Genomic DNA, 288,358 nt, shown 5'->3' on the forward strand with positions numbered 1-288,358 from the left:
AGTTCAAGATTAGTCTGGGCTGTAGAATGAGACTGTCTAAAAACAAAAGGCTTAGAAACAAGTTCTCTCTCTCCAGACATACCCACTACTACCTTCCACTTAGTCTTTTTAATATATGTCATTTATTCTTAATGCCAAGGGCAATACTTGTTCTGAGACAAGCATCAAGTATTTGTGGGATGTGATAATATACTAGGAAAGACACTGTGGGGCCTAATACATTCAGGAAAAGTAGCAGTCCTCTCTAGAACGATTTTGATAGGAAACTGAATAGGAAGGTCAGGGTAAAGCCCTCTTATAAATCCCATGCTAAAAAACTTAACTTAAAGGACATCAACAATTTTGAACAAACGTATAACATATTCGAAAATATTTTATAACTTCTGAAATATGTAAAGGGGCAGGTGGGCTGGGGGTAAGGAATGGAACTGAAAGGCTAGCACAGTGACCTCGGAGAGGAAACTCAAAGCAATTAGGAGAGCAGAGTACAAGAGCCTGGTAGACGTTGATAAGCCTAAAGTTCTGCCTGAAGGCGGGCAACAGTACACAGAGAGGAGTCCTAGGCTTCAGTTTTGAGCCAATCAAATAAAAGTTTAAAACCATTAATAAAGAAATTAAAAACGGGTGGTGGGGGTCAGTTTTATTTTGAGTGTCCCCTTACACACTTGGCAACATTTCCAAATAACTTTAACCACTGGCAAACTAAAAGTAACATACAAAGTCTAAAAATTCAAAATGCCAAACCAAAAGAAGGAGGGAGATTTGAAGACTTGCTAAGTTACAATGTTGCTTTAGAAGCTTTAGAAAATGTAACGACATTTCTAAATTATTTACGTTAACCTCTGGCAAACTCAAAGACACAAAGACACTTGTTCAAAATGAGTCCTAACAGGTGTCAGGCACAGAACCTGTGTAGGAGTCCAATAGAGAGAATAGCTAAAGTGAATATGGACAAGTAAATTAGGGCTTAAAATTCACTGCTGAGTTAGGATGGGACACTAGGAAGAAACAATGGGGCACTATCCAGCTCAGCCCTGAGGGTTTGAGAAAATCTCTGATGTTGAGTAGTATTAGACCAGATAAAATGAGCAGACTATCCAAAAAGCCTCAGGTAAGAAAACGCACAGTTGGGCATTATACAAGTAGTTTCAAGTCTGAAGAAAGAGTTCAAGATAAGGACACACCCACACAAAATGTCCAAAGACACATCTACATGAAAGGCCCAACACAAAAGATATTTCAAGTTTTAAGCTACAAGAGCATAGAGAATATGTGAAACATATCCAACCTTGTCTTGGGGTCTTAAGAGCATTGCAGGTGGGAATTTAAATGAGGGGAAGAACCTCACACATTAGGGAGACTCTGTAAACTCCCTCTTCAGATCACTTCTGCAGGGAGGTCTCTGCTTCAAAAAAACCAACCAACAAAGCTATAGAACACAAGCAACGCTGTGGTAAACTGGAGAGAAAATCCTTTCCAAAGAAGGCAGTTACTCACAACTGTAGCAGTTTACTGATGGTTAAAATGTATAGCCAGTCCACCTATAACTCAAGACAGAAGAACTCAGATGGTATGTGATATTTCTCATTTTAAGATACTGGTGACTAATTACATAAATTGAACAACAAAACAAACAAACAAACAAAAATCCACAATGCCAGCCACACAAAGATTTCAACAAGGACCATCCATGTGGCAGGTTAGAGTAGTCTGCCAACTTCTACAATGCTCTTTCTACCATTCTAAAGGATCCTCAAGTGTTATTTTGGAAGTTTCCTTAGAATAGGAGCTACTTGCTTTTAAGCCATATACCTCAAACTGGTAATGTTCTATGGGAGCTTTTGTACATATAAATCAATTTTTCTGTCTCATCTTGTCCTGTCAAGATACCAAACTTCTAGCGTCATGAGGCATTCTTCTCCAATTCTACAAACTATGCAGCCAAGTGTGCAGGTAAAGCCAATGTAAAAGTGGACTGAAGCCTCATGGGACCATTAATGATGCACAACAAGGTCGTCTCTTTGACGTCCTTAGAAGACATACAGAGGTTTGTAAGTTTCGAGACACTTGAAGATAAAAACCAGTAACCTAAGTCTGAAAAACAAAGCAAACAGTCCCCACCGTAAGATACCAACAGGGGAAAGGGAGAGCAGGGCAAAGGAGAAACTTAAAAGGTGCTGGCCTCTGAGGAGTATGAAACACCTTTCGAAACTTCCTGGTAAAATAGAAAAGCTCTGCATAATGGTACAGCAAACACTTGGTACTCAGTAGTAACAAAACTGTATCTTGGCAAAGATAGCATGAAAATCATGAGCAAGAAATCGAGTTTAAAACTATTGGAAGGGTAAAACAATTTCTACAGGTAAGGCAAATGAAAACAAAAAACAATCTGGTTGTTTTAAAATCGATTCAAACACGCCCGTTTCAGATGTTTTAATGCAGTATTCTCTAAGTCCCTACGTGCAGCTTTAGAAGCTGAAGCTTTTAAAATGTAGCAACATTTCCAAATAATTTAACCTCTGGCAAACTCAAAGACACAAAGACTAAAGATGCAAACCACCAAACCAAAAGACGTTCGAAGATTCTCAGACACTTCAAAGAACCAATCTGAATACAGTGGCATGTGCATCACCGCTGTAATGGGGGTGGGGGTGTCAAAAGAGCGGGGAGTTATGACTGAGGACGAGCAAAGCCAAGCAGGCCATGTTCTTGCTGGCAGGCAACCTCGCAATTACTTAGGCAAGCACTGTGGCCAGGGCACTTTCGAGCCAGTGAGAGCACTGGACTCCTAAAACGAGAGGTTGACCGCAGCTCGGTAAGATCCAGAAGGTAGGTAATGGCCTTCTTTGACCTCCACGGAAAACCGAGGCTCCTCCAACCCTCGCCTCCGCGCTTGGATGATCCAGACCAACCCTTCCCGACTGTGTGCGGCCTTCCCACGCATCCCGGGCTAGTGACAACAGCTGGAGCAGCGGACGCGGGGAACCTCGCAGCCTGAGCAGACCTCCCCGAGACCGGAGACCTGGAAGAAAGACTGCGGTGGCGCCCCGCCTCCCCGCCCTCGCCCGGCCCTGCGCGGACTGCGGCCGGGAAGCGGGTTCCGCGCCCCTACCTTTTTCAGCGCAGGCACCAGCAGCCCCCTCCACTTGGGCGCGTTCTCCTCGCTGAAAAACTCGTAGGGCAGCTGCTGCGCCTGCATGGTGCCCGCGGGGCGCCTCGGGGCGGGCGGAGGGGCGGCGGCTCGCTGCGCGGAGAAGGGCTGCAGCCCGCGCACAGCCCGGCCCCCTCGGGGCGCCGCGCGGCCCGGCTAGCGCTGGCGAGAAGTCTGGGGGGCGAGGCCCGCGGCCGGACACCCACCCGACACGCGCGCCGCTCGCCGAGAGCCAACGCAGCCCGGCGGTGGCGGCGGCGGCATCCCGCACCACCGCCCCGGGGCAGGCCCCCCGCTCCGCCCCGGGCCGCCCTCCGCCGGGACTGCGCTCCCCGGCACGGCCTGGCCCACCGAGAGACGGCGCGTGGAGGGACGCTCGGGCCGGTGGCGCTCGCTCGCCGGCGGGGAACTCAAGCGAGAGGCCCAGAGCGGAACGGAGCGGGGGCCGGGGTCGCGTGGGGAAGGGGAAGGGCCCGAGGTCGCTGCCGGGGAATCCGGCCGCTCGGCCGTCGCCGCTGCTGCTGCTGCCGCCGCCGCCGCCGCCGCCGCCACCGCCGCTGCCGCCGCCGCCGGTGTAGCGCTGGAGCTTCCTACTAACCAACTGAACCTGCTCGCAACTGAGCATGCGCCGCCGGCCCCGGGTAGTTCGCTCCGGGTTTTCCGGCTGCCCGCGCATGAGGAGGGGTGCGCGCCAGAGACTGGGGAGGGCGCTCGCAGAGGCGGGGCTGAGGGACCCTGAAGGCGAACCCGCGACCCGAAAGCCTGGGTGTGGGGGCCTGCGAGCAGGCAAAGCGCCCCCTTTGTGTGGTCCGACAGGCGGGGAGCCCATCCAGCTCTAGGAGATTCTAGGCCCTGTGTTTCAGAAAAGGGTTGTGTGTACTTTGTTCCCAACACGAAGATAAGGAGTGCCCTGAACATGCACTGTATACTAAACAGATTGCACAAAAGATAGATTCCTCTCACCAAAAAAAAAAAAAAAAAAAAACGACTGCTCAGTGTTTGTCTGGTGGGAGGAGAGAGATTGCCTTGTTTCCATCTGCCTTTCCTTGTCACGAGCACGCAACGTTTACGTTACGTATAGTGTAGTATTTATTGATCGTGTGTCTATTCAAACCCACAAGCTTTTATTTATAGATTTAGTCCATCCGTCCTGCTTGGGATCTTTCAATAGCTTCTGGAAGACAGGGATTTCCCCCCAACCCCCTCCCCGACCCCGCACCTCGCCTTGGTACACGACCCAGAATAGAGACGTGAAAATCGCGGAATGCTATAAAGGCAGTTCCTTCCATCCTAAGGATGGAGGTGCTTATTATAGTGGCACTGTGCGACGCTATGGCACGTTGTGCTGTACCATCGAACGCTTTCTGAGTAAAGTGCTGTTTTAGTTCTCAGTTTTCATTTCATAGAGGAGAAGACAGTTTGAAGAATTAGCCTGGGCTCAAATTGACATTATGTCTTGCTGTTTTAGAGTGCAATAAATAAGATCTCGAAGATGAAAAATGTTTATCTTTTAGACAACCTCGTAGGATCTGAATGAAATCTTCAAGTCTTTCCTTTTGTAATATATACACGGATTTACATCTTTTTTTAAAAAATCCCCCTTTTGAACGTGCTCAATAACAGTTTGAAGTCCATCCATTAACCATCAGAGTTATTACAGCAGAATTATTACAGCAGAGCAGGCCTGCTGGTGAAATGGCTCCGCCAGTAAAGGGCACTGCAGCCAAGTCTGAGAACCCAAGTTCTGTCTCAGAGACCCACATGGTGGAAACAGAAAACCAGAATAAACGTGCGCAGTGCCAGGTGCACCACACACCAGATAAATGTAATTTTTTAAGAGAAAGGCAGAGAAATTATAGCTTAGGAAGGAGTTAGAAAAGGAGTTTCAGGGAACAACTGATACATCAGTTATTTTCAACAAACCAGTTTGTGTGGTCTTAAGTGACTGAACCAGATCAACTATTATAAAAACTATTCCTTGGCTTCTTGTTATTAAAACACATTTCAACCTGCAAGCAGTGGTGCAGCCGCTGATCCCAACTGTCGGGAGAGAGGTAGAGGCAGAGGAGCAAGACCAAGCTCAGCTGCGTGGTGCGTTCCAGACCAGCCAGGGCTGTTACCATTCTGTCTAAGCTCCACCCCATAGTTACCTGGCAGCTGTCAGGTATGCTCCTCCCCACAGTTACCAGGTAGGCCTGACCCACCATAAAAGGGGCTGCTTGCCCCCTCTCCCCACCCCACCCCACCCCAGCCTTCTTGTTCCTCTCTTGCTCTCTTGGTCTCTTGCCTCCTCACTTCCATTCTCTTCCCCCCCTCCCCCCATGTGCTCATGGTCTCTATCTATCTATCTATCTATCTATCTATCTATCTATCTATCTATCTCCCTGCCTCTACTACCCTCTTAACTCCCCTCTATACTATACCGTCCTGTGGCTGGTCCCTTGGGGAAGGAATGCCACAGCATGGGCCCGTTGAGCCAACCTCTTCCCCCATACCCCACTACACCCCCACAGAACATAACCCCCTTTCTCTCTTTATTAACACATTAAGGGCTACATGAAATGCTATCTCAAAATCTAAAGAACACACACTTCAAAGTTCTGCACAAAGCTATGAATCTGGCACCTACTTAAAACAGTCTTAAGGTTTTCTCTCAACTGTCAATCATGGTTCATCACACTCTAGTCACTCTAACCTTGTCTAGTCCCAGAAAGCACCACTTCTGCTTCCATGGCTCCTCCCAGTCTGGAGTGCCTAGGTGTTCACATGGCTGGTTCTAAACATCCAAACCTCCCAGAAGCCTATTCTGATCAGTCTAATTAACTACCATCCTTTATAACTCTTTCCAAGTACTCAGTCATCAATTTGTGATCTCCCCTCACTAGAATGTAAATGCCCCCCAAAATCAACATTTTATGTATATAGTTCATTATCATAGCCCAGATTTTATTATGTATGCACAGCAGGAGACATTGCTTTTAATTGTATCAAAGTTGCATAGAGGAAACTTGCAGTAAGAATACATAGAGTTGCCAAGTAGTGGTGCAAGTCTTTAATCCCAACACTTGGGAGGCAGAGGCAGGAGAATCACTTTGAGTTCGAGGCCAGCCTGGTCTACATAGTGAGTTCCAGAACAGTTCGAGCTACATAGAGAAGCCCTTTCTCAAATAAAATAAATAAATATTCTATAAAGTTATCGCAGGAAAATAGGTGATCTTTGAGATTATGTGAGCAAAATCTAAATGTACTCCAAGATATCAGAGAGCATTAAGTTATTGGTAACTGAACTCCAAGATTCCCTTGCACTAGGAATCTGACTTAAATACAAAGGAAGCAAGCCCTAGGAACATAGATTGTCAGCGGCCAGGTCAGTTTTTTCAGCAGTGTGAAATTCTGGCTGCAACCTGAAAGCAAGTGGCTCAAGGGAAATTGCTTCCTAGCAAGAGGGGATGCCAGGGCAACTAAAGTCGCGGGGCTCTGGAGCCTCTGCCAACTGTCTGTCTACATCTTTTAGGACAAAAGCAAACACCTAGAACAGCAAGCAGATAGTAATGCCACGCACAAACGCCTCGTTTTCACGCAGAAGGCCGCCGAGTGGCGGCGCAAGCGCAGACGCTCCCCTTGGCGCCACTCCACGGTACTAGGCAGCCTCACCGCCAGAACGGAGGTGACGCACGGGGGCGCGTCTGTACTCACTAGCCGCATCCTAAAGCAGGAGCGTCCAGGCATTGTAGCCGAGTTCCGAGCTCATCAGACCTGGAGCGTCAAGGGAAGGGGCGGGGAGGACGCTAGGCCCCGACCGCGCTCCCTGCAGGTGAACTGGTGGCCCTGCTGACTGGGAGAGGACCACCTGCTTTCCTCCATCGCAACCACAGTAATCCTAAAGCCGGTATGGGAAATAGCCGCTTTTCTGTTCCAGAGTATCCATGGCGTCGCAGGACAAACTCCAAGGTCCTTAACCTGGTACTCGTGGTTTTGCACAATCGCACCTGTACTTCAAACACATCTCTCCCTCTGGCCTCCCTCACACCCATCACTGACCCATGCACGTGCTGTTTGTTCCAAGTGTTTGGAATACCTGTAATTTCTTCTCCAGTCCGTGCAGCACTGTCCCACCTCAGACCCTAGAACTCTAGGACTCTCACCTAGTTCCCCCCACACACCCCCACCCCACCCCAAAGCTTAAAGAATCACGTCTCTACAGTCCTCAGTCCCCATCCGTGGTTCCTGTTTGTCAGGGTCAAACAGGCATTAGAAACACCTACTTCAACCATTAACATTTATAGCCGCCTTCTGAAGCATATTCAACTGTATATTCTTTGATTCATTTTTTTTTTCTTCACCCTCACCTTCAACTCTGTTTCAGATAGTGAGTCCTCGGGAAACATACCAGAGAAAACACGGATTGAGAAGAGCACTGGATGTCTACCAGTTAATACCTACCCTCCGTTGGCCTCCTAGGAAGCCGGGTAGATACAATTAAAAGAAATGATCAAAGGGTCGTCAAGATATACAGGATTTTTCTTCTTACTTCCTATGTTTGTTAGAATCCCCACAGGGTCCAACTTTTTGCAAAATCTTCTCCATTTGATTCACATAGTAATAGATCTTCAAACTGATTGCACAGAACTCAGAGCAATTTTAAACAAATTCCCAACACTATTTTTGATTGAATATGACAAACTAAGCTGTGAGTGAAAGAACATAGACCAATTTTCTTAAAAATAATAAGGTGTGTGTGTGTGTGTGTGTGTGTGTGTGTGTGTGTGTGTGTCAGTGTCACTATGGCAGCCTAGAAGAGATTTTTGTCATTATTATTTTCTTTATGTGGTGGAGGAAGGGTGTCTCATGAAGCCCAAGCTGACCTCAAAATCATGAGGTAGTTAAAGATGACATTGAATTTTTGATGTTCCTGCTTTCCCCAGTCAAGTGCTGGGATTGCAGTTGTCACACCAGAGTTGGGGTTATTTAGGTAAAGCGTAAAAATCTTAAACTTGGGAAGCTGACATTGATAAAGTATCTAGTAGATGGCCACTTCGTTCAGGTTTCACCAGTGTCCCAATGGCATTCTTTAAAGAGATTCATTCCTTGGTTTCGCTTGTTTGCCTATAGGCTTGTGTTACCACAGACTGCCCTCTTAACAGACTGTCTTTCCATTTACAGAGGCTATGTATTCCTTATTATGGTGCTGGGGATTGAACATTACTACTTCTTCTTAACCTTCTTCAGGCAAATACTCTACCACTAAGTCATAACTTCAACTTTGCTTTCTCTCAGTAATGACTCGCAGGCTCCAGATCAGGCGTGGCAGGGGAGGAACAGTTGTAGTCAAATATACTCATGAATACGTTACTCCTTTGAATTTTTAAGGCCGTCAAGCTTGTGCAGCAAGCTTCTCACCCACTGGGCTATCTTTCTAGCCCTGAAATGAGATTTGATTTGATTTTATCTCAAGTCACTTTAAATGTATCAGGAGATGGTTATTTTCAAATTTAAGCAAGGACATTTTGAGAGGAGGAGATGTAAGTGATATGTTTTGGGTTCTGCTACCACAATGCACATGCAGAAATATTGTGAGAGAGTCTGACTTTCAAAAGTGCAGATGTATAGTTTTTACGTATTCAGCTACACAGCCTTATCATTCAAATTTGCTTACAGCTAACTGAATAGCCTGTAGTTTTCTATTTTATTTGGGGATATTGGTTTCTTGTTTCTCGGTAGGAATTCACGCTGTCTAGTGTGCTCGTCAACCTGCTCTATAGCTAAGGATGACTTAGAACTCAGAGTCTCCTGTCTCTGTCTCGGGAGTGCTGACATTACAGACAGGTATCACCATTACCAGTTGACGGAGTGCTGAGGATCAAACCCAGGGTGTTATGCCTGTGAGGCAAACACTAACAGGGCTACGTCCTAGTCCTGTACCAGCCACTTTTAAGTGTACATTTCAATGGTAATGAGTATATTCACATTATGATACAATCAACCTATAGAACTGTGTTTTTAGAATTTCACTATGTAGATCAGACTGACCTAGAACTCACAATCCTCCTGCATCAACCTCGTGATTGCTGGATGTGCAAGTGTGTGCCACTGTACCCAATTCATGTGCAAAACTCCATATTGCAGAACTAAAACTTTATTATTATTATTATTTTGGTTTTTTGAGACAGGGTTTCTCTGTGTAGCACTGGCTGTCCTGGAACTCACTCTATAGACCAGGCTGGCCTCGAACTCAGAAATCTGCCTGCCTCTGCCTCCCAAGTGCTGGGATTAAAGGCGTGCGCCACCTCTGCCCAGCTGAACTAAAACTTTATACCTATTAAAAATTCCCATTCCCTATTCCTTCATCCTGGCAGCCACTATTCTTTCCACTTCTATGTATTTTTTCTATGAATTGTTGATTATAGATATCATTTCATTGACATCATACAGTAGAGACATACATCACCTAACATTTATGGATTAGCCATGGGGGTGCACACCTTTAATCCTTTAGGGAGGCAAGGAGAGGCAGATCTCTGTGAATTCAAGGTCAGACTGGTCTATATGGCAAGTTCCAGGCCAGTCAGGACTACACAGTGAGACCATGTCTTACCAAGTCCCTCATTTATTATTAGTCTCTATATATGATGTGTGTGTGCGTGTGCACATGGCACAGCATACGTGTAGAAGTCAGAGTCAGAGGACAACTTCCAGTCTTGTGGGGGTGGGCTCCAGAAATCCAGCTCAGGTTGCCAGGTTTGTGTGGCAAGCATGCGTACCCACTGCTAAGCCCTGAGATGTTTTGAGAAATGTATTATTAAGTGTCCTTAGTTAATGAGTTTCATTGCTGTGAAGACACCATGACCAATATAACTTTTATAAAGACAAACATTTAATTGGGGCTGGCTTACAGGTTCAGAGGTTCAGTCCATTATCATCATGGCAGGAAGCATGGCAGCATCCAGGCAGACAGGGTACTGGAGCAGGAGCTAAGAGGTTTACATCTTGATTCACAGGCAGCAGAAAAAGACTGTGTCACACTGGTCAGACTTAAGCATATATGAGGCCTCAAAGCCCACCTCATGAGTCTTTAGGGGCCAAACCTATTCAGAGCACCACATTAGGCAATCCTGTTCTTGTACAAGCATCATAGTATCCACTGACATGCTAAGATGGCTACATTCACTGGGTTCTATGGTATTATGTGCCGCTGTTATATGGGACTAGCATATTGTACTTAGCATATTGTACTTAGCATAATGTTCTTAAATCAAACTTCATCCAAGTTATAACATATAACAGAATTTCCTTATTTATTTTTATTTTTTGGTTTTGGACAGGATGTAGCCCCAGCTGAACTCCATTTCTATCTATAGCAGAGGCTAGTCTTGAAGTCCTGATCGCCCTGCCTCCATCTCCTGAGGCTATAATCACAGACATGGGATTCCTTTCCAGGGAATTTTTGAAATCCCAGCTTTCCTTTCTGTTTTAAGACATCATATGTCTGCATCCCAGTTTTTGATATATTCACCTAGTGACGGATATTTAGATTACTCTAATTTATTATGTGATTGTGTGTGTATACAGAGAGAGAGAGAGAGAGAAAGAGAGAGAGAGAGAGAGAGAGAGAGAGAGAGAGAGAGAGAGAGAGAGAACACCACCCAGCCATTTTAGGCTTTTGTGATTTTGAATCACAAATTACAAGTGAGCTTTTAGGTCACTTTTCTGTTAGCTGGATTATTGTGCTCAACTGCTCAACTATTGGGTTGGATTATAATTCAATAACAAGTTCAAGGCCAGCCTGGGTGCTGCATGAGACCGTGTGTCAAAAATTCAACAAATAAACAGCTTCTACAAAATAAAGACAAGTGTTGGTAAGAAAGAATAAGTCTGGAATGTAGCTTGGCTCTTAAAATATGGTATGTCCTATGATCTATGGTAAACTTCAAATAAAACTGAGTGTGCTATCATACTTAGTAAAAAACCATGACTAGCTAATGATAAAGAAAATATAGAGTGGGTAATAAGGCAGTTGTTAAAAACGAGCTATACTCACATGGCCAGTCATAAAAGAGGATGGTGATTGTCATGAGGTTTATCAATAATATATTGTGTGTGTGTGTGCATGTATGTGCATATGTGTGTATGTGTATTTAAGTATACATGTATGTATATGCATGCACGTATATGATGTGTTTGTGCACATGTGTGTGCATGTATATGTTTGTATGTGTGTCTGTGTGCATACATGTGTGCATGTGTATATGCATGTGTGTGCATATATGTGCATGTGTGTGCATATGTATGTGCATGTGTGTGCATATTTAGCAAACACCTTTTCTCTCCTTCCTTTATCATGTAACATTGGGTGCATTGAATTTATATCAGTAATTAAGTATCTTAATTTTATGTTGTGATTTTTGTTATAGACTATCAGAAGAATAAATATTGCTTGGTGACTTTACTCCCTCTTCCAAGGAAGAAAATAAACAAAAACAAAACTCCACAAAGTCGAGACAGTGGAAAAAAAAAAAAAACTAAAAAAAAACAATACAGTTCCAATAGTTTATCTTCTGAGTGATGTCAAAGGAGAGACACACAGGGTCTATTCTAACGGCATGGATGTTGGGCATAGCGGTTCAAGCCTCGATATTGTTCCAGTATTTGAGAGGTAGAGGTGGAAGGATTGCTGTAGCCTGGGCTACATAGTGTACTGTGCTGAGTGCAAACTAAACGCTTGTGTTTGTTTGTTTATTGAAACGGGATTTTAGACTTCAGGCTGGCCTCAAACCCACCATGTAGCCAAGGGAGACTTTGAACTTGTGACCCCTTTCTTCTACTTCTAAGTGCTAGGATTACAGGCAGGACCAACGCACCCATCTAATGCTTGTTGTTGTTTTGCTTTACTTTTACATTTTATCATTGATGTACTGTGCGATGAGTGTACAGTACAATGATCCAGCTGTGGAGGTCAGAGGTCATCCTGTAGGAGTCAGTTCTCTCCTTCTACCACGTGATTCCAAGGATCAAACTCAGATTGTCAAGCTTGGCAGCAGCACCTTTACCTACTGAGCCATTTCACCAACCCTAGACGTTCTTCACAGAGCTTGCTTGGTAAAAAGAACACGCATTTCCTAACAAGGCCTCCCTTACAACTGCACAGAGAATTTTACTGCGATGGTTTGTGGTTTTCTATCTAGCAAAAGTTCAAAAGTACTGAGTGAACCTGTTTTTACAGGTCACAATGACCCAGGCCACTATTAAGAGCAGAGTGGCTGCAACAGTATTGATTTTTAAACTTGTCTTAGAATATGACCTTTTATATCATTTATATATATATATATATATATATATATATATATATATATATATATATATATTGCTATATATACTTTATATATATGTTCCTAAGATAGGCATCTTTCTAGAAAATGATGCACTTTTGTAAAGGACTTTATACTAGAGATAGTGTCTGTCCGTTGCTATTTTCTGATTTCAAAGCCGCAGCATAACCCAGCAAATCCTAACACTCAGAGCTGAGGCAGCAGGATCACCATTAGTTCAAGGCTAGCCTAGGCAATGGAAAAGGCCCTGTCTTTTTAAAAAAAAAAAAAAAAAAAAAAAAATTAAAAAGTCTTGGCCTAGTGACTCATGCCTGCAATCCTAACACTCAGAAGGCTGGGGCAGGAGGATTGCCATGATTCCAGGTCAGTCAGGCTACACAGTGAGTTTGAGGACAGTCTAGGCTGTATAATGAGGCCCATCTTCTTTCTCCCTTTCACTAAAGCCCTTAAAACCCTCATGGAAGGAGGTGGAGATATGGCTCAGTGGTAGAGTGTTTGTCTCATATGTCTGAGGCCCTAGGTTTGATGCTGAACCCTGAAAAAAAACAGACAGAAAGGAAGAAAGGAAAGATGGAAGGAAGAAAAGAAGAGAGGAAGGGAGGGAAGAGGGAGGAAGGAAGAAATTTCCTCTCTAATATCTTACAGCTTTGCAACCCTCTGCAACCAAGCCTACATAAAAGCTTAATTCAAGACCCTCATCTTAGCCAGGCATGGTGGCACATTCCTGTCTTCCTAGCACTTGCAAAGTGGAGTCAGGAGGATCAGAAGTTCAAGGTCATCCTTGATTACACAGTGAATTTGAAAACAGCCTGTGCTGTACAAAAACATATCTAAAAAGTAAGTAAGTCAGTTAGTGGAGCACTTGCCTAGCCCTGGGTTCATCCTAACACCACAGACACTGAGTACAGCGGTATGAGAGTGTAATCCTGGTACTTGGAAGGTGGAGGCAGAAGGTTATCCTCCAACACATTGTGAGTGTAAGCCTGGGCTACAGGAAACCAGGTCTGAAAAAATTAAAGAAAGGAAACCTTGGACTTTGTAAGTAAAGGGGATAGAATCTCAAGACAAGTAAGCGAACTTGTTAACAGTAGGAACAGGGTGAACTCTGTCAGTCCTAAGATCTCAGCTGTCATCTCAGGATGACCTTCCCACTCAGGTCACTGATGGTTGGAGCAGATAGCAATGTGGATGGTGGATTAACTTAGAAATTAATGTTCATTTCTGCCGCTATCAGTCACTTGGATTGTTTTTTTAAAAAAATGTTTAAAGACTGTCTTATGAATAATGTTGCTCAAGAGAATTTATCACCTGATTGTCAGGTCAGAAGATCCCCGAGACAGGTGTGGTGGCACATACCTTTAATCCCAGCACTTGGTAGACAGAAGCAGGAAGATCTCTGTGAGTTCCAAGTCAGCCTGGTTTACATACCCAGTTCCAAATGTAAACAGAGCTATGTATAGAGACAAAAAACAGGCAGAACAAAATGGCAACAACAAAGTTCCTCAAATCCTCTGGGACTAGATGAGTTGGAAAAGCAAATTCTCAGACCCGACTCCCAGATCTTCTGAGCTACAAAGCTTAAAAAAAAAAAAAAAAATTGGTTGGTTTTGAGTTCGGTTTGGTTTGGTTTTGAGACAAACTTGCTTTGTAGCCCAAACTGACTTGAACTTAGAAAAGTCATTGTGAGTCCTTGTGGATGTAATACTTCTAAGTGTTAGGATTACAGGCATGAGTTAGCACAGAGACTCATTTGATGCCCCCTTTTCACCCTGCTGTGTGCTTTCTAAGCTTATACATGGTCACATGACACACCGTCCAATCAGTATTCTCCACGTACATTCAAACTAGCCAATCAGGCTCATCCCAAATCAATGTGGCCTTTACACACAGCATGAGCCAATCAGGAACGTTCTTAAAACATAAAAGTAGAGGTTTTCTACTTCTCAATAAACTTTCTTTGTCCTATGTCCTGGCTTGTCATTCTTCATGACTGTGAGACAATGGTATTAGAAGCTCTCGCTGACTTTGGAGACTACCCAGTTTCCTAGGACTCCTGCCCCTTGAACTAAGGCCATCAAGAATCAAGAAAGGCCGGGCAGTGCTGGCGCACGCCTTTAATCCCAGCACTTGGGAGACAGAGGAACCCTGTCTCAATAAATCCCCCACAAACAACAACAACAACAACAGGACCAAGAAGACAATCATTGCTCTCAAAGAACCCCCATCCCACCACCTCTAATTGTAGTCAACTTAGGCAGGAGTCTAGGCTAGCCTGGGCTACATAGTGACTTCTAGCATGAGTTACAGTAGGAGATTTCTGTCTCAACACAAAAATACATACATACATACATACATACATGCATACATACATGCATACATACATGCATACATGAATGCATACATACATACATGCATGCATACATACATACATGCATACATACATGCATACATACATGCATGCATACATACATCCATGCATGCATACATACACGCATACATGCATGCATACACACATACATGCATACATACATACATGCATACATACATGCATGCATGCATACATACATGCATGCATGCATACATACATGCATACATACATAGAATATATATTCTAAATCCTTAGAATGTTCCTATAACTTATTTGTATTTTTCAAACTTGATGTTTTCCTCTACATCTAGTTACTATTTGTTTTACCATCCCAGATTTATTAAAATTCTTTATAATGGAGCTGGAGAAATGGCTCAGCAGTTAAGAGGATCTGGTCCAGATATCCAGGTTTCATTCCCAACACTCACATGGCAGTTCACAATTTTCTGTAACTCCAGTTCCAGGGGATCTGATGGCCACTTCTGACCTCTCTGGGCACTAGGCACCAACACTGCACACGTACATACATGTAGGCAAAACACCATACACGTAAGATTAAGACAAACCCACAAGCCTTTTATAACCTCACATGCACACAAACTGTCCATTTCATGGTTTCTCCTGGGGGCAAATTTTAACATATAGTCATATTTGAATCATATTTGAAATACTAAAGCGATATAATCTACTGTTCTGGTGGCTGTATCTTACATCTTACATATTTCATACAAGAAAGTAATGAAAAAGAGAAGTCTCTTTCCAGGCAGAGAACTAGCAAAAATTTGCATAGCCACAGCCTCGTCTGCAAAGATGCTGTCCACAGGTCCCAGGGTGACCTTATCTCAAGCTCCTGGGGCTTGTTTCCATCTGAGCTTCTGTAATAGGTCTCTAGATGCAACTTTGGCCAAACTTCTTCAAACCCCAGAAAAGAAGGAATTAAAACACAATCATGTAAAACAGTAGGCCCATACCTGAACTTAAACATATGCCTTCTACCATGCAGTTAGGCTAGTCTTACAAAAGCCTGTCCACTTGTTGGGGAAGGAAAGGCAGGAGCTAACGTTCTCAGGAGGCCACTGTTTAGGCAACTTCCTCCATGCTGACCCTCCTGTAAGTTTCTGCTGAGATTTTGTAATTGGTAGGTGCAGAGGGGGAGGGACACTCTGTCCTCCCTTCAGGTCTCCTAAACTCTCCTTACAGTAACGCCCCTAAAACAGTGTGGCAGGCAGAGAAGGGCCCAGCTCACGGGGCACTCACTCTTCCCATCTGCCTTCCTCTACCTCCTGGCAGGCCCTGTTTCCCAAGCTCACCCCACTACCCTGCTACCCAGGAAGTTGGGTGTGGTTCCCAGAAAGTGTGGTTGGGATTTACATTTTAGTTTGCATTAATGATGTAATCCATTGTTTGGACCCTTTTCACCAGAAAATCAAGCAGGGTATTTTTGTTACCAAATTTGTTTTTCTTGTAATTAAACCTTCACAGAAGAAAACAGAATGCCACCAAGCAAAAGTAGGGCAAGTGAGATTTCTCTTTTCTCTCTTGCTTTTTTGAGGCAGTATCTCACGTATCCCAGCCTTGCTGCAAATATACTGGACTAGTATCTGAGTGCAACTGAACCTCTCATCCCCCTGCCTCCACTTCCCCAGTGCTGGGATTTTAAGGTGCACCATCTCCTGCTGCATTCTGCTTCAGTTTCTGTCCTCAAACATGCTAGCATAAGAGCAAAACAAAAGCGAGAAACAACAAAAACTATTATTCTAGTATATGATTCACTTCATCAGAGGGTTGATTCCAGGACCTTCCACATGCTAAGCAGGCAGCTGTCTTATTGAGATATGTGCCAGCCCTGAGAAACTATTTTAAGGTTTGAAAGAACTTGTGGGTTTTCGTGTTGACTTGCTCTGAGAAGAAGAGAGATAGCCTCTGCTTCTCAGGAAAACCTGAATTCTTTTTTATACATAATATATCATTTAAGTGTGTGTGTGTGTGTGTGTGTGTGTGTGTGTGTGTGTGTGTGATTTCAGGTGGCTGTGAGTCACCTGAAGAGGGTACAGAGAATTAAATTGAGGTCCCCTGGAACAGCAGAACATTCACTTAATGGTTGAGACATCCCTTTAGTTCCTTGAATTCTGTATTCTTGGTTTTTATTTTTGTTTGAGACGGGGTCTTACACCATAGTCCAGACTAGCCTGAAACTCACTAGGTAGCCCAGACTGGCCTTTAGTTCCTGGAGAGAGGCGGGTCTCCATCTTCAGACTTCCTGGGGGGCTGCAGGTGTGAGCCACCACACACTGCTGTCCCGGTATGATTTTCTTTAGTAGTGTCTCACACCTTTGTTTTAAAACTGTACTGTTATTTTAGCATTTCTAAGACAGGGACCTAGCACACTCTATGTGCCAGGAAATGTGCTGTAACTCAGGAGAATCCTCCTGCCTCTCTATTACAGATATAAGCTGCCACCATACTTGGCCAATTTTTCTTAATAGGATTGTTCAAACATATTTCTGAAGGAAAAAAATCTTTTTAAAATAACTTATTTATCTTATTTTTTGCACATTGATGTTTTGCCTCCATGTACATCTGAGTGAAGGCATTGGGTCTATAAATGGAGTTACAGACAATTGTGGGTGCTGGGAATGAAACCTGGGTCTTCTAGAAGAGTGGTCAGTGCTCCCAACTGCTGAGCCATTTCTCCAGCCCCAGCCAAATTTTTATTTAATTTCAATAACATTTTTTTTTTTTTAAACTGGCTGGAGAAACAAGCTTGGTGCTGTCTGTGAAACCATGGTAACCTGAGTTATAAGGACCCAGCATCCATGTAAGAAGTCAGGCTCTGTCTCACATGCATTTATGATCTCAGTCACAATATTCGAGGGAGGGGCAGAAGGAAATGACAAAGTGTGGTACCAACCGCCCTGTGTGCACACACTCTTGTATACACATACAGATACAGACATCTTTCACATTTACCACACACACTCTTACCACACTCAGACACTTGAATATATCATTTCATCTTTCTTTAGATTGTTGTGACTTTCAGTTGACACTTTAAAACAAGGCTTAGATACTTACTGTATAACCCTAGGGACTTCAACAATTGTATATAACACTATATATATTCACTTGTATATATTCACTTCTCCGAGCAAGATAGAAAGTATTTTGTGTCACTTAGAGTGTTTCTTTGTACTCACTTCCAATTAATCTTACTCACCCCAGCACAGCCCCCGGAAACCACCACTCTGATTTCTATCAGCATAAGGTTGAGAGTGTCAACGTGACAGGCCCAGGAGGTTGTTAAGTTAGTAGAGTCCCTGGTCCAGCAGAAAAGAATCCCTTGGGTTTGATCTCTAGTACCAAATAAACTGGGTGTGGTGTTGCATGCCTGTGATCCAAGGACTAGAGGAGGGAGGAAGATCAGAAGTTCAAGGTCACCCTACAGCTACTCAGAGAGTTCCAAGCCAGAGGAGGTTACATTAGCCTCTGTCTCTAGAATAAAAAAGGAAAAGAAACCTAAAACAACAACATTAGTTTACTTAGTAGTTGTCTTTTCTCTTCTGGCTAGACCACTTCCACTCTTAAGAGCGCCTCTGTTTCTATCTCTGAGAAAAGAAACAAAGTTGCAAAAGATATCCCTTTTCAACCTATTTAGAAACCACTTCCTTTGTTTGTACTAAGCAAGTCAGGAGAGTTATGAGTTTGAAACCAGTTTGAGCTACATAGCATGACTAAGAAAAGAGAGAGAGAGAGAGAGAGAGAGAGAGAGAGAGAGAGAGAACTCAACAATTCAGAAGCCTTACTGCTTTTGCAGAGGACCCAGGATGAGTTCTCAAGACCTACATCAAACAACTCACAACCTCAAATTCGGTGGTATGCACTTGGTGCATATAAATTCCTGTAGACACACACACACACACACACACACACACACTAAATGAATAAACAAACTAAAATATCTTGCAATGTGCTGAACAAAGGAAGTGGTTTCTATATAGGCTGAAAAAGGGCTGAAGAAAGTAGAAACAGAAACAGAGGGAACTGGGCATTTTGAAGTTACCTTCCTCATAGGGTTAACTCAGAGGGCACTTCCCTACTGCGCTGAAACTGGCCTGCTTGGGAATTTGGATATTATTTCTTTCTCCTGATTTCTGGGAAAGTCCAACAAATTAATTTGGGTTTGGTGAGTGGAACTTCACCATAGCTCAAACTCCACATTAGTGGGGCTTGGTACAGACTGTCTAAACCAACAGCTTCCTACAATTATATTTAACAATAGTTTATATATTTACACTTACATAAGTGAACTTACACAGACCTTTGTGTTTGGAACTTTCATCCAACCTGACTTCTAAAATGCTTCAAACTCACCTATGTTGCCGTGTGGATCAACAGCTCCTCTTTTTCTTGCCTTTAAATTTTTATTTTTAAAATTTTGGTTTGTTCTGTGAAGCTTTTTGTTTGGTGTGTGTGTGTGTTTTTTGAGATAGGGTCTCACTCTGTAGTTCACACCAACTTTGAACTTGCTTTAATTCCCCAAGTGAATGCTAGGATTATAAAATCATCAAAATACCCTCCCCCCCCCCCTTTTTTTTTTGCCTTTTTAAAATTGTGGTAAAAGACAAAAAAAGACAAACAAACTAATGAATGAATGAACGAACGACCACTGAACCATTTTGTTGAGTGTGGATCTCACTATATAGCCCAGGTTCAACTCCAAACTCAGCCTTCCTGATGCGGCCCTCTGCACGCTATGAGACTCTACCCATGCACACGTGTTAGCTTCCGTTTAAGCAGTTTTCAGATGTAGTTTTCTTGAGGGTTTGCTTTATTTTGTTTTGTTTGAGATGGAAACTCATCATTTAGCCCAGGATAGCCTTGATGTCACTGTGTACCTCACACTGGCTCCTGTCTCAGTCTCCCAAATGCTAGGCTTGCAGGAACCCACCACCCAAATGGAATAGAGCAGAGTTGGGTAGTCACGGTGTTGTGTGGTATCACCATTGTCCAATTCCAGAATGTTTGCATCGGCCTGAACAGAACTGACCTTATCAAACATTAACTTCCCTCCCTCCACAGGCCTCCCAGTCTCTGGAAACCACTCTTCTACTCTTGCGAGGTATCTTAGGGTTTTACTGCTGTGAACAGATACTATGACCGAAGCAACTCCTATAAGGATAACATTTCATTGGGGCTGGCTTACAGGTTCAGAGGTTCAGTCCATTATCATCAAGGCAGGAACATAGCAATATCTAGCCAGACATAGTGTAGGAGGAGCTGAGAGTTCTACATCTTCATCTGAAGGCTGCTAGCAGAATACTGGCTTCCAGGCAGCTAGGATGAGGATCTTAAAGCCCACACCCACAGTGACACACCTACTCCAACAGGGCTACACCTTCTAATAGTGCCACTTCCTGGGCCAAACATGCAAACCATCACACTAGGAATTTGGATATTCTATACAGCACACAAATAGAGCCATATGTTCTTGGCTGTTGTACCTGGTCTCTCTCACTTAGCAGAGTTTACTCAAAATTCATTCATTTGTTTTTAATAATATTTTACATGATGAGCCACCATCTCCATAAACTCAGTTCTTGGAAAGTGGCTGAAGGCAGGAGGGTTACATAGTGAGAGGTTCTCTCAAAACAACAACAAAAAGAGCTAAATTTTTAAATTAATTTTTTTTTTTTTTTTTTTTTTTTTTTTTTTTTTTTTTTTTTTTTTTTTTTTGGTTTTTCGAGACAGGGTTTCTCTGTGTAGCCCTGGCTGTCCTGGAACTCACTCTGTAGACCAGGCTGGCTTAAATTAAATTTTTAATTAAATTAAATTTTAAGTCATTATTTACTTATAATAGTATTCCTCTTCAATTATGTTATAAGAAAAATAAAGACAGAAAGAAAGAAAAAAAAAGGCAAAAAATAAAAAAAGAAAGAAAAATAGAAGTAAAAGTATTTCAGCTGGGATACGGCTCTGTGACTGCGTTCACTAGCCTGTGCAAGGCCCTGAATCCACCTGGCTAAACCCAGTACCACAGAGAAAATAAAGTATTCAATTTTACTAATTTTAAAATCTATTTGGAATATACTTTTAATCCATTTGGAATGTTAGCCTCACCAGTGGTTTCGGACAGGGCTGAGCCATGAGAAACACAAAAACTTAACGTAAGAATTCAGCTGGGGAAATGGCTCAGGCAGGAATGCTCTTGCCTTGCAAGCAGGGGAACTTAAATCAGGTCCCTAGAATCCACACAAAAAGCCAAGTGAGCTTCAGGTTCAGTGAGACTCCCCTGTCTCCAAAAACAACGTAGAAAGAGATTGAGGAAGGCACCTCACATTGACCTCTGCCCTCTGTACGTGTACATGTGGGAGAGCACACCTGTGCACATGTGTACACCTATACAAACTCCATACAGAGACATGTACCACATACATACATGCAAAGGGTTATGCACAGTGACCTGGTTAGTTTTAACTGTCAACTTGACACAGCCTAGAGTCAACTGAGAGGTTGCCTAGGTAAGATTGGCCCTGTGGGTGTGTCTGTGAGGGACTGTCTTCATGGATAATCATGCAGAAGGGCCCAGCACACTGTAGGACCCAGCCATCCCTCAGGTAATCCTAAACTGTGTAGTAAAGCTGGCAGAGTATTAGCTGGGCTGTGAGCCAGCCAGCAGCATCTTTCATGATTCCTGGTCTTTATTTCTTTGGCTGTAAAGTCAATTCCTAGGTCAGCATGGATTAGAACCAACCATGCCTGCCTTCAAGTTCCTGCTTGGCAGTCCTGCTGACTTCCCTCAATGATAGACTGTGACCCTGAATTGTAAGCTGAATAAGCCCTTTCCTCCCCAAAGTTTCTTTTGATCAGAGTGTTTGTAATCACAAAAACAGAAATGAAACTAAAACAGTTTACCGTTAGTCACTCTAAGTGCCATCTTATTCCCCAAGTGAGAATAACCATTTTCAGAATCCAGGAAAAGGAAATAGTCATGATGTAATGCAATAAATAGCCCTTAGGAAGTTTGAAATGCTTGGTGGAGAGAGCCTGGTAAGAACTGAGCTTGCGCTGAGCTAACTCTTGCTCTTGGTGCCTCATGCATGGCATCAGTTACAACTGAATGACTCAGATGTTGAAAATATTTTTGTCATTTGTTTCTAGCATTCTGTGTAGAAACAAGATTTCCTGGGCTGGCAAGGTGGATCAGCAGATTGCTGGCAAGCCTGGGGACCCGAGTTCAATCCTTGGGAGCCATGTGGTAGAGAGAGAGAACCAACTTTTACAGGTTGTCCTCAGACTTCCACATGTATGCTGTGGTACACACACGTACACACACACAAAACACACCTGCCCTTGAACATACTCAAAAAAAAAAACAAAACAAACAAAAAAAAAAAACAGAAAGAAAATTATTTACTTCAGTTAAGTAGAACTCTGGCCTAGCAATATGCAAAGCTCTACAGTCAAACTCAAGCAAGGCCCAGGCAGATGAAATTCTGGTAAAAAGAAATTAACATTCCCACTATTGGCCATTGTCCTAGTTAACTTCAGCTGTCAATTTGACACAGTTATCTGACAGAGTCAGTCACCAAGTGTGGGCTTGCTCAGATCAGATTGCCCTATGGCTTGTCTCTGGGGCGTTTTCTTGATTGCTAATTGGTGTGAGAGGGCTCAGTCCACCGTGGGCGGTGCCATCCCTAGGCAGGTGGTTCTTGGCTATGTAAGCTAAACAGCTGAGAGTGAGCACATATAGTAAGCGACATTCCTTTGTCATTTCTCTTTCAGGTCCTTCTACAGTTTCCCCTAATGGTGGACTGTGACCTGGAAGTGTAAACACAAATAATTCCTGCCCTCTTAAGTTGCTTTTGGTTGCGGTATTTATCATAGCAACAGAAAGCATAGTAGAAGAGCCATCTGATAAATAATAGCCCGAAGTGTTTCCTTACAGGCTGGAGCCCTGGGCAGATGAAGCAGGTGAGCAATGGAGAGAGATAAGGTTGGTGAGGACGCTGACACTTCCTTGCTAATACAGGCCTCCGAGTGATTTCCTTCCTTCTCCAGCTTTCCCAGAGTGACTCACTGAAGTCTGGCTTAGCATCCATGTCTCATGACACATTAAGGAGCTTTCAAATAGCTGTGGCAGTGCACCTAAGGAAACAGTGGTCAATGCTGAGTAGCTGAAGTAATTGAATCAGAGTAAAAACATTTATCCCTCTGAGACTCCCAAATCCAGGCATTCAAGCTACATAAATGTTTTCTTCTCTTCCATGTAACTGTCCAAGGTAAAAGGTCTAGATGAGTGGGCATCTATGCTCCATAAACATTCTTTCATTTGTAGCATTCACTGGTGATGGAAGTGGTGGACTTAATACATGCCAGGTGAGCACACTACCCTGAGCTACATCCTCAGCAGAGGGACCTTTGTGATGGGTGCCCTCCAAGGTTAATTTAGTTATCCCTGCTCAAGACAAAAGGGAGGAAGAAGACAGCGTAAAGCCAGCAGCCTCCTCTTGATGAGAACTGGAACCTGACGAGTACCCTTCCTTATATTCTCCTGGGTTAGCAACTTACTCAGCATAGGTCAGAGCAGAGGGGGCACTGGGAGGGGCAATGGCAGGGTAGGCTCAGCATGGCTGTCTGGGTGGCCAGCTCTCAGCTGCAGTGCTCAGAGCAGTTCCAAGGGCTGTGATGGAGCAGTTGGCTCAGTTTCTGAGAAGTGATATCAAAGTTGGTTGGGAGAGCACCGCTCTGGTTAAAATCTACTTCTAAGGTCTTAGTGACTGGAAAGTAGGACTTACTACTACTTATTCATCTGCTTCAAGATTCCTTCAGACTACATCCAACTAAGAAAACAGATGAGGGATTTTAGATGCAAACCCCCCCAAATCTCTAGACCGTTTTCAACAGAACCATGTAGAACTCTGATCTTCGTTGACGGTGTCTTTCTGACATGTTGTTTTGAAAGATTGCTGGTAAAAGAGTCTATGACTGTTTGTTCTCAATACACTATTCCAGAAAGAAATGGCCCATGTTAGGAATGACACTGAAAATAAGGAAGACAAATCCCAATTAAAGCCCAACTCCATAGAGCTGTGCTGTCTGTATAGAGGCCATTGGCCACACATGAGCCCCGGAGACATGGTCACTATGGGTAAAATGTACCTACGTGTAAAAAACATTCTGGGGCTGTGGCACACCTATACACACTCCTGTGCACATACCTGTACACACACACACACACACACACACACACACACACACAGACACACAGGTGCATGCATAAACTTTAAAAACATGTTCTTGTAAAGCAGTGGTTCTTAACCTGTGGGTCACAACCCCTTTGGAGGTCTCATATCAGATATTTACATTATGATTTATAACAGTAGCAAAATTACAGTTATGAAGTAGCAACAAAATAGTGTTATGGTTGGGGGTCACTGAAACATGAGGAACTGTATTCAGGGGTCATAGATAGCATCAGGAAGGTTGAGGACCGTTGTTGTAAAGGCTGTCAATGCTAAACAGTAACAGAGAAAGACAGATGGAGAAAGGAAGGGAGGGGACTGAGCTGGGTGTGGTGGCACATACCTATCTCAGCAGAGCAGGACAACGTCTATGAATTTATTATTGAATAAGATTATCAAATCATAATACTCATTTTAATCCTGTTTAATGATTATCTGGTTTTTTGAAACATACTTAGCTAAAAAAAATATTTTTCTGAGATCAGCTAATTAATTTTTACTGGTTGATGGAAGTTGATCGATTTCTAAACTTTTTTCTTTTCTTTTTCTTTTTTTTTTGGTTTTTTGAGACAGGGTTTCTCTGTGTAGCACTGGCTGTCCTGGAACTCATTCTGTAGACCAGGCTGGCCTCGAACTCAGAAATCTGCCTGCCTCTGCCTCCCAAGTGCTGGGATTAAAGGCGTGCGCCACCACTGCCTGGCAATTTTTAAACTTTTAACCAGACATATTTAAAATGAGTTGGGAAATTCAGTTTCCAAGGTGCTTTTTTTTTTAAGTGTTGAAATGTGATGTTTTTGTTTTGACATGTGATTAAACTGTTGAAGTTTTTAATCATCTGACAATCATAAGACCCTTTCCAAACATAGTTTTCAAGATAAATTCCCCAAAGTATAGGTTTCTTTTCAAGATCAGCTACAGTGTCAGCTAATGTTAAGTCTTAATTTGTTTTCCAAAAGGATTAAGCTGGGTTGCTTATAAATTATTGAAAGCCTCTTATCCTTACTTAAATGTCAACTTGTTTGGAATGCTTATCTCTGTTAAAAAGATAACTCTTTCCCAAGTTGGAGGATTCCAGTAAGGACTTTGTCTCAAGATAAACAGGGAACCTTTGGCCTCCGGATGCCAGGGTCACGATGTTTCTGTCTCCTAGTATTCCTGTGCTGAACCCTAACCCCAAATGCAGTGGTGACTAGTTGGGGCCTTTAAGTAGTAGCCAGGGATGACGGTGGAACTCTTACAAGAAGCTCAAGGAGGGCTGGAGAGGGGCTCATTGATGGGAATCCTTTCTGCTCTTGTAGGTGACTTGTGTTCCATTTGCACATGGAGGCTCACCACCCTCTGTCACAAACTCCATTTGCAGGGGACCTGGTCTCTTCAAATACCAGGCATACTCTCACAGTGCTTTTGCATGGGTACATGGAGGTGAAACAGTCACACATAAAATAACAATAAATCTTAAAAAAAAAAAAAGATTAAAGAGCAAGTGCATCTTTTCCACTTTAATCTGAATTCCTTGTCTCTAGAACTGTAGGAAATCACCCGCAGAGGCTGGAGAGACAGCACAGTGGTTAAGAGCCCATGCTGCTCTTTGCAGAGGACAAAGGTTGAGTTCACAACGGTCTGTAACTCAAGCTCTGAGGGATCCAATGCCCTCTTCCAAGATTCTTCCAGTATCTGCACTCACATGAGCACACACACACACACACACACACACACACACACACACACACACTTAAAAATACAAAGCCATGCAAGGTTGTGGACACCTTTAATCCCAGTACTCTGGAGGTGAAGGGAGGCAAACCTCGGTGAGTTCCAGGCCAGCCAGGGCTACAAAGTGAAACCTGGTCTGGAAAATTAATTAATAAATAAATAAGTTGTAGAAATCACTTATTATATAGCCCAGGCCAATGTCACACTTGTGACAATTCTCCTGCCCAGACTTTCAGGTACTGTGGTTTCAAGACATGTGCTGCCACAACCAGTTTGTTTTTATTTTTTATATTGATGGAGTGATTGTTTTGTTCTGAGACAGGGTTTCTCTATGTAGTCCTGGCTGGCTTGGAACTCACTCTGTAGACCAGGTTGGCCTTGAATTCACAGAGATCCACCTGCCTCTGCCTCCTAAGTGCTAGGAACACCTAGCTTCAGTTTGTTTTTAAAAACACTAAATACTCAGGTAATTTTTCCTGCAAAGAAACATACTGGGGGCCGTATGAGTAATCTCAGTCCTCAGAAAGTAGAGGCAAGAGGGTCACGAATTCAAGATAATCCCTGGTAACCAATCAAGTTCAAGAGCAGCATAGCCTGCATGGGACTCTGTCTCAAAAACAAAAATGAAAAGGAGACGGGGGAGAGGAGCTGGGGATGGGGAGGTGGCTCAGTGGTTAAGAGCACTGACTGTTCTTCCAGAGGACCCGGATTATCCCAACATCCACATGGCAGCTCACAACCCCAGTTCCAGGGAATCTTATGCTCTCTTCTGGATTCTTCTAACAATAGACACATATGTGGTACACATACACAGAGAGACAAAATGTCCACACTCAAAAATAAATCTTAAAAACAAAACTGGGGGCTGGAGAGATGGCTCAGTGGTTAAGAGCACTGACTGCACTTCCAGAGGTCCTGAGTTCAAATCCCAGCAACCACATGGTGGCTCACAACCATCTGTAATGAGATCTGATGCCCTCTTCTGGTGTGTCTGAAGACAGCTACAGCGTACTCATAATAAATAAATTAAAAAAAAAAAAAAAAAAAAAACAGTTTCTAATTACCCAATGTAAAGTATTTTGTTATAGCCTCAAACATGAAAACATTATAGTCTCTTGAAATTACCAGGGCTCTTGTTTGAAAACAACAGAATTAACCTAATTTGAGTATACGAGATAGAGATGTCTAAAAAGAATAATCAGAAAGACTAAACAAAACAAAATAAACAAACTGTTGGGTGAGCTTCTAAAAGCTGGCTCTTCAAGGGACTTGACACTTGTATCTGACTGTTGGTGCCAAGACTATGCTGTTTAGAAAAACAAAAACTCAGCTGGGTAGTGCTGGTGCACACTTTTAATCCCACTGATGAAGCAGAGGCAGGTGGATCTTTGAGTTTGAATCCAGCCTGGTCTGAGAGAGAGTTCCAGAACAACCAGTGCTACATAGAGAAACCCTATCTGGAAAAACAAAACAAACAAAATCTCCTCACCACCTCCCTCTCTTTCTGTATGTGATATGTGTACATATGTCCTTGTGTGTGAAGGCCTGATACAACCTCAGGTGTCATGCCCAGAAACTGTGTCCATAGCACAGACTCTGGACGTTTAAAGAGGCCATAGAGAAGTTTGGCTTACTGGCTTACTCCTCCACCTTACATTCAACTAATTTTCTTACATGTCCCAGAACCCCTGCCTAGGGGTGACACTGCCCACAGTGGTCTGGGTCCTCTCACGTCAATCATTAATAATAATTTTTTAAATGCCCCAAAGACTTGCCTATAGGACAATCTAATGGAGTCACTTTCCCAATTGAAGTTCTCTCTTCCTAGATTACCCTAGTCTGTGTCAAGTTGACATAAATAGATAAATAAATAAATAAATAAATAAACCTACCAGCAAAGCTACATAGAAAATATAAATGTGGGGAAACATTCAGCATCATTGGACATTAGGAAAATGCAAATCAGAAGCACAAGTGGGTGTGACTTTCTAACACGTTAGGATGGCTGTTCTAACCCCAGTGGCAGGCACGGGAAACCTTCCTTCTAGTGGTTGGTTGGTTGGTTGGTTAGGGTGCTCCAGGAGGTACCCCAAACAACAGAGGCTATTCCTGTTGGTTGCTTCCCAGAGCTTCAAGGTAAGATTGCTGAAGACACCACACACTGTGGACACAACTTAGGGGAACTGAGCTACGGCTCATCTGGAAGCTCTCCCACTCAGCTCTAACCCTCTTAACTTGTTGGTTGTAAGCCTTGGCCTTTAAGGACTGGGTCATTCCTCCAGCAGCTGGCTTCCATTGTATCAGGAGGGGTCTTGCAAGTGCCAAGGAAGAAAAGAATCAATAGTCCTACCTGATGGTAAAGCCAGAAGTCACTGTAAACCAGGACAACCACTGGCCAGGCAAGATAGCCTCAATAGTGTGATAGTGGCACCTATGTTCTGAAGGTAACCAACAGCTGTCTAGTCAGACTTGAGGCTCACTCAATAAGGAATCCCTGTCTGGTGCTGTAAACCTAGCCAGCTCTCTGAGCTGGAAAGGTTAAAGGCCACCAAGGGACCCTGTCGCTGTCATTTCCCTAAGTCAATATAGTTTCTGCATTCTAATAGCTGTATTCTAAATACTTACGATACTTATGTGGGTCCCCTGTGCCCACAGAGAAGTGTAGCTCTCACCCCTCATCAAAGAATCAGTTTTTACAGATATCCATAAAACTGGTTAAAATGGAGAGAATGAGTGAACACCGGGAACCCAGTCTCAGTTTCCATGTCTACTCTAGAACCCCATATCCAAGGCTCAGGGAACATTGTAGAGGAGGGACCAGAAAGATTGTAAGAGCCAAAGGGCCAGTTTGCCAGATTTGAGAGACCGCCTTCTAGATACAATAGGGACACTGCACCCACAAAATCTCAACAATGCGCTTCCACAAACGAGACCTGCCTAAGGACCACATTAGTTGACAGGCTCATGTGGATGGAGGAAATTTTCCTAGGCCCCACCCCTTAACTCCAGGCTTCTCAACCTTCCTAATGTTAGCTGTGACCCTTTAATACAGTTCTCATGTTGTGGTGACTGCCAACCATAAAATTACTTTTTTGTTACTGTTATGAATTGTAATATAAATACTTTTGAAGACTGAGGTTTGCCAGGGGGTCTCGACCCACAGGTTGAGAACCACTGCCTTAGATGAAAAAAACGTACAGACAATCAATGGATATTGTGAGAGGAAGAATCATTTTTCTCCACAGATAGGTTATTCCATCCTAAGTGGTCAGTCATAAACAGGTGGTTAAAGAGCAACACCAAACAGCTTCAGCAGACTTCTATATTTTTCACGATTCTGCAATCCCCCTGCTCCACTAAACTCCGACTGGCCCTGGGACTCGCGTTAATTATAGGAAGTGGCACAAATAGCATCTTGACATTTCTGGGCCTCAGTCTGAAGGCCTGGCCGTTTCTGCTTTGACACATTTTGGAGCCATAAGCGGATAAATGAGGTCCTGCTCTCCAGCTGGAGGGATTATGTAACGAGCTTAAGCAAGAGAGAGAGACAGAGAGACAGAGAGACAGAGAGAGAGAGAGACACAGAGACAGAGAGAGAGACAGACAGAGACAGGAACAGACACAGAGACAGAGAGACAGACAGACAGAGACAGGGACAGACAGAGAGACAGAGAGGACTGACTGTCCAAGAGAATCAGCCATCCTCCAATCCTCCATCTTCCAGTAGAGACTGGGGTGATGCCATCTTGGCTGGTCAGCCCCCAGCCAGTCTCTAATTATCTGAGGGCAGCCACATGAGTTCCAGAGTCTGAGGAGCCTGCACACAGACTCAGGCTGCTGAGCCCCACTAACCCGGAGAATTGTGGGAGATAATGCTATGCCTGTTGGTTTTAGCCCTCACGTTTGGGGTTGTCATGTAAGCAGAGATAACTGAACCAAGCATGTTTAATCTTCTGTTGGGTCACCACTTCCTGTTCAAGTTCCAGAACGCTGATCCCAAAATTCCAAGAACTGGAGAGAGTGAAGGGCTGAGGAGGTAAGAGATAGGCCTGTCGGGAGGTGGAGAAGTGCCCTCTCTACACGGTGAACTCAGAGGGAAAAGATCCTGGGTGGTTGGGGTATTGGCTGGGTTTTATATCTCTAAGAGGAAATTCAAATGTGAAAGTTTCGTTTTATGCCATCGTTATTTTCTGCCTCTGTCTTCCTTCTTCCTAATTGTCACTACGTAGTTTGCTTTCTAGTGTTGCGGTAAACCTCACAACCGTTTCAGCTCACAGTTGTATCCTATTGTTAAGGGATGTCAAGTCAGGAACTTGAGGCTGGAGCTGAAGCAGAGGCGGTGGAGATTGGCATCTTCTTCCTGGCTTGCTTGGTGTGCTTTCTTATACAGCCTGGGATCATGGTGGCCTGGGCCCTTCCACAACAATCCTCAATGAAGCAAATTCTCCACAGGCTTGCATATGGGCTGACCTGACAGGGGCATTACCACAGCTGAGGTTCGCTCTTCTCAGGTGACTCTAGCTGTGTTGTATTCATTTAAGAAACACAACAAAGCAGTACGCCAGTCCTTTGTCAAGACTACTGTTCATATTTTTGTGAAATTGAATTTATGACATCGACTTTATGGATGACAGGTCCTAGCAAAGATGTAAGAAGGCCATCGATTCAACTCTTTCCTGTAGGCTCTACAGCTTGGAGAAACTGGCTTGGGCGTGGCTCTTCAGTTTCTTGGGAAAACAGATGAGCTGTAAGCAGACGTGACAGCCTGCCACAGCTGAGCATGACACTCTGGAGGCCATGTGACTCTCCACTGAGCTGTTTGGCCCTCTGGCCTCTGACCCAAGAAAGGACTGACCCCTGTCAGGCCTTCAGTGTAGCCTGAGTCCCTGGTAAGTCGCTCAGACCTGTTCCCAACCTGCAACCTGGATGAGACCTGAGGCAACCAGATCATAGTGACTGACCCCAAACAGGAGCATGACACAAACATCTGCTGCTGGAGACTGCAAAGACCTTTGAGTCCGTCGTGCTGTGTAGTCTAGCAAAACTCAATGAAGTCCAAATTTTAGAAGTTTCTAGAAGAGAAAGATGGCTCAGCCAATAAGAGTGCTTACTGCCTAGCCCGACTTCTTGAGTTTTAGTCCTGGAACATTTATTGAGGAAAGAGAGAAATGATTCCTGCTGATTTGTCCTCTGACCTTTACCCCCACCCCTCAGTAAACGTGAAAGAAAACAAAGGAAGGAGGGAAGGAGAGGGGGTCCTGTCTTCAGTGAAGCTTACCAACTCCACTTCCCCGTTTACATCATGAAATCAAAAAAGAAAACGAGAGTCTTTGGAAATAAGTCAGTCAGAAAAGTAGCCACAGGGCAAGCACGAGGGCATGAGTTCTATGCCCAACATCCATGTAAGAAGAAAGATGGATATACTTGGTTGCTCTGTGGGCCTAGAATAAGCAGGCAGTGACAGGCTGGTCCCTGGAGGTCAAAGTCTAGTCAGTCTAGTCAGTCCATGAATGCAGGGTTCAGGGAGAAACACTGTTTCAACTCTCTCTCTCTCTCTCTCTCTCTCTCTCTCTCTCTCTCTCACACACACACACACACACACACGCACACATGCACATGCATTTATGCTTCTGTTGAGGAAGTATTGACCTCTAGCCTCCACCCATATACATATATGCACATACACTAAACACAGGAAAAAATATGTTGAATTTTTATTTTACCAAAATGAAGAAAATCCACATCTATATCATTATTTAATATCTGAGTCTACCAATACAGGTATTTCATGTGTATGGTGGCATTTTACACATGCTGCTCTGGCCTTGGCTTTTTATACTTCGAGACCATTCAATATAAATACATGTTGGTCTACTTAACCTATATTCATCCCTTTGCTGTGTCCCTTATTTAGCCATTTTGAGAAGAGCATATTTGTGTAAGATTTATAGAATAATAACATGCATAGGTATTCGTGAGTTATCGATTGACACTAAGTAACCTACCTGATGACCACGTGCTGGAAAGCTTTGCCAGCCTGTAAATCTGTGAGCAGCCTCTCTCAAACACGCAGGAAATAGTCATAGTCAGATGCAGGCTTGCCATTTGCTCCCACGAATTTCAGAAATGACACAACCGTCGTGCCCTTTGTCCTAGTGACTTGATCTTTGGAGCCAGAGAAGTAGTCTGGCTCTGGCTCCTGATCCAAGGAGATACTGGAGAAATGGCCACCAGAAGACAAGAAGCAGGTCATATACCACAGATCTTGACCCCCCTTCTCCACTGTGGGATCAACCCCGCCCCCCAAGCCCTGCACCACCCACAACATGTCTCTTTTGCTTGCTAACAATTAGAAACACGGTACAGGAATTCACCATGGTCCTTGTCCTAGCTCGATCCTGCAGGAACTGTAAGGCTAGTCCTAGCTGGAGGAACAGGCTTTTGAGATCATTCTGTCTGTCCCATCTGAGTTTCCCTTCTGTCATTGCCAGATGGATGCTGGGAAACAATGTCAAGGAGAGAGACAGGTTCAAGTCCAGATAGTCCTAAAAGCCTACTGTGGCCGCACCTCGTCTCGTCCCTTTCATTACGGTAGTGATCATACTGAAACAAGCAATCTTAAAAACAAGCAAAACCCATCTATTTTGGACTGATTTTAGACTTACAGAAAAGTTGTCATGATAATACTGGTAATTCCTCCATGATACATGAGGTATATCTAATGGTAACATCGCAGGTTATTGTGGCACCCAAACTAACAATGGCACATTACTATTGACAGATTTTATTTGGATTTCTCTAGTTTTTCTACCAAAAAAAAAAAAAAAGTTTTGCCCCTCCCCCTCCCATGCCCCACTATCCACTCTGGGACCACACCTTTCTTCCCTGATCATGTATCCTTTACTCTGTGGTAGTTTCTTTTTCTTTGTGGTCCTTCTTTTTCATAACCTTGATGGTTTTTGTGTTTGTTTGATTGGTTGATGATTGATTGAGATGTGTTTCCAGGGGTTTTGTCTACCCATCCTCCCAAGGTCTGAACAACAAACTGAGGCACAATTTTGCCAAAGTTCACCTGCTCCGGGGAACCAGTGGAGCTCAGGTGAGAAGTCACAGAGGTCTGGGCACTTGCACCTGAAAGCCTTATGTCGCATGGTGGAGGCTTTTCCCACAGCTGCCTAGATGGAGCCCCGCTATTCAAACCTTCCTCTATCTTCTCTAGCTCCTCCCCCAGGCCATCTGCAGCAGTACCAGATGGTATGGAACAGCTGGATACTCAAGGCAAGAATCCTGCCCTAGTCCGCCCCCTGGGCAGGGATGTAAATTGACAACAAGGCCAGCTGGGATGAGCTTTTACAAGGGAGTGCAGCTAAATGCCCCAAGATGACAGTTGCTTGGCTCAGATGACAGTTGCTTGGCTCAGATGACACTCATTCTTGACAGATGGTGTCCTGTAACCCAGGCTGGTCTTGAACTAACTTTATAGTTCAAGGGTGACCTTGGACTCCTGATCCTCTTGGCTCCACCTTCTGAGTTCATAGTTGTGGACCACCACATCTGGTTTATGCAGTGTCTTTTTAAGATTCAGTTATTTCTATGTGTGTCTTAAGGCACACATAGAAACACCACGACCAACAGCAACTTGGGGAGGAAAGTGTTATTTCATCTTACAACTCTCAGGTCACTCACCATCACTGAGGGAAGTCAGGGCAGAAACTTGGAGGCCAGAACTGAAGCAGAGACCATGGAAAAATACTGTTTAATGTTTTTATTATTCATGGCTCACTCAGCCTACTTTCCACTACAACTCAGGACCACCTGCCCAAGGGTGGATCATCCCAGGCCTCCACTTGCCCCCCTGGGCAGGGTTTGCTCACATTAATCTTTTTTTGTTTGTTTGTTTGTTTTTTCGAGACAGGGTTTCTCTGTGTAGTCCTGGCTGTCCTGAAACTCACTCTGTAAATCAGGCTGGCCTCGAACTCAGAAATCCACCTGCCTCTGCCTCCCAAGTGCTGGGATTAAAGGCGTGCGCCACCACTGCCCGGCCTCACATTAATCATTAATCAAGAAAATTCAGACTTGCATATAGGTAATCTGACAGCATTTTCTCAACTGAGGTTCCTCTTTCCAGATAACTCTAGCATGTGTCAAATCAGCAAACTAACCAAGCAGGACAACGTATGTGAGTGTGTACCTGAGTATATATGTACATTACATACAGATGCCCAGCAGGTGTGAGCCGCTAGTGTGGGTGCTGGGAACAGAACAGAACCCAGGTCCCCTTGCAAAAGTGCTCTTAACCTTTGACCTATCTCTCCAGCTTCTGCTCTTGATAGTTTTTCAGAGTACTGACCAGATGTTTAGCAGATCTCTCCCTCAGTCTGGCTTCATCTGATGCTCTTTTCTCATGGTTAGACTGAGGTTATGGGTTATGGGGCTGAGACTGCAGGTCAAAGATCATGATTTCTCAATGGTGATACCTGGATGACGTGGCTACGGTGGCGCCTCCAGGTCCCTCCACTAAGACATTACTGTTTCCTCATTCCCATGATCTGCTCCTTAGGAGAGTCCTGAAGCATGAAACATGACGCCCACCCCATACTCCAAGGGAAGGGAGCTGATCTCTGACTCTAAAGAGGCGTGTCCACATATTTTATTTGAAATGGCTTACTAGGAAAACTGCTTCTGCTTCTTCCTCTTCTCTTCAGCTTAGTTATCTAATTAATTGTATACACAAGCATATTTTTCATTAAATGCAATGAATTCTCTGTGTAGGGATACATGTTCTGCCTTTAATAAAGCTGGTCTTCCTCAATGATAGATGAACAGAGGTCCACCTTGGAGCTCCTAGTGGACATTAGAACGGGGGCTCTGAGAACAGACACCCGAACATTAGCTTGACTGCCCAAGGCCGGGTATCTAACTTCTCCACTCAACTTTTTTAATTTTAAAAATGCGGATATTGAGGCCTGTGAGATGGCTCAGACTGTAAAGGCGCTTGCTGCCAAGCCTGACGGCCAGAGTTCAAGTCCAGACCTGTACAGAAGAAGGAAAAAGCTGGCTCCTGTGAGTTGTCTTCTGATTTCTACATGTATGCTAGGACACCTGAGGATGTGCGTGTGTGCACACACACATACACACACACACTGTACACACACACACACACACACACAAATAAAAACATTTTAAAAAGGTACTATATTATCTATGTTTATTGCTACAATATTCATAATACTTAAGAAATAGAATCAGCTTAGCTGTCCATCCGTGGAGGAATGGATAAAGAAAATGTGGTATGGTATACACAATGGAATCCTTTCTGGCCATAAAGAATGAAATAATGACATTTTCAGGAAAATAGATGGACCTGGAGATCTTTGTTATTCGAAGTACCAGATTTGGAAAGACAAAGGCAGAATGTTTTTCTTCATATATGGAATTTAAATGTAGTGTGTGTGTGTGTGTGTGTGTGTGTGTGTGTGTGTGTGTGCCTGCGTGCATGCATGTGCATATGTGCATGTGTCTGTGTGAGTGCATATATGTGTGTGAATATGCATGTGTGTATGAATGTGCATGTGGGTATGTGTGCTTGTGCATGTATGTGTTGAGGTTAATATTTAAAATGGCATGGCTTAATCTGGCTTGTTGTTATGGGGCCGCCATGTTCCCAACTAGACAAGGCCTGAGGCCATGAACGGTGGCATATTCTTGAAGCTGCCACGGCTCAGGCTGGCCAGAAGCACTGGCCCTGGCACCTACAAGACAACATTGTGGTGGCTAGATCAGCCAGTCCATCGCACTGTCTCAACAAAGCTTGGCTGAGCCCAGACCATCTCGCCATCTACACAGTACCCATTAGAAACGAGACTCTAATGCTTAATTATTATCCAAAGGCTTTATATATTTAGAAATGCTCAATTAACAATTTGCCCACACAATTAGAGTTGTTTCCCAATATCTAACTTTAAGATATAAATTGTTACCCAGGACTGTTCTGGACCCGGGCATGGCTCTCCATGGCTCCTACATCTCTCTCTCCTCCTAGCTCCTCCTCTTCCTCTCTTTTGCTTCTCCCACCTTAGCTCCTCCCAAATTACCAAGTTTATTGTAAAATGTGTGTGGGGGGGGGGATATTCTGCTACATGTATGTGTGAGTGTGTGTGAGTGTAGATCATGAAAGTAGAGAGGGGCTGGAAGAACAAAGATGACATCATAAAGCATGGAGGGAGAAGGGGAAGAGAGGCAGTGGAACGCATGGGGCACTAAAGCAGGAGAGGACATATAAGGTAAGACAGGGTCAAGGGACATGGAGGATGGCCATGGGGGAGGAATCAAATAAGAACAAAATATAATGGGAAGTATGTATGAAAATGCTACAATGGCCATCATAGTGTATGCTAACTTAAATACAGATGTAAAACAAAAGGAGAGAGGAGAGCAGCTCAGCCGGCAGTGTGCACCTAGCATGCAGTAAGCTCTGGGTTGATTCCCAGCACTGCAGAACTGAGGGCTGCTGGCACACACCAGTAATTCTAACACTCAGAAGGTGCAGGCGGAAGTTCAGGGTCATCCTTCACTACATAAGTTTGAGGCAAGCCTGGGCTATAGAAGACCCTGTCTCAAAACAACAACACCACCACCCAAAAAAGCCAAAATGGATATTAAATATGAAGAATACTATATTATATAGGGCTATGGATAAAAGGCTCTGGAATGCAGTCGTATTGGTCTGTATTGTTAGCCATCACTTCTTATATAATTTTAGCAAATTAAGAAATTATGTGTACATCTGTACATGATAAAGAAATGGACAGAGAGAACAGGTTGTCACCAGTGCAGTCTGAGGATCTACAACAGAGCCTTGCCATTCTTCAGTAACACAGAAACAGTGAGTCCCCAGGATAATAGCATGTGACCCTGCTGCAAGTGTGGAGAGTGACCACCACCTCGTACCACTGCTGGGAAGGGGCATTACCTTCCTGAGGAGCGTCCTGGCAACGTGTACCGTATGCAGTGACACGCTGCAGACTTGCTGACCCAGCAGTTCCATTTGCAGCTGTTTATCTTGATGGAAATCTCATCCAGTAGATGCTTGCAAAGATTTAGCCACATAGATAATCAAGGCATTGATTGAAAAAAAAAAAGCAAAAACTAGGAATAACTGAATGCCTATAAAATTATGAATATTTATTTTAAAAATTAAATTTACTTATTTTACCTTATGAATATGAATGTTTGGCCTGTCTGTGTGTATGTACACCACGTGTAAGTCTATTGGATCCCCTGGAACTGGGGTTACGGATGGCCGTGAGACAATGTGTGGGTGGTAGGGAATTGAATATGAGCTCTCTGCAAGAGCAACAAATACTCTTACCCACTAAGCCATCTCTCTAGCCACCATTATGAATATGTAACAGATTTAAATATCCACAGTATTTCAAAGTGAGAAGAGGTAGTTACAAAAGTTATGACCAGTATAATTTTATTTCTGTGAAACACAGGTATCTGTACAAACATTAAAATGTACATGTTTAGAATAGAAACAGCCATTATTATCTCTAGTTCTGGAGGTCAGGAGTGAGTCTTTGTTCTTTGTTACTTTGGTTTTCTTTGTTTCTTTGTTTCTTTTCTTTTTTAAATTTGGGTTTATCTATACTTTACAGATTGCCTAGGCATAGTCTACATTATTTATGTAAGAAGAAAAGCCAGTGCTATTTTTAACACTCATCATAGAAAATTTGTAAAAGACTCAATTCAGCTGCAAAACACTATTGAAGGATGGTTAGACAAAACATTCATTAAGCATTTAATTTGATAATTTCTTGAGATTGTGAGAAAATATTTGGAAAAAATTATACAGAGTAGTTGGTTGACACCCTGTGAATCCAGGGGTTTCCTGTTCTTCAGAATGTCACAGTGGAAAACTGAAGCTCCATTCCAATTTGGACTTGGGAGGCATTCTCTCTACCATCCACATTCCTCCTCAGAGAGCCTGCTGTGCGCTTACTGGGCATTTTTTATTCCAGAGGGGCATCCAGGTCTATTTGTGATCTGTCATTGTCTATGGCCAAAGAACCTGAGTGTGCTTATTAAGGCAAGACCAAACAACAGCGACAACAAAGCAAACCACCCAGCCAGAGCTCACTGCGAAACCACCGCACAGCTCCTAGATAGGGTTAGTTTTCTCAAAATTGAAAGTTGGGCTTGTTTTTTTTTTTTTTTTTTTCCTCTTTTGTAAAACAACCCCACCCAGAATTCTACACCACAAAACTTAGCTTGTTTGTTGCAGTCAGGAAAGAGTACGGGACTCTCGCAGTAGACTAAGAAGCCAGAGAACATGCATGTTGCACTGGCTTTTAGCAATGCTGGCCGAGCATGCGCCCTGGTTAGGGCACCCTTCTCTGTCCTTACCTTGCCATTCCATCTATGACAGACCGAAGAAAAAGCCATTTGTGTCATTTCACAATACATCTGAACGGGACAGATCCTAAAAGCCATCTTGCTTGACTGTTCATTGCCTACATGAAGCCACTGAAGGTCATTGCAGTTAGTAGCATGATTGGTTCTAGAGGCCAGAGGTTCTTATTTCTACCAGTGGATTTGTTTGGAAGAAAGGAAGGGCCAGGCCCCACGCTGGCACCAAATTAATATTTCAAGCCTGGGGTTATGGGTTACTCTAAAAAAAAAAAAAGCCTAACTTTCAACTTTGAGAAAACGAAGGCTGTCTAGGAGCTGTGTGGTAGTTTTGCAGTTAGCTCTGGCTGGGTGGTTTGCTTTGTTGTTTTCAACATATTTTTAAACCTTTTCTTCCTCTCTCTCTCTCTCTCTCTCTCCTTTCTTCCTTCCTTCTCTCCTTTTCTTTCTCTTTTCTTCATTCTCTCTCTCTCTCTCTCTCTCTCTCTCTCTCTCTCTCTCTCTCTCTCTTGAGATAGAGTCTCATGTAACATATTTAAGGCAGAATGTTGGGGGGAGATTTTTTTTTTTAATTCTTTTAGGCTAGCCATTTAGTAGGTCATAATTAGTTTTGGGTTTGCTCAATTTCAAGCCACAAAGAGTTCAAAAGAGCTGGTGTGATGATGAACACCTGTAATCTCAGCACTGAAGGATTGGGGACTGAGGCATGAAGATCAGGAGTTCCAGGCCAGCCTTGTCTACAGAGCAAGTTCAAGACCAGGCTGGGCAACCAGAAAGATAGTCTCAAAACAAAGCAGCAGCAGCAGCAGCAGCAAGGACAGACAACAAAAATCAAAACACAATCTACTGAGTTACAGTCGAGGTTACTCTATGGTGCCCAGATGTTGCCCAGATGTTACCCAGCCAAGCTAACCGGGGACTGGTGCCTGGGTCCTGGGAGACATTAGAAATGGAAAGGGGACTTCTACTCTGAAGCAAAGGGAGGATGGTAGAGATCACCAGACAGCGGCTTCAACACAGGTAATAAGCATGGACTTGGTTCTAGTGGTAAGCTAGCTGTTGCCGCTTCCCTCCCCACCCCCACCCCATATCTTCCTTCACCCTCCTCCTCTGTGCTAACTAGGTCCTAAGTTGACCTTTGACCTCCGAGTACATACCTCAGCATAATGCCCCTCCCTACACATTAAAGAAACAAGTGTAATTAAAGAAATTTTTAAGTCTTAGAGGGTGCTGAGAATAATACTTCTTAGATTACAAGGTGTATTAATTCCATTTTCTTATTGTGTCATATAATACTCTTCTCTTTTTTTCCAGTGCTGGGGTTTGAACTTAGGGCCTCAGGCATGCTAGGTTGCCTTCCCAGAGAGAAGAAAGAGAGTTGCCAGGCTTTAAAGGCTCAGTCTAGTCTGTGCCTCACGAGGTCACAAAGCAATCCTGGATGGAGGGTGAGGTGGGATGAAGGGCCATCACTTCTTGATGGCCAGGAATAGACGGATGGATTGATGAATAGATAGATACATAGATAGATGGATAGATAAATGTTGAAGAATAAGGTAAAGGATTGAGGAATCTCTCTCATCTCTGACTTCCACATGTTGCCCACCGGGTGAGTATACCATACACAGGTGTATGCATGTATACACCACACATAAACATGTGTGTGCACATACACACACAAATACACACACAAACACACATGCACACACACTCATTCACACACAGAAAGCAGAAAGGATAACTTAAGAGAGTAAGGCAGCTCTGACCCCTCACTCACTACGAATGCTTCTCTCTTTGATTGCTGCTCTGCATTTGATCTTGAGTCTATTTCCCCTTCGTAAGCCCACACAGAAAGTGCGCTGCAGGCTAAAACTGAAGATCCAGGACCATGCTGCATTCTGTAGGACTATAAGGGCAGAGAAATATGCTGTTAAACTAAAATTGAAAGATTCTTGCAGCCTCCTGGTAAAGTTGCCAAGATGCTCTCAGGGCTAAGTATCTGGCTGGTCAGCCTGGAAGAGATTGTTAGTTTCCCATTTGTAAAAATCCCCACAAGAACAGTTTGCTGTGTCAGCTGTTCAGATATTGCAAACTGTTGGAAAGCACATGGTAGAATTCACAGAAAGAGGACAGTTTTTCTCACTTAAGTATAGAGCATTAGATAATCAATTATTGATTTGAATAAAAATGAGGAGACGGAAATGTTTCTGGCTTTTATTAAAATAAATTAAAGAACAGTCAAGGTATATACACAAATATGAAGTCACTAAAGTGTTTAATTCTTATATAGCTTTCCAAAACATCTTAAGTTAAATTTTTTAAATCCATAATATTATGTTTAATATAATTCAATCAAAACTACTTTGTAGTAAACTGCAATAGTTTAGACTACCACTGTAATTATTAAATGCTAATTAACAATAGATACCATTTCAAGCGATCTGAAATAAACCAGTGTCCACATTAATGCATTCTAAAATAAACTAAGCATCTTCTTCAGCGAGATGATATTTAGAAAAATGGCCAGCGACTACCATCAACAACTCCCATTAGTTTGCTTTTTGTTGGTTTTGTTTTGGGGAAAAGCCTCAACTCACTAAGCAGCGTTGGCTGGCCTTGACCGTGGAATCTCCCTTTCTGCCCTGATACAAACACGGACCTTCATGCTGGGAGAAGTTTAGCGCAGTTGTATACGCAGTCAAGGACAGTGACTTTGAATTTCTACTTTCCGGTAGGTGTGACTACAGCTGTTTTGCTCCATGCTGGAGGTGAAACCCAAGGGTTTCCTGCACGTAGGTGAGAACTCCACAGGTTCAGTTACGGCCCCAGCCTTTCACTGGGGCCGTAACTGAACCTGTGGAGTTTAAGGCAGCTGAGACAGGTGTAATTCTAAGATGTAGAGTAATACATACTCATCCTTTGATATTTCAATCTAACTGTAATGAGGTCAGATACCCACCAATGTGAAGAACATTTAGTAAACTTCTACCTCTAGCAAGATCTTTAGATGTTTCAACAATGACAACAATGACATCCTACATATGTAGGAATTATTCATATTTTATATAATCAGCAGCAAGGACTTGCTTCAAGCAACCTTAGGGAATAGGTGTTGAGATAAGGCCTTGCTATGTAGCCCAGGCTGGCCTCCAGCTTATCCTTCAACTTTCACACATGCGGTTTCTCTCCCCTCCTTTTCCTTTTTCTCATATCCACAAATAGATTTTAAAACGGAAAAAAAAAAAAAACAAAAAAAAAAAAAACTGGGCGGTGGTGGCACACACCTTTAATCCCAGCACTTGGGAGGCAGAGGCAGGCGGATTTCTGAGTTCGAGGCCAGCCTGGTCTACAGAGTGAGTTTCAGGACAGTCAGGGCTACACAGAGAAACCCTGTCTCGAAAAAACAAAACAAAACAAAACAAAACAAAAAAAAAAAAAAAAAAAAAAAAAGAAGAAGAAGAAGAAAAAAAATAAAGAAACTGTGGTGCACCAGGTAGCCTTAGAGTAGGCAGCCAGGGGTGGTTCAGGGGCTCAGGGGCATTACTGTGAGATGGTGGATGATTCCTTGTAGTCTGTCCACTACTGGTCTTGTTTGGAATTTTCTCTAGCTCATTTAAAAGCAGACTCATCATTTCCCCATGAGAAGGAGAATGGCATCTGCTGTGGAGTCAAGAGGTAACCTAGACCACCTTTCATGACCACCATGCCGAAGCAACATAAACGCAGACTAAAGTAAGATCCAGCTACACTGAGAAGAAATTCCAGTGCGGAGGCTCAGGGCCATCCCCTCCACAGACAACAGATCTGGGTCTGCTTCGGAATGTCACATAGCCAGCTGAAGTGAGACACTATGTGGAAATGTTTCCATAAGGCAAAACGTTAAGTCCACGGATTGCCTAAGGAAGTCCAGCTCCAGTGAAACTGGAAGTGTCAGTGTTTGTCTCTGTCTCTGTCTCTGTCTCTCTCTTGCATGTGCCATTTGGCATTACAGTGTTTAAAGAGAATGTTCTAGGAGATGAAGTTGGCATGAAGAAAGCACAGGGAAAGAGCCTGTGGTGATCAGAGATGCCTTCACATTCACGTCCGTCGCTCACTGCATTTGGGATGCCGAGGCTCCCTATTGTGTACATATGTATACATAGTAAAAGAATGCACTGGGAAGGATGGGGGGTCGTCTTCCTAAATGTTTGGAAGATGATCAAATTTTAACTGGACGACTTGTTTTCTTCCATCAGGTGTTGGGGAGATGTGGCTTCCAGGTATAAGAGGCAGCAGTTGATTCTAACAGAACAAGACAAATGTGAGAGAGTAATCTGAAAACCATTCCCACAGGTACCACTTGGGTTAAAAGTGTTTAAAAAAAAAAAAAAAAACAGCAAAACACACATTCACAGTGCGAAGATGTCAAAAGTCACCAATTTTAAAATTATGCTTGTTCTGTTTTCAAAAAAAAAAAAAAAAATCATGTTCCTTTGATACCTGAAGGGAAATACGGTTCTGTGAGTTATTTTGGGGTTCCTACAGGCATACTGTTACTTACCTCAGTATGGTATTTCTGAGTATGCAGTTGATATTTAAAACTGCATTTTCCACCAGCTATTCCACAAGAATCCCTGGAGATAACATTTCTGCTTATATCATGCTTTAAATGGATGTAGGTCTTTTCCTACATCCATTGACACTGGTCTTAAGGAAGTCATTGCTTACCATTAAAGGATCCAGAGTTCACATCTAGTCCCCCTTCCTCCTCCTTCCTTGTCCTTTCTTTTATATATAATGAAAACGGAATGGCGGCCATTCATCCCGGAAAGGATACTGATCTATAACCACCCTTTGGGAGGAGGTTTATTAGGAGAAAGGGCCTGGAGACTGAGACTGGGCCTTGAGGTAGGGGGCGGGGAGAGTATTAGACAGAGCTGGTATGATATGTGTAAGAGACAAATATGATTGAGCCTTCAAGGGAAGGAGATGCTTCTTGTAAAACCTGGAAAGGACTTTATTAAGAGACTAGCAGTGTCAGTATGTGCCAGGATGGCCAAGCCATCTGAGAGTGGGATGTGACAGACATGGAGAAAAAGAGGGAGGGGGTGGGGGGAGAGCTACCCTCAGACAAGATCTGCAGAGCAACCCCTAGAACAAAGGAGTACCAGGCTTTTTCCATGTTTTCAGGGATGGTGGACATGACCTTTTGTCCCAGTTACACTTCCTTTATGGATCATGTGGTAGTGAACAAATAAATGACCAGAAATTAGATCAAAGATGGCAGATTAAGTAAACACAAATATATCATCCATCAGCCACTGATAAATTGAAAGTTACCATGTAGGCTTATTGATAAATAACATTCATCTATTAATTCATTTCAATGATATGTGTTAAGTGCCTTTTATAGGTTAGATATTATTTATTTTTGATACTGATGAGGAGAAAAAAATTTAAGACAAACCTACTATCATGGTTTATGTTTTAATATTGAAGTTTTTGGTAGAGTCAACGCTTCTCATGAGAGTCTGCCATCTTGTTCTGTAATACTAGCTCACTGTATGATAGTTCTTGATTGCTGGGCAAGTGCTTCATCACTGAACTAGTCCCAGCCCTGGCGTCTTCCTTTTGATCTGGAAAGGTTAGTACTTGGCTTCTAGGAGAAGCCTAGAAAAGACAGTTTTGGCTGCCTACATGGGCAAGAGACAGGCAGCTAGAGGCTACCGGAAGGGGTGGAGTCTGTCCCAGTGGTGGCGGAAATTCAACAGTTGTGGTCAGGGTGCTCTTGTTAGGTTTTAGGTACATCGTTGGCAGGTTGTATATCCAATCAATGTAGCAGAAAGGATGCAATATGTGATTCAAACGCAAACTGAACACAACACTGTTCACCTCTAATCCCAGCTACTTGAAAGGCTGAGACAGGAGGGTCACTTGAGCCGACAAACTGGAGACTGACCTGGGAAACATGATTGACAGATCCTGCTGTAGGGATGTATGATTAGAGTAAGATTCTTCAACAAGCTCACAGTTGTAGGTTATATTACAGCAATCACCAATATCTACTGAGATAAATACAACTAAATCAGAAGTGTTGCTGCTGCCTCACTTGGAAAAAGCAGAAAAGGGAGAAATCAATTTTATTGCCTCAAGTTGGGAACAGAGAGGTACCTGCTGCCGCCTTCGGCTTCTCCCCTCACTCCGGGCTTTTCTTTTCATTTGATCCTCTCGAAAAGAATCGAAGTAGGCACTGTCCAGGAGCTGGGCACAGGTCAGCCTCTCGTCGGGATTCATCTTCAGACACCCCTTCGGAAAGGGAGAAAAAGTAAAAGAGATTTAAGAGGTTGGCAGACATGGTTTAGGAAGGCAAGCGTCCAGTCTGGGACGTAGGTGGTTGGGTCCTTGCCTAGCACACATGAGGTTCTGGGTTTGATCCCTGAACAGCATAAGCTGGTTGCCTGGATCAGAGTAAGGGTGATTGCTGCCAAGACTGACAAGGGTTCGATCCCAGGAACCCCCAGAGGAGAACAAAAAACTAACTTCCACAAGCTGCCTTGTGACCTCCACACACATTGTGGCCTGAGTATGTATATACACACAGTAAGAATCAGATAAATGACCCAAAATTACACTAAAGATAGACAATTGAGCAAACACAAAATGTGTCAACCATCAGCCTCTGGGAAATTGAAAATTACCATGTGGGTTTATTAGTAAATAACATTCATCTATTTAGTTTATTTCAGTGATATATAATAAGTACCTTTTATATATTAGATACTAGTATCAGTGTTGTTGAAGAGATAAGAAAACAAAAAAAAGGACTGGGGAGGAGCTAGTCACATTACATCTACAAGAGCAGACATTGGCGAGTTAGAGCTTCACCTTAGTGCCCAACTTTACCTTCTCAACTCTCACACAATCGGAGCTGAGGCCCAGGGAATGGTTCCACCCACTGTGGGCAGGGCTTCCGACCTCAATGAATTTAATCAAGGTAATCTGCCACAGACTTGCCCATAGGCCAACCTAATCTAGATAATCCCTCATTTCCCAGGTGATTTTAGGCTATAAACATGTTGACAATTAAAACTAACCACCACACTTTCAAATACATCTTGAGTTCACTCACATTCTTATGTGGGGTTTCCAATCTATGGAGATGTTGTCCACTAAATGAGTTGTGTTTATTTAAAGAGCATTTTCAGAGTCTAAGAAGAGACTGCCATTCTGAGTTCTCTGGAGCTTCAGACTGAGAACAGTGTCTTGCTCATTTGAGCACTGATAATGTGGACCAGTCCTTGGAAGTGCACCTTTCAGCAAGCAAGCTTCAAACCTGGTAAAAGGTCTGGAGTCAGAGTGTGACAGACTGCAACATCCAAGGTGGAGTTCATTTCTTTCTATAAGGTAATTTAAACGTTGTTTGTGTGTGAGAGGATGCATATGCCTGGCATGTATGTTGTGGAACATGTTGGGGTGAGGGGTGGGGCCAAAGGATAACTCTGTGAAGCCAGTTCTCTCCATTTTGTGGGGGGTTCCAGAGATTAAAATTAGGTCATCAGGCACATGGGTATGCCTTCCCCACCACCCCCCCCCCCGCCATTATCACCCTTCCCCTCCTATCATCTTACATTGCCATCTCCTACATTGACTCTGTATTCCTCACAACTCCCCACCTCCATGCTGAATAATTATATACAGGCCCAATCATTATAATTTATAGTTAATTCCCACATACCTTCATGAAACTTAAAGCCACAGGCTGAATATTTGAGAATTTTTCTTCAAGAGTCTCCTGGAAAACAAAGAATTTTAGTGTCACATAACCACAAAGTAATGAATATGTGTGTGTGTGTGTATGTATGTATGTATGTATGTATGTATGTATGTCATAGTCCTGGGGAACTTTACAGGCCTTATGCATGCTAGGCAAACACTCTTCCACCCTGTGTGTGTACCTGACAATTAGAACACTTTGAAGAAACACCCTTAGTATGCTTGATAACCCTTTTGAAGTTTTTTTAAAAACATGTTTTTACATAATTTCATAGTATGGTATAAGGTTCAAGAAATATAAAAATAGAGTGCTTTCTTAATTTTGTAATTAAGTGCTGTAATTGGTGCTGGTTGGTCCAACTCAAACTGTTTTGGCTCAAACACCTCTCCAAGCTGACTGACTCAATCTGGCTTCTCTCTCAGCCTCTGACTTTTTGCTCTGCGTGGCCTCAAACTAACTTTGGAAATCTGTCCTAATTTTCTGGCTTCTTATTCTCTGGCATGTTCTATCTTCATCATGTCTAGCTTGTTCTCTCTGCAACCTGTCTCTTTGTAACTGTCCCAGTTAAACAGTCACCTCCCCTCTTCTCTTCCCCTCTTCCCTTCCCTTCTCCCCTCCTCCTCCCCTCTCTCACCTTCATCCCCCCTCCCCTCTCCCCTCTTTGTACTGCTCTCTTAAGTACCTTCCCTTTCCTCTCCTGGTGAGGGTTGGGCATATCCGATCCTGTCAAATCTTTCTCTGATTTGTCACTTTGTCTGCCACTCAATTAGACATCCCTTTCAGATATGGGTGTTTCTCATGTCTACAAACTAACTTTACTTTCATTGTTTAGGATTAAAGGTGTGTACTAAGGGTGTGTCAATATTCCAGCCAGAGGGATTAAAGATGTGTATTAAAGGCTGGATCATATCACAAGTAGAAAAAGGTTTGTTTTAGTAAATAAAACAACCTCAGAGTTCACAATGTGATCAAATATCCTGCAACAAAAAGGTATGGGTTTTTTGTTTGTTTTGCTTTGTGGAGGGTGATGTATAGCACAGAGTCTATGTTTCAGGCTGGACTTGAACTCATGATCTTGCTGTTACTGTCTCCTATGTGCTAGGATTACATAAGTAAACTGAGTTGGACTTGAAAATATTTTTATTTATTTCTGTTTCTCTCAGCTTTGTTCTATAAGCTGGGGAATAATAAAGGCAGAGCCTATCTTCAAATTAAAGAAAATGGGTTGAAGCACTATTTATGATAAAGTAATTAGTTGATGCAAAGTTAACTTCAGTGTTTGAGCAAAAACATCAAGGTGTTGTGTTGGGTACCAAGCATGATTTAAATTTAAATGTATTTGAATAATGCAAGAGATAAAACAGGTAAACTTGTTTTCCTCCCATCATCTTTATTAATTATTATTATTTTAATATCATGTGGGGGAGGAGTAGGTACACACGCGGGACAATGTGTAAAACCACATACCTGTACGAGGAGGCCGGAGGAGGCCACTGGGAGTCTGTCATACGCCTCCCTACTCCCTTGACCGTTTATCACTGAACCTGGAGCTGCTTTTAAGCTGGACTGACAGTCAGCAATCTCTAAGGCTCCCTGTTCCCACCACTGGGGCTGAGGGTAGGTACAGCCACAGTCACCTGTTTCCACCGGATCCCCAGGCTTGTGCGACAACCACTCTTATCCTGTGAGTATCTCTGCTCCTGTTTTGTTGCTGTTGTTTTGATTTTGTTTTTTGGTGACAGTTTCACTATATAGCTCTGGCTGCTGCACTCCAGAATTTGTTGTATAGCCGGGGCTGGCATCAAACTGTGTTACTCAACCTTCTGAGTGTCAGGATTACAGCCATGTTGCCATGCCTGGATTTTTAGAAATAATTTTGAGTCAGGACCTTAAAACTGCCCAGGCTGGCTTGGAGCTCTTGAGTTCAAATATCCAGCACCTTGAATAGTTGGGAATTCTGTCGTCTCCTACTGTGTGTGGCTTATACATTTTAAACTGACTTATTTTAATTTTACATCTGTGTTTCATATGGAAAGCAGCAGCCCAAAGCATACACATGAAACAACCACCTCCATACAGAAAGAAACAGCACAAATAATAAACCATCTAACACAGAGCCGTTTACCATGTCCTCTGGTTCAGGTATACTGATGCCACGGAAAAACTGGTTACTTTTAAAGATAGACTGATGCCTTGGGATCAGCTTTCCTGTAAAATACAAACCACAAAGCTCATGAAAATCATAAAGTGTATCATAAAATCCCCTAAGATGCTGGTATTAAGGAAGCCTGAGTGCTTTCTCCAGACAGGGGTAGTGTGAGCCTGGGCAAAGGCCCCTATGCTCAGGTAAGGACTACTCTCTATCCAACGCTCTTGATAGATCAAAAACCAATTGGGGACAAGGACCTTCAGTGTGTGGACACATAGATTCAAAGCATTAGCTCTAATCTCTAACACCAGTCAGGTTCCATCTAAGACTAAGTGACAGAGCACTGGGCTCTTCATCTGCTTTCCTAAGGATCTCTCAATAGAATTGCTGGTCCCTCCCTCCCTCCCTCCCTCCTTCCCTCCCTCCCTTCTTCCCTCCTTTCTTTAGTTCTTTTTAGTTTTCCTTTGAGGTAGGGTCTTGTCTATTCCAGACTGGCCTCAAAGTCAAGCATGATCTTGAACTCTTTAATTAATTTACTTTACATCCTGACCTCAGTTTCCCTCCCTCCTCTCCTCCCAGTCCTTCTCCCACACCCATCTACTCTTCCTCCTTTTCTCTTCAGAAAAGGGCAGGCCTCCTGTGGATATCAACCATCCTTGGCATTTCAAGTTGAGGTAAGACTAGGCCCATCTTCCCCTATTGAGGCAGCCCAATCGGGGGAAAGGGTCCCAAAGGCAGGCAGCAGAGTCAGAGACAGCCCCTGCCCCTACTGTAAGGAGTCCCACATGAAGCCCAGGCTACACAATTGTTACATATGTACAGAGGGCCTAGGTTAGTCCCATGCATGTTCCGAAGTTGGCAGATCAGTCTCTGTGAATAGGTTTTCCTATGGTGTCCTTGACTCTGACCTTAAACTCTTTAATATTCCTGCTTCTGCTTCCCACATCTTGGAATCACAAGCATGGGCCACCATGCCCGAGTCATGCAGTGCCAGGATCAAACCTAGGCATTTATGCACGCTCTGCAAGCACTCTACCACTGGAGCCCAGCCTGAGAACTGCGAGTTCTCATCTCCATTGCATCAGTGAGGAAAAGGAGGTTCATCAGCTGGTCATGTGAACAGGATTCACTTCAGGTCTGTCTAAGGAGTTAGGGAGCTGAGCAAACAGACCCACACACAGACGGTGTGCCCTGTAGTGATGCTCTGCCCATAAGTTCCTGTTGCCCAGGAGAAAGAGCTAGAGAGGAAGCAGAGAACCGACCAGCAGGTGGAACTCCAGAGCAGTTTCAGGAAAGATGGAAAGATTCTGGTGTTCATCCACAGGGGGGCCAATGGGTTTACTTGCAGGCTCCTAGAGTGGGTCTGTGGTCTACATGGGCTATCCCCTTCCAGACACAGAAGATTTAACTTCTGACTGTCAAGGATAACACAGTGACCAAAGCTCATGAAACAAGGTTCCAAGTGGGCTAGTGGAGAGCTCAGTGGAAGAGGGCTTGCTTCCAGAATCTCATACACACACAAACACACACACACACACACACACACACACACACACACACACACACACTCACACACACACTCACACACACACACACACACACACTCACACTCACACACACACACACTCACACACACACACTCACACACACACACACTCACACACACACACACACACACACAAACACACACTAAAACAAATCTTGTGTTGTTGTTAATGGTGATTATTTTTTGAGCTAGTGTCTTTATACATGGCCTTGTCTAGCCTGAAGCTCACTATGGAGACCAGGCTGGCCTCTACTTCACAGAGATTCTCCTGCTTCTGTCTCCCCAGTGCTGAGATTAAAGACATGTGTCACCATACCTGGCCAAAATAAAGCAAATCTTTAAATAAAATGTAACATCCTTAACAGTTTTTAAAAATGATTTTAATATTTTTTTTTTACTTATATAAAATACAGTGAGAGCTGCCAAAGAAGGGAAGCAATTAAACAGCTGCAACATCTGTGAACCAGGACAATTATCAACATGGCAAGAGATGCAGAAAGGTGCAATAAGTGGCACTCATGGGTCGGAGGCAAGCAACAGTTGTCTGACTGGACTGAAGGCCCATTAGTCAGTGGAAGGGTACTAGAAACCTAACCGGCTTCCCTGGCCAAATGAGGTCATGACCTTAGATAGAATTACTGCAGCCACTTTTATAGAGCAGCAATAATTCTTTACCACACTCAAATCTTGCACTTACACCCACAGGCAAGTACAGCTACCACCCTTCATCAAAGAGGCCTCTCTTATGGCAAATGGAGACCATCACAGACAACCATAACCGGATCATACTGAGCTCTGCCGATCATGGGGAGCCCCCCACAACGGATACATCTACATCACAGCTTCTACATCTATGATTCAAGTTACATCCAGGAGAGGGTGTGGAAAGACTGTAAGAGCCAGAATACCAGGAAGTCTGCTGCAAACAGTCTCTTCTAGAAATGGCTGCTTAAACAAACAGCAGCAGCACCAGCCATGCTACTGAGGAAGGAGGAAGTTCCCTGGGGTCTGACTCCTACCAAAGAACAACGGGGTACTGATGGCTGCTGGGAGAAGGAGAGTCGGCCTCGTCAGGGGTGCGCGTGCACGTGTGCGTGTGCGTGTGCATGTGTAATACGCATGGTCTTAGTTAGGGTTTCTGTTATGCGGAAGCACCGTGACCAAAACAAGCAAGTTGGGGAGGAAAGGGTTCATTTGGCTCACACTTCCACATTGTTGTTCCTCATTGAAGGAAGTCAGGACAGGAACTCAAGCAGGGCAGGAACCTGGAGGCAGGAGCAGATGCAGAGGCCATGGAAGGGTGCTGCTTACTCGGCCTGCTTTCTTAAAGAACCCAGAGATGGTACTACCTACCATGGGCTGGGCCCTTCCCCCATTGATCACTAATTGAGAGAATGCCTTACAGCTGGATCTCATGGAGGCATTCCCTCAACTGAAGCTCCTTCCTCTCTGATGACACTAGCTTATGTCAAGTTGACACAGAACCAGCCAGCACACACATATACGTATATGTGCACGTATATAACAGTAATAGTCAAAGAAAAATAAGCTATCAACTTGAGAGTGGGGGAGGGCACGTGAGGAGTTGGAAGGAAGAAAATAGCTGAAGCTGAAAGGAGGAAAGGGAGGAAAAATGTGATATAATTCTATTTCAATTAAAAACATATTAAGAAAATAATAAAAGGTTAGTTTGGGGAAAGGGAGTTATTCTAGTTAACTTATGTGTATGTTGGGGGTGGATGGTTACACACATGAGTACAGGGCCAGAGGCGTTGAATCCCCTGGAACTGGAGTTACAGGCAGTTATGAGCCACCTGAATCAGGTGCTGGGAACCAAACTGCTTCTCTGCAAGAGCAATCTATGCTCTAACCCCTGAGCCATCTCTCAAGACTACAAGGATTTTTTTTTCTTTAAACTGAGAATTCATAATGTTTAAAGTAATATACAAGTGAATTGTGTTAATATCCCTTTAAATGTTGGCTGCCATTTAGATCAGACTTAGTGGATTTTCTTGGCAAGGCCTTTGTAGACTCATTGCTGACATTGTGTGTTCAGACAGGATTGGGCTTCTGCTACAACAGACAGCCCAGAGGACTTCCCCACAGAGCCTTAGAGAAACAGTGAGCTTCTTGCGTTTGTTCCAGTATCTGCCATGCAGGTGCTACATTGAACACGAAAGCCACAAAGCGTAACCCATACCCAGTGTCCTGATGATCAGATAAAGTTGGTCCACATCTGATTTTCCTGGCCAGAGTGGCTGACCCGTTAGGAGCTCTGCAAAAACACAGCCAACAGCCCATATGTCCACAGAGGAACCGTACTTTGTGTCTCCCACAAGAAGTTCAGGGGCTCGGTACCACCTGGTAGCAACATAGTCCGTGTAGGCATCTCCTGGAACTGTGAAGGAGAGCATCAGACAGCTGAGCATCATCATCCCACGGCCCCAGCACCTCTGACCACTCCCTGGAGCAGCAGCTCAGTCAGAGGCAGCTGTCCTCCAGACACTTGAGTAAGATACTCACTGAACCAAGGCCCCACTGAGCTGGAGAATGTGAAAGAATTGTCCCAGGCAGGTGTGAGGTGTGAGGATTTCTGTTATGTTTAAGCTAGTGTTTCTATTTTTTTTTTAAAACACATTTTAAACGATCTTATGTATACTGATGCTCTGCCTGCATGTATGTCTGTGTGAGGGTGTCGGATCTCCTATAACTGTAATTTCAGACAGTTGTGAACTGCTATGTAGGTGCTGGGAATCGAACCCTGGCCCATTGGAAGAACAGCAAGGGCTCTTAACCTCTGAGCCATCTCTCCAGCCCCACTTGATTCCATTTTTCATGAGCACAGTGCTTGTGGTCAGCTAAACTGTGTTAACTCCAAAAAACATAGGTTTTGAAGTTTCTGGTACCTGTGAATCTGACCTTGTTTGGAAATGGGGTCTTTACAGGTGTTATTGAGTTACAGTGAGGCCACAGTGAAGTCAACTGGACCCTGAATCCAGAGACTGGTAGGAGCCCATGGAGGGTGGGGGAGGGAGTGTATACGTGCATGAGTGTGTGTAGCCAAAGATCAGCCTCAGGTGTCATTCCTCAGGCCACTGTCCCTTTTGTTTTGTTGTTGTTTTAAGACAGGCTTCAAGCATCCATGTTGTCCTTGAACTCCTGATACCCATCCCTCTACCTTCCAAGCCTCGAGATTAGAGGGGAGCTGCACCCCTGGCTTATGTAGCACTTCATGTGTGCTAGGTAGACATGTCAGCATCTGAGCCACATCCCTAACCCTTACCTTGATTTGAGACTGAGACTCTCACTGTTACCTGGAATTTCCCAATCTGCCTAAGCTATCTGACCAGCACAGCCAGGGATCTGCTTGTCTCTGTCTCCACAGAGCCAAGATTATAAGTAAGCGTACAACATAATATCTAGATTTTTATTTTTTAAATGTGGGTTCTGGGGATTGAACTCAGGTCCTCATGATTGTACAGCAAACACTTAACCATTTGAGCTGAATCCCCAGTCCCAGGGCTGGTATGTTTACAAGGTGGCCTCACAGGGACACAGAGGTAGCCGGACAACAGTAAGTTAGAGCAGATGCTGAAGGGTGTGGCTGCCAGGTGGAAGACAGGACAGCCTAAGGTGCAGGAAGGAACCTCCAGGACCAAGAGAGATCACATTCTGCTGCTTTAAGCCCCATGGGTTGTGGCTGTTCACTCTGGCAGCCATAGAGACCACTGCCATCCTAGATGGTTGCACCCGATGACTCTCTATGTTCATCTTTTGTGACTATTGTGACAACTCAGTTTGACTCCTTGGACTATGAGTCATGCCTGTCTGATGGACAGACTATGGAGAGCTAGGGAAATCTCTCTGGTTAGACATGTCTTATTGCCCTGAGGGTTGCACTGCCCATGATCAGGTAGGTGGAACCCAATCCACCATATTACATGAGCTGGAGGTCTTGGACTCCCAGTTTTTCTCTTCTGAGGCTAGAGGGAAATTTATGGACAATCCCAATAGGCCTTTCAATGGTAAGAGTCACATGGGAGAAAATTGGTAAAATAGTGGCCTGCAGGAACTGGAAATGGGTACCACTCTGTTTTTAAACAAATAGGTCTGGGCCAGTGAGATGGCTCAGTGGGTAAAGGTGCTTGCTGCCAACCTTGACCACCTGAATTCTTTCCTTGGTAAGTACACGGTAGTAATAAAGAACTCACTATGTCAGGTCCCTAAGCTCTACAGGTGCTCTGTGGGATGCACACACTCTGAATAAATATGTTTCTTTTTTCCTTTTTGAAACAAGGTTTCTTCATATAGCCCTGTCTGTCCTGGAACTCTCTAAATAGATCAGAGTAGCCTCTAACTCACAGAGATCTGCCTGTCCCTGTCCCTCGAGTGCTGGGATTAAAGGTATGTGCCACCATGCCAGGCAGTTATGTGTTTTGTTTTGTGTGTTTGAGACAGGGTCTCACTATGTAGCCCTGACTGGCCTCAAACTCATAGAACTCTGCCTGCCTCACCTCCTGAGCTCAGGACTACAGCTTGAGACAAGATTCAGTTTTGTAGCTAATGCTGGCCTTGAAGTCTGGATCCCGCTGCTTCATCTGTACACAGCGGGACATACAGGTGTACATTATTATACCTGGGTGACAGTTCCTCTTAGTAAGGGACACCCAGATAGCAATCTGACCACCACGGAAGACAGCTCAGAATCCAAGGGCTGCAGCTCATCAATCAATAGTCCCCACATGCAGAACAGAGAACAGCCTTGACTATCTGCGGCTCTTTCATAAAATTATATAAGCTTTTTTTTTGAGACAAGATCTTGTGTAGCTCAGGCTGGCTCAAACTCCCTATTTAGTCAAGGTTAACCAATGACCTTGAGCTTCCGATCCTCCCATCTCTACCTCCTAAAGTGCTTGGATTACAGCTATGTTCCTCCATGCCTGGTTTGTGCAGGGCTTCCAGCACACTAAGCAAGCACTCTGCCAACCGAGCCCCAGCCCTTTTCGCTATGTGTTTCCTGTGCAATTTCACTCACGTTGCCTGTCTAATTTTAGCTAGCTTTTTTTTTTTTTTTTTGCCTATGATGTCTTGAACATTTTCTTTTTAAATTTGGTATGTGCATGTGAGTATGTGTATACTGCACGTGTATGCACAAGCGTGTAGGTCAGGGGGACAACCTCCGGCATCAGGCCTTCACCTTCCTTGTTCAAGGCAGTCTCTGGTTTTCTGCTGCGTCCTTGAGGCTACGTGCCTGCGAGTTTCTGGAGTTCCTATTTCAGTTTCTCGTCTCGTCCCAGGAACACCAAGGTTACAGATTCGTGCTATGCATCCAGCTTTCACATGGCTTCTGGGAATTGGAATTCTGGACCTCAGACTTGTGTAGCCCAGGCTAGCTCAAACTCCCTATGTAGCCAGACAAGTGCTCTACCCTGAGCTATCTCTTTAGGCTTTGAACATTTCCTAGTGTCCCTGACAAATCTGTGACCATCATTTCTAACCAGGATCTTTTACTCCATGAGATGAAGGCAGTTATTACATAGTTCCTGGCTTAGGAGTGTCTCAGTTTGTCAGTTTCTCTTTTCAGCCGCAGGACAGGACCTGCGTATCATTTGGGTCCTACTGCTTTGCACCACAGAGCACAGCAGCCTCAGAAACTCTTGGCCAGTTTTGCTTCAGGTCGCCTTTGGGTACCACTGGAGCACTAAGGATCCTCACTGTCACAGTAAAGTGCGTGCTGCCAGGAGTTCTCTCTAGAACTAGTTCTCTCCTGCTCCCTCCGGCCCTCACTGCCTGGGCTGATATGCTTTTCCTTAGTACTGCCTCCGAATCCGGGAGGCTCTGTAATTTCCAGCTGACTCTTACAGCATCACTAGCTCTGTGGAGTTTTTCCAGCCACTCAAGCCCATGTTGCTGTCTCCCTCCAGGGAGCCATCTGGTTTAGTGCCTCATGGCCAACCATCTTGCTTTATTCATTCAGCTCGTTTACTTTAGGTTATAAGTGCCTATAGAGCAGAAATGCAGCGTAGGACTCCCTTCCACTCCTGTGGGGCCAAGCTCGCAAAGATATCATCTAATAAATTCTAGCTGAATTGTCAGCTGACTCTAAAAGGGTAAAATGAGGTTTTCCCCTTCATTGAATAAAAAGACCTTAGTGTCCATCCATTAGGTTAAGTAAGACTATGAATGATACCAATTTCTATAGATTGGTAGAATGTAAAACAGGATTATACTTACTTAGAATTCGTGCAAATCCAAAATCACAAATCTTTATCATTCCTTGCTTGGTTATTAGAATGTTCTCAGGTTTTACATCCCGATGAATGCACTGTAAGATAATATTTGATCAATTATCTGAGCCATCAAAATGACAAAGAATCAACAGTACCTATTAGTCTAAATGTTAGATACACGGTTTGCAATTGAAAAACAAATAGGTCAGGTAGTGGTGGCGCACGCCTTTAATCTCAGCACTTGGGAGGCAGAGGCAGGTGGATTTCTGAGTTCGAGGCCAGCCTGGTCTACAGAGTGAGTTCCAGAACAGCCAGGGCTACACAGAGAAACCCTGTCTTGAAAAACAAACAAAAAAGAAAGAAAGAAAGAAAGAAAGAAAGAAAGAAAGAAAGAAAGAAAGAAAAGCAGATAAATATCGCCTTCATTTTTCTGGAAAAATTTAAATTGTCAATTTTCATGTATGAATCTTGTCAAGTAAAAGAAAAACTTTATCTAAATGTCAGTATATTATCAAAGAGATTAAAACTATAATTGTTAGCTGGACAGTGTTGGTACATGCCTTTAATCCCAGCACTCGAGAGGCAGAGGCAGGAGGACCTCTGTGCGTTAGAAACCAGCCTGATTGATCTACAGATTGAGTTCCAGGACAGACAGGGCTACACAGAGAAACCCTGACTCAGAAACCAAAACCAAACCAAACCAATAAAAAAACCCAAAACTATCATTGTTATACATAGAAACTGCGTCTGTCTGGATCTTTTGAAGAGGGAAACACAATATAGTACGTTTGTTCACTTTTCACTGTGCCTGTTTGAACTTCAGTAGAAGATGAAGAAACAGAAACAAGAGGAGAGTCCATGTGCCTTTACCAAGAACCACGCCATTCATGAACCACAATTCAAGTTGAATGTTGCAGGTTTGAAAAGCAAGCAGTAGTGGTGGAAGCAGCCAGGCAGTGGTGGTTCACGCCTTTAATCCCAGCACTTGGGAGGCAGAGACAGGCAGATTTCTGAGTTCGAGGCCAGCCTGGTCTACAGAGTGAGTTCCAGGACAGCCAGGATACAGAGAAACCCTGTCTCAAAAAACCAAAAAAAAAAAAAAAAAAAAAAAAAAAAAAAAAAAAAAAAGAAAAGAAAAAGAAAAGCTGGAAGCAAAAGGGCAAACCCCAGCGACACTGACATGATAACCAAGGGGCATAAGGAAACCAGCATATTGAGACATTGAGAAGAGATTTTCATCTTGGGGTTGTTAAGTTTGCCTAGGAATTCTTGTTCTTATTTGCTCAGCAGGTAAAGGAGCTCATTCCACAAGTCTGGCTTATCCTTGGAACCCATGTGAAGGTGAGGGAGAGAATCAGCTCCTCAAAGTTGTTTTCTGGTCTTTCACATGCACACTGTGGCGTGTGCCTCCCCATTGCACATATGAACATGCATGAGCCCCAAGCGACCACACACAATGTTTATGCATGCATGTGACCCTAAGCAACCGCACACCCATGCGCATTTCCCAACCAATCACATGCACCCACGTACACACATGCATGAGCCCCAACCAACCACTTGCACTCGTGTATACACATGCATGCGTGTGACCTCCAAACCAACACAACACAGGCAAGTGCGCACACATGCACACTCCCATGCACTCAAGGCATGTACCCTCAGGAAGCCAACTCTCACACGCATGTGCATGCTTGTACCCTCAACTCAACAAAACACACACACACACACACACACACACACACACACACACGTACTGTGCATATATGCACATATGCTAGTGTGTGCCCAGAAGTCCTATGGTAAGAAGAAAACCAAACGTGCCATGATGCGTCCGGCTACAATATATAAAATTATTTTAACCCAATTTAAACAATGCTAGGAATCAATTCTGTGGTGGAGGAAAACATTAAGTCCATACACTTTTGGATTCACAAGCCATCATAACTTGGTTCTCATGGAACCAGGGGACGAGCTGTTAGTGATGGAACTGCCTTCCTCCTATGGCCCTTGCTTTGATCTTAGTCCTCAGGGTCTTTCTTTCTCTCCATCAGAAGAGTCGGTACAGAGAGCTTCCAGCATTAGAAAACGTTACTCACGTTATGTTTGTGGCAGAAGTTCAGGGCTTGAAGGGTTTGCCACAGCACACTTTTAATCACCCCGTCAGAAACTCTGGAGAGAAAGGTCAAAAACAGAAATGAAAAAACTCCTGTGACGGGGGTCCCAGGAGCAAGGGCTGGGAGCGGGGCGGGGGCAGGGGGAGCAAGGGCTGGGAGCGGGGCGGGGGCAGGGGGAGCAAAGGGCTGGGAGCGGGGCGGGGGCAGGGGGAGCAAGGGCTGGGAGCGGGGCGGGGGCAGGGGGAGCAAAGGGCACAGTGGAAGGGAGTGGGATAGTTCTGAAGCCATCTGTATGGTTCTGCCTGCTTGTATGTTTGTGCACCAGCTACATGCCTGGTGGGAAACACCAGAGCAGGCGCTGTGCTGCTGTGTAAAGGCCACATAGCTTGCACAAGGGAGGAGGGTTCAACGCTCAACGAAGAGCCCAGAGAGAATAAAAGTCGTGTCAGAATGCGAGGCTATGAGCTGGTCCCTGGCAGAACCAGCCTTCCGAGTGCAGAGTATCGGCAAGTTATTGGCTGGTTCTTATTTTTACTGGGGAACAGGGGAGCTGATCCTCCTCCCTCTACCTCCGAAACTGAAGGTTATTCTCAGTTACATAGCAAGACTGAGGCTATCCTAGGCTGCATGGGACTGCCTCAAATTAAATTGATATTCATGTGATCATTGAGCCCTACACTTCCTCCTTTGTGTATTTCCATTTCATCTTTTTATTCCCCCCTTTTCCTTATTCATTTTAAAATAATTTTTGATTGATTCATTTTTATTTATGTGAGTACCCTGTTGCTGTTTTCAGACACTCCAGAAGAGGGCATCAGACCCCATTACAGATGGTTGTGAGCCACCATGTGGTTGCTGGGAATTGAACTCAGGACCTCTGGAAGAGCAGTCAGTGCTCTTCACTGCTGAGCCATCTCTCCAGCCCTCCTTATTCATTTTTTATAGGGTGTGCATGTGTGGTTTTGTTTGTGTGCATACAAGGGTGTACATGCATAAGGTGGCTCAAGGATAGTGTCAGGAATCATCTTTGATTGTTTTTTATCTCGAGACAGTCTGACAATCAAATCAAGATTCTTTGGTATGGCGAGTCTTGCTAGCCAGCTTGCTTTGGAGATCCCATCTCTGCCTTTTGATGCTGGAGTCACAGGTGGGTTGTGTATTTACCTGGGGTTCTGGGGATCCACATGCTCGTATGTCAAGTGCTTAACTGCTAAGTCAGTCCCTAGCCTCCATTTTTGGATTTGTCATTTTTGGATTTGTCTTTCCTCTTTCTTTCTTTCTTTCTTTCTTTCTTTCTTTCTTTCTTTCTTTCTTTCTTTTTCTTTCTTCTTCCTTCCTTCCTCCTTCTTCTTCCTTTTTTTCTTTTCATTTGCAACTGTTTTGTTTTTATAATTTATTTTTCATGTACAATTTCACATATATACATACACACATGTGTATACACACACATCGAATCACTTAGATAACCGGGTCCCTGATCATCCTCACCACCCTCCCACTTCTTTCTGACGTGTGCCCCTCCTACTTGGACTTTTTTTCTTTGTGGCTGCTATGTTTAAATCAGGTAGCCAGTGCTGGGCTACTGTCTTTTAGCAGTTACACGCTCAGTGTGGCCTGCTCTCTTACAGACCCTGCGGATCTCTTTCTTGGTGTGTTGTTCATCATTTCAATTCTGCTGATGTATGCAGGACTCTTGTTTTCAGAAACTAGAGACCCAAAGGTTTAATTTGTATATTTAAATTTTAAATGACAGTTTAATCTGCTCATTTTGGGTAGATGTGTGCATATGTCAGTAGCATGGAGACAACTTGAGGGAATTAGCCTTCTGCTTCCATAATGGGAATTCCTGGCCTTGAACTCAGGTTGTCAGCCCTGGGAACAAGGTGCTGGCATATGAGGCTGCTCTATTCAGAACAATGGATGTGTGTGTGTGGGGGGCGTGTATTTTTCTCAGAGCAGTTCCTTATCTTAGGGCCTGACTATAGTATCGTGCCCTTGACAGTCTGGTACCTGGTGGCAACCTTTAATTCCACTCTTAATTAATAATATTATGAGACACCTAATTCTCAGTGTAAATTCTTTTCCATATGAAATAGCCATTCCTACTTCCTGTACTGAATTTTGTTATAATCTTGTCTATGCCCACCCTTTCTTACCCAAACCTGAGGTGACAGCTTTTCTTTTTTTATAAAGTGGAAGGGTGACCATAGTCATGTTGGGCACTGAAAGGCAGAGTATTCAACTTCAAACCCCACTATGTACTTTCTACTTTTATAACCGCAGAAAGTTATGGAAGCTTCCATTTTCTCCTTTGTGAAATGGAATAATACCCTCAATTCACTGAGAATGCTACCACCCAAATACTTCAGCCTAGCATCCACTTGTGTTCAGGAGATGAAGGTCTGAGGTCAGATGAAACCAGTAGACATAATCACATCCCAGGCACAGTGACTAGAGGACCCAAAGGTAGAAGATGCTCTGGGGTGAGAAAGAACTAGGAGTGTGGGGGAAATACTAAGCAGAAGCAAGGTAGAGTCCCCCAAAACTTTCCAGAACCTTGCTCTAAAGTCAAAGCCACTGAAAGAATCAAACAAGAAGTGACACATTGCTGGGAAGTAAATGTGGAAAAATGAATTAGGAAGCGGACAGAGCAACCCAGACAACATAGATGGTGGGTGTGGTGGGGGAGTGGTGGCTTCAGGCTTCAGGGAATGGGCACAGGCACTAGGCAGCGATATCAACACACATAGGATCCTGGGTAGGCACCTGGAGACGCCAGGTGAGGGAACCTGGGAAACAAGGAGGGTATGAGGAGTCAGAAATGTTTCAGAACCCTGACCGCTGATGCTGTTAATGAGAAAGCAAGCAGGGCTAACTCAATAGGGGTATCGGTTGTTAGTAGGCTATGCAAAGCTTTCTTACTGGGACATCATGGTTCTGTCCACTTAGCTCAGATGCCAAGGAGGCAGAGTCCACTGCTGGGAGGATGACATGCACTAGGGTTGAGTCACACTGATTTTATGGAGGAGCGGAACTGTAGAGGGTGTAGACAGACACGCCAGGTCCAGACTGGAGAGCACTCCGCCACTCTGCTGCAGGCAGCAGTTTTCAAAGCATTATGGAGTGAAATACAGCTCCCTGCAGAAGTCGGTGGATACTTGGTGTTTAAGTATTATACTTTAGTTGAGCATAAAGACAAATATTAAAAGCAGTAGTGAAAAGCTTGAAGCTAATGTCCAGGTGACTTCAGCTACCCAGCTTAGGAACTGCAGTTTTAGTCACCTGAAGATGACACTATCTTTACAGATTCACATGTGTGTGTGTGTTCGTGTGCGTGATGGAGAGAGAGAGAGAGAGAGAGAGAGAGAAATGCATATATAGGTGTTTGAGTATGTACATACATGTGTGTGCGCTCCAGTGTGTGTATATACATGCACACGTGTGCATGTGTGAGAGAGACGCATGTGTATGTGCATGCATAGGTGTGTACATGTGTGTGTTGAATGCCAGAGATTGGTTTCTTCGGATCTTCTTCTAGCCATCTAATTATTATTTATTTATTTATTTAGTTTTTTTCGAGACAGGGTTTTTCTGTGTGTGTAGCCCTGGCTGTCCTGGAACTCACTCTGTAGACCAGGCTGGCCTCGAACTCAGAAATCCGCCTGCCTCTGCCTCCCAAGTGCTGGGATTAAAGGCGTGCACCACCACTGCCTGGCCTAATTATTATTTCTAATGATATATTTTCAATCTTCTATATTTAAATTTTAACAAAATAACATTTAATTTTTCATGTGTGCATGCCTGTATATGTGTGAATTCAAGTGTGGGTACTCTTGGAGGCTACAGGTGTCAGATTCCCTGGAACTGCTGTCAGTCAGTGATGAGCCATCTGATGTGTGTACCTGGGAATCAAACTCAGATCTGCAAGAGTTGTCCATGCTCTAACTAGCGGAGTCATCTCTCCAAATTTATTATTATTTTGAGACAGGGTCTCTCATTAAACCTCGAACTCACTGATTTAGCTAGAGTAGCTGGCCATCAGGGATTTGCTGACTCTACTGTTGACAACAGCTTTAAAAATATTCATCCTCGTTGCCAAATGACCTATCTAGTTACACCCTCTGTAGGTGGAGGAGGCCTGCATACCTGTTTTATTTGGGGTGGGCTTCAGATGGAACCCCTGTGCCTTATACATGCCAGGCAAGCTCTGTACCATCGAGCTATATCCCTAACCCTTTTGAAAATATTTGAGGCAGGGTCTTGACAAAGTTGCTCAGGTTAATCTCCAACTTGCAATCATCCTGTCTCAGCCTCTGGTAAACCACAGCACCCATCTTACCCAATTTGAAAAATTATTAACTTATTGAATTATTAATAGTTTATTGACATTCTTTTTTCAGTTTTATTCATGGCTTTATTTTTTATAAAAACAATCGCCAAAACTTGTATGATTTTTTTTTTTTTTTTTTTTTTTGGTTTTTTCGAGACAGGGTTTCTCTGTGTGGCTCTGGCTGTCCTGGCACTCACTCTGTAGACCAGGCTGGCCTTGAACTCAGAAATCCACCTGCCTCTGCCTCCCAAGTGCTGGGATTAAAGGCGTTCACCACCACCGCCCGGCAAAACTTCTATGATTTAAACATTGTTGACCCTGTTTCCTTTCCTTCTTTAAAAAAATTTCTTGGCTCTAACTTTTTCAAGTTTAAAAAAATATTGTCTTAGTTAGGGTTTTACTGCTGGGAACAGACACCAAGATCAAGGCAAGTCTTATAAAGGACAACATTTAATTGGGGCTGGTTTACAGGTTCAGCTTTTCAGTCCATTATCATCAAGGTGGGAGCATGGCAGCATCCAGGCAGGCATGGTGCAGGAGGAGCTGAGAGTTCTACATCTTTACCTGAAGGCTGCTAGCAGAATACTCACTTCCAGGCAGCTAGGATGAGGGTCTTAAAGCCCACACCCACAGTGACACACCTACTCCAACAAGGCCATATCTTCTAATCCTGCCACTCCCTGGGCTGAGCATATACAAACCACCACAAATATCCTATTTTTCTAATTAGAGTTTTGTGCTACAAAAAAAAAAAATTGATGAGACAACATGTTCATACTTTTATAGTAGGCATTTATAGTAGGCATAAATTGTGCTCATTTCAGTAAAATCTTTTAATCACTTTAGTCATTTTTAAAGTTATTTAACTATTATTTATTGTGTTTGACTGTTTACGTACATGTATGTATGCAACTTGTGCAGGAAGGCCAGCAAAGGATATCAGATCCCCTGGAACTGGAGTTCCAGATGGCTGTGAGCCACCACGTGGGTACTGGGAACCAAACCTGGGTCCCCTGCAAGAGCAGCACCTGCTGTTCTTAACCAGAGAACTGCCACTCCAGCCCCAACAGGTGCTTTTATACTTTGACTCACTGGTAGGCCATATGATTGGATTTCCTCACATGGAATTATGGTCACTCCTTGAGGTCAGATGACCCTGTGAATGCTCTCCCCTCAAGCTACACTGGGGCTTATATTTGCTGCCTATTTATTCTTCTGCTTACACTTTGGGTTAACAGCCATCACCCTTTGAGCACATCATACCTGAAGCTGGAAGGTGGTAGCCAAGAAAGCATCAGAGTAACTGGGGATGGGGTAGGGTTAGGGGTGGGGCAGGAGACTGGGAGACTCGGGCTGGGTGCTCTTTGGGGCTACACATAGAATGGAAGAGAACCGGCCACAGAATTCCAGGTTCCATATCACCTACCCATTTGGGTTTCTCTCCAGTTCGTTTAACAGTGTGTGATCACAGTACTCAAAAACCAAATGCATCTTTCTCTTTCTTCTGAACACCTCGATGAGATTCACAAGGTTCGGGTGTTTCAACTGCTGTAAAAGAATTGAAATGCACTGGTTAGAGATGGGTTTTCACCCACAGCTGCCCCAGATCTGCCTTGATGTCAAGAGGACAAGGCCCCTTAATCATTCTATATCTGGGCAGAAGGTTTTTTTTCTTTTATTGTGTGTTGGTGTATGTGTGTGTGTGTGCATATGGAGCTTAGAGGTCAACATCAGGTGTTCTTAATTGTTCTTCCCTGTAGGAGGAGCTAAGGTGGGAGGAGTAAGGAGAGGAAGAGGAGGAGTAAAGGAGGGCAAGAGGAGGAGCTAAGAGGGAGAGAATGAGAGAGGGGAACCATGGAGGCTGATGTTCTCTTGTCTGTAGCAGTCAAAGGTGGTTGGTATATCTAGGTTGGGCATTGGGTTACACCACTGATTGTAAGGGTATCTTGTTATTGATCATTACTAAATATATAAGCCTTTGGATAATCTAAGAATTAGAGTCTCATCTGTACTGAGCCCGTGTGGTTGGCAGGATAGTCTGGGCAATGCCCAGCCTTGCAGAGACAGTGTGGAAGACTGGCAGAGCCATCTCCCACAATGGCGTCTAGTGGCTGGCTGTTTCTAGCTGCGGTGCGCACGTGGCTGAGCTAGGCAGAGACACCGCCCCCTTAGATAGTCAGCTTGACTGGAGGCCGTTTTTAAATAATTACTACAACACTTCCCTTTAACATTTTATTACTAATTAATATGTGTGTCTGAGTGCATGGGCATCTGCATACCCATGGATGTACAATGTCACATGTGTGGAGGTCAGAGGACAACTTGTGGGGACTGGTTCCTTCTATCACTTAAGTCCCAGGGACTGAACTCAGGTTGTCAGACTTGGCTGCAAGCATCTACCTGCTAAGCCATCTTGTCTCCCCTCTCCCTTTTATCTTTGAGGCTGAGATATGGTGCCTACCAACTCAGCGAGACTGGCAGTCCAGCACGCCCTAGTTATCCTCCTATCTCTGTCTTCCAGACAGGGGTAGGGGTGGGGGGTTTACAGACACATGCCATTGAGCACAGTATTTGACATGGGTACTGGGGATCCGAGCTGGGGCCCTCATGCTTGTACAGCAGGTACTTTACTGGTTGAGCAATTTCTCCAGCCTCTCACACAGAATTTTGTTACAGTTTAAGATCAATTGATTGTTCTTTGAGCCATCAGCTTCAGTGTTGAATGAATTTAAGATCTGTAACAAATCAGTAATGATAGTAGCTAAACTGTCTAAATCCCCCTCGTGAGGGCCAAGTGCAAGCAACGCACTAATGTGAAGGCACTGCGCAGTGTACAAAACCATGAACACACAATATACAACATAAACAAAGAATTATGTAGGAAGCCGCTGTTAGCAGTGGTTATACGTTTGCATTTCCAAGATGGCGCTGGCCTCGTGTTTTCCCAGCAGTAAACAATTAACTGCGCAGATGCAAAGGCAGAGAACCTGCCAAAGTCACTGCCAATCCCGAGGCGTAATATTGGGTGGTGAGCGAACAGCCAATCAGAAGTGAATTCGTCACTCTAGGGTGTATTTTAAGCTAGGCCCTTTCCGCGTCTCAGCCCTTCCACTTCTTCCCGCATCCTTCCGAGTTTTCCACGTGTGTGTCACAGAGTAAAGTCCTCGTTTGCAGTAACTACCTGAATACTGTCTCTCGTGTTTTTCGTCCACGGGCGTGGGGCGACACGGGAGGCGCGCGTTAGAGAACTGAATTATTGTGCAAAAGACTATAAAATAATCAGTGTTTACATACCTTACACATTATCGTGGACTAAAAAAAGGTTTATTTTTAATTGTGTGTTGTATGTGGGGGTTTTTTGTTTGTTTTTGTTTGTTTGTTTTTGTTTTTTGAGACAAGGTTTCTCTGTGTAGCCTTGGCTGTCCTGGAACTCACTCTGTAGACCAGGCTGGCCTCGAACTCAGAAATCCGCCTGTCTCTGCCTCCCAAATGCTGGGATTGAAGTTGTGTGCCACCACTGCCCGGCAGTGCGTTGTGTGTGTATATGCACACACATGTGAGTGGCTACAGAGTCCAGAAGAGGGCACCAGATTCCCAGGAGCTGGAGTTACAGCAGTCGTGTGCCACCTGATGTGGGTGCTGAAAAGAAAACTCCGTGGTCTGCAAGAGCAGTACGTGTTCTTAATCTAAGCCCATCTCTCCAGTCCCCCTCACCATGGACTTAGGCCAGTGTTGGCTGGATTTAAATGCAGTCTGGTTTCTACTGTCTGCTCTTGTCATAAGTTTCTGTTACACTTCTTATCTTAGGAGTCTCCCAGGTTCATGCATTTAGAGATGCTTTTCATTGAGTTCTGTCCTCTGGTTGCTTCTGCTGCTCGCTCTGATGTACAGATGTTTTGTGGCATTCTATGGCCACATAGAAATGGTTCAGAGAGCTGTCTTTTATGTTCTCTTCCTTCTTTTTTGTTTTTCTGTGCAATATAATATCATATACATGTATTTTTAGAAAATATTTTTATATGAATGAATGTTTTGCATGTATGTATGTATGTATGTAAGTATGTATGTGCACTACTGCTATGTCTGGTGCCCAGAGAGGCCAGAAAGCATCATATCACCTGAAATTAGAGTTATAGGTGGTTGTGGAATTAAACCCAGGTCCTCTGCAAGAACAGTAAGTGCTCTTAGCTGCTGTGTCATCTCTCCAGCCCCTTGTTCAATACTGTAAACCAGAATTAAATTGCTGATGAATTTAGATAATCTCTCCCTAGAGTGACTATAAAAATCTTAGTATAGAAGTCAATGTTAACAGGTAGAAACCAGAATAACTGTAGCCAAGAGTCCACATATGGCTACTCTGCCTCTGCCAAGAGAGGCCAAATAATTTAGTGTACACACTAGCTCACTTCCAAAAGTGGTAGGGTATTAGCTACACAGGGAGCTATGGCAAAACCTATAAGCCAGGACATATGACCACGCCGTAACCCCTTTCCCTTGTTGTATATGTAGCAGACAGATTAATTTTCCAACACACAACGACAACAACAACATCAAAATTCACCTTGACAACTGCTGCTCAATAGTTGGGGAAATGAGAATCTATTCTAAATGGGGAATGTGTCCACAGCCCCAGGTCAATCTGCATTCTGTATGTGCCACTGGCTGAAAGGGCCGAAGGTCAAAGGGCAACAGGGGTGTTTTCACAAGAGACCCACTGTTTTGTGCTCTAGCAAAACCATGGTTTGGAAGCTGGACGGTTTCCCTGCTAGGTGAACAGGGGGTTGACAGACACTGCAACCTGGCCAAACTGTCTGTGGGCAGGCCAGCGATTCACACCTACTTAGCAAATGACGCTGACTTAGACCGCACTGTGGTTGCCTAAGGTGTAACAGGTAGTGTGAGGAAGAGGCCAATCCAGGTTAAATAGGAGGAGAATGTGAGGAAAATAAAGAGGGATGTGTTCTCAGCTAGCAGTGGAACAACAGCAAGAGGCAGGCAAACTGTTCTGAGCCATCACCAGACACCCGGAAGAGGGAATGACGCTTGGGCTAGTTTGTGTCTTAGGGCTCACCCTTAGACTGGGGATGTTTTAAACCAGAAGTTAAACCTGTAAGCAAAAACCTAGGTATGAGATTTATCTGAAGACCAGAGACAGGGAGGGAGATACTACAGTTTAGCCCAACAAAGACAGCCTGAGCAGACAGGCTCAGTAGCGCCCTCTGCTGACCAAGTGTTAAGATGGAACCTTTTTTTTAAAAAACCAAATTATATTTTATGCCAGGCGATGGTGGCGCACACCTTTAATCCCAGCACTTGGGAGGCAGAGGCAGGCAGATTTCTGAGTTCAAGGCCAGCCTGGTCTACAGAGTGAGTTCCAGGACATCCAGGGCTACACAGAGAAGCCCTGTCTCGAAAAACAAACAAACAAACAAACAAAAAACAAAAACAAACAAAAAAATCAAATTATATTTTAAACGAAACAGCAAAAGATGGGGAAGACTTCTGCATATGATATTTGAAAAGTAGAAATGATGTAATTGTTCTTTACATTTACGAGCTGAAGTTCCATTAAAAAATAACACAAGATACTTAGAAAATGAAGGTTGATTGTGTGCTCTTCAAACTGTAGGGTCTTGATAATGGATGTGTGCTCACCCGTTAGAGGTGTCTCTACCGCTGGGAGCTTGTTAAAAATGAGACACTTTGGGACCCATCCCAAATCCCTCCACCTCCAAAGTCTGCATTTCAGTAGATCTAGGGGTTCCCATAGATGTTCACATTGGAGAAGCATACCCCAGGCCTGATAGCTCTTTAAAAATGTAAGGATTTTTAGGCTGGGAATATATTTCCATCGAGAACATATGCAACTTCTACATGGAGTTCTATCAGAGAAAAAACAATGGCAACAAAAGAAAAAATGTATAAACCATGAACATGGCTGGGTGATACTTAGGCGGAGGTGGATCCTGTTGACACCTCCAGGGGTTCTGGGGGCCTCTCTCTGCCAGGAAGTGTGGCCTCTACAAGGATACTGGGGGCCCCTCTCTGCGGGGAAGGGAAGTGCTCCCTGTAGGTCTGCTGTTTGGTTGGGAAAGTGTGTGGGGCAGAGTCCAGAAGACGGGCAGGCAGCTGGTAAATAGTGGGGTCAGGACACTCAGGACAGAGTGGATGTTTCCCAATCAGAATCTGGTTGGACAATACTTCGATGTTTTAACCCCCTACTCACACATACAGATAAAAGTCAGAAACCAAAGTCCAACAATGTTTCCCAAAGTGGCTGATCTGCAGGAGTTAAGTCGGACTTTAAGATTCTCGGTTGTTTAGTGTGCTCGCTTCACCCAACACCTTGAGAGGCAGATGCCGCCTTTCAGGGCGGGACCTACCTTCAGCATGCGGATTTCTCGCAGTGCTATTTTCCTAACGACAGGATCATCTTCGGATTCCACGAACTTTTTGATCGCTACTACTTGTCCGGAAGATTTGTTTCTGCACTTGAATACGACCCCATAAGACCCTTCTCCAATCTTAGCAAGCTTTTCGTACTTTTCCATTTTAGTTAAAGCGACTTAATTTAGCGTAGGGATCGACTTGAAGTACGGCATTGCACCTGGAAAATAAGAACGACTTTTCTCAATCAAGCGATACAGGACAGTTTGCCTGGGTTGCCAAAGGTTTATTTCCACTCTTTAATGTTTGCTTTCTGTGAGCGGTAGAAGTGAGTGCCCAAATGGTAATTTGTTAGCACAGTGCTCTGTTCTTCTGGATATTGCTGATGGTGGCTCTGTGCTGACCACAGTTCAGTGAAAACAACTTCGGGGAAGAGCCTTGCTCGATTTATTGTTTTTATTACCTGGAGCAAATGATTAAAATACAGGGCTGTAAAGTGCAGCTGAAGGAGCTGAACTTTCATACCCGGGAATAAGCTGTTTGCCTTCCTAGCTAGCTCCCCACTGCGAAGGGGAAGAAGGGCGCAACAAGACAGAGCACAAAGCTCGACACCCCCACCTGGTGGAGAGAAGAGGGAAACCCATGGTCGTTGAGCAACGCCACTTTTCTCAGGTTTTCACATTTCCTTAAAATGTTTGGATTGCATTTATTCTGATTGTTGTTGTTGTTGCTGTTATTGTGTATATGTGAGATGTGTGTGTATATGATATGAATGTGAGGTGTATATGTCTGTATAAAAGGCAGTCAATGTGGTACAGATATGAGATGTGTGTGTGTGTGTGTGTGTGTGTGTGTGTGTGTCTGTCTGTCTGTCTGTCTGTCTGTCTGTCTGTCTGTGTGACAGCCAGAGTGTTGTAGTCAGAGGACAGCTTGTGGGTACTCGTCCTCTCCTGCCATGTAGTCCTGAGGATGTGACCAGGATGTGACCAGGTTGCAAACTTTCCTGGCACATGCCTTTATAATCTGTTTCATTCTGCTGGCCAAGGCACTGTATCTTTTTTTTTTTTTCTTCTTTCTTTCTTTTATTTTGTTTTATTAGCTTTTTTGAGACAGAATTTCTCTGTGTAGCCTTAGTTGTCCTGAAACTTGCTCTGTAGACCAGGCTGGCCTTGAACTCAGAGCTCCACCTGCCTCTGCCTCCATAGTGTCGGGATTAAAGGAGTGTGCCAACACCACCCAGTAAAGCACCCTTTCTTCTTCTTAGCTTTTATTTGTATTGGGGTGATCAATTCTTAGACCACCCCTAAAGAAAATAATTATAATAATACAACACAAAGAAGGTCAAATTTTCTAATTCTCCCTCAATACTTCCATATCCACAGGACTTCTAGAAAAATACTGGATCTCAATTTTACTATCTTTTGCATTGTTTATGTTTATAATTGTGACTAGATTAAACAATAACAAATAATGTCAAAATAATTAAACAAATCAGGGTAGGAATTAACATTACAAAAATCTGTAATTAGCCTCAAAAAGCCCACTCCTTTATCCAGCAGAATCTTGTATGTATAATCTAATAATTGTAGGTGCCAGCCTGAAACATCATTGCCTATTTACGTGTAGTCTGCACACACAAAAACTCCAGGGCTGCTTGATCCAGCTGTGCAGATGAGAAAACTGAAACCCAGTGAAGCAAGTGCAGAATTACAATGAGTCTTCCGGGTTCGACAGTGTACATCTGAAATCATCGTGCCACCCTGCCTCTGGGTTAATTCAAAACAAAGCACAATTTAAAGAACTGTTTTGTTTTGGTCTTGGTAGTAGTACTATTAAGTGGAGGAGCTAACGGTTAGCATTCCTTGTCTAACTCAGACATGTTTAATAGATACTGGCCTTCAATCTTGTCATAGATCTGCTAAATGTTAAATGTTTAAGCTTAGTATGATAGAGACTCTCAAATCCTGACAATTTGCCCTCCAAGGTATCAGAGAAGATACGGGCACAGCGACAAGATTCTACCTGGATTGTGGCATGATAACCACTGAGAAACACCGCTCCATTGCCCTGCCCACTGCCAGGGCTTGGCCTACACGGTGGACAATCGGAGGATGATCAGAGAGTTAAATCTCATATTGCGTAAGTCAAGGCGAGTCATTTGTCTCACGTTCCTACTCCACAGAAAAAAGCTTCTTGTCTTCTGGGCCTGAGGGCCAGACTGACTCTGCCCAAGTTGCTATGGAGACCACAGGGGCCTGGGAACTGTTTAGGTAGTGATCTATTGACTAACCTCTGTCGTTTTAATTAATACATGACATCTAGATGATAATTTATTCTTCCCAGATTTCTGACTACATTAACAGCTAAGCTGTAGCCTGACAGCTAGAAAAAAGACCTCTAGCTCCTTGCCCCAAGGTGATCAGCCACTACATTAGCTCATTAGGCAATTTGTTACAGAAAGGTTTGCCTAACGCACAGACTTCATGATAAAGATGCATAAGTTCCGATGTAAGCCTTCACAGATGCAACTTCTGTTGCTTCCTTATCTAAACTCAGTTTCCAGTGACTAGATACTTCATATTTCTTCCTCTCGTTATGCTACGGTCCTAACATTGATCAATAGAGTTCTTATAAATTAGCCTAACTCTAATAAAAATTCCACTATAGGATGCAACTTTTATAATCACAAGTTTAAATTTTAAGTTTCTTTTGTCTTTTAAGTATAGACTTAAAATGTTTTTCATGCTAAACATATACTATTAGCTATCATAGTTACAAACAAAAGTTTCCTTTGGTTGCCTCTCAACTATGGACTTGAAGGTGTTTCTCACTCTAAACTCTCTGATTAACTATCATATTCACAAAGTCAAGGCTTTGAGTTTCCTTTAATTGTCTTTTAAATGCAAACTTAAAATTGTTTCTCATTTTACTAAGTTTATATTCAGTCCCCCAGCAGAAGAAAGCCCTTCTTGTTCCTTCTGCTTCACAAAAGGTTTTTGACTTCTCTGAGCTTATCTTAAAGACTGTTCATGCAAACTTATCTCTTTTGTAAACTTATAAGCTCCAGGAAACCCACTCAGATCTGTCTCTTGTGGACCAAACAGACTCCATCCAGACAAGTACACCTGCCAATCAACAGCCTAAGTTCCCTCTTGCTACCTATTCCAGAGGGTGAGACTCCTCTCCTGTGCCCTGGCATTGTGACTTCCCTCACCCCAACCACCAAGACCTAAGGCCTTCAAATGTACACCTAAGAAAAATTGCTTTCTCCCAAATGCATTTAACTTTAGCGTGTGTGTGTGTGTGTGTGTGTGTGTGTGTTTCAGCATCTTGTTCCAGGCATTTACTCAAAATCTACATCCAGGATAGCTCCAGAGAAGCAACCTATGGATGCTTCAGGCTACTCTCAGAGACACAGATGTTCCTACTGGACCTGCTCCTTCCTATCCATAGATGGTTCCACAGACCCTGGACATCAAGGAAAGAGGCAACTCTCCTAAGACTGGACCAACATCCCATCCCCATTTTTTAGGTTTCCCTAAGACACAGTGTCCCAAAGTCAGCAGGAAGTAACTAAAGGTCACTACGGCCCTATTCCTGCTTCACCATCACCTCTTTCTAGTTTTTTCTTGTTTAAATTAAACCAAAATGGAGGAATGTTAGCATTCCTTTTAGGCCCCACCCCACAGGTACCTGGAAACAGCCAGGTGTGCCTGACTTACTATAAAAGTGTCTGTCTGTCCCCTCCTCTCTCTCTTACTTTCTTGCCCTCATCTTTCTCTGACCCCTTTCTCCCTCTCCCCCCTTCCTCTTCCTGCCTCTCTCTTCCTCCTCCTCTCCTCATCCTTCTCTTCTTCCTCTTTTCTTATTCCTCCTTCTCTTCTTCTTCCTCTCTCTCCCTCTCCCTCTCTCTCTGCCTTTCTCTACCTACTCCCTTCTCAAATCCCCTCCCCTTGCCCTAAGGAAACTTTATTCCTTATTATACATGCTGTATGGCTGGTACCTCAGGGGGAAGGGATGTCTCAGCATGGGCCCGCAGAGGCACCTCCTTCCCCCACACCATACCTAGCACCTCTACCAAAACACACCCTGGCCTCTTCTCTTTTACAAAACACAACACAAGTCACATAAAATTTTTCATGTTCCAAATAAATATACACTTCAGATGGTTTTTGATTTGCAATCTTTTTCATTCATAGGTAATCTCAATGGAGAGAGAAATGGTTTACCCTTATTTCATACATGAGAAGACACACTAGGGGCGCGTGTGTGATTCAGTAGGTAGGATGCCTGCCTAGCATGTTGAAGCTCTAGGTTTGAGAGCATGGTAGTGCATACTTCTAATGCCAGCACTGGGGAGAGGCACAGGCGAATGATCAGAAAGGTCAGGGTCACCCTTAGCTACATGGTGAACTTCAGACCACTCACTATACAGTGTCTATCGACTGTACTATCAGAGCACTATACACAATAGGCTATACAGTAAGACACCGTCTCAAAAAAAGAGAAAGAATAATATATTATGGGAAATAGTGTTTAGCTGGGTAAGTGATTACTACTATAGTGGTTTTTCCGACTTTGTTATTTTTTAAATAGTGGATTTGAACCCTATTAAAGGGTGAAAGTAATAAACCCCACAAAAAATAACAGGGAAATCCACGACAGATATTAAATCTGGGAAACTTTATTGTATACATTATATATATTTTTAAAGATTTATTTATTTATTTATTTATTTATTTATTTATTTATTTAATGTATGTGAATGCTCTTTCTGCATGTACACCTGAAGGCCAGAAGAGGGCATTGGATCCCATTACAGATGGTTGTGAGCCACCATGTGGTTGCTGGGAATTGAACTCAGGACCTCTGGAAAAGCAGCCAGTGCTCTTAACCACTGAGCCAGCTCTCCAGCCCTACATTGTATTCTTTACAGAGGTATCATTAACTTAAGGTAGTGTGTATACATTTGCCAAATTAGCTTGGAAGGTTATTGGTATAGAACTTCATAGATTCATCAGTTCACCTAGTTTATAAGCACTGCAGCTACTGGGAGAATCTGTGAGCATAACATAAAGTTTAAAATGAAACTGTTTGTTTTTAAAGAGTCAGTGTGGTGGTTTGAATATGTATGGCCGCCATAGATTCATGTGTTTGAGTGCTTGGCTATAGGGAGTGACACTATTAGGAAGTGTGGCTTTGTTGAAGGACGTGTGTCACTGTGGGGAAGGCTCAGGCTCCTCCAGTGTGGAGTCCAGTCTCCTCCTGCTGCCTTCAGATCAAGATGTAGAACTCTCAGCTCCTTTTCCAGCACCATGTCTTCCCACCATGATGATAATAGACTAAACCTCTGAACCTGTAAGCCAGCCCCCGTTAAACGTTTGCCTTTATAAGAGTTGCCTTGGTTATGGTGTCTCTTCACAGCAGTAAAACCTTAGCTAAGACACTTAGGCTGGCCTCGAACTCACTATGTAGCGGAGGATGATGTTGAACTTCTAATTCTGTCTTGCCTTCTTGAATGCTTGGCTTTAGTTTATGCATCCTTTTCTCATTTCCTTCCGGGTAAGTTGTTCTATGATAGTGATCAATCATCTATACCTCCTACTTTTGTCCAGCAGGTTTGTTTACTACTGACTGATTCTTCCACCTGATCAGATCTCTGTCACATCAACCAAACTGCTGCAAAGCTCCAGCCAAGCATGGTATCCCGTAGTCAGGAGGCAGAGGCCTATGAGTTTCAGGTCAGACTGATCTGAATAACACACCCAGGCCAGTCAGGACTACACAGTGAGATCTGTCTCAGAAAGTAGTGCTTTATAGAATTTCTCAGTGTGATCTTCCCTTATACAAGGAATCTGAATGTATCTCAGCAAGAACTAGATAGAGGAGGCAGGGGTTCCACAAAGCACTTTATGGATCTAATTCCTGTTTACTTAACTCTTATCAGTTTCTAGAAGCAGTAATTCCCACTCTTACCTGGAGCCCAGGCTGACTCTCCAATGCGCATGCACTATGCGCATCTCTATGTGATTGGGTGGGGTCGTCCTGACATGGGAATCTACTAAAGAGATGTCGGCTCTGCTCTCTGGCCCTCTTCCTATCTAAGGCTCACAAGCATACTCTACATCATACTGAAATAACTTACTTAGAGATGACACAATGTGATCTCTTTGTAAATAGTGCACAAAGCTATACGAATCAACCAGTAAACACAAACCACATACACCCAATGCTTCAACAACAGAAGTGGACTCTACAATGAATCACAAAGCAAAGCTCAACTCGGGAAGAGGCGTCTTTTCAATGCCCTTTTAAAGAGTTTATACAGAGCAAAGGGGAGAGTGGGGAGAGGTCCAGGACAGACTCAAAATCAAGTGCACCTGTACTGATGCCAGTCAGTGTAGTTGTCACGCTTTGGGGCCAGAAGAGAAGGCAGAGGGGACAGGCACCCATCAGAGCCTCAAAAGTGAAGAGAAAAAGGAACAAGTGGACACAGTTGAGATTTTGCAAGACCCAGAAGAACCCTGAAATCGAAGGCATATAAACCTCTATTATCTAAGACTAACGTTGTCTGTCTAGTCTCCCACAAAGTTTATTCCTTGGTCTTTCTTATACATTTAATTAGTTTGTCTGTGTGTGTGTGTGTGTGTGTGTGTGTGTGTGTGTGTGCGCGCGCGCGCGCGCGCGTGCACACGCGCATGCGCGCGCACAGGTGAACACACATGTGCTCATGGTATGACATGCCTATGAAAGTCAGAAAACAACTTTTAAAGCCATTTTTCTCTTTTTGTAAAGGGTTCCTGGGATTGAACTCGGGTCACCAGGCTTGTGCAATAAGTGCTTTTATCTGCTCACTGTATCAGACTTTCAAATGAAGGGAGGTTCAGAAACCCATGGAACAAAATTAGCAGAGTCAGCATGCACATGAAAAGACCCTTTAAAAAACAGGAGTGAAACAGAGGGGGAAAAAGGATTTTTTTTTTTTTTGATAAAATAATGGCCAAATCTTTCTAAATTGAATGAAGAACATTGGTCTACACTTTTAAAAAGTTCAATACATTATAAAAAGAAAAAGATACAGATAGGACAAACATGATGTTCCTTCCTTCAGGGCACACTGCTGCAAACCACAGACCTTTAGTAAAACAACAGAAAAGAGGCAGCTGTCTGATAGCTGGTCAGAGAACAGCTTGGAAACCAGCCACACAGGGCTAGGCCTCTGTCAAGATCAGCAAGACTGACCAAGAAACAAACATGGTTACCCTTCATACATTGCTAAAAATTAAAGAGAACAGAGCAGACATGTTCACAGAACCAAAGTATTCAAGTTGGTTGACTTGAAATTATCTAGAAAGACAAAAGTACTCATGAAGAAACAGAAATCTGACATATAAAAAAAGAAGATTAATACTTACAAATCTACCTACAAAGAACAGTCCAGGATGGGATGGCTCATAGATTAATTCTACCAAATATTCAAAGAATAATCAATGCAAATTATAATTTTTCCTAAATATTCCTAAAGAGAGAGAAATCACTCTCAATTTACTCCATAGGCCAATATCATCCTGGTTAAAAAAAAAATCAAAGAAATCACTACACACATGAGAACACTTAGCAAAATAACTCTCAAACCAACTACAGACACATATGAAAAGGATTATATGACTTTTCCACATGGAATTTACCCCAGAAATGCAAGGTTGGTTTAATATGTGAAAGTCAATTATAAAAAAATTGGTAATGCAAATAGAAGGAAAAAAATCACATACTTATCTCAGTAGATATAGAAAAGGCATTTGACAAACTCAGTTGTCAGTCACAAAAAGTGTCTCAACAAATTAAGAAGAGAAAGAAAGGGATGTCAAGGGTATGTGTGTAAAACCTGCAGTCAGTGCCATGCCTAGTGATAGAAATCTGCATGCTTGTTCCTAGGACTCAGAACAGATACAGTTTTATCCTTCCTTCCTTCCTTCCTTCCTTCCTTCCTTCCTTCCTTCCTCTCTCTCTCTCTCTTTTGGTTTTTCGAGACAGGGTTTCTCTGTGTAGCCCTGGCTGTCCTGGAACTCACTCTGTAGACCAGGCTGGCCTCGAACTCAGAGATCCACCTGCCTCTGCCTCCCAAGTGCTGGGATTAAAGGCGTGCGCCACCACTGCCTGGCTTCTCTCTTTCTTTCTTTTGACAAAGTCTCATTATGTATTCCTGAAACTCATAGTGATCCCCCTGCCTCTGCCATTCTGTTGCTTGGCTTGCAGGTGTGTGCATGCCCCCCCCCCATAGCTATACCATTTTATTTTAATGATTTATCAGAAGCTCTTGCCCGTCTAATGACACAACTAAAGAAAGGTGTGTAGACTGCAAATGAAAAGCAAATTTGCCATTGTCGTATGTAGAAAATGCTAACAAGTCAACAGAAAATCTATCAGAACTAATAGCCAAGTTCGCAATGCAGTGGATGCAGGGTTAGCATGCAATGATCGGTTGACTTTTTATATTGGCAACAACTTGGAAATACAATGAAGAAAACAAGTCTACTCCCAGTGATGTAAAAATACTTAGAAATAAATTTAACAAGTGATGTTCAAGACTTACACACTAAAAACTATGAAACATTGCAGAAGAAATTAAAAGGAAGTCCAAAATAAAGGGAGAAAAATGTTAAGTTCATTGATGGAAAACTGAACAAGATGCCAACTCTTAGGAAAGACTTTTTGTTGTGTTTTAGTTTTGGTGTGTAAGACAATCTTACTGTGTAGCCCAGGCTGGCCTCAAACTGTGGTGATTCTTCTGCTTCAGCCTACCTAACTAGTGATTCCAGGCACGAACTACAGCGCCGTGGCTGCCAATCTGCTTTTTTTTTTTTTTTTTTTTTTTTTAATTTAGAAGTTGATCAGATAAATTTGAAATTTATATGACAGTGCTTACAACCCCTGGGCAGCCAAATTAATATTGCAGAATACAAACCTGGGAGATTTATGTCACCTGACTCAAAGGTTCCCGAAGTTAGGAATTATTTTAATGATGTTACAGTAAACCAAGTGAGATATTGACACAGAGATATGTGTGTCACTGGAGCGTAACAGTGAGCCAAGAATTAATTAACCTTTTAAGTTTATGTTTGTTTTAGTCTGTCTTTGATGCTATAACACCACACCTGTGACGCGATAATTTATAATGAATACACATATACTGGCTTATAATCTTGGAGTCTGGAAGTTCAATATCAAGACACTGGCTTATTCTTGCTCTGTCACATACATGATGGGAGGTGGGTAGCTCAGAGCAAAGGAGGCTGAAGTCCTGCATTTATTAATAACCCACTCGTCCTGCCCACAAGGCCTCATGGCCTAATTACCTCTTGAAGGACCCATCTCCCAACACAGCTGATGGTAATTACACTGCAACATAGATTTGGGAGAGCCACAGCAATTTCAAGTCACAGTGCTTGCTAATTGTCTTTTGATAATGGTGCCAACGTGCTTCAAGAAGGACAGATGAGTCTCCACAAATGACATCAGGACAAATGAATATCCTTGTGAAAGGAATACCAAGCAGGCCCATGAGACAGTGATGTCATAGGGCACACTGAAGATGCACTTCACTCCAACACTTGGGGGGTTAGCCTGGGTTACAGTGCTTGACCTTATTTCAAAACACTGACTCCCCCAAATGCAATAAACAAGATACATACAAACAGGAAAAACAAGATAAAGCAAACAAACCCCCAAATCTAAGAATGTAAAGCCAGGTTAAGGTCGCACCAGATACATACCCACCCACATGCACTGTGTAATTCTATATGCATAAAATTTCTAGAAAACACAAGATACTGAGATGGATACAGCATCTCCTTTGTGTTATTTTTCAGAAGGCATAGTCACAATGGAATGGCTCCTACTGGCCTGGACTCTTACTAGGAAATGCCACGGTCAGGAAGGACAACGGCCAAACCTCCAGATTCATGGAGACTGAGGAGGAAATGCAGCATCGTTCCACAATTCCCTTCTGCAGTGGGGGAAAGGTCTGCAAAGAGCAATCCTCAGGCAACTGGAAAAAAAAATCTAAATTCCATATGTGGTCTTGGCTTTACATTCTTGATTTTGGCAAAGTCTACTGTGGTTATGTTAAAATAAGGAGGAAGAAGAGAAGAAAATTAGGAGGAGGAGGAGGAGGAAGAGGAGGAAGAGGAAGAGGAGGATGAGGAAGAGGAAGAGGAGGAGGAGAGCTTTGTGCAGGCACTAGTCATACAAGCCTAGTGACCTGGGCTCCATCCCTGGATCCCTGTAAAGGTGGAAGAACCAACTTCACAAAGCTGTCCTCTGACCTCTGCACATGCACTGTGGCATGCCCATACATTAATAATAAATATTTTAAAAGATTTATTTTGGGCAGTGGTGGCGCTTGCCTTTAATCCCAGCACTTGGGAGGCAGAGGCAGGCAGATTTCTGAGTTCGAGGCCAACCTGGTCTACAGAGTGAGTTCCAGGACAGCCAAGACTATACAGAGAAACCCTGTTTCGAAAAACCAAAAAAAAAAAAAAAAAAAAAAAAAAGATTTATTTTTATTTGTGTGTGTATGTGTGATGTGCGTGCGTGCATGTGTGTGTGGTGTGCATGAGCATGCGACATGAGTCTGCACAGAGGCCAGTGTGTGAGTGCAAGCGCGCGCGTGAATGTGTGTGCACATGTGGATGTCTGCACAGAGGTCAGAGTAGGGAATCAGATACCCTAGAACATAGAGTTACAGCTGGTTGTGAGTTGCCCAGTGTGAGTGCTGGGAACCAAACTCAGGCCCTCTAGAACAGCAAGCACTCTTTTTGTTTGTTTGTTTGTTTTTCGAGACAGGGTTTCTCTGTGTAGCCCTGGCTATCCTGGAACTCACTCTGTTGACCAGGCTGGCCTCGAACTCAGAAATCTGCCTGCCTCTGCCTCCCAAGTGCTGGGTTCAGCAAGCACTCTTAAGCATTGAGTCATCTCGATCCCCAGTACAAATTTTTTTTTTTAAGATTTATTTATTTATTTATTTATTTGAGTACACTATAGCTATCTTTAGGCACATCACAAGAGGATATCAGATCCCACTACAGATGGTTATGAGCCACCATGTGGTTGCTGGGAATTGAACTCAGGACCTCTGGAAGAGCAGCTACTGCTCTTAACCACCGAGCCATCTCTCCAGCCCTACAATTTGTTTTTAAAGTACATTATGGCCTCTAAAGGCTGCAGAATAAACTTTGAACTATACACTTAAATCCTTCCCAACCCAACCCATTTACCTGTCCTACTTTGTCTCTCAAAGTCCAGACATCTTCAGCCCCCTCTGCTTATGTCTCGGTCTGCACTGCCCGACCCTTCTGAGTCATATTTCAGTCTTCATTTCTCACAGTCCAACTCAAACGTCCAATCCCCTCTCTACACAGCTGACTCTAACGGTGCCCACCCAGGCCCCGCCTACACAGCTGACTCTAACAGTGCCCACCCAGGCCCCGCCTACACAGCTGACTCTAACAGTGCCCACCCAGGCCCCGCCTACACAGCTGACTCTAACAGTGCCCACCCAGGCCCCGCCCACACAGCTGGCTCTAACAGTGCCCACCCCAGGCCTCGCCTACACAGCTGACTCTAACAGTGCCCACCCAGGCCCCGCCTACACAGCTGACTCTAACAGTGCCCACCCAGGCCCCGCCTACACAGCTGACTCTAACAGTGCCCACCCAGGCCCCGCCTACACAGCTGACTCTAACAGTGCCCACCCAGGCCCCGCCTACACAGCTGACTCTAACAGTGCCCACCCAGGCCCCGCCTACACAGCTGACTCTAACAGTGCCCACCCAGGCCCCGCCTACACAGCTGACTCTAACAGTGCCCACCCCAGCCCTGCCCCCCCCTCCTCAACACGATTCATCGCAGCGGGCTTGCATTGCCACCCTATTCTCTGGCATACAGTAGTCTAAGTCTTATTAAAGTTTTATTTTCTAATTTTCTCTTTAAAGGCAAAAGCTGCAGGAGCGTGTTGATTATTATTATTAGCACTGCACCTGCGCAAGATTAAATGAATATAGCTGTTGGTTGAAAATATTCGCCATAGTTATCAGTCGCCTTCAGCTTCACGTGGTGTGCCTTCCTAACTTCAGAATTTGTAAGTAATTGACCCTTGAATTAATGGAGTTCTGTCTACAAAGGCAAGGGCAGGAACAGGCTGGGGGCCACCAGCGTGCGACTTTAAGACCCGCAGACAGGGGTAGGGGGTCAAGTGAAACGACCGGATTTTAAAATTCCTTAGAAAGTTGCTACAGAATTTCTTCACTATTAAGGATTTACAAAATAAAGTACCAAGGAGAAAAGAACGCTTGGAGGTTAGTTTTCAAGGCTGTTTCACAAACTAAGTCCTGGGAGCTGAAGAAACACGAGGAATACATAAGCAAACAAAATTAAGACGGCGAGGAAGAGTGGACAAATGACTTCCCTAACCTAAGAGGCCCTAGGAAACTTAAAAAACCAGCCACGACCAATCCCTGGCTTTAGAAATGTCGAGGGTCAAGGACAGTTTCAAGGTCAGGGAAGCTCACCCAGGATGCTACTCAGTTTGTAGTTAAACTACTTCCAGTAAAACCAAACATGCATTTATGTTTAATAAACTTGATCGGGAAAATGGATTCTATAGATCTATCATTCCGACTTGTCTTACTGAGTTACAATTTAAAAGTACACACCTGCTCACGAAACTGTTTGTCAACAAAATCGATCTTGTTAAAATTGCCCACCACGTAATTTGCACAATCGACACAACTCATTTTCTTTATGTCCCACGCTTCAGGCGTGCACACAAAAGAACTGGCAGTTTGACAAAACCTCACTTTATTTCCAAGCCTCCGAGCCTTCACATTTCTCTGCGTCCAGGCCACAAGCGGTCTCTAGATGCACAGGTGCGTCCCTGTCTTTCCCTGGCACCCCCACGGCCCTCGAGGCCACGGGTGGCTCTTCCGCGGATGCGCCCCTCGTGCTCTCCCGAGCTCTGCAGACCCCGCTCTCCGCCTTCCCCAGCTAGGGAACCTGAACTTACCGCACAGCCTCGGGCAACGGTGACGCAGCGTACAGCTTCGGGGAGCCCCAGCCCGCAGTGTGCTGCCACCCTAGAACTCCCAAGAGACTGAGCCACTGCAGTGTCGCTGGGGCAACCGGGACGCGGAGCCGAGCAGCTTCCACACAACTCACTCCCAGCCAGGGCAGCCTTCCCTCCATCACCCTTAGCTCTTACCTCATTCCTAGTGCTGTTTGGAGCCAGCCGTGGCTCATTAACACCATACTCAGCAACGCTGCTGCTCCAGAAACCCGGGGCGGATTCAGAGTAGAAGAGCAGATGTCATTGAATGTGGCATTGAGATAAACATGTTAACCTCAGGAAAGAGAATTTCAGTCGTTACCCACAGAATAAATGAAGGCACACACACAAACACTTACCATATGCTTCTCTTTGTCAGATATATTTAGGTCGTTCGAACTTCCTTCTTAATAGGTGTCTCCTTTCCCCCCTCTACCTCACCTCCCCATTCCCTTGGGGATAATATGCCCAAGAATCACATCTTGAGCGGAATTAAACTGAAAGCACATTTACCTCACTCAAGACCAGGACATGATTCCACTAAATTCAACTAAACTCACACTTACCCATTCTTATATGATTTCTGCCTTTATGCTAGAAAATATTTCTTATCAGGTGTACCAAGAGTCTACTCTTAACTGGACTCTGTGTGTGTGTGTGTGTGTGTGTGTGTGTGTGTATGTTTTACATGCTTCTCACCTTGAGACAGTGTCTTTGTCTTCTTTTGTGTATGACAGGGTGGCTGGCCTGTGACTTTTGGGATTACAGATGATGGAGACCAGCTTCACATGGATTCCAGGGATTCAAACAAGTCTTTTCACTTCCCCTGAGCTGTCTCCCCCCCCCCCCCCCCCCACCCCTGTTTTAAGACAAGTGAGTCCTGGTAGTTGTCCTTGAACTTGCTAATGTCCAAGAGGTTGCCTTAAACTCAGGGATTTGCCTGCTTTTGCTTCCTAAGTGCTGGTATTAAAGATCACAAGAACTGGCTTCTTTCCACCTTTTTGTGAGATAGGATCTCATGTTGCCCATGCTGACCTGGAACTTTCTATGTAGCCAAGGAAGACACCGAACTTGAGTCTCCAGTCTCTATAGGTGTGCACACTCCTGATTTCTCTAAGCTACTTACCTATACAGAGACTCTTCACTCTTTTTCTCCAGCACTGTGTCAGGTCCTATGTCCACATACTTAAAGCTCTGCTGTATTCAACATCACTGTTCCTTGAACATATTTTTGCATGTCTGAACCACAGCATCTCCCATCAGCCCATCCCTGCACATCACATTCTTTCTCCTCTACCAAGGATGTCTACAGCTGTTTATATGTAAGTTTCTCTTTCCCCAAAGCATATCCAAGATATCTTTTGTTCTTATTTGTGTGCTGTGCACACACACACACACATATAACATGTGTTTGTGTTTTTTATACATGTGTACATCTATATGGAAGAGGGAGACAGAAAAAACACGAGAGTACTTTGCTCTATAGTTCTAGCCCGGCTTTAAACTCACGCTCGTCCATGGCAGCTGGGATTAGAGACATGCTTAACTACACTCCTTACTTCTGCATACCTTCATCTTCCCCAAGCACACTAACTGGATGGATTTCTGTCTTGTCTCCAATCTGCAAAAGTACCTCAATAGGAAATCACCAACAAATGTTAGAAGTCTTTTCAGTGTACGTAGGCTACTTTCCCCACCCATACTTCCCCTTCTGTATTGGTAATGATGAGAATGACTAAAACCTTTATTTCTGTGGTCTCTACTAAAACATGACTCGTACACGTCCACCGAAACCACCAGCAAGCAACTGCTTTCGAAACCAGTAAGGACACAATTAGTTAACAAGAAAGCAGACAGAGAAAGACTGCTCCCACCGCTGATATGAGTAGATCCCTTTGTGGAACTTCAGGAATTTGTACTTGAAACTGTCACATAAATGACTCTTTGAAACCAGTGATCTGTTGACTTCGATGTAATCTGCCAGTGGTTCTTACTCTGTGGTGCATATCAGAATAATTTACACTTCATAAAGACAAAGGTTAGTGGGCTTTACTCCCTAAAGATATCTTGAGTCCAAAGATATCTTTTAAGAGCTTATGGTTAAGAAGCAATGAGTTATGCACATTTTTAGGAAGGGACAGTATTTCTAAGTGCTGGGCAGTTTAACACGCCCATTTCCGAGATGTAATGTATAGGAACTGGAGTGGAAAGAACAGACCTCAGCTGAGGTTTAAGAGCACCAACTGCCCCGCAGTACTAAGAGCAGAATCTGGGTTCCTAAAAACTTTTCCCCAAGTCTGTTTTTCAGCTAGTTAGTGATGTTATTCTCATGTAAGTGGATTTAAGAAGTGTCATTAATAATTAATGTTGATTACTTCTATTAGAGAAAGTAATATCCATAATTGCTCTGATTCTTTGACACATTAATGGCTCTGGAGTAAATGATCCAAGGTCACCCTAATAGACTGTGGAAGAAGTAATGGAAACGGTGTGGCCTGGTTACTCAGCCAGCTCTTCCCACTTCCTGTCCCGCCCCTCAGAGCTGCGTCCCAACACTCCTCTGCTGTGCTACCCCAGGCTGTCATAGCCTGCTTTCTATAAAGAGTCTGACAGTAGACACAGAGCTTTCGGGCCGGTCTGTTCCTCTGAAACCACGCAAGTGTGACACTGGAGTATAGGCCCAGCCTTGGACGACAGGTCAGTACATAGGTGGTGCTGTGTCCTCACACAACCTTATTGACAAACACAGAAGGTGGGCTAGATCTGCCTAAGATATAAATTGCCAACTCCTGCTTCAACCAAAACACTATGAGTGTCTGATTTTACTGACAAGAATTCAAGATCCTACATAAGATGCCCCCTTTCTCAAATGTGGGAATATTTATATATTATATTAAAAATATAGATCAAATAATGATGACTATGGGAGAACTGGATACTTAGGATCTGATTGCTCACAAACCATTTCCCTTTAATGCTACTAAGCCAGATGACAAGCAACTGCTCAACAGCATGTTAAAAAACATGTTTATTTTACAGTATGTACAATCAGGGACACATTTAAAACCATTATCAGTTAAAATAAATGAAGCATAAATCACAATTTAGCTTGTTCTTAGTGTATATATACTCACATCAAAATATAAAGAACATATGAACATATACCAAAGAGTCAGAGGTGTGCACTTTGCTAACAGCTTGATATCTATCTTGATAAGACAGATGCACTCCATTGGAAAAAACCAATCAACAATGATTTTAACCAAACTAACTTCCTGTGATCTGTAGTAACCATTATAATGTTTGTATGAGGTAGTAACTAAATTATTTTGGCCATGTATTAATACTCTAAATCAAAAGAAACATGGAAGTGATAAGAAAATAAGGCCAACAGAAGTAAAGGTCCACGAGAAACTCCATCCCTTCACTGTGGAATGTGGCAGCTCTTCAGTGTGACTGTGAAGTGTCTAGGTGGGCTCCCCAGCAATGCTGGTTGATACTGTGCACACTGTCAGCCCGCAGTGTTCTACTGTGGTACCGCCATTCGTGATTTAAGGTTTTTGCAAAGGTGTATCCTAAGCACAGACAAGCTATCGTACACGATTCTGCTTAAATATAAAAAGATCAGTTACTACAACAGGTGGTTAACTGGTTTGTTTCACGTAGAAAACTATCCAAATACATGTAAAAAAGATGTTGTAGGACCAAATGCATATTCATGGCGGGTGTCACAGCTTCTGTGTGACAACACATCACATGTCAATACTCTGTGCAGGAGAAACACCAGTGCACGTGCATTAAAATTAAAAATAAGATTATAAAATGACTACAGCTCGTTACCATTTTAAAAGTTACAAGATTTATGTCCATATTACTAAATTACATATAATAAAAATACAATAGTGTTAATGTCTTGTCTCATTGCCAGCATCCCATTCTGTAATATGACCACACCCAAGAATATACTAAAGGATTCTTAAAATATTAACCCCAGCTGCATTTTAATCAACATTTACATCTGTACAGATAAGACACTTTTACATCTCATAAAAGTACATTATCTACATCAGTTCTTAGTGTATGCCTTCAGCAATATGAAGTTTCACAGAAAAATACTGCTTATATGTACAAAGATTACATAACAATGGATTAAGCACTTGTGTGGTTCAATATGCTAAATATATTCACACCACTTAAAACAAAATGCTCTCCCATCTGCCTCATGCCACAATAAATTATAAGGAACGAAAGCTAGGTTCCTGCAGTGTCTGCATAGCCTCACGCATCTACTGACGTTGCAGCGGCCATGGTCACCGTCTCCACAGGTCACTGTCAAGAACACGGTGTCTCAGTAGCTGTTTTCGTGACCCGCCAAGATGTATAAATTGCTATTTGCTGTTGGGTTATCAGTTGGCCTACTTTCCAAAACCACAACCCTAAAGGTAATAAGAAACACGTAACAGAACAAAGTTATTTATTTATGAAAACTAACATCAGCCAAAAAACCAAACAAACCAAGCAACCAAGCAAGCTTCTTTCTTTCAGAAGCCTCTCTAAACACTGGCCTTAAGGGCAGAATCCATTTGTAGTCACTCTGGCTCCAGCCCTGGGAGGTGCCCACTGCCTACCTCTAGATCAGTGTTCTTCTAGGACTCGAGGGTGGAGGGCAAGGGCTGAGGAGAAGCCAGTTATACAGGAGTAGCGGGGGCGGGGGCCTAGTCCTATTGGTCCTAAAATACTCTGCAGGTTACCAACCTAAAGGCAATTCAGGATAAAAGAATAACAATAAAAAAGGACTATGATCTGTCGTAGCCTGCTCAGAGTTGTCTGCTCACATCCAACCTGCCTGCCTTCTGCTATAAGTTGCTATCAACAGTGAGGCTGAGGTGACAGCACTGTCAGAACTATGGGTCCCATTACTAGTTTTCAATAGTAAAAAAATAAGCAAACAGTGTTGAACATGTAGAAATTTCAGTTCTTCCCAAAAAGCAGCCTTACACTGGGTTGGGAGCCCATTCAGTACCAGACATTCTGTGAAGCCCAACTTCATACCTGTCAGATCCAAGGAGTCTGAAGATTCTTGTGTTATCTGAAATCTCTTGTGTTACCTGTTTAGTTAAAACATAATTTTTAAAAATTGTTCAAATTAAAGATACAAAATCTTTTAAAAGTTCTTCCCTTCTTTTGTGACAGAATCTTGCTATATAGCCCAGGCTAGACCTGAATTCCAGATCCTTCAGACTCAGTCTCTTGAGTAGATTACATGTATGAGGCACCACACCTGAATCCAAAAATACAAACTTTTGTTTGGATAGTTCATGGGCAACATGATAGCAAACGCCCAGCCCCCTTCTGACCTCCACCAATCTGTAGGATGGGAAAAGGTCTCCCCTCATTATTATGTGTTGTAAGTTTGTGATCACATCAGTTTGTTAGTTTAGGGAAAATGTGGCGAATTTGGAATTAATCCTCAAATACTGGTGAGGGAAAACTACTTGCTAGATCATAGACTTCAGAGAAAATTTTAATGAAAAGCACAAAATTCATTTTCTTTTTATCCAAAGTGTCCTGTCATTTACATTAATGTGAGTGGCAAGAGCACAGACACCATCCAGCCATTCGAACCTGGTTCTGTGTGTTAAGCGGTTGCTATGTGCTATGTGGTACGGAGTAAACATCGAGAGGCCAGCAGAGAGTGTGGATTTGTGAGCTGGGATTTCAGAGATGTGCACGCTGTGGGGGACAGCATTCCTGTGAGCACAAGCAAGTCTAAAGTCTGGGGCGTGCTCACGATGGACAGCTCCCTTCCCACTTGTTCCCTGCTCTCTTCAGGACCACTTTCTGATGGAATGCATCCTCAGTGTGACCAACTACTAACCACTTGAGCAATAAAGACTGAGACCACAAAAAAAGAAGAGGAACTCAATGCTGATGGCTTATAAAACACAAAATAGTCCAAATTATGCCTCTAGCAATAACTCTTTTAATAGTGAGGCTGAAACTTAAAACATTCAATTTGATGTTGAAATAAAATTTATTCCATCAAAACCTTATAATGAGCTGTTCTACAAACACTAGTGTTCCTTCACCTCTAGCATTAACACCGAGCTGGTGAAGGAAACTCCTTTACTTCTGCAGTGGTGGCTCTGGCCTGTACCTGCAGGGGACACAGGGCTTTGCCGGGTAGAAGGATGTGGAGTTCATGAGGCGTGTTGAACGTCTCATTATGTCGTCTGAGAAAGGCCTCCAGGTGGTGTCTGAACAAGCTCTTGCTCCTGAACCCTTCTATTTCGACCTGCTCAGTGCTCAGGGGACGCTCCTGGGATCAGCTGGGGCGTCCTGGGGAAGTCTTGATGGCTTTACCTGCCAATAATGTTTTAGGATCAACCATTCCTCTTGCTTGTGCTAAAGCACTGCCGGCAGAAATACTGAGCTGAATTAAGTATGCCATGTAGCTTAGAGTAAAAGTTATTTCTGCACAGTAGGAAGGGCTCAGACAAAGGGGCCAACAATCATGGCTCCTGAATGAAGACAGCAGAATCAGGAGGCAAGCCTGTTACTAATTGTGTGCAGATGTTGCTGTTGTAAAGTGTAAGACAGAGCTTCTTCCCAGGTCTGGGAAGCCGAGGAGGCGGCTGGCTCATTTTGGCAGTGTCAGAGGCTCTTGTCTGGAGTCCTAGGGTAGTTATATGGAAACATGAGAGTTACAGACTGAAGTCCATTGGCTAATAGAGAAGGCTCAAGAACAGGGATTCTCAACTTGTGGGCTGCTTTCACAGGGTCACTTAAGACCCCTGGAAAACAGATATTCACATTATGATTCATAACAGTAGTACACTTACAGTTATGAAGTAGCAATGAAACGATTTTATGGTTGGGGGTCAGCATAGCAGGAGAAACTGTAGTAAAGGGTGCAGCATCAGGAAGGCTGAGAACCTCTGCTCTAGCGCACAGAGTGTATGCTGACCTTACCACTGCACTCTACAAACTAAGCCTGAACACACTTATGGGATCACCTGGGAACTTTATAGTGTTGAAAGAATTGCTTGAGAAAGATTTTATGTCTTCTACTTAATTTTTTCTTTTTAAAGGAGACAGGTTTCACTATGCTGTCACTATGTTGCCCAGGCTGGACCTGAATTATTGAGTTCAAATGATCTTCCTGCCTGGGCCTCCTAACATTAAGACAACAGGCACAGGTTACCATGCCTGGTCATATGACTACATAATAGCACGCTTCAAGAGATTACTTACCTCATTAGATCTAAAACTTCTACCTTGCATTCCATGTTTCCAGAAAGCTAGCACACTGTCCTGTAGACAAACTGGCAGACAAGGACAGCTCAGTTACTGTTAAGTACAGATATTCAGTGGCAAGCATCCTGTCATCCCCACCTATCCCACACAGCGAGGGTTCCATGGGTAATCTATCTCAGTATTGCATATTGATATGGCGTCTTTACCTCTGAATTTAAAACATTTCATATACATAGTGTGTTCATCTTTTTGATATGAAAAAAACTTACTGAAATTTGTTATCTTAAAGTGACTGAAAAAAACCAAAGTCGTATGAGCACACAGAAGCACACAGACTACAGCAGAGAAGCCACACACACACTTCTTCCAACTACCAGATAAATACTACAATTGCTTTTGCTCCGAACAAAGAAAACGGCTGGATCCCTCAACCCAACCCTGACCTCATTCTGGACAGTACTCAACCCAAGCCCACCTCTCTTGGACAGAACTGTAATCACTTCTGCATTTATCATTCTCAGATGTGTTTATATTAACTAGTTCCACACTGTCAAGGTAAGCTTTATGTTTCCAACAGTTATCCATTTATAACGATGAACAATTATTTCTACTTTTCCTTATAAATGATGGCACAATAGACATTCTTGTTCATATTTCTGAAAACCTGCACAATATTTCCTAGGGCATTGCATTAGAAAAACAGTGGGACACAGGCAGAGGCACAGATAAGGCAGACTTCAGTTTTATATTTAGCTCTTTGATACAGTGTAACTGCGAGGAAGAAATCCAATTGTTTCCTGCAGAAAACTAACAGTGTTGGCCTCCTTTTCCCACCGACACACAGCACCCGAGTTCCCACTCATATGAGGCTCTGTGCTAGCCCTCTCTCCGTTCCATTTTCCTTTCTGTTTATACTTGTATTGACAAACACTGTTTGCTCTTGGCCTTACTCTCTGCCAATGTATGTACATGTAAAAACTACTTTATTGGTAAAATACATAAACACCTCAAACCCCAGACTCAATGCTTGTGCGAGTTAAGTGCATACGGCTTTGTTTCCCTCTGCACCATGCTTCACTGTTGTTTTTTACCTTCTCAGTATTTTACTGATCCTGCCTGTGGTGATTTAAAAATTCTTGACCTGGTGAGTGGCACTGTTAGGAGGTGTAGCCTTGTTGGAGAAAGTGTGTCACTGTGGGGGTGGGCTTTGAGACCCTCCTCCTATCTGCCTGGAAGACAGTAGTCTTCTCCTGTTTGCCTTCAGATTCGGATGTAGAACTCTCAGCTCCTCCAGCACTGTGCCTGCCTGGATGCTGCCATGCTTCCCACTGTGAGGATTATGGACTGGACCTCAGAACCTGTAAGCCAGCCCCAATTAAATGCTGTCTTTGTAAGAGTTGCCTTGGTCATGGTGTCTCTTTACAGCAACAGAAACCCTGAGACACTGCCAGAAATCCCACCAGAGAACACAAAGATCATGAGAAAATGGCAACAAGTAACTTAACTTTTCTTTTGTTTTCCTGACACAGGGTCTTGTAGGTCTGAGGCTGGACTAGAACTTGCTCTGTTGCCCAGGTTGGCCATGAACTCACAATCTTTCCTATCTCAGTCCCCTGAGTTCTGGGGCTACAGGGATGCATAACTACTTCTGGCTGAAGAACTGTTCACAAAACTCTCTTAGCAGCAGGCAGTGACGGCAACGGCACAGCAGGAGATACCAAGTGCCACATTTTAAATACTTATAGGGAACCTATAGGATTCTGGAGGAAATGTAAATTCAGAAATGGCACACACATAAGGATGGCAACATTTACAGTGCATGTGACTGCTACACACACTTGAAAAATTTGTAAGAAAGCATAGTTATTATATCCAAATTTCAAAGTCTTTAACAGTAGTATGTATTTACAATGTCAGTAATTATCATATAAATAATTTTAAATAGTTCATAATGCAAAGAAATACAAAACGATGACTCACCTATGGATTCTATCTGGAAATCGAAGGTGAGTTCTGATGATAATTTCCTGCTGGATTTCAATCTTCCTTGGAGATTCACTATTTTTATACAACCTAGAGAAAAACAAAAGTCACTCGAAAGTAAGAGGAGAGAAATCTTTTCAGCAGACACGCACAAACAGGAACTTACAATCCAAGCACACGAGGATGGTGTCTCTCTCCAGCTGGGTCACATGAGTGACGTTTGTCTGCGGGGTATCTACGACACAAATACAGCTGGATAAACTTACAGAAATATAGAACATTTACAATATAGTTTTTCTTAAACATAAAAGGCCTTGCAGACTGCAGTGTTTTGAATGGGTGGGCATCTCTTGCAGAGCTGCACTGGGATGCTTGTGTTCTGATGCTGATGTGGACAACAGGTACAGCAGAGCTGGCCCTTCAGTTCTACTGCTAACAAGAATGATATTTATATATACATCTGAAATGAGGAGTCCTGTCTTGTAAGTTACAGTTCTGGCAAATTGCTGATATTAAACTCAGACCATCTGGGCTGTACTTTGACCGTTACCAGATGCAAGCAAGTGCTTGGCTCATGTGATCAGTGTGTATTAAATGAAAGAACTGAAGAGTTAAACAAATTACTTTTTAACTATAAGTTAAAATATTGAAGCAGTTTTTTTCAGAAAGTCAATGTGTCTGTGAGATGTATGTATGTATGTATGTATGTATGTATGTATGTACGTACGTACGTATATGGTGTATGTGTGTTATGTTTGCCTTGTCTCTGTGTGTAGGCCAGAAGTCAACTTTGGATGTGTTCCATCCTTTTCCCATTCTTTTGAGATTGGGTCTCTCACCGAACCAGAAACTTTCTGGCCAACAAGTCCCCATGACTGTCCTGACTCTAAGGTCAAAATGCACAGCATGTGGACACCAGGGTTCCAAACTCAGGTCTTTATGCTTACACAGCAGCAGGGCGCACACTGAGCCGTCCCGCAGACTGAGTTATCTTTAGGAAACCCTGGTGCCTGGCTAATACTCTCCTGAATTAACTGGAGTGTAAGAGACTTGGGGTTATAGAGGTTAAAAGCCAAAACCATTCCCTGTATCTGTATCTCCTGATCTCAGAGAGAAATGTCCGTATTTACGGAAATCCTTCAGATAAACCAAGTGAAGTTTCTGGGAAGAAGCTGTTTTGGTCTGGTCAGGAAATGAGACCTTTCATTTGTGTTTAAAATTATCATACTTCAGAGAACTAAGGCATTGAGAGCATTAGTTGAGACGGACTGACAGCAAACAATTTCTCATCCAGCAACCTTTTCCTGTTAAGATGAAGCTGGACAGCAAGTGTGTCCCAGACGTCTCCCTGAGCAGAGAGTGATGAGAATGTGAGAGAGTCTGAGGAAGCCAAAGAGAAACCTCATACTATGGCAAAGAGCTTGCCTCACCTCCTTCAAACACTGTCTGTGAAGAAACCTGCTCAGGTGCAGTGTGCTGTAACACCTGGGCTTCCAGTGTGTGGTGCATGTGTCTGTTATCTTTCGAGGGGAAGATGTGCGCTCTGTCTTCCGTCCCTCTCTCTCTTCTTCCTCCTCAGCCCCATCCACATCCACTTCTAGACAGGGGTCACTCTTCAATTCAGTCCAGGCTGGCTGGGAACTTAGCATGTAGCCTGGGCTGGCCTTAACTTCCACCAGTCTCCTGCTCCCACCTCCTGAGTGCTGGGTTACACATGAGCTGCTGTGCCTTGGCTCACTCTTTTGTTATTAACAGTTTCGTAGACTTCCCACAAATTCCTGCCTACCATGTCTTGCTAGAAAACTGTTTTACATTTCCTGTGAAGTGTGCATTCTCTATCACATAACAAAACATCCCATAGGTGTCCGCACACATGTATGCGTGTATATGACTAACTGTGTTGTTTGGGGAGAGGGTCTCATATAGTCCAGGCTGGCCTCGAACTCACTATGTAGCTCAGATTGGTCTCGAACTCCTGATCTTCCTGCCTCCACTTCCGAAGTGCTGGGATTACAGGTATGTACCACCACACTTGGCTCTACAGTATTTTTAAAAAGAAAAAAGTAAAAGGGGCTTTTCACCATCAATAGGTTGTTTAAAAACTAAAGATAAGATATTGAAAGCTTATGCTCTTTAAGTGTGAGAGTTCAAACTGATCTATTTACCACAAAACTAACATTCTATTTCTATTATTTTGCTATAGTACAATACGAGTTTCAAACTTTAATCAAATTTCTATAAGAAGACTATGTGGACCCATTACTTGTAAGGGAATTATGGTTAGTTGTCATGAAGTGTCTGCTCACCAAGTTGACAACATACATTTAATATTTGAGAAAATATGTAAGAATTATTTTCAAAAATCCTCACAAATGTTTCAGAAATAGTAATTAACTTCCATAAGTATCTTAACTTTAAGTCACTTAAGTTTCATTAACAATATTGAGTACAAGAGTACTGACTATAGGAGACACCTGCACGTGTGGCCCACTGTAGAGTACTGACTATAGGAGACACCTGCACGTATGGGCCACTGTAGAGTACTGACTATAGGAGACACCTGCACGTGTGGGCCACTGTAGAGTACTGACTATAGGAGACACCTGCACGTGTGGGTCACTGTAGCCTCCCTTTGAAGGCATCTTTTCTATCAGTCTGAGATTTGTGTGTGCACAAATTGAAAGAAAATTATTGTCTATGTGTTATAGGTGTTTTGCCTGCATGTATGTCCATATGACTGTGCACCACTTCTATGCTTGGTACCTGAGGAGGCCATAAGAGGACATAAGAACCCTGAAACTGGAGTTACAGTGAGCTGCCATGTGGTTGCTGGGAACAGAACTTAGGACCTCTGGAATATCAGTCAGTGCTCTTAACCACTGAGCTATCTCTCCACCCTAACACATAAGCTCTTAAAGCAAGGTGGTCTCCTTTTCAACATCACCAGCACTGACTATGGGCTTACCAAAGGAAGCACTCTGGATCTGGGGCCTAGAAATGCTCTGATGTCAGCTCACATTTGGGAAGCACTGGCCTGCACTAACTACTCAGGGACCACTTATATTGACATCCTTACTAAGATGTGACAGAGACTGAAATGGTAAAATTAACTGATGATATAAACAGGGCAACTGGAGTTAAATAATAAAGAAAAAATTAAATCGATTCCACTTAAAATTATATTTAAATGCTTGAAAATACCAATGTTAAGAAATGTCTATTTGTTTTTAAATTGAGACAAGGTCCTGTGAAGTAGCTCAGGCTAACCCTGGAATCACATCTTTCTGCCTCTGTCTCTGAAGTGGTGGGATTCTTGGTGTACACCATTGTATCTGCCCCTGTGAAAGGTTTCTTCATTAATATGCATTTCAGAAAAACTTGTTCTTTATATGAATAGTAGCACCAAATAATTGAATTCTGTAAAACTCTAAAATAAGTACAAAAGAAATAGAAAACGCTATCAAAATGTTAAGACTATTTGCTCATGCATTAAACTATTCTATCATGATTTTTGAGAACCATGATTCAGTTGGTCATATTAATACAGCTTTTTCCAAGTAAAATTATTAGAAATGAGTATGATTTCTGTACTTTAAGGGAGGAAGACAGAGTGCTTGGGATTGAACTCCTGACTCTGTGTGTGTGTGCTTTTTAGTATTTTAATTATGCATATGTGTGGAGTTTGTGTAAATGAATGCAGGTCCCCGTTGGATCCCTTGGAACTGGAGTTACAAGTAGTTGTGAGCTGCCTCACATGGGTGCTAGGAAACGAACTGCAAGAGCAGTGTGTGTCCCTCAGGGCCGTGCTGCTCTGCAGCCCCCAACACTGGGCTTTGTGCATCCTGTGCACTAAACATGCACTAAACATGCACTCCACTACCCAGCCACACTGGCAGCCTACAGAAGCAACCAATGCTTACTTAGACATATTGTGGCCTTCGAGATGAACAGCTACCTAAAGTGTGTGACTTTGAGTAATACACTCCTCAAAAACAGAAGACCACACTGTAGCTCCTTATTTTACGGTAAGGCATGTTTTCCTATGAGAGGCATTAAATAAACATGTACGGTTATGGTCTGAATCTGAAATGTCTTCAATAGGCTCATGTCTTAAGCTTGTTACTTTACATTTTTAAATGTATTTGTTTGTATGTGTGCATGAGAGTCACAGTGTGGTGTGGAAGCTGAGGACAACTTGCAGGAGTCAGTGTTCTGCCGTGTGGGTCTCTGGGATATAAGTCTGGTCATCAGGCCGGGCAGCAAGCACCTTTATTCACTGAGCATTCTTGCTGCGCCTCATGTTTCGGTCTTGCTCCCAGCTGGCTGCTGGTGCTATTCTGAGAAGCTGTGGGATCCTTACAAAGCAGGGGACTCCCTGATGGAAGTTCATCAATAGGGGCAGGGCTTTGAGGGTAATGGTCTGGCTTCTACTTCATGTCTGTTCTGACATGACCTCCACGGAGGCTCAACACATACTCCTAATGCCAGGAACTGCTCTGCTCCAGGAGGCTTTCTCTGCCATGGTGGCTGAAAGTTTTTGAAACCATGAGCCAAAATAAATATTTCTTTAGTTGTTCCTGTTATGTATTTTGGTCACAATAATATATAAATAACCAAGACCCATAACAGATTCACACACCAATTTATTTCCACATTTAAAGAGTGTATGCACATTCTATCTACATATGTTTTCCAATCAAATTGTTTTAAATGTGTTAAACACACTAACTATACTTTATGGCGTGTTATTTCTTCCTCCAGTTTACCAGTATATGCTGGGACATATAGAACACTCACTGCCTTTACAACAACTGTTGGCATTGCTGTTAACAATTATACAGTGGTCACAAACCTGACTCTGTAAACCATGACGAGGTAGAATTTGGATTGACTGTCTCAAATCGAACCACTTGGTTGAAGTCTCTCCCTCTACTGACGCCAACACAGACCAGAGGGAACTCCTGCTCAGGCACCACCAGCATCTCAAACATCCGGAGCGGACATGGCATCGGAAACTCTATGTGCTGGAGAGAGACACAAACATGCTGAGCAGAGGGACCAAGGCCACATCACCCAACGGGAGCAGCAGGGAGGCCTGAACCTCCCCAGATGCACAAGAGGCTTCTGCTCTTAAGACTGCTTCTTGCTCCAGGAACCTAGAGTGTGCAGATAAATATGAAGTTTGACTTATCTTTATTTATGTTACACTAAAACTATACAATTTTTGGATCTTAGTGCTTAGAAGGCGTCTTGTGAGCCTTGTCTCTTGAGAGCTAGAAATGAAGTTAGGAACTGAGTGTGGCCCTGCATCACCCAACTTCTGTGGCAGCCTACTGTCTCCCATCTCAGCTCTTCAGTTACATTTATCTGCTTTCCTTACCAGATGAACAAACATGGAGGAAAGACAAGCAACACCAATCATCATATAAACATGAAGGAAACACCCTAAAAGAATCTGCCTCCTAGCTCTTGTGATTTCATTAACACGGTAACTTTGATATAATGCCATTTTAAAAAATATAACTTTAAATTATGTTTCATGTTGCTATAAAGAAAATAAATACATTCCCAGTTTGGAGATCTGGAAATAGAAAATATGAACTTTGTTAATAACCAGGAACAAAACAAAGTATCCCCATATCCACCAGAATCACTAGAGTGGTGTGAGGGTGGAGTAAGGGGTGGTGGGAACAGACATCAGGTTCACTACATTGCCGCCAATGCTGAACAGATGCATTCCTCATGACTCAGCTGTACCTGAGGTAATCTACAGAATGAGGGTGAGCATTCACGGGAGGCTACATCAAAGTGAGAAGAACTCAGAAACATTCAACTGGCTGTCAGCAGCCACAGGGATAAAACGCAGAACACACAAAACAGAAAATCCAGAGCAAGGAAAGGGAACAAACGGGCCATGCAGTCACTGAATGCAACGTTGCACACAAGAAGACTGCGGTACTGAGTCATACTTTCTGATCCGACTTCTTAGTATTATCATAAGATCAACTCTCACACTTAGGAACACACACGTGAAGTGGAAAGATAAAAATATTGGTCTTACACATACTTTAAGCTCATTCTTTCAAGTTTGTATTTCTGTTGCCTTTATAAATAGGTCATATTTTAACTGTATTTCCCAAATGGCTATTGCTAATACTTAACAAAGCAATTGACTAGAATTTGTTTTTTAATCTGGTAACTCATCCATGCCAAGGAAAATAGGTGAAATGGGCTTGCCATAATGACTAGTTTGAAGACACAAAGAACAGTTCTGCATACACCTATGTAGCCGTGGGCTCTTCCCCAGGGCCTGTACTGGAGCGTCTGTACCCACACACCTCCCTACTGCAACTCTCTGGGGACTCATCCTTTACTTAGGGAACAGATTTTAAGTAAAACATCTTTCTTTCTTCTTTCTGTTCTACATGATCTTGCTAAAGTGCTCAGATTTCCTTGAAACTCTCCATGTAGCTAAGGCTAGCCCTGAACTGGTGACTCACCCACTCAGCCTCCCAAGTGTTGGAATGATATAGACATGTATCACCATGCTTTAACAATTTTTTAAAAATTTAATTTTATGTATATGGGTGTTTTGCCTGCATATACATCTGTGTACTAAATGCATGCCTGGTGCCTGCAGAGGCCAGAAGACGGTGTCAGATCTAGAATTGAAGTTACAGATAGTGTAATAGCTATTCCTGGTTGTCAACCTCACTGTATCCAGAATGAACTACATTCCAGAATTGGAGGGCACAATCCTGAGGCTGGAAGACACAAGTTTCTAACCTGGATCTTGGGGCATAGTGGCCATAAAAAGCTTAGGCCCAGGCAAGGTTAAACATGCCTTTAATCCCAAGAGACTGAGGCAACCAGATGCCTGAGTTCAAGGTCAGCCTGGGACAAAGCAAGTCCCAGATGCAGGCGTGGTGGTTCACCCTTTTAGTCTGGGCCACACCTTCTGCTGGAGGCTACATAGGGACGCTGGGAGAAGGAAGCTTCCCTCTCCTTCGTCTGCTTGCTTACTTGCCAGCACGTCTATTTCTGCAGGAGACCAGCTTAAACACCCAGCCTCATGGGGCTGAGCAGCTACTAGATTCTCGGATTCTCATTTACAGCTGCCCATTGTTGGGTTAGGTGGACTACAGACTGTAAGTCATCACAGTAAATTCCCTCAATATAGAGAGACATTCCGTAAGTTCTGACTCTACAGAACCCTGACTAAGATGGGTATAGGTGCTGGAAATTGAATATGGGTCCTCTGGAAGAATAACCAGTGCTCTTAACCACTGATCCATTTCTTCAGACCCTAATCTACCATATTTTTCTAAAACCTTTAATTTTTAATTATGTGTATGTATGTGTCTACAGGTGCTGAGGTGTTGGAGCTCACGGAGCTCTTAATGGCTGAGCCATCTTCAGCCCAACTTTCCATATTTATGATCAGGAAATTTAAAGAAAGAACTTGAAGAATCCTTCAGATGTGGTTAAGATTAATGAAGTAGGGAGAATGATATTTTTTTCTGAGCATGTAAGAAGCCAACAGGTTTTGACTCCCTGTGCATTTGGCTTCTTGTAATGATTAGGCTGAGTGCGAAAGTCACTAGCATCATGGGCTCCTGACTTAGGCACCCACATGTTCTTGGTGACTAAGGGGGGTCCTCACATATGACTTCCTCTAGCAACAGCATTGAGTCTTCTTTACAGTAAGAACATAGTGCTGCTGGGAGATCTTTAATCTAATCTTGTTTATAATAAAAATGTGGCCTAATGATGCAAACACTGTCTGTCCGACATGCCACCAAGGGATGGAAGAATACAGAAAGCAAAAGAATGTATCTGAATGCACCTAATAAACTACTACAGTATAGAAGCACCAAGAAAACTAAATAAATACCAAATTCACAAACAAAATGAATAGTGCACAGAAGTCATGAAGCACACACAGAAAGGGACTTTCAAGAAGTGTCAGGAAAGGGTGTGAGACACTCTTGGAGGAGAGCTGGGCATGTACTGACTCTGTCCCAGGAAGCTGGCCACAGGCCTCACCAGTCAGGCCGAGCTTTCCAGTACCATCCACTTGGAAAAGAGAGCCTGTGGCATGGGAAGGGCTGGGCTCTCTCTCCAGTCCCTCACTACCATACCCTAAGTACCTCCCTGGTTTCCTTCAGAACTTCCATGGAGCCAACATGTAGCTTTCACATCCACACACACTTGAGAATTAGCTGAAATGAAGTTTTCTTTTAGAGAAGAGCAAGGCTAACAAAGGGTTTGTACTACAGATGTCATGAATGCTTACCTTAATTAACATAAATTTCTGCATTGGTTCAACCCATTCTAACAGAACAATGCTAGTCTGAAGCGCTCCACACAGGTATTTATGGCCTGTGTAAGGATTTCTCACTGAAAAGGCAAAAAAGTAAACATCAGTTTTCTCAGAATATAAAATCCTTAGAATAATAGTTATATATTCCAAAACTAGAGATTACAAAAAAATCAAAAGCAGGCTGCCATTTCTTAATTGGATATTAGAGTGAATGAAGAGACTATTTCAGAAAGTAGTGAGAGGTGCCCCAGCACTTAAAGGCTTTTGTTTATATGCCTCCCAGGGCCCCCTTACACTCTGCCATGCAGGAAAGCCACACAGCACTGGGGTCTACTTACCCACACAGCACTTCTGACACCACTTGGTTTCAGGAATCTTTGCTGATACAGCAAATTTCCTAAATGTAAATGGAGAAGAACATAAGACACAGGCAAGCAAAGTGTTCACTGCGAAGATGCTGTCACAGATCAGTGGGGAAAGTATGAGGTAAAAATTAGTGCTGTTAAGTCCATTTAAACTAAGAATATGGGGGCTGGTGAAACGGTTCAGTGGGTAAAGAAAGGTATTTACTACCAAGCCCAATGGACACACACACACACACACACACACACAAATATAAAAAAAAGTTAAAATATATTGTATTCTTTTTTAGGTCCCCATCAATTCCTAATGGATTAAATTTAGTAAAAAACAAAACTATAAAGTATTTTGAATTCAGAAGAATATGACCTTAGGATTTCTCTTTTAAATGCAGAACCAATAAACTACATAAAAAATACACACAGGTAGCTGCAGTCTTCATGGCACATCCCTAGTCTGTCAGGTTACAGACGGCATTCAGTGAACTGCATCAATCACTCTGGGTTACCAGAGCAGACCAGTGACAAAAGTGAAGAGAGACTGGAAGCTGGGAGAGGGCCTTTCAACACATGTGGTGGGCTTCAGCTGTGTGAAAAGCTGCCTTATTGGCTGTTGCTCAGCAATTAAGAACATGTGCTGCTCTTCCAGAGGAAGTGAGTTTCAGTCCTAGAACCCATGTCAGATCCATCACAGCTGCCTGTAACTCCAGCTCTAGAGGATCTGACGCCCTCTTCTGGCCTCTGAAGCTACCTGCACTCAGGTGCATATACCCACACAGGTACACACACAACACACATAAATAAAAATAAATCTCTCTCTCTCTCTCTCTTTCTTTCTTTTCTTTTCTTTCTTCTTCTTTTTTTTTTTTTTTGGTTTTTTTCCAAGACAAGGTTTTTCTGTGTAGCCCTGGCTGTCCTGGAACTCACTCTGTAGACCAGGCTGACCTCGAACTCAGAAATCCGCCTGCCTCTGCCTCCCAAGTGCTGGGATTAAAGGCGTGTGCCACCACCGCCTGACAAAATAAATCTTAAAAGACAAAACGTAAAGTTGTTTTGTTACTGTAGCCACTGACAGGGCCCTTTCTTGCCCCCTGACTCTAACCTCCACCCCAGTAACCCCAGTATTAGTGAATTCCTTTATTGCCAAATGTGTTCGCAGGGATTCTGTAAACACCTGATTCAAATGCAATGGGCAATATCAATTTCCAACTGGATCTTAAAACTGCAATTTAAAATCCATAAACACTTAAATCTCTATCTTTTAAAGATTTCACTTTTAAAACTGTATGTGTGTGATTGCATACACACATGTGAATTCAGGTGCTTGCAGAAGCCACAAGAAGGTATCAGATGCCCTGGAGCTAAAGTTACAGGTAGTTGCGAACTAAACTTGGATTTTCTGCAAGAACACTACATGCTCTTAACCCCGACACACAGGGTCTTGTCACTGTAGTGGACTTCCAGCCCATCACGTACTAATGCTAGCTTACTTCTTATCTTCCCGTCTTTACCTCCTAAGTGCTAGGATTACGGGGCATATGCTATGGTACCCGATTCTTAGATAATGAAAATGAGAAAGGAAAGAAGGATCTGTGGGCATTTCTAACACCGTATAGGAAAATGCTTAAAATGGTGAGTTAGAGATAAAATGCACGCAAAGGGGTAAAGTCTTCCGACATGGAAACTTCTTAAAGGAAGAGGCAATATCTAATTCATCTATACATAGAGGCCCTTCATGTACAGTCAGTAAAAACTAGAGAAAGTAAACACAGCTAACAACAAGCCAAAAGGCCTCTAAACACGGCCTGTGTACGTGTATACAGCAGAACATACACCTTTAAAATATTACGTTGTGTGACTGTTTGCCTGCATGTATGTCTTGCATCATCAAGTGTCCAGTGATCTGGTATTGGTGATCCTCTGAATTCACACATATGGTCGTCATCTCCCATGTGGTGTTTGGAAGTGAACGTGGGTCCTCTGGAAGAGCAGCCAGTGCTCTTAACCACTGAGCCATCTGTCCAGCCCCCAGTCTTTATTTTTCCCTCTCAACAAAAAGTCTCTTCATAGTCTACGTGCTTTATATATAGTCCATGGGGGCAAGATATATGAGTTTCTTAGTCATATATTTGGTAGTTGGTTTTTATGTCCACAAACATTTTGGATTATCAAGTTGCAAAGTTAGAATGGAAAGAATGAATAGGTATGCAGATAGACAAACAGAAGCACAAGTGGTAGTAAAAGAAAACTAGGGGCTACAACCTTAATTACAGATACAGTTATTACTATAGTAACTGAAGCCCCCAATCACAATTCTGAGCAATCATGAAAATACCAAATTAAACTTGATATATCTACTTTAAGATAGAAAAACATAAGTTTTTAAATGACTTTCAAGTTTGTTAGGACTGGAGAAACAGCTCAGCTGTTAATAGCACTTCCTGCTCTTGTAGAGGCCCTAAGTTCAGTTCCCAGCACCAGTGCTGGGCAGCTCACAACCACCTGAAACTCCAGCTCCAGGGGATCCAATGCTTCTGTGGTTAAACACACACACACACATACAAATAAAAAAACAAAAACCTTCAAAAGATATCTGTGCACAAATCGATCAATCTTACTGTGCTGTAAACTTAGTTAAGAACAGATCCTCAAAGCACCTGAAAGCTGAGGGTTTTCACCATTGGCTTTACAGCCAGTCTTGGGAAGGAAGACTGGCTATCGTATCGACTGACTTAATAGGCTGTTTGCTCAGCAGATGAGGACCACTATTACAACAAACGGGAGAGCCCAGCTTGGTTAACAATGCCAAAAGTACAAAAGCAAACTCCTCACCACTAATTATCTCCCAAAGCAAAACAAACCAAAAAACCAAAAAACCAAAAAACATTAATTCAACAAATCATTCTGATTTTCCAGGCTTAGAAACTGTGCTTTTGAAAACTTTACTTTATGTAAGTTGACAAAGCATGTTAAGAGCAAAGGCAGTGTATGTAATGAAAAATTAGTTTTATTTTTGCAGAAAAGACAGAAACAAAAATTGAGGGAGAAAATGTTTATGTAATCAGAAAGCACAGATTATAACAATTTTAGAACAAAAACATGATGAATAGGTTTTGTTAGAATACATTAAACAACTTTTTAATGATGACTTTCTATCAGCCCAAACCCTCACCTTCTGCTGAGTAAGTGCTTGTGTGAGCATGTGACCTCTAAAGAGAGACGCTAGTTACCTGGGCAGTATTCGGTCGGGGAGCTTGTGTGCTGGGATAGCTACAGGTAACTTCTGCATCTGTCTTGCATAATCAAAAAGCCCTGGTAAATTATGGGAATAAAGCTGGGAAGCTTTGCCTGCAAAGAGATAAGCACCACATGAGAGCAGTCACAAGCAACAAGGTTCACTAGGATGCATGGAAGGCAGACTCACCGGATACTGACAGCAAGCAGTTGTTCATCACGTACAACCACGTACACCTGCGGGGGAAGAGCTGACAAAAAATACAGAAAGTTACAGAAAGTAATAGCGACATCAAGAAATACACAGGAACTATATAAGCTGAATGTCCACAACTACATCAAAGGAAGCACACTTCCAACAAGGTCTGAGTTTGATTATAAACACAATGAACTCATCACCCTGTAATGAGGGACCATATAACCCTAAAGAGAATAAAAACATTTTAAATAACACCCATTCCTTTATTTTGGTCCTGGGGTTAAATGATTAAGTCTTTCCTGTGCACTCTTCTTGAAATGTACTTATCGACTACATGCACACGTATAATGTAGAACAAAAAGAAACATGGTGTAGAAGAATGAGAGTCACTGACAGCTAGGTCTGCATAGGAGAAAGGCTGAGAGGAAGGGACCATGAGGAAAACTTGCAAACTGCAAAGGCGGAGTGAGGCACATGGGAGTTGAGAGGAGGACAGAAGAATCATCTATCTGCCCATGCAGTGTGTGAGCCGGGGAACAGCTCAGGAAGCCTGATGTTTGAGCATTGGGGCAAAGGAAAGTAAATCAATGGTCTGATGGAGATGTTTCATCAACAAGCACCAGTGCTCGGCGGCACAGTGGCCCCAGGGCTAGCAGCATCAGCCAGATCTGGGCTTGTGTTAGAAATGCCAGTTCCTAGACCTCACTCGCCCCCAGCAAAGCAGTTCTGAATGTGGGCCAAACACTGTACCTAACCACTGGCTGGCGATCTGAGAGCCGTTCAAGGATGTGACTGTGTACCCTGACTTAACAAGCTTGTTTGCTGGGCTTGTTCTGCTAATTCCTCTGGGTCTTTCCAAAATGGACTGGGAAGAGGGTAGGGAATAGGAAGAACGGAGATGATGAAACAGTTGAGACTCTAAGGAGACTACCTTATTAACACACCAAGTCATAACAAAATGTAATAATAGAAGGAAGAAACAAAGTAAAACCCTCATCAATAAAATTCAAATAAACAAAATAAAGCAGAAGGCTTGCATTTCCCTTACCTAGGGTGTGTACTCAAGAAAAACTAAAAACTGTGGACCCTGAACCAATAGCCAACTATGTCTTAAATTCCTATTTCAACACATATCTTCTTCTTTATGCTTTTTATAAAAGAGCTGTAACCAAACACGGGGATTTTCTGGCTACCCCGAGGCACTGGCAGGATGGGCAATGACTTCTAGATGACAGCAGCATGAGGCTGGCTGTTTCCTCAGTGTGACCTCATCAGTGTCAACCCAGGACTGTGCTTTGTAACTGTCAATACACTCGTTTTAGGCGAGTGTCGGATCTCATTTGGACTTGTTTCTTAACCACGTTAAAAAATACTAAAGGTTTTCTAGCTCATCAGTGCCTCCTTTAGTACGCGAGTTAGGCTCTGGGTAAAACACTCAGTTTTATAAAAGAGCACAGCAGTTAAGAAGGGCACATGCAATATTTTGCCTAGATCTATACTTTCTTGAGTGCTATGTGACTTCAGTTAACTTACTTTTATTATATATATATATATATATATATATATATATATATATATATATATATGTATATATTTATTTGTTTGTTTTTGGTTTTTCGAGACAGGGTTTCTCTGTTTAGTCCTGGCTGTCCTGGAACTCACTCTGTAGACCAGGCTGGCCTCGAACTCAGAAATCCGCCTGTCTCTGCCTCCCAAGTGCTGGGATTAAAGGCGTGCGCCACCACCGCCCGGCACTTTTATATTTTTTATGTCTTATTATTTTATTTTTAATAAAGTATGTAATTTTAATACTGTATTCTTATCTGGAAGATGGAGTATGTGGGGCTAGAGAGATGGCTAAGTGGTTAGGAGCACTGGCTTCTGTTGAGGAGGAACTGGGCTTGATTCTTAACTCCCACATGGCAGCTTGGAGCCACCTGTAATTCCAGTTTGGGGGATCCAACATCCTTTCCTGGCCTCTGTGGGCACCAGGCACACTCAACCCACCAATCTCTGAGCTTGCCAGAAAAACCTACCAATCCCTGAACAGAAAATATCCACCAATCCCTGAACAGAAAAAACCTACCAATCCCTGAACAGAAAATATCCACCAATCCCTGATCAGAAAAAACTTACCAATCCCTGAACAGAAAAAACCCACCAATCCCTGAACTTCAAAAGCAGGGCACACAATTCCTCCAATCCCAGGTCACCCTGGGAACTCCACCCCGACCCCAAAATCCTATATAAGCCCTGTCTTCTGCTCAGTTCCCTGCTTTTTCTCTCCTGGGTTTTCCCCTCACAACACATCTCTTGTGTGAGGTCTACTGTGCTCTGTGACCTTGTGGTCTGCTAGGATGCCTCTCTGAGCAGAACTTTTGCTGGTGAAAACCTCCCATTGCCACAGCAGAGCTGTTATACTTGTGTAGGGAGCCTTTCCTTTGAGAGCTGCAACATTTGCCTCTGTGGCCTACATCCTGCACTCAGCTTTAGAGAGCTACCCAAGTGTGAGTGCTAGAGTCTGTCTTTCACTCACAGTGTAAGCATCCCAAGGGTAGGAATGGAGACTGTAGCCTTCTTCAGTATGTAGCAAATCAATGCCCCGTGGATGTTTTACAAATAAAAGAAGTGCCAATCATAACTGAACCTTATTTCTAATGTCTAAATAACAAGAGAGAAATACAGATGATAGCCTACCTGTTCCATTGATGTTTCATGAAGTTCATTGAGATTAAGGGTATAAATGCCCTCTTCAGCACCAAATATCAAGTACTGATCTGAAATAACAGAGACTTCATTAATTGACTTCAATAAATAAGATACTTTAAAGGTTTACATCAACTAAAATTCAATAAATGTTACCCATGAAAAAGACTGTGATTTTTAAAGTTTTACTTTGTTTTTGATTTATAAAGTGGAATTAGAACCTCACAATCTAAGTTACACACACATCACTCTCAGGGCAGTGAGGGAGCGTGGCCTCCCAGGCTGGAGGACTGGACTGCTAGACTCACTCAGCAGAGGGTGTGGCTGACTTCCAGAGTCTGCAGCGACTTTTTCTAAATTATTTTTATAGATGTGGTGATCTGAATAAGAATCGCCTCCATAGGCTCTTATATTTGAATGAGTAGTAACTAGGAAGAGGATGGTTTGAAAAGATTAGAAGGATTAGGAGGTGTGGCTGTGTTGAAGGAAGCGTGTCACTGGGAGGTGGACTATGAGGGTTCAGAAAAAAGCCTATCCTAGACCCCGGCTCTCTCCTGGCATGTGGATCAGGATGCAGTTCTCAGCTATGGCTCCAGTGCCCTGTGTGCTGACATGCTCCTTACCATGGTAAACATCTAAACCTCTGAAACTCTAAGTAAGCTTTCAATTAAATGCTTTTTTCAATAAGAATTGTCATGGTCATAGTGTCTCTTCACAGCAATAGAATGGTGACTGAGTCTACTATATTTTTGGCTATTACTGTAAGCACTAACATAAAAACACAGGATCTGGGACTTGAAAGGCAGAAGAAACAAACTAAATGAAATAGTTGCTGTGGACAGAGCTCACAGGAGAGGCCCTGGGTTTGATCCACCACCACACAAACTAGACATGGTGGCATAGGCATGTAATCACAGCACTTGGGAGGTCCACAGCACAAGTGGCCAGAAGTTCATGACCATAACTGACTAGATAGGAGGTTTGAGCCAGCCAGGCTAAAGAGTTGATCTAAAAGCAGACCCACCAACCCAAACCAGGACTTTCAATTCCCAGCACCCACATGGCAGCTCATACCTGTCTGCAACTCCAGTCCCAAGGGATCCAACATCCTCACACAGACATACATACAAGCAAAAACCACATATAACACACATAAAAATAAATAGAAAAAATTTTAAAAATTAACTAAAACCTGGGTATCTGTTAGGCTACATCTTCTAGATGGCAAAAGAAACACAACCAGCATCCTATCTGACTACTCTTAGATATAAAAAAGGAATTCATCCTGATCTTTAGCTGGGCTGAAGTATGCTAAGAATAACTTAGAACACAAGAGAACTCCTAAATGTGCAGGGTCAGTTTAGGTTTGGTGCTGGTTTGTTTGATTTAGGTTGGCTAGGATTGGTGCTGGCATAAGACCTGTGGTCAGATAAACCAAAGTGCTCTACCATCTGCCGCCTGTGGAGCAGTGAATCTCAGTGTCAAATCAAAATACAGAACTTGGACTTTTAGAATACATACATACATATGTGCCTTCTTATGAACATCCACATAAGAATGTATTTCATACAGCTAAAGAGAGCTGCTGGGAGGCAGGTATGCAGAAAGACCACCATGCTCTTGCTTAGCCCCTAATTCCTCCAAATATGATCCCTTTACAATTTAGAGTTCCTCTAAAACAGTCACTAGACTCTGGGTATCTAGTAGCCAAGTCACTTCAGTCACACCTGTGAGGGGAAGCACACTGGGCAGGAGCAGAGGAACCATTTCTGCAGGCCTGACTGTCAGGCAACTCCAATGAGCTAACTGCGAGCTCAAACTACAAGGAGAGTACATGTAAATATATTTACCTTAAATTTACAGAAAACAGCAAAACTTCCAGAGAAGGACACCCAAAAAATGAGTCAAATGAAACTCAGAGAGACACTGAAGAGCAGCTAGAAACAGGGAACTGGGGCTGGACAGATGGACAGATAGACAGACGGCTCAGCAGTTCAGAGCGTCATCTCCTTCAATAAAATATGTTTAGAAATATTGTCACTGCTCCTCCAGAGGCCCTGCGTTCAGTTCCCAGCACCCACACAGCAGCTCACATCTGTCCATAACTCCAGTTCCCGGGGATCTGACACCCTCACACAGAGCAATAAGCAAACATTAATGAACATAAAAAAAAAAAAAAAAAAAAAAGAAAGAAAGAAAAAGAAAAGAAACAGAAGGAACTGTGGTGATACCTCTTGTGTCTGGATTTATCCAAGATGTGGCACAGTGGATTTTCAAGGGACATCCATTAAAAACCTTTGAAAAACATGCTCCCATCTGAAAAAATAAGGACTCGTCAACACAGCAGTGACAGACAACAGTCCCTAACATAACATGTAAAGCTTAACTATATTGGAGACCCGAGGATACACTAAAATTAAGATCACTTCAAATTTGCAGAGTTAAATGTGTCAGCCAGTCATCCATCTAGCTTTTTTCTGGACACTCACAATGAACTTTTTGACAGCCATAGATACAGTTTCCTAGTACAACAACAATTTTGCTGGAGAGAAATAAATCTCATATTTATTTTGTATATCATTTCACAATAAATAAGTCAATCCCAATAATCAATTCTGTGTAATAAATATCTTGCCAGTAAGAATCAGACCCCTCTATCAAAACAACATAATGTTCTTAGGTAAGAAGAAACGAATAATCTCCATAAAGAAAATGTTCTTGTTTGGTTTTATGATAAAAATGTCATCTTTGAGGCCAGGCGTGTCTTTAATTCTAGCACTTGGGAACAGAGGCAGTCAGATCTTTGATATTTTGTTAGTTGAGGCCAGCCTGGTCTACAGAGGGAGTTCTAGGACAGTCAGGACTTCACACAGAGACCCTGTCTCAAAAATAATAAATAAACCACCACAACAACAAAACAATCCCCTCAAACCAAACCAAACCAAACACCAAACCAAAAAAACAAACAAACAAACAAACAAACAAAAAAAAACCAAAAAACCAAACCCACCACATCACCAAAAAACTCAACAACAAAACATCATTGAATTTCTTATTGTAAACTGAAAAAATGCAGGGTTACCACACATACTTCAAACTCAAAATCTTCAGACTCTAAAATCTGAGAATAGGAAGACGGCTCAGCAAGCAAAGGCACTCGCGTCCAAGCCTGACCCGAGCTTTATCCTTAGATCCCACATGGTGGGAGAAGACTCATTCTAAAATGTTGTCCTGTGACTACCACAAGTGTGCTGTGACAGAAGCACACATACACATATGTGAAAGTACACACACACACACACACACACACACGTCCACGCACACATGCATGGGCACACATGCACAAATATACACACAGAAAAACACACATGCACACACACAGAGCACACATGCGCGAGTGCACACACATGCATATACACATAAAGACATGTGTACACATACACACAAATACACACAGAGACATGTCCATACACACATGCACGTGCACACACACACAAGCATGGGCACACATGCACAAATATACACACAGAGAAACACACATGCACACACACTCACAGAGAACACACACGTCAAGTTTTCTTTTGAAATATGAGGAAAGCCTGAGTGTGACTGTGCCGGTGCCTGTCATCAAGTCAGGGCTGGGTGGATGGGGGCAGAGGACACAATCCAAGACATACACTGAAACAGTTCTCACTACATTCAGTTTGAAAAACCAGTTATTTGATACTGAGTACTTACATGCACTTTAGGTGTTGGGGGAAGACCATTACTAATTGGCTTCTAGAAAAGAAATACGGTGTTATAATATTTTGCTGCTATTTAGCAAGAAAATACTGTACCTTAAACTCATTTCTTTGAATAAAATACACAAGTGGAATAGCACCATAAAATAAAACAATAGCTATTTTTGATTTCCCCATTTTCTTCTCAGAGTTACTTACTGCTCCCAAAACCAGTTTGGTGCACATCCTTTCTCTAGGTGACTGTGTATTTCCTATAGCAAAGGTGACTGTCACTGTAATCATTATAGACTGAAATATCAATCCAGTAATTATGGAAAACACAACCACTTTGCTTTCAGTCCTTCCCAGTGTGGCTCTTGCTGCACTGTGTAGGGACAGAGTGAGTGTGCAGACACCAGCACTTACTGGTACGTCCTTCTTCTCTCTCCTCGAAAGGTCTGTGCCTCTTTGCTCACTCTGCTGCTGATATAATGATCCGTCTCGTTCACCATTTAGCTGGAAGGAGTTCACTCCATTTCCTTCAATAAAATATGTTTTAAAATATTGTGAAAGGATGATTTTTAATGAAGGATTTCATTAAGACAATTATTAAATAGGAAAGAGGTTCATTCTGAATTTGATATCTCCCATTAAGAACATTCATCCCTGAAGTATTGTATATGTCCTTTCAGTTAAACCTATTTTTGGCATATTGGGTAAATTTAAATTCAGCTCTTATCTGAGTTAATGTTTATTTCTCTAATAAGAGAAAAATAGTATATTCATAATTAAGGAATGTATATTTCATATTACAAATAGTTATCAAGAAATGGTAACAGTTCTTTTAAAAAGTTTCTCTGGACAATAGAGGAAACTTCAGTTATTAAATGGTACGTTCTACTAATTTATAGACAATATAAATAACAACATTTTTCTAAAAGTGATTAACTAAAATTAAGGAGTCAAAGAAAAACAGAAAGTAGCCTGCACTACACATTGTTTGTCCAAAGCCTGCTTTCGACTTAGATACTGTAGCTAGTGATGAAACACAGCATACAGCAGTCTCCAAAAGTGGGAAGGCTAATGGGGGAAGGGCTGTGGAGACGGCTCAGTGGTTAAGTACACTTGCTGCTCTTGCGAAGGACCCAGGTTCAGATCTCAGCACCCACATGGCTGCTCACAACTGTCTAATTCCAGTTCCACCAGATCTGACACCCTCTTCTGGCCTCTACTGGCATCAGACATGCATGTGAAGCACACACATGAACAGAACAGGGGTAACTGTCCCAGGCTGGGGCACAAGGGGCCCTGTCAGAGAAAGCATGTCTAGCAGCTGCTGCTCCCACAAGGATTTCAGTCGTCTTTTGGATAGTACCCTTCACTTCTTATAGAACACACCCTGTGACAGACTGAACTCTGTCCTCCACCCTCACCTAAAACAGCAGGCTTCTGTGGGGGTAACCTGGGGGGAGGTGGTCTAGGTGGAACGTGGGATGGCTTTGCTGGGCTCCCTGATGAGGGACATCTCTTGATTGTTCCTTGATTACCATCCTCAGCAGAATGTGTATCTTGTGGTATGAAGATGGATTTAGGCTGAAATAACACAGAAAAGAAAATCAGTGATTAAATATAAGATTACTTTTGTGAAGTAAATATTACTATGTATCAGCGCTTTTCAAACTGTGTTCACTAGGAATGTCAAGGGTACTTAGGAGGCTATCTTATTACTTAAACACTATCCTAAAAGCATACACTATAAAAATGTTGAGTTTTATAGCTGTGAAAGGGTATGAGTTGGTTGCTGTTCCCTTCTATTAGTGTCCCAGAACCCTTCCCAAGTAAAAGCATCCTTGTCTTTCTTTCTGATTACACTCCAGCTTAACAGCATCTCTTTTAAGTGCTGAAGCTAATCACTACTTGTTGAGTTAATCTAAACTGTCCCTTATATAACTTGGCATATTTATGTTAAAGAGTCATCTTTCAGATTAGGGAAAATGGAAGAAAGTGATTAAAATGTTTATGTATTAGCGCACACTAGCACAGTAAGACAGGATGCCTGGGAAACTTGTGAGGCAGGGGAGACTCCTCCTGTAGCTAAAGGTTTGAAGAATTTATACATTCTTCCAAGTGTGCCCTGAAGGTGCCAACCAAAGCAATCTTCACAAGCAAGTACAGTGCCTTTCATCTGTGAGAACTGAGATTTTCTCGGCAATACAATGAAAATAAAATAGAAGCCAAGACTGGCAAGGCTCTGACTCAAACTACAATGCAACTCATTTTATAACTGAAACTTGTTATGAATATAAATCTGTAAGATAAATGCAACACATTGCTACCATACCAACTCGTTTTCTACTTGGGAGTCTGCAGATACAATGTCTACATGCACCTTGCATGTCGGGATGACTCACTACCCATGATGACTTTGTTAGTAGAGCACTAGCGGAAGGGCCCAGGCTCAGCCCCCCCCCCCCCCCCCCGTGCAGCCAAGGAAAAGAGGGCGTTTTGTCATTAAATTGTTTCCAAACGCTGCTGTCTTATCTTTGTATTTTTCATTTACAATTATTTTCTGAAAATTAAATGTCTGTGATGGTAGTTCATCCTTTGTCCACTCTCTACAATCAATCAATGGTAAGTTTATAGATTTTCAAGAAAAAAACCGTATGGAAATGTAAGATTTCTAGCTGGCTGGAAACGAGCACTGAGTCGTCATTGTCACAAAAGTAAAGTAATGTTCTTAGGAATGACGGCAGCTCTTCACTTGCTTTGTGGCTGGGAAATAAAAGCCAGCTAGAGTAACCGAGACAGCACTGGTGGGAAAGCACACAAGAGCTGGGGGGGGGGGGAGGGGGGAGGGGAAAGAGGTGGGTGTGTCTACCTTTGGTGGCAGAGGAGGCGGAACTTTTGCTTTCATGGTTGAACTAAAAATACAGAAAAGATAAAGTCAGAACTCCACATTTGACAAATGAATTATTAAACACAATTATTTTTCTAAGACACAGAAGAAAAGCCTTCAGAGACCAATACTGTTTTCTGGGTTCATGAGTTTTTTTTCCAAAATATTTTATAAAATATCCAAATTCTATTGAATGAAGCATTTAGAAGTGGGCAGATGTGCATCTTCTTGGTTTCCAATGTGGGAAGGGATCTAAATGGAAAGATGGGCACAACTCTCTTTTACTTCCATCAGAAGGCAAACAGGGAGACAGGCAGCCATTGGGCTGGGATGGTTAAGAGTATAAACACTGCACACAGCAGTGTCTCAGTCTCTCCTACTGTAAGGATAGAGTTCTGACAAAACCGACAAAGGGACAAAGGGCTCATTCCGGCTCCAGCTCAAGGTGCCTTCTGTCACAGCAGGGAAGTCAAGCAGTATGAACTTGAAACGCTGCTCACTCCAGAGTTCAGTCAGTGCTCAGCTCAGCTCACTTTCTCTCTCCATTTTATAGTCCGCTGTAACCAGGGTCCCCTCACCCACAGTTAGAGGGTCTTCTCACAGCAGTTAATCCAATCAAGATAATGTACCACAGGAATACCCAGAGGCCTGTCTGACACTTGATTCTGGATGGGTCAGGGTGATAATTAATACTAACCTTTCATTTTTGCTATCAATAGATATAACACATCTTTAATTAAACTATACGTATATATGTATTCTATGAAGTGACAGCAGAATCTCAATAAAGCTAAGATTCACTATAATCCAGAATTTATTTCAGAAACAAAGGATGATCAAGCATGCTTCTCTTAAGTCCACAGAGACAAAGTAATATGACACAGTAACTGTGTCTGTCAGTCTGGTGCTCTCAGACTGGTGCTGTTGTCTGCTGTTAAACTGCATTATCTTTTTTTTTTTTTTTAACCAACAAAAACCAATTTACACAAAGAGCCTTATCCTTCCACTGAACTTCTGTAAATGTGTTCACTCTTTAAAGAGTTATAGCTAAAGCATTTATTATTTTTCTAATTTGAACACAACAGAGAAAATTTAATCAGGCGTTATAGTAGCAGGAGCTACCAACACTGACTGACAAGGTTCTGTGAGAACCTTTCCCCAGCGGCTCGTGCCGAGCTGGTCATCCTGGTGTCCAGGTCTGGGAAGGTTAGACTCTGGGACATGCATGGTGCCTGGGTGATGGAGGTTGCTAAAAGCAGCCTAACCAGATCTTCTTTCCAGTCCCATCTCTGCTTCCTGGTTAGTAACTACCACATGAGAATTCAGAGCTTCAAGCCCCTACTGCCACAGACTAAGCTGCTTGAACCACCATGCCGTCCCCCATGACCAACCCTATTCTCTGAAACTGTGCACCCCAGCAGACCCCTCTCCTAACTGTGGGCCGCAGCAGACCCCTCTCCTAACTGTGGGCCCCAGCAGACCCCTCTCCTAACTGTGGGCCCCAGCACACCTCTCTCCTAACTGTGGGCCCCAGCAGACCCCTCTCCTAACTGTGGGCCCCAGCAGACCCCTCTCCTAACTGTGGGCCCCAGCACACCCCTTTCCTTATGTTGCTTCTTCTGTCAGGTGTGAGATCACAGAGATGAGAGAAATAACTAATAAACAGCCTAAATTACCATTAAAGTGATCTTTGTTGATGACTTTTTCTTTCCTAATACTATGTCTTCAATTAGCAACTGCAGACTGACTTTTATCTCCTTCAATTAACATACTGATGAGAGAATTCCCAATGTGTTATACATAAGGATAGGGCTTTTAGGAGGTCACTAAGGTTAACAGAGGCCACAGGCTTGATGGGTGAGCAAGAGAAAGGAAGAACACTGCCCTCTGCCCCACCACACACACACACACACACACACACACACACACACCCAAGGAAAGGTCCATGAATACAAATGAAGGCAGGAAGGCAAGGAGTTCAAGGTCATTCACATGTATATAGCAAATTCTTGGCCCTCCTGGGCTACCGTAGACACTGTCTCAAAAGCCAAGGTTGGGCTGGTAGGTGCAAGGCTAGATAGATGGAGGCCATCATCAGAACCAAGTGAGCTAGCACCTGAACTAAGTTTCTGTCTAATCGACTCAGATTGCTACCCTAATCTGAAGCTGATCAATTCAAGTGGAATAGAAAAACGACAGCAGAGACTGGTACAACCTATACAGCGTGTTACTGATATTAAAATTATTATTGAGCTGCTAGAACTACAACACCAGGTCAAATGACATCTTCTCTTTTTGCCAAAAAGAGCAACAGAGCTTACTGTTTAGAGTCATCATCGTCCCCTTCATCATCTTCTAAGTGTGCCACGTGTCCTCTAGAGAGAGCAGAGAGCATGGTTAGACGGTGGGCCTCAGAGCAGTCACAGCAGGCGAGTCAGGAGGGGCTATGTGGGACAGGACAGATGTCTGCATCTTTATAGGACACACTGACAATTAAAACTAAGAAACCAAATGTGACAGACAACAGAAAATGGTTTATCTCATCTCTGACATAAAGTATTTCAAGCTTAATTAATTGTTGTCATTACCGCTGATGTAATTCCTCTTCAACAGACTTCAGAAGACTCCTAAAAGACAGAAAGGAGTGTGATGAGTGAACCAGTATCGTGTGTCGCCTCTATTACTTTCTGTGTACCCACCAGTTTCCTAATGTATTTGCTATACTGACCATTTCTATGTCACAAAGCTTATGTTTTAATGAGATACCTATATTTTTGGTTGATACTATCAAAAAAGAATAAATTCTAATATTGACTGAGAACTACTGATTCAAACAGGAGACAGCTCAGCATGAAAAGCTGCAACAGGACTGAAAAAGACAGCGGAAGGCGCAGAGCACGAAGTCTTAGGATTCACACTCTACCTGGAACATCACACCTGTCATTTGAAATTCTATTTCTCTTTCATAAATTAAGGAGGGTGACATACTCTGGCAGACTCATGCTCTCAGGCAATCCTGCAAAATGGAACTCAGCATGTTGGCTCTCTGCAGAAGCATGCATGTGTGTGCAGTAGCAGTCTGCTTTCATGGAGGACACCTGCTCACCTGAGGACTGTTCTCTGGTGGTGCATGGGCAAACACATTTACACTTTTGGGAGACTAAGGCTGGGTCAGACCAACTGTGAGGGCTTTACTCTTAGGAGCAATGTTTTAAAAGGCTTTTATTTTAGAGAAATATTAGGAGAAATGTACTCTCCCAAAAGCTTGTGAGGTTGTACCTCTAAATTGCTTTTCTTACAGTTATTATACCATGAAACCCCAAAGGCATTGTTAGCTGTCTACTGTAGACAATGAGCAGAATGCTTAGCTATCAAGTTTATTAAGCAGGCCAGCCTGATAAGTTTTCAAAATGACAAGTTATGAATCTGAAATGGTAAATGACACAGAAAAACAATAAATCAATTCCAAGTAAAACCTGAGGTTTCAGAGTTCAATGTCTTATTGACTGTGAAGCTCTCCCAGGGCCACACGGCACAGGAGCTTCTGGCTGGAGTGGCACAGCAAAGAAAGACAAAGCTGGCTGGCTGCTGAGTCCAGCTGTCACCTCTGCAGGCCACGTGGCCTTGTTATTTTAACATGAACAGGCATGCTTCAGTGGCTGGCATGTAAGTGGGAATTACAGCAGTGGAGGAAGGGTCTGCAGTAACAGTTACTGAGGAAAGCACCGCAGAGAGAGGCGTGAGCACAGCAGGCACTGCATCCCCATGCTCTGAAGGATACCTGTGGGAGGGAAGCACTCACCCACAGGAGGGCCTGCAAGGCCCCACTGTTTGCAGAATACAGAACCTTTTCGACTCTTACTTCTGCTGTGGCTTTCTAGAGACTACGTGCTATGCGATAGAACAGATTAAATGAAGCAGAAGACATGAAAATCCAGCCATCTTGCAGAAAGTAAAGGAAATGTGAAAAAAAGAGAAAACAATGCCATTTCCTTACTATTATTACTTTCTCAGAGGAAAAACATAGCTCTTTTCGTAAGAATATTGCCTGTTATCACCCAGAAGTTTGCACGGGTGTGGCTGGGGTGATTTGTTCCAGACACATGAGAACCATGGGTACTGTGTCAGATAGGAGCTGGTCTCTTAGGGTAAGACTTTAAAAAAAAAAACTATACAAACAATGTATTTTATTAAAGATAAAAATATATCATTATTTAAAAATAATTAAATAAATCTATTTGTGTTGGGAGCTGACTTTTAGCAGAAAGCGGCTATCAGCTTTGTAGCCATCTGGAGCCATATACCCTGACAAGAGACTTGTTTGTCAACAGCCTACAAACAGCTGAGCACACTCTGATAAATATCTTGTTTATCCCACATATCTTGTTTTGCTGTTTAGTGCCCACAGCTGCAAGGTGCATGTGCTATCCATGCCATACAGGCCTGTAAGGCGCACGTGGTATCCACACCTGCAAGGCACGCAGTATCCACGCGTACAAGGCACGTGGCAAAAGCGAATAAATACCTCGGACTTCCCTTCAATGAGAGAGACAATAAACGAGACTTGAGACTTGATCAGAACCTCTGTTTTGTCTCCATTCTTCGCGTCTCTTCCCCTTCATCCCCATTCTCTCTCTTGCTAGACCCTGACCCGGAGCAGCAGAGTGGTCCGAGACATATTTGGAAAACTTTTTGTTTACTTTTCCATACTAAAATACTACACTAGGAACAGGAAGGCCTTAGCATGGTGGTGATGCAGAGGGCTGAGACGTGACAGGTGCGGCTTTGGCTTTCCCAAGTTAAGCACGGTCTCTGGGGGCTTTTGTATCCTTCCAGAAGATAAGCCAGAAATGGCAGCAAATGCCTGCAATTGGGTCAGTAGCCTGGGCTATATAGTGAACAGCCTTTTATAAACAAACAAGTACAGACTTTCCCCTGGGCATGTGCAGCTCTTTTAGGTATTAAAATAATTAGGAAGATAAGATAGTTTACACATAATTTACTTTCTGTTACCAGAACCAATGGGATCCACATGGCATTTGGCTTTGTGTATGTTTGTGTGTTTGTGCACGTACACACTCGCACAAGGTGGGGGGAGGGGCATGTTTTCTCTAGTCCAGGCTGGCCTCAAACTTGCTGTGTAGCTGAAGACAGCCATGGATTCTATCCTTCTGCTTCCACTCTCTGAGTGCTGGGGTAACAGGTGTGGACCGCTACATTCATTTTTGGTTTTTGTTTAGGTGTGGTTCTGGGGATGCACTGAGGGCTCTGTGCACACCAGGGGGAGCTACACCCCAGCTCCCATACTCTGCTTCTGCAGTAAGAGTCCTACATGAAGCTCTGTAACAGCAGTGCTTCCACTCACTTCCTTCTATGAATGAAGGTATTTTGCTAACAAGTTATACAGCCTGTAAAGTCGCATAAAGGCCATGTGGCTTTACAACAGAGAAAATGAGATGCAGCTCAGTTTGCTATTAGAGGTCCCACAGCAGACAGCACCGGAGATCACGTGATGACAAAGGTCATCACGGGAATTTTCACAGGAAAAGCCAATGGAGGTACCGCACTGGCTACTAGTGGTCTGCTGTGGGAACTATGATTTGACTTTGACTTTATTCCTATCCAGGGACAGTTATCTTTACAACTATGTTCTACACACAGTTTCACACAACTATGTTCAGACACAGTTTAGCTTCCTTTTTAAAAATAACTACTTTAGTTAAAAAAAAAAAATCAGAAGAACTGATCCCAGTGATACCAGAATTCAAAAGAAAAGGTGTTAGCTGGGTTTCTGTTATACAAAGCAAAGGCCATGCAACAAATCTAATTCAAAGGTTCCTATGGGATATGAACTAGGCAGAAACCCGTTAAGGGAGTCTGTCTACCTTCACCTACAGAGAAAGCAGAAAATCCTGGGTTTTAAAGGGCTACCTAGTTGGAGAATAACGTAGACATATCAATACAGTAAGAGAAGTGCTACATCCGTGGTCATGTCACATGTATGTACACACTTATACATGAAACACAGCCAGAGCTAAGACTGTGGCCAACCTACCTTGCCAAGGACTCGTTATATAGAATACAGTTCCTTAAGCAGGGATCCAATTCATCAGAAAATGAAGGGTGGGCAAATTATTAACATTTTACCTGGCTAAGGTAGCCAAACACACTAAGGTCTAACAATGGGAAAATCAAACAACGGGAGCTGGGAAATCTAGAAAAGCATTTGTGGCTGCATTATTTTTCAAGTACATTAATTTCAAATGAAAGGGTGAGTGACATATAGTCAAATTATTCAGCCTCTTCAGGTATACAAAAATTTGGTTGCAATGGGGTCCTTAAAAAAACCAATGGCATCATCTTTAGAAAACATCACTAAATTATTAATGTCACTATGCCACAGTGAAACATAATTTATTCTTTGTTGTTCACCAAAATCAGAAGAATTAATGAGTGGCAATTAACTACTGCTCAGGTAAAACTACATTTCCACCAGTGGGTTTTAGATTTATCTTCCACGTTAAGAAAGACAGAGTCGAGTAGATGGTATGTATCTTTAACTTCAGCACTGCGGAGGCGGAGGCGGAGGCGGAGGCGGAGGCGGAGGCGGAGGCGGAGGCGGAGGCAGGAGGAACTCTAAGTTTGAGGAGAGCCAGAGTTACATAATGAGACCTTGTCTTAAAATATACACACGAATAAACAAGCAACAAAAAAGATTAAAGAAGAAAGGCAGGCTAATAAATAATGACAAAGTCCTAATCTTTTATATCTAACAAACTTAGATTAAACAAAATTAGCACACTTCTTTAGCTTTTTCATTAAAAGCCCTTAAACTACAAAGTCTATTTAAGTGAAAAAATGAAGTGTTCAGTTTATAGAAGAGAAAGACATGGCTTACAGTACTATCCAGGAGACGAAGGTGTCTGTCAGGAATCAGTTCTCATACTTCAATCATGAAGTATGGCAACAGGTGTCTCAGTTCTCTAGTGTAATTAATAACTTGAAATTTTAAGTTCTAATTAAATACACATATAATCCCCAGAAGACTTTGGTAATTTAAATACTCCCTTACAGATTGGCATATAGAGTGAAGATTCATCTATGGAATCAGGAGTTAAGAAGCTAGGAAGGGCAGTCTTAGATTCTTACCCCTGGCACATGACAAACTCACAGAAGTCTGTAAACTAACTATATCATACTTGCAGCACCATGGTGCCTGGTACGGAGCAGTCATTACAAGCTGTTGAATTTATTTCTCTCATGAAATAGTTTCATGAATGCATGTCTATTTTTATTTATTTTACTAATATTTTATTTTACTAGTATTCTTTAAAAGACCAGCACAGCTAACGTCAAAACATGGATTTCTAAGCAGGGTGAATGATTTTAAATAACTTTAGCTGTTCTTAGTGGCCAGCACATCTGGGAGAGGTTGTGCAGAGGGTAAACAGGTCAACTTTAGAAAGAAATCGACTGCTGAGATGCAGATTCATCATAGCTGGGGTATACTGTAACAAGAAAGATCTGCAAGTTAGGTCAATATAGAAAGTTTAGGCTGATCCTCCCAGAAGACAATTACTGACTAACTATATAGATGGCCAGTGGGAAGACTATGGGAGAGTCCAGGCACAACATCTACCAGTTCAATACAATTTACTACCTTACATATTAAATATAAAATATAATATTAAAGACAATTATTTTGAATTTAAGTTTCAAAAAAATTTTACTTACTTGTTTCCACCTAAAAAATAATTACTTTGGTGTCCTTGTCCGTACTCTAATTGTAGATCCTAGTGGCATAAAGCAAAATATTTAGCATAACAGTGTAGCAATCACTAGACAATAATACATATTATTTTTTAAAAAGAAAATCCCCAAGCCACAAATAAATCTGTATTGCTATATACTCTTAAAAAGAAGACATGGTGGCATTTCCAAAAATACAAGATATAATATCTTGATTACTTGAGTATTTTTCTAGGAATTTTTCCGAATGACATCTAAAAGTTTTATTTATGGCTATTGCTATCTATTGTAATTAGTATTTGTAAAATTTAGATTGTAGAAAGAAAAAAAGCTCAAAGGATTGTCAAGCTACAATGAAGCAAAACAAACAAACAAACAAACAAACAAATAGAATAATCAACAAAGCCCATCTTGGTTTGACTTGTGTGTGACATCTAGAATAACTGTATATATATATATACACATTCACATATTTCTATTGCTGCTTCATGCGAGTGATTAATATTTTAACTGCACTAAAGGAGATTTTAAGAAGATCTTAAAGGTTAAAACAGTGACGTTTAAATGAATATTGAGAGCTCCTTGACTACAAAAGCATTTTGACTGAATGGTGCAGGCTGGAGAGAGCTAAGAATTAAAATTCAGAAGAATGAGTAATATACAGGTTCTACTCAAACACCTTCTTGAGAAAAATGTACTATCCACCAACCAAGCTGCCTTTCCCCTCTGTTAAAGAAGCCACTGTATTCCGATCGCTGCTAAAGGATCTTCTAGTCGAACATGGCAGGACATGCTTTTGTTTTACCAGGTAACATCAGACATATGACTGGGGCTCTACAACGGGGCCCTTGGAGCAACCTCCCAAAGTCAGACACGGCTCTAATGTTTCCAGTTACCACACAGATCTCCTGTTGCACTTACACTGAATTTTAATCTGTCTATAAGTCTCTTAAAACAGCCAGGCCATGAACTCCTTAGACACAGAAAAAGTAGGCCAGATCTGTGACACAGCACCGGACACACAGACTGTGCTCTGAGTGATAATCACTTGTTCAAATGTCACCTGTTTCACTTCCTGGAAACAGACAAACACTTCCCCAGCGTACAGATATACAGAACCACAAACATCTCAAGTCTGGAATCTGTTAAGTCTAAGATTAGGATACAATTCCACACAACACACTGTACTTTAAAATTAACTTCAAGACTTGTTCAAAAAATATCTGCTGAAAATCAAAATACTGATTTAGACAAGGCTCAAACTTTGTCCCCCTCAATGTCTGGGTTCAGACGTGCATATAGCAACTGTTCTTACCAGTAGCAACAAAGATAACACATCCTAAGTGAAAAAGATAGTTGACTGTCATAAGTGGTGTAACATGGAATTCTAACGGAAAAGGACAGCTGTTCTCTTTAAATTATGACGTATCCTAATAGGACCACACCATCAAGTCACGAGCCTGCAACAATTACATCACTTTGACTTTGAGTGGTCATGACTTTAAACTTTATGCACTAGCATTCAGCCAACAGCGTACTCATCTCTATGGACGCTTCTAGGTGTAAACTTGTTTTCAGGGACAGACAACCAAACACTCAAGCCAGAGAAATGATGGCTTTAGTCAATACGATTTCATAAGCTTTTCCTAAACAACAACTTCACAAGCATGTATGTGCAGCACGTATGTGCAGCACGTATGTGCGCAGAAGGGATATGGCTTCTGTTTATGTGTCCACTTAGCTGAGATGACAATCAAGAGCAGGTGACAGTAATAACCAGAAAATAAAAATCTATCAACGTCAGGATTTAAAATAATGAATGGGATATTTTAATAGAAAATCAAGCAAAGACTTGTATACATTCAGGCCAATGGAGTATGCAAGTTGTAGGAATATGTAATAACCAAGTTTGATGATTAATCCAACAAGGAAAGCCAAAAAACAAAGGGGCTACTCTTTATTGTTTCTCTCCTGAAATCAAGGTACACTACAATAACCATGTGGGCCATCAAGATGGCTCGGTGGGTTAACATTCTTGACACCAAGCCTGACTGAATTCAATCCTCAGAACTAACATGGTGGCAAGGGAGAAATGACATTTAAAGATTGTCTTCTGACCTCTGCTCTCAAAATGGTTTTCCCCTCCCCCTACATCATGCACTATAAAGTAATAATAATTTAAAAAAAAAAGCATTCAGAAGCTGTTCTATATAAGAAAAATGCTACCAAAATTATGTTCAGAAAGCACTCAACAATAAACAGGCTGATGGCATCATCTGGCTCTTTGGTACGTTAATCAGAATGCACTTGAACATGCAAGCATCAAAAAAAAAAAAAAAAAAAAAAAGAGCAGCATTTAAACAGATAATGAATGACAATGCTTAATTACACCACAATGTCAAAGCAGTAGCAATGTACTGCAAACATGCAGTAAGCTTGGAAAGAGTCAGCCTGGGGCTCAAAACAACAATCCGAGAAAGCCACCCTAGGGTATACTAAGCAACTTTATGGTGAAACATTCGAATTTCACAGGTTCTTTGCACTGAGGGGTAGGGGAGAGGACTTGTAAATCTAGGGTGACAATTCTAAGAAAACAGTGAGTAAGATCTAAGAAAGAACAAAGAGCCCACTGAGAAACGCTGGCGTACTCAAGAGGTATGTTACGTCACTGTGGAAGACTACAGTCTATACCAGATGAGAAAACAGCAGGAAGTCAACAGATCTGAGACCACTGGACACAGACAGACAGACAGACAGACACACACACACACACACACACACACACACACGAGAAAAAGAGCAGAAGAGAATAGTTTTCCTCATAATAAAAACGAGAAAACTATGGCAGGAGTAAAAATGGTTAATAAAAATCCTTTTTAATATGGATAATTATGTGTGGAAATAAGCTGGGAACAAATCCAAGAGAATACAAAACCAATTCCTTTGAAAGTCAGAGAAGCAGGCAGAGTTAGATGTGGTTTGATGGGTGATGCCCACTGAATGGCAAAGACTGAGGGGATATATCTGAAGAACACGATTTTCATGTTCATCCTTAGAGAGACTACCTCAAGGTGGTGCATACACTCTGCAGGGCAGTGAGTGGATTATAATTCTTCATGTCTTCTCCTAACAATTAACATGGGGTTTTTAGCCAGGCACAGTGGAACACACCTGCAATCTCAACACTTGGGAGGCTGAAGCGAGTACATTTTGAGTTCCAGGCTAGCCTAACTCTATAGAGAGATCTTGCCTCAAAACAAGATAAAACAAAACAAAACAATAAACAGATAAATCAAAAAAAAATAAAAAATTTATGCAGCGAGGTAAATGTGTCAATGTGTCTAGTTTTGGGCTTCCCAAACCCTGGGCTGTCATCTTGATATCTGCTGCCCACTAAGACAAGAGCTAGACATTTTGGTGTCATATGTGTTTGGTGGCAAGTAATAAGTTTTTCATTTTTTGAGTCAAAGCCCAGGCTATATATGCAAGCTCTGTGTGGCTAGGGCCGACCTAGAACTTTTGCCTCCATCTTCCAGCTACTGGGATCAAGGCGGCATCTATGAGAGCTGAAGCGGATGGGTCCTCACACTCACTGGGATGACTACCACCACCACTGGGAGAAAGGAAAAGGAAAAAGTAAGTAAGTGCGTGTGACGGTGTGGGGAGCCAGAGCCTGTGCACAGGTGCACGTGTACCTGTGCACATGGAACAGCGGCTGAGACATTTAAAGACAGAACTGCCATGCATCCCAGCAATCCCACTTCTGTGTACTTAAGAGTAGGGATTTAAATGGACACTTGCAGGTAGATCTGTGGTCCTCTAAATTATCCACAGTAGACAAAAGGAAACAGCAACAAGTGTCCATCAACAGATGAATAAAAACAAAAAATATGGCATTTATATAAAGACTATATTTTTCAGTATAAAAAAGAAAATTCTGACATATGATGTCATGTGAGGGAACCCTAAAGAAGCTGAAACACTGTGTTGAGTGATGTGAGCCAGTTGGGAGAGGACAAGGAGTTAGGATTCCATTGAAATCCAAGGTCCCTAAAATAGTCACACCCATAGAGGTAAAGCAAACTGGTGGTCACTGGGGCCAGTGAGAGTACTGGGAGCTACTGAGCAGACACGGAAGTTCAGTGTGTGATGATGAGATGTTCTGGAGAGGTGAGCACTGACGATTGTGCAGTGAGCCTTTAAAAACGATTAAAATAGGAAATTTTATATTTATGTTTTACTAAATAAATAAAAAAGAAACAAACTATGGGATTTGTATGTTGAGAGGAGGGAGAACCCTTTACACAGCAAAGCAAGCAGAACAGCACACTCGGCCAGGCTGCGCTGATGGTGCTGAGGAGAGGCGGCGAGGCCCAGGCGGAGGCTGCCACCCCGACGTCTGCTGAGCTAATGAAGGACAGTCACAACTGCTCAGCTTCTTTGCCTCTTGAATGTTGCATTTGTAAAACAAGAAACATAAGAAAATAGTCTCATGTGTCAAGATGTCTGTGACATCAGTAGGTGATCCCATCATGGGGCCTCTGTTAGATAAACTCTACTGTTGATGAAAATACCATACTCAGTGTTTAGAATAACACATGGCATGTAAACTATCAACTTAAATGTTAATCTTTTGGTTACCACTAGGAATGGGCTTCTTACAGCTGACTCTACATTGTAGAATCTAACAGTGTCTCATTTGTCCTTCTTCCACAGCTGGAGGTTAAAGGCCCCAATGTCCTTCTCTGTCATGCCCCTCCCCTGCACATAGGCTGCTCCTGACTCCAGGACAGGGATGGAGCAGATCTAGGGGAAGGAGGCAGGATGTGGGTAACTCAGTCAGGTTGGGACTGGTTCCACATGGTCAAGTATGTTTCTAATTCTAATGTCTGATATTCCTGCTCTTACTGTCACCTGTTCTGCATGAGGGTATTAGTAAATAGTGGGGCTGGCTTCAACTTCTTAGTCTGTGACCTGTTTCCTTAACAGTCACCAAATGTCATTCTAATCTGCATATCTAATTCTGAAGAAAAATGATCAAAAATCCCTCTTTTCCTTGGACTTCTCTCACCTGGCTCTTCCCTCCTCTCCTTTAGGTACCCTTTGTTTGACTGTGCTTCCTGTGTTGGAGTCACACCTGTTCCCCTCCTTGGCTCTCATGGCCTCCTCCTGACCTCTACTGCTGCTTCCCTACAGCTAGTTTTTACATTCTTTATTACAGGTTCTCATTCGGAGGCTCAGGACGCCCTAGAATTCACTATGTAGTTCAGGTTGACCTTGGGCTCAGTTACCTTTCTGTCTTAGCCTCCCAAGTGTTGGAATTATAGACATGAACCACCAGACCCAGTTGCAGCCCAAGACACTGACTGTAGGCAACACATGGAACTTCAGTGCCATCGATTCCTCTTTGAGGATTCAGCTCCCTCTCTTTCAGCTAATTTTCCTGTTTAGTAGTAGTGTTAACAGTGTCTGAATTCCTGACGTTTATCAAATGCCTCCTATAACTGTGGTTTGTGACACTGACTCCTATGAGACACAGGCAAAGCCATCTTTTTCCTTCCTTCCGAGTCCACAATGGATCTTGGATGATACTGATACCAGCCTTAGTTCCTCTCACAAGTCAATTAGGCCACATTGGCCCAAGACAGCTTTTGGTTTCCTGACCTCTATGGTACCCACTGTGTCTGCTCCACTGGTCAGCAGTTGATAGTTGGCCACATTTTGGTAATAGAGCTTATGTTTTTCTTGCACAGCTAAGAATATATATATAAAAGTATTGCTTTATCCAGTGAGATAGAACTTCTCTGTGCAAAAAATAAAAATCTAAAATCTTTTATAAATAAGATGTGGATTTCAGTGCTTATATAAATATTTAGACTAAGCAGAACTCAAAGAGCTATCCTATCAAGTTGGAGAGGAAGAGAAAGAAAAGCCTATTTGAGAGGCAGAAAAGCAGAATCTGGGAGTAAATGTTGGGGTAACAGGCTTCTGGCCAGCTGTATGAATGGAAAGAACTACTTAGTATTTCAGAAAGCACTAGCTATCTAATGTGTACTAGGTGAACATTTCCTATGCAACGGGAAGATAGTCTTATCATGTACAACTTCAGGGATGACAGCATCCCTGTGAGAAAAGTAGACATTGTGTAATTCTAACAAATTCAAATTTTCACCTTACTCCACTGTTAACTTAGGGATAAATTACTTATTCAAATCACATATAATGCATGCAATATATATAATATATAATATTTTAATATAAAACAATATAACATATAATGCTATTATATATAACATCAAGATATATATATGAATGCATATATATACATATGTCAATAATTTATCATTCATTGAAATAAGATACATCACTAAAATTGGGCATTTTTACAGGAAAATCTTGTTTCTAAAAAAAAAAAGCCTTTACATTTGGTAAGAAATTTAAATACTGATTTTTTTTTCATAAAAGAAAAAATTGTTTACTGCTGCAATTTTACATTTCAGTAGACTTGACTTGTAATGGGAAAAAGTTACTGCATCTTTTAATATATGGAAGCTTGCTAATTGACAAGCTTTGGTTTATAAAACAATAAAACTGGTCACATGTCTGAGCTTAAGAGTTAAGACTACAACAGTGCTGACAAAGAAAATCAGAAGATGAGAAATACCAGATTAGATCTTGCAGTGTAGTATATTTCTTCTGAACTGTCGAAAAAACCATCACTGTCGGGCTGTTTAGCAGAGACCAAGAAACCCAGGTTATTGACACTCAGACTGACAGCCACAAACACACAGGGGAAATTTTCACAAGGGAGCTGGGTCCTGCTAACATAATTTTATTAAGGCAAATGCAAAATCAAATGATAGCAAGTGGCTTGCACACAAGCACCATCTCAACAGCCGCTTGATAACACAGCTACTAAGTTAGGACAGATCCACTCTGCACACTGCCTTAACAAAACACAATTAGCATTCACAAACATTATGACTGCTTGTAATTCCTAATCTTCTGCCCTTCTGCAGGAATGACAGGCTTTAACGTTAAAATATCATCACTTTTAAGATTTTAACATTCCCTTCCTTCAGGCTAGTACAATGAAATCATAAGACAAGCTGATGGCTTCCTTTGTGCCAGTCAAGTGGTGAAAATATGCATTTAAACTTCATAAAAAAGCTCCTACTTATTATGTCAGCCTTCAGTATGTATTAACCATTATTTTTTTCTAATTTATCAAATGGGAAGGGAAAACCCACCTAACTAATAATATGTGGCCTTAGCAAAGCAATTTTATTAAAATTATTTTTTAATCTCATCTTTATTCTTCTACCAAGTATTAATATCTCAGATATTTGCAGAGCACTCTGTCCCAAGACTGGACCAGAACCCTGGTTAGACAGCGGCACACTGGAACCCTCATGGAGGCCTCATGAGCCTTTGCACACAAGTGTTCTACTGCTCCCCACGCCTGCTCTGTCTGTGTGATAGTGTTCTACACACTGCACACGCTACTGGGATGTTTAGAGACCAAGGCAATTTTACTAGTGGATGCAAAAGAAGCACATCAAAACCAAACACAAATTAAAAAAAAAAAAAGAAAAAAGAAAAAAGCCAGCATTTAAAACAGTTAATCAGAGAACGGTAAAACTTATCTCTTCAAATAATTTAAAAAATACCCATTTGCAGCAACACAGATTTATTTATTCAGTATTTAAAATTACCATTTTTCTCCAAATATGAAAATATTAAGTCCTAGCTAGTCAGTACCAATGTATCACAAGGCAAATTTAAGATTTATGTTCAGAGGCTAATAATCTAAGACCAGGACACTTACAAGTTCATGGTGTGGCTCTGTCTCCTTCCTTAAGGGCGGATCAAATTTTACCTGGCCAACTGAGAAGAAAAAAAAGTTATGTCAGGATATAGGATATTTCCTTCCTTGTGTTTTTGAGACAGGGTCTTATTATCTTAGCATAGGGTAGCCTTGAACACAGGAACTTCCTATAACTATTAACTGGTGTGATATTTTAATCCATGCATGCAGTGCTGGGGGTTGAACCAGGACCTTGATCTACACTGAGTTGCATCCTTTGCTTATTAGGTATTTTCTATTGTTAAAAAAAAGTAACAAGCAAAATGGCATGTTAAAGTCAGGACATAAGTTGCTCATGTGCTGTGGTCCAGCATAAGAGATTTTTGAACTTGGTATCTGCTAGCCAGTTGGTGCCAGTAGGTATGTGAAAGACATGCAAGATGGCCCCATTAATTCCTGTGTAGTCCTTGTATACCTGATCAGAGTTTGTGGAGATGACAAAGCAAACATGGCGGGGCTAATGGCTGACCTTCACGGTAAGGTTCTGTCTTTCTGTTGGATCATCTAGTTTGGAGGAAACTCCTTTGTGAACTCCCTAAGGTGAGGGCCTTTAGCTAGTAGTAATGTGAGTAGGGATGCAACCACCTAGCATAACCAAGCCTTCCATGACAATAGTTCCGGGAAACATCCTGACAGCTATGTCACCAGAGGCCCTGAGCCTAAAACACTCTGCCACACTGTGGTGGTTTGAATTAGCAAGTCCCCAAGTACATACTTTCTTTTCTAAGATTTACCATGGTCATGGTGTCACTTCAAAGCAATAGAAGACCGGTGACCAAGACAAATGCTGTTCTAGACTTCTGACCTTCAAGATCTCTGTGTGACAATGTATGCTTTACAGTCAAATGAACTGTATACTACAGAACCTTTATTCTTTGCTGCTCTAACACACACAATGTTTTACTACCTTTAGATTAGATCTCTCTGCTTTTATAGTTGGGGTAAGTACTGAAGACCACTGAGATAAAATTAGTCACAAGGGTAAAGACTTTTGAGGTGGCTAAGGCAGGAGAATCAATTCCATCATGGGTTACTTAGAGGGCTCAAGGCCAACCTGGGATAACAGCAAGACCATGTCTGAGAAAAACAAAAGGAAAAAAGATGCCACAGTTAATGATTAAGAATGTTGGCCAAATCCAGGTATTATTATCAACCAAAGTGAGAGAAAGAACTGGTCTCATAACATAATTACTTTAATAAAAAAAATTTGATTTTAACTTTACATATAAAGTGTAAATAATGGGGCAGGAGAGAAGGCTTAGTCAATAAGAGCATGGGTTCCTCTTCCAGTGGACCTAGGTTTGGTTTCTAGCATGTACATGGTAGCTAATGACCATCTGTTAATGACAGTTCCAGGGAGATCTGATGCCCTCTTCTGGCCTCCATAGGCATTGCATGCATATGGCTCACATACATTCAGGTAAACACCCATCACAGAAAACAAAAATAAATCTTTTCAATTTTTTTTAGTATCAATTAAACTAAGAGATTTGAATTTTTGACAACAGAAGTATGAGTTTTAAAGTACCGAGAAACAGTTCTCTACATCCTAGCTATGTGTGAAGAGTGCATATGAGTATTCATGTGCACTGGTGGTTGTTAATGGTTCAGATGTCAAATGATGCTCTGGAGAAGTAGACTGTTCAAGAATGGACCTTTTATTGCTGCTTGCACAATCTTACATCAAAGATTACAAATAACTTTTAGCAAGGTATTAAAAATATTATTCAGCATCCCTCCCTGGTCCTATACTCTGTGGAGGGGAATATATTCCCAGGAGGAACAAAGCCTCCGAGAGACTCATTCTTCACACCCAGTGCTGACATGGCTCTTCCGTTATGACATTGAGACATGCCTCTGCCAGTCTCTTCCAGCTACTGTTTAAATGACTGATGGCCATTCCCAGCATACAACACTGCCTGTCACTCCTCTGTTTATGACCACCATCAGACTGCATCTGCTTTTCTCTACCACTTCCTGTACCTACACAAGGTATTCTCTGTAAGTTTGCATCTCACTATCCAGGAAACCTTCTGAGTTCCTCTGAGATAGCTGACCCTTCCAAAAGTCACTACAGGTCAAAGCCAATCCTACAATGTGGAGCTATGAAGAGCCTGGGAAGGTGATGTAAGACTTTGATTATCAAATTTAGCTGAAGTGGGGCTTCCTAAATCCAAAGACAACACAAAGCCTTTCTACATCTGTTGTCTGAACACCATTTAGTTAAGAACTGGTCATACAAAGAAAAACCAGGCAGCTGGAAACAACATTCTGAAGAAGAAATTTATCTAATCATTGTTCCAATGCCTATCTTTATAGGTAACATCATGGAGTAGTCTTCTATCTTTATACATAATCATAAAACACCCTATACAATTTTATTTTTTTGTCTACTTGAACAAGTTAGAGTCATCTGGAGGAAGGGAACCTTAATTAAGAAAATGTCCCCACCAGACTGGCCTGTGGGCAAGCCTGTGGAGATTTTCTTGATTGATGATTGATGGGGGGTCCCAGCTCACTGTGGGTGGTACCACCTTGAGAGAGTGGTCCTGGCTTTTATAAGAAAGCGGGCTGAGCAAGCCATGAGGAGCGAGCCAACATGCTGTGCTCTGCCATGGCCTCTGCCTCAGCTCCTGTCCTACCTTGGGGTCCTGTCAATTGCCTTCCCTAAATGATGGCCTACAAGCTGTAAGAGGAAATAAAAACAAACCCTTTCCTCTCCAAGTTGCTTTTTGTTATGGTGTTTTATCACAACAACAGAAGCTCCCAGTAAGACACATCTGAAACACTCATGTCATGGTGTTTTATCACAGCAATAGAAACCCCAAGTAAGACACACCTGAAACATTCATGAAAACAATGAGTCAGACTTGAAAGTGTCAACTACCAAATCCGTAAAATGCCTGAAAGTGGAGGTTTCAATCCTGCTGTTCCCTCAACATACAAAGAATATGGTACTTACTATCTGTCTCTACCCATAAAGAGTACACACAGGAGCCTCAAAAAAGCTAGGCTGGAGGTCTAGTTTCCTGCAGCACTACACACACACACACACACACACACACACACACACACACACACACACAGAAGCTGAGGGTCATTGATGCAAAAGAGCAAAGACTGATCCAGAGATCAATGGGTGGACTCCGGGGCCAATCTAAGACCAGCCCTCAAGTAGGCTCTGGAAGAGTGAAGCCCGAGAAACCACTTTTAAGTCCCAGGTAATTCACAGTTGGTTTGCAGAATTCTCTTCCAATTCACGCATAGAGTGGCCCTTAGCACAGGCACAGGCACAGGCACAGGCCACAGGCCACAGGCACAGGGAGCATGTCAGAAGACATTCACTCCATCTCCCATCTACTGAACCACAGGCTGTTCTTAGCAAGGTCTCTAGGCGACGTACGGGAACTCGGCAGGGAAGGTGCATTCCCATGATGACATCTATCTTTCCTAGTCTGATGCCTGACTTTTCCTTCCAAGTGTAACATATATAATCTCTTTCTTGTTACCCAAAGTTTCAGAGGAATAAAGAAAATAAAAGTCATATAGCCTCATTAAACTATCTCTATAGCTGTGTTTACAGAGAAAAACACCTTAGAAATTAAAAAGATAGTAAATCTAACTAAACTACAGCTTAAAATCCCATTTTGGTCACTGACTTATGGATGGCAAAGAGTCTGTACTCACAGTTTATCTCTGAGCGTGTTTTTTCTTCTCTCACATTTCTACTCGTTGAAGGAATTCTATGTGGTACAGCAACAAGAGGCTTTAAAAAAACAAAATTATTGTTATGTAACACTTGATAATAAAGTCACAGTTCTATCTATAAAATTATGTAAGGATAAAATGAAATGTTTCATTTTACAAAAATGAAAATTAAAGTAAAGTTTCATTTAAAAAGTTAATCATAGTACCAGTTCAAAGTCTGAACTGGTAAAAATAAGAATACTTTTAAGTTATCCACTCAACACAAATTGTTTCTTACTGTGGTATAACATGCTCCTGTGATCTGGTGAAATACAAAATTAAATCATGTGTCTATTTGTAGCATGCACAGTCTTACACATGCACAGTCTGTTTTATAAGAATGAACAACTTATACCCAGGCAGAGAAGCCACAAGCAGTAGGGGACGCCTATAGTCCCAGCTAGTCTGAGACTGAAGGATTGACCCCAGGTGATGAAGGCCAGCCTGGGTAGTATAATGAGATATGAAAGAACGAAAGGAAAATAAAAACATTACAAAGAGAAAGAAAAGACAGCACTATGAAGATCTGTATAGCATTTCATAATAATGGAGCCCGAAGCACCTTTTATTCATCTGAGATTTTTATTTTATTTCAGTTATTATGTACGTATATGCATGCACTTGTGTGGAGGTCAGAGGACAACCTAGGAGAAAACCTGGTTTTCTCCTTCCACCATGCAGGCCCCAGGGATGGAACCCAGCCTGGCAGCTGGATGGTAAGTACCTTTACCCACTGAGCCATCTAGCTGGGCCTCAGGTGGATTTTACAGCTTACTCTTTGACTTTCAGAATTTTGAAATGACATTAAATACACATTCACTTGCATATGACAGGAGATAACGGCAGGTTTCATTTTTTGCCACAATGTGAACTGGACTGACTTAAGTAAGACTGTTCAAAACTGTATCATTCATGTTTCTGTCAACTCTAGCATTTGTTTCTCAGAACCATCCCACCCCACATTCACTAAAAGCATGTTCTTCGTTCCATCTTAGTCTCTCTGGACTTCAGATACACCATTATCATTTCCACTAGCAAAAGATAATTCAAAAAGAACGGTGTAATTTTCAAGGAGCTGTTCATAAATGCTGCTTTTGGAAGCTTACTCTGCACCCTTCAGTTTGAGAGCTGCCAACGGCTCAAAGTATCAAAGGAATAAAACTTATGGCTTAAGGAAACTCTTCGGGAATGATATCTCTAGCACAGCAGGAATCAGATTCCCAGAAATCACTTGATTAGATGAAGAAAGACAGTCCAGAGGCCATATTATTCCCAGCATGGAGAACAGAGGTGGACCAACGCCTTGATGGCGTCTTCCACTCCACGGACTGACCGATGGTTATACGAGAGGGCCTCCCCACAATAATGCACACAGAAAACGATCACTGAGAGACAGCAGTGTCACGACGCCAATTCTTAAAGCAGAGGAGGTCACACTGGGCACAAGCTACTCTAAAACAACGAAACAGGCAGCACAGAGTTCTGAATCTGGGGAAGGCCAGCCTCTGAAGGGACAAAGGCCACAGGGATACATCCTCAAAAAAGAAACAAAATCTACACTTGACCTTTCAAACATGATTGTTCTTAATAAATGTAATGTGCACATGCCACAGAAATCTGCTGTGATGAGTCAGCAAGTACAGGAGGAAATAATTTACAAAAGTAATGGTGAAGTAAGAATCATTCAAATGGCATTGAAAAGGAACAACAATGAATAACTTCCAACTTTCTCTTTAAAGGATATTTTTCATGTATTAGGACAGACGTTATTTTCCAAAAGATCTGGGGAATGAAAATAAGTAACTTATAATATGTACTAAGTATTGTAAATAAACCATTTTTCCTTTCTTTAAAAACAATCACATTTATTTATTTATTTATTTATTTATTTATTTACTATGTGCACATATGTGTGAACATACATGCCATGGCATGCATGTGGAGGCAGGGGTTCTTACCCTTAACCACTGTGCTGTCTCACCAACTCCCTTTATTCTAATTCACAGTATCTACCACGCTTTACTCTTTTTGCCTCTTCCTCAAATGTTGGTATTACATATGTGTATTACCATGCCCAACTATTTCTTGTTAATTTAAGATTAAATGCAGCTCAGAATAGTCTCAAACTTTAATGTAGCTGAGGCTAGTGTTGGACTCTTCATCTTATTTCTGTCTCCCAATTGCTGAGATTATAGATCTGCACAACCATGCTCGGCAGACTTTTTTTTTTAAATTACTTCTTGAAAAATATACAAAATCTTATCCTTTACAAACCATTTCATATTGGTTCAAATTATCATTATTCATAGATGGTATGACTATTATATTATTAGATCACACAAATGGAAATACAGGCCGTTTAAAATATGAACCCAAATAAAAATGAAAAGTTTATACTGAATGAAGGAAAGATGTAGACAATAAGTGTTATCTAGTTAACATAAGCCAGTTTATTTATTTATATATACATATAGGATTTCATTATGTAGCCAACACTGACTTTGAACTTGTGACCCTACTCATGCTGGGATTATAGACAAGTGCACCATGCTTGGCAAACTAATGTTTTGTGACCAGAGGGAAATTTTGTATATAAAGAGTCACATGATATTACCGGACATTTCTGGTTTCACAACTGGGATCAAAGGGTGCTCCTGGCAACTAAAAGGAAGAGGCCAAGAGTACTGTCAGACTTCCTGCCCTCACACTGTGGCTGTTCACAACCAGCGCTTGTCTGCCACAACCAACTCAGCCTGATAAGACCCGCAACAAAGCAAGTACTGGTGGCCCCCATCACTCCTGTTAGGTAAAGGACTAGCTAACTATGGTTCATGGTCAATCCCCACTATGGTCTGCTTCGGTAAGAAAGTTTCATTGGAGCATTAGCAAGTCCCTTCACGGATTATCCATCTGTGCTTATGCTTACTAGCAACATCTGGAATCAACAGGCCGTGTGTCACTAAGTCAAACCCACTGATGTCTGGAGTTTTGGGGAGAATGCATGCCAACCCATCCTAGATCAATGATCTAAGACAAGTGAATTCTGGAGCTATGACGTCATTAAGTTTACTTCCAGGCCCTCGTCTTCTAAAACATAGCGAGGCACATATATCTTACCACAACAATAACTGTTGGTATTTAGCCAACAATACTATTCTTTATGTTCGAGGAATCTGCAAAATATGAAAAGCATAATCCATCTTCCTATCTATTTTCCTTCCTTCCTTCCTTCCTTCCCTCCCTCCCTCCCTCCCTCCCTCCCTCCCTCCTTCCCTCCCTTCCTTTCTATCTTCCTTCCTCCCTTCTGAAAGGTACTGGTTGTGTTGCTAGTTTTTGGTCATCAAAGCTTCCATCAGAATGACCAGTAGTCAAATCTATGAGGCATTTAAAAAATAATAATATGGGAGTGCTCGGCCCATGTGGGCAGTGTCACTTCTGTGCAGGTGTTTCTGGGTGGTACAAGAAAGCAGTCTGAGTGCAAGACAGTAAGCAAAGGTTCCTCCATGGTGTCTGCTTCAGTTTCTGCTGGCAGGTTCCTGCTCTTCTGAGTTCCTGCCTTGGCTTCTCTCAGTGATAGACCGTGAGTGTGACTATAAGCCAAATGAACCCTTTCCTTCTCATGTTGGTTTTGGTTACTGTTTTATCGCAGCAGTGGAAAACAAACTAGATCATGGGCAGTAATAGTAAATATACAAAAAAAATTGCATTAGTCTTTTAAACTTCCTTTAAAAGTTTACTGTTATTAAATGTGAAGAAATCCATTATTAAATACTTGGTCATAGGAACCCAGCAAATGAAAGAATAAACATCTATAGTTATGTTCTTTTAAAGTGATGATCTTATGCTTATTATTATTACCACGTGCACGTGAATATGTGACGCATGATGTGTGTTTGGGTGCACATGTACCATGGTGCATGGACAGGACAGAAGACAACTTCTGGGAGTCAGGTCTCTCCACAGAAAGTTGGCGGCTCTTTTTTCTTAGCCCTCAGACAGACCTTTTAAAGACTGGGGAATGTATTTCATCTATAGTAGCTTCCCAGTAATGTTCACTGGGCCAAACAGAATAACATTCAAAATTTCCATAAAGGACTATGGCATAAAAGCATTCTTGCTTTGCATCATGAAGTCACAGGACAAGGTAAGAGTAGGTAGCTACTGGTCAGCAGACTGCAGGGTGGTGAGTGGTTTGCATTAATTTTCAATGAAAATAAAATATACAAATATTAGTCTTACTTCCTATTATACATTAAATACTACATAATATTATCCACTTCCTTATGCGCATATAATTGATACTAAGAGTTTTTAATGTTTTGACAAAAATTTAAAATCTCATGGCAAACTCAATTATTCTTATTAATTATTAAGACTGCTGTGAGGGATTTTAGCCACCAGGTCTAGGGGCTCACTGCACACTCCAGGCAGTCCTTGAACTCACAGTCTTCCCACTTCAGCCCCCAGTGCTGGGATTACAAGCATGCACTCCATCTCTGGCCTAGAGACCACTTTCACAGCCTCTGTACCCTGTAGATGTAGGGCCACCTAATTAAACTTATAAAGCCAAGTTTCCTAAAATTACACAAAATAACGAAAAACAATTTTCTCCCAAGTATTAAATCAAATATACTTCTCACACTTAACTTTCTTACTTCCAAAAGCCCTTCCAAAACTCATTAAAAAGAGAGCACCAACTATTGGTGTATAAATACTGTGACCTAGAACGATGGTGAATTGACAAAGGGTTGTCCTTGAGGACAATCTGTCATCTACCTGTTTATGGAAGATTCTCGTTCCTTCCGTGGCCTTTGAAGTCTGCACCATTTTGTGTGTGTCGTGGTTAAACTGAAGGCAGTAACAGAATGTGGCTGTGCCACACATACTGCGCTGGGCTCAGGCACATGGCTATCTTAAGGTAACAGAGATGGGTTTCCACTAACACCAGTGTTCCTGTCATGTGGAGGTAATTTTATACCCTCATACATGCTGGGGTTTTGATTTCCACAGTGGAGAATCATGGTTTTAGTTGCTAATGCATCAATTCTACCTTAGCCAACTCCCAGTATCTTATGAAGCCTGGTACAAGGGTTCTTCCAAGAAGACTAGAGATTGTGTTGCTTCTCATTTGATGACTGAGCAGCCTACATGACCACTCTGGAGAAACTAGTGACCTCCCGTGGATTAAATGAGCTTGCCTTTGCCTTCTTCCACAAATGTCATCAAATGACCAATATGGAAAATCTAGTAAGTGACTTTCCAGGATGAAGGATTGGTTACCCTCCCCAAACACTAGTTTGTTTAAGCTAGATCAAAAAGATGAGCTGGGCCTGAGCACTGAGCGGACCACCAGCAGCAGCTCTGCACCCAACCTCACAAAACCCAGATGAAGCGGGGCTACCAGGAGCTCTAACCAGGGCAGTATCTCAGGTAAGGAATCAGCAACACTCACCCCAAACAGGGAGTAACCGGGGCACACAGGGATCCAGGAATTCACTCCTGGCCAGGAGCACTGGTACCTTCCAGTCTGGGCCTGAGCGCTCAGCGGATCCCAGGAGATAGCTCTGCACCCAATCTCACAGAACCCAGAGGAAGTGGGCTCTCAAGAGCTCTAAGCCGGGCAGTACAGCAACACTCACACCAAATAGAAAGTAACTGGGACCACTGGGACCCAGGAATTCACTCCTGGTTGGGCATACCAGTTCCTTCCGGTCTGGGCCTGAGCATAGAGCAGATCCCAGGAGGCAGCTCTGTACCCAACCTCACAAAACCCAGAGGTGGCAGGGCTCTCAGGAATTCTAACCTGGGCAGTATCCCAGGTCAGGAGACAGCACTACTCTACCCAAACAGGGAGTAACCAGGACCCACAGGGACCCAGGAATTCACTCCTGGCCCAGAGCACTGGTTCCTTCCTGTTTCTGCCTGAACACTGAGCAGAGCTTGGACCTCAGCTCTAACACCAGCAGCAACACTCATCCCAAACAGTTCTGACACAACCAAGATAATAGGAAAGACAAGGCTCCAGTCAGAGACAGCTCAGGTAGCACCAAGGAGATCCAGATGGGGAAAGGCAAGCGCAAGAACACAAGCACCAGCAACCCAGAGTACTCGGCTTCATCAGAACCTAGTTCTCCCACATTAGAAAGTCCTGAATTACCCATATCACCAGGAAAGCAAGAGTCAGATCTAAAATCACTTCTAATGATGATGATAGAGAACTTTAAGGACATAAATAACACCGTCAAAGAAATTGAGAACACGGATAAACAGGTGAAATCCCTTAAAGAGGAAACACAAAAATCCCTTAAAGAATTATAAGAGAACACAACTAAACAGGTGAAGGAATTGAACAAAAACATCCAGGACACAAAAATGGAAGTAGAGACAATTAAGAAATCACAAAGGGAGACTACCAGGGATATAGAAAAGCTGGGAAAGAAATCAGGAGTCATAGATGCAAGCATCACCAACAGAATACAAGAGATAGAAGAGAGAATCTCAGGTGCAGAAGATACCATAGAAAATATTAACACAACTGTCAAAGAAAACACAAAATGCAAAAAGTTCTTCCAGGAAATTCAGGACACAATGAGAAGACAGAACTTAAGGATAATAGGTATAGAAGAAAGTGAGGATTCCCATCTTAAAGGGCCAATAAATATCTTCAACAAAATTATAGAGGAAAACTTCCCTAACCTAAAGAATGAGATGCCCATAATCATCCAAGAAGCCTACAGAACGCCAAATAGACTAGACCAGAAAAGAAATACCTCCTGTCACATAATAATCAAAACACAAAATGCACAAAACAAAGAAAGACTTTTAAAAGCAGTAAGGGAAAAAGGCCAAGTAACATATAAAGGCAGACCTATCAGAATTACACCAGACTTCTCACCAGAGACTATAAAAGCTAGAAGATCCTGGACGGATGTCATACAGATCCTAAGAGAACATAAATGCCAGCCCAGGATATTATACACAGCAAAACTCTCAATTACCATAGATGGAGAAACCAAGATATTCCATGACAAAACCAAATTTACACAATATCTTTCCACAAACCCAGCACTACAAAGAATAATAGCAGGAAAGCTCCAATATAAGGAGGGCAATTATACCCCAGAAAGAACACGAAAGTAAGCTTCTTCCAACAAACTCAAAAGAAGATAAACACACAAACAATGTGCCGCCACATTGCTTCATTGCTCCATTATTGCTTCCATAACAGGAAGCAATAATCTCCTCTCCTTAATATCTCTTAACATTAATGGACTCAATTTCCCAATAAAAAGACATAGGCTAACGGGCTGGCTACACAAACAGGAAGACAAGGGAAAGCCCACACTCACATGGAAATTGAACAATACTCTACTCAATGATAATGTGGTCAGGGAAGAAATAAGGAAAGAAATTAAAAACTTTTTAGAATTTAATGAAAATGAAGACACATCATACCAAGACCTATGGGACACAATGAAAGCGGTGCTAAGAGGAAAACTCATAGCTCTAAGTGCTTACAAAAAGAAACTGGGGAGGGTATACACTAGCAGTTTGACAACACACCTGAAAGCTCTAGAACAAAATGAAGCAAATACACCCAAGAGGAGTAGACAGGAGGAAATAATTAAACTCAGGACTGAAATAAACTAAATAGTAACAAAAAAAAATATACAAAGAATCAATAAAATTAGGAGTTGGTTCTTTGAGAAAATCAACAAGATAGATAAACCTTTAGCCAGACTAATCAGAGGGCAGAGAGACAGTATTCAAATTAATAAAATCAGAACTGAAACTGGGGACATACTAACAGAAACTGAGGAAATCCAAAAAAAATCATCAGATCCTACTACAAAAGCCTATACTCAACAAAATTGGAAAATCTGGATGAAATGGACAATTTTCTAGACAAATACCAGTTACCAATGTTAAATCAGGAGCAGATAAACCATCTAAACAGTCCCATAATCCTGAAAGAAAAAATAGAAGCAGTCATTAAAAATCTAGTCACCAAAAAAAAGTCTGGGACCACATGGTTTCAGTGCAGAATTCTATCAGACCTTCAAGGAAGACCTAATACCAATTCTTTTCAAACTATTCCACAAAGTAGAAATAGAAGGAACACTACCCAATTCATTCTATGAAGCCACAATCATGCTCAGACCTAAACCACACAAAGACCCAACAAAGAAAGAGAATGTCAGACCAATTTCCCTAATGAATATCGATGCAAAAATACTCAATAAAATTCTCAAAAACCGAATCTAAAAACACATCAAAACAATCATCCATCATGATCAAGTAGGCTTTATCCCAGGAATGCAGGGTTGGTTCAATATACTGAAGTCCATCAATGTAATTCACTATATAAACAAATTCTCAGTTAAGGAATCTCGAATGGTTGAGAAGCACCAAAAGAAGTGTTCAACATTCCTAGTCATCAGAGAAATGCAAATGAAAACAACATTGAGATTCCACCTCACACCAGTCAGAATGGCTAAGATCGAAAACACAGGTGACAGCAGATGCTGGCGAGGATGTGGACAAAGAGGAACACTCCTCCATTGTTGGTAGGATTGTTAGCTGGTACAACCACTATGGAAATCAGTCTGCTGGTACCTTAGAAAATTGAACATAGTATTATCTGAGGACCCAGCTATACCACTCCTTGGCATATACCCAAAAGATGTTTCAAAATATAACAGGGACATATGCTCCACTATGTTCATAGCAGCCTTATTTATAATAGCCAGAAGCTGGAAAGAACTCTGATGTCCTTCAACAGAGGAATGGATACAGAAAATATGGTATATTTACACAATGGAGTACTACTCAGCTATTAAAAACAATGAGTTCATGAAATTCTTAGGCAAATGGATGGAGCTTGAGAATATCATCCCGAGTGAGGTAACCCAATCATAAAAGAACATACATGGCATACAATCACTGATAAGTGGATATTAGCCCAAAAGCTCACAATACCTAAGACACAATGCATAGACCACATGAAACTCAAGAGGAGAAAGGAAGATCAAAGTGTGGGTGCTTTTTTTTTTTTTTTTTTGGAGTAGCAAAATACTCAACCAGCGCTCCCAGGGTCTAAACCTCCAGCCTGAGAACAGAAAGGGAGGGACTCATGGCTCCACTTGTATATGTAACTGAGGGTGGCCTCGTTAGGCAACAGTGGAAATGGAGGGCCATGTTCCCTGAAAGATTGGATCCATAGTGTTGGGGAATTCGAGAGCAGGGAGGTGGGATTGGGAGAATTGTGGGAGCACACCCTCATAAAAATTGGAAGAGGGGGTATGGGATAAGGGGCTTGGGGGGAGAAAAGAAGTGGAGATAACAGTGAAAGGTAAATATGTAAAATATCCAAAGGAAAAAAAAAACCCAGATAATGGGTCTGGAAAAAAAAAAAAAAAAAAGACAGTTTACTTATTTCAAACGATTTTCAAAGGTTTCCAGGAGATGCTTATTGGCTAAGATCTTATTTTAAGCTCTTCACAAAAGAATTTATGTCTCTGTTTAATATTCTCAAGAGAGATGCAAATCCTAATTTCTCTCAACAATTAATTGACAAAAGAGGAGTAATTTTACAAAAAGTAGAAGAAGCTCTCATTAATTTATATATTATATAGATTGATATAGATTGATTAATTGTTGGCTGTTTTATAATAGTCCTTTGATAAAAGAAATTATTAATAAAGAATTATATTTCTTTAAATAGTGTCTTCATGACTCTCTGAGGGTGGAAGGGGCATGCTTTGTTTACTCTTAACTTTCTAAAACTGAAAGCTCATGGCAAATCTGCCGCTGATTGCCTCTGGCATCACTGAGACCAATAAAAACTAAGCCACAACTATGTGGAAGGACCCTTTTACTCTTAAATGGAATGGCCAGGACCCAGTTCCTACATGGGGCCGAGGATTGATATGCATGTTTGATAGCACAGAAGGCACAGCTAAATGGCCACCAAAAAGATTAATGAACTAAATAGATACCCCCATAAAACGAGGCCCCATAAGATGAGTAACAATTGACATCCAGGGAAGACAAATTTCCCTGAGAATTCCCTTCTTTTTTCCTTTCCAGGTAAAAAATTAATCACTGGTGATGTCTGCTGTTAGGAGTTCTAATCCTGATGCTGGCTTCTGGACTTATACTACTCAGACCTCCAATGGGCCTTTGACAAGGATGTCAAACAGCTATAGATTGACATCACTAATCTGAAGAAATCCCTCGTTTTGCTGTCTGATGCGATCCCCCCAAATTGCAAAGGACTTTATTGGACTTGATTTTCTCTTTTACAATAGAAAAGACTGTGTACAGCTCTAGACTGTGTACAGCCCTTAAAGAAGAATGCTGCTTTTACATAGACAAAACAGGGATGGTTAAAGAGAGCATGAAAAAGGCCAGAGAAGGTCTTGAGAAAAGACAGAGAAAGAGAAAAAGGAGAGCTTGTATAAGAATTGGTCTTCAACCTCTCCATGATTGTTGACCCTACTTCCTTCCATCTTGGGACCATTAATTGGGTTATTTTTGCTTATTTCTTTTGGTCCCTGGGCCTTAAATAGGCTGACTAACTTTGTAAAACAACAGATAGATAATCTGATAGCAAAATCTATTCAGATACATTATCATAAGTTAGCTATGGAGGACCACAAGACTCTAGATGAGGATGTTACTCTATCCAGGGTGCTTCCAAGTCCCATCTCCACCCAACCTAAAAGAGGGGACTTCTGCCCCTAGACCAAGCAGAAGGGGGCCACCCAGAACCCCCTCTGTCTGGCGATCTGAATTCTTGCTTAGGCTGCGAGGCTAGGCACTGCAAGGGAATATAAATAAAAGTTAAAAATATGTTTCTGGGTTCCCTGAGGGACAAGCCTGACTGTATAGGGGTTGATGTCAAAAGTATCCCTTCTCCAGGAAAAAGACATCGGGATGGGTATGGCCCTCATGCCTCACTGGACAACGACAGGAGGACTGGAGCCATTACAAGGTCCCCTTTAATTACTGGAGGTCAGGCCTCTATCCCTGCCTTGGCAAGATTAGAATCGCCACAGCCCTTCTATACTTGGAGAAGGGAGGAGATGTCAGGGGCAGCCCTGCTTATACACTGAAGGCCTAAAATCAGCCATAAGCCTAAAATCAGCAATAGGCCTGACTTACATGCCTGCTAACACAAAGTCTTGGGTCTCTATGGAAAAACACTGAAACAGATGTCTATAAACTATTGTAAACAGACAGCTTTTGTGGAAATCTACCAGCTTGAGTAGTTATAGACCTTGTAAATAGGCAGCCTTGGCGGATAGTACCAACTTAGATAAGGACAAGTGAAGCATAGGCAGAGTCATAGTGACCTGACCCCCGAACCTTCACCTAGCTGATACCCTGTTCTGAAAGATATCTGTACTCCCCCTGAACACCTATGCTCCTGTGTCATTCCCTTCCCCACATCCTGCATTTTTGTGTTTATAACCCCCATGTTAAAAAGTAAAAATTATGATTTGATAACAAACAAAAGAAAAAAAAAAAGAAAAAAAAAAAAAAAAGAAATGAAAAGAAAAGAAATAACACACAGTGTCCCCCTGGCTCTGCTGACTTAGCTTCTGACAATCCATTTTCTTGTTCTCAGAAATACTTTGAATTATAAAATGTTATTGTGGTTTTTGTTAGTATGCTGGGTAAAATAATTTTTATTGATTTCATTTTAAATTTCAAAGTTTGTAGTGAGTTAAAATGTCCTTCAACATAATTATAGGTCATATTTATTTTCATATTGTAAAATGCAAGTTAATCTGTTGAACATTTTTTAAAAAATGGATTCCTTTTTGAGAATTTCATATATGAGCACTGTATTTACATAATTTTTTTCTTTCTCTCCTTCCTCCCACTCTTCCCAACCCCCAATACTTTTCAAATATATCTTATTTAATTATTGTTCATATATGTATGTATATATGTATACAGGTATAAGTATGTATGTATATACAAATACTGATAAAGTGTTTTGGGGAAAAATGATTCATTCATTCATTCATTCATTCATGCATGTACACAATTATGTTCACTAGTTAGTGAAAACAATCCCTACCTCTGGGTCGTCATCATCAAAGTCGTGGTATGTGGAATGATCTGGATTATTCACTTTGTCCAGCAACTCTATTGCCAAGGACCTTGTCAGAGGCTGTGTGACAAAGGGATGCTATAAAACACACAAAACAGTTTAGACATTTGTGAAACAGCTTATTTTGTGAAAGAAAATGAATGTTTCATGGTAAAACAATACCTGTAGCAGCTTTTCCGCAGTGGGTCTTTTTTTTGGATTTTTGGTAAGAGCCATCTTCACAAAGTGATGGAAACTATTTGACCTAAGAAAGGATGAAAATTAAGGTTCTGTATTTTAATTCCTTTTTTGCTCATATTGCTATGAAAGTCAATAAACAAAGATACTTACCACTTCAACTTATCTTTTAGTTTAGGAGGCTGGAAATTGCTTTTTGTCATAAGAAACAATGCCCTGAAAAACACATAAAACATTTTGCACACTGTAACACTCACATTCGCAGGACAGGAATACATTCCTATCTACTCCCAACAAGGCTAAAGTTGATCCATGACACAGGAAAGAAGCATCCTTAGCACTGGGCTTAGCGGAGGCACACTGACCTCATTGGGTGAAGGTCAAACATGGGTGGCTGGAGCTCAGCCAGTTCGATGGCAGTGATGCCCACCGCCCAGAGGTCACACAGCTGATTGTACCCTCCTTTCCTCTCAACAGCGGCAACTTCTGGGGCCATCCTGCAGGAAATAAGCCAAGATACACAAACCTTGTGTTTAGTGGGCTTTCCTGTACCCTCTTTACCAGAGGCGCACAGACTAACTAACGGCTAAATTAAATTGTTTAGTTCTTTGATATCTGAAAACAGATACACCATATTTAAAAGACCCACTTTCCCCAAATTCTTGATATCACCTGGAAGACATCTCAGCCTCTCCAGTGACTGCTTCATTGTCAGCTACACTATAAAGTTTATGAAAATTTGCCAGTATGACAGTAATCTGGCCCAGATTTGTTCTCATCTGGAATGCTTTCCCCCCAAATTCCATAAAGAAATAACATTTGTAAGCAACGGTCGTCACAGTCTCACACAAGGCCTGCAGTACTACCCTGCAGCGCAGCCACTGTTCTCAGCTCACTGGTTAGTTTATATTTACTCTCAACTTTTGAATGCTTTTACAAAGTTTACATTACAATAATGGAAAAGTTATCAAAATGCATGCCTCTTTTTCAAAATGTTTTGTTCAGAGAGAAATTACAAATTTGGTAACTTTTTAATTCCTTTTAACTTCGCTACTGTTTTAGTCTAATTATACCTTGACTTGTTTTAATGATTAATTTTCAGATACACAAACTTTGAAATCCCAAACCAATTTTGGAAACAACTGAGAAAAACATGAAACTCTTCCAGTTCAAAAGAGCAATGAGTGGGTGCCTTACACACGCACATTTGTTTCCAGCACAACTGCAAGAGAGTCAGGTCAGTTACAATAAAAATAAAAACCAGGCAACTTTCAAAACACTTGGTCTTAAAAGCAATTAGATCTCAAAACCTCCCTCCTGGAAATTCAAATCAAGGTAAGAACAGTAAATGTAGAGTGCTGGGCCTTAACCACTGACCACTGAGGGCTAGAATGTGGCAGCACTACAGGGAAGCCCTGCAGGGAGCTCAGCCTGGGAGCTCAGAGAGCACCCGCCCTTCCTTGACGGTGGAGGTCTGTTTTATCTTGACGTTCATCCATCACAGAACTGTACACTGAATAAGAGCAACTCAAAGGAAGGGAAGGCCTTAGCCCTCCACCAAAGGCTGCTGAGTAAGGCCAGCTCCACCACCACACATGAGACGCCTAGGGGGCATTTACTACCAGATCTTGGTTTCCCCACTTCAGCAGACTTTCCTGACTAATCCTGATCACTCTGCAAGAGAGACTCTATGTTCTAAGATGAAGGTAGGAAAGGCACAGTGCTAGACAGAGACAGAGAGCAGGAGTGTTGCCCAACCTCAGCTAATCACAACTCCACAAGCTCCGAGCTATTTCCCACTTTACAGGTTGAGGGAAAAGATCCGTCCTCATCAGCAAACAGTAACTGAGCACGTGTACAGAATCAGGTAAGATTCCTGAGATGTGTGTGTATGCTTGATGCTTAAAGACAAACTGGGCAGAGCGTACTTGAAAAGAGTAATGGATTCTCTTCAAATCCTTGCTCTTCTCTGAGAGCAAACCAGAGTGAAAAGCAGAATAAGGAGAAACATAAACACATACCCTTTGAGGTCCTATGAGATATACCTTACCTAGAGACACAGAGAGACTAAAAGGGAGTATGAAATCGCACAGCAAGATGAGGGAACCCAAGGAGGCAGATGAGAACTCACAGCTAATCAGCCTTAGAGACTGCACATGGTGTAGAGCTACAAGCTAACAAAACTCAGGTTGAAGCTGGCTGAGGATAGGAATAGAACTGAAGTGTCAACAGTTAACCCCAGATTCCTGCTCTCACCCTCTGAGCCCCAGAAATCAGTCCTTCCTTGTTTGCACAACATAAGGACAAGAAGGAACATGATAATATCACTCAGGAACTGTGTAAGTCTGTGAACAGACATTGCTTGCCCACTTTGGGAACATTAACCACCAGGCTCATACCTTGTCTTCACTGCACACTGTCATGTGAGTAGTGAAGTTTGTTTTCGTATTCTGAGACAGGCTCAATTTGCTCCAGGCTGTCCTCAACCTCTTGGGCTCCAGTGAGTCTCCTGTCTCAGTCTCAACTGGGAACCCTCCAAACTGGGACTATAGGGATATATACCATATCCAGTTCTAGAGCCAGCTTGTAGCATCTTTTTCTTTGGTATGAACTAACATACAATGATTTTTAAACTTTTGAGGGAAGCCTCCATCATGAAAGAATGAACTTAAAATGCTGAGAAATTCTTGCAGAAACCTGAAGGTTTTTTTTTGACTTCTTCAACTCTGAAACACTGGCAGGCCTTCAACTTGCTATGTAGACAGATCATCCGGCTAGCCTTGGACTCACAGACTCACATCAGGCTAGCCTTGGACTCACAGACCACCAGGCTGGCTTTGGACTCAGAGATTCACCTCAATCTTGAACATAACATTTTTTTTTTTTTTTAAGTGGGAGTAGTAGTTTGGAGTGGGTCACACCTTTTATCCCAGCACTTGGGAAGCCAAGGCAGGCAGATCTCTGTGAGTTTGAGGCCAGTCTGGTGTACATAGTCAGTTTCAGGACAATTAGAGCTACATAATGAAATCCTACCTAGAAGGAAAACAAACAAACAAACAAACAGCAAAACAAAAATAAACTTCAAAATAAATGAAGTGGCAGAAAGAGAGAACACTAGTGGGTTGATTCAAGGGGCCCGAGATGAAGTTAAGACATCCCAGAAAGAGCAGGAAGACATTCAGTAGAGAAATGACCAGGTCAACACTAGAGAAGTACCTCCCAGGATGACCATCTAGAATGGGAAAGACGGTCATCTCTGAAATGAAGACCAAAGGACAAGCATGAACGAATGAAGGTCAAAGCCAAGCAAAATATCTGGGATATGGAAATAGCAGGAAGCATCGTGGGATATGAAATTATGAGGCATCACTATGGGGGAGGTGTGCACTACCTTACAAGAAGCATACATCATGATGGCTTCACATGGCATCACAGAAGCCACATGGATGATGCCTCAAATATGCTAACCTAGTGCTTTAAACCCAATCAAATGTGAAGCTAGAAATACAAAGTCCTAAAGCTCTTATACTCACACACCTTTTACCTAACTAAAACATATTTCAAAAAAGGTAAAAGAGGAAGACCCAGAATACAAGAAAGGTGCTCCCAAGGCGGAGCTCTGTTACAGAGCTCTGCAGACGGAAGAGGACAGAAGACTGCAGAAAGGACCGCCCCAGGAGGCATGGCACGGGATGCAGCTCAGTAGAGTGCTGGCCTGGCATGCAGTTAAGTCCCTGTGTGCACACACGTAACAGACTAATAGCTTAGCAGGCTTTACAGGCATACAGACACATCTTATAGGACGGGGCAATGTGAGGAGGAGTGGGATGCCTTACAGGAGACTAAGAGAAGATTTAAGCAAATTAAAAACAAAAAGACTAAGGAAAACAGTGAAGAGTGATGGCAGACTATGAACTGATTCAGCAAGAACAGGGGAAGGACTAGACAGCTGGAAGACAGATGAACGAGCTGGAATCTTTAGCTTTTACAACAAAGTCTACAAATAATGGCTAGTGCTGGACACAGCGAAAGACAGAGCTGAAAGCTTTTTTTTTTTTTTTTTTTTTTTTAAATAAAAGCTATTTTAGCTCTAGTTGACTTTAAAACATTATATTTGATAGAGACAAATCAATATAAGAAATAATATTTATAATGTTCCCAGCTTAGAACAAAACAAAACACCAGTAGCACAGTTGTGTACTGAGGGGTCAGATTGGAAGGGGGAAGGGTAGCACTGCGCTGAGGGCATGGCCAAGACTACACACCGTTAAACCCAGAGCAGCACTGGTCCTGCCTACCATGCAGCCAGTGACCGCCCAGCACACAGTGGCCAAAATGAAGGCATAAACAATGAATGCTAGGATGGTTTGCCTGTGATGGGAAAGACCACCTGGAAGACAAGTATGGCCACAAAGGAAGAGCTGTGGATCAGACTACCAGAAAGAGGGTAAAGAACTGAACTGAGGCCTGGCAAGAAAACTCCAGGTGCCCAGAGACCCGCTTTTCATCCGTCAATCAGGACTGCAAAAACATTGGAGGAGACTGTTTACTTAGTGTGATCGAGGCCCTATGTTTAATTCCTGATAACACCAAAACCTACAAAGTTTTTGAAAACTGTGAGTAATATAATAATTAGAATATGGATGTAGAAAAAGATAGATATGAAAACATCTATTGAAATATATGTTAAGCATCAGGAAGCTAACAGCTGTATCAAACTTTATAGACTTTTCTGTTTTATAAATACCAGTATGTAGGGTATTTTTTGACCAAGTAATCCATAAGAATACATGCTTACATTACTAAATTTGCTGATTACCTTCTGTATTAAGTGTAAGATTCTGACTTATTTTTTAAAAGAGACATTGTATACAATAGTGACAGGATAATAAAAAAATTTAAGATAAAATTTTGAGTTAAAATGAAATTACCAATATGGGGTACCAATGAAGGACTTCCGCTTGGCAATTGTAGCTGTTATCTGTGCAGAAACTCCAAAATCAGCTATTTAAAAAATGAGAGAAAAAAATCATTAAGACAATACAAAAATAACTTCCAATACTTATTTTCATCACTTTCACAAATATGGAACAATCTCAAACATGTTACAGTTTTTAACTTTGATGAACTATTAAAATATTACAAAGTAGTGGGTAGCATAGCCAAATGGGTTCCCATGTAACTCATACGATTCGAACAACAATAAAGGTTAAAATGAAATCGTTGTGATAAGAAACAATGGCCACAGGAAAGTTGAAACTGACACTGATATTGTAATTTCTATTCTGTAGGCCCTCTATTTCAAAGAATCTTACTAGAAGGGAGCTTTAAGTAGCCGTATAGTCTATATACTCTCTGCCAGGCAGACTCATACCTGAGACTTAAATGGACACTGGTAAACCTATCTACCTTGAAAAGACACAAAACATAACATCCGCAGATCCTTCCCTCTGAAGCGGAAGCCAATGGTGACCACTAGTGGGATCCTTTGTCACTCTTCCTTAAGTCTGCTCAGATCCAATTCTTTCTGGTGTGTTTAACAGTTCTAAATCTGTCCTAAGAGAAAGGAAGGCATGGAACACTGCAGCAGACGCAGGTGCTCATAGGAGCTACTCAGTAATCAGGGCACCGGGGGCACAGGGCTGGAAACCCTTTCTGCTTTTCTCACTGATGGTGCGCAGGAAAACTGTCTTGTATGTTAATTACTAGATAAATATTTTCAATCTGTTTAGTCCTACAGTAGGATGTAGTTCACAGTAGTTTTATTTGTCTGTCTGTTTATGCTGTGCAGCTGAGGACAGACCCAGAGCTTGTACATTCTGGGCAAGGGCTTCCACTGAGCTAATAACCAGAGCACTGTTACCATTTTTATAAAACAAATGAGTATTTTGAAATTTGGTTCATCCTAAATAGTCCAAAATAATTGTTCCATATGTCATTACATTCCTGCCAGCAGTTAATAAAGTCACTTTATTGAACACTTGTTCTGTTTTAAACTCATACTAAGTCAGTACTGATTTTGCGCTTTGTTTTAATCATACCTTCTAAGTTACTGTTTGAGGTAAAGTAACAGCATCTAAAATAGACTCGTATATCAATAATAGTATGTTTGCTTTTTAAAGTTGAATACATGATGTAGAATTTTTGGAGTTTCTGGATTTTTAATTTTTTTGTCCTCATTTCAATTTTATACAGAGTTTCTACTAGAAGCACAGTCTCTGGGTTTAGCGGTGAAAGAGTTACCAATGCAAATTATTTCATGGTATCTTTGTAAAAATCTGTTTCTTATGAAGTAAGTTTATGCTTCCTTGGGGGAAAAAACCCGACAGAGAGACACTGGCTTAGCAAGGAAATCTCCATTGACAGAACAAATATGCTATCCCTAGGGACAATCTAAGACCTGGGACTTGTAGTCCTGGAAGACAAACAAAAACCCAAACCAAAGCCATCTACATTTTAGAAAAGACCTGTGCGTGAGATAAAATTCTGGTTTACTTACCTAATTTCACATGACCGTTATCCGTTAGTAGAATGTTAGCACCCTTCAAAGTGAGAACATTTTAGTTGAGTGGGAAGCAGACATTTTATTAGGTGAAACACATAATAGGTTAACTATACATATTAAATGACCACAGCCTTAGACTTAGAAATACTTAAATTTAAAAATGTGTTCAATTAAAATGCTACATAATTATAGGAAACATCGTTGTCCACGTTCAGGTAATTTCACTGATGTGCTCCTTTGAAAGGGGCTCCTTGCTAACACAGTATGAATGCTAACACATTTCCTAAATTCGATTTCCTGACTGATGACACACCATTGCTACATTAGAATGTTATTTTAAACTAGCACTTCAATGGCTCTGATTATACTTTAAACTTGATTACTATATTCCCCATCCTTAAAAGCTCTCCTTCTGGAACTCACCAGTGCTGGCATGTGACTGCCCTGCTTCTTGGTAGGCGAGGCTTTCTTTGTCAAGAATTTAAGTCAGCTATCACACAAATCACCACTAGCTGTGGGTCCATAACCGCCCCCATGCAATTTTTACATGAGTAAGCCAGAGTAGGCAGTGCTTTAATTCAAGGTGCTGGTATGGTTACAGCTTGGGGAAATATTCTTAGGATCCCCTACCTCTAACCAACAAGAGAAAGAACAGCAGAAGAGCAGAAGGGGAACAAAGGAGAATTCTAAACACTGAGAATGCCACCCATGAAATGAGCTTCACCCACACATAATACCACTGACCCATGGGATCATGGGAAAGAAAGAAATGCTAAGGGGCCACATCAGGGCTTTTACTGTACCCCTCTCCCTAGCCAGCATCTCTTCTGCTGATGTTTTCTCCCCACCACCAGGCTGGTTCTCCTAAGTTACAACTTCTGTCAATGTGCATACACACCACAGCTTCTGATCTAGCAGTTCTTCCCCTCTGTAAGAGGCAACTGACTGCCGCCAGCCACTTAAGTTCTGGTGCACAGTGACGAGCCGGTTGTTTGTGTATGTAGGTGAGAAAGAAGAGAAAAAGGTGTATCCCTAGCCCAACGAAAGATTCAAAGTCAGGCGGACCTTGAAGACAAAGCATGGAAAGAAGTCCTCTGAAAGCTGAGGATATTTAAGCAGAGGTCTTAATGAGGTCAGGATGGACAGGCACCCTGAAATCCAGGACAAGGACATTCTAGAAAGAAGGAACAGCAAAAACAAAAACCAGAAAATTCAGTGTGGCTGAGACATAATGGGTAAAGCAGAGAGGAATGGGAAGCAAGCTCAGAGAATGCGTGCAGGGCCTGGGTAGTGAGGGCGGAACCCTGCTGGTCATGGTCCAAGCACCTGCATTTCTCAGCTACTACTACGGGAAATCAATGGAGCTGATAAGCAGGGAGCAACATGGTCTGACTTTGAAAGGCCACCCTGTTTGTCCAATTCAACAGTAACTACAGAAGCACTCAAGAATAGAAGCAATTAGACCAGGAAGAAGGCGACTGGAAAAACGCAGGTGAGACAGAGTACGAGCCAAGGGCTATGCAGACGGTCAGAATTTAGTCAAACTAAAGGCTGAAATGAGTCCTTGGCACAGCGGAGCACAAAACTACCCAGACAAGCTTATCACCTATGAAACCTTCCTCAATAATATAATAAGTATTATATTCTTCAAAATGGCCTCATCCTTCACTTTGGATTTCTGTTCATACTGTTCTTTAAGTTTGGAGAACATGCCAATTTTACTTCTGACAAAACCTACCTGTCCTTCCCAGTCACATGGCTGCCTGACCTCCACAGACGCTCATTTACCTTTGAAGCATAAACCCTTTGCTTTGCCTTTGAAGTGGCTTACAGAAAATGCCTAAGGCAGGGGTTCTGTATGTCCACTTACATCCCAGGGAATAGTAGAGTGTGTGGGTATACGGGTGTTCTCTGAGGACAGAGGGCAGGGCTTGCATCAGGGACTAGGAAAGCAACATGAATCACCTCCTCCATACAAGGTTAACAAGTTTTATGCTACGAAACCTTGAGAAAATAAAAGAGGGAGAGAATTGTACAAGGAAGTAAACAAAGGGAGAAAAAAATAAATGAAAGAAAGAACCATTTTGACTGAAGAGCGAAGTGTTGTTAGAAACACCACCAGGAGTCTTGACTAAGCTAATCCCAGCCTGTCCAGAGCATACTGCTCTCTTCCAAGAGCCAAAGAAGAGAGCACAGAATGTGTCAGGGTTTCTTTCACACAGCCTCCTAGGTACGTTACTAACGCTATCTGACATCACCATGTAAGATACGTTCCCTTAGGAGTGACAAACTTAGTAGATGATGCAGTAGGCACACAATGTGCTGTGATTTTATGGATGCTATGTAGCTAATGTGATCTGATGAATGGTTAGTTACAAATGAGCTCTAAAAAAACTTATTAAAGCCCTAATGCAGCCAGGTGTGGTAGTGCTTGTGAATTACAACTCCAGCTCTCAGGAGACAGAGACAAAGGGAGCAGGACTTCAAGTATATTCCCAGCTACATAGTGACTCTGAGGACAGCCTGACCTATATGACACCACGTCTCAGAACACCTCCAAACCAAACCAAACCAAACCAAACCAAACCAAACCAAACCAAACCAAACCAAACCAAACCAAACCAAACCAAACCAAACCAGCAACTCCAAACTTACCCACGGAAACCCCATACTTTAGAAAGGTAGGCTTTACTGTGTGTGATCATGCCTCACCAATGCGACTCTAAAAACGGTGAGACTTATCATAGATCACTCATGTTTATTATTGTAATATATTTCAGGTAACAAATTCATCAAGTAGAATAATCAAAAGAAGTCTGCTCAGTGATTAATCTAGAGAATTTAAAAGTGATAAACAGGTTATTAAAAGAGAAAAACAGGCCAAAAATATAATGTATACCTTTATATCTCTGTGCATTTTTCCTTTACTGTGAAGGTAATACAATCCCTAGAGTTTCAGAAAAAAAAAATAGAAAAATAAGCAAGATTTATCACATAGCACACTGAATAATAGTCACTATTTTATTTTACAGAAAGCCAAGCAGTAAATATCAACTCATTATAACAAAGTATTGTAGAAGACAATAGAGTCAAGAGAAAGATGAAAAAACTCAGGTAGAACCACTGACAATAACATTCAGTAAACTCTTCAAATAGTTTGAATTTTAAAAGTATATATCTCACTAAAATCAGAATGAATGTCAGCTGGGCAGTGGTGGCACACGCCTTTAATCCCAGCACTTGGGAGGCAGAGGCAGGTGGATTTCCAAGTTCGAGGCCAGCCTGGTCTACAGAGTGAGTTCCAGGACAGCCAGGGCTACACAGAGAAACCCTGTCTCGGAAAACAAACAAACAAAAAAATGAACCCCAAACAAAACAAAAGAATGAATTTCAATTCTTCTGATCCTACTGAACTATCAACCCTTCTTTGTCATTAAGAGGAATATACAGATCCACAGTGCTTGAATTCTAGGTTATACTGTAATCTTTACACTTTATAGTATTTAATTGTAAATACAGCTTGTATATGTAACAATTTTTAAATGCATTAAGGACCAGATATAGGTTGTTACTGAGCACTTGTTCACCATGTGTGAGGCAATGGGTTCAACCCTAGCACCACAAAAACAAAATCTACCTAAGTAAAATAATAAAACTGTATTAAGCTTGTCTAGTTCCTTAACAGTAATGTATAGTAAGCAAACATTTAGTAAAAAATAGTAGTTTAAAGTAATTTGACTTGCCTGTAGTGTTTCTCTGCTAACATATGCAATCTGCAGTTCTGAAAGAGGTCCAGTTACTATAAGAGAAGACAATTACTGTCAGTAGGATTAAGCAACATGTTTTCCAGTAAGTGAGCAAGTTTATAAATCCCATCAAAACCAGACTCAACATACCTAACCAATTCAACTGAACTCAACGCTACAAAGGCAGATTTTATTATGATTCTTTTCAAATGTGACACGCTCACTGTATTACCTCCAGTGTTCAGAACAGTGCCTGTCATGTTTATAAACAAATGAACATATAAGAATAAAATGATTATATTTCTATTTTATATCTTGCTGAACTGATATTCATAGATTTGGTTTAGTTTGGCCTCTAATCTGCAAGTTGATTTTATACAGGTACTTTATATAATGCACGATCTTCAACTTACAATGGCTCATGTTCTGGATAAATTTTATGTTGACAATATTTTAGGTCAAAATGAATTTCATATGTTAACATATGACATCACAGCTAAGCAGCCCTGGATACCTGAAGTATCAGTTGCTTCTCTCAGAGTCTCGTTGCCCAGTGGGATCTGCAGCATGCTACTACTGTCTAATAATATAAGCAAGATTATGTACACTCTCACTATACAAGGATATAAACCAGTAGTCTGGTAAAAGTTCAAATTCAAAATTTGGCATATGGTATGTACTGAATGTATAAGCCTTCCACTCCTTTGCTAAGTCAAAAGCCTTTAAGTTGAACCATTGTGGGTTTACATGCACTATACATACAAATGAGCAAAAACTAACTCAGCAAACACATGATTCTGAAACCTGACTCTTCACGATCATAGACATTTTCCTATAGCAAATATAGCCTTAATTTTTTTTTTATCATAGTTGTAATGCAAATTGCACTGATAGATGACCATGTGCTGTTTTAAGATTGTGGAAAGAAGATGAGGCCCTCCCTTGTTTCCTCCAGAAGTTCCTGTCCTGGCTTGGGCTGTCCCCAACTCTGTAATGGGGAGAAAGAAACCCAGCAAAAGCAACAGGTGTTAAACACACTGCACCCTTGAGAAGAGCTAGAAGGTGTTGCTGTTTATCCCCCACATACAAAATGCCCATGGGAGGAAAGCTGCAAACCCTCCATCAGATAAAGTTCAAGTGGGAATTCCAGCTGACTGCAGTTTCCCTAGTCAATTTCTGCTTGGTGTTGGTTAAGTCCAGTTTGATGGTGCTGTCTTTGCTCTGTCATCTACCCAAGGCATTCCTGTTGGCTGCTGTTTGATATTGCGAGGTCTACTTGAAGCTTCTATTTGTCTGCTACTTGCTACCTGTTCTTTTGCTTTTGCTTGCTATATACTTAACGATTTCATGCACTAAAACCAAAGTATGGCTGTCATAGATCAGTCTCTGGATGTACAGAACTACACAGTCATTTCCTGTGTGTGCAGCTGCTATGGTTTGAGTATATGTTTCTCTATAATCCATGTATATAAAGCAACTCTGGTCTCACCATGATATATGTCCTGTAAAGAGCCACCTCCACAAAATTCCATGCAAATCCAAAGTTTATCTCGCCTGTGAAAAGACAAGTCATGCATTATGTCTTCATGATTAAAATGTTTTGTGATAGTATCTTATGTACTAAGACACTGAAAAGCTACACAAATGCAACATCTATTTTCTTAAAAGCAATTAATTCCTGAGTAAATGATTCATTTCATTGCTGTAATCCGACCCTAGGTTCACTACTTAAGACACACCATTTACAGAATATAAAGCTGCCATTAGACATATTCAAATGAAACCTCCCTTTAGTTAAAAAACTCCTTGTTCTATAGCTTATCCACCCAGATTTAGCACAGAAAATGCCAATCCATCCCAAACACATCACTTTGATAGCACTCTTGGTTGTTCTGAGACAGGGTTTCTCTGTGTAGCTTTGGCTGTGCTGGAACTCACTCTGTAGACCAGCTTGTCCTTGAACTCAGAGATCTGCCTGCCTCTGCCTACCAAGTGTTGAGATTAAAGACATGTGCCACCACCACCCAGCTTGACAGCACTCTTAACCAACAAACAAATGTAGATGTTAGCCTCAAATGAAGATTCCAGGACAAAATTTCCAGAGTCTATAAAATTGATCTCTGTTGCTCATATAGTACGTCTTACAGCCTAAGATGATGTGATCATGCAATGACAGAAGGGACAGTTGCAGATTTATACCTCTTTTCCTTTGTTTATTCCTTTATTCAATCACCTATTACTTTTTCCTCTTAAAGCACACCAGAAGTGTAGTGTTCATTGTCTCTGCTGAGACAGAGATGGGATAGGGAGTCTCTGAATTTGATAAACTCTAACTGATCCATGGGCGAAAGAATGTATGATTGAATGAAATAAAACCAACTAGATCAGAGGTCAGGAAAATATGGCCCCTGGTCATTATGGCCATGCCCAAGCCCCATGAGACCTTTTGTTCCCAAGGCCGGGCTAAGGAGTCCCTGGCCTGCTATGCACCAGTAAGCAGACTAGCAGAGGTGGGTGGTTGGGTTAGGTAGACCTAAGCATTGGCTAGGCTGTGTACCACCTCATGAGCTAGCAGGGTGGGAAGGTCAGCTAAGTTGATAGCAAGGTACCATGTTCTAAAGTAAGGCTGAAGAAAGTAATGCCCCAAAGAAATCAGAAACCACTTAAGATTGACAGTTTACCAGTGTGCCCTATGAATAAAATGGGTATACTAGCATCATGGCTAATGTATATATCTCTTCTGCTGTTTCTGATATGGTACATATCAACAAATATAACCCACATAAATATCAACTGCTGCCCAGTAGCCAAGTTTTAAGAACTCTCAGAATAGTTGGCTATGGTCTTATCCAAAATGCAGAAGGAGATGCTGGAGAATTGGTTTGATGGTTAAAAGTACTTGTTCTTCATGAGAACCTAGGTTCAATTCCCAGCACCCATGTATCAGGTCACAACCATCTATAATTCCAATCCCAGGGGATCTATGGCCTATGAGGGCATTGGACACATATGTGGTACACATATATACAGGCAAAACACTCAAGCATATTAAATAATAAAATAAATTTTAAAAATTAAAAAAAAAAAAAACCTACTGACTAGAAGTCACAATGCTAACGTTTAAATACTCCATGGAACCCAACAGCTATCTTCTTCACTGAAATGCCATATTCCATTTCTTTTATTAATGCATGTATACTGTACAAGTATGTGGTTGCCAGAGAATGGATGTGGATGTAAGCCTTGGGGATAAGGTTCACTTCTTTTGAGACAGGGTCTCTCATTGACCTTAAACTTACCAATTAGACTAGAAAGCCCCAGCAATTCTCCTGTCTCTGCACCCCTATCACTGAGACTCTAAGTTAGACTCTAAGTTAGCAGGCCTGGTATTTTTACATACGTCTCAAGGTCTGGAGTCAGGTCCTTGCGCTTGCAAGCCAACTGAGCTATTCTGCCATTCCTGGACTTCCAGATATATTCTGATTATCAATTCTTTGTTGGATCAATATCTAACAAAGATTTCTCTATCTGCAGGCTGATCTTTACTGTATTATAATTTACCTTACAGTCATTTATTTAAATCACCTTAAATTATTCCAAGAACTCAATGTAAACTTTAAGATGTAAAGTTATTACCTTTTCTTTTGTAAGGATAAAAACATAACATTGAGATGGGACAGATTTGGTATTGCTTTTCACAATGGCCAGGTTGGTTGCCACTTGTAAGTGCTCGCTGATGACATGATTAATAATTTATTCATGATGTTTGTTGGAGAAAGGCTGACATTTGATTTGATTGTATTTTTTAGAAGTCATCTTTCTCCCTTTTGCAAATTAGTCATTGATTATCTCTAATCTTCAATGTCTCCTCTACTTGTAAAAGGACATCTACTGACAGTGGATGGCAATCACATCGGCTAAGCATTCAGTGTGAGCTGGAGCTCACATAAATCTAAAAGCTTAGATTCATTTAAGGTGTCTAGCTGCCTTGTAATTACCTATTCACCTGTCATATGCTTTAGCTCCGTTTCAATAATGCTTTTCCTGCCCTTTCCAGTGTGAAAACAGTTCTCCACACTAGAGAAAATGAACAGGGGACCAGTTTTCTGGTGTCTTTTGGATTCACTGCCACTGCCTTCCCCTTAAAAGACTCCATTCCCTGTTTCCCTGTCTCACTTAAATACAGTGTTAATTTATTCTATGCAGTGACTTTCTAGTTTATACAGGCAACAGAATAACATGGACCATATATGCTGATGCTACTTAACGGTGCTAAAATGCTTTAATTTATAACAGTCCATTTGGTTAAAATCTCTTATTATAAAAAAGAGATAAAGCTTGAATAGTCAGAATGTCTTAGAAAAATGACTCCATCTGTTCACAAATGTCTCCATTGTGAGGATAAATCTGCAGTGCACTGGGTCATCACCAGGCCATCTGTCCGATAGGACAGGGCTGAGCCAATGGGCCCATTTTACTCATGTCCACAAATTATATGGGTCTTTGTGGCTAGGCATTGAAATTAAAAGCAACCAGAAGATCAATATTAAATGAACAAGCATTAATGTCCTGCCTCAATAAATGTTTAGAAGCCTTCTCTTATTTTGCAAAATTACCTTACTCAAAAATATATAAATAAATAATAAATAAAAATAAATATGTGTGTGCCACTATTTTAATCTTCCAGTTTGATGTTATTAGAATTTATAGGGACAATGTTCTATTATATTGATCTGAATGTCTTATGCCTAAAACATTCATCTTCCCACACAGCACAGATTTAAAAACAGTAAACTTTGTGTGGTTTATACATTGTTCACACACAGGAAAACAAAAGCTGTGGTTAGAACCACCCAGACTTGGTCCTGCCTGGTGGAACAGCATGCTCAGCTGCTTCTCCCTGGGAGAGCCCTCTGTCCAGCAATCGCAGCACCACTGCATTCACAAAGTGACTCAACTTCATCTTAAGTCACCAGTGTAAAAAACACAAAGGTCAGTGAGCACTAGGTATTTTCATATGAGCTAATTCACTGGGAGTCAAATTTGAAATTCTTTGGTTCATTTTAAAATAGATACTCAAAACCCTAAGGGCAGGTGTCCCACCCAGTGTGCCCTCCTTAGGGAATAGAAAGTGATGATTTACTTTGGCAATCCTCAGTATAGCCTAACGTTCTCCAAAGTCCCAGTGCCCTTGCAATCTGAACAGACACCAGCAGAAAACTGATGAGATCCAAATGAAGTGTAAGGCATGCCAAGGTCTGATGCTCAGGGCCTGATCTCACCAATCGTGTGGCTGTGTTCACACTGGGGACAGATGAGGAGGATCTACACAAAGAACTCTATTGCCTTCACCACTCTTCTGTATCTAGTAAGTTTCAAAATCAAAGGTGTCCTTCAAAGGAGAGCTGTAGACTAACAGTGACAACTTTAGTCTTTTTCTGTTTAAAAAAAAGTCAGAAAGACCCGGGAATTAAATTATTCTTGGCGTTAGTGAGGTTAAAGAGTAAGTCTTTGGTGATTTATTTTTTTCTTTTAAGAGAAACACAAATGTTCACAAAATATGCACTGAGTATGTAGCATGCTATTAGTTAGTTCTAAGTCACCAGAGGGAAGCTTAGTCTGTGTGGACCTTGTCAGACTTCACACTGATGATGCAGACACTGTTGAGATCATCAAGCACTCAGTGCTATGGGCACTCGGTCGGGATCTATGAAGTGAGTGTAGACAGCCTGCTGTAAAGTGTGCCCTCCCCTAGCCTTGAGCAGGCCAGAAGGACCTTGTTTACCACAACAGACCTTGCTATAATAGGACCTAGGTGGAGTTATCTGCCCTGGCTGCATATACAATTTCCTACAGGAACTTAGAAGAACAGACTGCCCTCTGAGCTTGCCTTGTGACATAATCCAGCTCAAACAAAGGATGGGTTCTGTGGGCTTTCCCTATATATTCAAAGTGGTGAATATTAAACTCTGAGCCTTGATCAGAGAACTTTGTCTTGGCTCCATGTTTCTCCCATCCCTCTGTCTCCTTTTCATTTCCAATCCTTTCAGGTGAACCCAGTTCGTTTGTGGCCGCTGGGCAGCTATAATAAAGTGGGCTTCTGGACCTTAACTAGTCACTGTGCATCTACTAAGAAAATTCCTGGCCTGATCCTGATCCCCTGGGACACAGTCTGTCAAACTACACCTGCAGTTCATCATCTTTTTGTCTAACACTGTTATAATATATGGTAATAGCAACACCAGGAGAACCTTATGACAGAGTATTCTGGGGTGGTGCACCAAACCCTAACCCCCTTGAACTTTATAAAACAAGCTTGCTTGATTTAGATTTCTGTAGCTGAGTAGTACTATGGGCCAAAGAGGCATTAGTGAGGGAATGGGCAGGGCCAGGCTTACATCCTGCCAGTAACAAGCAACTGAGCCTCCAGAAAAAAGGGTTCTATTACATCCTGCTTTCTCATCTGTGAAAGAGCAGGCTGGATGACAAGATCTCTCTGTCCTTTCCAGATTGAACACAATACAAACCTAATTCTTAGGATTCCATGCCTCTCTTTGGTCCAAGTCTGTACTTAGTCAGGAATAAAGACTGTGTAGAAGAGAGCTAGAGAAAGCAAGGAAGGAAAGACTGTTCTTTTATTCTTTCATCTGTTTTGAAGTCATCATTAGCAACGCCAATAGTCACCTGTCTAAAGCAGCATCTTCATGTTACATTCCCACAACATGGTTCCTTCTTTCTTGCTTGCTTTACCTCCCTCCCTCCCTCCCTCCCTCCCTCCCTCCCTCCCTCCCTCCCTCCCTCCCTCCTTCCCTCTCTCTCTCTCTCTCTTTCTTCTTTTTTTCTTTCTTCTTTCATGTATGAGTGCTCTGCTGCATATACATCTGCCTACCTGAAGAGGGCATCAGATTTCCCTATAGATGGTTGTGAGCCACCATGTGGTTGTTGGGGATTGAATTTAGTAATACCGAGCCATCTCATCAGCCCACAGGTTTATCTTTTAACATGACCCTAACTTTGTTTTAATTTTGGTTTGGGCGGGGGTGGAATTCACTACAGTCTTTGCATTTGGATAGAAATAAAACAAAAGCAAATGTGCTGCTAAGCCCTTCCAAGCCCCTGTTTGAAAGCTGGACACAACATGCACCAGGGCTCACTGCTGACACAACATGCACCAGGGCTCACTGCTCACGGTGTTGAAATCATCTCCGAGGCATGGGTATGGTCGAGGATAGTGCTGGCAGCGCTAAGTGCAGCGCTTTCCGTTCCATGTGTAATTGCATGTAGTCCTCATGGGTACCCATCCCACAGGTGTTGTCACTTTATGTTACAGAGGAGGAAATGGGGACCCTAAGTGATTAAATACTGTGCCATATCTCACATTGTTAACTACCAATGGAAACCAGGATTCTGACTTTTCCACTCAACCACTAACTTCTGTATCACACTGGCATCTTCCTGCAGGAAGAATGCGTGAGGTTGTTTTACCACATGAAGGGTACTGAATAAGTAGGTTTGGCTTCATATACTGTAAAGTGCTTGGCAAAGATGATTAGACCCATGCCCCAGGGAAGCACAACAGCTCTCCTTACAAGACCAGCCTGCCCTAGGAAGCAGCAGATAAACAAGGCATTTTGGAGTGACAATTTTTACTGTATCTAGAATCATCAGTACCATAAATTTAACTGATTTTAGGAGACTGTTTTTCAAGCCCGTACAGTGACTGCACTGCTGGGCCTACCCCCCACCATAAAGACAGGTGCTGAGATGGACTTCATGGGCTGCTACCATCATACTGACAGTTAAGAATGCATGCAGGATTGTGCAACAGCACAGGTAGCCCTATTTCTTTCCCATCTTCATCCAACCCACCCTGCTTCCCAGATGCAGCTAGAGTGAGGAGGAGGGCTGGTTTGGTTTCTTACACAAACAGCAGAGGCAAGGAACAGAACTCCCAGGCTCCTCTATCTCTTCTGTTCAGCAGTGTTCTGTATGTGGGTCATGTGAGAACAGACCGCTAATGTGCATCCAGGCCTCCACCAGTAAACAGGAGAAAATAATCTCTACTCCTTCTGGTAGAATCACACTCACTGCACATGCGGAAGTGAGAGGAACCAGGTAAGTCCGGGGGAACCTTCCACAGCACATGACTTGACGAACCTGGCCTGGGCCTGCCAAAACAGCACAGGAGCTAAGACCATAGCCAGAGGCTCACTTTGGGACCTGGAAAGCATGTTGTGGAAATAATTATAGTTTCTAGTCTTTTGAACAAAATGAAGTGTAGGAAAAAATATGACTGGGGAACCCAGGGTTCCTCCCGCCATGCTGTGGGTAGTTGGCTGGGAACACTCTGGGTTCCTCCAGCTGGAAGTTGGGTCCAGCTGCTCATTAACTAAAGGCCTCCCCACGGTTCCTCACGAGGAAGTTCTTGGGTCTCCAAAACCGGTTTATTGACAGGGCGGCGGATGGTGGATGGATCTGGATGCATACCCCCACAAAACCCAGGGTGGATCTGAGTTAAATAAGGAGGGGAAGAGGGGGAAGGGGCTGGGGAGAAATGTTTATTTGGCTCCACCCTCTGGCCTTCGGGTACCTTATTAGTATGTAAATCTCTCTAGGGCCTGTTCATTGCGTCCTCCTATGTACCTGACTGAAGGGTGAAGGTGGAATGGAGATTAGACCTCGTGTTAGGCCCGACAATAAAGCAAAAACTAAGAGGTCAGAAGCATAAAACATTAAAACAAACAAACAAACAAACCACTAAAAATATGGTTCAGGGAAGAGATGTTCCTGACTGAATTCTTTTAAGCTAAAAGAATAGGGTGGCAGCTGGTGTATTTAGAGGCAACTTCCTCAATGAAACCACACCCAGAATTCTCAGGTCACATGCCTGTGACAGTGTTACCATAATAGGTCATAAGCAACAGTTCCATTCTTGTGAAAAGATTCTATATTCTAAGCAAGAATAACAAATCAAGGCACTGGAATCAATTTTACTGTTAGGTGATGAAACCATTACTGTTTTTCAAAAGGGAAATAAACAGTATACCTGAGATAGCTTCCAAAATAAGCAACAATGTTTGGGTGTTTGCAGTCTTTCATCATAATGATTTCTTGCTGTACAACCGCAAAGTCTTCTCCTAGGACACAAAGCAAGCATGTTGGACACTCCATAGGTAAAATGTTCATTTACTTTAAAACATGTGAAGGTAATTATACTTACAATTAACTATGGCACAGCTAATGAATTTTATTATATCCAACATAACCAATGCCTCAATGGCATTACTTTTAACAACAATTTCAGTCCTGGCTTGAAGAGTACTGTACCTCTGTGAAAAGTGCAAGTGGGACTTCTGGGTCCCAGTTCTGTTCACACTAAGCACTTGGACAAATTACTTATCTCTGTGCTAATTTCCTAAAAATAACTGCACAGGGCAGAATGAGTTACTACCTTCAAAACGCCTGGCAGAGTAATTTCCATACAAACATTTCCTGCTAGTACGAGCACACCTTTGGGCATTGTTACTAGGAAATACATATTACAAAATGATCTTCACTAGGAAATACTCACTGCTTCCTTTTGTTACTAAACAATGTTTGGCTGGTTGTGGTGGCACATACCTATCGACAGGCTGGAAAGGACAAGGCAGGAGAATCATTAAATAATGCTGAATAAAAATTCATAAAGACGTGATTCTTTTAAAGTTAGAGAAAGGTCACTGGCCCAGCAAGTGTGTGAGCTCTGCAGTGTGGAAGGCCCACACTAAGCAGCGTGAGTTAAGGTGACTCCCATACACAGGCATCTCTATTAGGCCTTTCCCAACAGTGGGAGGCTAGGAAAGGTACTCCATCTATACCTAGCCAGACTACTAACAGTCAGTCATCTGGCCTGACCCCTGCTTGGCCAAATTCTCCAAAATAAGTCTTGGCAACCTTAGAGTGCCATCACATGATGGGATGTTCAAAGAGTACTTGTCAGGGAGAAACAGAAACTCAGGGAGGGGTGTGAACCAGAGACACTGCAGGGAGAAAACAAAGGGGAGTGCTCACAATGAAGCCAAAGCGACTCAAGTTTTAGTATTATAACCACAGACAGCTCAATACAATGGGTATTAATGACTACTCACTTCTGAAGCATGAGGGTGTTAGAGTAAGAAGCCCTGCCATTTCTAGTCATGGCATCTTCCTATTGTAAATGTAGCTGAGACCTGAACTAGCCTAGTCAAGAACCATCCCACTGTAAGTCCTAATTACAACAGAAGAAGCAGTGGGGAAGACAGGGTTCTCAGGACCTTAATTACTTTAGCTTGTGTGTGCAAACCCACAAGTCCCAGGAAGGAGGAGAGGGAAGTCTCAAAACTCCACAACTGAATCTCCTTAAGTGTTCCCCCTTCCTGGAGTGTTCCCTCTCCGGCATCCCAAGAGGAAATTCACGATAGAAATAACAGTCATCATAAGACTATTCACAAGTTCCATGGACATGTGAAATACTTCGGAGGGTCTGTACACTGCTTTTTCACCTGTCCTAGAACATTACTGACTACAGACAAATGGAAGAGCTACACGTGGTCAAGGTTGATCTGGTCAGCAGAGTATGTGACTTTTAGTGGCTGAGGCTTTTTTGGGGGGTTAGGCATAAGAGTCATTAGTGGTCATTATAGAAAAATGTTGATCTGTGCCGGGATGGTATTTAATGGAATAACTGAAGGACAAGTGAGCCTTGCCTCCTCTGGTAAGATGCACATACACCTGTGCAAGGTCCTCTGTATCATGAAGCCACCTGAGCAGTGCCTTCTCTTACTTATTAACTATAACAAACTTCTTGCAGTAATCCTCTAGGACAGGATGAGGCCTAACTCATTTCCATACCCTTAGCCCCTGACATGTGACTACATGCAGTTCCTCCAGAGGGATCTGTTGAGAACACCAGCATCGGGGTTAGTTTTAAGCAACAACTGCCAAGCCTTCTACTCTTCTTTTTCTATCAGTGGCTTTAAGCTTTCAGCAATGTTTCCTATGAAATGCTATCGATCCAACTATATATTCCCTCTCCTCCAAGTCAACTCCAATTGTAACAAGTTAACTCCTACATTTCAAAATCCAAAGAAAGCTTCCACACATTCAATTTCTAGAGGTAACTGAAATGTGTAAATTTAGATAGGAAGAAAGAAAATATAGCTTAATACATTAGTAGCCCAAGGAGTTGACTCAGAAGACTTTCTTCAAAGTTGGTATGAAAGTCCAAAGATACATAAACAAGGAAAAAATTCCTAATATACACTTAACTGTGACACCAAAGAGTACTTAGTTAAATCAGATAGCCTTCTAAAATGCTTTTTGATTCTACACTAGTTTTGAATAAAATTTTTAGCTACTATTATGAATTCATATTTCAGAAGGTACACCCCCCCCAAAAAAAAAACCCTGAGATAAACAGGCAAGTCGACAAGTAGAGTACATATGAATGAATCAAGAATTAGGCAAAAAAAAAAACAAAAAACAAACAGCATACATGAAGCAGTCAATAAATGTTAACTGTAGTTAACAAATGAAAATTCAGTGATGGCCCCTGGGGGGTCTTTGTCCCAGAAACTGGTGAACGTTACGTGGCAAAGGGGCTTGCAGGTACCATGCAAGTGATGACCCTAAGATGGGAGAACATCCTGACCATCCAGGTGAGTCACACTGGAGACAACACTACTGGAGCAGGGTGCCACACCACAGGCTCTGGAGGTGGAGCAAGGGGTCAGAGTTTGGGAATGTTGCTCCAGAAGCTGAAAAAGGCAAGAAAGCAGATTCTCCCTTAGGAAATGAGGACTGACATACAAGCCAATGCGGCAGCCAGGGAAATTAATCACACACATCTGCTCAAAGGCCCTTTCCTGGGGATGCCAGCGTTACCCAACAGGGAAACGACGGTCTTTACAACAAATGCTGAAAGAACTGGATATCCACATGCCAGAAACAAAATAGCACTTTGCATGTTTAGAGACAAAAATGACTCAGAAAAGGCTTAAAACTTAAATGCAAAACCAGAAACTATCAAGTTCCTATGAAAAACAAACAAAAACATTTGAACATTGGTCTTAGCAAATGATATTGGGAACAAGACCCAAAACACAGACAACATCAACAAACAATGAGACTGTGTCACACCCAACCTTTGTGTGGGAAAGGAAAAAAGAGACAGAAAAGGCATCCTAGCCTATGGAGGAAAACATCTGCAGACCATCCACCTGGTAAGAAGAAAACACCTAGCAGACAATCCAGCTGTTAAGAGGGAAAAACCTGTAGACCACCTGCCTGATAAGGGGTTACTGTCTAAAATACAGGAAGCTAACATACAAATAACCTCATTAAAAACTGAATAAAGAGTGAAGGGGTCATGTAATTGTCACAAGATGTACAAAAGTCAAACATCTTATGTACATCTAAAAATAAATACAATTTTCACTTGTTACTTTTTTTTTAAAAAAATTTGAGATTACAAATAATAAGCTGAGAATATCAAGAAATTGGATCCCTTGGGTATGGTTGGTAAGCATATGAAACTGTACAGCTGCTATTGTCAAGGGGAGCCCACAAGAGAATATCACTCAGACATAGTTTATAGCAAGTTGAAAGTCTTCATTCCAGCTGGCTGGGACTACACTCAGGTTATCTGGGTTAGGTGTTTGGTATCAGTCTTTGTTTACTTGGTCCCCATTTTAAGTGTTACAGTTTGGAGGGAAAGGTATCCTGGCAGTTGGGAGCCAAGGAATACCACAAAGTCACACCAAATAACAAACTCAATGAGATTTATTGGGAGGGTGGCTGGCTACCTGTGCTCCATTTAAGCAGCAGAGAACTGTTCAGAACACAGGATTTATATAAGGCTTCTTTGGGGGTGGTGTGTTTTCCAGGGTGGCTGGGATTAGAGTGATTGTGTGGCCTGATCTTGGGGCAAACTTGGGGATTGGTGGATTTTTTTTCCTGTAGGGTGGGGCCTGGCTACTCTCCTACCTTGGGGCTGAGAATAGCAGTTACAGCTGTTAGGGAAGTCTGGGGCAGGAGGTGAGGAGAAACAGCCAAGTGCAAGCCTTAATAGTTTACAAAGTATACCAAGTTTACAAAGGAAGTGTAAATTGGCACGAATAGCCAACAACTATGGCTGACCTCACCTTACTGTCAACACTAGCCTGGGGGTTGATTCTTATTCTGACTGGGCTAACCATTGGACCCTGCATCCCTAACTGCATGGCCAACTACATCACAGAGAATAAACTCAGTTAAGCTACTGGTCCTTGGGACCAACTATGCCCCCTAGAACATTACAAGTTGATCATCTGACTCATTCCCATAGAACCAATGGGGAATGTGACAGTGTAGAGGTTCCTGCACAGAGAATTACCAAACTCTATCTGAGGTCAAGATCCCCCAGCCAACATAGCTTCTGCTAAACTGTGCAGAGCCCCTTCCAGATAACCACTTACTTAGCTTAGCTTCTGCAAACTACTTGCTTCTGCAAAGACCCCCTGAAGCTGCTGAGCTTGAGAGATACCAGGATGTGCCTTTTAGCTCTTTTGCTCTTGACACTTGGACTACATTTAGGACCTGAACACCTGAGTGAGGTCCCAGCCACCTGGAATAAAGATTTTCAGTTGTTATAAATTGTGTCTGAGGTCATCGCTAATAGGCTCCCTGTAACACTATGGAAAACAATTCTAAGGTTTTCCTGACTAGATCTATATGATCCAGCAATACTGCTTTCTAGTAAATACTCAAAAGAATGGGAAATGTGATCTGAGCATATCCGCAACCTCCTCTCCATTGCAGTATTGTTCACAATAACTATGAGGTAGCAACCACCCTAATATCCACTGCCAAATAAATGGCTAGGGAGATGTGACACATACACAACGTTATACATATACATACAATGAAGTATCATTCAGCCATAAAACAAAAAGGAGACCCTAGCATGTGCCTTGTTAGTGAAAATTCCCGAAAAGAAGCTATGTCTGGCTGTGAATGAAAAACCCCTGGAAGGAGTCTGTGTGTAGAGACTGATGGACCAACTGGACATTCAATACTGTGGCGAGACTGTAATTTTACAGGATTAGAGGATAATTACCTTATCTTGGCCTAGTTTTAGCCTTCTGGAACATCACTGCCATATTCTGTATAGGAACTAACACTCTGTGATAATAAATAAAGATCTTTTCGAATCTACCGACTTAACAGACCACTGGCTTCCACCGAAAAGCTAGGAATGTCATCTGATAGACCTGTAGAATAGATAGGATCTTAGACCTATAGAAGAACAGAGAGCATCTTAGACCTATAGAATAGATAGGATCTTAGACCTATAGAAGAACAGAGAGCATCTTACACCTATAGAATAGATAGGATCTTAGACCTATAGAAGAACAGAGAGCATCTTACACCTATAGAATAGATAGCGTCTTAGGCCTATAGAATTGCTCCCCCATCCTGTTGTACCCTCCTCTTCGGTGTATTTACCAATGCTAAAATATTTTAAGCTTGCCTTGATTTATGAATTTCTTTGTTCTATAAAACTGTTTCCATGTTGGAAATTGGAGTAACCTCCATCTGTGTTCCTAGGCCATGGTCCCTACAAATGGCTCAGCACAAACTATCTTTTATTTCTTTTAAGATGAGAACTGTGTTTTATGTCAATAGGTTCAACATGAATGGAACTAAAGGCTAATATGCTAAATGAAAAGCCAGTAACACAAAGAAAAGTTCTATATAATTCTAATTTACGTGAAGAATTTAATGTAGCCAATTTAATAGAAACTAGAATAGTCACTATCAAAGACTATAGGAGGGGTGGGATGGAGAATGGATGTTCAGAGAGTACAAATTTCAATCACACAGGATCACAAAACTCTGTTGTATAATATTATTCTTATAGCAACAAGACTATTTTATACCTAAAGTTGTTAAGAGGACAGGTATCAGGCTATATACTATACTAAGAGAGGGTCCTACGGACACATTTAAACATGGACTATAGAAAACAAACAAGGTTTCTTGTCCAATGTTGTCATATTAAAAATAAAGTGCTAATAAGTAATGATCCACTGATCAAAGGTGGAAAAGGAACAAAGTGCAGATAAAATAGAACACCCTGAGTTACTTTACTTCTAAGCGTCAGTAATTTCAGGGGGAAATACCTCATCTGTCCAGTACTGTCTGCCTGGAGTTTATAACATGGTCTAATACAGTCGAGTGGCTACACAACAGCACGTTCTTTGCATAGTATTATCATACATGATGTCATGACAACTTTACCCATAACAATAATAAACACAAGACAGTGCACACAAACAAGTGGTGGCCAGGGATCTGCTCAAGTACACAGGTACCAGGTAAGTCCTTTCCCTAAAGACTTGTCCCTCTATGATGAAACATAAGGACGGAGTGCCACACCAACTTGTAAAGACAGAGAACTAACATTAAAAGCTGACAGGGAATAAAGGCTCATAAAACACCAATGTGGAAAAAGTAGTGGATGGGGTCTTACCAGAATCCTGTCACTTGTAAAGTACTGTACTGCATGAACGTCCCTGCTCATCACTGTCAGTATCTTTCACTGTGTTGGAAAGGGAGAAATGTTCTTGTTTTGAAGACTTTTTCCTATAGCTGATAGCTAATTAATCACACATCTGTCTGTACTTAAATCCTTCTTCAGCAACTGGTGCTATAGATGACAAATAGTTATACACAACTTTAAAGACGGACTAAAGAAGGAAGACTCAAGAGGCCTGTTGTTAGGAGCCGCATGAGCGTGATAGCATTCGCCATTACAAGATGGCGCGGGCATCCTGTCCTCCCACTAGTAAACAACTAACTACGCAGGTGCAAAAGGCAAAAAGCGCGCCAAAGTCACTGCCCATCCCGGGGCGTATTATGGGTAATGAGTGAACAGCCAATCAGAAGTGAACACGCCACTCTAGGGTACATATAGCAGTGCCTTTTCCGGACTTGGGGTCTTTCCACTTCTGCTGATACAAGAATAAAGCCTCGCTGTGGTAACCACCCGAACACCGCCTCACGTGTCTCTTTCGTGGGTGAAGGGGACACGGAGGGGCACGGAACAGCCTGTAGCAGACAGAATGCCCCTTATCAGAACCTGAGTATAAGGCCCAAGTGTATGTGTACTGAGCACTATGCTGCTTGCCAGCTTCAATGGAAGCAGTTATCTTGACCCATCTTTACATTTCGTTCAAATTGGGTCTCAAGAGTTGGCACTGTTCTAGCCTAAGGAAATTTAAGAGCAAAGAAACAGACCTTTAATCTCACAGAATCGGGCTCACTGACGCAGTCACTACAATCGAGGGAAAGCAGAGGAACAGTGAACCATCTCGGCAAGTGCAGCACAAAACAGTTATTACAGGATAACACTGTTTGGACAAGAGTGGAGCTGAGGTGAAGTCCAAACAGAGCAGTGTTTTGACAGGCTTAGAATAAAGTCACGCACTGGGCTGCAAACAAAGGCAAGGTTCTGTCTTTTGGACTATGAGGTCACAACAGACATGGCTGTGGAGGCCAAGACAGTATTGTCCCTTTGGAACTACAATTGTAGATGGTTATAAGCAACTAAGTGGGACCTGGTAACTGAACCCCAGTCTTCTGCTGATGACCCCAGAGAATGTTCAGAGAGCCCCAGCTGTAGAGCTGGACTTTCAGGATTCAAAATCCTAGCTCTACACATAAGCCAAAGTGCTTCAGTTTCTTTAACTATACGAAAAAAGGGTAATAAGATGCGGATTAAATGAGTTAATGCATGCACCTCACTTAGCACAGTGGCTGGCACAAATTAAGCTTAAATAAATGTTAGCTATTGTAGTAACAAGTGCAATGGCTTACACTAGCTCATCTCTGGTTTCCATGCTCAGTGCTTCCTCATTCATTGATTTATCTAGCAAGCATTTACTGAGTGCCTAGGAGACACTGGGAATCCTGTGGAAAACCAAGTTCGTCCTATAGAAATGATAGTCTAGTGAAGCCTGTGGCACCACGTTCTTCTTTTTAATCTGAAAGGTTTTAATGCTAAGAATATGGACTTATTATGGGGAAAAGACACAATGCTCCTCAGTGACCTGTGACAAGACAGTGAATGCTTTTGGGACAGTATCACATTTTGTTACTGAAAACTCCAATACTAACCAGGAAGAGTCTTAATCCAATACTCAGTATTTGTAGCACTTTTAAAATTCTTGGAATTTTATAGTTGGCATTATATATTCATGTGTCTTGCTTTCATATTCTTCTGATCCACACAAGTGCACAACAAAAACAGCTGCTATCGAATAAATAATGGCTAAGGGATGATCTTTGCAATTCAGCGCTTTCAGACCTAAAACCAGGAAAATGTTATGCAAAAGCCAATGAAACTGTCACCAATTTACAGCAGATGGTGTTAAAGAAACAAGTCACTACATAAAGGAAAAAAATAAAGGGAAAGCAAAGTCTCTAACTTCTTAGGAACTGACCGTACAAACCCCCAAATACCACTCTACACCCCAGCCATGTGCTCAAGACCAGATTACAGTCCCAGCTCATGCTTGGCTCTAACCTGGGATTTTATCACTTATCACTCATAGAGAAAACTTACCTTTCTCTCTCTGACTATTGTGAATGTGTGTGTATGCGCATACACATGTAGGCGTTGGGGGTGGGAATGGTATTAACATAGACACACATACATGTACACGCAGCACAACACATGACATTTACAGCTAAGTTGTCCACACTTGTATGTGAGCAACAGCTACCTACTAGACTTAATGTATTTATTTCTACGTCTGATTTTCCACTGGACATATCAGTGTCAGACAGTATACATACATATTCATAGAAATTCATACAGATATCCATATATGCCCACGTATGTGGGGTGGGGAGAGAAACAAAAAAACTAATTCCCATTCTCCATACTGTTTCACATGTTTGTCTCTGTCACTGAATGTCCAACACATACTACAGTTCTCATTATGGGCTGATAACTAACTACATCTTATGGGTTCAAAAAGAAACGGCCCCACTTTGACCAGAACTCACTTCTTCAGTTACACCAACCTAGCTGCACAAGCATCACACTCTCTTACCTCCTTGTGATGCACTGTGTACCCTACAAGAATCCACCATAAGTTACAAGTCCCTCTAGCTAATGGTCCATGTCTTGCCTGCTCCTTTCCACAGGAGGCCTTGAGAGGAGACTTTACTGCCATCTCCACTCATTTCCCCTCATTCTCCCACACAGCTCCTACCACCCACTGAACAAATGCTCAGTCTGCAGTGCACTGCGATGCACACACCTCCCGCATAACTCACTGCGATGCACACACCTTTTAGCATCATGCCAGTTTTTATCCCTACCTTCCTCCAAGACTTTCTCCTGGGGTTTGATAAAATATCCATCATATTATGTCCTAGCTAAGTGACTCTGGTAGCTCCTGCTCAAGCCTTCTTTGCTGAATTCTCCTTTCTAGTAGACCTCTAACATTAGAATTTAACCTCAGGCTCCAACTTCAGCCCTTTCTTCTCTATCAATATTTTTTTCCTGGGTGACATTATCATTTAAATCTTGCTTTAAGAGCTAGTTATATCCTAAGGATTTTGAAATTACACCACTAGCCTGATTTCTGGAACTGCAGATGCATGGTCACTGTTTAGTCCACACAGGCATGCTAAAAAACACACACCATCAAACCCAGTTATTGGTTCTATGATCCTGTTCCCCAGGCAGACAGCCCTCTAAAAACCTTTTATAGGGTCCTCTTTATCACAGTTCTTGGGACATCTATGATCCAGTCCTAATTTGGAAGTACATTTCATTCCAATGGGAATTGGCTCACACTGACAGAGCCATGGTAGCCTGTCTTCTACCCTCAATTTTGGTGCCTGTTCTTACTTCAGACCACTGGTCTTGCTTGTGACTACCTGGAATGGTCTTCCCCAAGAGTATCCTATGACTGTTATCATTCAAATCACAAGCCAATGTTATCAGCTTTGAGCAGTCTTCTGACACTATGATACCAGCTGAAGTAGTCCTCAACCACTTTCAACCATGACTTCTCACTTTGGCTCATGAAATTAGCTTACTTATTTATACATTTCTGTATTTACTGTGTTGGTGTTGACTAAAATCTAAGCTTTTCAAGGGTCAGGCTCATCTGCCTTAGCTACTATGTCTGGCACTGGATAGACAATGAATAGATACTAATCAAATGATTGACATGAATGATTTTTTACAGAATACAAAGCCAAAAAGTTATACATGGCAGAGAAAGATAGCCAACCACTAGCCCCAAAGGAATGGTAAGTACTAACAGGAGAACAATTTTTGCTCAATAATACCATGATTTTCACAAAGGCGTAAGAAAAAGAAATCTTGGGGCTGGAGATGGCTCAGCAGCTAAGAGCACTGGCTGCTCTTCCAGAGGTCCTGTGTTCAATTCCCAGCAATCACATGGTGACTCACAACCATCTGTAATGAGACCTGATGCCCTCTTCTCATGTGTCTGAAGGCAGAAAAAGTGTACTCACAAACAAACAAACAAATAAAAATCTTAAATTAAAAAAAAAAAGGAAAAAAATCCTGAAAACCTTTCTGATTATGGTATCCCTAGTACATATCTTCCTAGTAAGACTGCCACCAGTCAACTCCAAAACTGATAACAAAACCAGAGTGTGTCCTTGTAGCCAGGTGTGGTGTTTAGGCCTTTAATGCCAGCATTCAGGTGCCACAAGCAGGCAGAGCTCTATGAGTTCCAGGCCAGCCAAGGTCAAGGTCTCTACATAGAGAGACCTTGTCTCAGACAAGAAAACAAACACACCTTCCTTCAAACAAAACATCAAAAACAATAAACCCCACAAAACAAACAACCAAACAAAAACCCTAGTGACTTGTCAAAGGACTATAGAAATGGCTCTGTATTAATACAGAGCACTTGCTGCTCTTTTAGGGGACCTGGGGACCCATATGTTGCTACCAACCATTTCTAACTCCAATTTCAGGCAGTCCAAAAACATACATGTAGGTAAAGCACCCATACACATAAAATATTTTTTAAAAACAAAAAGATAGCAGTTTAGAAATAATAACATAGAAAAATACTCATGATACACTATCATATCCATAAAATATACATGCTTGGTATCTGTGATGGGCAAGGCCAGGCCACTTCAAGCCTGAGAACACAGTCAGAAATGGAGCCCAGCTGAGGACCAGTGACAGAGCTCTTGCTCAGCAATGAACAAGGCCCTTGGCCTGATTCCCAGAACTGTAGTAAAAAAGGAACATGGATGTATAGAAAAATCACCAGAAATCACCATCTCTTCTCATAGAACTTACCATCCCTGCTGCTGAGTGACATGCTGTCTTCCCTATCCAGCCCATGCTTGCAGCACAGATTACTCACAGTGCTAACCACCCCTGTGAGCCACTTCTGCAAGGCCACTGCAGAGCTCTCAGAATTGTGCCCATTACATGCATCATGCTAACAAAGTCAGCTGGCCTGTAGAGAGAATACCCATGTATTGTATGGATGCATCATCTGTCAATCAGAAAACCTATGGCTTATGGGAAAAGGCAAAATAGACAGAGGGACATCTGAGAGGCAGAAAGAATTCTGGGACAGAGCCAGGCAGGAAAAGTCACCAGGACAGATATGAAGACACAGAAGCATGGTACCTGAGCTGAATACAGGTAACCAGCCATGTGGCAGGTCAGCTAGTCAGGGAGCAAGACTAGCTATATGGCCTATATTTGTAAATATATATTGAGTCTGACTTGTTATCTGGGGAACTTGGGGCTGGGAGGAAAACAGCACATTATGCTGACCTACAGTAATGGTCTTGCCTATCTGATCTTTGACCAGCCCCTCACCATCTGCTTACTTCACTGTAAACATAATTATGTGTATGTATGAGTATTTCCATGTAAATATCAAAAAATCTGGAGAAAATAAAAAAGTTGACAATGGTTCTACAAGTCAGAATGATGAATGGCTTTAATTTCCACCTCTGCTTTAATTCTATTTTGCAATTTAAGTCCAAAAAGGACAGACTTACAGTTAAGCAAAAAAAAAAAAAAAAAAAAAAAAAAAAAAAAAAAAAAAAAAGAAAGAAAAGAAACAAAACACTTGAGAAAAGGAAGAATAAATTAAAGTCATGTGAACAAGATTAGAAGTCACAGTGAGACACTTTCAACTAACCTCACATGTAAAACATTTTGCCAAAGTATCAAGTTTTCACTTAGCTTCTGTTTCAAAATGGCTACCAGCTATTAAAAAAGAAGAAAAAAAAAAGGAATACTTAAATCAAAGTACAAATTCTTAAAGTCTATATCACATTGCATTTGATGATTGTAGACTTAAGTTTTTGACACAGATGGGCAACCAGCACAGTTGATCCTGATGACAAATTATAGGACAGATTATCTAGCTTCTTCTTCTTCAAAAAAAAAGACACAAAGACACTTACAGACATAAATGAAAAATGACAGTTAAGACACATCAATGATTTCCAATACAGGGACTTTATTAGTAAGAAACTATTATCAATACTGCTAGTTGGCTCTTGGTTATATATTGAGCACTTTAAAGAAATTTCGTGTGTAATATATACATGCTTGTGTGTAAGCAAGTGCAAGCCTGCACATACATGCAGGGGCCAGAGGAGGACATTGCCTTTTCTAGTTATTACTCTGCCTTATTCCCTGGAGACAGGGTCTCTCAGTGAACCTGGAACAAGGCTGAAGACAAGGCAGCCCCAGGGACCCTCCTGCCTCTGCACTCCACAGTGACAAGTCACAGGCCAGGGTCATGACAGGCTTTTTATGGATTTGTCATGATGACTCCAATATAGAGGTATTATGAATAATGCCACTTGTGTGCAAGCTGTGGGGCTAGACAAGACAGCATGACTGCCATTATGGCAAACCTCCAGTCACTTCTAAAGAAAGAACTAGAGCCAGGCACAATGGTACAAGTCTATAACCCCAGCACTTGGGAGGCAGAGGTAGGAGGATCTCTGAGTTCAAGGCCAGCCTGGACTACACGGTGAGTTCCAGGACAGCCAGGGCTACATAGTGAGACCCTGTCATCCCAACCAATCAACTACAATAATAAAACCTCACAGAACTCAACATTATCCAGAATGGCAGCACTGTCTCACACTCCCACCAGTAGTACAACACAAAGGTTTTGTCACTTTTCATTTTTTATTCCCTTTATACACTGAAATATTAAGTTTAGAGATGATTTGATGTTTCAGATCTGATTCAAAACAAACTGGTGTGGTGTGGTGTGGTGGTAGTGTGTGTGTGTGCGTGTGTGCACGTGTGCGTGTGTGTTTGGAGGTAACCAGGAACTGACAAAACAAGGCTGGTCACACCTTGAGAACTCCAGCACAGTGGGCAATAGCAACCTTCTCCTTATACTAAGTACTCAGTGCAGAATGTCAGCTCTATTGTTACTTAAATGTGACTGTTTAACTCCCATAACAAATCTGAAAGTGAAGCTACTATTACTATCTTTCCTTTAGAGATGAGAAAATAGAGACTCTTAAACCTTAGGTAATGGAACCAAGTCCTGACCAGCAGGGAAACAGTTGCTTTCAGAGTCTGTGATTTCAACTGTCCAGACAAACTCAGAAAGAAGTAAACATTTCCCTAAGACAGGAGCAAAGATACGAGAGGAGTACAAATGAACGGTTTCCTTGTCTTTGTTTTAACTGTGAATCTTCTAATACACTGCAATGTTGAAGGTCAATAGTATCACAGATCACCCATTACACACATCAGAAAACAACTGAGTTAATGATGGTCTTCTAAGTTTCTAGTTTGATTTTTTAAGGAGATTTTAAGATATACTGAATAGATTCTATGCCAGGACTTTAGCGCATAGCTGAGAAACTGTGTTTTTACTAAAATCTGGAAATAAGAAAGAGCAAGGGGAGAACTTTAGTAGGCTCATTCCCTTAGAGTTGTAGAAGTTTTGTGAAGACACCCAGCCTATGTGGGAGAATGACGTTAAGTCCTGGTGACTTTGGACTCATGGCCAAACCATCACTGATTAAAAATGAAAGCCCAGGTGAAAGTGCCTCAACTCTTGTCCAGATTTCACCAACTTCTAACATCTGTCTTACAAACCGAACAGCAGAGAAGACGAAGAACTCTTATTGGTGATAGTGGAAGGTAGAGTATGGGGAATCGGTAACTGCATCTAACTGAAACTGTGTTCTGGGCTCAAGGTATTTTCCTGTGGCTTACACAAGCAAGCAACACACCCTCCAAGTTTCGTCTTAATGGTACTTGTAAGGAATTTACCAATGAGCTAAGGGTAACAGAAAGTGGCCTGGTTTTGCAGCTCAGAATGCTACTTTATATTTCAGCCTGAAATCTGAATATTATTGGTCATTCAGAGAAAAACTGGCCCATCCCTAAAAAAAAAAAGTCTCCCTCTGAAGCTAAAACCTAATGTACTGAGGGCTTCATCCACACACCAGCAAGACTGCTTGCTTACTGTAGCAAGGAGAGGGAGGGAGGGAGGGAGGGAGGAAGGGAAGGAGGGAGGGAGGGAGGGAGGGAGGGAGAGAGAGAGAGAGAAAGAGAGAGAGAGAGAGAGAGGAGGTTCTGAGGGAGGATCTGGAGAGCAGTAGGCTCAGGGAGATATAGGTTTTAGGGGAACACAAAGGAGAACAGAGTAGAGCAGACAAGACACACAAAGAGACTCTAAAATGGGCTGATCAAGTGGAAAGGGACTATGTAGATATCAATGACACACAGGTGCTAAGAGCTGGTGAGGTCTGTTAGAAACTCAGGACACAGGGCAAGAGGACAGGACACAAAAACCCAGACTACAGCTTCCCAAATGTTAGGTCGGTCTTCCCCATTGGACTTGTCTCTCACAGCAGAGTAATGTCATCTGCAAACAAATAAGCTAGTATAAACTTGTCACAATTAGTCTGTGGAGTTATGATGTCACATCTCCTTAGGACCTACTCTCCTTCCCAGAGCTACCAATCATTTTTCTAGGAAAACCTGAGCAAAGCATGTGCTTGGCTCAGAGAGAAAGAAGAAAGAAGAGATGGTCCTCTCTCTCCCCTACAAGACCCTGAGAAAATAAGTGAATGGTAATTATTATTATTAAAATAAGCATTAGCCAGGCATGCCTATCATCTCAGGACTCAGGATGCTGGGGTATGAAGGCCAATAGTTTAAGGCCAACCTGAGCTACAAAGACCATTTTTAAAAAACTGAAGTATAACAAAATTACTCTATGATATCCAATGACTTTCTAGCAATAAGAAACATAAAATTTCAAATAATTTACCTGGTTCCAATTTTATCACTTTAATTGCTGCTAATTCTCCAGTGTTGACATTCCGTGCCTAAAAGAAAAAAAGAAAAGATCATGAAAACAAAATCTGTATGAAAAGGCATTTCAGTTTATTGTTTATTTTCAATCATACAGAAATATTTTGAAAGTATCTAATTTACATTATAATTAGATTTACAATCTAATTTACAAGCACTGTGTCCTTCATAATGAATTCCAGCATTAATCCAAGTGTAAACTTACTGCCATATTAACAGGGTACTGTTCTCAGTGGCTTGAAACTCACTTGATTCTTCAGCACTTGTAAGGTAAAAACCAGCACTGTTCCCATGTTGCAAATAAGAAAAATGAAAGTGGAAAAACCTGCTTGGTCATACAACTGGCTAAGTGGGAGCCTGGGATTCAGAGGCAGGAGGAAGTCTACTCCAGACTTCATAGTGAATCCTTCGAGCTTCATATTACAGAGCTCTTTCATGCAGAGGCTAGGGAAACTACCAAGTGGACTGGCATTGAAATCTTTAATTAGAATCTAATTTGAAAGCAGCTCCCTTATGGCCCTTCAAATCCACATGTTGCCAATAAAATCAATGTATTCAAAACAAGCCACTCATGAAAAATATATTTAAAAAACCAATTCATGGGGCTGGGAATGTGGCTCAGTTGGTAGAATGCTTGTGTGGCAGCCTGAAGCCTTGAGTTCTGTCCCCAACCTGGGCAAACCAGGCATGGTGGTGCACATCTTTAACCACAGCACTATAATTAATTTAATTATCTTGTACATCAGTCTAAAGGGGAAACACATGCAATTCCATGACTATCGGAAGATCTTATCATATGGCTAGGATTAGATTTAGCTGCTTTACTCCCTTATTAATAGATTGAGAAAATCTGTCAATTACCCGACACAAACCAATGACACCGTTAACAAAAGAACGCTTCTAAGAGTACTGGGGGCATTAAAAATGCCAGCAGAGGGACTGAAAAGAGGGCTCATGCAAATGTGAGGGCCTGCTATACAAATGTGAGGATCAGAATGGAGTTCAGCTTCCTAGCGCTCATATAAAACCCAGCTCTCTGGAGGTGCAGGCAGGGAATCCCTGGAGCAAGCTGCCTAGACAGACGAGCAGGAATGGCAAGCTCTGGATTCAGTTAGAGACTCTGCCTCAAGGTATAAGATGAGAGCAACTGAAGATGCCTCCAGCCATCAAATGTGGGTCTCTGAACCCATCTGCATACATGTCCACATGTGCCTGCACACACATACATACGCAAAGCATGCATATGCAGCATTCACACACCGACACATATACTCATCCCCTCCACCAATACACATATAAGCAAACTAGCCAAGTATACAAGAAAATAGAAAAAAAAGTTGAGCCATCACTAAAAATTTAAACTTAAGATTCTCCAAAGGCTGGGGAGACAGTTCCCTTGAACAAGCAATAGAGTCTAAGTTTAAGTCCTTGGCACCCACAGAAAAGCAGAGCATAGATGCCGAGTCTGGCTTTGCATCCCTGTAATCCCAGCATTAGCATGATCTCTGCTTCAGAAAGTATGTTGGCAAGTGATAGTTGACAGTGATGCCAACTTCTGACCTCAACACACACAAACATGCACACATGTGCATGTGCACCTGCATACACCCACACATGCACAAACACACATATGCATATGCCACACAATATTTTTTTTTTTTGAGTCATTGTGGTAGCACAGACCTTTAATCCTAGCACTTTACTTGAGAGGGAGAGGCAAGTGTGTCGACACGAGTTCAAGGCTAGCCTGGTCTACAAAGTTAGTTCCAGGTCAGCCAAGGTTACAAAATGAGACTCTGCAAAAAAAAAAAAAAAAAAAAAAAATCCAAAAGATTTTTTTTCGTAGTATTTGAGTGTGATTCCCAACCCCCCTGTTTTAATACTTGGTCCCCAGTTGGCTTTCTGGAAAGGATTATGAGGGGTAACCTTGTTGGAGAGTGTGTCGTGGGTTGGGGGAGGTTGAGGTTTCACTTGGTGCCTCCAGCTCATGGTCTGAGATGTGAGCTGTCAGCAGTTCTACCCCATGCCTTCACTCCATCCTCATGGACTCGAACCCTCTGGAAAAGTCAATCCAATTAAATACTTTCTTCTTTAAGTTCCTTTAGTCATGGTGTTTTATCAAAGCAACAGAAAAGTAACTAATATATTCCCTATAAAAATTGAAAAATTAAAAAAAAATGCAGGGAAAACTCATTTTAAAGTCCTATCTTAGGGGCTGACGAGACGGTGCAGTGGTTAAGAGCACTGGATGCTTTTCCAGGGAACCTGAGTTCAGTTTCTACATGATGGCACTCCATCATCTATAATTCTTATTCCAGAGGATTCAATGCTCTCCCCTGGGCCCCATGGGCACCAAGCACACACAACAGACATACATGCAGGCAAACATACATATAAAAAAGTCTTTAAAAATTCTTCAACATATAATCTTTATAACCAACAAATACTCACGATGCCCATATAGAGGCAATAGAAAACAGATCTTAACACTTCAAGTCAAAGTTCCTTTCTTTTAAGTGTGACAAACCTTCCAACAGCACTGAATAAATTCTGTTCCTTCCTTCAGGATGAGACATCACATAAACAATGAACCCAGAATATCACTGTGGGAGCATCTGCAAACAAGGACAGGGTGTACCTGGGGGATACACAGGGCATCTGCAAATAAAACAAGATGCTACTTCCTGACTCAGTGCATCTTAAAATCAGACCAGTTAAAAAGTCTTGCTTGTTTATTGAAAAGAAGTTCAGAGTATGGTGGGTCTACTATGTCTTCACACTGCAGACAGTGTGAAGTCACAAAGTGAAGCTGATTGACCAGAGCTGAAAAATTGCTCCCAGAAGCCACAGGAGGGCACACTCTTTACTGACAAAATCACAAAAGTCTTTTTAAAATGGCTGCTGCACTCAAGATACTTGGCTAAAAGCTGATTTACTCAGAGTTCTCATTAGCCATATTCAGCTGAGAAATCATGACAGTAAATTCCTAGAGAGCAAGTGACATAAGCCACTATTCACTAAGCTTTCAGAGGGTCTGTCACTACTCTTTGACTTATTAATATAAATCAGAAGGCCTGTCAAAAACTTGCTACAAGGTAACAGTTCCAAACTCCAGTTTTTGGGGGAGAATAAGGTGCTCTCTCGCCTGTGGCTGAGGCCAGCTGGCTGAAGAGCTACTGCCCCTCCCCCTCTCTGAAATGCTGCTCAGTGTGCATTTACTTGGCAATACTGAGGCAGTTCACTCTGTGAAGGTCGGGTAGGAGTCCAGAGGAAGTCAGGGAACTTCCACGTCCGAGCCTCACCTCATCAGAGACCATGCTCTACACAAAGGGCACACAGCGGTGACCGCAGACATGAGACTTCAGGACTCGGGATGCTGAGGCAGGAGGAGAGTGCAATGGCAATCTGGACTGTATCAAAACCCTACCTCAAAAACACACTTATTTCAGAATTAAGTCAATATTATCTCTAATATTTATTCTGGATTTACGAGTTCTGATTCAGATTAAGCAAATTAGTTTTCAAATGAGCAAGTTTAACATTCTAAGATGTTGCCATGTATGAACTTTAAGAAACAAACAAACAAACAACAAAGTATTGCATCAGATTTTCCATACTTCTTAAAGGCAAAGCTGGAGTGAAGCGTTCTGAGCATCTATACCTTGTTGTTGACAGCCCTCAGCTAACATCCACATATCAGTTTACCTTTGCTGCGGACCTCACTGCTGTGCACTTCACATGTTAGAGTTAGGCAAGCACCATCACTACTGGATTTTAGATGAAATCATCACAGCACCAAAACAAAAACAAAACCCTAAGCCCACAAGATGCCATTCCGACTCTCCTGGCAACTCCTGCTCAACCTCCCTTCCCTGTGGATTTGAGTATTAGGGATGTTTCACTAAATGGAACTGAGCAACATATGGTCCCTGGTAACGGCTTCTTTTGCTCAGTATGTGTATGTTTCCATATCCACACAAATAATATTACATTGCAAAGAAATATATTCTGTTTTTCCACTCATCAGCTGAAGGATATAAAGAGAGGCAGTTAATCTTCTGTGTCAACTCAACTGGCCTTAGAATCCCTGAGGAGACAGACTTCTAGGCATATCGTGTTTGCAGAGATTATTAAATGAAGAAAAAAACTACTCTGATTGTAGGTGACATCATCCCAAGAGCTGTGCCCCAGACTGGACATGGGGAGTGTGTGTGTGTGTGTGTGTCTGTGTGTCTGTGTGTGTGTGTGAGGCGGGGAGCCAGATGAGCATTCTCTGCTGTTCTGAGGCATGACATGAGAAGTCTCAGGTCTGCACTTCGACACTATGGAACTACCTTCTCAGCCATGATGGATCAAACCATGCCCCATCCAACCATGAGCCAAAGGAAATCTTTCCTCTTTCCCTTAAGCTGCTTCTTGTCAGGTGTTTGGTCAGAGTAACAAGAAAAATACATATGTGTAACACATGGGTTCTTTCTAGATTTGTCTGTTATAAATACTACTTGCTACTATATATGAAACCATATAAGTGTCTGGGTAAACCTGTTTCTAATTCTCTGAAATTTATACCTTAAATGCACTAAGAAATGTTGGTCTGAATAATATTCCAGGCCCATCATTTTGAAGAGCTGCCAAATTGTTTTCCAAAGCAGCTCTAGTGTCTTGCATTATTTCAACTAACACATCATGCTCCAGTTTCCCCACACCCTTCAAAAACTGTTCCTTTGTGTTTTTTTCCTTTAGCTCTCCCATGGGGATGCCCATCTGCCTTTAGAGTACCAGGATTACATGTGTGCCACTACACCTAGAGGATCCATTTAAAGTGCCATGAGATGTTCACACCATAAGCTGCACACTATAGGCAAGCACATCACCATGGAGCTACACCTCAGTGCCTATCTTCATTGTCTTGATGCATTCATGTGTTCATTCATTTTGATGAAGTCCAACGTGGCTTGTTTTGTCCTTCTGTGTTTCTTGACAGTTAAGAAAGCTAGCATGACAGATCTCTTTGCCAACAGTCTTTACTTTCCACCCTTATATTAAGGTCAATGATCCACTTTTAGTAACTTTCTGTATGACACTACACCACAGGGAGTTTCCAATTTCATTCTTGTGCATGTGAATATGAAGTTGTGAAACACAGTATTTTTAACTTCAATAAAACCCTTTATTATCTGATCCCCACATATCTTTCTAGTCACTCCCAAATTTGTACTTTATGCTCTGGCCAAACCACACAAGTTGTGGCTCCCCAGTCCTAGCCACACTTCCACCCCAGCGCCCACTCCTGGCCTGGATCCCAGACCTCATATTGCTCGGTCCTAACCTTAAGAGCTAGGCTTAGGTTATCCTGACTCTGTCCCCTTAACTTACGTTCACTTAGCACTTCTTAGCCCTCCATATTCCCACAGACCCTAGGTAATCTTTCTCAAACTGGAAAGGGCCTGATGAGAATCCTGCAGATTTAGAAATAATCTCAGTTTACAAATGTTCTTGAAAATTCTTGATTTCAGATCTGCTTGAGATTTTGTTTGAATGAGCCATGGGAGGCTTTCAGATTAGACTAGTATGGAAAAGTTTGTTTTCCTGAGCTGACTTTACACTGCTGAGCTCACTCAAGTATGAGGAATGTCCTCTGCACATCAGAATACAGGTAAGTAAGCAGCCCAATCAAGAAGAATCACCCAGGACCAGGGGCATGCCAGATACCACAGTTAGAGAGTCACAGACAACCATCTTTGGTAAAAACTGACTCTTGCTGGGTGCTGAGCACCTAGAGCTTTCAACACATATCCTGTAGAAGAGGATGTTCCTTGTGGACATGGAAATGGGGTATCAAATGACAGCCAAGAATGCAGTAAGCCGTGGGATGGATCTGAGCAAGCAATAGCCACTGCACCCTTTCCTGACCCCTGTGCAGAAACAACATAGAAGAGACTATTTCTAAGATTCCTTCTAAAACAATGCTTATAAGAAATGTATTCTAAATAGCTTCCAAATAGTAACCCAGCTGGCAGGTTACTACTCTATAGTAAACAGTATGCTTAAATAGAGAACAAACAAACAAAAACACTGGCTTAGTCCTGAATCAAGGGGTTCCAAGTGGGACCCAGGAACCTGTCCCTAACACCAAGCTACTTCTGATGCACATCCAGGTCTTAGGATGTGGCCATAGACACCTTCATTTGAGCTTCTAGGTCTCACGGCTTCCTGATGATGACAGCATTTAAGCTGAGATTTGAAAGACGAAGTATCTAACATAGGAAAGGGATGAGGGGAAAGGACACAGAGAGAAAAGTGAGTTTTAAAGGCCCATGGGGAAAACAAAACAAACACCAGGCTATTCTGAGCTCTAGGGGAGGATAATCACTGGGTGTGACCCCCACACACCCTTTCAGAAGGAAATGGATAATCCACACTCACTCCTGAACAGTATTCTTGTTTGCTTTTCCAAAGCTAACTGCACCAGGTACATGCCCACCACAAAGGAGAGCAGTTCACAGGAGAACGCCAGGGTGGAAGTATCCTGGCTCGCTGGGGATGCTCTTCCTGCACATCTACTGTCTATCATTACTACTAACAGTATGCTTCCATACTTTTAGAATTAACATTTTATTTAATTCCGATGATATATTTTAAGGTCATTCTATTTGAAAACCTTGAATTAGCATGAACAAATGACTCGGGACAGCCAGATCCTCTAAGGATAAGCAAGCACACTTCTTCTTATAACTAAAGTTTTATTCGTATACAGTCATGCTCATTTACTTACTGTCAATGGCTGCTTTCTCAATCAATGGCAGAACTAATAAAGAGCTGGTACAGAGGTCACAGAGTCTGCTGACCCACGGCACTGGTATTGCATCTTCACAGTCCAATAGAAGAACGCTGTGCTACCTGTACCTCTGTTCAATTGTAAGCCAATAAACTGAAAAACTGAACTTCCCAATTATATGTAGATATGCAATAAACACTAAAGTCTAGGAGTTTTAAATTTTTTTAAATCAGACATACCATGGACTGTGTAGGTAGAGTATAGCTTTAAAATATACACAGATGCCACCATGATCATCAGGCCACAGCAAAGTTCCACTGCCACAAAACCCACTAGAGAAGTCATCCCCCTTGGCGCTACTATGGGCTTGTTTTTTGGAAAGCTATATAAATCACTCAGGATGTAGTCTCTCGAGCTGCCTCTTGCACGGAGCTGTTGCACACGCCAGTAGTTCATTCCTTTCTGCTGGAATTGAGATTCTGATTGTTTATCCATTTGCCAGTCAGAGTACTTCCTGACATGAACAAATCGGGTTTTTGTTCTTTACCTGAGTGCGCACACGCATACACACCCCTCCAGACTCGAGGACTGAACTCGGGGCCTCAAATATGCAGCATCCATAGTCTGAAGGCCATCAGGGCTGCTTTCAATATTTGGCAAATATGAACAGAGTTCCTACAAGCACTGTGTTCAGGTTACACAAAAATTAAGGCGTGGTGGGACTAGATCATTGAATGGAAGGTACGTGTTTAACTTTCTAAGACACTGACACACAACTTCTAGAGTGATGGGACCACTGCTCATGTCCAGCAGTACTATGAGGGTTCAGATGCCTTTCTTTGCATCAGTCATTATAATAGATGGCCAATAGAGGCAGCAATATCTCAGAGAGCCTTCAGTTTGATTTCCATAATTGCCTATGACACTGAATGTTATGGTTAATATTTAAAACAGCTGCTGCTTCTTGGTCCAACTAACTAAGTAGCGGGCTCTGCTTACCTCTGCCGCCATGTTCCCTGGCCAGAGGCCACACACACGCTACAGCTAGAAACAGCCATACGCATAATTTAAAACTTAATAGTATATCTTTAAGAACCACTTCTCTAAATAGGCCCAGGCACTTCTGTTTCTTGATTTAAAGTCTGAGTCTGCTGCTCTCTCTCATTAGATTATTAGATCACTTCCTCGGGCCACCTCCACCTGCTCACTTGCTCCAGCTAGATAAAGTGGAAAGTATGTTAGAAAAAGCCATTCAGAACATCAGAGGGCTTCACCAACATGCAAACAAAACAGACAGCAGTATCCCCAACACAATGACTTTATGCAGCTTCAGTTATAACTGGTCAACTATGTTCAGAAAATACTAAATGCAACACTCCAGAAATAATGATGTATCAGGCAATCTTCATTACAGTGCACTGCTACAATTATTCTATGTTTCATATTGTTATTAGTGTGTCAAATTAAACTTTATTATGGGTTTGTATATCTAGGGAAAAGTAAAATACAGCTATATGGATGGATGATGGTTCACTACACATACACACTGCTTACACACAGAGGTTTGACATTATCTGATAGTTCAGATACCCACCAGGGATCTTGAAACACAACTCAGCAAATAAAGGGGTAAAACATGTCCCGTAAAATTTAGCACCTACACATTTTACAATCCTGTTTTTATCAGTAACTAAAAATTCTATTTTTATAAAAGTTTATAAAATAGCAAACTTCATAATTTTAAATCCGTTATCTTAGATTGCTGTTTTTCTAAAAAATAAAAATCTATTGAATATATGCCTACCTTTATTACAAACAATGAAATACATAGGTGTTTCCATGATACAAAATTTTAAAGTCAAACCAAATGATCACTGAACTGATAAACTCCTAGAAAGAACAGAGATGTTCTTGTACCATGCAAGGGTTTCAGCCCCCCTCCCACTGTCACCTTTTCCAGGAGGACAGCTGGCCAGCAGGGGTACAACCCATACGCAAAGTCCTCCTGTTTCCAACATCCTCCTGTGGCATCACATTTGCTCTGGTTCTGCTGGCTTTTCCTTCAAACTGTAATGTCAGGACAACATGAGCATGGCCAGGGAAGACAGCAGGGGACACTTTGACAGTCACATGTCTAGAGCAGGCACCAGGTCACCTAACGGAGAGGGGGTGAAATGGTTGAGGTTCTGTCTCTTCAGGTCGCAGGTCTCCAGAGCAAGTCAGCAATGTTGCACTAGTACTTCCTGAAAAAAAAAATCCCTGTGGGCTTGGGCTTTGCTGAACTTTTATTCCAAGAGTAGTCCTGAGAGGAGGGACAGATGGTGAGCACCACTCCTCAGCAGCAGGAGATAGCTGTGGAACCCTGAGCTCACTGGGGTGCCACGGACCCACACAGCACATTTTCAGATACACTACTGAAGAGCTGGGCACATGGACAGGAATGGGACGGGAAGAACGGCTGTAAAGAAGAGCATTAATTCTGAGCACAGGATGAGGAGAGCAAAATCTTGAAGCCAAAGGCACGAGAGAAATGCGTGGCAGCTAGAGACTCATAGTAGCGACAACTGCTCTCTCTAGGTACTGCAGTTTGATGAGACAATTATGGCTCTTCCTGGCAAATCCTGCACAGGCCTTGAATGTCTACACAAAGAAGTTGGAACAAAGTGTCACTACAAGGCTTCTCACACCAGACTGGGAGAGGGACTTTTCTTGAGTGGGACACACGGGACTGGATCTATAACTCTCATCATTTCCCACAAACAGAAAGTTCACTGTACAAACACAGACGGAATCACAATTTGTCTCAATACCCCACTCCCATATTAATTATAAAAGTGAGCCTCATACAAAAAATGAATGTAAATCAGTCCTCCACATCTGCAGGCATCACACCCATGAATCCGACTGATCCTGTAGTGGAAATACTTGGAGAATTACTGCACATGTACTGGAAATTAGCAGGCTCTTATTCCTGCCATTATTCCCTAACCTGCAGAGCATAACAACTATCTGCACAGCATCCTCTTGTATGCACTTTCAGTAAAGCTGCTCCCCAAAGTATACAGAAGGATATGCCTGGTTCCATGCAAACATTATGGTACTTTATGTAAGGCTCTCGGTCATGTGCAGACTTTAGTATCTGGTCCCCACGAGGAGGCCTGGATACAGATACAGATACAGAAAAGCAACTATGCATAAATTAAAAAGCAGGAGGTTCCTTTCCTTTGCTGTTGGTTGTCCCTGATTTTAGGAACAATTAGAATCCTTTTGGAAAATTTTATAACAAAGAAAAATTGATAAGCAGATGGTATGTGCTGTGTACTACAAAGGTGGGTTAGCATGGTGACGGTCTCTATGAACTGTCACTCTGTGCTACAAAGATGGGTAGCATGGTGACGTTTCTGATGCACTGCTGCTGTGTTACCAAGATAAGTAGCATGGTGATGATTTGGATGCACTGTTTGAACTCTGGCTCTATCATTTATTACAGACTTACACATAATACACTTATTAGGTATGTGACATTGGACAAGATTCCTAACATACACATGCTAGGTTTCTTATCTATAGCTAGATATAATAAATGGGGTAAGCTGAATCACAAGGCTGCTGTGGGCCAAATTATTCATGATTTACAAACGAGCCCTGAGCAGCACAGAGAGATATTGAGTGATCACTTAGTTTCAGCTATTATTCTACTCATCATGACACACATAAACATAAAAAAAATGTCACCTTAAACTTACAGTGAGGGAGAGGATATTTAGTGGTTTTGTGTAATAGTCTGCATTTCAAAAATAAAAGTTAAATATTTCTATAATAAGAACTGTTTAAGCTTTGCAAGGCCACATGGCTCCTGAAATCCCAGCACTCAGAAGACAGAATCAGGAAGATGTCCATGAGTCTGAGGCCAGCATGGACAAAAGAGATACCTTGACTATATGTACCAGTTACTTTCCTGCTGCAGTGATAGAACACCCCAGCCAAGGCAACTTACAGAAGGAAGAGACCATTCTCATCAGGAAGGGGACATTCTCAATAAAAACCTCGTACCACGGATTTGTTTAAGCTTCAACAATTCTAGTGTAATCTAAAACCAAGGGCAAGGTGGGGTTGTTTGCTTGCTTGTTCTCCTTTTGTTTCACTAGCTCACTTCAGAGGAGCTGCTTACAAATGTGCAATATGAATGTTTGATACAATAATATTTGTAACACAATTAAAAATAAAAATAAAATCAAACTATGATAAACTCAGGCAATGACAGAGCCGTACATGTTGACAGAATGAGATGCCCTTAATATGGCGCTGAACTAGAAGGGTAAGCTGCATGGTGATATAACAAAAGCAGCACATACATCTACACAAGAGATCATGTATGCTTAGAAAAGCTCTAAAGACACACACTGGGCTGCGACATGGGGCAGTGGGTGAAGCACTTGAACACAAACACGAATACCAGTGTCTGGATCCCTAGTGTCTAGCTAAAAGCAAAGCTTTGTGGCTGCCTGGAAACTCAGTGCCCAGGAGGCAGTGGACCCCTGGGGCAAGCAGCTAGCCGGACTAGCCAGAATCAAGGTCTTTGTTCAGTGGACCTACCTCAATAGATAACAACCATTCAAGACAATGTCAACGCCAGGCTTCCACCTGCACCTGAACATGCATATACAAATATGTACACCACGGAAGCACAAAAACAAATTAAGAAACATACTAGTAACTAGTGAGTAAATATGGGTCATGAGGAAACATAGTATAGAAGAAAGGGCCTTACTTTTCTTTCTAATTTTTAAAAAAGTTTATTATTATTTATGTCTGCATGTATATGAATGCATGCCACGTGTGTGCATGCCTGCGAGGAGGAAGGTAACTGACACCTCATAGTCAGGCTATGAGTCACAGGTGCTATGTGCTGGTAGACGTGGGTACAGTGAGCCCAACTCAGGTCCTCTGAAGGGCAACAAGAGCATTTAACTGCTAATCATCTCTCCAGCTCACTTCAAATTATTATTATCTAATTTTAAAAGCATTATTGGAGGAGTGGAGAGCAACTGTGTAAACAAGTTGTTCTAACAACCTGTAAGGTTTCTTAAGACATTATTCAGTGTGTGTGCATGTGAACAAGAGAAACTGATGATGTATGTACTTTATCAACAACTCAAGTCACATTATTCTACAGATTTCAAATCGCTAGAAGCTTTACGCATGCTACAACTGGCACAGCCAAGTAAAAGTAGTTTCAGTGTTGTGGTTTTCTGTGAAAATAGTAGTGTCTAATTAAAAGATTGTAATATTTATATGAAGAAGTGCAACTTGATAAATCACATCTTCTCTGGTCTGTGGTCTTGACACTTGGAAGCAAGTGTATTCAAAGCTTAAGTATTTTATGGCACACGCCCATGCTGCTGAGGAGGATCACGTGACTGCAGAGCAGCGCTCTCAGGCCAGGCCCATCCCTGTCAGCCCCACAGCACTGACACTGGGTGGGTGGGCTCCTCTCGGTGATCCTTGCTTCCACTCCAGCAAGAATGTATGTGGGAGGCAGGCGGGAAGCAGCAACTCCTCATGCTGCTATCAAAGGGCTCAAAAAATATATCTGACAATTACAACACAGCATCTAAGCCTCAAAACCACCTAGAGTTAACTCCTTAGTAACGGAAGAGCTCTCCCATCTGCCATGAGACATTAACCCTAACCCTGCAGGGCGCCAGTTCTGCATGGCTGTACACACTCTGACACAAGAATGTTTTCCCTGGCTCAGCATATGAGTCACGTAGCAGGCCAATGGCAAGGATGCTGAGAGCACAGGGCAGCAAGCATGAGACAGAGCGTGTACCTCTTCCTCGGCACCTCCGCAACCATGCAGTAAGTGCCAGGCACTGTGAAAGATGCTGTTCAGTGTGGGAGTCAGCAGATACAGGATGAAGGGTAACACACTGGGGGAGGACAATCAGGGTCAGGCCTTTATTTAGAATTAAGAGGCTGAGGCAGGACAAACTCCAAGTTCAGGCCTGTCTTGACTATAGTTTGGTTAACCTTTAACAAGACCTGTCTCAATTAAAAAATGAAAAGTGGTTGGGATATAGGCCAGTAGTAGATTGATTACTTGTACAACTTACATGAGGTTCTAGGTCAATTCCCAGCACAAACCACAGAATGAAAATGAGTCTCTAATTGTTATCACAGTGGCACCAATAGTTTAAGAGTGTATGTAATATTGGTAGCTCAGATAGTCACTAGAGAATTCAATATGACACAAGCAATCAGAGATCAACTGCCACTGCTTCTACTGGTAGAATCATGCCAGTTTCTCCAACAAGTGAAGGTTAAACACAACATGAAGTAGTCACAACACAGTGCTGCTTGAGAGAAATGATCAGTTACTAATGCCACACGCAGACATCACAAAATAAATGCTAAGCCAAGAATACCAACTTGGAGAGCAGACTTCAGTTTGGAGTCCCCGGTACTCTCTAGAAGGTTTGCTCTCTAGCCCACAGCACCCTCTGAAGGTGGTAAAAGAGAGGTCACTAACAGATGCCCTTAAAGAAAGTATGGGGCTCATGGTCCTTGCTTTCTATTTGCTTCTCAGCTACCATGATGTACTGTGATGGCATTTTCCCTACTGCACATGATATATTGTGCAGCCATAGTTCAAAGTAACAATGCACAGAAACCTCTCAAACTAGTTCAAAACGAGCCCTTCGTCTATTAACCTGATTATCTCAGGTATGCTGTCACAGTGATTAAAGTGGATGCATTACTGCCTTCAGCTTTGCAAACTTTTAAAATTATAAATGAATCTAACAGCTCAATAGGGCCAGGGAGACAGCTCAGATGGAAAGGTGAAGCCTGCATAAATGTGAGGAGTTGAGTGTGGTCCCCAGGATGCATGGGCTAACAGCCTACTGCCTTTCCCTTTGTTTTTATGTGGTTCTAGGCTGACCCCAGGACCTGTGCACGCACTGACCCTAGGGCCTGTGCACACTGGGCAGTGCTGACCCCAGGGCCTGTGCACACTGGGCAGCGCTGACCCCAGGGCCTGTGCACACTGGGCAGTGGTGACCCCCAGGGCCTGTGCACACTGGGCAGTGCTGACCTCAGAGCCTGTGTGTGCTGTGCAGCACTGACCCCAGGACCTGTGCACACTGGGCAGTGCTGACCCCAGAGCCTGTGCGTGCTGGGCAGCGCTGACCCCAGGGCCTGTGCACACTGGGCAGCGCTGACCCCAGGGCCTGTGCACACTGGGCAGCGCTGACCCCAGGGCCTGTGCACACTGGGCAGCGCTGACCCCAGGGCCTGTGCACACTGGGCAGCGCTGACCCCAGGGCCTGTGCACACTGGGCAGCGCTGACCCCAGGGCCTGTGCACACTGGGCAGCGCTGACCCCAGGGCCTGTGCACACTGGGCAGCGCTGACCCCAGGGCCTGTGCACACTGGGCAGCGCTGACCCCAGGGCCTGTGCACACTGGGCAGCGCTGACCCCAGGGCCTGTGCACACTGGGCAGCGCTGACCCCAGGGCCTGTGCACACTGGGCAGCGCTGACCCCAGGGCCTGTGCACACTGGGCAGTGCTGACCCCAGGGCCTGTGCACACTGGGCAGTGCTGACTCCAGGGCCTGTGCACACTGGGCAGTGCTGAACTGCATTTTTCAGTACTCATTGTTACTTTAGAACTACAAATTTAGACATTTGCAGTTGGCCCTCTGTATCCACTAATTCTTTATCTGCAGCCTGACTATATCAGGAGGAAAATGCTGCACTGAGTACATACTTTGTCCTTATTTTCTAGGCAACGTGGGGCTACACTTACACCTAAACTAAACTTGGTATGATGTCACCTAGGCCAATTTCAAAAGCTCAGGAGGACAGGCAGAGCTAAGCTCAGCTGCATCACTCAAGACTGTGCCATTGAAGGACTATGGATATCCCTGGACACTGCTATCTGTAGGGTTCCTGGACCAAGACTATGCCATTAAAGGACTATGAACATCCCTGGACACTGCTATCTGTAGGGTTCCTGGACCAAGACTATGCCATTAAAGGACTATGAACATCCCTGGACACTGCTATCTGTAGGATTCCTGGAAACAGTCACCAGAGGAATAAATATAAAAATATTTGCACTACTGAGGCACAATACAATTCTCTTCACTAAAATCCACTGTGATGGTTTATTCACAACTACAGCTTTTAATTGTCCCACAGTACCAGCAACCCAAACATGCTGCACTCCAGCAGCCCCTGGATAACACTACCACATGACTCTTCCTGTCTGCTTCATGAGGGAATTTCAGGACAGACCCTAGAAAAGACATAAATGAAAGGTGGCAGGGAAGAGTCGACTGTGTACTCTTCACTAAAATAACCAAAACTGCACGAGTAACAGGGAGCCATCTACACAATAAGCAATCATATTTACTAACTTATGCATGCTACATTTCTGCGCAATCCATTAAGCTAGAAGAGGTGTTGTGCTTGAGTTGTCGACAGTATTACTAATAAAAAGTCACAGTATTTGCCTTGTTCAGCACACAGCTGTGTCTGGCTGGAAATGAAGGGGTAGAATACTTGGTCCCACCCCTGGACTCACACAATAAACAAACAAACGATATAACTATTTTACATGCCAACAAGAACAGGACTTCCTGACAAGTGGCAGTTTTAGGAAGAGTTCTGTCTGGTCAGTGCAGGCTTGGGAGGTGGGCAGTGGTCATCAAGGAGGCAACCGGAAGGGAAAGCTGTCTCACTTATGAAGCACTGGCTTCCAAAGGTCTTCCTGTCCATGTTTCTGTGTGCACAGGACTAAAGAGGACATCGGACCCCATGGCGTTGGAGTTACAGGCTGGTGTGAACTGCCCACTGTGGGTTCTGGCAACAGTGGCAGGTCCTCTGTGAGATCAGCAAGGCTCTCAGTCATCTCTCCAGCCACTCAGTTGTCTGCTATAAACAACAAACCCCAGAACTCTCTTACTTCCTCCTTCAGTATTGGGGGCTTGTTTGAGCCAGGTGGGGAGGAGAGATGTCTACACCTAGCACCTCACTAGCTCATTTTCCAGAACTTTAGGGGCCTAATAAACCGTGAATGAGGATGCTGGGGCCATGTTCTAGAGAGGGCTGCCCTGCTGCCTACGGGCAATCACACAAGCCTGGCAAGGACTTCCAGAGACGGGAAACTAAGCTACAGCTTGTGTCACGCTAAGGAATCTGTGCCAAAAACTTTTGCACTTTTGTTACAAGCACACACTGTAGTGTGTTACAAGAGACTTCTCACTGTAGGGCCTTTGTTCACACCTCAGACCCATCTAGTAACTAAGAAGTATATGAAGGGGAGTTTAGTCTGAGTTTTTAATGGTATTTTATGTTTCTGGAAACATTTAAAGACACAGTCTTAAAAAGAAAACCAAGCCGGGCGGTGGTGGCACACGCCTTTAATCCCAGCACTTGGGAGGCAGAGGCAGGTGGATTTCTGAGTTCGAGGCCAGCCTGGTCTACAGAGTGAGTTCCAGGACAGCTAGGACTACACAGAGAAACCCTGTCTCGAAAAACCAAAAAAAAAAAAAAAAAAAAAAAAAAAAAAAAAAAAAAAGAAAACCAAGCTGGTAAGTTTAAAAACAGGAACTCAAGCCTGTTTTAACATAAACAGACACAAGTTAAGTAGATTTCTCCTAGGTGCTCAGATGTGCATACCCAACTGTACTTCATCAGCCCAGGGGGTTCAAACTGCAATTCACTGGTAGTAATGCTACCACACAACACCTTCCAACTGCCCAAGCCAAATCCCTCCAGGCATGTCCAACGTGCAGCACAGGATGAATGTCCAACACAAGACCATTTACTTACTTTGCAGTTGACTGCAAGGTTCTCCAGCATGAATTTACAGATGACAACTGGCAGCCATGTCAGAAGGCTGAACATGCCTGCCCACACCCACCCCTCCATTCAAGGAATTCCAGGTACCTGCTACATCCTAACATCTGCTTTGATTCCTAACACACAGAAGTCCTGGCTGTCACAGTGTCTCCTCTAGGATACTGCAAAGTCTGGACTTTCTCATCTATCTCTTAGGCTTTCAGTTTTATTAGCACAAATTGCTCATAATATCCTCTAGGGAGTTTTTAAGTATCTGCTATATTGGCAAGTATATCCTCTTTTCATTATCGATATTAACCAATAAATACTACTTACGTCTTTTATTTCTTGACTGATCTTGGCAGAGGTCTGTCTGTTATGTATCTTTTCAAATAGCTAGTTTAGGTTTTATTGATGTCTCTCTCCCTCTCAGATATAAACTCACATATCGACAAACAAGATTCTCTACAAAGAAGTAAAAATACACCTTGTAAAAAAGACTCTTCAACACATGAAGATATCACTCACCCTGCACAAAAATCAATGACAAAGAATCTAAGACCCAAGAGGCCTAAAACTCTGAAGCAGCGTGGGAAAGGAGCAGAAACACCTCAAGACACAGGCAGAGAAAAGGGTTTTCTGAGAATATATACTGGCTCAGAAGAGCCATATCCAACAATGAAACTCATGAACTGAAAAAGCTTCTGTACAGCAAATTATAGAGGAAGAGACAACCTGTGGAATGGAACAAAACTTTGTTAGCTATACCTGACAGAAGATAAATCTAGGACACACAAAGAAGTAAAAAAAACAAAACAAGAAATCAACAATCCAATTAATAAGTAGGCTAATCAAATGAGCAGGCAGTGCTCAAAAGAGGAATTGCAAACGGCAAAATTAAAAAAAAAAAAAAAACATGAAAAAATGTCTATCTTCACCAGCCATCAGAGAAATGCAAATCAAAACTACCCTGAGACTTCATCCACAGTCTGAGTGTCAGATACAAAGAACACGGGTATCAAATGCTGGCAGAATGTGGACAACAGGGAGAAACCTTATCCACTGCGAGTGGGGTGGCAGTGTGAACCAGTGTAGTGTCTATGGAATCTGTATGTGGTTTATCAAAGGACTTAAACTGTGGGACTGGAGGGATGGCGCCGTGGTGAAGAGCATGTGCTGCTCTTCCAGAGGATCACGTTTGGTTCCAGCACCCACAGAGCAGCTTATGATCGTGTGTAACTCTAGTTCCAAGGGATCTATCTGATAACCCCCTTTTGTCCTTCGGGGGAACCTGTGCACACATGGTACAGAAAGATACACGCAGGCAAAACACTCATGCTCACAAAATACATTGAAAACAAAATATATCTATCATATGACCCAAACATGCCACTTCTGGTACTTATGAAAAGATTCCAGGTCATCAGGAACTCATTGGGTGTCTAACAACAAAGGAACAGGTAACGAATTGTGCATATAAAAGAATGTGTGTGTGAGTCTATCTGTGTGTATACAAAACAAAAGTAAAGTCAAAATATCTAGGGAAATAAAAGGAATAATTGAGAGGGGCAAGAAAAGGGAGGGGAAGAAGGAATATGCCTAAGGTACTATATCTGTATGAAAAATTTTAATGTTATTTAAAGATTAAAAAAATCAAGGCTGGGCAGTGGTGGCACACGCCTTTAATCCCAGCACTTGGGAGGTAGACGCAGGTGGATTTCTGAGTTCAACGCCAGCCTGGTCTACAGAGTGAGTTCCAGGACAGCCAAGGCTATACAGAGAAACCCTGTCTTAAAAAAAAAAAACAAAAAAACAAAAAAAATCAAGAAGAGGAGGCGAGAGGAAAAATGAAAAGGTAATTACACAGGACTACAAAAACAGAACAAAACAAAACACCTTAAGAGAATCGTGGATATATTTATTATTCTCATGGTTTCATAGCTATATTCATGTGTCACACTTAGCAAGTCATACAATATATTTATATTTTTTGGTATCCCAAAGTTTGGCTTTAAAACTGGTAATTCTCCCACCTCAGCCTCCTCCAGGGCGCTGGACTGAAGGTGTGAGCCTGTATCTCCCACCTCAGCCTCCTCCAGGGCGCTGGACTGAAGGGATGAGCCTGTATCTCCCACCTCAGCCTCCTCCAGGGCGCTGGACTGAAGGGATGAGCCTGTATCTCCCACCTCAGCCTCCTCCAGGGTGCTGGACTGAAGGGATGAGCCCAGATTTGGTCAAACCATATCATTTACATATAGGTTACTGGAGGCCAAAAAAGCAATTTAGAAAAACTTTTTTTGAGCAAAACCAAACAAACCTACAAAGAATTTTCACATTGTATCTTTCCTTAGGCTCCTCAGTATTTACGCTTACACTGCAGCAAAGTAACTCTGTCTCATGTTTACTGAATGCTTGTTAAAGCTGTGAGGTCCTGGACTGTCTTACTGTATTTTCATACCCAGAAAATAGAGTCATGCTTACACTTATGTTTAAATTGTAAAATATTTACTTACGTATAGCATATATATGCAGTGCCTTAGAGGCCAGAAGAGGGTGACAGATGCCCTGGAGCTGGACTTAGAACAGGTGCCTGTGAGCTACTTACTAAGGTCCTGAGACCCAATCTGAGTCAGCATATGGTTGCAGTGTCCAGCTTAGTCACTACACATTCATTGGGAGCTAATGATATGCCAGGTATTACGTGAAAACCAGAGCTATTGTTTGTTTAGTCTGTTTATGCCTCTGTTATGTAGTAAGACTGTAACACTGCAACTCTGACCCTCATCTGAATGGCCTCTGTTATGTAGTAAGACTGTAACACTGCAACTCTGACCCTCATCTGAATGGCCACCTCAAGTCGATGGAACCAGTAAGCTTTTATTTGATGAACATTTTGTCATTCATTCAATTCTGCTATGTCAAATATCTCTGTAAGTATAAGACTCCATCAGAATTCAAAAATAAATAGCAATGTGTAAATAAATAAAGAATGAACAAAAGATGTTAAGTTTTTAGCTAGTGTGTAAAACAATGGCCTTCTTGTGCCAGCAAGGCTCAGCAGGTTAGGAAACTTGCCACCCAAGTTTAATGCCTGAAACCTACATGGTTGGAAGACAAAACTAACTCCCACAGTGTGTCCTCTGATCTCCACACACATGTTGTGTAGTAATGTCATTTAAGACTGGGTTTCTTACGACATTTCACACATGCACAGCATGGTATTTGCTCATCTGCCTTTTTCACCCTCCTCCTTTATCCGTCCCTCCTTCTCATACTCCCTTTCCTCCCACAATGTTCCTCGTCTACTTTCATATATAACAATGTATGCAACATTTCTTTTTTTCCCATCTGCCTCTCTTGTTCCTTATCCTCATTCCCTTCCTTCTTCCTCCCAGGATCCATCCTTAGTGTGCACATGTGTGCATGTGTGCATAATCTTGTTTCAAACATAAAGAAAATTCCAAAGGATGAAAGTCCTTGGACCAGAAAAAAAAGGCTAGGATTACCCAAGCTCCAGCCCTGCTGCTGTGGAGGGTGTGAAGGGACAGGGACCCTCTAGCTCTAGAAGGTGGTGTAGCCATAGCTGAACCAGAGAAAGAAGTCAATAGGACAGCAGTGTGAGCTCAGCAGGTAACGGTGCTTACCACCAAACCAGAAGACCTGGGTTTTACCTCCAGAACCCACATCAGTGTTGAAGGAAGGCTAGGACTCCAGGAGAGTTGCCCTCTGCCCTCCACATGGGCATAGTAGCAGATCTTCCTCCACAACATGAATTATGGCCAGTGACCACAAAGGTGAGCTCCACTTTCCCCTGGCTACTCACAGAACAGCAGCACAGTTGATGGTTGAGGTGTGAGATCAGATTAAAAGTGAACTTAGTCATAGAAGTCACAGAAAAAGCAAACAAGGAGCAGCAGCCCATCCGTGTCAGCAGAGATGTGCAAACTGTCTTCTCAGAGCTGTGTAGAAAGCACTCCATCAGCCCGACCTGGTGTGAAGGCAGCTGCTGGAAGTGTCCAGTGTGGGTCACTGTACATAGGGCAGTCTATCACTGGCTTCCTACAGCTCATGCACGAGACTGATGCAGTTCCACATGGCATGAATCTTCCCCTGCTGTCAGCATCCACTCTTTAGGGCAGCCATCTTCCAGTAACTCGCCAAATTAATGAACACAAAAGAGAAAGAGGAAGGACACTCGGTATGTCTTCTCTAGGCCTTTTAGGAAACATGACGTGTTCATTTCGCCACATACATGTGCATCTACAAGAAGGGTGACATTGGAGACATAAAGGGAATGGCTATTGTTCAAAAAGGAATGCCCCACAAGTGTTACCACGGCAAAACCGGCAGAGACTACAGTGCCACCCAGCATGCCATGGGCATCACTGTAAACAAGCAAGTTAAGGACGAGATTCTGGCCAAGACGATCAGTGTGTGGACTGAGCACATCAAGCTCGGGAAGAGCAGAGGCAGCTTCCTGAAGTGGGGGAAGGAGAGTGATCAGAAGAAAAAGGAAGCCAGAGAGAAGGCACCTGGGTTCAGTTGAAGGGCTAGCCTGTGCCACGCAGAGAAGCACACTTCATGAGGACTAACGGGAAAGAGCCTGAGCTGCTGGAGCCCATTCCATATGAATTCATGGTCTAGTGGACAAAAGAGAAATAAAGGACTCGGACTGAAAAGAAAAAAAAAAAAAGAATAAACATTGGAACTCAGACTCCTGCCCTCTCCCAAGGGGAACCCCACAAAAAAGGTGGGTCAAAGCAAACTCAGTAGGGAACAAGTGCCATGGGAAAGTCAAAGCACTGTCAGAGTTAAACAGAGCTTTGTACCTCTGTCTTGATTCTTTACATCAGTGACATGATCCTAATCACTACAGAAACAGGCAAATCTGAAAGACAGAAACAGACCTTCGACTTCCCCACCAAAAGACAAGACAAGGTGCAGAGAGAGGCAGCAAAGTTCTTTGAACACCTGCACAGCAAACGATGGAGAAAACATCCCATTCCCACTTTAAACGACACCGCCCTGCCTATCCTAATCACTGTTTTAGATTTTAGAGTTTAAACTGAAATCTATCATCCTCTTTGCAGAAACTACTCTGGGAAAAATAAATGTACATTTCAGAAACACCTTTGCTTGTAAAATGTTAGGCAAAAATTTCAAGATTACATTTTCTTCAGAAATGCTCCAGTAATTTTAAAAAAGATGTTATTTATTTCTGCGTGCATGCATGTGTGTAGGTGAGTAGACATGTATGTGTGGGTGTGCTCCAGAGGCTAAAAGAGGGTGTCATTGTCACTGAAGTTGGAGTTACAGGTGTTGGTGGGACATGTAGCTTGCTCTGTGAGTGCCGAGATCTGACTGCACTCTTCACACCTGTATAGCAAGTGCTCAATCAGTAAGCCATAGCATCCCTGCTGCCCCTAGACAATGTTTCTTAGAAACTATGCCCAAACACCAGCCTGCTCTTCTTGCCTTATCTAAAGCAGCTCAGTTCTCTCAAGTTGGACACTAACCTGACAATTCTAATGAAACTAAGTGCTGTGTAAATCCTAATGCACTATGTAAGTATATAAGTAGTAATTTATCCAAAATTAAACTGCCAGCTTCAAAGGTAATCTTATATACCATCACCATGTCACTTTTCTTCTTTTACTGAGTTCAAGAAGCTATAATTCTGTGAGCTACATGCAACAATCCATAATTTAGATATAGTTGATAACCAGATTCTTTTTTGTGAATGACACACCTCAGAGTGAGAGGTGATTTGAAAGCTGTGATCCTCAGAGCTCCAAAGAACAGGCGTCTTGCTCACAGTAGAACGGTAGACAAAATCAGGTCACATGGTCAGTTTCCTTCAAAATTTAAACAATAGGAGAAGTCTAATCCCTTCTACACTCAGCAGAGACAAAAAAAATCTTTCATTTATTTGTAGATAAGGTAATACACATCATATTATTTCTATTTAATTATGACTTAGTGGAAGCAGGCTACAGGAACTGGGGTGCTACAAAGTACACGAGAGAAAAGCAGCTGGCAAGAGGAAGGAAAACGGAATGATGGTGAGACCAAGACAGCTGTGTGCATCCTTCCACTGTGTCCTTCCTTCCTTCCTTCCACTGTGTGCTTCCTTCCTTCCTTCCTTCCACTGTGTGCATCCTTCCTTCCACTGTATGCTTCCTTCCTTCCACTGTGTGCTTCCTTCCTTCCTTCCACTGTGTCCTTCCTTCCTTCCTTCCACTGTGTGCATCCTTCCTTCCACTGTGTGCTTCCTTCCTTCCACTGTGTCCTTCCTTCCTTCCTTCCTTCCTTCCTTCCTTCCTTCCTTCCTTCCTTCCTTCCACTGTGTCCTTCCTTCCTTCCACTGTGTCCTTCCTTCCTTCCACTGTGTCCTTCCTTCCTCCCTCCCTCCCTTCCTTCCTTCCTTCCTTCCTTCCTTCCACTGTGTCCTTCCTTCCTCCCTTCCTTCCTTCCTTCCTTCCCTCCTTCCTTCCTTTCTTCCTTCTACTGTGTGCATCCTTCCTTCCACTGTGTGCTTCCTTCCTTCCGCTGTGTGCTTCCTTCCTTCCTTCCACTGTGTGCTTCCTTCCTTCCACTGTGTGCATACTTCTACTGGGGATACAACAGAGCCAAAGACCAGTCACTCATTTCCTCCTCCTTCCTTCTCCTTCTCTTCTCTTTTCCTCTCTCCTGCCCTCTTTTTTCCTCTCTCCCTTCCTCCTCTCCCTTTTAAGTTTTTGTTCAGAGTAAGAATCTAGGAATTTGCACAATCAAGCATTCTACCACTGAGCCACAACCCCAGATGTAACTATCAGACAAGATGGTCACTGTTAGTGTTCATTAAGAGAAGTTAATATAAAAATAGAATTACAGATGAACAACATTTGGAAGAATAGACTCCACCCACTCAACACACTAGTCTTTAAAATCCAACACTGAATTCTACTCATTGAATTACATGCTTTATGAGCTATATCCTCAATAAAACTATTAAATATAAGTCAGATGCTACAAGAGGTAGAGGTAAGGGGCAAAACTCCATAGTTTGAAAGCAAACTCCAGAATGGTTAAGATCTTCTATATAAAAGCTAATAAAACTAAACAAGTATACAGAATATAGATAAGATGGCCCTTGTACATTAATAATAAAATCCTTTCAACTAACTTGTTTTTGATCAGCAGCCAATACAACGCTTTTGCTAACTGCAGTCCTGACCCCTCCTTTCTCCTCTGTGCTAGAGACATATGTGAAGAGGGTGCAAGCCACATGCTTCTACCAGAAAGAAGCAGTGATCTGGCAATCATCATGGAATGGTTCAGAGGGAGGAAAAAAAGAAACATTGACATTGACTATATTTTCATTCCAGAATATTTTTCAAAAGTACTTCTATTCTTACAAGTACAATCTCAATTTTCCTCTCTTCAGCAAACTTTTTTTCTGTTTGCCTACTTCTCCTATCTGCCATTCTGCCTCACTTCCCAGGGTGATCTTGGACTGCCTAAATCATTTCCAAACCCCCAACTCCTGAAAAAAAAAAAAAAACAATGACCTTTTGAAAAAAAAAATATATATATATGAATCAACACTGCAGGCTGCAGAGGTCCATTGTCTATACCCACTTCTGTCAGCCTGGCTGCCTGTGAGACTCTGGAGGGGCTGACTGGGCTCGACTCTAGTGCAGCTCCTTACTAACTGTAGGTCCTTGGGGAAGTTTCTTACACTCTCTGCAAACCCTCTATCTATCTACAAATTAGAATGAAGTTCCCACTTGACAGCAATGCATTAAGACTAAAATTGGTTATTATATGAAAACTGTGTTATACCAGTGTCTGATACCAGTAAAAAGAACCATGGCTTACTGAGCAACGCCTGACTCTAGGCTACAACAAAGAATTTATAGATGAGCCTAAGTATGTTGTCGTGCCCGAAAATATTAAAAAATCAAATGTCAGTATGTGTTAAAAACAATACAGTGTGAACCTATCAAAAGACACAAAACAAATGGATACAGTTAAATTCCAATGAAGTATGTAGCTCTGCACTGTAGCCATCAATCCACACTAATAAAGTAACTGAATAAGCAAATTGGGCACTGGGTAGCACAGCAGGAGTATGTATTTAGCATATGTGACATCAGAGGCACAAGTCCCAGCATCACCAACAAATACAATTAACAGGGCAAAGGCACAAATTTACATAGCTACCCCCTTCCTAAAAGTGGTGGATGAAGCCTAACTGTCATCCCCTGTCAGAGACTTGCTTCCAAAGGGTGTAAAGGCACCCTGGGAAACACAGCTATGGAGAGCGACAGTATGCACAGGCCCAGCAAACACTGAGTCCCAGGCAATAAGGCAAACACTGTTAGTGACAAGCTCCTGCTAACTGCAAGGGCACCCTATCTCCATGACTTCAATCTAACCTGCAATCTATCAGGGTTATTAAAAAACAAAGAAAAAAACCAGAAAAGTCTGCAAAACTCTTAAAGGCCTAAGCATTTTATGTAACCAAAAATGCTAGTGAATTTTAATCAGTATCTGAGATGGGACGCTAGCACAGAAGAGAAGGGGTAGGGAAACAGTGAAATCAAAGTGGCATTAGTGAGTGGCAGTGGAGCAACGTGGGGACTTGGTTGTAAGGAATATATTACGGGAACTTGACAAAAGAGAAATCCAGGAGCAGGGAGCGTGGGATAAAGTGATCATCTGCTTCGTGCGACTCAGTCTGTACAAGTCAAGAGATTTTTTAAAAAAACTTTGTTTTAATCCTAAGCTATTTAAAAATTTTAATGTTTTAAATCTTAGCCAGATAAACACCAAACTATTCCTCTTTCCAAATAGTTTGGTTTCTGAGGCTCAGGGTATATAGTTCAGTAGACCAGGGGCCTAGCTCACATAACACTAGACTCTGGGGTCAAGTATAGAGCCTGAAATGCATAGTTTCTGCAGATAATGTTGTGATAAATATGCATCTTTATTCCCTAGAAAAAATGAAATGTTATTTCCCTGATATTGTCCTAAAGCCTGCCAAAAGTGGCAAAACTTTATTCATAAAAAAACTGCCTAAAGGGTCTTTTATACCACTTTTCATAAAAAGAATATAAATTGTTATGGAAATATTTCCTAAGTTTTGATCAAGTATTGCCTCATAATATGACAGAGAATGTTTAAGAAACTCAACACAAACAATAAAACAAAAGCAAAAATAGCAGCCCTGTCCAGCAATTTACAGAAATATCCAATTTTGGGTTTTGGGAGAAAAGATTGTCAAATCTCACGTAGCCAGTTTTACTGGAAGGAAAAAAAAATCTGCATCCAAAATCAAAGCATGTTCCATGATTGATTGACTGCTGGCATGTCAGCAATGTGCTAGCACTGCCCAGAGCCACAGTTCTCAGAATCAGCACAGTGATGGCGAGCAAAATGATGGTGCTGACAGCCTTCGAAAGCAAGGGCAGCTCTGTGGCAGCCCTTCTGCTCTTGCTCAACTCTCACCAGCAGGAGGACTAGAGGACAGGCGGGCGGGGGATGGGGGACAAAACAAGCAAACAAACCAACACCCCAAGGAGAAGAGAGGGGAGAAAACATTGTAATACTGGGGTCTGTGCTTCCCATACTGTGCCATTCCCACAAGGCCATCTACCCACTTTAACTGCCTCCCAGGAATAAAGAGAGAGGGGCGGCCTTCCCACACTGAGACAGGAGACCTCAACAAGCACCTAACCCAACTCAGCACCAACAACACTCCTGCTCTGCAAACCGGTGAGTTTATTGGGCTAATTTATTTACAGTAACGTGTGTGACCACCAAAGCCTCACCACTGCATGGACTGAAGTAGCTGGGCAGATGAGGCCTCCTCCTCAGTTCCCCTCTGTACTCTGGCACTTTCTGACTCTAGGCTCTGAGCAATTCAGGCAGAAACACACCACTGCATGGGCGTGCAGTGTGAGGTAGCTGAGGTCTCAGGTACACCCAACTCCTTTCACGAGGGAAAGTCAACAGGTCCAAGCTCCAGGGTTACTCACAAGCAGTCCCAGCTGCTTCCTATGGAGACAACTTAATGGCTGCTACGCTCAGGGGACAGCCTTCTACAACAAGCACGAACCACCTACACCTCAGGCCCTGAGATGGTGGTTAGACTCTGATAACTGCTGAGGTACTCACCCATTTCTCCTGTATATGTAGCACTTTCTTGCCTGTTTGATCAGGAAAGTCAGTGACCTGTAATAGCAAACCTAGCATTACAACTTCCACAAACAGGTGTACCCGCAGCACAGGGTGCAAACACGGGCATCTTAATCCAGGAGTCAAATTCCTTTGGACACTCAAAATAGAAAAGACCTGTGGCTTGACAACTCAGGCCAAAGATGTGTCTTCTTTTCTCTATCATCTCACCACTCCTCCAACTCCACACAGCATTTCCTGAGAAACAGGCCAAGAGGGCAGCTTTCTACCAGAGACACACCTCAATCTATGGAAATCTAACTCCATATCTTGCTTCACTTAGTTTCTTTCTCCATCCCAGTCATCAGGCCCTCAAACAGACAAAAATGCTCTGTCATTAATCTAACTCTTGGCCTGCTGTGTCACCTTCCAGGAAATGTGGACTTTACCAGAAAGACTAGAGGCTGCCACCTATACCACACTTATTCTCCCACGGAGCTAAGAGATAAGCAGGCCCTGCCTACCAGTAGCTCCCTCCCTTCAATTCTGTTGAAACATCTTCAATGGTCCCTTTCTTTATCATGTCTAATTTATACCCTGGAAACTATATGGTAAGCTGTATTCTGGTCTAGCTCAATATAGGAAAACACAAGATCTGCAGCAAAGACGACCTGAGTTCACTCGGAGCTCAGCTTCTGCTCATTGAGACCTTAGGCCTACACTGACCTCTATTCACCAACTTCACCTTCTGTATCTTTAAGGGGCCTTGTGCATTACCCATGAGGACACAATACAGCAAGAACACCTACGAAGCCACAGCCAACACACAGTTAAGTATTCAGTACATGTATTTGCTATTACTTTCCTTATTAATATTCAATTTATGCCATCATTCTCTAAAACAAATAATTTCCTTTAGTTTGACCCACACTTGGTAAGCCCTTCTCACCTACTCCCAACAAGACTCTCTGACAAGTTCCAACCAGCACAAGCCCTTCTTGCTAGTTGCTCACAGGGCCTTCACCTGCAACACTCACCTCTAATACAATGTTCTTCTGCTTACCTACTAAACCACACTTTAAGAAACAAGTTCCACCTTTTCTCTCCTAAAGAGTCTTTCTTATAGGGTCATGGACGTAAGAATGTTTTATGTTACCTACTGCTGTGATTAAATGAGTAAGTACTATAGCCACTTTTATCTAGCCCCCTTGGGATCTAGCTAGAATCAACCATGGTTCAGTTTAAGTATTCAACAAAAGCCTTAGGGACCAACAGAAGGACAGAACAACTTGGAACTGGAAGGAAACAGCAGGACCAAACTCCTTGGCAATCAACTATAGAAGGTGTCACCTCCTCCTCTCACCATCAAAATGATTAGTATTCATTGCTAACCAGTCCAAGAAAATAACTCCACAGGCGGTGGCAACAACACACTCTTCACTAAACTCAAGGGCTTCTCACAGTCATCACCTCCTCAGTCTTTGGCTGTATCCCACTCCACATCGCTGTCCCTTTGCCACACACACACAGACACCAGAAGAAGGACCCTCTGTACATTGGCAAAAGACTCCACAGAAGAAACCTCCCTATGAAGATTGTCATCTCTGGAATTCTGGCCAGAAATAATTTTTCTGTTGTTTAAGCCATTCAATCAATTCAATCAAACTATGGCTACTTTGTCACTGGTATTTGTTCCACAGTTGCAAACCAAAATAAGTGCCCAGAAATAGATCCACACAAATACAGCCAGCTGGTCTTCAGAAAGGAGCAAAAACAATACAAAGAAAAGAGTCTTTCCATCAAATGGTTCTGGACTAAGACCCCCCCACACCATGCCCACCCACCAATGCATGCATAGATCTTATACCTCTTACAAAAATCCATTCAAAGTGGATCACAGATATAAAACTGCAAAGCTACAAAGCTTCTAGAAGATAACATATGAGAAAATCCAGGTCTGATACAAACATTATGAGAATGAAAAGGCATGACAAAAAGGGACCTTTGCAAATACATGCCTAGTAACAGACATGAACCCAAAATGTATAGAGAACTCTTAAAACTAACAACAGCAAAGCAAAAGCAAGCAAGCATTTTTAAAAATTGTTTATTTGAAATGGGGTTTTGCTATGTAAGCCCAAGCTGGCCTGGAAGTTGAAATCCTCCTGCTTCAACCTACTGAGTGCTAAGATTATGACATAATCTTAAAATATAGTCTTAAATCTATGCCTGGCTCACAATTAAATTTTTAACAAAAACTCTAGATAGGTATCTTAACAAAAAAGACAAGACATACAGTAGTATTATGTTCAATCCCACATATCGTTAGGATTTGCACATTAAATGGGTATCAGCATGCACACAGTAGAGTAGCCCAGATCTCGAACACTGGGAAGACCAGCTGCTGACGAAGATGCAGAGCTCTGTCGCTGCTGGTGGGAATGCATACAGCCCCTCTGGAAGATACTGCAATTCCTCACAAAGTTAAACAGGCTCGTCACACAATCCAGCAATAGTATTCCTTGCTAGTTACTAAAGTGTGATGAAAATTTTTTGTGTAAGAACCTGTATATGATTATTTATTGTATTTCTACTTACAATGCAAAAGCTTGAAGATCACTAAAATAGTTTTCAATAGGTGAAAGATCACCAAGATTCAATCAAATATGGGAGTATTAATCAACCATGTAAGAAATGGGTTATGTCACATAAATCCAAATCACACAGCAAAGTGAAAGAAGCCAGTCTAGAAGCCATGCTATATAATTCTAGTTATATGACATTTTGGAAGGAAAAAAATACATATACAAAAATGCATAATATATACGTGTGTGTTTATATACTTGTATACAGATCAGGAACTGGCTTGTGAGGGAAGGGAGGACAAATTAATACATGAGCTGGTGATTTTCAGGACAGTGAAACTATTCTGTAAGATAGGATAGCCTGTCACAGAACTGTGCTGTAACTGTTTCCCTCTAAGGTAAACTGTGGACTTTAGTAATAACAATGTTGCAACCTTAGTTCATCTGTTTTAACAAGCATCACACGAATACAAAGTGGAAACTGAAAGACTAGAGTTGAGATTCCACCAGTCCAGTGCTGTGCTGGAGGTCAGACTTTAAGAATGAGCATGGAAAGGGAGAGGGAAGGTAAGTGAGCAGCCCCAGGTCTTAAAGCCACTCAAGTGAACACTCAAAACCACATCACAAAAACACAAGTATGAATCCAAGTCATGCAGCTAAGTGAAAGAAGCCTAGAAGGCCCTATTTAGAGAACAGAGTCCTTAAATAAAGGTCCCCAGAAGAAACCACACCCTTAGTACAATAAAAACAGGGTTTTTAAAAGGCTAGTAGTCATAAGCACAGGTCAGTAACCTGCTGGGGATTTTAAGAGCATGGGGGAGGAGGAGATTCTTGGAACTAAAATAAAGCCAGGCATTGTGATACATATCTACAATCCCAGCACTTGAGAGCCTGAAGCAGGCTAATAGCAAGGTTTAAGGCCAGTCTGTGATACATATAGAATCCAGCCTGCACACACAGCGAGATCCTGTAATGAGCTTGCTGCTCACTGTGATTTGGAGTTCCAATCTCCGACACCACTAGGTCTGAGAAATTCCACACTGTAAAATCAACATCAAAGTCTACCTCAGAGTGAAAAGAATAGAGGCTTCTGCAGAAGGCAAATGCAAAGCTGTTGGAAAGACACGTGGTCCACCAACCTGAGTCACAGATTCTTATGGGGGAAAAATGAAATAAAATAAAAATTTACCATGATTAAAAGCCAGCACACAGAACAAAACCAACAAAGATGTAAACCTACCAAAGATTAAAATTATAGAATGACACTTCAAAAGAAAATGTTAAAGAGTAATTTTTAAAAAGACAAAACATAAAAACATCAAAACTGAAAAAATAATGCAAAAGGTATACACAGACTTGAAAAAGTTTGTTTTTTTTTTTTTTTTTTTTTTTTTAAAGGAACTTCTAGAAACATTAATCATTACAACGTAAAAAGCAATGGTCTATATACCATATCCCTCCAGGGTCATATGTTGAAACATTAATTCAAAATATGTGGAGATGAGAATGAAGAGATGGCTCAGTGATTAAAAGCACTGGCTGCTCTTCCACAGGTCCTGGGTTTGATTCCCAGAAGACACGTGGCAGCTCACAACCTTCTGTAACTGTGGAGGAACTCTGAACAGCCTCTTCTGGCATCCTCAAAGACCAGGCACACAAAGCTCAAGGTTCATAGACATTTATTCAGACAAAACACACATACACATAGAATAATAATAAAATTAAATTAAAAGATAGGAAAAACAAAGGATATAGAATAATAAAGAAAAGTGAGGTACAGGAACAGTTTTCTAGGGCTACTGAAACACGGTACTTGTCAGCTTAGAGAAAACCACACTTCTACTTACAAGTCTACATAATATTGTGAAGCTTTGGGACACCAAAGGTGAATGGGGAAATTTTAAAGTCAACCAGAGAAAACACAGATGAGTTAGAAACTGCAGAAGAACTGACAGCAAACCTCTGTCCCAGCAAACTACAACTCCATAACAAAGATAAACTAAGGATATTTGGGGGTGGGATTACGTTTGCCTCACATGATTCCTCACATTAGAAACTGAAAAACAAAAACAAAACCCTACCAAACATTCTTTCAACACTGAGTAGTACAGAAAGGAGTAAGATGCCAGGAGGATCAGCAACCAAGAAACTGTGTCAGCATGAGGACAGCCACCAGAGATGGCCATCTGTAGATGAGAAAGGTCCACACAGCAACCTGCAGCATTCATGAACAGCACAGAACCAAAGTAAGACACAGCACACACAAACAGAACAGAGGGAGTAATCAGAGTTACCATGCATGTGAGCATTTTATGGTCAACCTCAAAACTATAAAAATGAAAGCTAGACCTTTGAGTGGGTGGGAAGGAATGTTAAGAAATGTCACCAAACACCAACCAACAGCTTCCCAACATCAGAAAGACAGACAAGGTTGGCACTAATGAATTTAGAATGCACAACAAAATAAATTATGGTTCTTTTCAAACCCTTATTCTATTTATTTATTGTGGGAGGAGGGTGCAGGCCATGGTATGACTATGGACGCAGGAGGGCAGCTTGCCAGAGGTCAGTTCTCTCCACCACTGGGGATTAGGAATCAAAGTCAAGTGTCAATCAGGCTTGGTGACAGCTTTTACCTGCTGAGCCATCTGACAAACCCTGCAAATTCTTAACTGGCACTCACGTTTATCTTAGATTTCTGAAGCATTATCTATCTCATTTCTCCATATGCCTCTTACTAAGAAAAGTTACCAATTATTTCTGTTCACTTCAATCCCACAGGAGTGACTGTGTGTGTGGTATGTGTATGCATATGTTTATAGAGCATGCGTATGTGTGTCCCTGGGTCACTCTCACCCTCAGTTTTTTGAGACAGGGTCTATCACTGCACCAGAGCTCACTGACTGGGTTAGACTGAATGGCCTCTCAGCTCCAGGGATCCTCTATCTCAGCTGCCCAACACTGGGCTCAGAGGTGTGTGCTACTGCATCTGGCTTTTGTGTGAGTACTGGGGGAATCTGAACTCAAATCCTCATGCTTGACTGGCAAGCAATTTACCAACTCTTTACCAGCCCCCACATTCTTCTGACTGACTTTGTGGTTCTCTACATACAGAGACCCAATTTTTCTTTAAGCACTAACTCAAGATCAGTGTTTCTAGGACATCTTACATTTCTATAGTCTACAGCCACACTGCTGCCCTTAAATGTTCGACTTTCTCCCTCAGGAATGTTCCTTAGCTGTGTTCTCTATCCATAGCTTGTTCCCTATCTGACCGTAAGCCGCTCGGGATCAGACAGGAACATGTGGGCTCTTCTACAACCGGACATTGCTCTGCTGCTTGTTTTCCCTATGAAAATCAAACAACCTTCAAGTGCATTTTTCCTGCTAAAGTCAAAGAAGATGCATTCTGCAAAATGTGCATATATAAATATAACTGTATCTCACATATAAAAATAAGTTGAGCGTCTAAGGCCATTGTTTTCATCTTTGACATTACAAACGTGGGTTTTTTAAATAGTCATTTTTCTAGTCTTTTTATTTCTGCCAACTTTAAGAGGAGTCCATATGGTCAGGGCTAAAAATGAACAAGGTTAAGCCAAAGGAGGTCAGACATCATTAGCACAGTGAGGACTTCAATAAGAAACGAAAACAAGGCTCACAAAGTGACTAGTGCACTGCCTCGAGTGTCCCATAGTCACCTTTTTGCTGTAGTATCAGAGGAACAAGCTAGGGATAAGATTTATGAATTTTAAAAAAATAACAAAAATACTGATGAGATTTGTAGAAGATCTAAATAAATAGATATACTACACCCAGAAATGAGAAGACTCAATGATGGTAAGACCTTAACTCTCCATAAATTGATCTGCAGATCTCACACAATTCCAATCAAAATCCCAGCAGGCTATATATGTGATAAAGTATTGCAAAATGATAATGATACACAAAGATTTTTGTAATGAGTGCCCGCACAAGCTGGTAAAAGAGCCTGAGCGTTAGTCAGCTGTGCAGATAGGATGTGGCTAGTAGGCCTGCTGAGTGCTGACCCACCTTCCAAAGTTTACAATTATTGTTAGTTTTAAAAAAAACTATAAAATTCCAGCAAGCTTTTCTATTTTATGTTGAAAAGTAATCCTAAAATATGTAATAAAAAGCCACAGCTGTAAATAAAAAAGGCAATTGTGAAAAACATGGCAATGCTGAAAGACACAAGTTACCTGACTTCACCCTCCAAAACTACAGTGACCACGACAGTGGAGTAGCCGTGAAAGTACAGCCCACATCAGCAGAGGAGAGCAACCCTACACAGGGTCCAGGTGTGTACAGCTAACTGTTTCCCCCAGTAGCCAAGCACTTCTCTGTGATCCATGAACACTCAGCTTGAGAAGACACTCCATGGTGACAGAAATCACAAGAGTAACTGTGGGATGAAGTGGGGCAGCACTAACGTGTGGTTCAGCTGGGGAGGACACCAGGGGACTTCCTGAAATGTTCTGGAAATGTATAGAATGGTCCAACTTACTAAGAGACTAAGTCACACAGCGGTATACATTGTCAAAACCCACGTAACTGAAACATATAATCTGTATTTCACTGTAAGTTTTAGGAGTTATCTATTTATTTAGGTGTCTGGGTGCACCATGCACATGCAAGTGCCCTGGGAGGACAGAGTGTGACATTACCTGGAAGCAGGACTGGAGATGACAGTGTGTGGCCTGATGTGGTTCTGGGAACCGAACCTAGGTATCTGCCAGAGCGGTACCTGCTCTTACCCAATGAGCTATTTCTCCAGACCCATGTAAATTTTTAAACTATACAACAGTAAACAAATTTATAAAATATTTGTATCTAAAAATTGGAATAAAATATATCATCATCATATTAAATCACATCATCACATTATTTATCTATTTTAAAATATTATTTTTTCTTATTATTTTTTTTATAAGATATATGCTAGTTCACTAATCCTTTTAGACGTTGCCCTCTGAATCTGCAGTGCTTTAAAAAGAGGTCAGAGCTTTTCATGTCTTCCTAATAATGCTTTCAGTCCTCAAAAGAAACGATGTCATCAGTCCTTATACAAAGCCTTAAAGGGGCTGGGGCCCAGTCCCCTCCTGTTACTCTTTGCCTCTGAGCTGCTGTGATCAGAACCAGCCTCTCCTACAACACACTACCACAACCGTGATATACTGCACCTCCACAGGCCCAGAGGAACCAGGCTAAGTGTCCAGGCATGGAAACCTTTCAAGCTATGAGCCAAGCTTAAGCCTTCTTTTTCATTACGTTGGTTTTCTCGGGTGTTTTGTTATAGTGACAAAGCACATTTATCCTTAGCTTACTTCAAATAACCTTGGAGCACAGTCCCAGGATCCCTGAAACTTCCTGAGATTCTTTTTGGTCCAGGAAGTCAAAACTATTTTCAGAACAATACAAAAAATGCCACTTGCCACCATGACTAAGCCTTAGCACTAACCAAGGAAGTAGACACACAGTAACCAGCATTCATGTGGGCTTCACTGCCACAGATTCAGAGGGGGAAGCTTGTTTTCACCAAAGCATGTCTCTGTTACTATTTTCATTAAATCTGACCCTGTAGTCCATGCCATCTCATACCCTAGACATACAGGAGACACACCTGCAGTACCAGAGCTCCTCTGTGGTTGTGAGCTCCAAGCTGAGCTAGCCACTTCTCCATCACACACCAGTTCTACTCAAAATGACAACAGATAAACTGGGTTGCTCATGACTGGGTATATGACAGACATTTTCCTGAAAATGAATTAAATGCATCTGTCACATCGATGAAACACTGATAGACAGCATCTGTGGCAGCCATGCATCCGGCTAGCACTTTCCAGCAGAATCAGACTCCTAGGAAACACAGTTCAAGACCTTTCTAATGAGAGAACATAACAAGTCTGACTGGGGAATTTGAAGAAGACAGAATATCAGAGAAGAATTATCTACAAGTACCTGAAAACTCCATCTCTTCTCCAACTCCACATGTGCGAGACCACATCTTATTCATATATTTCAGCCAAACATTGCCACAGGCTAGAAAAGTAGAACTGAGACCCTGTGTTCTCTTTAACCAGACAGTAAACACATTTCAAAACATACAGCAAGGCCACCTTCATTTGATTTTTTTTGTTTAGAAAAGTTATTTTTCATTAGAATGTGATTTATTCTAACATGACCGGTTTGTTACTAGCAATATTTTTTATTTCACAGATATATGTGCTACTGTGGTGAACACAATGGCTATCACCAATGTATACAACGTCAGGGTTCTCTAGCAAGTATTTATGCCCTTCCTCTCAGATTCATTGTCATGACCGTCCGAATACTGCAGGACACTTCTGACACTATTACTCCCACAGGAAAGTCTTCTGTGCTCCCAGAGCCCATGCTGTTGTATCTAACCCATGTGCTCTGGCCTTCAACAAGTCTGGCCCTGCTTTATCCAGCAAATCTTTTTTCTCCATGTTCCATCCCACATGCTTTCCATACTTGTCAATCTCCTTCCATTCTTAAGCCTTTACCCGTTAATACACTTTACCTGGATGGCTGCCCACTCTCTTCCCCTGCCTCCTCCAAGCTACCTAAATCTTCCTGGTTCTTTGAGACCACTGAGCCCTGAGTATTAGGCTTAAGCATGCATCCTTTAACCTATAAGCAGTAAAGACAGTGTTCAGGCAAAGACAGGTGGAAGATTTACACACACACACACACACACACACACACACACGCACGCACGCACGCACGCACGCACACGCACACGCACACACACACAAACATACTACTTCAAATTCCTAAGAAGAGCTTAAGCAACAATAACAACAAATGTCATACAATTACAGGACAAAGGTAGCCTACACCATTGCACTGGGAATGCTAACCTAGAATTTTAGGTTGAGGTAGTTGCAACAAAAAGACAGCCTCTTACAGATTATAAAAAAGAACTGTAAAAACCAAACAACAGCAAAAAGAAAACATGATTCCATTTCTTGAATTTCAGGGATTTTTTTTCTATTGCTGAGCAAAGTCCTTTTCCTAAAAATTCAATCCTATTTTCAAGCAGCAACATGTGAAGAAGAACCCAGTGGTATGTTTATTAGAGTTGGGACTTCCTTAGCAAGTACTTTCAAACCATTTTTTTTTTTTTTTAAATTTCTCCAAACACTGAACTATGCATAGTGAGCTCTTGGGCTCAAGACCAAGTCTAAAGATGAAGTTCACCTGATTCATGCGCCCTGTTCAGACTGCTTAGAGTTCATGTTACTAATGTCTTCTCAGCATACCTGTATCTGGGCTGTACCAGTGAGCTCAACTGAACTTCCCACTGGACGTCAGTCAGTGCTGCAGTGCTTTGGATTTCAGACCATTTTGTACTTCAGACTGTTGGATTAGGAGATTATCAAACCTACTTATAGCCATTAAATTCTCAGTATAAAACGACTTCCGTGCATACAGTAACTCTGAGCCTGCTTAGGCCTTCAGACAGGAATGCCTCACGTTCTGGGCCCACTAGTGCCAGAGCCTTAGGCCTGACCCAGCAGCACTGTCAGGAGTTCTGCCAGTCGGACACAATGGTCTGTCCTCCCACTCGAGTAGCTGCCATTCTCCTGTGTCGCTATACTTCTTCATTCCAGACACTCACTGAGACTCTACATATCAGTCACTCTCCTAGGCCCTCAAGATATGGCATTGAATCAAGCAAAATCATTCTGGATTTATGTTCTGGTAAGACATGACAGGTAGTGAGTGACACATGCAAATGAGAAACTCAGCAAAAAATGAGGAGAGCTGAACTTGTATGAATGTAACCAAAAGAGAGCCTGGTGCTTGCATGGCTTCTCTGGATGCTGACAGCTGCTAGGGCACTCAAAGTGTGTGGACAGTGCCAGGCTGCTATCACGAACTACTTCACATGGACGTTCTAATCAGATGCTTAAATCCCAGGAGAAAAGGGACTTCCTCTAAGTTAGTTGATAGTACATTGTTGGGATATCTTTTCTCAGTCTAAATATTTACTCATTTTTTGACGACAAATTGTTTAATTTTAATTTACTTGTATTCCAAATGAAGGCCCCCAAAATATTCCAGTTCTACCTATTCTGGATATTTCACAGAAAGACAGACAGTGGGTGGAGGGTAATGGACAGACTTATTAAAAGTGATATTAGAACTTGCAAATACTAACTATAACAGAGTGCCCTTTTTATTATACTAACCATGTCCCTGAGACATGCTGGAAGTGAAGACAAACCATCTAGATGCCAGGAAGTGAGGCAGAGGTTCTAAGTAGAGATGGGAAGTGCAGAAACAAAGCTGAGTGTGCAGGAAGAGGAGGCAGTCACACTAGCAGCAATTGGCCATGGCAGTCCTGACCCTTTTCCAGGCATCACCATCACAACGGAAGGACCTAAGGCACACAGAGGAGGAGGATGGGGTCATGGAGCTCCTAGGTGCTTACAGCAGGGAGCCTGGCTCTAGAACGTGCTCTTTCCATTGCCATGATGCCACAGACAGATCAGCTGTGGAGAGTTTGAGGATTCTAGGGAATCTTGAATGAGGAGACCAATAAGGTTTTGGTCTCAAACTTTGGTAACTAAAAGTGGACATATACTTATATTCCTGTAAATACTATGAAACAAACCCTGCCATTTTTACCACGCACTGTCCCTAATACATCTGCTTTATATTAGAGCTGTTCAGTGTACGATGGCTGTTCAATCCTTTCTCGCAAGACAGTTTCCCAATTATTCATCTCAATACAAATCATGCATTTGCTGTGCATGTCCAGAGATAACAAGAACCAAACAAAGATTGAAGGCAAACTGTTAGGAATTGTAAGTATCTGTGTTTTCTGATGGTGTTAGGTGACCCCCATAAAAGGGTCATTTGACATCCCCCATAAAGGAGGTCATGACCCACAAGTTGGGAACTATTGCTCTAGACTTTGCTTTCACAGAAGTAAAGGTGAGCGGGAACTCCCACAGCTGGTCCAGCTGTTCTTCAGTGCTTCAAGTCTTCACTTTCTTCATCAGAAGTGAGAATTGACAGCTCCCCAGGTGTGGCGGCAGCGCCTGCAGTCCAGTACACAGGAGGCAGCCTAGGCTAAGAGAGTGCCTGCCTCAAAAACAACAAAAGAACAAACAAACTACCAACAAAACCCTGAGATTTTTACAAAGTTTTATTTTTGTGAATGCTAACTATAACGGAAAAACTAGTCTTTGTTGACATCTGGATACCTTGAAAAATGCAGTCACAAGGAAGCTAACACACATTTCTCTAAATACTATACATTCTGACTCTATTACCTATGCCTCAATGTTTTCTCCAGTCCAATTTCCCATCTATTTCAAATCTTATATAGATGATGGCCACATAAATGAGGTTTTGGAGTTTCCACTGTATCCTTTACTTTCAATATATGACTTTCAGACATATGTAGACAAAAAAAAAAAAAAAAAAGTCAACATTTCCAAAGTATGTCCTACAAGACATACTAAGGAGAAGCAATAGGTATAGAGGGAAAAACCCCATAACTAAGCTAAGCTTGAAGTTGGCTGGGTCACACAGAGTTTGGCAGGTTTAACACAGGACTCCTAAACTACTGTTGTTGTTGTTATTGTTGTAAGGCATGTTTGTGGGGATCAAAAGGCAACTCTATGGAGTCAGTTTTCTCCTTCCACCATTATGTGGAATCAGCCTCAGACTGTGAAGCTTTAAGGAAAGCTTATTACCTGCTCAGCCCTCTCACGGCCTCTCGGGTCTTTACTATAGCCATGGTGTGGTTTTCCCTGAAGCACCCAACAATACTTAGAAATCACCTGTGTACAGACTGTGACTAATGCCTGAAAATGGAATCCAGAAATCAGAGATGGCTCCAAGGACTCAAGCCATAGCACACTGTCAAAACTGAGGCCTGCCTAACGGGCGACAAGACCAGTGCAAGGCAAAGAACTCAAGAGAACACAGGGCTTGGCGTAGAGATGGGGACAGCCACAAGACTACATGTAGGTTTCCTGAAATAAACTTAAGAAAAGCAAAGACTTTAGGGTTAGGAATAATTTGAACTAAACTGGAAAAGTGCCATGTCTATGCAAAGACAGTACAACACATGCAGATATTACATGCAGACAGTATGAACTATAGAAAATTTCCCAATTTCTCTAATACAGTTCTTCTAATGACAAATCTATGCTCATTACAATCTACTCTCATAGAGAAGGTAAAGAATGCTTACATCCATGTCAACCTTTCAGCCTGTGATGCAACACATCTAAAAAGTTCACACTTAAGAACCATGGAATTGTACTTTAAAAAAAAAAAAAAGAAAGAAAAAAGAAATATCTCTCTCTCTCTCTCTCTCTCTCTCTCTCTCTCTCTCTCTCTCTCTCTCATCTATTAAGTAAGTTTATGATTTTGTGTTTGGGCCACATTCATACTATCCTGAGTCAAATGGGGCCCATGGCTAGACATGCTTGCTGGGCCATTTCACATGAAAAAGAAAAAACAAACATAACATAAAGTTTCTTAATTTTAGAGCACTTCATGATCGTCTTGGGGCCCAATCATAGCTTCATGTGTCTGTCTCACAGTCCCCAAGTAATCCCTGTACTTCACAGCTGATGAAGACTGTGCATAGTTATGTGGCAATTAAAAGGTAATATAATTTCTCTTTTTAAAAGTGTATGTTCAAGTACTCTCTGACAGTGCAGATGAAATGGATCACACTGGCTGAGAGGAAGGGAGGGAGGGAGGGAGGGAAAGAGAAAAAAGAAAAGAAAGGGAAAAAACTTATTTTGGAGGTAAAACTCAAGTTGTTTACTTAGTACAAACCAGAAGGACCTGTGATAGTAAGAACAGTCACAGACAAAGTAATCCTGTGATGCTAAGTGTGTTTTACAAGATGCATACCTGCTGGATCCCAGATCCTCAGCATCCCAGCTCAGCGCTCTATAACCAATCTACAAATACAGTAACTCTGTTACTGCAGTGGGTGGAAGAGTTTTCAAAATAAAAATCCCTTGAAACACCAACCTTCCAAGAATTACTATAATTAGGTCTAACTTACTTACTTAATAGACCCATTCCATTTTTAGCGCCCACTCACTGACAGCTTAAGGCGCAAGGCTCATACCCCAGCTTGCAGAAACAAAAATCACTTTTCCCCCAGCTCATCAGTGACATGTGTGTCAGAAACATCTAACAGCAAAACAAATGTGAAAAAGGTGTATCTTCACAGCATGACTTGGTTGTTGAAAAGAAGGAAGGATCGGCTCTGGGCTGTGTGGCAGGCAGGAGGTACACACCACAGTGATTCTCGGGGACAGAGACCTACCTCACCAGGGTCTCTGGTGATGAAAGAGTCTGGCAGGCCGGAATCAAGTTTCTATTCTCTGATGTGCACAGGCAGGCTACAAAATCAAGTGAGTAAAGAGCCACCAAACTCAGAGTGCGCCACAGTCCAAATGCCCACAAGGCAAGTGTGCCTCAGTTTCTTCCCTGGAAAATTCAGCAGGACATAATCTGTCTGAGTCCATGTTTACAGAGATGGTGCCTCCCACTGATGGAGAATCCAGCCTACAAACTAGTCAGCTCTGACCTTTGCCATCTACCAACTTCAGAAAGTTATTTAAACCTCCCTATGCCTGCTACAACTGCATGTGCCTCACAAGATAGATGTAGGAGTAGGCAGGAAACTTTCAGTGTATGCCAGAGAGCAAGCACTCCAGAAATGTTAGCTACGTCATCATTAATGGCTGACAAGATTCATCAACTTGACAGACTTCTGTTACATTCAGATAGAAGAATTACAGTTGTGAATTTTTTCTTTTTAGTCAGGCAAGTTACCACTTTAGTGAGTTTGCTTTGAGACAGTCTTATTCTGTTACCCACATTCATGTAAGCCAGGCTAGCCCTGAACTGGTGGCCAGCATTCTCCTGCATTAGCTTCCCAAGAAGATTACAGGCATGAGCTACCAAACTGTCTTCTCTGTTTTGTTGTTGTTTAGGTTTATTTTTAAATACAGTAAATACATAGCTAATTACTCCTATCAGGAACCTACCTTGGTAAAACATCATTCTTGGCTATGGAACAATTTCAAAGTCAGTCTGGACAACATGAGACCTATCTCAAGAACTAGAAAGACACACACACACATACACACACACAAGCGTGTGTGCCAAAATTAAAACATAACTGTACACACTGCCACTTAAGAGACAGAAAATTTAACTTTTCATCTACTATAATCAGATTCCCCCAGACAGTTATTAGCTCTTGGATTTGAGTATATTTCTACCTTCTTAGTCCAGACCAAATTCTACAATACCACTATTATTCCCAGACTATCCCAAGCCTCCTAACTGCTTTTTCCCTCCAACACTCTCTGGACATCATGATAGGGAACCTTTTCAAGTCCAAATATTTCTCTCTTTCTCTCTCTTTCTCTCTTTCTCTCTCTCTCTCTCTCTCTCTCTCTCTCTCTCTCTCTCTCCTTCTCTCCTTCTCTCCTTCCCTCCCCCCCACCTGTGTATGTGTATGCTCAAACTCGCATGTCATGTAACTCCTGTGGAGACCAAAGAACAACTCGAGATGGTATCCTCATTACACTTTTCATGTGTTCTGCAGATCTAAAGCAAGCCTGAGCCTCAGCCCAGATGTTCAAGTCTAAATTGGATGCAGTCATGCATGTCTACACCTCGCTCAATCAGGGGACAGAGGTGGAGGATTACGACTTTCAGGCCAGCCTGAGATACACAGCAAAATCCTGTATACTGAAAAATAAAACAAAAAGTAAAGAAAGAAATAGGACCTGGAAAGACAGCTCAGCAGCTAAGGGCACGGGTTTTTCTTCCATGACTCAAACTTGGTTCCCAGCACCCATGTCAGCCAGCTCACAACTGCCTGGAACTTCAGCTCCAGGAGATCTGATGCCCTCTTCTGGCCTCCACAGACAGACAGACAGACAAGACAAGACACACACACTCACACTTTCTTTTAAGAAAGAAGGGGGGAAAATCCGTATCTAATTTCACCTCACTGGCATGACTCCCATTAAGTCCCCAGTTAAAAGGCCTACAGGAACCTGGGTCCACAGCCAGGATGTCTGTGGCCGCTCAGGCTTCGTCTTCCTCAGCTTCATACTGTGTCTCTGGGCTCTGAATCACGATCTCTCTGTGTGGCATCATCCCCTCTCTCCACCACCCAGAGCAGTGCCTTATCATCTTCCAGATCTTGGCTAGAAGCTGAGAGACTGGAGCGGGACAAACCAGGCCCTCTTGTTCTATGCTAGCAACCTTTGCCAGACCCTCACTGTCCTCTCTACAGCACAGGATACAACTGGAAGAAAGTGACTGAAACTGCTGTTTAATGTTGCTCCTGTCCAGAAAAAAAAAAAAAAAAAAAAAAAAAAAAAAAAAAGACTTCAAATAAATCTGGGTCCATTCCTGTCTTGACTTCACAACAACATGAGGCTGCTAAGTTATACACTGGCGTTATGCTCCATACATCTATAGAGGAAAGTGGTATGCTATGTGAAGGAGACGAGCATATTAATCACAAAAGAACTGAGGTATTGGCTAACTTACCTTACACATTCCATTGAGGCAAGAATAAAAACCCATTGCTTTAGCATGGGCAAAAATAAAGTAAAAACTAAACTTTCCAATGTAACACTAAGTTTCTCTGGGCATCCTCAGGTGTTCTGGAAAACAGGAGCCCAACTTCAGTTACTAAGTAAGTAGATAGGCAACTAAATCAAGACTGCTGCCACCTTTGGCACTATCCGCCTCCCTTCTTGGCAGACTCCGCGAGGCCAAGAGTTGAGCTGGCCTGCAAAGAATGATTTATCCTCCCACATTTAGAAGTGGTTCCTTTTCTACAGAAACGCTGTCCTGCTAAAGAGCTTTGATTCTAACCTTGTCAAACCAATACTCTTCCTAGATACTTGATTCACACACACAAAAAGAAAAAGAAAAGAAAAAAAGAAAAGAAACATCTGATTCCTAGGTGTCACTGACAAAAACAAACACCACTATCCAATTCTTTTTGGAGAAAACAAAAATGTAGTTGCTTTCTTGCCTCCAAAAACACATCTCTTTCTACAAAACAACTTGACTACTTGGAAAATGACAGGGAACTGACAAGCAGATGTTAGGAGGCTAAAGGCTAAGGGTGTCGATGGAGGTTGCCCAGCATTAGGGCAGATCCAGCAGGCCCGGGAGGACAGCAGCTCCCAGCCACAGGCCGATAATCCAAGGTCCCGGAGAGGCACGTAAGCTTGTCAAACGCCAAGCCCCAGCACCCCGGTTCGTCACACAGACCCTGCCCAGGCAACAAGCGCCCAACCCCGCTCCGCACTCCCAGGAGCGCCGCGGCTCCAGCGGCAGCCCTTCCCGGGACTGCGCGCAGGAGAGGCTTGGGGTCAGAGACCGCGCGTCCGGGACACGGCTGTTGTGAGGACGCCGAGGGCTGCGGTCCCACGCCTGCCTCTTTGTTCGGTCCCGGCGGCGCAGGCCCCGGCTCCGCGGCCCCTGCCCTCACCTTGTAGACGTCGCCGTAGGTGCCGCTGCCGATGCGCTGGATCAGCTCGAAGTCCTCCTGCGGGTTCCGGCGGGACAGGTCGAAGCCCGGGTTCATGGCGGGCCCCGGGTGCCCCCCGCCTCCCTCCCGGCCCGGGGAGGGGGGGCGCTCAGGGGGCCGCACGGAGGGAGCGCCCGCGGCCGGTCCGGCTCCGCCGCCGGTCACAATCGCCCGGCTGCACGCCGCGGCCGCCGCCGACCACGACGAGCCGCCCGGCGTCCCCGCCCCCCGCCGCCGCGCGGAGCCGGGTCACACCCACCAGGAGAGGAGCGCGCCCGCAGCCCCTCGCTCGGGGTGCAGCTCCAACATGGCTTCCGCCCGCCGCTCCGCCCGCCCTCCCGTTCCCGGCCCGCGTGCCACTGCGCAGCCGCCATCCCGGAGGCCGCGCGCGCTCCCGGCCGGCCCTGCGCGCTCCCGGCTTGCGCGCCCGTCGGGACGCGCTGGACGCGCCAGACTCCCGGTAACAAAGTTGGACTCGCTGCTTGTGACCCCAGACCTGTGCAGGTAGTGGTTGCAACGCACAAGACGGAAGTCCCCAACTTTTTAGGAGCAGGTACATGTGAGCTAAAACCGAGAACCCCGACTCTTTCTCCTAGGTTTAGAAGAGGTTCCCATCAGAAAGGTGAGGAAGACCCTCGAGGGCAGTGACACTTGGACTCTTGGGGTTGGCTTGACAGGGGTGTAGGGAGAACGGGGGGCGGGGAGGGGAGAAATCCGTGGAGGACGTGGGCGGGAAGCAGTGCGGAACCAAAGCCGTGATTGACCTCTGTCCAGGGAGAAGGCTGGATTATCAAAGCCCGGGGCGGGGACTACACAAGCTGTCTGACAACCCTGAGATGGGGGAGGTTGCAGAGGGTGTGGCCTGGACAGGATCTATTCCCACACCTGAAATGTAAACACGTGACCATCCCGAAGCTACGTAGCTGCGACCTTACCTGCCCAGCGCTCCACCCAGCATAAGGTCCAGATATCCAGCATTGCGTCCAGACTGCTAAAAGTTATCTAACAAAGGACGTAGGCGATGGAAGGGTCATGTTGGGTCCTCAGTAAACTACTACGAATTTCCAGAAAGCTGTAGCCAATTCACCGAAGACCACGCCTGCGGTCCGTTGGATTTTTGCTTCAAAAATGGTTTTCTAATCTCTTTAGGAACCACACCTAAAGACTCATGTGCCTTAATGCCTAATTCCGTCTCAGAAACTTGGTCTCATCAAACCTGTTAAGGAATAGTTGGGCAGACTACTTAAAGTTAACGGCCTCATATATTGAAAAACTTTTCTATCATGTTGCTTACAGTAAAAATTACCTATTGACTAAATTCTCAAATTGTTTGCTCCAAACCAAATGTGGTGGCACATGCCTGTCATCCAAGCACTTGGGAAGCTGAGCTGGAACTGCAGGTGAAACAGCAACCTTGTCTACAGTCTGGACCTGTGTGTTTACTCCAGTAATTGACTAAAAGCTGTTGGGAAATGGCCCTCTCTGTACCACATAAACAGCCTTCCAATTGTACGGTATTTAGTTATCCTAAAGCATTGAATTGTGACAGTGTTGCTTACATTTCTGTCCCAAGATCACAGGATTAATTCAGATTAAATCTTAAGGCTGTGCTATCTTGAGCTACTCAGGACTGTGCATGGTTTTCCCAGCTACTTTCTCCCGGTTGAAGGCACTAGCAGGGGCTGAGGAGGAGGCCTGCCTTCTGCCTGTGCTGTGGGTGGAGAACTGTTTGTCTTCTTTAGGCTAAACAGGCAGATAATTAGTCTTGGATTCAGATAAGGAGACGTAAGTCTCCCAAATCAAGACCTGCTCTTCTTGCTTTCTCTGCCCCCTTTGTGCTTAGGTAATAAAAAAAAAAAAAAAAAAAAAAGCCACATGTCCAAGACTGAATCACTTGCACCAGAAAGTTCTAATGGTCTCACTGTTTTGTTTGCTGGGATTATCCTGTCTGTAGATAACCGAGGGTTTGCATCACTAATAGGCTTCTTTCAAAGGGGAAAGACATTTCCTGGGGTTGGAGCAGGCTTTCAAGTTCTGTTTGTTCCCTTTTGGCAGGACTTAACTTATTTTTTTTTTTTTTTTTTTTTTTTTTTTTCAGAGAGACAGATTTTCATGTAAGGGCCTGATTTGCCATATGGGTTGGTCATAAATAAACAGGTCTTTTGTAATTAACAGCTTACAAGGAATAAAAATACTTTGTTCCTTTGGGGATCTATCCATACAGCTTAGATGCTCTCTACCACGCCTCCCCCGAGGCTACCTCACCTCCACTTTGCCACAAGTTAACACTAATGATCAGACACTTGCTTTGAATAAGAGAAAGGGCTTCCCTCCTCTATGATTAGAAACATTCTTAGAAACCATCTGGGTTTCACTCTTAGTTTTACTGTTGCTTGAATGCTGTGCAGAGGCATCTAACTTATCAGTAGATAAATACAGTGAGTGAAAGTTCATAACATGAAAGAAGCAGTAGTATCTTCCAGTACTGAGTGCTTACAAGGAGCCAGAAACTTTCCACATATTATCTCATTTAATTCACACAGCAACCTGATAGCTGAGATATTATCTCCTTTTTATAGCATCACAGGCTAATTAAGCTACTCAAGGTCACATAAGAAAGCTCAGGTTTTTTTTTTTTACAGAGGCAGCTTAATAGCAAAGACTAGGTTCCTAACCACTAGTCGGTTCTGTTTATATAACATATCCCACCATATTCTCATTTTCCTTATAATAAGCTGTACATAATTTGTGTAGTGCTTTTTTTTTTTTAAATTAAATTGATCTGCAATGACGTAAGCAATGGATATTCGATTCTGGTGGTAAAAGAACATAGAAAAGAGCCAGAGCTCCCAGCATCCAGCAGTTTGTAACGTCACAAACAACCCAGTCAATAAATGGGCTTAAGAAATGAACAGAGCAACAAAATACAGACGGCCAATAAACATATGGGAAAGAGAATGGCCATCCTCACCAGTCATCAGAGAGATGCAAGACCAAATGACCCAGAGATCCCTTCCATTCTACCCCAGTCAGAATGTCAGTCAGCAAGAAAAGAAAGAGCGGATGCCAGCCTGAGTGTGGACAGAGGGACCACGCGTGTGCTAGTGGGAATGGAAACTTAGTCCAACCTCATGAGAATTGGTATGGAGGTTGCTCAAGAATCTAGAAGTAGTGTTTATCCAGACTCCAAATCAGCAGAATCACAGAGATGGCTCCACACTGATGTTTATTACAGCGCAATTCACAATAGCTAAGTTACGGCACCAACCTAGGTGTTCATCAAGAGAGAAATGGATAAGAAAAATGTGGTCTGTATACACAACTGAATTGTTTTCAGCCATAATGAAGACTGAAGTTATGCCATTTGTAGGAAAATAGATGCAACTGGAGACAGAAAGCTAGTCCCAGGCAGACAATATCATATTTTCTCTCGTTTGTAGTTCCTGCATTGTATATAGTCACAGAAAATCATGTGTGTATATATTAAATGAAAGTGGAAGTGAAATTGTCTAGGGGAAAGTAGAGGATTAGCAGGAAGGGGAGGGGCAAGAAAAGGGAAGGTGGGAGTAATAAGGCGGTATATGCTCTCCGTATAGTATATAGCCATAGAAAAACAAAACAACCAGAATCATAGAAGCACAGGGGACCAGCATTAGTACACACTGGAAGATTGGAGACTGGTGCTAAAAGTGATGTTTGAAGAATGTAGTGAGGGTAGTCAGGCAAAGAAGGGGAGATGGTGTTCTCCAGGAGTGCTTATCAGCTTCTGGCTCTTAAATACCATCTTTGTAAGCACTGCACAGCAGAGCTATGTGGAAAAGATGCCCTGGGCAGCATCCTTCCTCACCAGCATATCCAGTCCAGTAGCCAGGCTCTCCTGGGGTCCTGTCCTAGAAATGTCTTGATCACCATACTAGTTCCCATTTTTGCTGGTCTATTTTTGTGGCTTACTAATTACAACCTTGCTGATTGACCATAACTACCACTCAGATTTTGATATACTAGTGACTCTGCAAAAGGAACACTTAGCAAAACATAGATTTAAAAAAAAAAAAAGATTGCTGAGGCTGGAGAGATGCCTCGGGGATTAAGAATACATACTGTCTTCCAGGGGATTCTAGTTCAGCTCCCAGTTCAGATGGCTCACAAATGCCTCCATCTCTGGCTGCAGAGGACCTGATACATTCTTGTGAACATACCCATACACAAATATGTGTATTTAAATTATTTTCAGAGACTACAACCAGGCCATACCCTGGAGAGGAAAATCAGACATGTACGTGAAATAGTATGACACAAGTAAGCATGTGTGTGTGCATGTACTTGTGTGCATGTTTGTCTGGGGAGGCCTGAAGAGGGTGCTAGATCCCCCTGTAGCTGGAGTTCCAGGTAGTTGTGAACCACCTGATATGGATGCTGGGAACCAAACTTAGGTCCTTTAGAAGCCCAGTATATTCTCTAAGCTACTGAGCCACCTGTCCAGCCTAACTGTGTGTGTTTCAAGGATGGGGCTAGGAAGAGCCAAGGGCAATGAGTCTAAAAATTCTGATCGCTTTTGTGAAATGGTTTTTTGAGGTAGGGTCTCATTGTAGCCTAAGATGGCCTCATACTCACTCTGTGGCTGAGAATAACCTTGAACTTTTAATCCTTCCACCTTCATCACAAGTGCTGGAGCTATAAACTTGTACCATATTAACCAGTTTCATGTGGTGCTTGGGAATGAAGCCAAGGCTTTGACATGCCAGGCAAACACTCAGCTCACATTCACATCTTATTTTTTTGTAACTAACAAAATGAAAACAAAGAAAAACCTTATACTTTTCGAGTCTTCCTGAAGTATAATTAGCAATATATATGTTTACAGTGTATGATGGGATGTATATGTGTGTATATATATCCTTTAACTCATGAAGAGGCCTGTAATGTGTTAGTCTCATGAACTTTTGTAGCAGCAGAGAAGTTCAGGAGGTATGGCTTAGCTCTACTCTAGCTGACCCACACTACCTGAGTTTGGATCTCGTCTCTGTCTCCTTTCCTGAAGGATCTCAGCAAACTATTGCCTAACTAAGGTTGTTTGGGAATGTTAAAGAGAAAATAAATGTAAACCTAATGTCTCGTATCACACTAAGCCCACAAAGCACTAAGTACCATTATTTTGGGCTTTTGTGAGAATGTCTCCCCACCAGAACTTGGCGGTAGAACTCTGTTGCTCATGGCACTATATACTTTGGTCACAGAATATAGAGAAATCAAGTTGATACCATCATAGTACTGGAAGGTACAATGCAGGACGCTGAGGAGTGGGGTCAGGGGAGTCCTTAGTGTTACCCAGCTGTGAACTCTGTAAGCTGTACACTGATGACATGGAAAGATTTGCTCACGGGCACAATAGTGGCCTGAATGTTACTGGGGTGGGGGTGGCATTCTGGTTGGATGTAAAGCCTGCTCCACAGCAACAAACACGCCTAGCACTGGAAACATGGCCCAGTATTCATAGTTGGGAAGCTCATAGGCCACAGGGGTGAACCTACTACTATTATTTTGCTAATAGAAATAGTATCAAATTGCTCTTTCCTATCTCTTGTCTCATAGATTGATGAAGCTCTTGGGCTCCTGAGGAAAGTTTCTTTGTGGTTCAGACCATGGTTAACACAGAAATTCACAACTGTCCAAAGTGCAAAGAATGAGTGTCCTAGCACGCTCCCAACCACAAGCCGGACCTCTTTAATACTTCTCCCCTCTCAAAGCTCAGGGACCATCTAGGAAGAGGAGAAATAGAGTTTAGGAAAGCCAGGCATTAGGGAGTACCAGAGCAAAACAATGTCTTCTAGACATGACATGCCAAAGACCACCCCTTTCCTGAACTGATAGCATCTGTGGTCATCTGTACAGGACCTGCAAAAAACATGGTTTAGCATGAAGAGAGTGGAGGTGGATAGCTCACCAGTCCCCATCCCCAGCTGAAGAGCTAGTGACATTTGATGCTTCTGGAAGAGAGTCAGTTTTTCTTAGTGGTAGGTTGACTCTGCTCCATTTGATGGCTCCATACCCATGAGTATATGTGCAGCACAGATTGGACTGGATGGGTTACTAAGAAAAAAATAGGACATAAAGTTGGGAGGGGAAAAGGAATGTATTAGGGAACAAGTGGGAAATGAATATAACACTTCTGCTTGTATGGAATTCTCAAAGAATTAATAGAAAAATTTTATTAATAAGCCACTTAATTTATTAATTTAATATTAATTTATTAATTAAGCCACCTAGAATTGAACCTGGGTCCTTTGGAAGAGTAACCAGTTCTCATAACTGCTAAACTATCCTCCTTTCTATAAAATACATTTTAAATTGACCTACAAAGTTAAAAAAATATAATAGTGATAGCAAGGTGTGGGGTCCATAATCTTAGTACTTAGGAGGCAGAAGCAGGTCTCCAGGGTGCGGTAAAACTGAGCTACATAAGACCAGTCACAAAAGTGATGGATGGATGGATGGATAGATGGATGGATGGATGGATGGATGGATGGATGGATGGATGGTGAAAGATAACAGCCATGAAGATAGGGCTAGAGATATGATTTAGGACACATATATCAGGACGTATATAGGACATATCAGGGACACTGAGTTAAGGCCTAGAGTATTGAGGCCAGATTTTGAATTTATAGGCTCAGGGAGAGGACAGACAGAGCTTAGGTAGATGCAGGCTTCTGGCTTGGGTAATCAGTATCGTCACTTGCCGTGACAAGGGGAACTGGTGTTCGGGGGAGGGTTCTAACACCAGATCGAAGTGGGTGATTGTGTTCCCTCTCTGATGAATTGAAGGTGCTCAGCTGGAAATGATGCATGAGATGTATGTGGGTCTGATACACAGAAAAGATCTCTGAGGAGGTTGGGAGTCATTTAGAAAGACACAGCATGCCAAACACTCTGTAACATTTGGATGATGCAATAGGACATGGGCCCAGTGCTTAAGTAGGGAATGTGGGCACATTTCACCTTGCAGTGACACACCTGCAGGGGAACAGGACCAGGAGGAGGTATTAGATGTGTCTTGGGAAAAACATAGTTCTTTTTCAAACTAGAATATTTTAACTTTTTTCCTTAAAGCATCATACTTAGCATTTAGCTGCAGGTGATGCAGTGTGGCTCAGTGATATAACACTTACTTAGTATACGTGCAGCTCTGTGTTTTGTTGGTAATATTGACTAAATTATTAGTCTGGGCATGGTGGCTCATTCTTGCAATCCCGACACTCAGGAAGACTGAGGAAGAAAAATCAGCCACAAGTTCGAAGCCAACTTGGGCTGTATAGTTTTAGGCTAGCCCAGGGAACTGAGTGAGACCTTATCTCAAAACTGAAAAAAATAGAAAAGGTGGGAAGAACCTCGAATACTTGGGCACAGGGGAAAAGTTCCTGAACAGAGCACTAATGGCCTATGCTCTAAGATCAACAATTGACAAATGAGACCTCATAAAATTGCAAAGCTTCTGTAAGGCAAAAGAAACTGTCAATAGGACAAAATGGCAACCAACAAATTGGGAAAAGATCTTTAAGCTACATCCAGTATAGGACTAATTTCCAATATATACAAAGAACTCAAGAAATTACACTCCAAACAACCAAATATCCCTATTAAAATATGGGGTACAGAGCTAAACAAAGAATTTTCAACTGAGGAATCTCGAATGGCCGAGAAGCACCTAAAGAAATGTTCAACATCCTTAGTCATCAGGGAAATGCAAATCAAAACAACCCTGAGATACCACCTCACACCAGTCAGAATGGCTAAGATCAAAAACTCAGGTGATAGCAGATGCTGGTGAGGATGGGGAGAAAGAGGAACACTCCTCAATTGTTGGTGGGATTGCCAGCTGATACAACCACTCTGAAAATCAGTCTGGCAGTTCCTCAGAAAATTGGACATAGCATTACCTGAGAACCCAGCTATACCACTCCTGGGCATATACCCAGAAGATGCGCCAACATATAACAAGGCCACATGATCCACTATGCTCATAGCAGCCTTATAATAGCCAGAAGCTGGAAGGAACCTAGATGTCCTTCAACAGAGGAATGGATACAGAAAATGTGGTACATTTACACAATGGAGTATTATTCAGCTATTTAAAACAATGAATTCATGAAATTCTTAGGCAAATGGATGGAACTAAAAAATATCATCCTGAGTTAGGTAACCCAATCACAAAAGAACACACATAGTTTGCACTCACTGATAAGTGGATATTAGCCCAAAAGCCCACAATACCCAAGATACAACTCACAGACCACATGAAGCTCATGAAGAAGGAAGACCAAAGTGTGGTGCTTCAGTCCTTAGAAGGAGTAACAAAATACTCATGGGAACAAATATGGAGACAAAGTGTGGGACAGATACTGAAGGAGGGGCCATCCAGAGACTGCTCCACCTGGGTATCCATCCCATGTGCAGTCACCAAAGGCAGACACTGATGTAGATGCCAGGAAGTGCATGCTGACAGGAGCCTGATATAGCTGTCTCCTTAGAGGTCTGCCAGAGCCTGACATATACAGAGGCAGATGCTCACAGCTAACCATTGAACTGATCATGGGGTTCCCAATGGAGGAGTTAGAAGACTGAAGGAGCTGAAAGGGTTTGTGGCCCCACGGGGAGAGCAATAATATTAACCAACCAGAACTCGCAGGGTCTAAAACACCAGCCTGAGAGCACATAGGGAGGGACCCATGGCTCCAGCTGTATATGTGGCGAATGGCCTTTTTTTGGCATGGGTGGGAGAGGAGGTCCTTGGTTCCATGAAGGCTGGATGCACCAGTGTGGGAGAATTCAGGAGCGGGGAAGTGGGAGTGGGTGGGTGGGGGCATCTCCTCATAGAAGCAGGAGGAGAGGGCATGGGATGGGGGTTTCTGGGTTGGGGAGAAATGGGGATAACATCTGAAATGTAAATAAAATATCCAAAAAGAATTTTAAAAAGAATAAAAGAAAGAAAAAAAAATGAAAAAAGTCCTTATTTGCAGGCGAGGCAGACCTCTGCCTAAGAGTGGGTGGGGCTGGGAGTCTTCAGGTGTTGTTTCTCAGTCTTTGGTGTGTTATTTTAAGCAGTCTAGCTCCCAGATTTACATATCTCCTAACCCAGTGGAACTCAATGAAGGTTTTGTTAGCATTTGGGGCGGAACAGTTTCCCTGTGTGGGTATATCTCTGCATCCCACAGTGCTGCTCCCAGGCACACTGACATCACACACAAACCTATTTCCAAATGCCTAGGGTTTGACTGGGCAGTGCATGTATCTGCATCGAGAATGCTTATCTCTTGTTTCTCTAGGGAGAATTATCACCCACACCAAACCACTTAGAGTTTTCTGTCTTATATCATACATCCCCTGGGAAAAGTTCTGATATGTAAGGTATTGTCCCTTATCATATTTCTAATATTTACCATCCAGGTAATGTTTCTGTGGTATCTGTAAATTATACCCAAGATTCACTTGCCCTTTATCACATGGTTTCTAGGGGCTCATAGGAGACTGATTCTAATCTTCTAGAGTTACAGAAGTCTTCAGAGAGGGAGGAATATATAAGCGGGTACTTAAAAGACAATGAGACAATTAGCTTCATGCAGACAGTAGTCAACAGGAGTGCTATGGTTTGGGTGTGGTGTGTTCCCCTAAAGAGCCTTGCACTGGAGACTTGTTCCCCAGGAACGGGATGTGAGTGGTGACAGAGCCTTATATAAGATCTGGGACCTAGTACAAGGTCCTTAGGACATTTAAAGTGCACTCCATGGAAGCCTGGAGGGACACTAGCCTCTCTCTCGGACACCCTACTTTTGGGTTTTAATCAGAGGAGACAGTTACTCTGTAATTCATTCTTTGTCATAGCTAGTATATTTGGTAGGTAGCTTATGAACAATATGTTAAAAGGATCGTTTCCTTTATCTGTTTGTGAATGACAAGGACTCATTGTGTAAGCCATGTTGAATCAAATTCTGGATCCTCCTGTTTCTGCTTCCTGGGTGTTGGGGTTACAAGGGCAGGTAACATTGTGTGTGGCAAAAATGCAACCTTTCTTCTTTCTTTCTCATTGTTTTTAATGAGCATACAAAATAGTGGCTTTTGTTATGGTGTTTTCTTCTTCTTCTCTTCTTCTGCTTCTCTCTCTCTCTCTTTTTTTTTTTTTTTTTTTTTTTTTTTTTTTTTTTTTTGGTTTTTCAGAGACAGGGTTTCTCTATGTAGCGTTATGGTGTTTTCATACATTTTGTTTTTGTTGATTCTTCTCCCCTGATTCCTCCCCTACTCCGGCTGGTGCCCCTTCCTCTCCCTAGTGATAGCCTCTGTTTTGCTTTCAAATCACATATGTTTCATTATCTGGCTTCATATTTTGAACTGTGAGCATTTCTTCCTACACGTGATCCCACCATCTGCCATGGGGCCCCCACCAGAGCCAGCACTGTTTTGTTTGGATTTTCCACCCCCATACTGCAAGCTCAATAAATCTATTTTCTTTATAAAGTTTTCCTGGCTTGGGTATTTTGTTATAGTATTGGGAAAGTAATGGAAAGACTACATCGAAAGAGTCCGAAGTTGTTTGAGGTGGCAAATAAGGTAGGAGCACAAAGCAGGAACAGGGCGTGAAAAGGCAAAGGGAAATGTATCGAACGTTGGTTAAAACGCTTACCTGCCACAAAGCCCTGGGGTTCAGTCTTCTGCATTGCACAAAACGGCTCCTTATCCAAGAGCTTCTAAGATCAAGACAAGAAGATCAGAAGTAAAAATAAATAAATAAATAAATAAATAATAGGAAAAGTAAGTCATGAAAAATAATTTGGGTTTTCTGAGAACTAAAAGGAATTACTAATGAGTTTCAACATAGCCATAGCATAATTTGGTTTGCACCCATCCAGGACTGGAGACTGAGTTGGAGGCAGATAGCAAGAGTGGAGATATGATAGGGTAATGATTTGGAGATCACTATGGTTGGCAGGTGCAGGAAAGTGATGGCTGAATTAATGTGTGGTGTATCAACATATCCCAATGGGAGCCTTTCAAATAGTGAGTTATTATGAGTTCTCAAAGCAAAAAAAAAAAAAAAAAAATGGACAGAATGGACAGAATGGACAGAACATGAACTCCTGGGGAACCTTTGAGAACTCACTGCAGAAGGCCAGGAAGTTCAGTTCCTGGAGATGTGGACCTGAAGTAATGTGGCCGCCGTTGCTGTGCACTGTTCAGGGCTCCTTTTAGACGAGCACCTGCTTTGAGGAGTAGGCTAGCTCACAGCCTCCAGCCACCATGGTTTGGAGATCCATTGTAACAGCTAGACAGAGGTCTCGTTGCTTCCAGCCAGTGACTGAGCATGCTCACTCCTGCCCAGTTCTCATTTCTTTCTCAGCATTGGTACAGATACATCTTGCACTGCTAATTTAATTTTACCATCTTCTGTGCAAATGATGTGCTGGGTGTGGTGACACACTCCTGCAATCCCTGTGCTTGTGATTAGGAATTCACAGGCATCTGTAGTCACAGAGTGAGTCCAGGCTGGGCTACATTAGATTGTCTCTTTTTTTTAAAAAAGTAAAAAGCAAACACAAACAGATCAATGAAGCAAAAGCATACTATATCAAAGAGAGACCAAGAAAGAAGGTGGAAGCATATCCTAACATTTGTCTTTGGAGGTCAGTACTGACTTCTTGATGTTCATATTCCCTTATCTGCAGTTGCTTCTCTCTATAACTGTCTTCTCTGAGATCTCTTTCAGCCCTCTCTCGCTTCATGGTGTCCATGCAACCTATCTGGATACCTCCAGCTGGACACATTTAGTTAATATCTTTCTAAAACTCTGAGACTAAGAATTGAGCTGGGAGTTGCACATTCATTCTGGGCAATGCTTATCATTCAGTAGGATACCTATTATCTAACTGATACATTGTAGCTATGATTTTAGTGCATTTGTGTTTTCTAGCCTCCATAAACTGAGCCTGATAGTGCCCACCTAATGTACCCTATTAATTGTTATTCATTGTACCTATTAGTATCTATTGTATTATTATTACACTATATTACATTGTATCTATTAATATTGTATCTAATAGTAACCAGCTCTAGGACTGGGGTAAATCTCAAGGATAGAGTGCCTGCCTAGCATGCATGATGCTCTGGGTCCATTACCTAGACAAAAGCCACCTGTCTTTTTGAAAACTCAAGATTTCAAGGGATCCTTGTTGGTCTACATGGCTAGTAACTAATAACTCTTTTGAAGGCAACCAAGCCTTGAAGATGAAGGCTATGTAGAAAATTGACAACAAAATATTGGGAAGTGTTGACATACCACAGATTGGGTAAGAGAGAGCCTGAGGGATGATGGCCAAGAAAATATTTTTGGAAAAACTTTTGACCCCCAAAGGATTGCCACCCACAAGCTGAGAACCACTGGGTTGCACCAAGCTGAGCCCAAGCAAATACAGTTACAAAATGATGTTTCCAGAGTAGATTATCCCACCTTGTGCCTCAGCATGAGCTTCTGCTGTGCTTACCACAGAAGCTGTGCTCATTGCTGTTAATCCCTTAGGATGCATGTGTGCATACACACTCATACATGCGCACACCCATAGCAAAGCAAACTATTCATAGATTCCAAAGAAGCCCATTTGTTCCATTCAGATCAGGATTGGAGTTTCTATGAATGTTTAAGTAAGTGATTCTAATACCATCCCAGGCATTTTCTGTTGTCTCCTACTCCCTGCTCATTGGAGCAAGGTGAAGAAGGTAATCCATTTCACAAACTGACCCAGATCTCTGCCTGAGGAAACTGATCCAATTTGCTGGGCTTGAGCTCATAGCAAAGCCCATGCAGACTAAGGCATGCCTCTTGGTATCAGAGCCAGACTTTCAGTTTGGTTTCTAATCCTCCAGTTTCTTAAAGACACACTGTGTTCAATTAGGACTCATCTGGTATTATGAACTTTCCCAACTGAGATCTGATATGGTCAGAACAGTTTCAGCATGGGATGGTACAGAAAGTGTTCTCACGGTAATTAGGAACAAAAGGAAGGACTCTCATGAAAACACCCCTGCTGCTTTGTGTTAGTCTAAAAGTGGATAAAATTGTGTCAGTCCAAGCTGGAGAGAAGCTCCATGGTCTCAATGAAGGCCTAGGTTCTGTTTCCAGAATCCTCATGGCAGCTCACAGACCCCCGTAAATTGAGTTCCAGGGCATCTGATAACCTTTTCTGATCTCCACAGGATCCTGCATCTATCTATCTATCTATCTATCTATCTATCTATCTATCTATCTATCTATCTATTGTATATAAACTCACAAAGGTGCACATGTACACACACACACACACACACACACACACACACACACACACAAAGGCATACAAAAAGTAATGCCTTCAAGTATAATGCTGTTACATCATTATAACAGCATTGATCTAGGGTTCATAGATCCTCTCACCTAAGGAAAGCATTCTGTATTAGTAGCTCACATAGACCCAAAATACCATGTCTACACATATGAATTCTGTCTTCTGTGTAAGGATGCAAGCTCCCTAATTATTCTCTCTGGGCTCATTCCCATCCTCTTTCTCGAACACCACACCTGGCCAATGAATGTGCTTCTGCAATTCCAAACCGTGGAAATAATGGAAGTCTTTTGAGGACGGTAGATAGAGAAGTGATGTGAATTGTCATTAAGTCTGTTGCATTTGAGTCAATGAGAGGGCCTTCTGAGAGGGCTGGGATAGTAGCAACTTTGCATGTAATATATAAGAGGATAAAGCCAAGCAATACAAATGAAGATGGTGCATGTCTTCTGAGTGAAGTCTGGACATAGAGAACAATGCTGAGCAGACTTGCTTTTACGTGAGGAGTTATTGAGATGGATAGAGAGGGCCTTCCGATGCAAAGGGTGAAAACAGGGGAAACCCTGAGTTCAATCAATAGCAACATGAAAACGGAAAAAGGAAATGTTAGCACAAAAGAAAGATAATTGCCACTCCGAACTATAACCAAAATATGTGCTGTGGGATGATCTTGTTAAAGGATAAATCTCTCCCCTGTCCCCAGGCAAATGTTTTCTAGATTTCTTTAATATGACCATTTAATGAAAGGATAGCAGGCTTCTAAACAAAGAAGAGAAACAGGAGGAGAAGTGAGTGATCTGGCTTTGTAGGAATTGAGTTGGCCTTTAAAGTATTAAGGCAAAAGGAGGAAGTGGAAGCATAAGAATTCAGAATTGGGTACAATCCTGCGGCAGAGGCCGGGTGTGCTTGTGCTTGAGACTGGAGACATTAGAATGGAATTCACTATGGCCCTGTGTCTAGTCACTGCTCTCCTACTGTGAAGAGACACCACGACCAAGGCCATGCTTACAGAGGAAAGCACTTAATTGGAGGCTTGCTTCTACTTTCAGAGGCTAGTCCATTATCATGGTGAGAAGTACAGTGGCAGGTGACACACAGGCAGACATGGTGCTGGAGAAGCAGATGCGAGGGCTACATCCTAATCCTCAGGCAGCAGGCAGAGATTGGGCCTGGCATGGGCTTTTGAAACCTCAAAGCCCAACCCCAGTGACACACTTCTTCCAAAAGACCACACCTACGCCAAGAAGGCTACACCTTCTAGTCCTTATCATCTTTTCAAACATTTCTACTACCTGGTGAGTAAACATTCAAATTTATGCACCTATAGGGGCCATTCTTATTCAAACACCCACATACCACTAATGGCTTCCTCTTTGACATTCTTTTAGGGTAAGGATGAGAATAACTTTTTCCCTTTCTTTCTCCTCTTCTTCCTCTGTCTCTTCCTTTTTCTCCTCTTCCTCCTCCTCCTCCTCCTCTTCTTTCTCTTCTTCCTCCTCTCCCTCTTCCTCCTCCTCTTTTCTGACACAGGGTTTCTCTGTGTAGCTTTGGCTTTCATGGAACTTGCTCTGTAGACTAGACTGGCCTCAAACTCAGAAATCTGCCTGTCTCTCTCTCCCCCTGAGTCCTGGGATTAAAGGCGTGCTCCTCCATGCTTTGCCAAGAAACCTATCTTTCAACAACTGTATCTTTATACATTAGTTTTCTTTCCTGTCGTGATAAAACATCATGACCAAAAGTAACTTATGGAAGAGTTTATTTTGACTTATGGTTCTAGTGGGATAAAAGCCCATCCTGATAGGGAAACATGACAGTAAGGGGGTAGGCATGCCCCTCACCCAGGGACACCCCTGCCACATATTGCCTGACTCGGCAGCTCTCTGAAATTGCTGTGGACAAACTCCTGACCTTTAACTCTTAGATCCCTTGTGCTTCGATGGGTACCATGTGGACAACACTGCCAAGTTCCATTGAATTTGGGGTGATAGACCCCAGCCCTCTGAGCCACATTATTATCAGCTTTCTTTCTTCCTAGATGCAGAAACCTCCTTAGATCCTTTCCTTTCACAAGACTAGCTTAGCTGGGTGGGCTCTTACCCTGAGGGCACTCTTCCTTTATTCCAGTCAGCTCGCCTCTCTAATGGTTACAACCTTTCTTCCAGCACAAGCTTTGGCCTTGACACTGAGCGTACTAGTGTTGTTTTTCTCTCTAAACTATCTAAGTTGTATTTATTTCTGACTGACGGCTTGCTCTTTTATTTGCCAGAATAATGGAACTCAGTCATAGTCGCATCATAGATTCACTATTACACTATCTTAAAGTTTCCTGCACCAAATAGATGAATCCATTACTTTGAAACTTAGCCTCAGGCAAGTGTTTAGGACAAGGGAAGAAGACAACTGCATCCTTACCAAACAATCACACGGTTGACCTCTAGCTCAGATGACCTCTATCTAGCTCAGTTGCTAGTAAGATCTTTTCTTCCCTCTGGAAGCTATTGAGCCAGGCCTCTGCAGTGTGCCTTTCTCTCGGCAGTAGCATCTTTCAGGCTTATACTAGGACAGCCTCTTAAGCTCTATTTATAATATTCAACCACCTTTCTGGTCCAAAGTTCCAAACTCTTCCACATTCTTCCAAAAGGCAACACAGTCAGGTTCTTTACCTCAGAGGGTCATTTTTTGGTACTGCCTTCTGTATTAGTTACTTCTCTTTCCTGTTACTATAATACTATAATGCCATGACCAAAAGCAATTTATGGAAGAAAGAGCTTATTTTGACTTATGGCTCCAGAAGAAGAAGAATCCATTATGGCAGAGAAACATGGCAGAAAGGGGCAGGTATGGTGGCAGGGACAGAAGACTGAGAACTCACATTCTTACCAGAGACACAAAGCAGAGAGAATAACGGGAACTTTGGAGAAGCTGTCCCCCAATGACATACTTCTACAAGCAGGACCCCACCTCCTAAACCTTCCTAAAAAGTGCCGCCAACTGGGGACAAGTGTTCAAATACCAAAGCCAATGTTGAACATTTTTCACTTAAACAAGCATGGTAACACTAAAGAGCCTACGATTAAGATGGATTAAGATGGATTTACTGGGGTCACAGGAAGAATGGCAGTGAGGAGCAAGGCAGTTCTCTTGAGCCACCAAAATGCTATCCAGTTGTGCCTAGGAAGTCACAGCCTGGAAGCCGCTTTCTTCTATGGCTTACTTGCATAGCTGGTTAACATTTATAAATGTTTGCACATTTTTATCTCATTGTAGCTTTAGAATGATTTTATAAATTATTATCATCCACAATTTACAGGTGGGGAAATTGAAGCTTAAAAAAGTGAAAGCTAGAAGCAGATCATAATTATCGTTAGTCCTGGTCAATTAAGCGTTTACTGAGCCATGATTATGGAGTTTTGTTATATTGCATACTTGGGATCAAAAACGAGTAAAGTGTTTTAGTTCTCACGCATTCTCATCATCAAGCCTTTCTTTGCTCCTCAATTCTTTCCAGAGGTTGTTGCCTCCTATTAGCTCAAGCTGGATAGTTCAGGTGGGACCAACACAGAAGATCACCTATGTGTATAGCCAGTTCTCAGAGATTGCAGGGCATGTCGACAGCTCCAGTCCTTTGGTGCAATCATAATTCCAAAGGTGACCTGGGACCTTTTATACACTAATGGGGAGCTCTTAAAATTTTATACAGCCACAATGGAAGACAATTTAGCAAGACCTGTTAAGATTCTCTTATCTTAGGATCTAGCAGTTCTACTCCATGTGATCCTACAAGGAAACTCTCCCTTGGATGCAAAGAAGGCATGGGCATGTTCAACTGCAACAGAAAATGGCCCCAAATGACAAGAAGTTCCATCAACTCACTGACTGAGGAAACTGTGTGATTGCAGCTCAGTTAAAGCAGATAGCATGCCCTAGGCCCTGGGGTTCAGCTCCCAGTGCTATAAATACATGAATGAGTGAGTGAGAACTTGAATATGCATACATCTAAAACTACAGTGCCGAGCAGAAGCAGAGAGTGGTGGAAGTTATGCCACAGATGTGGCATGTGAGTCAGCATTAGACATTTCCACATGTGATAAGCGTTTCTGAACAGACATGCTAGTAATCTCTGCATGTAGGTACTAGGTAGCTCTGTGGAGGAAGCAAGGATCACGACAGAGCAGGCACAGGGCAAAGCCCAATCCCTGATGTTTCTCTGTTTAACAAGTGGGCCTGAAGCAAATACGGCAACAGTAAGTTAATATCTAACAGAGCTATATGCAGAGAACAAAAGAGTTTATTGTTCTCTGCTTTTTAAGCTTGAAACGTTTCATTTAAAAGTGTGGATGAGCCCCAGGCTCTGGAATTCTAGACCTGTGTAGAATTTTCTTTGCTTCTTTTTAAACTAAAGGCTACCGGGGATTGAAGATGCCGGGCAAGCATTTCATCACTGAGCTGTGTGCCCAGCTTCTTACTACTTTCTCATTTTGAGACAAAATCTCCCAGGTTGAACAGAATGGCCTCAACTTATTCTGTAACCCTGACAAGCTTTGACCTTGTGATCCTTCTGCCTCAGCCTCCTGAGTAGCTGGAGGCCTCCAGGACTTGCTTGTGCAGATTTTTTCTTCCCTGCCTCCTCTTCCTTGACTTCCTCCCTCCCCTCTCTTCCTTTTTCTTTCCTTTACCGTGTTAAAATTCCACTTATTCTTTGATCATTGGCTCAAGCTTCAATATTTATTGAGAATTTTTGTGTGACTTTGTCATTGTGCACTGTGTTCTCCCCTTTGAAAGCCTCTGTGTGTGTATGAGTTCTGTGCAGTACACCCACATGGCCACCCTTCTTTCATGATGTTTAAATGCCTTCTCTACAATAGTCATTGTATACAATTTTTTTTTTTCTGGCTATAAAATGAGAATCTTAGGAGCCAGGACAATGCCTTCAACTTCCTTAATGTTTCATCAGTGCCCAGTAGCACCTAATCAATTTCTAAAGAAAAACTGTATATTAACTGTATAATAACCCCTCCTACAAAACCTTTCTGTAGAAAGTTGAAAATATTACTTAGGACTCTATTACTTTTGTTTTTCCAGAGGAAGAATGAACGGAAATGAAAAATAAAACAAACGTCAGCAACAATAAGAAAAACAGGCACATATAGTACGCATTCTGAATAATCAGCTCTTGTACAATTAAATGTGGAAGAAGTCTTATGGGAAGGAGATTTTAAAACCAATTTTATGGAGCCAGCAAGGTGGCTTAGTGGGTGTGGTGTCTGAATGAGACCGGCCTTCAGACTTCCATACACATGTACTTGTGACCACCCCAATATGTACAAAATAGGTAAATTTAAGAAATAAAATAAAGTAAAATTGGAGAAGCAAACTAATTTTATGACTGTGGAAATGCTTTATTTAGCATGGCTAATTTGCTTTGTTTTCTGTGGTATGACTGAACCCAAGCCTTTGTATTTACCAGGCAACTATCAACCACTGAACCAAAACACTAACCAAATTTCCAGTATTTAGTTGCTCTTAGGCTAAATGCATGAATTATTTTGGGAAAACAAAGTGCTCAATTTGTTTGTGTGTGCACTCACGTGCATCTGAGTAGAAGCCAGAGGTTGACATCAGGTGTCTTTGTCTATGGGTCTCTACTGTATATTTTGAGGCAAGGTCTCTTGATGACCTTGGAGCTCACCATTTAGGCTCGACTAGCAGGCCAGTGATCCCATGGGATTCACCTGCCATGAGGGTGCTGGGATCTGAACTCAGGTCCTCATATTGGCACAGCAAACACGTTACTCACTGAGCCTCTCCACAACCCCAGGAGGAGATCTTTTGAAATGTTGCATAACCATATATAAACACACTTTGTTATTGTTCCGTCATGTTTCCAAAGCTAAACATGTGCCTGTTGGTCCAAAGCAACTAACCAAAATGGGTTTGGGGGGGAATAAAAGAATTACTTTTAAGTCAACTTACACCTGGTATCAAGCACCAGGTTCAGAGTAATAGGTAAGTTTCTACTAGTTCAGACAGAAACTAAAGAGCACAGGAAATCCCAAGACATCTCAAGGACATTGTCTTTCCCTAGAATTGAATGTGGGCCACATAGGGAGATAAATGTACAAATAAGTGTAGTTATTTTTAGCAAAATCAGTGATTGTTATGGTCTAGGCCAAAATTGTCCCCACTGGGCTAACAAGATGGCTCAAGGTGTGGTGCTATGCAAGCCTGTGTTTAAGCTGCAGAACCTGATTCTTGAACGTTGTCCTCTTGGGGCTGCAGGGATGGCTCAACAGAAAAGAACATTTGCTGTTCTTTTCAGAGGACTTGAGTTCAGTTCCCAGCACCCATGTCAGGAGGCTCACAACTATCTGTGACTCCAGTTCCAGGGGATGCAACAGTCCTTTGGTGTGTGTCTAAAAAACACAATTTTTTTTTTAGAAGGACATTGTTCTCTGAACTCTACACATGCTCATGTCAGGCCCATGCCCATACCCACACTCATAAAAACATACTTTATATATACACAGCAATAAATTCATAAATAAGTTTTTTAAATCACCACTGTATAGTCCCTGGAAAGTTCCCCCAATGGACATTTGAGACATTTTATTGAAGCAAGGTAACACCTCATGGTTCCTTGGCCTAGGTACTACAATACCCAAGAGATGACCACTCATGGGAGGATAATAATTAGGAAACTTGGACCTGTCCACAGTGATCACTGAGCTACCACGGGCATATTCATAGAAGCTAAAATTGGGAAGGAGCCCATGTGTCCATCAATAGTAGTTACCATAAGTTTGTTTCATGCAGTTATCTCCAGAAGTAGGAGTGGATGAGCTACTGTTACAACAGGACTTCTTAACCATAATATAGATGAATGAGGCCACACACAAAAGGATGCATTTGTTTCTATTTATTAATTAATAGAGTTCTGGGGATTGAACTCAGGTCCTTAGGCTTTTGCTACAAGTGCCTCTTACCCACTCAGTCACCTTCCATCAGCTGATGATGTTGTTGAGTGTTTAAAAACACAAATCATCACATTATATTAATATGTCAGGACCATGGTTACCTGGCAGAATATAATAATTGGAAGGAATCTTCGAGGGTCTTCCTTGAGCCTCATAGTGGTCACAGGGGAGTATTTTCTTTGTGAAAACTCACTGATATACCATTGTGACTTGTGCCATCTTTTTCTTTTATGTTTAACAAAAGCCTATTTAAAAAAAAAAAGTAATCATGCTAATAATTATGTAACAGTCACAACACAAAGACATAGCTTATAACCAAGTAGATGCTATTAATCTAAAATTGCCATATCTATTAATATCATATAAATGGAAACCCAAATATACAAAACAAAACTCATAGCACAACAAAAGCACCTCTCAGGTTACAATACAGCACATTGAATTCATGAAGGGAACGAGAATACTGTCATAACACATTCATTTTTCAATTTTGTAAATTTATGATAAAACACTCAATAAAAGTGCACTGCTTTTGTGAATGTGCTCAGCTTGAACATCGTATCTGCTAACAAAGCTCTTAAGATCAGCCCAAATGCTCAGCCACTGGACTAAGGTTTTATAAATTACAGTATACCAATACCAGACAATGGTGTGTATTACAGCAATCCGTAGAAGGGCTTGTCAAAGCACCAAGCACTTCAATAGGTATGATGTAAGGTACAGCAAAGGACTGTAAGAGGGTGTGTATATCATGATTCTAACCACACTAAAAAATGAGCGAGTAGGTACTATGAGTAAATGGATAATTGTTGTGTTTAAGTGGCACGTGTATGGTTTGGGCAGGTAGGAGGGGTATTCCCCCACTCTCTGAACAGTCTTTTCCTTTTGTTAGTATTTGGACTAACCAGATTTTTTTCCCTTCATGCAGCAGACACTAGCTTAAATAAAAGATACTGGTGGAGCCATGGAGCCATAGCCTACTGAGTTTGAGGAGGAACAGTATGACAAAGATGGTGGAGGAGCTAGATGGTGACAGAGGTCTTAGCAAAAAACATTCTTTAACCGAATCTCCACACTTGTTCTTCTTGGTAAGGAGATTTAAATGCCTCCTGTTTCTTTGGGCTCCAATCCAGATTCAAATTACTAGAAGAGATTTGTTTTGGATCTACCTGGGGTTGAGGAGAGGCCTCTGAGTTGAGAAGGGGCCTAGGGCTATGAACAAAAGGGGATAAAGAGAAGATGAGCAGACCAAGACAGCAATGCCATGAAATCAGACGGTGTTCTCCCAATTCTTTTTTTAAATTGGATATTCTATTTATTTACAATACAGATGTCATCCCCTTTCCCCATTTCCCCTCCCTAGAACCCCCATGCCATCCCTCCTCCTCCTTTCTGCTTTTATACCATTTATACCATTTTAATTACATGCATGTATTAAGGTCAGTTCTAGGTTGAGGGTTTAGCAATACAAAAGATGCAAATAGTCAAGGAACAAGCAATACAATAGACACAAATAGTCAAAGAAAAAGCAAGGCATTTAAACCCAATTACATGAACACTCCCATGAGCACTGTTTCTAAGGGCTTATCAGGATGACCAAAGTATCTGAACCTACTTCCCTGTCCTAGCCCAAGGTTATTTTCATGTCTGAAGCCTACTTCCTTGTTCTATCCTAATATTTAGAGTCCTGTCTGAAATTACTTCTTTGTTCTAGCCTAATATTTAGGTTCCTGCCTGAAATTACTCCTTTGTTCTAGCCTAATGTCAGATTCCTGCCTGCAGCCTATTTCCTTGTCCTTGGCCAATGTCAGATTCTTGCCAAGCAGCCCCAAAGGCTCTCTGCTTCTCCACCTTTTTTATTTCATTAACAAGACTGAGCCTGTCTTAGGTTGTTCTGACAAAAATGCCTTCCTTACCCATCATGGAATATGCATTATCAAAAGCAATGCACTTCTGTTAATTTTATTAAAATGTCCATGCACATGTGTATACTGAGTATGTTCTCCCCATCTCTTTCTACCCCACATCAAGCTTCCCACTGTTGTTAATTCCATGTTCTCTGGGCAGGTTCATGTCTACTTTCCTGTCTCATAGTCATATGTAACTTTAATATATCAACTTTTTGATAAATAGAACATGACTAGCCTTTTTCTTACATTAAATGTACTTCAAGAAGAACAATTTCAAGAATCAGAATCAGTAAAAATAAACTATGAATAAGAATATTTCTAAATGCACAATTATTCATGAACATGGCTGCTGCTGCTGCTTCTGCTTCTGCTGCTGATATTTGTATTTGTGGAGCTGGAGAGGAGCCTCAGCAGTTAAGAGCACTGGATGCTCTTCCAGAGGTCCTGAATTTGATTGCCAGCACCCATACAGCAGCTTACTACCATCTGTAACTGCAGTTCCAGAGCATCTGGCACCCTCTTCTGGCCTTTTTGAACATCAAGCATACAATATGGTTCTCAGATACACATGCACCCAAAATTCCATCACACATGAGAGACAGTAATAAAATAAAATATTTTAAAAAGTGTGTGTGTGTGTGTGTCGCCAGCTAGTGGTGGTGCACACCTTTAATCCCAGCATTCAGGAGTCAGAGGCAGGTGGATCACTGTGAGTTTGAGGCCAGCTTGGTCTACAGATAAGTTCCAGGACACCAAAGAAGCCCCCACCTCAGAAAACTTTTTAAAAAAAGTGTGTGTGTGTGATGTGTGTGTGTTTATCCACAGATGCCAGAAGAGACACTCCTGTAACTGGAGTAGCAGGCAGTTCCCAACTGCCTGCTCACATAGGTGCTAGGAGCCCAACTCAGGTCTTCTTGCAAGAGCAGAACATTATTTTAGCTGATGAGCCATTGCTCCAGAACCAGCTCAAGCATCTTGAACTTTTAATCCCATGTTGCCAAGATCCCTCTCTGGGATTTGCAGTTTACTATTTGCCTTGTACCAGACACTCTCTGCCTCAAGTACTAGCAACTCTGCTGATTTCCAGGTTTTAAAAGATTACCTTATTTTGGTTTCACTTTAATAATAACATTGAAAAATTTCCCATTTGGTGGACACCACTTATGTACATCCCAGGGGGCATTAATTCTTTCTAGAAATACTTGTGCATTTATTTAATATGTATTAAATGCTTGTTTTAAGGATATGGAAGAGGCTTGCTTCCAAAATGCTCATAATCAAGTTACTGAGATAAACAAGCTCAATACATTCTGATCTGAGAAAATATTTAAAATTCAAAGTCAAGTAGCTGGTTGGTTGGTAATGAAGACTTCAATAATTCTGTCTTGCTAATGCATCAGGTAAAAAGGTGCAGGAGAGAAGAAAAGAGAATCAGACTAGATAGGCAAGTCCAAATCACATCCCACTTGCATATTTAGACAGGTTAAGAAGAATGGGCTCCAGTCCTTGAGGATGATAGAAAACCAAGGTGAGTTTTAAATGACTCATGAGTGAAATGAGTATCTTTGTGGTTTGGAAAGCTCCCTTCACACATGGTGGACAGAAAGCACTACAGAAGACTATTGATTTAGGTAGGGTTTCGTTGTTGTGAAGAGATACCATGACCAAGGCAACTCTTATAAAGATAACATTTAACTGGGGCTGGCTTACAGTTTCAGAGGTTCAATCCATTATCATTATATCGAGAAACATGGCAGTGTTCTGGAAAGACCTGATGATAAAGGAGGCAAGAGTTCTGCATCTTGATCCAAAGGCAGCCAGGAGGAGACTCTCTTTTGCACTGGGCAGAGCTTAAGCACTAGAAGACCTCAAAACCCACCTACACAGTGACACACTTCCTCCAACAAGGCCACACCTCTTAATAGCACCATGTCCCATGGGCCAAGCATATTCAAACCACCACTGTCATGCTTTATTTGGGATGTGAAGTGTCCTGCAAAGGACTCGTGTGTTGAAGGTTTGGTCCGCACCTAGTAAATCAAACCGCTGAGAGATTATTGGATCATAAGGGCTCTGGTTTAATCAATACATTATCCCTTGTTGGATTAATAATTTGATAGTGTTACTGGGGAATAGTGGAAGCTGCAGACATAGGATCCAGCTAAAGTATGGACTAAGGTATATGTTGAAGGGGTATGTGTTTTATCTGACTCTGCTTCCTTGAGCACCAAGAAGTGAACAGCTTTACTATAACACACATGCTTGCTGTGATGTTCAGTGTCAGAACTGAGCATAGATTGAAACCTTCAAAACCATACCAAAATAAACTCTCCTCCTTTAGACTGTTTCTTTGTAGAGTTTGTCACAGTGACGACAAGTCTGACCAATACAGGTAATAGTGAAGAGAGATGCCCAGGTGGGAAATGGAAAGGAACAAGGCTGACCTGATCTTGTAGATTTGTAGAATTGATACTGAGAAATGTCTAAGTTTGAAAAGCATCCCTTGTCCCAGCCTGGGTCTATACAAAGGTTTGGTGGATGGACTCTGAAATACACTGTTTATCACTGTACTAGAAAAAAAACCTACATTGGAGGGTTTTGTGTGAAAGTCAAACAAAATGCTGTGTACCTCAAGTCCAAGACACCTGCCTCTGAGGTAAAAGACAGGGTACCACATGAAACTTCCATCATAAATAACTCATTCCCTTGGCTGCTAGAAGTGCTATAAGCAGATATGCTCAGATATTAGCCACCAGTGGCTAAAAATTGTGCTCACTTTCCCAGGGATGCCAATACCCAATGACTCATTAGAGTAGGGAACAGAAAATCCTGATCACTTGACCTCAGGATGAGCTAATTTGGAACCAGAGTTGCTGTACCCTCCCTTAAATAGAGTGCTTACACATAGGGAGACTAGCCAGCTTTCATGGCACCTGTGCTGCTTCATCAAAGCAGGAAACATCTGGATAACAATGAGTGGTAATGAGCCAGATCACTGGGGATTTATATGTTGCTTATAAATGAAGAAAACAGTCACATATGAAGCTAGTCTCTGACATGGGTGATTTCGGTGAATGCTAGTACCACTTACTGAGATAAAAGAAACAGGAAGTTTGGGGGGGTTGAGTTTAATTTGTGGTACACCAGGCAGTGAGACCCCAGGTGAAGCGGGGCACTCAGGAAGTGTGTCCTGGAGCACTGTTGTGCTATGGTCAGGATCCACTGAGGGACAGTGTCCAGGTCCCACAAGGCTGATAGGAAAGAAATTGTAGGAGTCTGTCAAGAACACTATGGCTTCTATTATCTTGAGAGATTCCAGAAAATAAACAAGAGCCGGGGTGCAGAAAAGGAATAATCAAAAATGCAAGGCAAATGTAGGAATAAAAATTATGATTGGCTGGAGAGATGGCTCAGTGGTTAATAGCACTGGTTCCTCTTCCAGTGGACCTGGGTTTGATTCCCAGCCTCCACTGGGCAGCTCCCAACTATCTCTAACTCCAGTTCCAGGGGCTCTGATGTCCTCTTCTGGCCTCACGGGCACCAGATGCACATACACTGCACACAGATGCATGTAGACAAATAAAATACCCATAAAATTAATAAATAAACAATTAAGTGCTAGGCATTGTGGTACACACCCTTAATCCTAGTACTTGGGAGGCAGAGGCAGGTGAATTTCTGTGAGTTCTGAGCCAACTTGGTCTATATAGGGAGTTCCAGGCCAGCCAGCCAGCCAGAATTACACAGTGAGACTCAGTGTTAAAAAGGAGGAGGAGGAGGAGGAAGGAGAGGAGGAAGAAGAGGAGAAAAGAGAAAGAAAAGATGTACCCATTGTTGGTATTCAGACCCAAGACAAGCAGCCGAGGTGCACATTTAACATACCAAAGCAGGTTTTCCCAGTGTCCCTCAGTCCCTACCTGTTACATGACTGGAATTCCCTACCCTCTGCCTTGAACTTTCCAGCCAAGGAGCCGAGTCTTCTCTTCCCTAGAAGCTGCTCTACCCTGTATAATCCAGATATCTTGCTCTCCCTTTCCCTCTTCCCACCCTCTCCTCCCACCATTTTCCTTCCCCTCCCCCCCCCCCCCCCCCGAGTGCGTGTGTACATGGTCTTTCTCTTCCCCATCCCCTCTGTCTTCTCCCCATGACGACTGCCCTGGCCTTGTTCTTTGAGACCAGCGAACCTGCCTGAGAGCTGCTTCTCAATGAACCTGCGTCTATATATTCTAATCTGGTTTGAATTGGCTCATTTCACCGCCACCGGCGGCGGATAATTACCCATAGTTCCACATGCCTATAATTCTAGAACTGGGAAGGCTGAAGCAGTAAGGGCACAATTCGAGATGGGGTGATTGGAGATGGAGCAGATCATCTCTGAGGGCTTCACTTTTGCCTGTGAAGTGTGGACAGGATGGATAGGATTGCCTGTGGGAACAGAACAGTGACTGTGGTGGCTAGGATAAGATGTAATTTGGAATGTAGTTAAAAAAAAAAAAACGAATCAGGGCTGAGGACATGGCACAGCAGGTAAGGTGCTTGCTGCAGCACAAGCATGAGGATCTGAGTGCAGGTTCTTAGGATCCACAGTAAAAACTGGGTGCCACGGAACATACCTGTGACCCCAGTTCCGAGGGCTGCAGACAGGTGGATCCCAGGATCTCTCTAGCTGGCCAAGTTTTAGCCTTAGACAGAGCCAGGTTTAATGAGAAACTCTTTTTCAAAAAATAATATGGAGAATGGTAGCGGACGATCCCTAACTTTGACCTTTGGCCTCCACACACATGCACACACATGCACACACACGCACACACAGCAATAATAAAAGTCCAACAGCAAATGCTGTATAAGGAAAGAGGAATGCTTGCCAGTGAGAGCCTCAGTGAGCAGAGGGAAGTTAAGAGTAGAGGTTGGACCTTCAGAAGCAGAGCAAGGACTCTGTCACCATGAAAGGGGAGAGACAAAGGCTCCTAGGTTCTTCTGAGGAGAGAGCGGTGTAAGAGGAGGCTATCCTCTGATGAGCCATGGTCTCATTTCCACCAGCTTTCCCCGCCCTGCTTCTTTTTTCTTTCTTTTTCTTTATTGGGTATTATATTTACATTTCAGATTTTATCCCCTTACCCTACTTCCCCCCACCATGAGGAGAGCAACAATACCAACCAACCAGAGCTCTCCAGGGTCTAAACCTGCCTCTTATCCTTTGATGGTTACAAAGGGCCATGTGACTACACAGGGGAAGGTGAAGCTTTGATAAACCAAGGAAGCAGAAGAGGGAAGGCCAGAAGGAAGAGCCTGGGAGCCTAAAGAGGGAGAAGAAAAATGCAAACCTAGCTGGGAGCAAGCAGCCTGGGGCTAGGGCTTCCTCAAGTTTTGTTCTAAGTTAGGTCTTTGGTCCAGATGCTTGCCGTGGGTCACACACACACACACACACACACACACACACACACACACACACGTTGTCTCTGCATCTCTGTCTTCAGCATCTACAACAGCGCATGGCATAGTACAGGTGTGAGATAAATACTTGGCAAATGGATGCAGCCCACAGTTGCTGACTGTTTAGATGCAAATATTTCTCTCTCCTTTCTCCTTCTCCCCTGTAAAGTTTTCAGGGAACGTTTGGACCTGCTGGGGCTTCTTGAGAATACAAACAGTCCTATTACTGTCTGTTAGGACTGGCTGCCCACCTCCCCATCCGGACCTTGGCTCTCTGTTCTCACTGGAAAAGGAGGCACAGCCTGCTTATTGAGAACCTCGTAGAGAGAATGGTACAATCTGGGCTGGTTTTTTTCCTCCTCTTTCAACCTCATTTCCTAAGTTAGAGAGAGAGAAATTTAAGGAATCTTAGGAATATGAAACTTCTCTGGAGCGATCTTTATTGAGCTGTGTTTGGAACCAGCTGAAGTTTTGAAGGGCTGCCAAGTCAGGCAAGAATAAAAGAAAATGAAATATAACTTAAAACAGCCTTTGTTCCTTGTCAACTTCTGAGAAAGATCACTAAAACAGCTGTATGTTTTTGTTTTTATTTTGCCAGAATTTCCCTCCAGCTCCAAACTGTTGCAGGACTGTTTTAGATTGTGTTGGTGCAGGAAAGGTGAACGGATGGAGGGATGTGTTGTTTTGGAAGTTCTGTGGTGTGGTTAGCCATCTCCAAGCTTATAATGATACAGCTGTTGTACACATGTTGGTTTGTCCTATTAGGATGCCATTGAGCTGTAAGTTTATTCATGGTATCTGGGTCTGTCTCCATAGCTTCTCTGTGGCCTGTGGCTTGTCTCTCCAGGGCTTTAACTAATGGTAAAGGATCATTTTATTTGTTCTTTGATTACACAGACTGCAAGAAAGAACTGCATAGAGTCTACCAGACAGACAGGGAATACTTCACTGCACCAAAAATTGTCCAGCAATGGTATCCCCGGCTTACCCCTTCGAAGTGAACATCTCCTTTGACATCTCCACTTACCAGCTGCTGAAACTGGCTTGGCTGGTTACCAAAGTCACCTACACAGATGGGAGGAGGCAAACTATATACAAACTATATGCACTCTCCTTTCTGCTCCATTGGGATGTAACTGCCCCCACAACCGAACTGGAAGTGAAGAAGGAACTGAAACCAGTTGGTTCCCAGTCAGTCTGAGTAAGTTTTGAACCCAAAGTAGAGCACTGGCCTGTGCTGCACCCTGGCCTGGCCTAGGGCATGCTCGGCTGAGTCACGGGCTTCTTGGGAATGCAGCTTGTCTGGAATGCAAAACGGGGGTGCAGATGTCTCACACAGACCAGGAACTTTGCAAGCCCCAGGTCTTTCTCTCACTGCTCATGAGGGCTCTGCACTGAGGACTAAGGGATCTTGAAAATGAAACTGCTTTTCTCTCCATCTCTCTGCCTACTTCCAACCAGCATCTTCCTCACCAGCAACCACTCCAGGATGTCTTTTTCTTCTTCTCATATACCTGTGTATCTGCATTAGTTACCAAATATTTATCTAGCTGCATGCATTTACATGTGTGTATGAGAATGTTTGCTTTGTTTTGCTTTGAACCAAGTTGTATCATAGTGTAGATTGTTTTTCAGTTTGCTTTGGGAGGGAGAGCTCATGTATCCCAGGCTGGCCTCAAGCCCACTATGTAGCTAATGACCTGGAATTTCTGATCCTCCATTCAACTCTCAAGTGTTGGAGTTACTAATGTGTCCACCATGCCCACTTTTATTCAGTGTAGAGAGGAGTAGGTATAGGGTTGTGTGTGTGTGAGTGTGTGTGTGTGTGTGTGTGTGTGTAGGTGGGGTGGGGAGCTAGTGTTTTCTGTAGGCTAGGAGAGCACTCTATCAACTGAACTAGATCTCTAGTTCTTGACTTTTTAAAAAGGGGGGAAATGTACCCACATGTCTTGGAGATTTTTCTGTTATTATATTCTAATTCTTTTAAACTACTGTATATTTTTACATAAGTTAGATGCACCATTGATTATGTATCTGTCCCTCTTTTGGTTGTTTTGATATTTCTATGACTGCAGATGGTACTAGAATAAATAACCTTTTATCTACTTCCCTTTTGCTATTTAAGTGACTATCTCTCTAATGTGGATACAAAGGTGCAGGGTTGCTAAGTCGAAAGATGGGTACCTGTAAAGAGGGAAGGAAGTTCTGTTCAATATACTTTTCAAGAAGTTCAGCCACTTTATATTCCTGGTAGCACTTGTTGTCCCAAGCCCTTGTTAACACTTGATATCAATCTTTCTTATTTACTGTCAATCCAGTATATGAAAAATGGTATCTCCTTGATTATTTCACATTTCCCCTGACATTGCCTGGCAAGGTTGACCAGTTGTTCCGATGCTGGCTTGTCATGATATTTTCTCCTTTGTGAATTGCTTATTTGTGTTCTTTGCTGAATTCTCTGCTCAGCTTGCCATTTTATTAAGAGCAAGTCCTTTGCTATTTATACCACAATGCTTTGGCCCATTCTATCTCTTGAAATGGAATCTGACAGTTTCTTCTGTTGACTAGATCCAACGTTTTAATGGCAGTAGAGTTTACTAGACTTTTTTTTTTTTTTTTAAACAAATCTTACATTTTGAGTATTGTTTCAGGTTTTTTGTAGCCTTAAAGTCACTAGCCTGACTCACCAGCAATTTTGGGTAATATAAAAAATTTAAATGAAATGTTTCTATGGTGGCACAAGACACCATTGTATTTTGTATAATCACTGCAGTAGACTCCTACATGGTCTCACTACTTCTTTACAGTCTGTTCTCAGCACAGCATCTAGAAGAGATCATCTTTAAACATTGGTCAAACCATACCAGTTTGAATGAAATCCTCCAGTCAGGTCTAGGAATTCAGCTCAGTGGTAGAATGCTTGCCTAGCATGCATGAAGCCTTGGGCTCCATCCCTACCACTACAAAAATTAGCACAAAGGCACACACAAACAACAAACTAACAAGCAACTCCTCCTTCTTAAGTCACTTCTAGTAAAAGCCAAAGCTGTCACCTATTGTCCCAAACCTTGTCAACACTTGATAACAATCTTTCTTATTTATTGCCAGTTCAGTGTGTGAAAATGGCATTTCCTTGCTTACTTTGCTTTCTCTATTTTGCATTAATATTGTACTATGGCTCATCACCCTTTTGCTATCGCTTCTGACTTCTCTTGTGTTTGACACATTGTAGGGTCTCAGTAAATATCCGAAGTATCCATGCCTACATTTATTTTTGTTCCTTTGATAGAAAAAAAGTCTAAAAGATGCTGGCAATGATGTGGAAAGCCAGAGGGTCTTGTGGACTACTGAGAACAGTGGGGATTTGTACAAATCTTTGCTATTTATACATGCTTCTGGGTAAGCCTAAGCCTTTGTACTTGAGATTCTCCTATGGGTATGCAAATAGCTTCTAGGAGAATGTCTATTGTAATCTTTGAAGAATAGATATGAGGAGGAGAAGGATGAATGAGACACGTGCACAATTTACTAGAATGCCTTTTTTATTTTATTGAGGGTTGGGTTTGTTTTTCTATATGTATTCAATATTTACAGATCTTTTTAAATATCAAAGCACTTCAAATTTTGAGACAGAATCTCACTCTGTAGCCCAGGCTGACCTCACACTCACAGATATTTGCTTGTCTCTGCCTCTTAAGTGCAGGGATTAATGGCATACACCCCCACCATCTGGGATAAGTCATGTTTCAGTTCTGTCCTCGAGTGTGCTCCATAATTTCATTTTTCACTGTCATTTGCTTTAGGTATCAGAGTTGTGTTAGAATCCTAATGAGTTGTATGATGCTTCCTTTCTTCTCAGTTTTACAAAAAGTTTCTATGTGATTGCTATTGTCTCTTAATTGAAACTTTAATAAAATTCACTAGGGCCCAATGTCTATTGGCAGGAACTATTATCAGATTTTTTTCCTTGACTTATTGCTATTGTGCATTTTATTTCCTCTTCTTTGTTCTCCCCTCTTTCCTCTTCATCTTTCATATTTATCTATATTTGTGTGTACATGTCTGTGTGAGCACACATGCAAGTGTGTGCATCCTCTAGCCTTTGTTCCTCTGGTTGTCCCCTCTTTGTCTTTTTTTTTTTTTTTCCTTCCAAAATGTCAATGACTGTGTTTTTAAGTTCCTGGATTTTCAATAGACTCTTTTAAATAGTTGTTACTAACTGTTTTGTTTCTGAGCTTTTGGACTTCAATTAACTTTTAAAATTAGTTTTAAATGTTTTTCCTTAACACATTATATATATATATATAATGTAAGTTCATTCATGGTATCTGGGTCTGTCTCCATAGCTTCTCTGTGGCCTGTGGCCTGTGGCTTGTCTCTCCAGGGCTTTAACTAATGGTAAAGGATCATTTTATTTGTTCTTTGATTACACAGACTGCAAGAAAGAACTGCATAGAGTCTACCAGACAGACAGGGAATACTTCACTGCACCAAAAATTGTCCAGCAATGGTATCCCCGGCTTACCCCTTCGAAGTGAACATCTCCTTTGACATCTCCATGCTATATAGCCCAGCAGGTCATGAACTTGCTAGTCTCCTGCCTTTACCTTCTGAGTGCTAAGATTATAGTCATGTATCATGTATTGCCCTTCATGTTTTGTGGCTGTTATTCTTCGGCTTAACTTTGAAAGTATTTTTAAAGAAATATTTATTTATTTGTTTTGTGTATGTGTGTGTGTGTGAATGTATATATGTGTATAAGAGCATTGGAAGTCAGAAGAGGGCTTCAGATTCCCCAGAACTGGAGTTGCAGAACATTGTGAGCTGCCATGTAGGCTCTGGGAATTGAACCTAGATCTTCTGCAAAAACAGCAAGTGCTCCTCCCTGGGGCCATCTTTCTAGCCCCCTCTTTGAAACTCTTAACGAGATTCATTTTAAAGGAGAGCATTTCAAACATTCTAGCATTCATTACCTTTTAGCCTGGTATGAACTGTCCATTTTGTTGCATTTATTTTGGCTCTTTTTTGACTGTTGGTTTTTTGAGACTGGGCCTCTCTATATAGTCCTGGCTGTCCTAAAATTCCCTATGTGCAGCAGGCTTGCCTCAAACTCAAGGAGCTCCTCCTACCTATGCCCTCCTAGTGCTGGGATTAAAGCCTGCCACCTTAGTAAGCCAGAGCTCCAGAGTCTGTTTACTTCTGGCAGGATCCAGCAGGTCTATATCTTCAGCCTACTTACCATATTGTTTCTGTTCTGTTCTGGGCTGCTTCTGAGATATTTTGGAGTGTGAACAAGCCTGACTTTGCTTCCCAGTTTGTACTTCATCTGTTGTCGCTGTTGTTTTGGATCAAAGTGGTCCTGGAAATATATGTTGGCTGGCAGGCCACTAGCATTTACTTCTGCACTCTTTGTCATCCAGCCCTTCCCTGGTCACCACTCTCTCTGACATCATCACTTCAGTTGCTCAGCTGTCACATGCAGCTTGGGTCCCCATTTCCCCCTTTCTGCTGCAACAGCACCCAGTGGTGTAGACTGCTCCTGCTTTACCATTGTCCTTTGGCTGACACAATGTTCCACTACCCTGGTTCATGACCTTGTCTGGCTTTTGTTTTTTGGTTCTTCTTCCTTTTGCATGCCAAATCCCTTGCTGTAGGGCTTGACCCTCTCTTTCACTGAATTAAGTATTTTCATATCTTCAGTAATCTCGAAGGCAAATCCCCATCCTTGGGATGTTTTCCCTGCGGTGTTGAAAAGCAACAGATCTGCTTGTGGTACATTCCACTCATTCTGTGCTACCAGATTCTTTCCCCTTTGAACCTTTTCAATTCTATCACAGATGTCCTCTTTCTCACAGTTTCGAGAGCTCAAAACCATAAACTTCCTCAGGACCTCCTGCTTTCCCAGGGCTAGGTGATGTCCCAGCCTATTGATCCTCTTTTTCTGTTTTCTTTTGTCATCGCACTCTTTACACACACACACACACACACACACACACACACACACACAAAGAGAGAGAGAGAGAGAGAGAGAGAGAGAGAGAGAGAGAGAGAGAGAGAGAGAATGGTGGAGCCTCCTGATGCGGGTACCAGGAACTGAGATGTGGATACTGGGAGCCAATCTGGTCCTCTGCAAGAGCAGCAGGCACCTTACTGCTGAGTCATCTCCTCATCTCTGCCTTTTTATCTTCAGAGAGCATCTTTCATCAAATAGGACATAAGTAAAAGGGATGGATGTGGGGTCGAGGCTCTGAGGGAGGCTGCTTCTGAGGACTGCTTGCAACATCCTGGGGGATTCCTACTCCCCTTGCAGTGAGGGGCAGGCTCCTGGAATTGTCCTCATGTGTTTGTCAGGTGGGGAGGCAGAATCAAAGTGAAGACCAGGGGACCTATTGTCCGAGCTGGACAGGGTCTTCTAATGGGATTTCAGAGATGCAGACAGGAACATTAGAGAATTAAGTGAGTATGAATAAAGAAGTTGAGGGGTTTTTATTTGTTTATTTTGTTTTTTTTGTTTGTTTGTTTGTTTGTTTGTTTTTTCTGAAACAGATCTTTGTAAAGTCCTGGGTATCCTGGAACTTGCTCTGTAGATCAGGTTGGCCTCAGACTCAGAGATCTCCTGGCCTCTGCCTCCAGAGTGCTGGGATTAAAGGCATGCACTACCACTGCTGGCTTAAGAAATTGAGATTTTAGCACCTCCTCCTACTTGTGATACCCCAGTTGGTCTTTCGGGGCTCCTCTGAGATGCCAGCTCCTCTCAACAGGGACTGGAGATAGCTGAGTTTGCAGAGTGCTTGCCTAGCTTGGATTCCCAGTGCTATCGTCCTTGGCTACATAGTGAGTTCAAGGCCAGCCTGGGCAGTGTGATTTCATGTCTCAAGGTCCTTTTGGGCACCCTGGCAGAATTTTTCTTTTTCTCTGGCAGCTCTAACTTGTGGTTTAGAAGCACCTTGTGGTTCCATGGCTTCATATCCCTGCTGGGTGCAAACCTCTGACAAAAGCTCTGCTCATTTCTGTGTCTCCTCTATCATGGTGACTCAGCTCAGTATAGGCACTTACTGGGGGAGTGAAGACTGAACTGAGTCTACAATTCCACAGGAAAAAATAGAAATCTTAAATAATGAAGTAGTTCAAGGAATTTGAATATTTCAAAGCTCCAGCCACACAAAAGCTGAATAATTCATGCAAATATTTGAGGAAAAGAACAAAAGCCTATTTAATAATCCAGCATACTGTTTTTTATTTGGGTCCATAAAAGGAGATGTCATGCTTAGTTCTGGTAGCAAACTCAGTTTTATGAGCTTTGAAATGTAGATTTGATTCATTACATCACAATCAAAATTGAAAATTAAAAAGAAGCATTATTCAAAAAAGCAAATTCCAGATTTATGACATTTCAAAGGAAGTGTCATTTGGAAAGAAGTTGATTCACACCATGAAGTATGTGACATTTTTTTTTTCAGTTTCTATGCTCTTCTGTAGTAAGGGTGAGCCTGTGCAATATGTAGACATGTGCTTAATCAAATTCAGCTTGACTTCTCAAGTTAAGCAAATGCATAGGAAGTATTTCTGAGATAAGCAGACGCGCCTTCTATTTTTAGCTCACAAGTCTCTAGGCTGCTTGTGTTGGTCTTAACCCTTATTCGAAAAATAGCTTTGGTGTATGATCTACAGTTTCTTGTTCACTCCAGATACACAGGGAGAGAGAGCATGTATCCCAGAGTGCTGAGTGGTATTCGAGAGCTCTGGCCCCTGTTTTCCATTTAGGGAAGAACACCATTCCATTATCTGTGCTTGTCTTACACACACACACACACACACACACACACACACACACACACACACACAGAATTACTGACCTGGGAATGGAGCAGTGTTCTTCTGACCACAGCCTTCTGTTCACTGAGCTGGGTGACACTGGGAAGTCATGTAAACTCAGATAAAACTGTGGTAGGCTATTAACTGATTTCATGACTTAAGTATAGACTAAATCCAGTAGATTGTCCACCCATGAGGCTGCTCTGAGACTTGCTTTTGAAGTAAGACAGGAAGAGGACTGGCAGGTCCCTTCTTATGTTTGACATAGGATCTGAGTTAGGATGCGGCAGCTCTTCAGGGATGGAGGGTGTCTGCAGATGGGACCAGAATTAGACAATAGTGAAAAGCCTAATAGAATTTTCTTAATTATAAAATTTGAATTAAACAAAGCACGAACGAATTTCTAGTTCATTGTACATAGCAGGAAGGACTGAAATGACCATGCTAGTCACACTTCACTGCACTAACAAGCCCGATTCAGAAGGATCTGGAACACAGTGGCTCACTGAGATTTGTTTCTAAGAAGGGCTTTTCTTTAAAAATGTGTATTTATGTATGGTGTGTGTGTGTGTGTGTGTGTGTGTGTGTGTACACACGTGCATGCACATGTACGTGGCATGTGTGTTCCTGAGCATGCCAATGCATATTTGCCTGAGTGTCAGAAGAGGCGTGGAATCCTCTGGAACTGGAATCACAAACAGTTGAGAACCACCCCAATGCGGGCATCTGAACTAGGGTCCTCTGCAAGAGCACTAAGTGCTCTTAGCTGCTGAGCTGTCTCTCCAGGCCCAAGAGGAGTCTCACTTTTAAGGGTTGATGTTACAGTTGCAGATTTTTAAAGAACCAGTTCCTTTATTCTCTCTCTCTCTCTCTCTCTCTCTCTCTCTCTCTCTCTCTCTCTCCCTCTCTCTCTCTCTCTCAGAAGCTTTGCTTAGCAGCATATAAAGTAAATATATATATGGTAAGTTTATTATGTATTAAAGTTAAAAGAAAATTTGATCTTAGTAAGAAAAGTCATTCTAGATGCAGAAAAAATAGACATTCAAAGAACCACATATCAAATTTATATACTGTATGATTATTTTATACTGATCTTTAATTGTGTATTGTTATCATCATCATCATCATCATCATCATCATCATCATCATCATCATCTAAACAAGGTTTTTCTGTGCAGGCCCAGTGGTCCTGGAACTACTCTGTAGACCAGGATGACCTTGAACTCAGAGATCTGCCTATCTCTGCCTTCTGAGTGTTGGGATTAAAGGCATCTACTACCACTGCCTGGTTATTTTTTATTACTTCTTAATTATGTGTGTGTCTAAGTGTGGGAAATAATTATATGTACTTATGGGGTACAATGTGATGTATTAACATATGTATACATGTGGACTGGCCTAATAAAGCCAGTTAACACTCTTACCTGGTATTTTTTATCATTTCTTTGTGATGAGAAGACTTAAAACCAAGATATAGAATCTTAAAACCATAATTGAAAGAAACATATATCTCTGGTAGATTTTTATAGAAATGTGTAGACATTCACGTATGCACATGGAGACATATTGCCCATATGTATACAATTATATGCTCCATAGACTGTGTTTTATATAATAAGACTTTATATTGCAGTTGCAGTTTTTATCTTTGATACAGAAGGAAAATGCCTAAATAAAAAAAAAAATGTGCACTCTCCAGTTCACAGCAGGAAAAAAAATCACAGTTTCTTTGCATTTCTGTTGTTGCTTCCTGCTGGGCAGCAGCCGTGATTCATGATACTGTAATGTAAGACTCATGGTTCCAGCGTCACAAGGCAAATGCCAGTGACTGGAGAAGGAATCTGAAACAGCTTTGAAAATATAAAATGTCAACAAAAGCCCATTCTTTAGAGAATTTAGAGATGCTCAGCACTTCAGTCTCAATGTTGCTCATATCCTGATACAGTCCACCGTCCTTAAGGGAAGAATAAGGGGATACCCAGGGGAGCCCCCACATGCTCAGAGGAGAAAGAGAAGAAAGAAAGGGGGAAGGATTGTGGGAGGCGGTGACAGGGAGTGGTGAGTGAGTAAAAAAAAAAAAATCTAAAGTCTCCCCTCTACCTTTTTAAAAGCCAGGTCACTTTCTCTCTATGCAAATAATACAAATAGATTGCTATCACCACATAAGCTGAAAGACATTTTCTTAAATATTAGGTTGCTTGGTAGAAGTAAGTTTAAATTTTTAAGTTATCTGTAAGTGATGTGTTTGTTTATGTATTTCTATGTTGTTTTATTGCATGAGTGTGTGCAGGAGTTCATGGAGGTCAGAAGAGGGTGTTGGATCCATGGAACTGGAATTGCAGGTGGCTGTGAGTGGCCACACAGGTGCTGAGGACCAAATCTGGGTCCTCTGCAAGAGCACAAACTGCTCTTCAACCCAAGCCATCTCTCTCCAGCCCTCCTCAGGGAGGGTTTAAGGTCGGAAAAAAATATGAAGCCTTCAGTGATTAAGGTTAGCTGAATAAAAAATAATCTGATGTAAGCACGGATGAGCATGGAGCCTTAAGATCACAGTGCCCTAGAAAGGATGCTGACATTAAACAACGAGATCCTTTAAGTAGCGAGATGGCGTGTGCTGCCTCCCTTTTGGAGTTAGTAAAATTCCAATCTATTTATTGAATACTAATAATAGTCAGGGGAAATTAAGAACTGGTTCTATAGGACAGTGGTAGAGCACTAGCCTAGCATAAGCTAGCATGTCCCAGGTTTAGTCTCTAACACTAGAAAAACAAAACAAAAAACAAAACAAACAACAAACAAACAAACAAAAAACCCAGAAAGGCTGGTGGAATTTGGGAATAAAGAAATGTCTACACTCTGGAGGTAGGTGCAAGAGGATCAGAAGTCCAAAGCTATCCTCAGCTACATAGTGATTTTGAGGCCAGCCTGGGCTACACGAGATCCTGTCTCAAACAAACAAAAGCAAAGCAAGGAATACTTTAGGACAATCAGTTACCCATATAATAGTATCTTTCTGTTATGCAAAAATTTCATTTGCTAAAGGCAGAAAATTCATTAGTTTTACTAGTCACCTGAAGAACCCTCAATAAATTGAGTTCATTCTGGGGATCCACAGCCATTATTTAAATTATACCCCAAGGTGGATAATAACCTCCATTTGGTGCTGTAAAAATCAAACTATTAAGAAATATTATATTCCATTTACATAAGCTTTATCTTGTTCCCATTTTTTTCAGTGACAAATTGATGTTCCATTGATAAATTAAAAACCACAACCCTGTAATTCTGGGTGAACTTTCACCAAGTTTCATTGCTGTAAATGAAAAACCAAGAAGAGTCTGGACTCACAGCTCTTCTTCCCTAGAGGATTAAAGGGTTCAAAGATCTCTCAGATTTTCTTTACTGTGTTTGGTTCTTTTGTTCTTATTCACTTCCTGCTTAATAAGAGTTTCTCTTCCTCTTCCTCCTCCTCCTCCTCTTCCTCTTCCTCCTTCTTTCCTCTTCCTCCTCCTTGTCCTCTTCCTCCTCCTCCTTTTCCTCCTCATTCTCATCCTCATCCCCCTCCTATGTCTTCATCTTTGTCTTTAACTTTATCTTTGTCTTTATCTTCTCATTTTCCTCCTCCTCTTCTTTTCCCTTTTCATCTTCTCCTCATCCTCTTTCTTCTCCTTTTCTTCCCCCTCTTCTTCCTCTTCCTCCTCCTCCTCCTACTCCTCACTTTTCCTTGTTATAGCCCCAAATATATACTTTGAAGGCATGGCTTCCATGGATACCTCCTTATGACATAACCAAGAATCTTGGGCCAAGTGTGTTATTTTTGCTCCTGGTAATTCTCCCCTGCTCATCCTCCCGCCTCTTCTGTCTTAATAGTTTCCATTATTGGCATATAGATGGCGACAGTTGGATCAGATTTTCTCTGATCTAAGATAGAAAAGTCAGACAGTCCCCTTAGAACCAACATTAAGCCACAAATGCAGCCCTCTACCAGTAAGTGGTCTATCTCTCCAAACTTTGGTTCTTGGTCTGGTCATGAGGAAGCTTGGGATGGGGATGAGAAACAAATCTTGTGTATTGAAAGGATATTGAATCATGAACATTCCAATTCCTTCTGGTGGTGGTTTGAACATGTTCTATAGGTCCATATGTTTGAATGTTTGGTACTCAGTTAGTGGAACTGTTTGAGACAGATTAGGAGGCTTTACTGGAGGAAATGTGTCACTGGGGGTGGGCTTTGTAGTTTCCAAAAGCCCATACTAGGACTGACTCTCTCTGTGTCTCTCTCTCTTTCTCTCTGTGTGTCTCTGTCTCTGTCTCTGTCTCTGTCTCTGTCTCTTCTCTGTCTCTCTCTCTCTCTCTCTCTCTCTCTCTCTCTCTCTCTCTCTCTCTCTCTCCACGAGGATCAAGATGTAAGATCTTAGCCCCATGCTTGCCATGATGACCATGGACTAATCCTCTGAAATATTAGTGAGCCCTCAGTTAAATGCTTTATAAGAGTTGTCATGGTCACAATGTCTCTTTACTGTATCTAAGACACTCCAAAAAACAGCAAGTAGATTGACCCTATGATGCCCCAGAGATATATGGATATAGTAACTGTTTCCATTGATCTGAAATCTCTGTCTTCACTTCCCATACTAAGCCAGGAGCTGCATCTTCTTCAAGGACCACCATGATCTGAATAATCCCATCAATAAATTGTGGGCCTAGATCCATATTTCAACAGATAAGAGCTTTGGCTGTACGTCCAGAAGCCTTGAATTTGGTTCACAGCACCCACATGGTGGCTCTTAACCTTCTGGAACTGTGGTTCCAGAGGATCTAACACCTCTACCGTTTGAAGGCACCAGGCATACTTGTGGTACAGAGACATTGTGCAGACAAAACACCACACACATAATCTCTTTAATTGTAGATTATGCCTGTGGTAGTGTTGAATACCTGCAATCCCAGCACTTAGGAGGCAGTGGCAGGAGGGTTAGCACAAGATAAAACAAACTAACACACAAAAGACAGACTAAAATAGTGGTAAGTAGCCATAGAGAGAGGAGGAGGAGGAGCTTCTAAATCTCCATGGATTTAGACTTTTTTTCCTTCGTACTATACTTCATCGGGCCACACTGATACTTCTTTCATATTTTCAGAGAAAATGCAGCAGGTGAGGGTTTGTTTCCTCCTTGGGGTGAATGAGGAGCTTGTGACACTTCCAGGATTGGGGTGAGAATCTCACCACCTAGGACTTCAGCAGAGAAGAATATCTGATACGCACTCCCAAGGACACACAGGACAGAGGAGATGACTTCCGCTCTCTTGGGGAACCGGTCTCACACTTGCTGTGTTCTCCTTGTCTTCGCTTGTCTCCAGATGTGAGCATTCAGACTCAGCAGATCTGAGTGGGAAAGCGAGATGCTGCATCTAGAGGGGATGCTGGGCCTAGAGCATGCTCAAAGGTAAGGGCCGTGCTAGTTCCGTAACTGTTTCTGTTTGTTTATTTGGTTTTTTTTTTTTTTGTCTTGTTTGTTTTTCCTTTTTAAAAATAAAGCATTGGACATTGTGACATGGTGTTTGTTTTGTGCCTGGCAATGCTCTATCGTATCAATTCATTCCATCCTCACAGGAATCTAGAAATAAACAGCATGCTCATGAGTGTGTGCATGAGTGTGCATGTGTGAGTGTGCATGAATGTGTGTGCATGTGTGTGTGCATGCGTGTGTCTGTGTGCAGGTCCATGTGTAAAGGTCACAATGATGACTTTGTGGAGTCACCTCTCTTCTTTTACCTTTACATGGGTTCTGGAGATAGAACTCAGAACACCAGCAGGTTTGTGAGCAACCTCTTTCCCCAGTGAGCTATCTTGCCAGTTCAGGCCCTATTTTAAGTCGAGTAGCCAGAGAAAGTTTTAAGCTGAAAGTTATACGGGTGATGTTATCAGTGGGAAGAGAGGAGGAAAGGACATTTCAGGCAAGTACCAGATGCACAAAAGCCAAAGGGTAGGAAGGAGAGAAGCTTGGCAGGATCCCGGGGATGCACAGGCATTCACTGGAAACAGGCACAAATTCCTATTAGGATTAGAGCTGAGAATAACAGATCAGAAACAAAATAGGCTTTGACAGGTCGGTTAGATCTCATCTGGTGTATTATGTTGAATCATGAAATTCCGATGCCAAGGCTTGGGGGTTGCCCAGCCTCTGAAGCTGGAAAATAATTTTAAAGCAAGCCTCAGTGTTCCTCTGGCCTTATTTGGAATAGAAAACCCCTCACTGAGGCTGGGAAGGTAGCTTAGCTGTTAAAGTGCTTGCAGCCCAAGTGTGATCCCTAGAATTCATGCAAAAGCAAAACACAGTGGCGCACGCTTGCATTCCCATTATTAGAGCATGTTTGCAATGTTGTTATCAGAAGGCAGAGACAGGCAGATCCTTCGGCATTGCTGGTTCATGAGAGACCCTGTCTCAGAGCACAAAGTAGATGGCTCCTGAGGACTGGCTCCCGGTTGACCTCAAGACTCCCAAGTGTATGCAGACATATGTGTGCGTGTGCACACACGCCTCAGTTCACTCTCCTACACGGAAGCTCATCTCTGGCTTGTGATGGCTCATGGAGAGAAGGCTTTGTGGAATCATTGTGATGAAGAACAAGGCCCAGGAAGAAATAGTGTTGCCTTAAGCACATGTTCATCAGAGCCCTCTCTGACCTGGGAATCCTGTAGCGACTCCAAAGGCAGGGAGGGGCTCCTGCCACCACCTGACCAGCACATGTTTTAATGCTCCTTAGTGCTTCCATATAGTGTGTGTGCTGCTGTAAGTGAATACAACAGACTGGGTGACATACACATAAAGATACAAGTTTCTCGTGCTTTAGAAGTGGGGGTATCTAAGATCAAAGCATTGGTGGCCTTTCTGTGTCCTCCCGCGACAGATGAACACAGATGTCATTCACCCCCTCCAGCCCCTTTGAAAAGTTATATTCCCCACCTTTAATAATACTACTATCCTATTAAATGATTTGCTTCTTGCCTGATACCTTGGCCCTTCAGTTTAGATAGGAGCTTTGGGGCACACGTTCAGCCCTTTTAGATAGCTTTTCGCAGTTTTTACAGAAAACTGTTTGCCAATCTTCAGTGTCTAAGAATGCCAGTTTCTGCCCTTTGAGACTCAGATACCTGCTCCAATGAAGGTCCTTGTTAGCTCTCACCTGGATTACTTCTTTGGTGTCTTTATTGATTTATTTTTAAGATACACACACACACACACACACACACACACACACACACACACACGTATTAGAGGAGTCCAGAAGAGGTATCAGATCCCATTGGAGACACCATGACGGTACTGGAATCAAGCCCAGGGTCTTCGGCAGCCAATGCTCTTAACTGCTGAGCTATCTCTACAACTCCTGCATTGGTGTCTTTAACCTGCTTTTTCCAACATCTAATCTTTACCTCTGGTCTGCCACCTGAGTTGCCAGGGAAGTCCGGCTGAAACTCACATTTACTGTCTCATTGCTTTAGTCCTCTCCTTTGCTCAAAGTAGATCCACAATCATCATGAATAAAACCAGAAAATGTTAATACTGTTCATGATCTGACCTTTGTCTAAATTAGCATGCTCATTCCTGCTCCCTCCCCTCCCTTGACTTATAGCTACTTGCTCTTACTGAAATCACTGCATTCTCTTATCTTTTCTCTGCCTTCTCCTGTGAGGACTCTAGCCTGCTTTCTTTCTCACCTACCATGTGTGTACACCTAAGAGCTTGCATACTTCATTGTTAACTACCTCAGGGAGCTTCCCTGGGTTTAATCATGTTTCTTTGCTTCTATTACTGTTCGTGTCAATCCTCTGTTTTAACAGCCTCCTCCACCAATTTCCCAATAGCCTCAGGCTTTCTGAGAGCTGAGACTGTGTCCCCCCCAACCCCCACCCTCGTGTTCAACAGTACCTCGTTAATAACCCCACCCCCCAGAGACAGGTTGATGGAATCCTCTGCATTTGCACTTGCTGCCTTCTGAGCTGAGTTTTCATGATATCTCACTGATTTCGAAGAGCTCACTCTACAACTCACAGATATTCTTCAGCTTTTTCAGGATATAGAAAGAGGTCTACTTAAATGTAAGTTTATAAATATATTCTGCCTCATTTATCAGAATTGTAACTATCTCTGAGGTGTGTATGTGTGCATGCATGTGTGCGTGCTGCTGGAGAGATCTAGCATATCCTACACAAGGCTTCTAGGAAATGTTAAATCATCCAGTTTAATCTGAGTACTCATTGTTACTATGAATCAAGGCAACAAATCATTAAGTTTTAAGTCTAGAAAGGACTTTAGAAGGATCAGATTCAATATTTTATTTTCCCAACTGTCTTAGTTAGGGTTTTACTACTGTGAACAGACACCATGACCAAAGCAACTCTTATAAGGACAACATTTAATTAGGGCTGGCTTACAGGTTCAGAGGTTCAGTCTATTATCAATGTGGGATCAGGGCAGCATCCAGGCAGGCATAATGCAGGAGAAAGTGAGAGTTCTATATCTTCATCTGAAGGCTGCTAGTAGAAGACTAACTTCCAGGCAGCTAAGGTGAGGGTCTTAAGCTCACGCCCACAGTGACATACCTAGTCCAACAAGGCTACACCTCCTAATAGTGCCACTCCATGGGCCAAGCATATACAAACCATCACACAAAAAGGCTCAAAAATTGGCTAATCCAATGTCCTCAAGTCAAATTAGTAGTTAGAGGTAAGTTTGAGAGTCTAAATTCTTTTTGTTTTGTTTTTTGAGACAGGGATTCTTTTTTTTTTTTTAATTGGGTATTTTATTTATTTACAGTACAGATGTCATCCCCTTTCCCCATTTCCCCTCCCTAGAACCCCCTATCCTATACCCCCTCTTCCTTTATGCTTTTATACCATTTTGATTACATATATGTAATAAGGTCAGTTCAAGGTTGAGGGTCTAGCAATACAATAGATGCAAATAGTTGAGGAACAAGAAATACAAAAAAACACAAATAGTCAAAGAAAAAGCAAGGCATTACACCCAGTTATGTGAACACTCCCATGATCACTGTTTCTAAAGGTTTATCAGAATTGTGGGAAGCCATGGCAAGGCCTTACTCTTGGCAAACACTCACCCTTGGCTCTCCTATCTACTATTCTTCTTTCTGCTTACCTTCCATGATTCACTTGTCAGTTCTCAGAACTTCAAACAAGGCCTCATAGCAACCCACCTTAGTAACCCTTCCTCCTGATCTTTAGATTTAGCCAACATCCTGCTAGATAGATGTTTTTAGAACCCCTGGTAACAGCAAGGCTTTGTGAGAACAATATGTATAACCTAGTTAGACCCCACAGCTGCAGCCAGCTTCCTCCACCTGCAAAGCTCCTTCCCCTTCCTGTCCCTCCCCATATTTTTTTTCAGAGTATATAACCTGTGTGAACAATAAAAAATTTTGTCAGCTTGATCAGACTTCTTGACTTGCTGTGCCTTTTATTTTCTCACACATCTTAGTCCTCTTCACAGGGTCTAAGGGTCCCACTTGATTGTCCAGCTGGTCTGGACAAGAATGACCAAAGTGTCTGAGCCTACTTCCCTATCCTAGCCCAAGGTCATTTTCATATCTGAAGCCTACTTCCTTGTTCTAGCCTAAAATGTAGAATCCTGTCTGAAATTACTTCTTTGTTCTGGCCTAATATTTAGATACCTGCCTGAGTTTACTTCTTTGTCATAACCTAGTATTTAGACTCCTACCTGAAATTACTCCTTTGTTCTGGCCTAATATTTAGATACCTGCCTGAGATTACTTCTTTGTCATAACCTAGTATTTAGACTCCTACCTGAAATTACTTCTTTGCTCTAGTCTAATGTCAGATTCCTGCTTGAAGCCTACTCCCTTGTCCTTGGCCAATGTCATATTCCTGTCAAACAGCCCCTTTCCTTGTCCTTGGCCCATGTCAGCTTCTTGCTAAGCAGCCCCAAAGACTCTCCACCTCTCCCCCTTTTTTATTTTGTTAACAAGACTAAGCCTGTCTTAGGTCGTTCTGACAAGAATGCCTTCCTTACCCATCATGGAATATGCACTATCAAAGGCAATGCACTTATGTCTTAGGTTGGTAAGGTTCTGTGCAGAATTCTACCCATCCTTGGCTTGCCAGCCTGTTAATTTAATAACTTTGTCTGGGGGGTCCATTTTCAGGTTTAAGCCATGTACTTTGGCTGCCAGTATGTTGATGTTGTTAAAGATAAGCTTTAACACGTTGGGCAGGAATAAAAGTATTCCCAGGACAAGAAGGGCTAGCCTGATCAAGCTATATATGCCATTTCTGAGGTTTGTCCAAAATGGAAATACTGAGCTCAGGCCATGGATAATTTTATTGGCATTATCTGCAGCATCAAAGGTCAACAGAGCAGCATTCTTTAAATTCATAATCTCATTATACAAAGTTAACACACCCAGAGAGGCGTTAGGATTATGTCAAGTATCCTACAGGTGTCTTTAAACTTTTTTCTAATTATAATAACAATCATTGTGAATTTTAAAAGTAACACTACTCCAAAGATATTTGTCACGACACCTGGGATGGTGCCTAACTCTTGAACCTCCTTCAGATAATTTGAATGGGTTATAGAGCATCATTCATTGTTCCAGATACCTATATAAATCCTTTTGTATACTCAATACATTAGTAACATTTTTTTGCTAGATGGTTAACAAAAATAGTTGTCTTAACTCCTTGTGTCAATGCTATTGCAAAAGCAGGGGTGCTAGCAATTAATGGAATTAAAGCTGTTATACAAGCAATAATCAAGCCTGCTACCCTCTTGCTTCTGCTTAAAGCCTAACTCACTTCTTCCAGCACTTTCAAGCTTTTTTTTTTTTTCAGAGAATCAAGGTTTTCTAATACTCAGGGCAGTGAGACAAAAAGCTGGTTGATAGATCCGTAACAGACATGCCAGGTTTCAACACACTAACATAATTGGAAATTATACAATAAATGCTGTAGAAGAGACAAAACAAATTTTAGCTTGACAATCAAAGGAGCCTTAAAACATGCACTAACCCTTGTTTGAAATCCAGATCTGAGACAGGGATTCTTTATGTAGCCTTGGCTGTAAACCAGGCTGGTCTCCAACTCATAGAAATGCTCCTGTCTCTGCCTCCCAAGTGCCAGAATCAACTCAATTAAATTAATAACATTTTTAAAATGCCACAATTTCTTTACCCTCCTGTTGATGAATTTTTAAGACCATCATTAAAACAATCTTTCTGTTGTCGTTATTTGTTTTGAGACAGAATCTCACCATGTAGGTCAGGCTGGTCTTGAACTCACATTGTGGTTATGAACTAGAAGTGATCCTCCTGTCTCAGACTCTTGAATTCTAGAGTTGCAAACCAGCTGTAGCACACTTGGCCATTTTCTTACAAACAATGCAGAAGGATCTTTTATGTACATTTTCCTGGGTCTGGCATCTTTAGGTTTTATCTCAAAGCTCCAGAAAATACTTCTTATGTTGACAGCAAAACAACCTGACTAGTTACTTAGGAGAGGTAAATAGGGGGCTAGAGAGATGGCACAGTGGTTAAAGGATACTGGCTGCTCCTCTAGAGGACCTGGGTTCAATTCTCAGCACCCTCATGGTAGCTCACAAATGTTTTATCAACTCCTGTTCCCGAGGGATCTGATGCCTTCTTTAGGATTTCTTGGGCACTGAACACACATGGTACATGAACACACATGCAAGCAGAACACCCATGCACATAAAAATTAATTACTTTTAAAAATAGGCAGGCTTGCAGGGCGGTGGTGGCACACGCCTTTAATCCCAGCTCTTGGGAGGCAGAGGCAGGCGGATTTCTGAGTTCGAGGCCAGCCTGGTCTACAGAGTGAGTTCCAGGACATCAGGACTACACAGAGAAACCCTATCTTGAAAAACCAAAAAAAAAAAAAAAAAAAAAAGGCAGGCTGAGTAATTTCTGGAATAAAGGGGATGTCAGAAACTGAATGCAGAATTGTGTGGCATCCTAGGGGAATTGGACATGCAGTCAGGCGCCATACAATGCTGTTTTGGTTAATAATGCTGGCCCCAGAATATTAAAATGGAACTTGGCCCTCAGAATGTATCACTGATGTACAACATGTTACATGTTTGTGGTGACACTGGTGTAAACAAATCTAAACTTCAAAGGTATAAAAGTATAGTATGAATTACATATAAGGTATAATGCCATTAATAATAATTGATGTTGTTACTACCTATGTATTTACCATACTATATATTTTATGATCATTTTAATATACTCTTTTGACTTAAAAAAATAGCTTACTATAAAACAGTATGCTGTGTTATCTTGGCAGCGTCCTCAAACACCTTTGGTTTAGTTTACTGTGTCTCCTACGTGCAGCAAGAGTAAAGAGGTTGACCTACACCATCTCAGTTAGTATGAGTATGCTTTATGATGTTTTTACAGTGACACAGGTGTTTAACTATGCACTTCTCAGAACATGTCCCTAACAAGCCATACTCCGTTCTCATGAATATTCATGCAAGTGCTTCGCCATTGAGTGACAACCACATCTCCAGTGTCCTATCTGTATGGGTCCTTTGCCATTGGGTAGAGCAAGCATACAAATACACTGAACAGCCATGAGCACCACAAATTTACCTTTGCATTTATGAGGCTGCCTTTCATGTTTCTATTTCTATGAAGATTTCCAGAATTTCCCTTTTTATTTTGTAAAAATTTTCTTTCTTTGGAACTTTGTTCCATCTGCCTCTAATATCTTTGTCAAAGCTTGTTTACCTATCTCCTAGGAGGCTGGGTGCTTTGGGAGGTGTTCATGTCTTCTTTGTGTCCCAGGCTGTGGTATGCACCACACCCTGGGACCAGTAAGGTTGGGAGGTAATTGCCTGGAGAAGATTTTTTTGGTGTTGGCAGTGGATCTCTATGATAAGTTATGGAATGGTAGATTGAAGTACAGAAAAGGAAGTTCTAGCTTCTTTGCCTTCAACTTATTTTAAAAGGCGAAAACCAAACCAAACCAGAACAGTTTCATACATAAACTGCGTGGTAGCTGGGAAGGCAGCTTAATCTGTAAAGTGGCTGCTGCAGAGACATGCAGACCCAAGTTCCATTCCAAGCACCTATATAAATGTCAGGCAAGGTGGAGCATGCTTGTAGTCCCCATACCGGGGAGGTAGAGATAGCCAAATTCCTGGAACTTACTAGCTAGCCTAGGCTAATTGATGAGCTCCCAGCCTAGATGAGAGACCCTTTCTCAAGAAACATGGTGGCTCACACCTACTGCAGGACACCCAAGGTTTACCTCTGCCCTCCACAGACCTGCACACATGTATACAGGCACTTGCACACATGTTCCCCATACATGAACACACATGCATGCACACAAAATTAAAAACAATAAATAAAAGCTGCCACAAGTGGCCAATAAAACAGATAAGTTGATTACAGGGCACAGATGCTTGAATTGTGTGTTTTGTGTGTTCCTGTGTGTCCTGTGTTTGGCCAAAAATACAAACAAGAGCTTCATTATTATTACTGAATTGTAACTGTGGTCCCTTTCACTTATAGCACATGCTTTGCTTTGCATGTGAGAAACCCCTTGTATCACTAGATAGCACATTAGTAACCCAGCTCTTTTAAGAGTGTGCAAAGACCATTATAAGAATGTCTTTTCCCACTAAGGGCTTTGTTTATTCTGAACTGTCACATGCATGATGGGTGTTTAGTTTCATTTCTCCAAAACATCTTTTCGGTAGTAGATCTGAGGCAGTTGTGGTTAACCAAAGTATAAGCCCTGTGAGGTCTACCAAAACTAGTGTGTATTTACATTCTGACTCACAGTGTCTGCCAGGCATTAATCATAAGGAAACAGGTAGTAGTGCTCCTGTTTCATTCTTTAATCTTCCATTCACTGGTTTGTAAGTTTGTTGCAGCCCGTGGGAAGGCTCACTGCTGGTTGCAGCTTGCCAACCACCTTGCCGCCATTTCTCTTCACTTGGCACTTTGTGGTGGCTTTGAAAACACTTTGAAAAAAAACTATTTATTTCCCAGATCTGTGCATAGAAGCTTCATGGAGCTGGATGATCCTGAATGCATCTCACACTCACACTGGCACCTTCAGATTGGAAAGCTCCTGATATGTGATGGTCGGGGTGTTGTTATACTATGCTATTTTAAAAATCGTGAAAGAACAGTTTCCAAATATGGGCAACCACTTCCAGGGAAGGGTAAACTGGAGTGTTTAATTAAATGGAGACCCTAGATTTTTATTATGTTGTCACTGGATATTTAAATAAGTAGCTGTAAATGAGTTCTGTTTGTACAAAAGTGCTTTTTTTAATCCCGTTGTCCCTGCTTCAAAATATACTCTAGTTCCTAGGCAAAGCAGAATGGAGTGGTCACGTCCCCGTTACTGGAACAAATTAAAGCTTGGAGCACTAAGCAGCAGTCACAGAGGAATTAAAAACCTTTGAGCCATGAGCAGTTTTTGTCCCCACCAGAAATAATTGGGTAATTTACTCAACTAGTTTTGTCTAGTCACTGTGCTGCCATTTAAATGCCACTTCCTCCAAAATAGGTTGAGACGTAATTGCCATTATGATGGTATAATGAGGTGGGACCACAGGGTGACTAGATAACAGCAATCCTGTCCTCCCAAGGCCTTGATGAAGGCAGCAAATCCCTTATAAAAGGGAGGAGGCAACACCTACCACCATGGAAAGACATAGTGGGAAGACCCTTACTGGATGCTAGTATCATGTTCAAGAACTTCACAGCTTTCAGAATTATGATCCAGATAAATTTCTATTGTTGATAAATTGCCTTGGCTGTTAGTTTTTCTTCTCATAAAACAGAAAATGGACTAGAACTCATTAGGAAAATTACTCTATGATTTCTTCTCCTCAAGTGAACAATACTGAAATAGGTTATCTATCTATCTATCTATCTATCTATCCATCCATCTATCATTTATATTAAAACTATTATTCTAAAAAATACCTTGATATTTGTCTTGCATTTCTTCATTTAGATCGCAAACATTTCTTGAAGAAACATTACTGTTTACTGAGTAACTTCTTTGTGGAAAATGTTTTACTCCATTGAGATATAATTGACCACTACTAGAAATTAGATGTTTGGGGCTTAGGAGATAGTTCAGTCAATAAAGCACTTACCTTGAAAACTTGAGGACTTGACTTTGATCCCCAGAACTCACATATGTAAAAAAGAAATATAGCAGCACTGGACCAACCTCAATATACATAAAAATGTCAAGCTTTGGTGGAGACAAAGAAAAGGTCCCTGGGGCCTGCTGGCAGCCAGCCTAGCCTTCTAGGTCACTGAGATACCCTTTCTCCCTCTCCCCCACCTCTTTCAAAAGAAGGGTGGGTGGTACCTGGGGAATGACACCTGTGATTGTTCTCTGGTCTTTACATGAAGATCTACTGATATACACACGCATACACATAAACATTGTGTGTATGTATATGTCTTGCTATTGTAGTGAATAAATATATTTGAGAAATAATCATCATAACCAGACAAATTAACTTATTATTTATACTTTCTCCCACTTCCTTCCCTCTATCTTCCTTTTCCTTCCTCCTCTTCCTCATCTTCTCATTCTTGTTGTTTGTTGTTGTCCTTCTCCTCCTCCTCCTCCTCTTTCTCCTTCTCCTCTTTCTCCTCCTCCTTCTCCCTTTTCTTTCTCCCTCCCCTTCTCTTTCTGTCTCTTGCTTTTATTCTTTTCTTATTATGGTAAGAACACTTAAAGTTTACTCTCTAACCAAATTTCAAGAATATAGTAAATAGTAAACTGTATTTGAGAATTTATTCATGTGTGTAACTGAAACTGTGCATTCCAGTTACTGACCTCTTTCCGCTTCCCACTTTTTCTAGCTCCTGGCAACCAATTTTGTACTCTCTGCTTCTGTGAGAATGGCGGCTACCGATCTTGATGTAACTGAGAACAAACAGTATTTGTTTTTCTATGAATGACTTGTTTCTCTTAGTGTCGTGTCCTCCAGTTTCATTCACTTTGCTGCAAGCGGTGGTCTAACTAATCCCCCATAGTGTGTATGTATCACATTGTCTTTCTTCCTTTACTGACAGACATGTGGTTGTTTTCTTTGCTTGGGTATTGTGAATAATGCTAAAACAAATCCAAGAGTGGGGACATCTCTCTGTGGTTCTGATTTCATTTCCGGTGAATATAAATACAGAAGTGGGAAGCTTGGATCACAGGATGATTCTATTTTTAATTTTTTGAGGAACTGCCACCGATATCTGCTGGTAACTGTACTGGTCTACACCTCCTCAACAGTGCACAGTGTTCTCTTTTCTCACGAGCTTATCACCACGTACTTTTTTGCTCCATAGAAAAACTTGAACACACTTTAATCATCCCAGCAAATTTCTTGGATGAAGCTCCTTTTCCAAGTTTGGATATGATGGAATTTCTGTTTTGATTGGTTAGGCAGTGTGCCCAGTCTCGCACAGCTGGTAATGTCAAGGCTAGGCTGATATTACAATCCCAGCCAACCTGGTGATGGTGCCACCACTTGTTCTTTCTGAATTACAGAGGGGAATAATTTTTAGATTCCTATTCAGTCTTGGTTTTTCAGAGAAGCTACAGTGCATGGGTTGAATGGTGAAGAAAATATAGCCACTTTTAACATGCAGTGGCACCTCCTCTGTAGTTACTTTTTCTGTCACCGATTTTCTCTCTTTTTTTCATTTAAGGTATTTGCAAAGTCAAGCATGGTGGCACAGAGACATGGTGACACAACAGGCATGAGACAGCATACATGGTGGCTTAAGTGCAGGAATGACAGGTATGTGCCACCATGCACGGCCAGGCATGGTGGGACAGCAGGCATGGTGGCACATACCTGTCATTCCTCACTTAAGGGAAGTACTGGACTCAGAGTTCAAAGTCTTGAACTCTACAGTGAATCTGAAGCAGCTGGGTACAGTGAATTTGAGGCCCTGTCTCAAATAAACAGAACAAGAAACATATTTCCAGAATTTTACTAATCCTCTGTCCTCATCCCCCCTAACATGTTAACAAAATTATACAACTAAGTTATAACTTACCTAAACAATTATCTATTTCATAAATTTTTAAAATGATGACCACTTTTCCACTATGCTAAAGTTATTCACCAATGAAACAGATTTTCCCATGATTTGGTGTGATCAATAGTCAAGTTCCTCAAAGGATAAAAGTAAGAAATTGTCCAGGCTACGGTAGCAGATGCCTTTGGCCAGGAGGCAGGCAGATCCCTGAGTCTGAGGCCAACCTGATCTACAGAGTGAATTTCAGGACAGCCAAGGCTCCACAGAGAAATCCTGTCTTGAAACAAAACAAAACAAACAATAAAGAAAAATAAAGAAAAAGGGAAGGAGGCAAGAAAGAAAGGAAGAAAGAAAAAAAGGAAGGAAGAAAGGAAGGAAGGGAGGAAGGAGGGAAGGAAGGGAGAAGAAAGAAGAAAGAGACATTGCCCATGTGTTGTTGGCTGCTTTGCCCAGCAACTCACTGGAAGTTCCAGTGACTTGAGGGAATTCAGCCATTAAGATGACAGTTATTGATAGAACAGACTATAAATGCTGTGGGCAGATCAATCTAATATTTAAGTGGGAATACAATCAGGAATTTACAGAGAATCTCAGGTACATTGTAGCCATACCTCATTTTATGATCCCCTCATAATTTCATGTTTTTGTATATGTATCAATGAGGGAGAGAGACAGACAGAAGAGAGAGATACAGAGATAGAGATAGAGATAGAGAGAGAGATAGGTAGGTAGATAGATAGATAGAAAGATAGATAGATAGATAGATAGATAGATAGATAGATAGATAGATCCATACAGTTAGTTAGGATTGCTTGTATGAATATGGGTGAGGGGTTATTTACCTGAGCATGGGCAACTTAATAGTGACTAAATTTCTAATGTAAATAACTCTGAGATCCTCACTTTAATGTTTGATGATAAGTTGACACTCAGCCATTGTGAGGAAGTTGCTCTTATTATCATGAGTACCTTTAAAGTTATAGAGGGTTCCACGTGGGAAGGCCTGCATGGCGGCATTAGTTCATGCCTTTGACAACCTTGCTGCTTCTGTTCTCAGGAACAGCTGGACCTTGGAGATGCTGACAAGGTATAAATCCTGATTTCCTAATGTTTCTCTCTCATACATATTTAGCAATGGTCTCAACAACAGCTGGCCGCCGCCATCTTGGACCATTCTTTGTTATGCTTTTGTTTGACATCCTGGGTTCTACAGCCACCAGAAGTGTGAAGGAGCCCTCACAAGTTCACAGAGTTCAGAAGGCCACTCTCATCATCTTTGAGAAACTTATCCACACAGTGTACTGGAGCTGGAGCTGGAGCTGGGAGAACCAGTCCCTATGGAGCCCCATCAGCCACTTCCCCATCCATGATGGGGTGTTCACAGGCTTCATCTTGTGCAGACAAGCACAACTTCTATAAGTTCGTGAGTGCAATGGCCATGTCATGCCCAAAGGATCATGGAAATATTATTTCACTTGTTACATCTTTAATAAGGAATTAGTAATACTTCATGAGTTGAAGATAGAAATGAATTATACGTGAACTAGCCCTTAGCATGGAGATGATACTTAAGTGTGCAGTTATTTTTCTCCTGAGGACCCTGTGAGATATTCGGGAACAAGAGTAACTTTTACAATTCAGGAAGATGAGGGCTGAAGGAGGTAGATGGCATAGCTAGTCTATTTGACTTCTTAATCTGTGCTCCTTAACTCTAGCCTGTTCTGTCTCTCGGCACAAGATAAGCAGAGAGTCAAGAGAGCCTATGATATAGCTGCAAGGTATCACATGCTAGTGGTGTGTGCTCCTTAGACAGCCTCTGGAGAAGGGAGTAGAGGAAATCTAGCAGCAAGCTGGTTGAAGGCCAGCTCCAGGATAATTTTGGGTTAGGAGTGTGAATGATGCAATTCATCTTGGCACAGGCTACCCACTGCCAGGAAACTCCTACCAGGCTGAGGAAAGAGAAGGATCCAAGTGTGCGAAGTGAGACTTGGAGAGTCTCGAACACCTCCCACCCTTCCTGTCTCTCCAAACGTGCACACCCTCTTGCAGAAACTAACTTCCAAAGTTGGTGTGCACTCATTCAGCCTCTTAGAAAATAGTGCAGTGCACCTCTTGGCTGTTGGGTGGTAACTGGATCTACTGACCTGCTGTTGTGTATCTTTCCATAAATGTGAGTTAGGTGTAATTATCCAAGTTATGAAATGTTGAACAGGGCAGGTATCCTGATAGTGTGTGCCTATGATTCCAGCACTAAGGAGATGAGGCAGGAGGATCTCCCATTCTAGGCCATGCATAGCAAGACCTTGTATCAAAAATAAATAAATAAATAAATAAATAAATAAATAAATAAATAAATAAAATCTAGGCTCACAGGAACCAGCAGAACTACTTGACATTATTACACAATTTGTAACTGGACAACCTAAATTTGTCTCACTATTAGGGGCTATTCTTCCAGCATAAAGATATTACAATATCATCATTTCTACTAATTTGTAGACATTGTTGTCTTTTGCCTGTATCATTCCTTACTGCTTTTAGCCAGGTAAGAATGGTATGGAGTGGCCGAGGCATCAGATGAAATCAAGGGTTTAGATGTAAGCAGCAGTAAGTAGTCCTGATTGCCTGCAGGATGCTGGCCCCAGCTGGTCTGGCTTCTCTCTATTACCTTTCACACTTGGTTATGACAACGGGGCTCGTCAGTACACTTCCTGGTGGGAGGTGCTCGTTAAGCTGTACTGGCAGACATCTGAGTTCTCATTGGCTCGCCGTAGAGGGAAGGAGGTCACTTTGGACTCCTAAAAGGGTACTACAGCTCTTTCCCTCAAGTTCTCTACAAAGCGTATGTAATTTTGCAAATGAAAGAAGTAGTTGGTACTGTAACAATGTTTAGAATGGTCTGTTTGAGGTTGTAGTGACTGTCCATTTTTAGACAACAGAGAAGTGGACCTGCTTCCTGTTTCCCTTCAGAGCTGCCAAAGAAAGGACTGAAGCCTCATCAGTATGGTCCCTTCGATGCTGGATTTGATGCTCTTCTGCCACCCCATATGATCATGCTGTCTGCCATAGCTACCTGCCAAGCCTTTCAATGCCATCTTGCCATTGTGATTACTGACACGTGTGTTCTGAAAATCTTGTGTGTAGTATAAACCCCGAGGCCAGCATCAGACAACTTGTGGTTCAAGTATGTGTGGCAGCATAAAGGACAGTGTGACCTCTGCATTGAAGCATGGCTGGGGACCTCATTCTTTGGTGGTGAAGTGTTTTTTTTTTTTCCCTCTCGTAGCAAGGAAGGTTGTAACTGCCTTTCTCATATATGTGTATGTATGTTTATGTATATGTGTATATGTATATATATGTATATATGTATATATAATATATATGTATTTATATGTGTATATATGTGTGTATATATGTGTGTATACACATATATGTATATATAATTCATATGTATTTTATACATACACACAAATGCACACACACAGTGTATGGCACAGTTTGAAATTTGAAAGCACTGATTTTTATAACTTCCCAAGTCTGAAATAAATCACATAATCATCAGTCTCTGCCAGTGACCACTCTCACCTCCAATTTCATGTAAACATCAAAGACTCAAATAGTTTATCTTCAAGGGACCCTGTGGCTGAGTCCCAGGAGGTCAGCCATATGTGCCTTCTTTGTTGTTGTATTTTGCTTGTTTCTTTGAGTCCGTTTCATATATCCCAGTCCTGCCTTGAACGTGACATGTGGTCGTGAATGATCTTGAACTTCTGATCTTTGTGCCTCCACCTCCTCAGTGCTGAGATCTTGGGCATGCACCATTGGTAGTGTTGGGGATACACCCCACCACTTCATGAATGCTAGACAAGCACTCTGTCAACCGAGTTACTTCCCCACCTTTGTATTTTCTTATTCTTTTAAGAAATGTTATAAAACATTTCTAATGCTTTTGAAATAGAACAAACAAACAAACAAAAAAAACTCGAAATTTTTTATCTGTCATGACATCACCCATAAACAGCAAAGCGAAGGCGGTTGGTTCCTGGAGAAGCGAAGGCTGCTGCTGGGTTTGGCACTTGGCCTCACTTTCATTCACTAGAACTGCTCCTGGGGATCCTAGCTTTCCCTGAAGGCAGCAATTCCACCAGGAGAAGCAATATGTAAAGTTTTTGCAAGAAAGTTTTTGTGTGAAAGTTTTGTGTCCCCTGCCAGAGATGTCATATGGTTTAGTTAACTTTCTTCCCAGGAACTCGGAAAAATTCCCAAGCCCCGGATAAATACAGCTGGGATGCTACTCAGAAGTCAATAGCAAGAGCTGATGGGAGAGCTTTATATTCTCCGTTTGTTTCTGCTTGAGCGAAGGCCCTCATTCCATTTTCCTTAAGGTGAAAACCATAAGCTTTTATTCCACTGGAGGGGAATGATTGAGATTTCTGGCTCTGTGTTACCATTTACACTGTACTACATTTGCTTAAGGGAGGGATGGTCTCTATTGCATCCCTGCCAGGGTCCCTAAGGAGGAAGAGCACAGCTGATAGGACCTTCTGCATCTGCCTCTTATCCCACGATTCAGTGCTGCAGACTGTCTCCTGCCATGCCTTTGATTAGTTCATCTTCACAGCCACAGTGCAGTGGTAATTAATGGTCCCCATGTTGACTCTCAGGAACTACAATACCATGAAGTACCCTTCAGAATTATCAAGGAGAAATTAAATTATGTTCAACACAGTTTTAGAGCCATGTGGCTTGTGAATTAAAGCACCCCTGCAGCGATGGGCAGGGACTGGGTCCTACTGACAACGCTCAAATGGAAAAGGAATTTGGGGCACTAGGTAATGGCTTTCAAAATCAGGCAGTGGAAGATCAGTTTTCCCCAGTGAAGTGTCACTGGGATATCAACCACATTCTAGGACAGATCTCACTCCCAGGAGTAGTTATCCAACACAAAACAAGCTCAACTGAATTTTGTGGACTTTGTTTTGCCTTGCTTTGGTATGTTTTGTCTAATTGGCCTTTTGATTTTGATTGTTTATTCTTATTTTTGTTTTTTGCTCTTTTGTTTTTGTTTCTCCTTCTTCTCCTTCTTCCTCTAGAAGCTGAATCTGCTGAGGTGGCACATGCCTTTAATCCTACCACTTGGGAGGCAGAGGTCTATGAATCTTTGTCACTTTGAGGTCAGCCTGGTCTACATAGTGAGTTCTAGAGTTACAAACAAACAAACAAAATGTCTGTAGGGGAGAGAGGAAGGGAAAGAGGGAGAGGGAGGAAGAGCTGGAGAAGGGAGAGAGATGGGGAGGTGGAGGGGAGGGAGAGGGAGGAGAGGAGACAGAGATGGGGAGGGGAGGGGAGGGAAGGAGAGGAGAGGGGGACAGAGATGGGGAGGGGGAGGGGAGGGAGGGGAGGAGAGGGGACAGAGATGGGGAGGGGAGGGGAGGGAAGGGGAGGGAAAGGGAGGAGAGGGGGACAGAGATGGGGAGGGGGAGGGGAGGAGAGGGGACAGAGATGGGGAGGGGGAGGGGAGGGAGGGGAGGAGAGGGGACAGAGATGGGGAGGGGAGGGGAGGGAGGGGAGGAGAGGGGACAGAGATGGGGAGGGAGAGAGGGAGGAGGAGGAGAGAGAATGAAATAAAGCTGGGTGGGTAGAGAGGTGAGGAAGATTTGAGATGAGTTGGAGGAGGGGAAACATATTAAAATATATTGTATAAAAAAGACTTTAAAAATTAAGAAACAAAAAATAAATCAGGCCATGATGCCTGATTTGCACACAAACAAACAAAAAAACAAACAAACAACCAAACCAAACAAAAAAAACCTGAAAACCTGGCAACTGCTAAAAGTTGGAGGTCTCCACAGATAGTCAGTTCACCAGCACATAACTTGCTGTGCCTCTGAGACTGCTAATTTGACTAAAACCCATTCACTGGAACAGTGGACTCACTCTGCTTAAAGGGCCAGTTAACCCCAGCATTATCCTCTGTGACTGCTGGGACAAATCACCACAAAGTCACTGGTTTAAACCATGGTGATCTCACAGTTCGGAGCCCAGGGATCTGTCGGTGGGTGGGAATGCAGCTGTCAGCGGGAGTGTGCTACGGCATCCTCCTGTACCCCAGTGCTGGAGTTGGGTGGAAGGCCTCACACACACGCTCTGCGAAGCAAAGCATCCTACCATGAGCATCTTCATTTTATTTTTTTACTTTGAGACAGGATCTTTCTTAGATATTTAGGCAGCAGGACTCAAAGTAGGAATCACAGGCCTGTGTGGCCACACATCTGGCACCTCCCCTTTCTGATTTTATTAGTGTGTGTGTGTGGGGGGGGGGCATGTGTGCCATAGCATGCATGTGTGTGTGAGAGAGAGAAAGAGCGGGGTAGGGAGGCAGGGAGAGAGGGAGGAAGAGAGAGAGAGAGAGAGAGAGAGAGAGAGAGAGAGAGAGAGAGAGAGAGAGAGAGAGAGAACCTCCGGGAGCATTCTCTACTGCCACCCTCCTGTGAGTCTAGGGAATCAAATTCAGGTTGTCAGACCTGTGTGACAGGTGCTTTTACCTGTATCAGTTCCTACCCCCAGCTCCTTTCTAATAAGGATACTTTGATGTCCTTAAAAACCTACCAAGATAATCCAGACACTCTCCTCCATCTCTAGATCCTTAATTTAATCTTGTAACAGGCTCCAAGACCTTAGTAGTTCCCCCAACCTTAGCACAACTGACTCCATGATGGAAGTACCATTCAGGCCATAAATTCAGCATACAGACAGCACCACCTGCCTCAACAAAAACCAAAGACCTAATCCATCAAAGTCCACGGGTCTGAGAAGGTCTCTAAATATACTAACCTTGCCGTTTGGCTTTTGCAGTTCTGATTCTGCAAACTGTTCTTGTTAATTGAAGTATGTCAACCCAAAATATAGATTTTATGGTTAAAAGTTCATTGTGAGAAAGGCTTGGGGTTACCCCTGGGTCCCAAAGCCCCCAGTGTAGTTGCCAGCCATCTAATAAAGACATTATATTGTGTCCAAGTAGTCTCTTCTGGTACATACCTCACAATAATCTCATTTGAAGGAGACATTTCCTTTTTCCTCTTTACAAATATAGCAATTACAATTTCCAGGTTTTAGAATCTTGTGGTTTGATTTAAAACTGTCTCCTAATATTATGAGTGTTTAAGTGTGTGTGTGTGTGTGTGTGACATCATCGACAAATCAGTCCATCGAGTGAGTCATAATTTGATGGCACCTGGCACTAGGCAGACTGATCTCGTCCCTTGCATGCTCCCGCCATGATGTTCTGCCTCCCCATACACTGACCCAGGCCAAAGAACTCGGGTGACAGTGAACTGAAGCCTCTGAACCTATTAGTCAAATTCTTGTCCCTCACATTGTTTCTTTAAGTGTTTTGTCTTAGCAATGAAAATCTAACCAGAACTAGCATCTTTGAAAGGGCTGTTTTTCCACTCACTCACAAGGCACCTCGGCCCTTTCTTGTACACATATGCACACATACACACAGACCATTCACATGGAACATATTTACCAAACCACAGTGTTAGTAATAAAGATGGCAGAAAGCGCTCACTCTTCTTTAGCAAAGACCTTCTGTGTACAAGACAAAGAGCTTACTGTATTATTATCGTATCTCATTAATATTCTGTCCCAAATCAAGGGTTAGTATTCAAATGTCAGAAAGTCTCTTTTTGGAGCATGAGGATAGAAATAAACATTACATGTGCCCCGCTTCCCTCCACACTGGACCGCCATGGCATTTCTTGGGCTGTTCATGGAATTGTCCAGGGGATCTCATTTTACAGCATCTACTATCCTCATCCCAGTCTCACAGTGCCCAACTCTATCGCTTCGTTATTTGTCTGTTCTTCCTTTCAATAAATAAGTTACATGTATGTGTATGCATGTTGGGGTGGGCGTAGGTATGTACATGTGAGTTCGAGTGCATGCCTATGTTGTGAGCCACCTGATATGGGTGCTTGGAACTGAACCTGGGCTCTCTGTAAGAGCGATACACACTCTTAACCCTTGAGCATCTCTCCAACCCCCACCTCTTGATTACTCTTACTGACCTTATCTCTCCCACTAATATAGGACTTCAAGGGGGAAGGTGGCAAGTACATATATTGGCTGGGAATTAACACACTGGTATGTAAAGTTGTTGCTTTGTGTGAGGCTTGGTGCTAGTGTAGTAGACGAATGCATTGGTATAAAGTCCAAGGGTTGTTTCGTGTGTCTTCTCTCGTTGCTGCAATGACAGTGTTAAAGTTGGTTAGAGATATACTCTAGGATATTGGCTGGGTTTAGGTAGCATCGCTAGATTTCTGCTGAAATGTTTTGTCTGTTTTATAGGGCAGCTAATGTTTTCTGAAGGAATCCAGGTCAGGTTTGCTCAGCTTAGCAATGTTTTTTAGGCCCTATGTCATTGTGTGTACAAGCAGAAAATGGATTCCAAGAAATGGAGAAAGCCAACAGCGGACTAAGGGCAGAGATGAAGGTGATGTGGATTCATTACCATGGCTGCCGGTCACCTATCTCTCAGTGCTCCAGTTTCTTTATCTGTAAAATTATGATAAGAATTCATATCTCCCAGCATTTGGGGAAGGATCAGAAATAAATTGAATTATGAACTACCTGGTTAGATACAGAGTATTTTAAAAAAAAGTGGCAACCGCCATTGTCAATATTGGTAGATTGGCTAGATTTTGTATCTCCCATACACGTGTTGATATCTGAGCCTCCAACTGATATTAAGACATTGGTAATGACTAGGTCACCTCACAGGAGAGGAATCTGTGACCTTATAGAAGACTCCAGAGAGCTCATTTCTTCTGTCACATGAAAGTATGATGCGAATGAATGGGGTGCTTATGTAGCCTGCAGAAGGGCTGTCCCCAGAACCTGACCCTGCTTGCACGCTTGGTGTTGTTGATTCACTTTTTCACTTTTTGAAATGTTAAAATATCAGACTTGAGCACTTATTCTAACCCTCTCTCCAAGGGACAGTATTGCTGCTTGGTACATTCCGCTGTTTCTAAGCTTACTATTTATAGCATGTTATTATAACAGCATGAATGACTAAGATAAGCTCAGAGTGAACACTCACCCAAGTGTCCAGCACAGCAATGTCCCGTTCTTGCTGTTTGCCTGTTGCAGCAGTATCTTCTCTTCCCACTCTTCTACTACCGTAGAATGTGGCCACCCATGCTTGTGCAGAAGGAAGATGGAAAACTTCTGTATTTATACTGCCTAGCAAAGTTTCTGAGACACAGAAGGGGAACCAAACATCCTTTGTACATGAGATTAAAGAATCTCTTTTCACTTTCTGAAATGTTAAGATATCAGACTTGAGTACTTATTTCAACCCTCTCTCTAAGGGACAGTATTGCTGTTTGGTACATTCCTTCCTAAACAGTATTTACATTGGCAGCTGGTCAGCTCTTGGGACAGAAAAAGGCAGTGCCAACCTTGTGTGACTTTAGGCTAATTATTAACATGATGGATTCTGGTTTTCATTAAATCCTCTGTGCCTTAGACGAGGAAGAATTCCAGTATAATGGAAAGGAGCGTGACATGTCTACCATCAACATTATAAGCTAATATTAGAAGAATTTGAGCTAAGGCCTTTGTATGTATAACCTTACTTAATGCTTCCTACATCCTCATTAAGTAGCTATTGTTATTATGCCTGTTTTGCAACTAAATACTGAGTCAGAGAGAAACCTGACAGAGTCTTAGTGAGGCTGCCATTTTGAAGCTGTATCTGAAATGAACCTTCCAAGCCCAGCATCTGGACTTTAGCCTTTAGTGCATTGACATGTAAATGTATGTCTGCCTTCCTTCCTTTGTTCCCTCCTTCCTCTCTCCCTCCCTCCTTAGTGCTGGGGATCCCAAGGCCTTGCATGTGTTAGGCACATACCACTGGCTACTCCCCACCCCATCCCTTTTTTTTTTTTTTCTCCCATGATGGGGAGGGCATCTGGGAACAGAACCCAGAGCTTATACATGTTAGGTGAATACTCCACCACTGAGCTACATTCTCAGCCACCCTCGAATGTTTTATTAAGCTACATTAAGGAACTGATTCTGAGAAACAAAAGTTAATTCAGGCTTTGAGTAAATTCTAGTTGACCAACTTCTAGAGTTTCATGGATATTCTAGATTGTTCTCTGAAAGAAGGAAGAAAGGAAAGAATAAAAAGAGAGGAAGGGACAGAGGGATGGAAGGATAGCCTAGACTACATACAGCGTGGCAGGGCTCACTCAACAGCTGGTGTCTTCCACTTGATGTCCAGCTTTCCTAGCTATGTGCCTGGCTGCCTTGCCTTGGTTCAAGTACTGCGTGGCCTGACTTCTGCTCTTAGGGAATTCAACACTCAGCAAATGTTCTTTAGCAGTATATGTCAGGGCAGGAGAGAGACACCACAAGAAATAAGGAAAGCTTAATATAAGGAATTAACTACGAGTCTATTGCTTAGAAACATGAGAAGACACAGAAGGAAAGAGTATGACAAATGAAGCCGAAGCATTTTGACCTTGGAGCCAAGAGGGAGGACTCTGCTCGTCCCAGGGTTGTGCCTGAGCAAGCATGACTTGCCCTATTTATTAGCAACATCAGATGCTTCAGTTTCCCTTCACTTCACCCCAGGCATTCAGTCTATTTAAAAAATCCAAATAACATCTCGGTCGAACAAACATCCCGAGTGAGAGAAATGCTTGACTCTGTCGTTTCCCAGAACTGCCTTTAGGTCTTGGAAGGAGTGCAAACAAGACTGAGTGATGGTTGATACACCATATCCGGAGATTTATGGGAAACCAGAGGTTCTGGCGAGACCACATATAAATCTCAAGAAAAAATTAAATATAATTTGGTATCCTACAAACCAAACAGTAGAGCTTGAATGCAGGTCAAGTTCCAACAGCTGTTTGTTATTGCTTATTTAAACTACAGTAAGAGGATTACTTAAACAAATTCCCCTTCTGTCTAGAACTTTCAAAGTATTGAGTATTTGCATGTTGATTAATCTTCAGCTCCAGAGGAAGTCCCCAAAGGACTGGAGCATTTTAAATTGCAATAGCACAAGAGAAAAAGGAGACTTTGCCAAGTTCTCAGTTTGGGAGTCTGCTCTCAGGAGAGTCTTCAGTAACTTGGTCAAACTGTTGAATATTAAACAGAGGGCAGGGTGGACAGAATTCAATTCTGAGCTTTTAGACCATACAGACTAACTAGGTGGAAGGTGTAGTGGCAATTAAAGGATTGCACCACACCCTGCATTTATGGAGTGGTAGAGCCTGACTCTTTCACAAAGTCTTAATCTATTGTAAGGGTGAGTCCTTATTCTCTGAACCAGGAAACTCTTCCCCAACTCCTAGTACCTTCTCCAAGGACAAGTCTGAATATTTTGTTTCTCATAGAAGACCTTCACTGACTGGAGACATAGCTGAGTTGGTCACACCCTCACTTGCATGCAGGAAGCCCTGGGCTCAAGCCCTAGTACTGCATTTGAAGACCAAAGCTCTTCTTCAGTGCTGCTGGAGGTTGGGGTAGGTTGGGGTAGGTTGGGGTAGGTTGGGGTAGGTTGGGGTAGGTTGGGGTAGGTTGGGGTAGGTTGGGGTAGGTTGGGGTAGGTTGGGGTAGTGCTCTGGGAAGCATTTGTCTGTGGAAAAGGCTGCAAACTTGAAGCACATGTGTGTAGGTAAGAAGTTGGGGTACACCAGCTGCTCTCAACCTGTGGGTTATGACCCCTTATGTGCAGGGGGTGTCAAACAACCTTTTTACCTGTTTTTTTTTTTTTTTTTAAACAGGCCCAAGACTATCAGAAAACACAGATGTTTACACTACAATTCACAGCAGTAGCAAAGTTACAGTTATGAAGTAGCAATGAGAATAATTTTGTGGTTGGGGGGGCTACCACGAGAGGAACTGTATTAAAGGGTTACAGCTTGAGCAAGACTGAATCATTGGGACAAACCAATGGGTCACCTTGTCTACACAGAATCTGCTGAGGAGCATTAGGACATCTTTTATTTATTCTTGGATACATATCGCATAGGATATATTTTGATCATATTCACCCCAACTCACTGTCTCAGTCCCTACTATCCCCATTGTGACCCTTGACACACCCCCTATCCACTACGATGTCCTTCCCCCTTCTTTTGAACCCACTCACTGTGCTGCCCACTAGAACACTAACTGATCTCAGTGGCTTGATCGTGTGTAGGTCTTGTGTGGTAACCATAGCTCCAGTGAGGTCATGAGTTCAGTGGTTAGAAGTCGGCATTTCCCAGCATTCTTCTACTTTAAGTCTACTAGCTCTGTGTGATGTTCCCTGAGCTCTGGGGCTGGTAGGATTGATGCAGGGGCTCTGGTTAGGACCAAGCACTCAACAGTCACTTATTGTCTGCACACTGTCTAGTTATAAGCTTCTATAACTAGTGTCTACTGCAGATAGAAGAGTTGGTGACCAAGACTGAGAACAGTACTAATCTATGGACATAGCTATAAATATTTAGGAAGCAGTTTGACAGCATGTCCACTTAACAGAAGAACTGTAGTAGGTTCCCCTCACCCCAGTGTCTATGACCTCCTGAGACCAAATGTGTTTTTGACCAGTTTTACAGTACCAGGCATGAAGTGATCTGTGGAACTTTACTGTAACACCTAGATCAAAATCGAGGAATGACAGTGCATGCCTGTAATCTTAGCGCTTGAGAAACCAAGGCAGGAGGAATGGGAGTTCAAGGTTGACCTGGGCTGTGTAAGGAGACAGTATCTCAAACAAATACCTACTCCCAACAAAACCCTGAGCTAAGACCCCAACTCAGGTTAATTGAATCAAGATCTTTGGCAGGCAGGGCACAAAATATTAAAAATATAAAAATATAAAAAACAAAACAAAAACACAACAACAACAAACCAAGACAACTTTCCCAAGTTCTGTAGTTTGTGGATGGGATGGAAGCTTGGTCCAATTGGAAGATGGT

General features: G+C 42.3%; 3 protein-coding genes and 1 long non-coding RNA gene across 12 annotated transcripts in view; 1 reads left to right on the forward strand and 3 right to left on the reverse strand.

Moving 5' to 3' along the window:
* Positions 1-3,342, reverse strand: part of Sos1 (SOS Ras/Rac guanine nucleotide exchange factor 1) — an 84,035-nt gene extending 80,693 nt beyond the window's left edge. For both annotated transcript variants that reach the window (XM_076942325.1, XM_034514159.2), the window contains exon 1: positions 3,113-3,342. In XM_076942325.1, the coding sequence (XP_076798440.1) occupies positions 3,113-3,199 (87 nt within the window). In that variant the 5' untranslated portion in view covers positions 3,200-3,342. The remainder of the gene's footprint in view (positions 1-3,112) is intronic.
* A 37,984-nt stretch (positions 3,343-41,326) lies between these two features.
* Cdkl4 (cyclin dependent kinase like 4) lies at positions 41,327-81,935 on the reverse strand. 5 transcript variants are annotated; one of them, XR_013113334.1, is made up of 11 exons: positions 81,784-81,935; positions 68,717-68,940; positions 63,760-63,881; positions 57,986-58,058; positions 55,891-55,981; positions 51,857-52,054; positions 48,087-48,169; positions 45,923-45,979; positions 44,359-44,493; positions 44,147-44,252; positions 41,327-42,489 (listed from the first exon to the last, which is right to left on the reverse strand). XR_013113334.1 is itself a non-coding variant. In XM_076942349.1 (10 exons), the coding sequence occupies exons 2-10, from the start codon at positions 68,882-68,884 to the stop codon at positions 42,388-42,390; spliced, it is 1,026 nt and encodes a 341-aa protein (XP_076798464.1). In that variant the 5' UTR covers positions 68,885-68,940; positions 81,784-81,935; the 3' UTR covers positions 41,327-42,387. The 5 variants fall into 5 exon arrangements, 4 of the variants coding, with proteins under 4 accessions (XP_076798464.1, XP_034370333.1, XP_076798462.1 ...); XM_076942349.1 differs by lacking the exon at positions 44,147-44,252 and having other exon boundaries at positions 63,760-63,878; XM_034514442.2 differs by lacking the exon at positions 44,147-44,252 and having other exon boundaries at positions 81,784-81,934.
* On the forward strand, positions 68,892-72,539 carry LOC143443919 (uncharacterized). Its single transcript, XR_013113335.1, has 4 exons — positions 68,892-69,392; positions 70,705-70,859; positions 71,782-71,891; positions 72,047-72,539. It is a non-coding gene; the product is annotated as an uncharacterized LOC143443919 (long non-coding RNA).
* Positions 81,936-84,832: 2,897 nt separating the features above from the next.
* On the reverse strand, positions 84,833-223,189 carry Map4k3 (mitogen-activated protein kinase kinase kinase kinase 3). 4 transcript variants are annotated; one of them, XM_034513846.2, is made up of 34 exons: positions 222,744-223,189; positions 178,764-178,821; positions 163,463-163,553; positions 155,906-155,970; positions 154,414-154,469; positions 153,570-153,617; positions 150,665-150,707; positions 149,097-149,169; positions 144,531-144,662; positions 144,319-144,381; positions 144,151-144,232; positions 143,956-144,066; positions 131,805-131,883; positions 128,079-128,137; positions 126,915-126,977; positions 120,236-120,294; positions 115,090-115,128; positions 114,823-114,876; positions 112,484-112,526; positions 111,039-111,198; positions 110,032-110,144; positions 109,622-109,663; positions 108,115-108,199; positions 105,875-105,954; positions 103,169-103,229; positions 102,975-103,092; positions 99,724-99,782; positions 99,359-99,462; positions 95,915-96,086; positions 91,229-91,297; positions 91,060-91,152; positions 89,077-89,147; positions 86,875-86,930; positions 84,833-86,258 (listed from the first exon to the last, which is right to left on the reverse strand). In XM_034513846.2, exons 1-34 carry the CDS (start codon positions 222,837-222,839, stop codon positions 86,171-86,173), a joined length of 2,685 nt encoding a protein of 894 aa, XP_034369737.1. In that variant the 5' UTR covers positions 222,840-223,189; the 3' UTR covers positions 84,833-86,170. The 4 variants fall into 4 exon arrangements, with proteins under 4 accessions (XP_034369737.1, XP_076798460.1, XP_034369739.1 ...); XM_076942345.1 differs by lacking the exon at positions 222,744-223,189 and adding an exon at positions 199,079-199,098; XM_034513848.2 differs by lacking the exon at positions 126,915-126,977 and having other exon boundaries at positions 222,744-223,186.
* Between the last annotated feature and the right edge of the window lie 65,169 nt (positions 223,190-288,358).

Source organism: Arvicanthis niloticus, chromosome 11 (genome assembly GCF_011762505.2).
Source record: "Arvicanthis niloticus isolate mArvNil1 chromosome 11, mArvNil1.pat.X, whole genome shotgun sequence".
Lineage (NCBI taxonomy): Eukaryota > Metazoa > Chordata > Mammalia > Rodentia > Muridae > Arvicanthis > Arvicanthis niloticus.

Coding starts and splice junctions, on each gene's coding strand:
- Map4k3 (XM_034513846.2), bottom strand. CDS start 222,839: ATGAACCCGGGCTTCGACCTGTCCCGCCGGAACCCGCAGGAGGACTTC. Junction 131,884..143,955: donor TTGATGATGACGACCCAGAG/GTAGGGATTGTT, acceptor GTTTTTTTAAAG/CCTCTTGTTGCTGTACCACA. Junction 112,527..114,822: donor GACGATGATGACTCTAAACA/GTAAGCTCTGTT, acceptor CTGTATTTTTAG/TTCAACCATGAAAGCAAAAG.
- Cdkl4 (XM_034514442.2), bottom strand. CDS start 68,884: ATGGAAAAGTACGAAAAGCTTGCTAAGATTGGAGAAGGGTCTTATGGG. Junction 52,055..55,890: donor TGGATTTGCACGAATTCTAA/GTAAGTATAATC, acceptor TCTCCTTCACAG/TTCCAGGAGATGCCTACACG. Junction 42,490..44,358: donor GAAGCCGAAGGCGGCAGCAG/GTACCTCTCTGT, acceptor TTGTTCTGTTAG/AATCAACTGCTGCCTCTTAT.